At 35.8% G+C, this 288358-nt stretch overlaps 2 protein-coding genes across 10 annotated transcripts; one reads left to right on the top strand and one right to left on the bottom strand.

Moving 5' to 3' along the window:
* Positions 1 to 18820: 18820 nt before the first annotated feature.
* Positions 18821 to 19839, bottom strand: LOC137247153 (trypsin-3-like). Its single transcript, XM_067778236.1, has one exon. The coding sequence runs from the start codon at positions 19748 to 19750 to the stop codon at positions 18914 to 18916; it is 837 nt and encodes a 278-aa protein (XP_067634337.1). The 5' UTR covers positions 19751 to 19839; the 3' UTR covers positions 18821 to 18913.
* Positions 19840 to 101061: 81222 nt separating this feature from the next.
* Positions 101062 to 284189, top strand: apt (apontic). Of its 9 annotated transcripts, none has more exons than XM_067776363.1 (7): positions 101062 to 101100; positions 106279 to 107378; positions 210734 to 210801; positions 267987 to 268092; positions 269801 to 270061; positions 274323 to 274569; positions 274658 to 284188. In XM_067776363.1, the coding sequence occupies exons 3-7, from the start codon at positions 210793 to 210795 to the stop codon at positions 275502 to 275504; spliced, it is 1470 nt and encodes a 489-aa protein (XP_067632464.1). In that variant the 5' UTR covers positions 101062 to 101100; positions 106279 to 107378; positions 210734 to 210792; the 3' UTR covers positions 275505 to 284188. The 9 variants fall into 9 exon arrangements, with proteins under 9 accessions (XP_067632464.1, XP_067632469.1, XP_067632462.1 ...); XM_067776368.1 differs by having other exon boundaries at positions 101068 to 101820; positions 274661 to 284189; XM_067776361.1 differs by having other exon boundaries at positions 101068 to 101820.
* The last annotated feature ends 4169 nt before the right edge of the window (positions 284190 to 288358 follow it).

Genomic DNA, 288358 nt, shown 5'->3' with positions numbered 1-288358 from the left:
AAAGATGGGCCTTGGTGAACCCAACAATTCCAGCAGAACGTCTGATACCAGCTTCCGGCCTGAAGGGTTCGGCTACCCTGCAAGTGTAGTGTCCTTCCAGCGTTTTCTTAGCTGACTTGAGGCCCATTTATTGAGGAGCAGTCTAAAGGTTACCTACCAGATGTACTCCATATTTGCATACAGCTCAGCGCTAGGAGATTCGCGTTATCATTGCCAGGAATATTGTTATGATGACCAAGATGATGTTAATCTCAAAATTATTTGACACAACTGCAAGCCAGGTCGGAAATTCCCATACCGCCCCCGATCGCACCACAGTTGAGTTCCCTAACCGAGGTATCACAGGACAGCATCCTATCCACAGTATTGTTAATAGCGACAGGACGCTATGCACATAAGGTCGGGCAACTTAAACAATATTTTTGCAATATGAGTATGAAACGAAAAAAGTGACTTTACTTATGGGTCGACTTGCTTATAAGTTTGTAAGGTATGGCTTTTTTCATTGGTCAATTTAAAAAAAATTTTAATTTATTTTTGCGTAGGAATTTATATTAATTCGAATAGAATAAAATTTACTCATCAAATTTAGCTTGCCCCTTTACAGCGGGCGAAATGTAAAAAAATACTTATAAGGTTTACTTACAACCGCAATAAACTTACATACATATTTGTGTCTCGAGGTACAACCCCTTTCCAAAAGTTTTCACTTATAGCAGGAATTACTACATATTAGTAGAAATATGGTTTACATTAGTGGTATGTATGTATAGTTTAATAAATAGTAAATATTTACCTAACCGCAGATTACATACATACATACATATTTTTCAGCCCGATAAATGCAGATAGAAATTTGCTTTTAGAGAATTACAAATAAACTCATTTATATTACTTTATTCGCTATTATTATTATTATGCATCGAAAGAATAATCAAAATAAATCGTCGTCCACGATTCGATGTACAACGATTATCTCTCTCCCTCTCTTGCAACTAAAGAAGCCGTTGTAACAGGGGTCTGAATGATTATGATTTTTAGAAAAAAGAAAAAAAAATTTAAAATTTTTGTGGCCATATCGGCCTACGGACTTGTAAGATCGCGGGTTCGAATCGAGCTCAAGACCTAACAATAATTATTTTATCTTATTATTATACTCAGCTGAGTAGAGCTCACAGAGTATATTAACTTTGTTCGCATAACGGTAATCCGCAACGGCATAAACTAATAGAGATAGATATAAACTTCTATATATCAAAATGATCTGGGTGAAAAAATAAATTCATTTAGCCATGTCCATCCGTCCGTCTGTAAATACGATAACTTGAGTAAATTTTGAGGTATCTTGATGAAATTTGGTATGTAGGTTCCTGGGCCCCTATATCAGAACGCCATTCAAAATGAACGAAATCGGACTACAACCACGCCCACTTTTTCGATACCGAAAATTTCGAAAAACCGAAAAAGTGCGATAATTCATTACCAAAGACGGATAAAGCGATGAAACTTGGTAGGTGCGTTGACCTAATGACGCAAAATAGAAAATTAGAAAAATTTTGGAAAATGGGCGTGGCACCGCCCACTTTTAAAAGAACGTAATTTGAAGGGCTTAGAACCAAAATGATCTGAGTAACATCGACGTTGAATTGAGATAATTAAATTACTTATTGTAAATTCTGGGTAAATGCGTTTGAAATGATTCCTGTCTAAATGAATGCAGGTTAGTCAACTAATTCAAAGGATGTTTACTGCAGATGGAAAATAACTGTAAATTTCCAAAAATTATTGCAAAAATTTCCAAAATTATTGCAATAAAATTTCGAACGTTGATTGCTCGGCCAAAAGAACTTGCAGAATTTTTTCGAGTATGCAGTCTTGTAGCCCGTTTAATTTTAGTATAATAAAGTGTTAAACTTAAGTCCGTAGGAAGTTTCGCTGATTTTTGGCAATTTTTTTTCTTACGAGGATAAGGACTTTTTTCCATATAAAAAACATTACGTTGGAAAATCCGGAAAGAAACTTAAAAAAGGATAATTTAAATCGGTTTTATAAGCCGTCCTTTTTTACAGGCTACATAACTGCATACTTGAAAAAATTCTGCATGTTCTTTTGGCCGAGCAATTAAATTTTATTGCTTGGAGGAGCGCACTTAGATTCCTTTGGCTCCAATCATTAATGCAATAAGATTTAGTAAGTTTTGGCCTGGCAAATATACGGCACTAAAATGTCCAAAATGGCTTGGATCGCATTGTCAACAAATATACACTATATTAAATATACAAATATGGGTATAACTCAATTTAAAAAAAAATGTCACTTAGATCCTTTTGGTTCTGAGCCCTTCATTTAAAAGTTTTGCAAGCTGTAATTTGGCAGTCGTTGAAGATATTATGATGAAATTTGGCAGGAAGTTTACTCCCATTACTAAATGTTCGCTAAGTAAAAATTAGCGAAATCGGATGACGAACACGCCCACTTAAAAAAAAAAATTTTTTTTTAAAGTCAAATTTTAACAAAAAATGTAATATCTTCACAGTATAAAAGTTAATTATGTCAACATTCGACTCCAGTAATGATACGGTGCAACAAAATACAAAGATAAAAGGGAATTTCAAAATGGGCGTAACTCCGCCCTTTTTCATTTAATTTGTCTAGAATACTTTTAAAGCCATAAGTCGAACAAAAATTTACCAATCCTTGTGAAATTTGGTAGGGACATAGATTCTATGACGATAACTGATGTTCTGCGAAACCGGTTGAAGCCACGCCTAGTTTTTATTCACATTTGACCGTCTGTCCTTCCGCTCGGCCGTTAACACGATAACTTGAGCAAAAATAGATACATCTTTACTAAACTCAGTTCACGTACTTATCTGAAGTCACTTTATCTTGATATAAAATATGGCCGAAATCCGACTATGACCACGCCCACTTTTCCGATATCGAAAATTACGAAAAATGAAAAAATGCCATAATTCTGTACCAAGTATGAAAAAAGAGATGAAACATGGTAATTGGATTGGTTTATTGACGCAAAATATAACTTTAGAAAAAACTTTGTAAAATGGGTGTGACACCTACCATATTAAGTAGAAGAAAAGGAAAAAGTTCTGCAGGGCGAAATCAAAAGCCCTTGGAATTTTGGCAGGAATACTTTTCGTGGTATAACATATATAAATAAATTAGCGGTACCCGACAGAAGATGTTCTGGGTCACCCTGGTCTACATTTTGGTCGATATCTCGAAAACGCCTTAACATATACAACTAAGGGCTACTCCCTTTTAAAACCCTCATTAATACTTTTAATTTGACACCCATATCGTACAAACACATTCTAGAGTCACCCCTGGTCCACCCTTATTGCGATATCTTGAAAAGGCGTCCACCTATAGAACTAGGCCCACTACGTTTTAAATAATCATTAACACCTTTCATTTGATACACATGTCATACAAACATATTCCAGGGTTGCCCTAGGTTCATTTTGCTTAATGGTGATTTTCCCTTATTTTGTCTCTAAAGCTCTCAGCTGAGTATGTAATGTTCGGTTACACCCGAACTTAGCTTTCCTTACTTGTTGTTATGATATATTTTTTCTTAAATGAAAAAAATGTTTAAATTAGAATAGAAGAATGAAAAAATTTAGACAACTGTCAAAGCTTGATTCGAACCCGCGAAAAATATAAAATATATATAAATACTATTTTGTTTATTAAATAGGGAAGCATATATCGATACAATGCCAAACCATATCGATCTTTTTATCGCTTGATACCAATATTTACTGTTCGATAAGATGACAATGCTATTTTTAGGCAACCAGGCTCTAAAGCTTGGTCTCGTATCGAGTTGGAGAATAATCTATCGTAGCTGGGAAGTCATTAGCCTTTTAATTTTTACGTCTAATCGAAAACTCCTTTCTTTCATGAACACTTTTTGCAAATTCGTAATGGCCATCCTTTCATTAAAAATCTGTTTATTCTCAATTCATGGTAAATTTCAGAAGGCTATGAGAATGGTAAGCAACATCACAATATAAATGCCTGCCTAGGTTTCTGCTGCTCTTAAAAGGGTCCGGTTGCCTTCAGCTTCCAATAAGTTTGCGTTTGTCTGGATTAATTACTAACTCCAAAACTGAGGGAGTGATTGAAAAAAATGTAAAATACAATTATCTCTTTTACACCTAGAAAGGATATTCAATCCAGGTGAGCTTTAAAATGAACAGAAACAAAAAAATTTCCTAAAATGAGAAAAACATTTCTTAAAAAAATGTTTTCAAATTGAGAAAAATTTCTGGTAGTTATTTACAAAAGGGGTGGACTGCTATTACGAGACTAAAAATAAAGGGAGAGGTGTCAAACGACGCGTGTTGAAGTCCACCACAATAATCCAAATGTGGAAAAGAAAAACTTTTACTCTGTCCAGAAATATTTGCATTTAAAGTTCGCAATTTTCATTTGATTGTTACAATGTTGTTGTACATAGAGAAAATTTTGTGTATAAAGGGATTTTGCATGGATTTAATTTTGATCCCACACCATTGGTGGACCGGACAGGGTAATTTTAATAAGCGCGACCAAAGGCCGCTGATGCATAAAGGTATCCTGCGCAAAAATACTATGGATCCCACCCCCGTTTTCGGAGGGACCTGGGGTCTTTTTTAGGGTTTTCGATAATATCTTTTGAAATATCTATCTTAGTATCTTTTCCCCGCCTTCAGATTATTCATACTGATGTCAAAAAGCGTCGTTTGACACCCCTCCCGATATATTGCGGATAGGTGAAAGAGAGCTCAGGATTTCTGCTCCAAGTACATCTATCCCAAACGACTCACACCTGGCGTAGGCGACTCAGACACACTCATCCTCCTCAAGGCAATAAAGGCATGTCGCAGCTATTTGTTTGCACAATGTAAAGAATACCTGCCTGCGAACCCACAAGTAGTCTGAAATATTGTCCGCACAATGAAAGCAGCTACCTAGACAGAACGTTTGAGATTGATGGCAGCACGACCTCTACTCACCTACACCCTCAAAATGTGTCTCAGTCTCAATTTTGTGAAGTGTTTGGAAAGTCTCTGACAGTGGGTTCGGTGGTCGAAGGAGGACCCGGGATCTGGTTGCGGATCCGAGAATGCTTGCGCGTCTCATTCTAGAGACTCATGCGTGGCAAAGCACATTATTAAGCAGAAACGGATATGTCGAGTTTGTTTTGAAAAGGTTAGAGTGATAACCCTTGCCCCTTGTGTGGGTTGGCTGGCACTCCCCCTGTCTCTCATCTTGGAAGACCGAAGCATACTTTGGAAGAGAAAAGTGAGCAAGTAAGAGAGTACTGATATGTGAATTCGAGCTGAATATTGTGCTAAAGCCAGTATAATACCTAACGGATGAAAAATCCCGAAATGCTGCCATGGAGCCCTAGTAAAAATCCGTGTAAAACCATCAATCGTTTCTTTTAATCGTTCGGATGACTTTAAGGGTCTCCCCATTTATAAAGACTGAAAAAGGCGGTACATCTTCTTAACCACCGACGCATAGTTGATAATTGGTCTGACCATAGAGGTGTATATCCACAAGATCACTTTTAAAGTGGGTCTCCACGTTTTGTCGAGAGCTACCGTTTCGAGTTGGCATAAAATATATAGGTTTCGTCCCGCCAGTTCATAGGAAAAATTAAAAAGGACGACGACGTATATCGGGAAAAAGCTCGTCCTTATTATCTATGAAGGCAAATCACGCCAAGTATTTCTTTTTAATTAAGTTTACGATTTCGAAAAAACTGTTCCAGGTGAAGGGTCCGTCGAAGAACAAAAAACATCACCTGCATAGATTTGAGCAAGGATACTTGAACCATTAAGGATGCCCAGAAGTGAGTTGATCACCAATCACGCCACCTTCGCGGCAGGCTTCATGATGGATTACCAAGCAACAAATGCAAAAGCACGCCACGCCCGGGACAGCTCTTTTCGACTTCCAATGTCAATCGTTCACTCCTCTTTGCCTGCACTTCAATGCTCATCTGCACCAGTATTGAGCCAAACAGCTCTGCCTTTTGAACGTGGCGTTATCAACGATATCTTTTATTTCTACTAAGATGCGTAAGCTGAAGTCCTTCTTTGTGAAAAACCAATTCGACCAACAAGATTTTGCAAAGCCATTTCACAAGGTTTTCGTACGTGGAAGAATATAGGGGATGTATTGGCAACGCTGCCTTTCGAAGTTCAAGCTCAACTTGTATCACACAGCAAGACTGACATAATACTAAGAAACCTAAATGTTTCGGGTCTCGTCGTTCTCGGTGTGAGTGGAATATAAGCTTAAGCATGAAACTCTGTGAAAACTTTGCACAGAGTCAGCATAATGTGCACCCTCTTTGAGTACAAAGAATGGGCTATAATATGAATCGGTCGATTTGAAGGTGTAGAATTATCCAATATTATATAGTATGTTGAGGCAACAAGCCAGTTTTAGCTTGAATCTGGCATTCTAATCATCACCTGATTTCACTGTTTGAAGGAGACTATAAAAAGAAATGAAGTCGTCTCACTCCACCATGAGGTACTCTCGGGCCTCTTAAGTGAACTGGCAAAGCTTGCTATTTGGGGATTTTTTCGCACTTCGCTTAATATGTGAAGTAAAATAATATTGAAGGCTAACAAAAGTCCAATAATTACAGTATGTTTTCGCTCCCTGCTTTCAAATCATGAGACTATAAACTCGAAATGAAACTTGTGCTTCATTAATAAGCAAATAGTACAATTAAATACGAGAAATAAAAATAACAAATACTTACACATACATACATAAGTATGTGTATATGAATGATTATACCACAAACAAAAATATAGAGTCGTACATATGTATATAAACTAGTAATTCAATGCGAAAGCCACCCTATTAATGCCATACAAAAGGAGCATTTATAAAAGTAAGAAACCCCTTTTTGCATATAAAATGCATCATCACGAATATCATCTTTGATTAAATGAAAGCATAATTCGAATTTGTTTCCCTTTTCTAATTGTTATATGAAAACATGAAAAAAATAAATAAATAAGTTCACATGCCCCTAAGGATGATATATCCAAAGTAAATGCAAACGGTTTATGAACCCAAAGGGAAGGGGTTCCAAAAATACTAAGAGATTTTGTAAATGAAAATTAATGTTTTTGTTAGAATATTTAATATAATTTGTTGCTTATTTAATTAACGCTTTTAGGCAATAATAATAGTCGTCGCTTCTGATTTGATGGACTTTGTTCATAACATATGGTAACATAAATTTATTTATAAACGTACATGCCCTGGCTCGATTCGATGAGCTCAGCATAAAAGCCCCGTCAAATAAGCAGTTTTTCATATAGATGCGTTTAACTCAATATAATGCACGGTAGATTTAACGACACTAGCGCCATCTGACATAAAAAAGTAGCATTAGCTCCAGAGTATCTTTCAATATCGTTTTTAAATATTTGGACAGTTTGAACTAACACTAACTCAGAGGATCCGTTTAGCAGCCCCGGCGTATACAAGCTTACCTGCGGATGCCAACATACTTACATAGGACAAACAGGACGGCAAATAAGAACGAGGTGCAGAGATTAGAGATTACAACAAAAAAATACGGAATCCAAACATTATAACCGAGTCTAACTTCGCGAATCACATGGTCGAGAATGAATGTTCCCCAGCAAACATCAATAAAACAGTTAGGCTTCTTCAAATACAAGCAAAAGCCGGCGTCTCAACGTGCTCGAATCTACAAACAGGAAACATTCGACGGTAGAATAATAAACGAACAGATAAACACAATTTCTGACATAATATTCGAGCCTTTAAAACTTGTTTACAAGAAACAAAGTAATCACACAGGCACAACAGGCAAACGCACAACAACAAATAAACACAAAACAATTAACGCACCAAAACAACAAACCCACAAAGAAGGTCAAACGACTAAAATTACGGATTTTTACCTGGCCCAGTTACACACACAAATCGATCAGTAAAAACCACCCTCGGTTCTGAATGAACACACAGCACATACACATAACTAAATATACGCAAGCATTTATTGTGAAAATACCTGCTCATATACCTACGAACTATAAATACACAACGCCGAAACCAGTTTGTCTCAAAACCAAATTTGACAAGGGATGACGAAAATCGTTCCAATATACATCATTTTCCACCCTGTCGGAAAATCAACAAAACAAAATAAGTCAATTTCTCTTACTCTTATTGTTTCTTTTCCTTCTCTTATTTTTCTTTCTCTTACTTTTTCGTATATCTACCCTACCACTCTTCAGCTTTACCTCTTTCTCTAACACCTTACCTTCTTTCTCCAGCTTTCTTCTTATCTTTCCCTGCATCTGTTCCCTCTCCCGTATTCTTTCCTTACTTCCTTCATCACCCCACTCCTCTTCGTCTGACTATTCATATTATTTCTTTTTGCTTTTCGCCTACGCTCTATCATTTCTTAAGAAATTTCATAAACTATGATTTGTGACTAAAGCGCCAAATACACGACACGAACATTTCCGCGAACATTCCCGTTATGTCATGTTTCTGCGACCTTTTCTGTCGTGTATGGTGGTGTTTGCCAGTTCGCGCAAATGTTCGCCAAAAATCAAAATAATTTAATTTTTGGCGAACATTTGCGCGAACTGTTCGTGCGTGTATGGTGAAATAGCTCATAATCGTAGTAATTTCTGAACGGAACAGACGTGCGCGGAAAAGTAAAATGGACAATAAAAAATTTCTGAGTGAATTTATTGAAATGTATAAATCTTTGCCATCATTGTGGCAAGTAAAAAGCAAAGATTGTTGTAATAGAATTAAAAAGAATAATGATTATGCGACTTTTACCGAAAAATTAAAAGAAGTAGATCCTGATGCCACAAAGGATACAGTTATAAAAAAAATAAGTAGTTTGCGGGCGCATCTTCTCCCTTTTTTTTACGCTTAATTGCCACAGCGAGCAATATTGCTGCAGCACAATTGTTGTCCGTATTCATCGCTGTCTGAAAGGGAACTAATGTTCGGCCAAAATTTCGTATGGTGTATGGCCAAAGCTGCGAACAAGATTGCGGAAAGTTCGCGGAAATGTTCGTGTCGTGTATTTGGCGCTTAAGATGACTGGTTTCTTAATTCAATACATCGTTGTCAACTGTTGAAATTGGTTTGATGCTGTTTGGGTTTCATCGAAGTCTCTAAGCAATGTGGAAGTGATGTGAGGCTATCAACGCTTACTGTTACGGAAGCTCTGGAAACAACCCAGACGGCAGCACTCTATGCCGTTCTGCACATTCAGCGTCAACAACCGCAACGCCTCAGGGCAGCTTGAGCGCAGACCTACGACCATAGTAGTATCGCGTCATGAAATATTGGACTGTGGTTCAGATTTTATTTTGCAATATTTTTATAGGGATTATGCATATTGTATATTACGAACCTTTCTTATGAACCACGTATTAACATTTTTCATATTTTAATCCTACAGTTCTCTTTACTTTTTTTGCAAATCCATTAATTATATTTCCACAAACAAAAAAAGAAGCCTTTTTTCATAATCTGTATCAATAAAAAATCGACACACCTCTTTCACACAAAGCAATTTCTACGAAAATGCAATCCGGCAATACGGACATCTCTTCGTTTATATATAAATAAAAAAGAGCAAAAACATGAATAGACAAAAAACAAGAAGTATTAAGTAGATAAATGGAATGTAAAATACAATGTTGTTACTATTTTGTGAGAGCAAACAAAACACAAAAACAAAAAATACACAATTGAAGCAATTCTAGTGTCATATTTCGCATACAATAAAAGCCAGGTGTACTTATGGCTCTTACATACACACACACATATATATACACGCGCGCATTCATGCACGGATTTAGTTGAAAATGGAAGGATGCAAAAAAGACGAAAATGAATAAATGAATTGCTACAATGCGAGTTTGTAGTTTTAATGTTAGTTATGCATGCGATCTGACACCTAAACAGTGATTTCTCATCAAATTCAGGCGTTTCTAAAATACTTACAAATGAACAAAATTTCCTGTGTTTCTGTGTACAAATGACACGCACACCAATACAAATAGGTGCATGGAACTATGCATTTTATACCATTTCTCCTTTGTGTTTGGTTTAGGCTTTAAAATTCCTATTGTTTGCTTAAATTACATACTGTGTTTTAGATCTGTAAGAATGTAAGATGAGCAAACTATTTAAATGCCTACCCTGGCAGTAAACACACAAAAATGTCTAAACTTTAAATAGAACTAGTCCGAAAATATCAGACTTTTGCGAACTTTAAGTCTTTGGAGATTAATGTAGCAATGGTCTATATTATGTAACATTAGAGTGCTTAGCACACTTTGCCCTTCTCGAATTTGGACGTTCTATTGCCCGATAATATTCCTTTCTGCGATGTATCTACTCTACCAGTAAACAGAGGCATTTTTAGCTTCTACAAAAAGAAAAATGTTGTACCTTCTTGCCTCTCCCACCTCTCTTCATGTTTGATCCTTGCTTTTTCTTCGTATCTTCTCCCTTTGACTTTGTCGTTTTTCTCTCCTCTATTACCGCTTTCTTTCCTACTTTATTTCCTCTCAATCAACCTCACCCTGTTTCTATAGCCCCGCTCTTCCCTTTCTCTATCTCTCCCCCTCCAATTCCCACACCAATCTCTTATTTTTCTAAATATTTATCGTTTTATACTCAGCTGAGCAGAGCTCACAGAGTATATTAATTTTGTTCGCATAACGGTACCCCGAAACGGCATAAACTAATAGAGATAGATATAGACTTCTATATATCAAAATAATTTGGGCGAAAAAAGAAATTCATTTAGCCCTGCCCGTCCGTCCGTCAGTCCGTCTGTCCGTAAACACGATAACTTGAGTAAATTTTGCGGTATCTTAATAAAATTTGGTATGTAAGTTCCTGGGCACTCATCTGAGATCGCTATTTAAACTGAACGAAATCGGACTATGACCCCGCTCATTTTTTCGATATCGAAAATTTCGAAAAACCGAAAAAGTGCGATAATTCATTTCCAAAGGCGGATAAAGCGATGAAACTTGGTAGTTAGTTTGACCTTATGACGCAGAATGAATAATTAGTAAAGTTTTGGATAATGGGCGTGGCACCGCGCACTTTTAAAAAAGGTAATTTAAAAGTTTTGCAAGCTGTAATTTAGCAGCTGAGTATGTAATTTTCGGTTACACCCGAACTTAGCCTTCCTTACTTGTTCCACCTAAGGCTTTTCGTATAACTCCTTTTTCTATTTCACTCGTCTTCTTAACCACCGCCCAATGTTTGAACCCTCACTAACACTTCCAATTTGTTACCCATATTGTGAAAGCACAATAGAACCCTAGTTCTATATCCGGAAGTAAAACTTTCCCAAATAAAAGGCCATAATAATATGGCCATAAAAATATTGTGAAGAAAGTTCGCCTATACCATATTTCGAGCAAATCGCAGCATAATGATAAGAAGAGAATGTAACAAATTGTAACCCAAAGCATCCCCAAATCTACATGAACACCCACACAAAACTTCATCAAAATCGGTCACGTCGTTTAGGAGGAGTTCAGTCATAAATACACGCACAGAAGAAACATATATATTAAAATTAGTCAGTCCCTGATCCATCTCCCGGAATATAAAGTTTATTAATTATTTTCATTGTCAAAGATGTACCTCTGTACCTATTTTTAAGATCTGCTACGCATATTACTTTTTTGTTACGTGGACACACTGAAGATCACTTTAGAAATATGCGATCTATAATGGTGTTTTCTTTTCTGGACGTTACCCTCATGTTGCACTCTTCGATTCTAACTTTTGAACTAAGCTACCTAGCGTTAAGCGAAATGGATATATTTGTAGGTATTGAGATCCCTTTTCTTACTCATTTATAGATATATTGTGAAAGAAATACACAAACTCGCGAGAGAGCTGAGAAAAACCACAGGGCGATATTATTTGCAGAAAAGAAAACGTCATAAGCTGAAAGCTTCTTCTGTTAAAAGAAGGACAACTTGCTGTGCTACTTGTACGCTGGTAATAATGTTTCCTATTCTATCTCTAATGCATTTCCGATGTCAGAATCTGTGCTGCCTGGGTGATAGTCCTCCTGTTTGTTCAATGGCGGCTGCAATACGTAGTTTCTGCAGTCTCTCAAAAAGTTCTCCGACTGTGTCGTGCTTGCATAATGGTCGGTATGAGGATGTCAAGTTTGGGACCCCTTTGCTCATCTCATTTAACTCGAGGTGTCTTTGATGGAAAAAACAACATTTGACATTTGGCTTACTACTTTTGCATGAAATTAAAACCAAAACGTGAAATATTTACAAATATCACTTTTCACTGCAGGGTATATATGTAAATACAATTGGAATGTGCAACGTAATAAACCTTTAAATTGGTATTTGTATGTGCAGATTTATGTATGTTCGTGTGTAGTTGTGACATTGGTATCTTGACTGTTGTCTACCGGCTTATATATCTACCTGGATATTTTGTTTTTATATGCCTCAATCCTCAAAGTGAAACATGACGCAGTCAAATATTATTATTCAATTTTAGGTGCCTCGATAGTAGGAAGTTCAAGTCATTAAAGGACTTCTGTCAATGACGATTGATGTGACTATATGATAAATGACCATTAAGCTAAATGACATCTTTTAGTTTACAAGTCATTTACTCTTCGGACATTTATGCATTCATTTTAATATAAATGCGATACGCCCCGGTACTAGCAGCTTCGTGTACAAGCACGGCAGACTTGGTTTTGATTATTATTTATTTTAGTCACCTCTTACGAAAAACAAGCCTACTTCGGGAATATTCTTAAGGAGACTTTCGCAGAATGGACTCCAGGAATTTTTACATGGAACCAAACGTAGGACATTCTGCTTGATATATTTACCTTCCTTTGATCGTGAGTCGTTTCGTTGTCTGTCTCTGAGGTAGTTCCTCAATATTTCAGATACTGCGGTTTCGCTTGGCTGAGCGAAAAGCATTTTTGATGTCCGGCGTACCCATAGAAAAATCGGCCTTGCTTGGCAGACAGCTGTCTTGACTTCGTCTATTACTTCTACCATAGTATATATTGTGGATTGCCCTTTACACGGACCAAGTTCTCCGTCAGACAGTCCTTCCCCATATTCTGCCTGCCTTAAGACTTTATTTAAGGAGTGGCTCCATAAGTTTGGATTTGTTTCAGGTTATACAAACAACAACGTCTCAGACAAAATGCCCAAGTATTTCCTCGCTGCATTGTAGGCTTAACACCTTTTCACGGACCTAAGTTCTGGCTATCACGCGGGTTTCTAATCCTGTGACAAATTTTGTTCAGTTCAACGATTTCGCCATCCCACCAATATATTTGTTTCTTACATCTTCTTCTTCTTCTTCTTCTTCTTGTGGCAGTAAAGACACTGCCGAAAGTGTTGCTAAATATGTGTATGATATATTCATATTTGTTCGCCCCTTGTAACTGAGGTTGACAATTGAGTTGGGAAGCTGTAAAGCAATACAGCTTTGCGTTGCCCTTAAGAACGCCTTGCATCTTAATCTTCTCTCGAGTGGCATGTGATCTTTGCGCTTCATTCACCGCTTCGGAACTATCCGGCATCCGCCAGTACCAATGACGAAAACCTGTTAGAGCCAACTTTAGATACGTCTCATACCAGCCCTTACCTTATAGGGATGTTTGAGATGGAAGGTAATGTAGTTATGATCGTAGCCAGTAAGGCCCTCCATAATTTTTCATTCAGCTGAGTTTGGCTTCCGGTTTTCTGAAACTAAAGTTATATCGGGGATCGAGTATGGAAAGCCCAGTGGCCCATGTTTTGGGGTTGTGTCAGAGTAGTTTTATAGATAGACCTAGTGCACAAACATACGATAATACATAATTATTTATTCGAAAAGTAGAGTACATGTCTTTGTAGTTCTTCCAATGTGAATAGTTTTGCGATTTTCTTATTATATCCCTGCAAAAAATGCGATATGTCTAGGATGAGTCCGGGATGAGTCGTAAATGAGTACGCGAGTAATGCCACTTTTGGTCTCTTTGTATGCGTTAAAGGGTTCCATTTTGTTTGAGCATGTCCTATGAAGAGACTAATTGTTCCCATTTATACCCGAACTGGAACAGTAGGACCAATCCCCTTTCTGCCCATATGGAAACGAATGAAGATTGATCTCTTTTCTAATCAAAAATTGTAAGTTTTCGTATGGTACGAGGTTATGTAAATTTTAAACGCAATTTTAAAACTTGCAAAAATTGTTAAGATCTATCTATGGAAAAAAAGTATTAAGTCGCCAACTCATTCCAAGAGATATTGGTCGACGATAATGGAACATATGATCCAAGTCATTTAGGTTCGGTATAGGGCTCCTAATTTTTCTTAAATAATTTGAATCAATCACATATAATCTTTATACCTTTCATGAAAATTAAATGGTATATTAACTTCGTCACGAATGTCAAAATTGTAAGTCTTTAAAGGAAAATAGATACACCCACCATTAAGTATACCGAAATTATCAGGATTATGAGCTGAGTTGATTCAGCCATGTCCGTCTGTCCGTCTGTCTGTTTGTGTGCAAACTAGTCTCTCAATTTTTGAGATATCTTGATAAAATTTGGTGAGCGGGTATATTTAGGTGTCCGATTAGACATTTGCTGGAAACGGCCGGATCAGACCACTATAGCATTTATCCCCCATATAATCGATTTTTCAGAAAAGAGGATTTTTGTCATATCTTCCCCAATTTATCAGATTGGAGCTTCAAACTTCACCAAATGCTTTCGTATATTGCATATATTGTTGTCTCAAAAATTGAATGAGATCGTTCATATATATTTCATATATCCACCACAACCGATTGTTCAGATAAGACGCTTTTCGTAATAACTACCCCATTTTAACAGCTAGAGGCTTCAAATTTCACCGAATGCGTACGTAAAGAGCATATATTGTTTTCTTTCATAGAGATCGGTGGTATGTAGAGTTTATACCCCATATAAGCTGTCATTTCTGCCCCCTGTTTTACGGCGAGAAGCATGAAATTTCATCGACTACTTACGTTTACGTCATATATTGTTGAAATACGTGATTCGTAGTCAAAGTTTTTTACACTCAGACCACAAAAAACATGAAACTTAGCATCCTCACACAAGCTAAACTTAAAAATCGCTTAGGTATGTACATCTGTTCACTATATATTTCTTATCTTATTATACATCCGATTATTTGCATAATACGAATGGGATAAGATTATTGTTCAGCCCCATTCATGCAAGGTATGAAGTCCCGTCCTTACTTGTTTTTATTTAACTCACTTCGTTACCGCTTTTTTTATGTTTTGTAAAATGGGCTACATAGATTTCACCCTGACTAATCCCAACCGTACCCAAAAGGGACTAGAGTGGATCAATTATACCCCAATGTAGACAAAAGAGATCAATCAGAGACAGCTCTCTTTAGGGACAAGTCGCACTATTTTTTGCAGGGATATTTTCGTCTCATCATTAGTTGATCTGTGGCAAGTATTTGCACAAACACACACACACAAGTGCATATTTTAATGCTGTTTTAGCAAAACTCCTGCCAATAATATTTTTATGCTGAGCTGTCAGCTGGTATTATTATTATCGTGTGTTTTTTTTTTTTGTATGTTGCAACAACGGTAGCTTCTTAAGTTCATGTTTGCATTTATATTTATGAACATATGCACTATATATATGCATATATATATACATACATATATACGTAGATATTTGTATTGTTTAGTAAATACTAGAAGCAGCAGCTGTTCTCAAGCCCGTTAAGCAGGAAATACGATTCGAAGATCTACCAAATAACTCCTCAAACTATACATACCAACAAAACAAAGAACAAAACTCAAAAATTAAATGCGGTGAACGAAGCAACAGCAAAAAAAGGTGAAGATATGTACAACCAAACTCACAAACATAGATCATTAATTAAATTTAAGATTTGCTATTTGCTTTATATTTCTTTTGAATTTTATTATTCGTACACTTGGTGTGATTCCGTTTATGAGTGTATGTATATGTGTGTGTGTGTGTTGACTTGTTTTGACTATGAAAATCAGGACCAGGTGTTGGGCAGTGATTTTTTCTATTCAAAGAAAACTAAACAAGTATGCATGTCGGTATGTGCTTGGGAAATGGCACATTTTTCGCTTCAACCCTACTTTTTATGGAATTATACTAATTTAGCATTTTCTAAGTGTATGTACCTAAACATACAGTCATATACATAGACACGCAAGTAACCCTTAGTTTTCAAAACTATGCATAATGAAATGAAAATCGTAATTACTGTTGCGCATAAAGCTTTGAAGTGGTTTGATTTAATTTGGACCCACGAAATTTTCCTTTTATTAGAAAATTTAATTACGAAATATATTCGATTATTTTGGTGTGACCAGCAAAAAGTTTAAAGATATGCGTACATATATGTGTACAAACGAAACGAGAAAAAAAAGAACCAAGTGTTTAAATTATTGATAGCCCCTCATTAAAAATACAGGCCGACAAAATTTAACCAACATTCAGACCCAGAAACCAGTCTATATATTATCGAAAGTTTATGATGCGCTGAATCGAGATATCCTAACCTAAAAGTGCAAAAACACCGTTTTTGTCCATATTTGAGGTTATGTAGCCTTGCAGATATTTTCTTTCACCAAAATTGAAGGATCGTATCTTTAAATACAAGTCTTCGTTTTTCAAATGGCGTTGAGTTTGTACAAATATAATTTTTTCGCTGAGATATCGCATTTTGCAATTTTCATGTTTCTAAATTTGAAATTTTCATGTTTCTAAATTTCCCTACACCTACATGAAAATTTCAAAATGCGATATCTCAGCGAAAAAAAAATTATATTTGAGCAACTTCAACGATATTTGAAAGAAGAAGACTTGCGTTTAAAGATATCATTCTTTAATTTTGGTGAAAGAAAACATCTGCAAGGTTACATAACCTCAAATACAGGCAAAAACTGTGTTTTTTGCACTTTTAGGTTAAGATATCTCAAAAACCAGAGCTGTTAGAGCAATTTTGAGGCCAGATTTCGATTCAACGCATCAAAATTCTTCGAAAATATATAGTCCGGTTTCTGGGTCTGAGATGCTGTCGGCCTGTGAAATTGTTTTAATAATGAGGTTTAGGGATGACGATCCTAGGATCCCGGTCTATCTTAATTCCCGAAAATTCACGAATTACTGGATTTTAATTCCACGGCTTTTGAAAATAGCGTTTTAATATCCAATTAAATAATTGAAAACTTGATCCACAAATATAACCATTTTACAAGCAAAACAAACTAAATTTTTGTTGATGGTATCTAAGGGTTTTAATTGCGCAAAACCTTATTCTGAAACCAGATTATTGATATTTTGTAACCAGAAACAGGACTATACTTTCTCGAAGATTTCTGCGTAGTGAACGCGAGTCTGCAGTCACTTTTTTAAGATATTCGAAAAAAAAAAAGTGCAAAAAACACGTTTTTAGGTATATTGGAGGTCCTATTACTTCTACAATTTCTTTTTAAGATCGCTATCATATCTGAAAGTACCACTCATAATGTATTAAGTTTACTGAGTTTTGCGCAGGTCGAGATGTTGAAAAAATCCCAACGTTAACCGTTTTGAGTGTGCCACGACTCGTTACCATCGATAGCTCACGTGATATGCTTATAGCACTGAACTCTTGATAGAGACAACTCTAAATTTGTCCAAGTTCCACAACGCGAGCGTTCTCTTAAATTTTGTTAAAAAACCAATCACTTTTTACCGCACTAATTAAATTGTACCGAATTTTTTTTACAAATTTTCTACACGCTATGAAAAAATATTGCAATATTTCAAGATATACTTCTATTTCTACTATTTCTACTTCTAGTAATATTCGATTTTTTCTGAAATAGATTTGATTTTTTTAGAAAAAAGTTGGAAAAAGGTGTAGTCTGCACATAGTATCTGAACTTTCGATAAGGTTGGCGCTATAAAAACTGTACCCAGGTAACCCTTATCAAATCGTCATGTTTATACTGCATTTTTTTGTTATATGTTTTCATGGGCCCTCTTCATGATTTGTAGTTTTGTGGAGGTCTGGTGTATAGTACACTGACTAGCACTCAAGCAGTCCTAATGACACGCAGACTTCAAGTTTTCGCACTGGTCACTGAGTAAGAATTATTCCAGCGGCAATTGGCTTGGTTTGCGGAATATTTTGCATATTTGTATTCCAATCGTCAGGCATAAATACACTCATCCGATCATATTACTCTTGAAAGTTGTAAGTTGGAACGATTTTCCGTCTTCACAACACAAAAAGATGGTCAAACGAGTAGAATTACTGACTTCTACCTGCCACACAAAAGTCATTAAAAACCACCCTCGTTTCTGAATGAACACACAGCACATAAACATACACAAACATCCATTTTGATAATACCTGCTCATGTACCTACGAACTATAAATAAAAGACAAACGACAACAACAGATCAGAGCGAAAATTGACACTGATGATGGCACAACGCCGAAACCGATTTGTCTTTGAACCGAAGTTGACAAAGATTGTCGGAAATCGTACCAATATACTTCAATTAGCCACCCTGTCAGAGAATCAACAAAACAAAACGAGTTTGATGTATGCACTTTGCACACTCGTTACCACAGCTCGAAACGCGATTCGTAATTTATTGTTCATAAAGCGTGGTACTACTTTTATTGGCTCCTTTTAATCGCAGTGAGCCCATAGATTCCGTCGCGTTTGATTGGGGTACTACCAAGAGAATTATGTATTTATATATATTTCACACTCTCTATTTATTTTATATTACATAAATATTTTATTTCGTTTTCCCAAAAAATCCACCAGGTATACTATCCGCATAATTGTTGGCTAAAGTCATTTGTATCCAAGGTATTAGCTCAGAGACGCGTGTGTAAACGCCTGGCTTATTAGGCAGAGCACAGCTAACACCCCACGAAACAATGCCCACAATTTTTCCGTCATACTCCAATGGACCGCCTGAATCACTCTGACATGCATCTGCTCCACCGTTATCATATCCCGCACAAATCATACGATCAGTTATGCCACGATGTAGCAAATCACAAATATTTTGATTAACGATTGGTACATTAGCATAACGCAAATAGGCCGAAGCACTTCCTCCAGGTTTGGTGACTCCCCATCCAGAGACCCTAGCCATATCGCCATCCTGTACAGCGTCTTCGTAAGGTGCGGGTAAACTTATTGGCTGAATGTTGTATCTATAAGAGATTGCTTTAACCATGCGCACTAAACCAATATCATAGTCCATGGTTTTAAAGTTGAACATATTATGGTAATGTACAGCCGATACGCCAACAACAATGCCTTCGCGCGATGATGAAATTGTTTTAGTGCCAGCATGTACTTTAAAATATTTATAAATGCTATTTTGCAGGCAATGGGCGGCGGTAAGTACGGTGCGTTCATTGATAATCGAACCTCCACAATGGTGCGAATAGAAATAAAACAACGACACTATGTATGGTATATTGATGTTACGTGCAGGTGTACCTCCCACTATGCGCGATCCGATGGACGTATGCTTAGAAGTACTGGCGGCTTGAGTTTCGGCAAATACATGATAGACTATAACGATTGTAATACTAAATAAATTGAAAATTTTAGCCATTGCTAAAAATCAACGCAAGCTAAGAAAATTCCGCGAGTTTCTAAAACGTTACATAAAGTTGAACTCACGTTACCTTAAATGATCATTATTGAAGTTTTGATGCTCGTTTTGTACATACATAACTCCTCCATTTGAACTTGACAATCAATGCAATGCGACTTTGTTTATTGCGCTGACTGATAAGCAACAGACAAATGTGAACATCAATTTCTAATTAAGCATATTTAAGTTATTGTAAGTGTTTGTGATAAGAAACACAATCAACACTCAACTATCTAAGTATCCGTTTGGAGTGTTACTCATATCACCAATCAACTTATTCTTTAAATTCATGAACGGTTTTAAGTCAATCAGTTAGAAAATTGTAGGGTATTCAACAACAAGTTAACAAATTTGCTCTCAAAATTGAATTTTCCCGATTCGATATATGTAAATGTCAATCTTTCTAGAGAATATCAATTTACACTGTAATACCCAACATTCAGTTAATAATATCGCATTTTCTCAACCAAACAACTGCACGATGAACTGTACGTCATAAATTTTAAGGCTGGTTTTCTCGAAAACAGCTGTGATTAACTTTTTTGGTCATACCGGAACTCGCAGAATTATTCCAGCAACGAATATAAGCTGCAATGACACACGCTTAAAAGTTTGAGATTTCTTTTAAACCATTCATCGGCTTGAATAATTATTCCTAAATTTTTGACCTAAACTGGAAGCTTCTTAAGTCGTCTTTAAGGCTTTTAATTCTATTTGGTTTAAATCTTAAACTTAATTGCGTAATAAGTCTTTGTTCTCAAAATGGTTTTAAAACACAAACTGAATGTTTCAAGCATCTAAAAATATAAACTTTTAAACACTTCCGGTTTTAAAACAAAACCACAAGGCATCATTTTAATGCTGAATATCTTAAAATAGAAAATAATAAATGAAGCTTGTGAAAAGTTTTGAAGATCATATATTTTAAGCATTATAAAAGAGTCGTATTCATGTAAAATTTAAAGATTTGAGTTGTTTCCATGTACATAGAGCAAGAGCCCGTGACTGCCAGACCTTCATCATTTTATAAATTTCTTCAGCGCATACTTCTAACTGAAGTAGATACGTTGGTGTATTATAAAAAAAACAAGTAAGGAAGGCTAAGTTCGGGTTTAACCGAACATTACATACTCAGTTGAGAGCTGTGGAGACAAATTAAGGGAAAATCACCATGTTGTAAAAGGAACCTAGGGTAACCCTGGAATGTGTTTGTATGACATGTGTATCAAATGGAAGGTATTAAGGAGTATTTTAAGAGGGAGTGGGCCGTAGTTCTATAGATGGACGCCATTTAGGGATATCGCCATAAAGGTGGACCAGGCCTGACTCTAGAATTTGTTTGTACGATATGGGTATCAAATGAAATGTGTTAATGATAATTTTAAAAGGGAGTGGGCCTAAGTTCTATAGGTGGACGCCTTTTCGAGATATCGCCATAAAGGTGGACCAGGGGTGACTCTAGAATTTGTTTGTACAATATGGGTATCAAATGAAAGGTGCTAATGAGTATTTTAAAAGGGTGTGGGCCTTTTCGAGATATCGCCATAAAGGTGGACCAGGGGTGACTCTAGAATTTGTTTGTACGATATGGGTATCAAATGAAAGGTGTTAATGAGTATTTTAAAAGGGCGTGGGTCTTAGTTCTATAGGTGGACGCCTTTTCCAGATATCTCCATAAAGGTGGGCCAGGGGTGACTCTAGAATTTGTTTGTACAAGATGGGTATCAAATGAAAGGTGCTAATGAGTATTTTAAAAGGGTGTGGGCCTTTTCGAGATATCGCCATAAAGGTGGACCAGGGGTGACTCTAGAATTTGTTTGTACGATATGGGTATCAAATGAAAGGTGTTAATGAGTATTTTAAAAGGGCGTGGGCCTAAGTTCTATAGATGGACGCCTTTTCGAGATATCGTCATAAAGGTGGGCCAGGGGTGACTCTAGAATTTGTTTGTACAAGATGGGTATCAAATGAAAGGTGCTAATGAGTATTTTAAAAGGGTGTGGGCCTTTTCGAGATATCGCCATAAAGGTGGACCAGGGGTGACTCTAGAATTTGTTTGTACGATATGGGTATCAAATGAAAGGTGTTAATGAGTATTTTAAAAGGGCGTGGGTCTTAGTTCTATAGGTGGACGCCTTTTCGAGATATCTCCATAAAGGTAGACCAGGGGTGACTCTAGAATTTGTTTGTACGATATGGGTATCAAATGAAAGGTGTTAATGAGTGTTTTAAAAGGGCGTGGGTCTTAGTTCTATAGGTGGACGCCTTTTCGAGATATCTCCATAAAGGTAGACCAGGGGTGACTCTAGAATTTGTTTGTACGATATGGGTATCAAATGAAAGGTGTTAATGAGTATTTTAAAAGGGCGTGGGTCTTAGTTCTATAGGTGGACGCCTTTTCGAGATATCTCCATAAAGGTAGACCAGGGGTGACTCTAGAATTTGTTTGTACGATATGGGTATCAAATGAAAGGTGTTAATGAGTATTTTAAAAGGGCGTGGGTCTTAGTTCTATAGGTGGACGCCTTTTCGAGATATCTCCATAAAGGTAGACCAGGGGTGACTCTAGAATTTGTTTGTACGATATGGGTATCAAATGAAAGGTGTTAATGAGTATTTTAAAAGGGCGTGGGTCTTAGTTCTATAGGTGGACGCCTTTTCGAGATATCTCCATAAGGTAGACCAGGGGTGACTCTAGAATGTGATTCTACGATATGGGTATCAAATGAAAGGTGTTAATGAGTATTTTAAAAGCGAGTGGGCCTTAGTTCTATAGGTGGATGCCTTTTCGAGATATCGCCATAAAGGTGGGCCAGGGGTGACTCTAGAATTTTTGTGTACGATATGGGTATCAAATGAAAGGTGTTAATGAGTATTTCAAAAGGGAGTGGGCCTTTGTTCTATGCGTGGACGCCTTTTCGAGATATCTCCATAAAGGTAGACCAGGGGTGACTCTAGAATTTGTTTGTACGATATGGGTATCAAATGAAAGGTGTTAATAAGTATTTTAAAAGGGTGTGGGTCTTAGTTCTATAGGTGGACGCCTTTTCGAGATATCTCCATAAAGGTAGACCAGGGGTGACTCTAGAATTTGTTTGTACGATATGGGTATCAAATGAAAGGTGTTAATGAGTACTTTAAAAGGGCGTGGGTCTTAGTTCTATAGGTGGACGCCTTTTCGAGATATCTCCATAAGGTAGACCAGGGGTGACTCTAGAATGTGATTCTACGATATGGGTATCAAATGGAAGGTGTTAATGAGTATTTTAAAAGCGAGTGGGCCTTAGTTCTATAGGTGGATGCCTTTTCGAGATATCGCCATAAAGGTGGGCCAGGGGTGACTCTAGAATTTTTGTGTACGATATGGGTATCAAATGAAAGGTGTTAATGAGTATTTCAAAAGGGAGTGGGCCTTTGTTCTATGCGTGGACGCCTTTTCGAGATATCTCCATAAAGGTAGACCAGGGGTGACTCTAGAATTTGTTTGTACGATATGGGTATCAAATAAAAGGTGTTAATGAGTATTTTAAAACGGAGTGCCTTAGTTCTATAGGTGGAAGCCTTTTCGAGATATCGCCATAAAGGTGGGCCAGGGGTGACTCTAGATTTTTTGTGTACGATATGGGTATCAAATGAAAGGTGTTAATGAGTATTTTAAAAGGGAGTGGGCCTTTGTTCTATGGGTGTACGCCTTTTCGGGATATCGCCATAAACGTGGACCAGGGGTGACTCTAGAATGCGTTTGTACAATATGGGTATCAAATTAAAGGTGTTAATGAGTATTTTAAAAAGGATTGGCCCTTAGTTGTATACGTGAAGGCGTTTTCAAGATATCTACCAAAATGTGGACTAGAGTGATCCAGAACATCATCTGTCGGGTACCGCTAATTTATTTATATATTTAATACCACGTACAGTATTCCTTCCATGATTCTAAGGGCTTTTGATTTCGCCCTGCAAAAATTTTTCATTTTCTTCTACTTAATATGGTAGGTGTCACACCCATTTTACCAAGTTTTTTTCTAAAGTTATATTTTGCGTCAATAGACCAATACAATGATCATGTTTCATCCCTTTTTTCGTATTTGGTATATAATTATGGCATTGTTTTCATTTTTCGTAATTTTCGATATCGAAAAAGTGGGCGTTGTCATAGTCGGATTTAGACCATTTTTTACACCAATACAAAGTGAGTTCGTATAAGTACGTGAACTGAGTTTAGTAAAGATATATAGATTTTTGCTCAAGTTATCGTGTTAACGGCCGAGCGGAAGCACAGACGGTCGACTGTGTATAAAAACTGGGCGTGGCTTCAACCGATTTCGCCCCTTTTCACAGAAAACAGTTATCGTCCTAGAATCTAAGCCTCTACCAAATTTCACAAGGATTGGTAAGTTTTTGTTCGACTTATGGCATTAAATGTATCCTAGACAAATTAAATGAAAAAGGGCGGAGCCACGCCCATTTTGCAATTTACTTTTATTTTTTTTTTTTGTTGCACCATATCATTACTGGAGTTGAATGTTGGCATAATTTACTTATATGCTGTAAAGATATTAACTTTTCTTTTAAAATTTGAATTAAAAAAAAAATTTTTTTAAAAAGTGGGCGTGGTCGTTCTCCGATTTTGCTAATTTTTATTAGGCAGACATACAGTAATAAGAGTAACGTTCCTGCCAAATTTCATCATGATATCTTCAACGACTGCCAAACTACAGCTTGCAAAACTTCTAAATTACCTTCATTTAAAAGTTGGCGGTGCCACGCCCATTGTCCAAAATTTTACTAGTTTTCTATTCTGCGCCATATGCTCAACTCACCTACCAAGTTTCATCGCTTAATCCGTATTTGGTAATAAATTATCGCACTTTTTCGATTTTTCGAAATTTTCGATATCGAAAAAGTGGGCGTGGTTATTGTCCGATATCGTTCATTTTAAATAGCGATCTGAGATGAGTGTCCAGGAACCTACATACCAAATTTCATCAAGATACCTCAAAATTTACTCAAGTTATCGTGTTAAAGGACAGACGGACGGACGAATTTTTTTCGATACTGATGATTTTGATATATGGAAGTCTATATCTATCTCGATTCCTTTATACCTGTACAACCAACCGTTATGCAATCAAAGTTAATATACTCTGTGAGCTCTGCTCAACTGAGTATAAAAGTATTAATTACCATGTGAAAAACAAAGCAAACAAATTCATTTAACAGTGTGGGTTAAATGCATTTGCATAATACAACAGCGAATTCTTTTGAACTCGACACTGACTTGAACTCATAGTATTCCCCATGCTTTACGTTAAACAAATTTCTTGAAACATATGTGTTAGTCCTGGAAGAGGAGTAAGGCGCTCAATATATAGTGAAATCAACAATACAGACAACGAAAGTGCTCGGAAGCAGAATAAACGAAGGACAGTTGGTTTACGACTCACACCATCACACTTCTTGCCACTACATCACTGAGTTTGGGTTCGTTCTTAGCAATGCTGTGGTGCGTAGTATAATTGTAAAACTTAATTCATATATATTTAAAAAAATGGGGGGGGGGGGGCTAGTTTTTATTTTAAATAACTATTTTTGTACAGCTAAATGTAAGAATATTTCTAAAGAAAGTTGCAGCCCAATATTCTCAGCAGCGAAACTACCTCTTGTGAAAATTTAATACTTTGATTTATAATATATACAGACATAAATTTATACCCCAACCTGTGGAAAAGGGGTTCTTGTCCCCAGATTACAAATTCTGCGGTTATATTCGAAATTCCAAGTACATATGTGGTAATTGTGCACCCGACTAGACCTATAATTTGAGGCATATCTAGAACAGAGTATATTTTCACTGTCACATGTGGTTTACGCTTAAAAGCACACAGCATTTTCAAAAACTTCCTGAATGACCGGAATATGGTGGGTAATCCATTGAATTACAAATATAAAAGTTATTCAGAACTTTGTTTTGAAAAGTCCCTAACTAGCCGGACCCGTACGCATCTTGCCCAACAAATATAAGTCTCATAACAAGTATCAACTGAAATCAGCTGTTCTATCAATCAATCATCTATCAATAAAAACTTACATGCGCTTGCGCTGCCATCTGGCGAAAGTTGGTAACTGCCGGTAATGCAGTGTTAGTTCTTATCAAATATTCACAATAGTGCCATAGCACAAATATATTTCTTATTTTTAACAAATTACTTACTTACTTATTTAATTGGCGCTTAACCGTTTAAACGGTTATCGGCGTCCAACAAGGCGCGCCAGTCGCTCCTTCTCCTTGCCAACTGGCGCCAATTGGTCACACCAAGGGAGTTTAAATCATTTTCCACCTGTTCCTTCCTACGAAGTGGGGGCCGCCCTCTACCTCTGCTTCCATAAGCGGGTTCCGATAGAAACACTTTTTTGGCGTCATCTTTCATTCGCTTAATATGGCCTAGCCAGCGCAGCCGCTGCGTTTTAGTTCACTGGACTATGTTGATGTCTGCATATAGCTCATACAGCTCCGCGTTAAATCTTCTTCGGTAATCACCATCGCCAACGCGCAGAAGTCGATAAATCATTAACAAATTATTTTAATAAAATATAGCTAAACAAAAGCACCACGACCAATAATGTCCAAACCTCGCTAATAGCACGAATCTCCATCTTTACAACCAAACCAATATCAAATTCACCTTTATTTATGGATTTGGATTCCAAATAAGAGCGAACAACGGACCTTCACATAAAAACAGCAATTAGAAATAATATATAAGATCATAATGCGGCCTGATGTATCAGTCGGAATCATGTACATTGTCAGAAGAAGATGGGTTGCCCCTTGCACTAATATTGAGAACAGTTTTTCGGAAGATATAGGACGCTTACAAAGCACGTGCCAACCCCTCAATAGTGGGTATGCCACAGGAGACTTGTCACCAAAATCTGTCTGCTCTGCCAAATGCTTTATAGAGTTTTCATGGTCAGTTTTGCAACGTGTTGCTCATTTCGGAACATTGTGTTGAATTCGTAGGAAAATTCAAAAGTGTCCCAACACGAATTGGCGGAGAAGCTTAATTAAGACTCCTAGTAGTTATATTCACACCAAACTGATTAATATGTTACATATTATTATCCTAAATTTTCGGAAAACATTCATAAAGAAGAAGCGTATTGGAATAAAGTACCAGTGCAGATAAAATATAATGTGATTGTTGTGAAAGGATGAAAGCACGAGGAACGCAAAATCGAAAAAGGATAATATTTTACAAATTCAAATTTAACTACGTTTCCAAATACATATATTTACATAATGCAATTTTATTACCATTGAATATTTTCAAATAGGTCCTTCGAATTTTATGAGTATTCATTTGTGTGATTGTAATTTAACTTGTAATTGTAATGGTATCTGCGACTATGTTCTTCTGCATTTATATGTATGCCCAAAGTATATACTCCTATATCAACTCAACCCAGCTCTGGCAGTTTGGTAACTTTTGTGGATGAATGAAAAATCGCTGTCCAAAAACTTTATGTAAAAGTATTTACATTTACTACAAAAGGCGCCGAAATACTTTTATTTTATCCTAACGAAATTTTTCACTACAACAAAAGCAAATGAGCGCTCTTTTATTGCTACATACAAAAACAATAAGGGTTTGGGAGACGCAGCTAGGCAAATACGATTGCGTAGAATTCTCTTTGATTTTGTTGTTGTTATATAAAACGTAGCTGTGTCAGTGATGATAATCATGGTACATTTGTACTTTTTTTGGTACATTTCGCTTCCCAAAAGTACGTTGGTACTACATTGACATATTTAGTACATTTTTGTAAAATACAGCACTACACTTCAAGTCATTTGCAAAGTAGCTCTGTATGTACAAAAAAATTTAAAATTTTTTGAAGAAAATATATAGTTAAGTTGTTTCGTTGAAGAGCACAATTCGCCATTTGCAATTATGGATCATTTAAATATGCTTATGAAAAATAGCATAACTGATTCTAAAATTGTGAACAAATTTTGCATCAATAGAATTAAAGCACAGAAAATAATAATAACTCAAATAACAGGGCTAGAAAATTATAAATACATAATTGCATTTTGTTAGAAGAATTTTTACTCTTAATAATAGATGGAACGACTGATATATGTATTAGACTTGATCGATTTATTAACCGATATCCCGCCATCGATTTTTCGATAGAATTTGGGCCCAGGAAAAAAAGTTCCACTACGCATACCCAAAAAAATAATTTTCGAGCCTGCGAAATTTCATCGATTTTTTATGAATTTTTTTTTTTCATTTTCAACGCTCCAAATCATTTTTTATGTATTTTTTTCTCTTGTAAATTGACAAATGTAAAATTGGTAAATGCAGTTTTTTGAAAATTAGAAGATTTTTGGTCCAAAAATCTACTTTTTTTCGTAGGCTCGAAAATTATTTTTTTGGGTATGCGTAGTGGAACTTTTTTCCTGAGCCCAAATCCTATCGAAAAATTGATGGCGCGATATCGGTTAACTTTCGTCCATACAAATCGACCCAACCCAATATGTACCTATATCAAAAAATTTGGCAGTTTCAATTCGAATTGTTGATAAAAAGTGCATTGATCATTTTTTAGATTTGATACCTTTGACCGATAGTAGCACGGAGGGCATTTCAAAGACAATTCAATATCACTTGAAAAACTGATTGGTTTCACTATCGACAATTGCTCGGTCATGATGGTAGCAAAAAGCGGAGTACAAGCAAGACTGAAGCAAGTTGTTCCAAATCTGCATTTTAATGGATGTGTTTGTCACATTTTAAATTTAGCTTCAATGGCCGCTTGTGATGTATTTCCCAACAAAATTGATAAATCTTTAAAAGACGTAAATTATCATTTTTAACAGCCCCCTTAGGAGGGCAGACTTTAAGAGTTTTCAAGAACATTTCGGTACAGAAATGCATGTTATACTAAAGTACTCCCCCACAAGGTGGCTTTCTAGGCAAGCAGTCATAGATAGAATTCTTGAGCAATGGGATGTCTTCAAGTATTATTTTAATCTTTACGTATTTGAAAATAAAAGCAGTAATCAAAATATTAATGTTATATCTGAAATTTTTCAAAGTCATATTTGTAAAGTATATTACATTTCTTTCTCACATTTTAAATAAAATAAATAATTTGAATATAGAAATAAATAATTTGAATCTAGAAATGCAGTCTGAAGATATTCGCATACTTTTACTTATTACCAAATTGAAAATTTTATAAAAAATCTTATTTAGACTCCAGACCTATTTGGATGTTAAATATTGATTCAGAAGAAAATCACTTAATCCCAGATGAAGTTTACTGCGGTGTTAATGTGGATATTATTCTATCAAACAACCTTTTCGAAAAATATGACGTACACATATTTAAGAGCTGTGATAAGCAATTTTATATAAAATTTGTTTAGTACTTTATTAAAAAAAAAAAAAAAAAATAAATGTAAGGCGCGATAACCTCCGAAGAGATCTAGGGCCGAGCTTCTCTTCCAGTTTGCGTCGTGCTCGTCTTGATTTTCCCTACAAATTGGCCGGATGGGACCAACATGTTTTATGCCGACTCCGAACGGCATTTTCAAGACAAATCAGTTTTCACTGAGAGCTTTTCATGGCAGAAACACACCCGGAGCGCTTGCCAAACACTGCCGAGGGGCGACCTCGTTTCTAAAATTGTTGACGTTGCTTTGCCCGGGGTGTGAACCCAGGGCATACGGTATGGTAGGCGGAGCACGCTACCATCGCACCACGGTGGCTTATCAAAGAAAGTAAATTTGAATGATAAAACTTTGTTGTGGGCTAAAAAGCTTTCAGCAGAAAGTATTTTAAGCGGTGCAACAAATATTGTTATTGGCCTTTAGTTGTGGGCTTGTTTCCGAAATCTGCATTTGATAAAATAGAGAAAATTAATTCTGAATTTAGAGCTTTGGCAGAGCATGGGAGCCTTAAAAATTCAAGAATTTAAATATATGCAGTTGTGGGAAGAATTAAAATCAGTTAAAAATAAATTAAATGCGCAAATGTTTTCCAATATTGATAGAATAGTTTAAGGCATATTGTCGATTCCACAATCATCCACAAACGTAGAAAGGATATTTTCTATACAAAATTTAATTAAAACTAAGTGTGTTAGAATGTTTCCTGACTAAAAACAGTTTATGGATAAAGAAGCAGAATTTAGTTCTAGTTTGGTTCAAATTCACATCCGAAGACTTTTGGTACATTTTTTGATGATTTGGTACATTTTTTTCCTCGTTTGGTACAAAATGAAAAAATCCATTTATCATCTCTGAACTGTGTGAAAAGGGTTAACCTAAAATGGATTTTTTGTAGTAGCTCTGCTTTACGAATCAAGTTTTAGTGACTAAATATCTTTGAATTTGGTTGAGTAAAGGGAAGGGGACGCTTTGCAACTAAGAGCAGCTGTTGGTATTAGTTAAAATGGCAGGGGGCAATATTTTAGGTTTCATTTATTAATATATAATTTATATGAATTTTTTTTTCGTCCTTTGCTGATGCTTACGCACAGATATGACAACTTTTTATAATAACAGTTCGTTTTTGAAGGGTATAATTAGACATACAAAGTAGAGATAAGTATGTATATTAGACTGGATCGTTTTATTAACCGATATCGCGCCATCGATTTTTCGATAGGATTTGGGCTCAGGAAAAAAGTTCCACTACGCATACCCAAAAAAATAATTTTCGAGCCTGCGAAATGAAAAGCTTTTTTGTAAGTCATGAAAAAAACCTTAAAAATCAAAGACGAAAAACAGTCAAAAAAGGAAATTGCGCAGGCTCGAAAATTATTTTTTTGGGTATGAGTAGTGGAACTTTTTTTTCTTGAGCCCAAATCCTATCGAAAAATCGATGGCGCGATATCGGTTAACTTTCGTCCATACAAATCGACCCACCCTAATGTATATGTATATATGTGAATATTATTACCTTTGTATGCAAATATGTAGATATCCCTGTTGTTATAGCCTTTACAAGATGCCCAATTCTCATGGCCCTAACGCTATGCCCATTATCAAGCCACTTCAGTGAATATTTCTCAAGGCATTTAGTTTACAATTGTCGCGAGTTGAGAAAAAGTGTACCCTAAAGCCTGCAGTTTGCGGCAGGACGCCTTTGCCGAAAGGGTAAGGATGTGATGCTCCTCAAGGCCTTGTCCAATGTTAAAAGGAAGTGTATAGAGGGGGGTGTCACTGCTACAAAGGGTGTACGAATTCTCATGCCTTGTGGCAGACCTGCAGAACTACAGGGATGCTAGACTAGTCCTTATATATAATATTAAAGATTTTTTCTAGACTCAGCCTTACAAAGAATAATGCCAAGGTCAACAATATTACATTTAAATTTTGGTCACGATTGAGGACAGTAAATATTCTTCAAAAATGCCAAGCAGTCATTGAAACACTCAAGCAAGAATTTAAAAAAGTTACCGAAAAGGTATTAAACCCGTCAAATGTGAATCAGAAAATCATATCAAAGTAATCTCACAATATATACCAAAATAATACCTAAACAATTACAAAGTTTTTCTTATACAGTTCCCGTAGAGTTACTCAAATATTTTGAAATTGGTACAATGTAGACCGAATTGTCTGAAAGTGATATCCAATGATATCCTAGCGTTTCTGAAGTGTTTCATTGATGGTACTTATTTAGCTCCCACAGACATCCAACTGATACCGAAAAATAAGTTATGAACTGTACCAAAATAATACCTGAATGGTGCCGAAAAATTCGGACGTTCAAAATCCCGAAAAGACAAGATTCGCAAAATTTTCAGAAAAGTACACATAACGAAACATCTACAAAACACAATCCAGGCAAGCTTTTTACTAACTGGGGAATATATACCCAAGGGCAAAAAGTGAACTGTATTTTATTCTTGAATAGTCTGAATTTAGTCGTACCAAAGTCATGTCATTCAGGATTCTGCCTTTCGAGATTTTGTAAATCAGGTATGTTACTTAATTGATTGGCTTCATTGGATGCCCGTTTGAAATGTTAGGCCCTTCGAAAAATCTCGCCAGAACCTTCTTCGCTGCTTATTTGGGACCAACTCAAAACACTCTTTCCTGAGTGTGCGTCAAATTGGGGGTTCCCATCGCCAATATAATCTGCCCTGAAAAGCCTCTCAGCAAAAATTCTTCCTCACATCGCAAAAGGGAGGAGAAAGTCAATCTAAACTTTGTCGGTGTTTTAAATTATGGAAACTACTATTTTTATTAATCTTGAAAATAGTCCCGAAAACCCTCGCCAATTAGAACTACTTTGTACTAGGTAGGCAATTGAAAGATAAGGTCCTCTCTGGGCAAACGAAAATCATTATGTACAAGTCCTATGTTGCAGAAGCATGGACCATCACAACATCAGAGGAAGCGGCTCTGGGAGTGGTCGAGAGAAAAGTTATTCGAAACATTTACGGGCTTTTGCGCGTTAGCGACGGCGAGTATCGATGAAGTTTTAGTTATGAGCTGTACCAGCTTTACACAGAAATCAACATAGTCCAGTGAATTAAAACGCAGCGAAAACGATGGCTAAGCGATGAAAGAAGGATGACACTCCGGCTAAAAAAATATTTTTTATCGGAAGCAGAGGAAGAGGGCGGCACTCACTCCCATGGAAGGACCAATCGGGTCAATTTAGCAGAGCGAAGAAGCGACTGGCGCGCCTTGTTTGACGGCAATAATCGTCTAAACGGTTAAGCGCCATTTAAGTAAGTAAGAAAGTCTTGCAAACGTTTCGAAACTACCACGACCTGAAATAAAAATAAACAATATCACGAGGTATGTGTTCCCGAAATAATCCAGGAGTAAACAAGTCATCCGAAAAGTGTCCCTCTATAACCCGAAAAATTATATTATCCGAAGTGTCCCTGGCAAAAAATGCGGAGTGGTTCCTTCCACGAATACTCGATGGGCTCAAAAATAAACTTTAAGTGGTATCTAAGCACCTCAATTAATTTGTCCAATACTTACGAGTATTCCTCCAAATAAGTGGCGAAAATTCGAAACGGATATCGTAAATCCTATTCTCATTTCTTGGGACAAATACATCAAACTTTGTGAAGGGTTTGAAGAATACCCTTCTAAAAAAAAACAAAGAATGCCCTTCTGCATGGGAATTTTATCACAACAATTTTCTCCCTTCCTTTTCCCACTTCGGATATGTGTCAAACATTCTTCCTAAAAGCCCGGAAGTAGTGTCATTAAAGAACTCAAAATTAGCAGTATATGAGGCCAATAGGGCTCATAAATGATATCGGAAGAAGGCCTGTGTAAGACTTAAGTTAGAGGCAAAATATGAGCGTGCTAGAAGTCATATAGCAATCACTTCAGGCTCCTAAATGAGTTCATAACGTTTGGATTCCCCTCAGACTAATTGTTCACTCCGAGTGTTTGCTGGGTTGTTTGTTTAAAATACATAAAAGGAATATTTCGGGTATTTTCCTGGTATTTACATATAAAAATGGTAAATACCCCGTACAATCCCATCCATACATCACATATAAATAAACAGCCCTATCATTGTGGACAAAACAAGTGTGATATCTTATCCGTCAAATGCCTGATAGGATGATCAAGATGGTTACTTTTTCGCGTTTTGACAGGATGTTCAATATGGCGAAGCATACAGCGGATATCTTTGGCGGGTGATAGAAAGAAATGCGGGATGAGACCACGACTGTTATTTTAAAAATCAGGTGATCGGTTCTATTTGTAACTTTGACGTCTCACACTTGTCTTATCCACAATGCAAGGCACTTCGGTATGATATTCAAATCTACACTGACAAATTGACAACAAACAATTTTTCAAAAATATTGTAGCACTGAAAAAAATTTGAATTCGAAAGTTGTTTATTAAGGGGACCATCAAAATTCTTTAAACATTTATAATAATTTATTTTTTTTTCAATTTAAAAAATTTTCAGTGAACATATACTGCTGATTTTGTATATGTATTGTGATTTGCACTTCAATATAAAATTTTTTGAACAGCCCTGATTATTAATATTAGATATTTTACCATTTGCTCTAAGTAACCTAAAACAAAATCAATAGCAATATGTCGATTATGGAGGGGTTTTGGTGAAAAGTAGGACAATAACTTCCGAAAAGTTTTAATAAGGGATTACACTCGTGATACTAATACTAACGCAAGCTGTGTGTAAGCGGAAAAAGTTATATACGTAGCTTAGGCATACTCCGTTTGATTTGTTCACAAACTAAATTTTTAATAATAAAATGCAATACCTAACGTCTGGTTATCTGACAGTCATAAGCAGTCTGGGCATGATGATTTCTTTTAATGATAATGATGAATGAATATATAAAATAATATTAACGAGTGGATATGTTGCGCGCTAATGATTCAACGTCGCTACTTAGCTTACCAGTACAGCCCACCGCCGTTAGCTCATATTCGTTTAGTTGCGCTTGGCTGCTAAGTGTAGGGTAAAAGGTGGTTTATGCGACCACGGAAGTATTTCTGATACGAAATTGGCATTGACACGATTGGATATAGCCTTGAGCTAGCTTAGAGTTAAACAAATAGAGGACAAATGATTTGTTTCCTTCGTCATTAGTCCAGTTTAAGCTATAAGGCTTAGCTTTTTGACAAACCTCTAACCTTTTCCATGAGATAAGAAACATTTCCGGTGATCGATAGAAAGTACTCGACCTGCTAAATTTTATTTGGTGGCGATGTTTGTTTTAAAATCGTTTATCGTTAAAATCATAGAGATGCCCCTAGCGAGTTAGGGGGCTTAGAATATATCCGCGGTAGGAACGCCTATCATAAGAGCCGACTAGAATACCAAATTGATTCAAGTGGTTGCCAGCGCAATTCATAGCTTCTCCAACCCAATTGTCAACCTCACCTACCCGTTCCGAATCCTGTTCCTTTAATAGCCGAGGCTCTGGCTACATCAAATTCCTCATGTATCTAGGGGTGGCAGGACTACAACAACAACGTCTTAGAGATGCCGCGCTATTAACTCCAAAAATAGTATTCTTTATAGCTCTCTGCTACTTTGCGAGGAAGTTAAGGTTTATTAGCGAGTCCCAGCAGAATGAAAGCACATAAAGAATAATTGGAATGCTGACAAATGCATTTTTTACTATTAGTATCATAAAATAAAAAGTATTTCCACTTTACTCTGTTCCAGTCTTCCTAGGCATCTTGGAAAAAATTAAACAACAGGCAAGCACTCTCAGGTATTGCGTCATCATCATCACTTATTGGTACTTAAACACCTAGTTAGGCGATTTTGGCCGTTTCGTAACAAGTCACACCAGTTGTCCCGGTTTCACGGCAACCGACGCCAATGGGTAGCACTAAGGGAATCTCCGCTCCCATCGCAATGCACGTCTCCTTCTTCTTGCAAACTGCGGAAATATCTTCGTCTATCATATAACATAACCTAGCCAGCGACGCTTTGGGGTTTTTATTTGTTGCATTATCTTGATATTTGCATTCTATAGCTCATTATTATAGCTACTTCGATACTCGCCGTCAGCGTCACCACAACCACAAACCAACCCGAGAACTTTTCACTACAACACACTAAGAGCAATCTCATCTTCTCTCAACGCCGTCAATGGTGCATGGTGCATTTATGCAAATTAATAAGCAATCATTGTATAACGCCGGCCTCCGTGACCATAGAGAAATATTGCTTTTGCATTGTACGCCAATCATACCTTCGATCATACCAAATATACTTCGATTGACGTTAATTGAATGCACCAGGGAGAACAGGTCTTCCATTCTGTTTTCCTCGGCTTACTGTAGTCCGGAGTATCATGTTCTCCCCCTACGCGTGTCGATGTTTTCTTACATCTTCATCAGGGAGTGCTCAGTATAAGGTAGTTCATTAAGCATCATTATGTTCAGTTTTAAACATTAACATTTAATATTGCTTACCATTTAGCCGAATCTAGAGACGGGACAGTCAGCAAATATGTGAGGCATATACTTCTCAGTAAACGATAAAACAGATGCTTAACCCATTACCACCCCGTGAGAGTAGCTATGGAGCTTATTTACCACGCACCCATACCCGAAGTACTGCTAAATTCGGTCCTAGGGTGATGGCCATGGGAATTTTCAGTGGGTAAGGGAAGAAAGGAGTCCCACACTGAGAGAGTCTCGCAATGAGGCCCAATATATCCCGATCAGTGCGTAACACATTTCCTCCTTCTACGAAATTTAAAAAAAATGTTCTTATTCTGTCCCTTCGCGTGCTTTCAACTGAAGTGTCTTAACTTCCTTAATTAGTTTAGTCGAGGGTAGTGCTAAGTGCTGCCTTCGATTAATTAACTCATTTAAGTTTCATTATTTTCTGAATTTGAAATGTAACTTTCTGAAATTGAAAGTTATTTTCTGAACTTAAATTGGAAGTTCTTAATTTGAGTTGTAATTTTCTAAATATGAATTTTTACTTTCTGAACTTAACCTGGAAAATGTCACGTATGACCTTACAGAAAATGTCATCCTATCCACCCCACTTTACCCTATGCTAACGTATGCGAGCATCCTGCTGAGTTGAACAGTAGCTGTTGATTTGATAACATGTGACATTAGTATAAAACAGTAATAATGCTAATGCTGACAGTCATTGGATGATGCTTATGATGATGGTGGTGATATTGATGATGTTAGTATTGGTGGTGGTGATGTCAACTCATTTAACCAACACTAAGAAGTAGCATATGAATGTATTCTTTTTGGATGTTTGCACGCGCTTATGCGCAATTTTAATGATGACAATGGCAAAGGTAATTATTTTTTTCCGTTACTCCCATCACGTGTGAGAATTTCAATATTGGTCTATTTTATGTGATTCGAAGTTGGCCGGTGACACGTTTAAATGCTGTCACAAGTAAAAAGTCAGAGTTTGGGTGAAATCACGAGTTGTATGTACGTTCGAGCAGTGGTAGTTAATTTACATCCCAAAAGTAATTCTCATATTCTCATATTTTATTAGCAGTGGGCGTGGCTCCCTTCGACATAGCTTGATAAGATCGCATGCATTAATTTTGTAGTTAAAATATGTTTGATAGGATTATGGTCAAATTACATACATTGATTTATTTGAATTGGTATGATGTTGCACGTGTTCGTTCATATGCCAATTTTCCTACTGGAATGAAGTCAAAGCTTTATTAAGATATTCAGATAAACTCTAAAAGTTAAAATGTGTACACAATGGACAGGCACTGACGTCTAAATATACCTCTTGTGACTGCTATTTAACATTTTTTTTTTATTTCTGATACATTTTCTTATGCAAATTTTCATGTATGACAAATCATTTGTATTCAAGAGATTTTTTTATAAATATTTCAGTGTCTCATTTCTATTAATGATAATTTTAAAGTGTCAAAATCGTGTAATCAAATTTGATTCCTTACCTCCTGTCACAAGGTCGTTATTAGGCGAAATGAGAAGTATATTTTAAGGGCATACAATTCAATCCGTAAACGACAGTAGAGGTAAAAAGGACATAAAAAAGAAGAGGAATGGCACCCCCTATACAAATGGAATATATTATACAGCAAAAATTTCTGCATGTAGTAATGGTAGGATAATGCAAATTGGTAAGAAGCTATTTGAAAGTAAGTCATAACACCTCCAGAAAAATGTGCAATTGGGGAAAAGGGGGCGTGACACCTTCCCTGCAAATGGGACTTTTCAGAACTATGGCTGCCGTACAGACTTTGGTTATTTTGCTAAAGTTTGACTGCAGAGTTGAGTTTTGCTGTTATTCCTTTGGGACGTTTAGTAATCTGCCGCCGTAAAACATTTTTGTTAACTTCAGTCTATCTACATCTTCTATATCTATATAAAATTCCAACAAATGAGACAACTTATCAATCCATTGATACAAACTGTGCATTATCCGGTTGAGTTTCTTAACTACTGGGAGCCATCAGGAATTCCTCCTCATCGACTGATCCTTAAAAAAGGGTCCATAAAAATTATGCTTCGTAATATTAATTCTCCGCGCTTATGTAATAATGACCGGCGATGGACCAACAGTACAATATTGAAAAGATTAATGATGCACTAAATATGCTTCTAAACCAGCTACCTCTGTACCTCCATATACGTGAAACTGCAACTTGTTCGGCAATAAGACTGCGTGAATCTATCTGTTGGAACTTCAATTCGAAGCTAACTTTGCAAACATATATGGGTATCTGGTCACATGAATATTGAGGGAAACCAGACGGCAGACGAACTTGCAAAGGCAGGAGCACTGATGTACACTGAAAGAAAAAGACTGGTAAAATCAACCGAAATACGGGTTAATTCAACCGAAATTTCTCTCAATTTTTATCCATCGCAACAAGATGTTGAATCAACTGCGCACAAATCGTTGATTCGTAATTGACCGTTTTAGTAGTCAAATGAACAAAAAAAGTTGTTGCGACGGCTTTGTATGAAAGTACCTATGTTGCCATATAAATATGTAAATAAATGTAAGACGCGATAACCTCCGAAGAGATTTTAGGCCGAACTTCTCTTCCAATTTTTGTCGTGCTCCTTTTTAATTTTTCTTACAAATTGGCGGGACGGGACCTACTTGTTTTATGCCGACTCCGAACATACATCATTGACATCTGCAAGGCATATGAGTTTTCACTGAGAGCATTTCATGGCAGAAACACACTCGGAGTGCTTGTCGAACACTGCCGAGGGGCGACCCCACTTAGAAAATGTTCTTCTAATTGAAAAAGGTTGTTTCTAAAATTTTGATGTTGCTTTGCTCGAGGTGTGAACCCAGGGCCTTCGGTGTGGTAGGCGGATCACGCTAACATCACACCACCGCGGCCGCCATATAAATAGGTAAATATGTAAATACATAAATACGCATGCTTGCTACATATACATACATATGAATATAGAAATGAAAATAGTAGCCACAAAACTGATTCTCAATTCTTTCAGTTGCAGCTCAGCTCATTCTCAATTTCTTCTCTCGCATGTAGTTGCCACACTTGATTGTTTCGAACAAAACTTGTAGCATAAATGTTTGATGTAACATTCTAAAAAGAGAACTTGTAAGTTATAGAAAAGTAAAGAATCAAATAGCAGGAAGGTAATTCACCACTGCAGTAACTTTACATGTAATTCGGCAAGTTTAATTTTCGTAACACTTTAAGTTGAAATGATTCCAAAACAACTCAAATTTTTGTTTTGTCGGAAACATCAACATTAAAAAGGATGTTTTGTTATTATCTTATTAGATTCGCTCGCGTGAGTGAAATTTCATAAAAACTTGAACAAAATGTTACTAACTTTGAAAAAATCCTGTTCGTTCAAGCAAAACTTTTGCAACAAGGGGGCGCAATTTTGCATTTCGCTTGGACGAGAAATTGCAAAATTGTACCCGATAAATAGGTGTCCCGGTATCTCATAATTTTTTGCACAGTAAATTCAAAAAAGGGTTTTTCGTTTTGTATTGATAACTGAAAAAATTTTTTTTATTGTTTTCCCCATTTTGTGCGTTTTTTGATTTGATGGTTTTCTTATTTTGGTGTTTTTTTTTAACAAGTGGCACCATCGTCATAAGTACAAAGTAGAAAGCGCAGTGAGCGTAAAATTCTCTTTGAAATTTGCTCATGCATTGACAGTTGATCGCCGTTGAAATGACCTGAATGATCAGTTGTGTTAACAGAAAAATCAGTTAGATTGACCAGGGATCTGTCAATTTTGCAAAATTTTGTTAACTTAAGAGCGACAATTTCTCTTCTGTTGAAATGACTAAACTAATTTGTTCGCTTGACAAAGAACTCGGTCGAATTAACCATAATTCGATCATTTTCACCGAATCTCCGTTAAGTCAAGAACAACAGAACCGATTTGTTGATTTTATTAGCACCATTTATTTCAGTGTATACTACGGAAGTGGTAGAGATGCATCATCCACTTACATCAATCAAAAAAACAAAACATACATAGCAGTTTCAAGGAGTTAGCGGTGTCCAACTGGTACATCTCGAACACCTGCAAGATAGAAGAAAATATGACCGAATAACGATAGTAGTAGAACAGAGGAATTTCTAAACAGAGAAAATGGGGATGCCTTTTAAAAGCATTTGCAGGAGCTGTAGAGAAAAATTTGTTAGCAAGTAGTTTAAAATCCTTGTCCAGCTAATCACCCCACCTACACTTGGTTTCCGCTATGTGAGCGGAATATTGTTGTAATGAATCCACGCCGCGAACATTGCCTTAAGGTACTTAACCAAGCAATTATGTTTCTTCTCGAACATTGTATGGAGAATAACATCTGTATCCGCTGATTTATACAGCAAGCGCAATTTTCTCGTCGGCTAACTTCTTATCAGTTAATACGCCACGTACTTGAAGATGTGCAGTTTCTGATTTATGTGCTTCCACGACAGAGTCTTCGGGAAAGTGTGCATCTGTAAGAATGTCAAAAGTCGCAGCGCTGATCCAGCACATGTCTTATCAGCGTGCTTGACAAAAGTCTTATTTGACTGATTGCCAGCAAACATCTTAAAAAGTCTTGCTGAGTCCTTCGAAGACTCCATGAACTCGTAATGTTCTTGTCATGATTTCGCAATACGTATGCAATTTTTACTTTCTTTTTGTGATGCCGCCTACTCCTGCAAGTCAATCCTTGACAAACAGTCATAGAAAACATTCCCGAAACTTAACCTTACGTCGCTAAAGTTTTTTTCCTACCATCTAGGGAAGGTCTTCTTGGTCAAATTAGCTTCTAATTATTTGCAGACAGGAATATTTTTTCTACAGAGCCTATCACTGACTACCGTGATTCAAGATGTACCTTTTGAATTACAATGAGGTGACTTATTTGCCTATCCCAGTCCGGAGATGTAAAAATTTACAATTGTTTTGATTTACAGCCAACGATTGCCCTGCTTATTTGATTTTATTTAATATGATTGCAATTTACATTCTACATTCAATTAACAATCAAATATGGCAATGAAATTTGATTGCTTTGTTTGTGATTGTCTAATTTAGTAGCCAACAATTACAAGCTAATATCAACTTGGATGTAAGTTTTTCGTTTGCAATCTAACTGGTTGCACAGAATTGAGATGCAAAGTCAAATTCTATATTGCAATCATCAAATATGCAATCAGTGATTTTAGCGGATATGCGATTGCAATCAGATGCATATAAAAGACAGCCTACTGAAATTTTTATACAATCAACGATTGTAAGCAAATTATGATTGCAATCAAATTCTAAGAAGTTATTGGGGATTTTACAATCACATATGTTTAAGATCTAATGTGATTGCAATCAAATTTGATTGCAATATATCAAAGCTTTGTTCCAGTCTATGAGAGATTTGTGGCTGAACCCAAAATCTAAGATAGAAGTATATATTTTTTATGAAAATATATAATCTAATGATCCACATAACTGCTTTGTAATCAATTTACAATTCCTAATTAGAAGCTTTCATACATCTTAAATAACATTTACAATTTTTTTAATTTTGCTTTTAATTTCCTTTCACTTTATCTTCTGAAAGTAGACGGATTAAGAAAAAATGAGCATAATTCCCAAATGGTGCATCAATTTACTAAAACTTTTCTTTGGAAAAGAATGATTGTAAATTGATTTTTTTTAAACAAAAGATATTTTGCCACGATAAGAATAATGTCTTCTATTTCTAGTTGCCCAACCTCTTTTTGTTCCAAAAAACTACGTGCACATTGATTAGCCTATTATCTTTATTCGGTTTTTGTGTTGTTGTTGTTGTTTTACACTCAAATCTCACCTTTCATGCCTTGATTTAATTTTATTCTATACTCCAACATAATTCATCACATTAAAATCAATCATTTTGACGAATAGTAAGAATAGAAAGGCAAGAACGTCGAATAGAAAGAAAAATTGTCGGACTGTCGGTTTGTCGATAAGAAAACTAAAAGCGAAAAAGGTAACAAGAAATTCTTTAATTGCTAAAATAACATTTACACAATGGCAGGTATTAAGGAAACAACAACAACAACAAGGAGTCTTGTACTGCTTTAGTCGCGCTGACAAAATTATCACGATCCGTCAGTTGGTCTTGGGAAAGGTTGCAGTTGTTAGTTGGTCAAACAATCAATCCACACTGGCGGTACATTTGACTATAGAATTATAAATAAAAAAAAAAAACTGACGGATATTTAAGTAAAATAATTTTTATACATGCCTATTCATATGCACTATGTATATACAAAAGTACATACGTATGTGTGTATGTTTTTCTACTTAGTGATTACATGATTTTCCACTTCTCTTTAAAAATTTTCAAATTAACTACATAAGCTGTACATTCTTTATGATCCTTATTTGCTTAGACGCTCCTTTACAAACTATTTGAATACAATTTGATTTCGGTGCCCAATAGGAAATCTATTTGATTTCATGAGCTTGTTTTTTTTGCATAGCCTGAGATTCAGATTATCTACAAGGATCTCTCGATAAGGCAGTAGGTACTCGCTTGTTTGAAAACAAATTTTCTACACATGGTTAAGTTTTTAGAGGCTCCTTTTTATTTAAAGCAATTTACCTTAAAGAGTTTTGTTATGATAGAATGGGTTGCTAAGGCCTTGGTGTGCCAGTAGTTAGATGATCTTAAACGCTAGACTTCGAATAAAACTTATCCAGACCCTTTCATCATATAAAAAAAAGGTGGTGATGCAAGTGTATAATCTCATTTGAAGAATGGTGTTAGTAAGATAGCGTGTTGGTTGGTTGTTGATCAAAACTTGTACATCAATCAATAGGAATTACTAAGAGAAGAGACCACAGATGGGGCGTTGCACTGCTACAACAACAACAATCACAGGTGACACCGCCATACTGGAGCACAGGGTTAGCTAACTAACGAAGGTCTAGTTCAAACGTGTTATTACAAAAAATACAAGCAACCAAGCTGGAGCACACCTGACGGTTGCAATGTATTTCCATCCTGCACTTTCCGCATGTAGAACATAGGCTCAGTGCCTCGGGGTAGCTTAAGCGCAGACCATACCGCCATAGTAGTATAGCGTTATCAATTAGAGGACGAACATACTACTTGATTCCCTATCTTCGACGGCGCTCTTAAAGCCACAATAGAGATGGATGGTTTGCGCAAGGGTGTCCAAATGGCTGACGAGGTGTTACATGTGTAAACAGATGATTCCAAAATAGTGGAAGGAGTAGAGTTTGCGGATATAAATAGATTCTACAAGCTGCCAGATCACTGTAGCGTTTTCAGAGAGTAATATTAACCGTAACCAAAGTAGTAGAAATACTGGAAGAATATAGCTTAAACTGCAGCCATGCTAACTTTTATATTGACAACCAAGCAGCAATTAAGGCAATAATCTCGCATAGCACAGCATCTAAAGGTGGGTTAGTGCATAAGTCATCCCTGGAAAGAATCGGGACAGGGAAAAGTGTACATCTATATTGGGTCCAAGGGCATATGGGAACAAATGGGAATTAAAAAGCGGATGAACTAGTTAAAAAGGGTGCAGCGGGAAGACGTGGGTTCAAGCGCGGGGCTGTAAGGTTACGTTAAGTTAAGACGGCGTGCCTTCGGGTGTTCTTTCAATTACGTCAACAGTCACACTATAGAACATTCAGCTCCTTTACTATACAGTGAATTTTGAGGTTAGCAATTCATCAGCAAGATTTCTTCAAACTCATTAGCTTCAACAACCGCTGCATTTGTTTTAATGTAATTAAAGACCTTCCATGATCGCCCATTTAGAAACCCCTGCAATGTCTAGGAAGACTCCCAGACCATAATTCTTATATTCCTAGGCTCTCTCTATGCTTATTACCAACCAATGCAATGCAGTGTCTACCAACTTGCCTTTGGTGTACGCATGTTATGTTATGGAGTGTGACCGACCTTCCCCGCCTTTGGTAGGAAAGCTACACAAGGAGTTCTCCAAGTGTGCGGTACATGCTACAATCTTATGCGCCCATCGAATATTATTTGAAGCCATTCCACGACCGCTCTACTTGAAACTTTTAGCATGGCCGGGAATATACCATCTGGGCCCGGCGATTTAAACTTAGAGAAAGTCTTGGTATCAGTCACCAAGCCCGGCACTACCCCCCCCCCCCCCCCCCCCCCCCCCTTTGATCGAAGTGTGAGTGCTGTCTGCTGGCTCTTCTGAATCATCTCCCGATGGGAAAAGTGTATCGAAAAGCACCTCTAGGAACTCCTCATTATTACGTGACCATTACCCGTTCTCTTTCTTTATAAGTCCCTGGACTATGTGACCCCTTGCTAGGACTTTTTTCAACCGCGCTGTTTCGCTGGAGCACTTTATTTCAGCACAGTAATTTTTACATGAGATTCTCTTCGCGCTGGAAATTTCAGGCTTGTAGATCCTCAATAGATCCCTATACTCGTACCGACACGCTTCGCTATCCGCAGTCTTTGTTAGCTTAAACATTTATTTTATCTGTCTTCTTAGAACCCTCAACTCATTGCTCCACCATGCCGTCTTTGCTTTTCCTCTGAATCTTCTAAGAGGGCAAACTTTGGTAGACGCAATCATAAGCGTCCTTGTTAGGCTAGGAGTACTCAACATTATAGAATGTCCTCGGTAAATGCTGCGTATTCTGATATCCTGGGCCATTGAAAAGAGCCCTCCCACGCCTTCGTTATTATATTCAATTATCATTATATTTTCATTTTCCTACAGGGTATCTTTTAATCACGCCGATCACGTTCGTCATTTACTAGCCTTTGTTGCTTTTGTTACTTTTTACTAAGTAAAAAATGTTTTTTCGTTTTTTTGCTTTTATAATTCCTTTGATTATTTCAATGACAGATACAAGTTTTGGGAGAGTTGATGTGCGACGTGATTGGTATTATTCATCACTTTCAGCATATTCATCACTATCGCACCGGCGATCCTTCAATCTTACCGTCTTATTGTTGTTTATTTTACTTCATTTTTTTCATGCAAGATGTTAGTTTAATCTCCTCTTCTATTCCTGCATTTTCTTATAATCTCAAACGAACGCACACATCCATATCCGTAGTGGCTTAGTAAATACAATACTTAAAACGAAATAAATGCTAAGTAAGTACCGCCGTCTTCGACTTACCTGTCCATTTTGATCCTTTGCTTGGCATTTTGGCTAGCTGGTTTGTAGCGAGAACCTTATTTGATTTTTTGTTTGGTATTTTTCATTACACACACTTTTCGGCAGGTGAGCCCAATGGCAAAACATCAAATCTTATCTAAATGTTGTGGTGTTTAGAATATTGAGTTTGTTTAGGCATTTTAGACAAATTTTTAACGCTTATGTGTGGGATGTTTCTTGTTGGCATACCGTAGAAGCGCCGTCATTTGTAAGGTAATAGATTTGAAGGTAGTTTTTTTTACATTTGAAATTGTGATTCTAGTTTCTATTGCTACTGAATGAACTCTTCTTTCGACCTCCTGCCTACAGCGATGTGTTTAAAGACATGCGAAGCAACTCGTCTACATGCTTCAATATCGGAAGTTCTTAGTTTTATCAGACATTCAGTCAGGACTGCCGAGAGAAAATCTGGGCCCGGGGGCAAAAAAATACGGCCACTAAACTAAAATGAACAAATTCTCAAAATCAAAATTACCGTGTTTTACATATTTATATGCTGTGTCGCTGTTGGTGCTTCAATACAGAGCATGCCAAGTCCTGTACGGCGTTATTGAGTTGAACACGATCGAGTTCTTTATCCTTCCAAGAATACTGAAGGAGCGTTCAGCACTAGCTACCGTAACAGGTATCGTGCAAAAAATACGTAGAGCAACACAAATGTTAGGGAAAATTGTAGCTAGATTTAGAGCACAGATAGCATTCAACAACTCAAGTGGTGACAGATTTTCGTTAAAATTTACTGAGTAAATGTGCTTCATGTGGATCATTACATCTCCTAAACTCTCGGAAACGTCTGAATTGTATTTGCTGACAAAATAAACGGCATTTTCTCGTATTGAAACCTCGTCCATGTATCCAAATTGCCACAAAAAAGAAAGTGTTCTTCAAATTTTTCATGACAGCAAATCGTTCGGTAATACCTGCAATAACCGAATCAACTATCACCAAAAAGGTGTTGTTTTTGGAATCAATCTCGTGATCGTCGTTGATTGTCTCGTTCTCTTCACATTCATAAAAATGTATTTTACTATTCCTTTTCCGAACGTCGGGAAACTTTTGTGAGATTCCCAATCTAGTGGCGTCTGTTTTGCATTCGCATAAAATGTTTTCCCATTGATTTCTGATCAGATTTAAATCAGAGATCAAACTTTCTAAGTTTATAACTGGCTTGTAGAAAAATGTTTCTGTCATTAATAACTGTCAAAATCATGAGCCATATGGAGGAAAACAAAATATATTCAAACTTGCTTGTAACTCGTTTAGTGCCTGTTTCATTCTTTGGCTACGATTTGCAAAAGGCTTAACTGCCTCAACTTATAATTTATTTATTTTCTGTAAGCAAAAAGCTTGGATAGCATTTTGAGATTCCCGGGCATCTCCAAAGCCCGGGCCCGGGGTAAATGACCCTCCCCCCCTCTCGACGGGCCTGCATTCAGTCAACACTTAAGACTTTGGACGTTTGACTCGACTACACTACCACTGAGTGCTGTAGATGCTATATAGCGCAGGATCTTAAGTAAGAACACTGCTAACAAAGGCGGTGCTGGGTAAGGCCGTGTTCACTTGAACTTAATGATATATGTCGATAAATTTGTGGTTACATATCGATAAAATTTCGATAAAAAATCGATAATTCCCCTGTAATAAGATGGTGACATTCATATATTTCATTTCATTTAGCAATTTGGTACTTTTACGACAGCAAATCTTTCACTTTTTACCAGCTCATAAATAACTTTTCCATAAATAATCGATAGTTTTTCAATAATACACCGATACATTTTGATAGCCAATCGATAACCTTTTGATAACAAATGGATGACATTTCGGTAGAAAATCGATAACTTTCTGGTAACACATCGATATATTTTCAGAAAATAATCGATAGATTTTCGGTAAAAAATCAATATCTTTCCGATAAATTTTCCTTAAAAATCAATATCATTCCGACAACTAGTCGATTACTTTTTGATATCATATCGACAACTTTCCATAGAGAATCGATAACTTTTCGTTAATAAATTAATAAATTTTTGATAAAAAACTGATATCTCGCCGGAAAAAAATCGGTATTTTATTGATAATTTTTATTTTTGACATTTATAAGACTTCGATAACAAATCGATTACTCGTCTTTATCTAGCCTATGACACACCCTACAACATACCGATAATTCGCCAATGAGATGTGGATAATACGGCAGGATCACAGCTGATGTTTAGAGAAAGATCTGGTATGTTTATAAGGGAAACAGGAAATCCTCTACCACTATCTTTAAAAAATTATCATCCCATTAGAGGCTTGATATCTAGTTTTTTTTTCTCGTTGCGGATATATCGGCTAACAAATTTGGGCTAAAATCCAAATAACTTCCAATTCTAAAAAAGTGGAGTTTCTTTTGAACAATTTTATGGATGAATATCAGAGCTCTTTGCGGTACACAAAGGAGACGCTGTGTACTTGAAACCCATTAAGGAACAAAATTGGGGAAACTTCAGCACGGAAGATGCTACTAAGAAAAGGTTAGGTATGAATATATTTCCTTTGCATTAAGTACATACTTCCTTCTCTTCAAGTTCTTTCTGACAAGTTGAATTCTTATACTTCAAATGGAATCGGTACTTTAAGAAACAGCACCCTTGAGATAAAAAAATTAACAGATATTTAACGAAGTAAGCCTACTTTCGTATATACTTATTAAAATTCAAAATAAAATAGTTCTTCCCATCTATTCTGGCTTAAATGGTTCCCATTTTTATACTCAGTTGAGCAGAGCTCACAGAGTATATTAACTTTGATTGGATAACGGTTGGTTGTACAGGTATAAAGGAATCGAGATAGATGTAGATTTCCATATATCAAAATCATCCGGATCGGAAAAAAATTTGATTGAGCCATGTCCGTCCGTCCGTCCGTCCGTTAACACGATAACTTGAGTAAATTTTGAGGTATCTTGAGGAAATTTGGTATGTAGGTTCCTGAGCACTCATCTCAGATCGCTATTTAAAATGAACGATACCGGACTATAAATACGCCCACTTTTTCGATATCGAAAATTTCGAAAAACCGAAAAAGTGCAATAATTCATTACCAAAGACGGATAAAGCGATGAAACTTGGAAGGTGAGTTGAACTTATGACGCAGAATAGAAAATTTGTAAAATTTTGGATAACGGGCGTGGCAGTGCCCATTTTTAAAAGAAGGTAATTTAAAAGTTTTGCAAGCTGTAATTTGGCAGCCGTTGAAGATATCATAATGAAATTTTACAGGAACGTTACTCCTATTATCATATTTATGCTTAATAAAAATTAGTCAAATCGGAGAACGATCGCGCCCACTTAAAAAAAATATTTTTTAAAGTCAAATTTTAACAAAAAATTAAATATCTTTACAGTATATAAGTAAATTATGTCAACATTCAACTCCAGTAATGATATGGTGCAGCAAAGTACAAAAATAAAAGAAAATTTCAAAATCGGCTTGGCTCCGCCCTTTTTCATTTAATTTGTCTAGAATACGTTTAATGCCATAAGTCCAACAAAAATTTACCAATCCTTGTGAAATTAGGTAGGGGCTTAGATGCTAGGACGGTAACTTATTTCTGTGAAAAGGGGCGAAATCGGTTGAGGCCACGCCCAGTTTTTATACACAGCCGACCGTCTGTCCTTCCGCTCGGCCGTTAACACGATAACTTGAGCAAAAATCGATACATCTTTACTAAACTCAGTTCACGTACTTATCTGAGCTCACTTTGTATTGGTATAAAAATGGCCGAAATCCGACTATGACCACGCCCATTTTTTCGATATCGAAAATTACGAAAAATGAAAAAAATGCCATAATTCTATACCAAATACAAAAAAGGATGAAACATGGTAATTGGATTGGTTTATTGACGCAAAATATAACTCTAGAAAACAACTTTGTAAAATGGGTGTGACACCTACCATATTAAGTAAAAGAAAATGAAAATTTCTGCAGGGCGAAATAAAAAACCCTTGGAATCTTGGCAGGAATACTGTTCGTGGTATTATATATATAAATAAATTAGCGGTACCCGACAGATAATGTTCTGGATCACCCTGGTTTACATTTTGTTCGATATCTGGAAAACGCCTTCACATATACAACTACCACCACTCCCTTTTAAAACTCTCATTAATACCTTTAATTTGATACCAATATCGTACAAACACATTCTAGAGTCCACCTTTATGGCGATATCTCGAAAAGGCGTCCACCTATAGAACTAAGGCCCACTCCGCCATAAAATACTCTTTAATGCCTTTCATTTGATACACATGTCATACAAACACATTCCAGGGTTTCCCTCGGTTCATTTTCCTACATGGTTTTTTTCCCTTATGTTGTCACCATAGCTCTCAACTGAGTATGCAATGTTCGGTTACACCCGAACTTAACCTTCCTTACTTGTTTCATTTTAAAATATTTTCAATAGTGACAATTACTTAACATGTCAGTCCTCTTTACGGTAAAATTTTTTGCATGTCTCACATTACTCATGCACAGTATGCAACGATCAAATTCTTTCCATTTATTCATTTATCAATCCCTACTAAACAAATAATACACAAAGCAGGTAGATCAAACTCAACTTTTGGCAGTTTGTTTATTTTAGTTAGAACGACCAAACCTGATATGCTAGGTTCTAAACGTACTTAGGGAAAAAAAAGAACAAAAAACACACATAAAACGTTTAAAATTACTTAAGTCAATGCATTGCAATGCAGGAAGTTTACTTAACGTTCGCTGGCAAAGAAATTGTAGAATAAGTAAATAATTGCAAAGAGAACTCAAATTACTAAATAGCGAAATTTTTCTAGCATACAAAACAGGCACCCAGCACTGTTGATAGAAACTAAATTCACTTAAAACTAAAAAGGAGAGGATTTGTGGCAAAGGAAGGTTTTATCCTCAGAAGGCAATGTTTCAGATTCTTCTTACGCGAAAGATAATGATGGTTATAATTTATTTTGCCACCAACGGTTCCCGGCGAGTACGTCCTCTCGCACATGTGGAATGTAGAGATTATATTTGTATTTGGAAACTGGTAAGAACCATCTCTGATTAGTCTGAATGAGATTGGCAGAGTTGTTGGTGAGAAATAATGTTTACTACTTAATAGGCAGCTTCGATACTTTAAAAATTAGCTCTACAAATCGTATACCTTTTATCGATGGTAGTGGATTTTAATCCTTTAAGCAAATGATGTTAATCGCCTCAAAATAGAAGTCTAACTATATAGTGAAAACAGACCCATCAACAGAATGTCAACGTAGTGGATGAATTTTCATCAGTTAATTATTCCTGGGGGAGGAATTCTCATTATCTTCTTGATTGCTCTGGCTTTTGGGTTTCAAAGTATGGCCTTTTCTAGCATTTTTCTGAATAATATGAATTCAAAAGCATTTGGCATCTTATAAAACAAATATTTATGAAATTGTTAGAAAACAATTTAAATTGTTAATGAAATGATTTCGAAATGATCACGAATGTAACCTGGAAATTATTTCGAAGCAGTCCCAAAGTTTTTTTTTAAGAAATGCGCAATGATCACAGAATAGTATCAAATGGATCACGACACAGCAATACCAAGATAATCCCAAAATGATCACGAATACATCATGGTAATGATCCCGAAATATTCCTGGCATTATCTGGGGGAAAATTTTTAAATGTTCCCGGAAAAGACGCGAACCGATCTCAAGACACTCTTGAAGTGATCCCAATAAGATTTCGAGAGAATCCCGAAATTATAGCAAAGTAGTCCTGGAAATGGTTCCGAAAAGATCATGAAACCCTCCCGAAACTATCTAAAAAATTTTCCAAAATTATCCGTTATATACATCATGCTTTCAAAGTTGATAATTAAATGTCTGGATGCCCACAAACTGTGACCCATTACGGCTCTGGCACCATATAATTATTATAGGACTAGGTATTTCAACCAAAAACAGGTGAGCCATAAGAGGTGAAGATTTTATGACAAACTGAAATACCAAGAAGGAGCTATATATGCACTGTGTATATATATTATTAAATTCCACCCCTTCAGTAGGAGATTAAGTTGAGTACTTTTCCTTTTACCGCGTTTGATCTCAACGAACTCTTTTATGAATAAGATAAGGAATCTTCCATTAGTGGCAGTTTTTTTAAGTGAAAGTGTTTGCAAAAAAAAAACAAATAGGCTGGCGGATAGACAGATGAATGGACGAACAATGCTAACATAAACTTTTTTTCGGCTGAGACTACCGATTTTCGGTGACTTAAGTAGAATATTAAAAAAAAAAATCGATAGGCGCTACCACTGATTAAGTCGATAGTGGCTACCGAAAAAATCGTATTTTTTTTCGAGAAAAATTCGTAGAAGGGGTCGTTATTGGAGCCCAAATCAGTAGTTTTCAAATTTTTTGTCTCTCTGTCTGTCTGTATGTTGTACTCGGATCACTCAGAAACTACTGCATAGACTTGAGTGCAACTTCACTGTTGTATCAGGTGTGGTCAATCTTAAATTTTAGGATACATTTCAAACCCCTAGATCTCTAGGGTCTTGAAACCCAACACGTGGAACCGGCTGACGATGACTATAATGAGGTCGATACATTTGTATCTCGGAAGCAATTTTGATATTATCAGATTAAATTTGAAGACTGGATATTCTTCCACTTACTCTACCATTATAAATACTTTTCCAACGTTCTTGCCAAATAATGAGTCTTATTTATTAAATACCCCCTCTCCACATCATCGTCTGTACATCATTCACGCTGCAAAAATTGCATGTTCAACCGCTTTCTCATCTGGAGGATATTGCTCTCCTTATAAGCACCAAATCAAGAGGAGGTGACCTCATAAAAACATGCATAGCATCCATAGAGACAGTACCACACAACGGTAAGCATACCAACAACATAAACCGCTGAATCCTCAGAATACGCCTGAGACCATGAGTATTGTGGTAACCGTTCGATCTCTGGAAAGACAGACGGAGAATAATAATATTAGTTGTTACAACAAAAACACCAACAATCTCCTCATTTCGATTAAGAGAAGCAAGACGCTTTAAGTCGCGATCATTTCTGATTTGAAATGTGGGCACGGTTGCCACTTTGGGTCCATTTGGACCAAATTTGGTCCGCTCCAACCCCGTTTGGTCCGCTGGTTCTTACTCCCGACAAGGTATTAGCAGAAACCTCAACGTCTATAATACCGTTAATAAATACCGTTAATAAATAACATAAATTGTGATCAAGATACCATTGTTACACAATGGAAGCTTTTAAGACTGTTAAATTGTGATTTTAAGCCTAATATAGACGTTTTAGCTTTTTGGGGAAAAGTAAGCTTTTATAGAAATGGTATGAACGAAAAGTGTTTTGAAAAACTGCTTGGTTTTGTATATGATTTACTGAGTCTGCCACATAGTTCTACGGCCGCAGAGCGAAAATGTTTGAATTGTCTCTTATTAAAACCAAATTACGCAATAAATTGGAGTTTATTTCAATCAACCACATTATGTTAGCCAAAGAACTTTGTACTCAAAACCCAGGTCCTCATTAGGTTTGGTCGGTGAAAGACATAAGCTGGTCATAGAAAAGACAATGAACGATATAGAACTGTTTTTATTGTACGTTTTTTTCGATGTAGCCCAGAATATATTATTAAAGTTTATAAGTGTATAAGACTGAAAAATATGCCCATATGTGATAAAATGTATTTAATTATCATCAATTTTAATTGAAGCACTTTTTGTTTATTTGTAACGTCGTGTTGGTTTGTACTTTTTAAGTTGTTGATTATTACATTGTTTGTATACCAATAAATGAAAACAAATCTTGGTCCTTTTTTTGAAAATTGGTCCTTTTTTCGACGAATTTTGGTCTCAAATGAAAACAAGCTGTGGCAGCCGTGAATGTGGGCAATTTCTTTCTGGTTCACTTAGATTCTTTCTATTCTTCCTTGCAATACAATAGTTTCTAGGAAAAAAAATTCCACACGGTTTTTAAAAAAAGGGCAAAAAAGAAAATAAAAACATCAATACTAAAATCAGTAACAATAACAGCAAACAAGTAAATAAAAAAACTGTATAAAACAACGAAATTGAAACAAACAAAGAAGCATAAGCAGAAAAACAAAGAAAAAACAAAATGCAGAAACAAATATAAAAAGCTTAAAAAAAATAAATAAAAGACACAAAAAGCAACATCAAAAACAATGTGCAACAAAACAAGATTAAATATATAAAAATCAAAAAAACAACATATGTAAGTATTTCGATTCAAGTGAAATCTAGCTAAACACCTTCTGCCCTTTTGCAATAAAAAACGCTTGATAAACAATGGGGTTGATGACGCGCCCTTCAGAAAAGTTGTATATGTATACTATGTAAGGAATCGTATATTCCCTTTCATACCTCGCAAATATGTCTGTATGGATCTATGTATATATTAATAGAAATCGATGCATAATATAATCGAACTTTAACGTGTGAAACACAATAGTCAATATCTTTGTATTTGTAAAAATATCATAAAAAGATGTTGAAAGCATATAGTTAACTACATAGATACATATACCTACATATGTATATATATGATCGCACCACCCAGCTACTTTCCATGTCCTTTACTCTGCCCTTTTATTAACTATTCTTCATTTGATTTTGTAATGGCTTTGATGCTGCAAAGTAAGCAGAAGGTTGAGAAGGGAAGTTTACACTTGCAAACAATTTTATAGAAATGTTTTGTACAATATGTACAGCGTCTGCGTAATTACACACACACACACATACACGTACTTGGTACATAGAAACCCGTAAAACTAAATTTTAGTCGAAGGAATATAATAACAGTTATAATAATATTTTTTTTTTCAGGAAAAGTGCAAAGCATATGACAACTGCAAATTAGTGCTGAGAAATCGAATCGGCCAAATGTTACAAAGAACATAATTTTATGGCTGTGCAAAGATGAAAAGTTTGGCAAAAAGATACAAAAACAAGCACCTAAATAACGTAAAATCCTTATAAATATATATTTGTGTGATTGTAAGTTCGTTTGGTCTGATGAAAATTATTTGGTGTCAGCTGTTGGTGTTACAGTGGGTCGATTTGGAAAAAAAAAAAAATATATATATATATATATAACTTAAGAAACTACAATAATGTATTGTAGATGACAACATGGGTGAAACGAACCGGAGAGACAAAGGAGATAACGGTTTGCTTAGAAGCACAGCTCATTCATCGAAGGGCCCGGGAACCCTCTTTAATTCTCTATGTTTTAGATTTTTGACCTCGAAATTGTAAAGATAGTTGGCAGTGCACCTCTTTAGACAAGGGGACAGAGATGACTTCTCTATGCGTTTGGGTAGCCATTGTTTATTTGGTATTTATGACATTTAGCGCGGTGGTGGTAAGGTGCATTTTACGGTATACATACATGCTGAAGATTGGCGGCGGCGTCGTGGTGTGATAGTAGCGTGCTACGTCTACCACACCGTAGATCCTGGGTTCAAGGAGCGGGACAGGCAACAACAAAATCGTTGCAATATATATCAATATAAAAATCGTAAGGTAAACGTTTTTTATACTCAGCTGAGCAGAGCTCACAGAGTATATTAATTTTGTTCGCATAACGGTACCCTGTTACGGCATAAACTAATCTAGATAGATATAGACTTCTATATATCAAAATGATCTGGCGAAGAAAGAAACTCATTTCGCCATGGCAGTCCGTCCGTCCGTCTGTCTGCCCGAGAACTCGATAACTTGAGTAAATTTTGAGGCATCTTAATGAAATTTGGTATGTAAGTTCCTGGGCACCCATTTCAGATCACTATTTAAAATTAACGAAATCGGACTATAACCACACCCACTTTTTCGATATCGAAAGTTTCGAAAAATGGAAAAAGTGTGATAATTCATTACCAAAGACAGATAAAGCGATGAAACTTGGCAGGTGGGTTGACCTTATGACGCACAAAGAAAATTAGTAAAATTTTGGACAATGGGCGTGGCACCGCCCACTTTTAATAGGAGGTAATTTACAAGTTTTGCAAGCAGTCGTTGAAGATATCATGATGAAATTTGGCAGGATCGTTACTCCTATTACCATATGTGTTCTAAATAAAAATTAGCAAAATCGGATAACGAACACGCGCAATTAAAAAAAAAGTTTTTAAAGTAAAATTTTAACAAAAAATTTAATATCTTTATAGTATATAAGTAAATTATGTTAACATTCAACTCCAGTAATGATATGTTGCAACAAAATACAAAAATAAAAGAAAATTTTAAAATGGGCGTGGCTCCGCGCTTTGTCATTTAATTTGTCTAGAAAACTTTTAATGCCATAAGTCGAACAAAAACTCACCAAGGGCTTCTATGACGATAACTGTTTTCTGTGAAAATAGGTGAAATCGGTTAAAGCCAAGCCCAGTTTTTATACATAGTCGACCGTCTATTCTTCCGCTCGGCCGTTAACACAATAACTTGAGCAAAAATTGATAAATCTTTACTAAACTTAGTTCACGTACTTATCTGAACTCACCTTATCTTGGTATAAAAATTGGCCGAAATCCGACTATGGCCACGCCCACTTTTTCGATATCGAAAACTACGAAAAATTAAAAAAATGCCATAATTCTATACCAAATACGAAGAAAGGGATGAAACAAACGCAAAATATATCTTTAGAATAAACTTTGTAAAATGGGTGTGACACCTCTCATATTAAGTAGAAGAAAATAAAAAAGTTCTGCAGGGCGAAATCAAAAGCCCTGGGAATCATGGCAGGAATACTGTTCGTGGCATTGCATATATAAATAATTTAGCGGTACCTGACAGATGGTGTTCTGGGTCACCCTGGTCCACATTTTGGTCGCTATCTCTAAAACGCCTTCACATTAACAACTAAGGGCCACTCCCTTTTAAAACTCTTATTAATACTTTTAATTTGATACCCATATCGTACAAACACATTCTAGAGTCACCCCTGGTCCACCATTATGGCGATATCTCGAAAAGGCGTCCACCTATAGAACTAAGGCCCACTCACTTTTAAAATACTCATTAACACCTTTCATTTGATGCCCATATCGGTCAAACACATTCTAGAGTCACCCCTGGTCCACCTTTATGGCGATATCACGAAATGGCGTCCACCTGTAGAACTATGGCCCACTCTTTAATACCTTCCATTTGATACCCATGTCATATAAACACATTCCAGGGTTACCCTAGGTTCATTTTCCTACATGGTGATTTTCCCTTATTTTGTCTCCAAAGGTCTCAGCTGAGTATGTAGTGTTCGGTTACACTCGAACTTAGCCTTCCTTACTTGTTTTTTTTTTTTTTTTTTTTGTTTTTATTTTATCTGAGTTTTCTAAGCTGAGTCGCCCTTCGACAGTGGTTTGACCAACACTACGAGTGCATTTCTGCCATGAAATCCTTCTTAGCGAAAGCTGCTTGAAGATTTCGTTTGGAGTCGGCAAAAAACGTGTAGATCCCGCAAGTTTGTAGGAAAAAAATGAAGCGACGAATATTAGAAGAGGAACCTAAATGTCCTCGAAGGTATGTAAACCCCGCCTTGTATATATTTTTTTGCTAATAATTGGCCTGTGGAAGGGTTCGATAATGTAAGGTAGATGAATTGAATGAAAAGAGAAAAGATGATATATCGGTCGATTCAACTTAGCTGGTTTCACAGGCTTTACTAGCGGCACCACCCTTACCGCCAGGTGTCGTAATAGCAGCATGGTGGTGCCGCTATTAAAGCCTGTGAAACCAGCTAAGTTGAATCGACCGATATATCATCTATTCTCTTTTCATTCAACTCATTTGGAGTGGTAGTGATTTTAATGAGTGCAGCGTTTTTTCTATGCCTGCGAGTCCGTTTTGTCGGTCGCCGTCTGAACTACTTAACCAAGGGATGAATTAAAAACTGTCATTGAAGAGCGCTCGAACTTTTTTAAGTTTAAAAAAACTTTGTCGCCAAAGCAATTGATATTTTGCAGTTGTGTTTATTTGGAATTAGCGTGACACTCATGGTTGACCAGATTTTACGAGCTCCAGCAGTGAGGTTGCGATTTTTGGGATGATGTAGCGATAAAGACAAAACAACAACACAAAGGAGCCAATTGGGTAGAACATCTCGAAAATCGCAACCTCACTGCTGGTTCTCGTTTGTGTTCGTCACTTTCGGCTGTTGCATAACATACCTTTATTCTCTTGCGGCAGCTTCATCTGGGCAATTGATTAAAATTTCCGGGATTAAATCAGTGGTAATGTAGCGAACCGAGACTAAATTGATGATCTAAGGAAACGCAGGTCCTCTCTGTCACACATTAGTGAGAATGGGGAGAGCTGCAAATGCGAGCTCCATATATGCTTTGAAGCTTGCCATTCATTTTATTTAAAGCTTATGTAGGAATAGCGCTTCGAACTTATGATCACAGCCTACCGATCACCTATACTTCTCCGGTAGATGGGCGGATGAAATTGTTAGTAACGGTCGCCAGTCAATGCGTTTTATGAGATCTGCACGTAATATGCAGGTGTCTTTATGAACGTTGATGATAATCTATGTATTTTCTCTGAAGTACCTGCTCGTTGGAAATTTTTGGCCGAGGCCATGGCTTACGTTAAAGTCGCTAAGGACTGAGATTGTTACGCGTGAATAACGCATTTATGTTACAGCGATATCCATTCGGACAGCTTGTGGCAGTAGGTACGCAAACATTTTTAGTTTGACATCCCCTGACCGGATGGTTACACCTAACTGTTTTAAACTATTTTCCTTACGGCTGATGTTGGGATCAAATAGATTGTACTGCGTGGTATGATGGATGATGGGAGCTAGTCCTCCCCTATTATCTCTCCCACGATATTTTCTATGGACATTGTAGCCATCAAAAGTTCGGAGTTGCGATCTGTTGGTTAACTTGAAACCTTTGCACGAGATATACTGAAAATAGTGTAAATATATTAAAAGTATATATTTCATCAGAAGGAGTCCGGGAATAGGTTCAATGTTTTCCCGGTGCCAGATAATGAGATGCAGTCCGGTGATGACGAGACAAATTAAATGGGATCACATTGTAATAACAGCCAGACGAAAAACCTTAAGTAACTCCGAAACATAGCAGCGGCTGCCGTAGGAAGCATATTCTCATAATGGAGCTTCAGTGCTCATCAGCTAATTAAGTTCATAGCTTCTCACAAGATTTCTATACTTCCACTTTCAATCCCCCTGCCACTTTTTGAAATTTTTACAAATTTTTTCAAGCTCGCGTCAAACACATCCACTGTACTTGAATTGGTAGCACATAACTTTGATAAAACTTACAACAGCCTGTGATCCTTAAAGATATGGACGGGCAAATGAGTCGTAGATGGGATGGCAAAGTAAATTACTAATAGCAGTACTTAGTCCTTCTAATAATAATAAAGAATTTTGATTTCATTTTATTTTAGCTCATTTTATTACAATTCGTTTTTTTTTTTTAGTTTTCTTTGGTGGTGGAAATTAATAACGAACGACTAAGCGTAGGAAATAAATGAACGGGTGAATAATTGAAAATTCTTAAAACATACTTACTACTTGAACAGTGCGAACTCTAGCGAATCGACATAAGAAAAGGCACTAATGGACACTGGGCTCGGCTGGTTTGATGAATATACGCACATTCACACAACATACATACATACAAATGAATTTGAAGAAATTTTTGAATATTTGATTGGGTGGTGACTAGAAAATTCTTAGTATAAGCTTACTTCCTCCAGTTAGTCCCCGAACGGCAGCCGGATGCTTGTTAAAGTTGGTGATTTGAGTATTGTTGGAGTGTGCAAAATGTCGCAGTTGAACGCTCTCGAAAAAAGCTGGAAATGAATTGAATTCTTCACTGTTACTGATTATTGGGCGGGGCAGATTTAACTAGTACGATTAGTAAGCAGCTGTAACAGTTGTTAATGATGCCGTCACAATCGAAATGAATGGCAAAACGGAAGTTCTGTAAGGCTGCCGAAAGGTATGCTTGTGCTTACGCACAAAGCCATCCCCGGCAAATGCTTGAGACCAACGCACCGACGCGACAGACGCACACTCAGCCTGAGGGGATATGGACACGCGACTGTTTTTAAAGCTCCCAGGATACTATGTACGTATAGATAGTTATGAAGGGTTTCAATTTACGCATTAATACAAACGTTCATACGAATTTACAAGTTTTTATGAAATATCTTGTAATACGAATATTTAAGTTTGAATTTCGGTAGCAATTGTGAGAAAGGGGGATGTACGTATTTGTTATATTCTGACTGCATAAATTTAATGTTGGTACAGTTCGATTAATATCTAGTAGCTGCTGAGCCATCAATTGCTAGTACACAGCATACGGTCAATGACTTTTGGTTAAAATTTTATTTGTTCTCATGTAATTTTTATGTTTATGTGTATTTGTATTTGTACATGACGCTGTTAATTTTTATTCCATCCCAATCAACACTTTGAATTATGTTCCGGAGGTAAGCGTTAGGTAAATGTAAGCGTGAGCGTCGTCTTTGGAAGTGGTATGCTGTATGGCGCAATACAGAATGTAAGCGTAAGTGTAAGTCACTAGTGTGACCGCAAGTTATATGTACAATTTTTTTTCGTATTTTCACTTCGCAAACCCCTTAGATTTATTCCAAATTAGAAAAAAAATTATATATAAAAAATTTTAGATCGTTTGCATAATTATTGGGCGTGCCTTGAGTCCACAAAGTTTGCTAAAAATGCTATTTTTCTCGCTTTAATTGTTCTTAACTTCAGTAATATTTATTTCATAGAAAAACTTTATTCACAAATATTTTATGGACATATCTGATGAACAATGTTGTTCTGTATTAGTTTTCTTTAACATTAATATTTCATTCAGAAAACCCAAATTAAAATATAACAGCGAAATTTTCACATATCTTTGCATTCTTTGCATACGAACATATTTTCATATAATTATTTGCAACACATACTTAGTGAAACAGTTTGCCGTTAGTTCTTACTGAGTAGCAGAACAGAATATTATTTTTGTTGTTACTTAACGATGACTACATTTCACTTATTGTCGTGCATTGAAAGTAATTAGACATGTCATTAAGGATTTTGCGGGAAAAAATTCATTTGTTAGGCTTTTTTTCTCCTTCCTTAAGTGGGTGTAAACTACCTTCTAACAAAGAAGTTATGAAGGTATTAGTTTTTAATTTACGAGCAGTAAAATTACGTGAGAGTGCTAAATTAGTGGTCGAAGAAGTGAATATTTTTTGGGATAAAGCTCGAATCCCCCCTAGAACCAAGCAACACTGCATAACAGAACTTAAAGATTTATATAATGCATGGAGGAAAGTGAATAAAAATTCTAAAATTAATCGAAAACGCAAAGAGAAAGCGAAGAGGCGTGGATGTCGAAGTTAGATGACTTATTTGATATAGCAATTGCAAATGCACTGGACCTTATTAAAAATTCAGATGACAAATTATTTTTGGAGAATCTAAGAAAGAAAAGTAGACCGGGGTTTATGTATGGCATCGATTACAAAACAGCAGTAAGTGAAGAAAGAATGGAAGAACGTCAACAAAATCATTTAAAATGGAATGAACAGAGTGTTCGTGCATTTGCTGCTTCTAGTAAGAAAAATTGTATATTATTTTTAATATAGTATAACATATATTTATCTTTACTGTCTTTATTCAGATGAAACAGCTGAATTTTCTCCCTGCAGTTCGGAGAGCGATATCAGCGAAATCACTGCTAGTTATGAGTTAAGTTCAAGGTTATAAATTATAAGTAAAACGTGAGAATGAAACTATATAAAACGTAGATGAGAAATAATTGAAACACACAGGGTTACCTTACAAAACTATAACCAGAAAACTTAATTCCTTTTTAGCAGGTCTTGGGAGCAGAAGATGTAATGCCAACGCCAGCCAAAAAAAAATTAGAGGATTTAAAAATATAATGACTCCAAAATGTGCAGCCGCTTTAGATGTTTGCAAGGTCAGTGATCGAAAAACTGTGCATTTGATCATATATGTGGTGGCAGCAGTCGGTCTTGAAGTACAAAACTATATTATAAATAAAACGTCTATACATAATGTAAGGGAAAAAATACGAGCAGAACAGTTCAAAAATATAAAATAAAGTTTCAACAAAAACGAACTTGGTGCAATTTGTTTGCACTGGGAGAGAAAGATGTTACCAGCTCTTACTGGGAATGAAAAAGTTGACAGACTTCCAATCATAATTTCATGCGGACGTACGGAGCAACTACTTGAAGTGCCTGCACTTAAAAGTGGAACTGGCAGAGAGCAGGTGTCTGCTGTTCGTAAAGCTATATTTGAATGGGGACTTCAAGATCATATAAAAGCCTGCCGTAAATACATACCGTTTTAATAGAACCTGTACGACTATTGAACACAGTCTTCAAAAGCAACTTCTTTGGCTACCTTGCCGTCACTACATTTTGCAAGTCGTATTAAAAAGTGCGCTTGAAATTAAGATGAGCAAAACCGAAAGCGCAAATGTAAAAATATTTGAGCAATTTAAAAATACATGGGGAAATATTAAACAAAAAAATTAGCAGTCTGGAATGGAATATAATGATGAAAAAAAATATTTGACAATAGATAAAGATAAAATAATTGATTTTGTGAACGATGCGCCCAAAACTAAACAGCCAAGAGATGATTACAGGGAGTTTCTTGAGCTAACACTAATATTTATTGGCGAGACTCCACCTATTCGCGATGCAGCTTTTCTCACCCCTGGGGCTGAACACCACGGGAGATGAATGGCAAAAATATTTTTATTTCGACGAGAATTTGATTTGGCAGTAAAAGATAGGAAAGCTTTACGTAGTATATGTATATTTATTGTTTCAATATAAGTTGAGATGTGGTTCTCTACCCCTTCTGCTACACAAGCACCACACAAAGATTTCCAGCTTTTGAAAAAACTGGATTATTTTAAAAAAATTGATGCTAATATATCTCAAGTTGCATTACATAAATTTAAAAATCACTTATGGTACTTGAGTCTTGAATGTGTGGCTTTAGCATTTTTTGATAACAGCGTTTCTGTTGAGTCAAAAAAGATATAGTGAAGGCATTGAGTCGTGAGACTTCAGATGAAGACGTAAAACGCGCCTCAATACAAAATTTAAATGTTATGCATGTTATTGAAGGCGGAATGGATCAGTTCATTTCTTATGAGACAAACAATTTATCTCTTCGCTTTAAAATCAATACAGCATTTTTGAAAAATGATCCAAGTTTATGGCCTGGGGATAGTAATTTTAAAATAGCTCTTCAAATTGTTAATAACATTCACGTGGTAAACGATACAGCTGAACTAGCGGTGAAATTGATGCAAGACTACATCCCAATGCTCACAGAAGACGAGGAACAAAAACAATATATGTGACCCGGTCTATGAAAAGGTGGTATTCTTCTTTCTGCTATTCAAAAAACACCGATTTATCATCGAACATTCTTCAATTTGTGTTTGAAGAGTTATCGAGATAGTATCAAAAATTTATCGATTTTTTAACGATAAGTTATCGATTTACTAAAGAAAAGTTATTGATTTACTATAGTACTAATATCGAAGAGATATGTTATCAAAAAGTTATCTATTTGTTATCGATTTGATATCGGTGTATTACCAAATCCAACAAACGCTTACTTCGAATATAAAAATATTTGCAGCCAAAGTTGCATAATAAAGATATTTTCATCAAAAAGTATAAAATTATTAGTGTTTTAACTTTTTTTCAATAATTCTAACGTTATATGTAAATTATCTGTCTGATCCGGCAAGCATCGGTGCATTTCAGGAACATAACATCTAAACCCAGAAAAATTAAACAAGGGGTGCCACAGGATGCAGTCATATCCCCACTTCTGTTTAACTTATACATATCGAAGCTACCTTCACCATCAGAAGGAGTCACTATCGTATGTCGACAATATTGAACACCAACGTCAATGGTATTACGCTACCGACTGTCAGCAGAAGCAGGCCCTCAGTGATATCCACAAACAGGCGTCGGACCTCTCTGTCGGGAATTTCCCGGCGAATCCAATTCTTAAACAAAAATACCCATAACTTGCTGAAGAGGAACGCACTCTCCCTAGGGAAACGCGCGCCACTCTAGCTCAATTTCGATCTGGACACTGTAACAAGTTAAACTATTGCCTATCCAGAATCAACTCCGACATACTATATGTATGTCCTGCTTGCAAAGTGTCCCCACGTGACACTAACCATCTCCTCAATTGTAATGTGGAACACCATTCTCTCTATGGTCCAACCCTGTTGAAACTGCAAAGTTTCCTTGGACTCCCGTTAGGACATTGATTACAATGTGTCATCGGTCGCACCTATTGGATGGGGGAAGCACTGCTAGGGTAGGTTAGGTTGAGGTGGCTGCCCGAAAGCACACTTAGGCCAGTAGTGTTAGGCCCGTTGTGATACCGCGAAAATACACCGTTACCTTTCCTCTTCAAACCATTTTGAGGACCTGATGAAAGCTGCCAGGTCCTTGACGTCATGCTCCACAACCTGGCTCAGATTATCAAGAAATGGAGCACCCAGAAAGTGCTGCCATGCTCCGCTAAGTGCTGGGCAGTTGCAAATGAGGTGAACCACCGTTTCCTCCTCCTCATCCTCTTTACAATTCCTACAGCATCGACGATAAGGCGCTCCTAACCTTTCTGCATGCCTACCTATGAGGCAATGACCAGTTAGTGCCCCCACAAGTGTGGAAATTGTATCCCTTCTTAGGTTGTACACGTGTCGGGATCTTTTAGGATCCCATTTAGGCCAAGTTCTTTTCGATATTCGACACCCCGGTGTTTGCAGCCATCTTTCGTCGGCTTGATGGTGGATGTGCTCTTTTAGCATTAGCTTGCATGTGGACAGGGGCATACCTAAGGGTTCTTGGCCAGGAAGAACCTGCCTGGTTGTACCCTACCTTGCGAGTTCATCTGCAATGCAGTTTCCCTCGATTTCCCTATGTCCAGGGACCCATGTGAGGTATACACAGTTCTGTTGAGCCATCTCTTGAAGAGATCGGCGACAGTTTAGTGCTAGTTCAGAATTGAACGAGTAGGAGCCAAGAGATTTTATGGCAGCTTGGCTGTCGCTGAAAATAAAAATGTCTTTGCCGACGGTGTGTGCCCCTATCCTAGCTGGGGCTTCCATTATGGGTTTTGGGGAGTATTTTGGTCGAAAATTTACCCTTTCGTCATTTTTTTTCCTGAGCCCAAATCCTATCGAAAAATCGATGGCGCGATATCGGTTAACTTTCGTCCATACAAATCGACCCAGGTTAGTATGCATACATAGAAAAATTATGCTCTATATGGAAGTCTAAGCAAAAGTTAATTGAAAACAAGTAAAGGTGTCTAAGTTCGGGTGTAACCGAACATTATATACTCAGCGTGTGCTTAAATTGTACATTTCGGTTGAGATAAATTACTTTTCTACATAACACGTGGCACCGCCCGTTTAAAAAAATGTATCCACATTTGCTCTTACAATAAAACTTGAAATATCATTGATTCAAAACTATTTTTTGCAAAGATTTAGCTTATTTTATTCGTCCACGACCCTTTTAAAAATCTTTTATATAAAGGTGGGCTTGGTCCTTAACCGATTTCGTTAATTTTCTTCACAGCATTCCTTAGAGTAAAGGAAAACTCTCTGCCGAATTTTGTTACGATAGGTTTAACGATTTTTGATTTATGATTAATAATATTTGTAAAATTGATTTTATCACAAGTGGGCGGTGCCACGCCCATTTTAAAAATTTTTTCCAAATTTTTATCAAGAGTGTCAATATCAGTCTACAAGTCAAATTTCAACATTCTAGGTGTATTATTTACTAAATTATCAGGGTTTTTGCGATTGCCAAAATTTTATATATATAAAAAGTGGGCGTGGTTATCATCCGATTTGGCTCATTTTCAATACCAATCTATTCTGGGTCCAGATAAGCTAGTGTACCAAATTTGGTGAAGATATCTTAATATTTCCTCAAACATGGCTGAATCAAATTTTTAATTCGATACTGATGATTTTGATATATGGAAGTCTATATCTATCTCGATTCCTTTATACCTGTACAACCAACCGTTATCCATCAAAGTTAATATACTCTGTGCGCAAAGCACGCTGAATATAAAAAGTTGTATAACAGCAAGACGTGGTGATGGTCTGATGCGTTTGTTAACAGTCCGATAATAGCAGGAGTGGGGTTTCAAATCCCACTACCAGGATAAAAGGCTTTGAAGAGGTTAACAAGGTATAATCGAAAAAGCTGTCGTTTTGTCAGTCCTGTCGAGTTGTAACACTTATTTTCAAAAATATTTAATAGAATGAACGAAATTTCTTTTTGCTTATATAAAAAATTTCCTTTCTCTAGAAAAAGAAAGATTTTGTTTTTGCTGTCAAAAACTTTTTATAGTCAACGTTAAAATACATTTGTGAAAATTTGTCTACGGTTTCTACATTCTGTATACTCATGATGTAATAATAAAGGTGATGTCAACAACATAACCTCACTTTTTCGGCAGCTCTAAATGCCAGTATTTACGTGTATTTCAAAAGTAATAAATTTGGATTGCTTAATTTTTCGGTCAACCTCTTCGAATAATTTAGTTTTCTGCAAAATTTTGTCTATATTCTGTGAGGGAATACAAAGTTACGTTACTCTTTTTGGCTAAAGAATTCTAGTAACGGCTTATATAGTTATAATATTTCTAAACGTATAGGAAAATCTACTACGATCGTATTAGAACTCAAAGGCAGTTATGATAGACAACCCTCTAAATTATGCAAGCCGAACTTGTCAGAATAAGGGAAAACGTCAGTGGGATGAGAAGACCTGTATACTCAAGCCCGTGTTTATTTGACTTTTTGCTAGTGGTATTAAGACATTTCCGTATTATTTTGACATGGGTCTTAGAACTTGTCTTATTCGGTAATTAAATAATTAGATTTAGCATATAAGTATTTCGCTTCGTAAATCGGTAATTATGAACCAGTTTTAGAGATGGAGATTTTTTTTCTTAATCCAAAAACTATTTCTAGGGTGTCATCTCTAAATGGAGGCACGAAATAGAAGGCAAAGCCGAAAAGTAGACAGCTAATCATTAAGCTCCTAAGGATGTGAACAGGAAGATTAGCTGTTGTGGATATATTTGAGATTAGTGCATGTTTAAACGTGGTTTAAAAAAAACATAAGGCGTGATATACCTCCGAAGACGTTTTGGGCTGACCTTCTCTTCCGATTTGCAGCGTGCTTCTTTTATTTTTGCGGTCGGGATCGGATCTACCTAGTATTGTAAGCCAACTCCCAATAGCATCTGCAAGGTAAATAAGCTTTCACTGAGAATATTTTTATGACAGAAATACCCTTGGAGTGTTTGTCAAATTATTGCCGAGCGCTCGCTTAAAAAAAATTTCTAATTGAAACAAGTAAGGACGGGACTGTCTTCGGCTGTGCCGAAGACTTCATCCCTTTCATGAATGGGGCTGAACAATAATCTTATCCCGTTCGTAATCTCCAAATAATCGGATGTATAAGATAGGACATATATAGTGAACAGATGTACAATACCTAAACGATTTTTAAGATAAATATAAAATAAAAAATGGTAAAAAATCCCTTACCTGAACGATCGGTTGTATCGGATATATATTAAATATAGCTCCGATCGAAAAGATTTTTACAGGAAATCTTCTATGATATATTAGAATAAATGTCACAAAGTTTTACGTTTTTATATTGGAAATTAAGGAAGAAATGGCTAAAAATCTTTCTATCTGGACGATCGGTTGTATGGGATATATATTATATATAGCTCCGATCGAAATGATTTTTTATGAAATCTTCTATGATATATTGGAATAAATATCACCAAGTTTAACGTTTTTATATTGGAAATTAAGGGAGAAATTGCCAAAAATCTTTCTATCTGAACGATCGGTTGTATGGGGTATATACTATATATAGCTCCGATCAAAGTAATTTTTTCTGGATATCTTCTATGATATGTTAGAATATATATCACCGAGTTTCACGTTTATACTTTCTAAATTGCAGCAGGAATGACCAAAATCGTCTTATCTGAACGATCGGTTGTATGGGAGATATATGTTATAGTGGTCCGATCCTACCGGATCCGACAAATTTCTAATATAATACAAAAATACACGCTTGTGCCAAATTTCATTGAGATATCTCAAAATTTGAGGGACTAGTTTGCGTTCAAACAGACAGACGGACGGACGGACGGACGGACGGACGGATATGGCTATATCAACTCAGTTCGTCGCCCTGATCAATTCGGTATACTTAATGGTGGGCCTATCTTCTATATTTCTCAACGATACAAACATCGGACCAAAGTTAATATACCATTTCATGTTCATGAAAGGTATATAAACTTGTTTATCATTTTTGATGCTGGTTTGCTCTAGACTTAAACCACGAATCTTGGGTATGGTAAGCGAATCAGGCTAACAGCAACCATGGAGCCTCCTAAATTTGATTATGTGACTTTCTTTGTACGGCACTTCCAATATTCATACATACATACTTATATATTTATGTGTACTTTTAATACGAATCATTTTAGCTTGACAGGTTCAGGTTTCAAATAATAAACAGTTGAATAATCCCAGTAAAAAGGGATGCAAATGTACAATAAAATTTGTATGCATACTTTGCCAAATTTGAAATTATCATAATAGCGCAATGGCTGCCTGCCGCCTAGAAGAATGTCGTTGTAAAATTCATGCATTTAGTATTTAGGCGATATTTTGTACTCCGAATTATTAATAGAGATTTCTTATCATAATCTTAAATTTGTAGATATGTAAAATGATGCTTACTTATGAGTTATTTACAAATATAAGCAATATCTGGAATACAATTTTCATACATTGTTCTGGCTAAAGGGTTGATTTCGTGCGATAGTGTCAACGGTAATTAGACCTCGACAAAAAAAAAAATTGAAAACCGTTAATAGGATTTGCGAACACTTCAAATCAGGATAAGACATGATGAGAGAAATGCTTAGTATGAGGTCTTGATAGATATGAGTTTTGCCAGGGAATTAGTCAACATTTGAGTAGCTAAAACAGAATATTAAACCGAATTTTTTTATCATAAATTGGAATTTCGTATTTCGTAGCTTCAAAGTTTCCGCAACCCAATTTTCAACCTCACCTACGTGAGCGGTATCCTGTTACAAATATGAATGTGTCATACACATATTTAGCAGGCAAGGCTCTGGCGACTCCAAATTATCCATGAACTTGGGGGTGGGGAGGGCGGTATGGCCTAGAAGGCTTAATGTGGTCATATTAATCGTTCCCGAGATGGTCGGGCCAGTTCCTTAATGGTGTTCTGTTACCGGAACGTACCGGATCTATATCCGGCAAAGCACTATCAACATCAATAACACTCACCCTCGTTAATACAACAAAAACAACAACAACAGCGATCTATAAATCACGCCCGTAATACCCCAACTACAATTTTTAAACCAGATATCGTCGACGGCAGACCTGACATCACCCAATTTCGAGAATATCATATATATCTTAGAACTTTTTTTCAAAACTTTCCTATCTCAATTTAATTAGAGATCTCTCGAAATTCGCTTTAACAACACTTTATCTCCGAGTTTTTTTCTAAAATCCCTTAAACAGGTGAAAATATATTGAATGTAATTGAAAGCTCAGTTTAACGCCGTTAAATTCAGAAAGTTCTAAGATATGTCGTATAATAAAAATTTACAGAGATAAGGCGTCTTCGGAACGACAATCGATATAACGTGATTTTGAGATAGCCGCTTGTAGTGTTATTTTCGTTTATGGACAATTTCAATTCAATTTTTTGATGTATAAACATCTTTGCTCACGGTATGGCGAAATTCAAAATGTAAGCGTCAGGTATGCAAGTCCTAGCGCTAATATAGTGTTTGGAAGTGGTATGCTATACAGGGGAATATAGAATGTAAGAGTGGGATAAGCATAGTTTGTAGGATTGTTATGACGAATGAGTAATACAGAATGTAAGCGTACGCATATATGTAACACTGTGCCTTACATTTATTTCTTTATAAGGGGCGATAACCTCCGAAGAGATTTTAGGTCGAATTTCTCTTCCAATTTGTGTCGTGCTCCTTTTATTTTTCCTACAAATGACTGGACGAGACCTACTTGTTTTTATGCCGACTCCGAAGGCATCTGCAAGGCAGATGAGTTTTCACTGAGAGCTTTTCATGGCAGAAATACACTCGAAGTGCTTGCCACATACTGCCGAGGGTCGACCCCGCTTACAAAAATTGTCTTCTAATTGAAAAACCTTGCTTCTAAAGTGTAGATGTTGCTTTGCCGGGGCGAGAACCCAGGATCTTCCGTGTGTAGGCGAACCAAGCTACCATCACACCACGGCGGCCGCAATACATATTATCGACTAGGTATAAACAAGCTATCAAATTGTTATGGAAGCGTTATTAGCTTGTTATGGATAACAAAGGTTCCCGAGGACTAATCGATTTTTTATCGACCAGTTAACGATTTGTTATCGAAATATTATCGACTTACTATCGATATGTTTTCTATTGGTTTGGTACAAAATTACCAATTTGCTAGCGCAAAACTATTCATTTACTATCGAAAAGTTATCGATTATTTATAGAAAAGTTATAGGTATGGTACCAAAAGTTATCAAAAAAGGAAAAATTAGTACATGGTGTGATTTACCTCGGAATAGAATAAAGCCATGCTTCACTTCCAACATGCCTCAAAAGGAGTTCTCCCTACAAATTGACCGGACGGGATCTACATATTTTATGCCAACTCCATATGACAACTGCAGGGCAGATGAATTTGCACTGGGTAGATTTTCATTGCATATATACACCCGAAGTGTTTGCCAAGTCATTGCTGAGGGGCGAAGCCAGTTAGGACAACTGTTTTCAAAATTTTTGGTGCATCTTCGCTCGGGACTAAAGCCTTCAGTGTGGTAAGCTACTAACCCCCCACCACGGCTCGAATAGCTATCGATTTATTATTAGAGTGAAACCAGTTTTATAACGGCGTTGTTGTTATTGTGGCAGTGGTTTTAACGGCGTATTACCCATTAGCGTTCGAAAAGTTAGCAATTTGTTATAAATTAGTTGAGCAATTTGTTTTACGAAAAGCTATCGATTTTTTATCGGTGTGTTACCAATTTCTTAGCGGTGTTTCATCGATTTGCTAAAAACTACTCATCGGTTTGTTATCAAACAGATTTCGATAAAACTTTAATAATAAAACTATGACACAACTGTAAATCGTGGAAGTCGATATAAAGCCAATAAAAGCCGATGACTCGGCGATAATAATTCGCTATCGATAATAAGCAGAAAATAAAGCCATACGTTGACGATATCGGTTGGTATTGGATAGGAAGCCCGAAACTATTTGGTTCTAGTGAAGTTACCTCTGTAGGTACTGCTCTAGTTAATTTAAAACTATAAGTTTTCTTGATGTGTGGCTAAATGTTGACATATTGAACTTCAAGATTACTTATTTTTATGCCTTTCATGAACATGAAATGGTATATTAGCTTTGGTCCGATGTTTGTAACGTTGTGAAATATAGCAGATAGGCTCACCATTAAGTATACCGAATTGATCAGGGCGACGAACTGAGTTGATATAGCCATGTCCGTTTGTCCGTCCGTCCGTCCGTCCGTCTGTCTGTTTGAACGCAAACTAGTCCCTCAAATTTTGAGTTATCTCAATGAAATTTGGCACAAGGATGTATTTTTGTATTATATTAGACATTTGTCGGATCCGGTAGGATCGGACCACTATAACATATATCTCCCATACAACCGATCGTTCAGATAAGACGATTTTGGTCATTCCTGCCGCAATTTAGAAAGTATAAACGTGAAACTCGGTGATATATATTCTAATATATCATAGAATATATCCTGAAAAAATCACTTTGATCGGACCTATATATAATATACATATATCCCATACAACCAATTGTTCAAATATCGGCTTTTCTTCATTGCACCCTAACCTTGACAGCTAAAACGTGAAACTTCGTGTGATATATGTATCATTGAAAATCGCTTTACAAAATTATCAGGTTCGGAGCTATTTGAGCGTTTAACAATAAACAATATTGTCATAATAACCTCAGTATGATAGCAGAACTCATATAATCCTATTTCTGCTCCGCTTTATGACTTTCATAAACGTGATATGCTAAGCATGAGAAGCAGGCGCATAAATAAGGATAAAAAATGATCAAGACGATGAGCTAAGTCCATTTAGATAAGTTCGTCTGTTTAATTAAATTGAGTTTACACATAAAGGGGTTCCTGGCACAACTTTTCCTACTAAGTAACTAAAACGTATAATTTTAGTTTATTCATAGCTTTGAAAAAAGGTTAGATTTTTATAACTTTCATGAGCATGAAATTGTATATTAACTTTGGTCCGATGTTTGTAACGTTGAGAAATATAGAAGATAGACTCACCATGGAGTATACCGAATTGATCAGGGCCACGAACTGAGTTGATACAGCCATGTCCGTCCGTCTTATACATCCGATTATTTGGAGATTACGAACGGGATAAGATTATTTTCCAGCCCCATTCATGAAAGGTATAAAGTCTTCGGCACAGCCGAAGACAGTCCCGTCCTTACTTGTTTTTATTTATTTATTTTTCGAAAAGTCTATAACAACAATGGTTAAGTAAATTAAGAAAAATAGACTTTAGATAAGAACAAGTAAGGAAGGCTAAGTTCGGGTGTAACCGAACATTACATACTCAGTTGAGAGCTGTGGAGACAAAGTAAGGGAAATCACCATGTTATAAAAGGAACCTAGGGTAACCCTGGAATGTGTTTGTATGACATGTGTATCAAATGGAAGGTATTAAAGAGTATTTTAAGAGGAAGTGGGCCATAGGTGTATAGATGGACGCCATTTAGGGATATCGCCATAAAGGTGGACCAGGCCTGACTCGAGAATTTGTTTGTACGATATGAGTATCAAATGAAAGGTGTTAATGAGTATTTTAAAAGGGCGTGGGCCTTAGTTCTATAGGTGGACGTCTTTTCGAGATATCGCCATAAAGGTGGACCAAGGATGACTCTAGAATTTATTTTGTACGATATGGGTATCAAATGAAAGGTGTTAATGAGTATTTTAAAAGGGAGTGGGCCTAAGTTTCAAATGAAAGGTGCTAATGAGTATTTTCAAATGAAAGGTGCTAATGAGTATTTTAAAAGGGTGTGGGCCTTAGTTCTATAGGTTGACGCCTTTTCGAGATATCGCCATGAAGGTGGACCAGCGGTGACTCTAGAATTTGTTTATACGATATGGGTATCAAATGAAAGGTGTTAATGAGTATTTTAAAAGGGAGTGGGCCTAAGTTTCAAATGAAAGGTGCTAATGAGTATTTTCAAATGAAAGGTGCTAATGAGTATTTTAAAAGGGTGTGGGCCTTAGTTCTATAGGTTGACGCCTTTTCGAGATATCGCCATGAAGGTGGACCAGGGGTGACTCTAGAATTTGTTTGTACGATATGGGTATCAAATGAAAGGTGTTAATGAGTATTTTAAAAGGGTGTGGGCCTTAGATCTATAGGTGGATGCCCTTGCGAGATATCGCCATAAAGGTGGACCAGGGGTTACTCTAGAATTTGTTTGTACGATATGGGTATCAAATGAAAGGTGTTAATGAGTATTTTAAAAGGGTGTGGGCCTTAGATCTATAGGTGGATGCCCTTTCGAGATATCGCCATAAAGGTGGACCAGGGGTTACTCTAGAATTTGTTTGTACGATATGGGTATCAAATGAAAGGTGTTAATGAGTATTTTAAAAGGGAGTGGACCTTAGATCTATAGGTGGATGCCCTTTCGAGATATCGCCATAAAGTTGGGCTAGGGGTGACTCTAGAATTTTTGTGTACAATATGGGTATCAAATGAAAGGTGTTAATGAGTATTTTAAAAGGTTGTGGGCCTTAGTTCTATAGGTGGACGCCTTTTCGAGATATCGCCATAAAGGTGGACCAGGGGTGACTCTAGAATGCGTTTGTACAATATGGGTATCAAATGAAAGGTGTTAATGAGTATTTTAAAAGGGTGTGGGCCTTAGTTCTATAGGTGGACGCCTTTTCGAGATATCGACATGAAGGTGGACCAGGGGTGACTCTAGAATTTGTTTGTACGATATGGGTATCAAATGAAAGGTGTTAATGAGTATTTTAAAAAGGAGTGGGCCTTAGTTCTATATGTGGATGCCTTTTCGAGATATCGCCATAAAGGTGGACCAGGGGTGACTCTAGAATGCGTTTGTACAATATGGGTATCAAATGAAAGCTGTTAATGAGTATTTTAAAAGGGTGTGGGCCTTAGTTCTATAGGTGGACGCCTTTTCGAGATATCGACATGAAGGTGGACCAGGGGTGACTCTAGGATTTGTTTGTACGATATGGGTATCAAATGAAAGGTGTTAATGAGTATTTTAAAAAGGAGTGGGCCTTAGTTCTATATGTGGATGCCTTTTCGAGATATCGCCATAAAGGTGGACCAGGGGTGACTCTAGAATGCGTTTGTACAATATGGGTATCAAATGAAAGCTGTTAATGAGTATTTTAAAAGGGTGTGGGCCTTAGTTCTATAGGTGGACGCCTTTTCGAGATATCGACATGAAGGTGGACCAGGGGTTACTCTAGAATTTGTTTGTACGATATGGGTATCAAATGAAAGGTGTTAATGAGTATTTTAAAAGGGTGTGGGCCTTAGTTCTATAGGTGGACGCCTTTTCGAGATATCGACATGAAGGTGGACCAGGGGTTACTCTAGAATTTGTTTGTACGATATGGGTATCAAATGAAAGGTGTTAATGAGTATTTTAAAAGGGTGTGGGCCTTAGATCTATAGGTGGATGCCCTTTCGAGATATCGCCATAAAGGTGGACCAGGGGTTACTCTAGAATTTGTTTGTACGATATGGGTATCAAATGAAAGGTGTTAATGAGTATTTTAAAAGGGAGTGGACCTTAGATCTATAGGTGGATGCCCTTTCGAGATATCGCCATAAAGTTGGGCTAGGGGTGACTCTAGAATTTTTGTGTACAATATGGGTATCAAATGAAAGGTGTTAATGAGTATTTTAAAAGGTTGTGGGCCTTAGTTCTATAGGTGGACGCCTTTTCGAGATATCGCCATAAAGGTGGACCAGGGGTGACTCTAGAATGCGTTTGTACAATATGGGTATCAAATGAAAGCTGTTAATGAGTATTTTAAAAGGGTGTGGGCCTTAGTTCTATAGGTGGACGCCTTTTCGAGATATCGACATGAAGGTGGACCAGGGGTGACTCTAGAATTTGTTTGTACGATATGGGTATCAAATGAAAGGTGTTAATGAGTATTTTAAAAAGGAGTGGGCCTTAGTTCTATATGTGGATGCCTTTTCGAGATATCGCCATAAAGGTGGACCAGGGGTGACTCTAGAATGCGTTTGTACAATATGGGTATCAAATGAAAGCTGTTAATGAGTATTTTAAAAGGGTGTGGGCCTTAGTTCTATAGGTGGACGCCTTTTCGAGATATCGACATGAAGGTGGACCAGGGGTTACTCTAGAATTTGTTTGTACGATATGGGTATCAAATGAAAGGTGTTAATGAGTATTTTAAAAGGGTGTGGGCCTTAGATCTATAGGTGGATGCCCTTTCGAGATATCGCCATAAAGGTGGACCAGGGGTTACTCTAGAATTTGTTTGTACGATATGGGTATCAAATGAAAGGTGTTAATGAGTATTTTAAAAGGGAGTGGACCTTAGATCTATAGGTGGATGCCCTTTCGAGATATCGCCATAAAGTTGGGCTAGGGGTGACTCTAGAATTTTTGTGTACAATATGGGTATCAAATGAAAGGTGTTAATGAGTATTTTAAAAGGTTGTGGGCCTTAGTTCTATAGGTGGACGCCTTTTCGAGATATCGCCATAAAGGTGGACCAGGGGTGACTCTAGAATGCGTTTGTACAATATGGGTATCAAATGAAAGGTGTTAATGAGTATTTTAAAAGGGTGTGGGCCTTAGTTCTATAGGTGGACGCCTTTTCGAGATATCGACATGAAGGTGGACCAGGGGTGACTCTAGAATTTGTTTGTACGATATGGGTATCAAATGAAAGGTGTTAATGAGTATTTTAAAAAGGAGTGGGCCTTAGTTCTATATGTGGATGCCTTTTCGAGATATCGCCATAAAGGTGGACCAGGGGTGACTCTAGAATGCGTTTGTACAATATGGGTATCAAATGAAAGGTGTTAATGAGTATTTTAAAAAGGAGTGGGCCTTAGTTCTATATGTGGATGCCTTTTCGAGATATCGACATGAAGGTGGACCAGGGGTGACTCTAGAATTTGTTTGTACGATATGGGTATCAAATGAAAGGTGTTAATGAGTATTTTAAGAGGGCGTGGGCCTTAGTTCTATATGTGGACGCCTTTTCGAGGTATCGCCATAAACGTGGACCATGGGTGACTCTAGAATGCGTTTGTACAATATGGGTATCCAATGAAAGGTGTTAATGAGTATTTTAAAAGGGCGTGGGCCTTAGTTCTATAGGTGGATGCCTTTTCGAGATATCGCCATAAAGGTGGGCCAGGGGTGACTCTAGAATGTTTTTGTACGATATGGGTATCAAATGAAAGGTGTTAATGAGTATTTTAAAAGGGCGTGGGCCTTAGTTCTATAGGTGGATGCCTTTTCGAGATATCGCCATAAAGGTGGGCCAGGGGTGACTCTAGAATGTTTTTGTACGATATGGGTATCAAATGAAAGGTGTTAATGAGTATTTTAAAAGGGCGTGGGCCTTAGTTCTATAGGTGGATGCCTTTTCGAGATATCGCCATAAAGGTGGGCCAGGGGTGACTCTAGAATGTTTTTGTACGATATGGGTATCAAATGAAAGGTGTTAATGAGTATTTTAAAAAGGCGTGGGCCTTAGTTCTATAGGTGGCCGCCTTTTCGAGATATCGCCATAAAGGTGGACCAGGGGTGACTCTAGAATTTGTTTGTACGATATGGGTATCAAATGAAAGGTGTTAATGAGTATTTTAAAAGGGCGTGGGCCTTATTTCTATAGGTGGACGCCTTTTCGAGATATCGACATGAAGGTGGACCAGGGGTGACTCTAGAATTTGTTTGTACGATATGGGTATCAAATGAAAGGTGTTAATGAGTATTTTAAAAAGGAGTGGGCATTAGTTCTATATGTGGATGCCTTTTCGAGATATCGCCATAAAGGTGGACCAGGGGTGACTCTAGAACGCGTTTGTACAATATGGGTATCAAATGAAAGGTGCTAATGAGTATTTTAAAAGGGTGTGGGCCTTAGTTCTATAGGTGGACGCCTTTTCGAGATATCGACATGAAGGTGGACCAGGGGTGACTCTAGAATGTGTTTGTACGATATGGGTATCAAATTAAAGGTATTAATGAGGGTTTTAAAAGGGAGTGGCCTTTAGTTGTATATGTGAAGGCATTTTCGAGATATCTACCAAAATATGGACCAGGGTGATCCAGAACATCATCTGTCGGGTACCGCTAATTTATTTATATATGTAATACCACGTACAGTATTCCTTCCAAGATTCCAAGGGCTTTTGATTTCGCCCTGCAAAACTTTTTCATTTTCTTCTACTTAATATGGTAGGTGTCACACCCTTTTTACCAAGTTTTTTTCTAAAGTTATATTTTGCGTCAACAGAGCAATAAAATTACCATGTTTCATTCCTTTTTTTGTATTTGGTATATAATTATAGCATTTTTTTCATTTTTCGTAATTTTCGATATCGAAAAAGTGGGCGTGGTCATAGTCGTATTTCGGCCATTTTTTACACCAATACAAAGCCACGCCCATTTTGAAATTTTCTTTTATTTTTGTATTTTGTTGCACCATATCATTACTGGAGTTGAATGTTGGCATAATTTACTTATATGCTGTAAAGATATTAACTTTTCTTTTAAAATTTGAATTTAAAAAAAAAATTTTTTAAAAGTGGGCGTGGTGGTTCTTCGATTTTGCTAATTTTTATTAAACAGACATAAAGTAATAAGAGTAACGTTACTGCCAAATTTCATCATGATATCTTCAACGACTGCCAAATTACAGCTTGCAAAACTTCTAAATTATCTTCATTTAAAAGTGGGCGGTGCCACGCCCATTGTCCAAAATTTTACTAGTTTTCTATTCTGCGCCATAAGCTCAACTCACCTACCAAGTTTCATCACTTAATGCATATTTGGTAATAATTTACTCAAGTTATCGTGTTAACGGACAGACGGACGGACGGACGGACGGACGGACATGGCTCAATCGAATTTTTTTTCGATACTGATGATTTTGATATATGGAAGTCTATATCTATCTCGATTCCTTTATACCTTTACAACCAACCGTTATGCAATCAAAGTTAATATACTCTGTCAGCTCTGCTCAACTGAGTATAAAAACAAGTAAGGAAGGTTAAGTTCGGGTGTAACCGAACATTACATACTCAGTTGAGAGCTATGGTGACAAAATAAGGAAATCACCATGTAGGAAAATGCACCTAGGGTAACCCTGGAATGTGTTTGTATGACATGTGTATCAAATGAAAGGCATTAAAGAGTATTTTATGAGGGAGTGGGCCATAGTTCTATAGGTGGACGCCATTTAGGGATATAGCCATAAAGGTGGATCAGGGTTGACTCTAGAATGCGTTTGTACGATATGGGTATCAAATGAAAGGTATTAATGAGTATTTTAAAAGGGCGTGGACCTAAGTTCTATAGATGGACGCCTTTTCGAGATATCGCCGTAAAGATGGACCAGGGGTGACTCTAGAATGCGTTTGTACGATATGGGTATCAAATGAAAGGTGTTAATGAGCATTTTAAAAGGGAGTAATCCTTAGTTCCATAGGTGGACGCCGTTTCGAGATATCGCCATAAAGGTGGACCAGGGGTGACCCTAGAATTTGTTTGCACAATATGGGCATCAAACGAAAGGTGTTAATGAGTATTTTAAAAGGGAGTGGGCCTTAGTTCTATAGGTGGACGCCGTTTCGAGATATCGCCATAAAGGTGGGCCAGGGGTGACTCTAGAATTCGTTTGTGCAATATGGGTATCAAACGAAAGGAGTTAATGAGTATTTTAAGAGGGAGTGGGCCTTAGTTCTATAGGTGGACGCATTTTCGAGGTATCGCAATAAAGGTGGACCAGGGGTGACTCTAGACTTTGTTTGTACGATATGGGTATCAAATCAAAGGTGTTAATGAGTATTTTTAAAAGGGAGTGGGCCTTCGTTTTATAGGTGTTCGCCTTTTCGAGATATCGCCATAAAGGTGGACCAGGGGTGACTTTAGAATTTGTTTGTATGATATGGGTATCAAATGAAAGGTGTAATGATTATTTTAAAAGGGCGTGGGGCTTAGTTCTATAGGTGGACCCCTTTTCGAGATATCGCCATAAAGGTGGACCAGGGGTGACTCTAGAATGCGTTTGTACGATATGGGTATCAAATGAAAGGTGTTAATGAGTATTTTAAAGGGGAGTAATCCTTAGTTCCATAGGTGGACGCCGTTTCGAGATATCGCCATAAAGGTGGGCCAGGGGTGACTCTAGAATTCGTTTGTGCAATATGGGTATCAAACGAAAGGAGTTAATGAATATTTTAAGAGGGAGTGGGCCTTTCTGGACCAGGGGTGACTCTAGACTTTGTTTGTACGATACGGGTATCAAATGAAAGGTGTTAATGAGTATTTTTAAAAGGGAGTGGGCCTTCGTTCTATAGGTGTTCGCCTTTTCGAAATATCGCCATAAAGGTGGACTAGGGGTGACTCTAGAATGAGTTTGTACGATATGGGTATCAAATTAAAGGTATTAATGAGAGTTTTAAAAGGGAGTGGTGGTAGTTGTACATGTGAAGGCGTTTTCCAGATATCGACCAAAATGTGGACCAGGGTGACCCAGAACATCATCTGTTGGATACCGCTACTTTATTTATATATGTAATACCTGCCAAGATTTTAAGGGTTTTTTATTTCGCCCTGCAGAACTTTTTCATTTTCTTCCACTTAATATGGTAGGTGTCACAACCATTTTATAAAGTTTTTTCTAAAGTTATATTTCGCGTCAATAAAACAATCCATTTACCTTACCATATTTCATCCCTTTTTTCGTATTTGGTATAGAATTATGGCATTTTTTTCATTTTTCGTAATTTTCGATATCGAAAAAGTGGGCGTGGTCATAGTCGGATTTCGTTCATTTTTCATACCAAGATAAAGTGAGTTCAGACAAGTATGTGAACTGAGTTTAGTAAAGATATATCTATTTTTGCTCAAGTTATCGTGTTAACGGCCATGCGGAAGGACAGACGGACGACTGTGTATAAAAACTGGGCGTGACATCAACCGATTTCGCCCATTTTCACAGAAAACAGTTAGCGCCATAAAATCTATGCCACTACCAAATTTCAAAAGGATTGGTTAATTTTTGTTCGACTTATGGCGTTAAAAGTATCCTAGACAAATTAAATGAAAAAGGGCGGAGCCACGCCCATTTTTAAATTTTCTTTTATTTTTGTATTTTGTTGCACCATATCATTACTGGAGTTGAATCTTGACATAATTTACTTATATACTGTAAAGATATTAAATTTTTTGTTAAAATTTTACTTTAAAAAAAATTTTTTTTAAAAGTGGGCGTGATCGTTCTCCGATTTTGCTAATTTTTATTAAGTGTACATATAGTAATAAGGGTAACGTTCCTGCCAAATTTCATCATGATATCTTCAACGACTGCCAAATTACAGCTTGCAAAAGTTTTAAATTACCTTCTTTTAAAAGTGGGCGGTGCCACACCCATTGTCCAAAATTTTACTAATTTTCTATTTTGCGTCATAAGTTCAACTCATCTACCAAGTTTCGTCGCTTTATCGGTCTTTTGTAATGAATTATCGCACTTTTTCGGTTTTTCGAAATTTTCGATATCGAAAAAGTGGGCGTGGTTATAGTCCGATATCGTTCATTTTAAATAGCAATCTGAGATGAGTGCTCAGGAACCTACATACCAAATTTCATCAAGATACCTTAAAATTTACTCAAGTTATCGTGTTAACGGTCGGACGGACGGACGGACGGACATGGCTCAATCAAATTTTTTTTCGATCCTGATTATTTTGATATATGGAAGTCTATATCTATCTCGATTCCTTTATATATGTACAACCAACCGTTATCCAATCAAACTTAATATACTCTGTGAGCTCTGCTCAACTAAGTATAATTAAGCATAATAAAATGAGTGATCTCACGTCTTTTTTGTGCGAACTTTTCTATTCAATCGTCTGATATGCCCAAATAAACACTTATTTCATAGGATATGTAGGCTAAAAGTACTTGCGAAACAAACCCACACAGATAGTCATTCGTTGTGTGAAGTCAAACCTTTTCAACAGTCATGTGCCAGCTAAGACCGAATGCGTCGACCTTTTCTTTAACAGAGATTACTTCATCTTGTCTTTGGTCGCCGCCGAGCCGTAGAACGACGAACTCGCAATAGGCTAGTCTTATCTAATAATCTTTGCCATTTTTTCTAAAATATTTCACTACAGTGAGTTGGCCTACATTAAAACTAATTTTGTTTCGAACGCCCTAAAGAGTTCGTCCCTAATCCTGATGATGCTTCCTAGCAGACGGATTTAACACTAAATTTTTTTTCTGAAACGGTCTAATCTATGTACATAGTATAAATATATATATTTATTTATGTACACATGTACGCATATTTTGAATGAAATAATCAGTTACTATAGCCCTAAGCACTTGGATTTTTATTAAACTATGGATAAATGCAATTGTAAAGTGTAAGTAATATTGGGCATAGTGCGTACAGCATCCCGATTTCTATGGAAGCTTAAACAAGGGGTTGACTTTTTTTTCCAACTTTTGTTTTATGCCCATATTATTTTGTTGTTATAAAAAAAAAATATAACAATAGCAAAAACAATATCAAAATCAACATCATTCGAATCCGCCGCCGAATCAAACAAGATTGTGGATAATTATGTGGCACTGAGAAGCGCAAAAGGTCCTTTGCACGCCTGTCTTCACCTTAATCAAACTCACCCCTCGCTCTCACACACACATATATATATATTCCCTTTTATGTTTTAGTTATGTTTTAATACTACGGCGCACTAACAAAAAAAGACGCATATGCTTAAGTGTGTAGAGAACAGCTTTCAGCACTGCCCATTTGATGTTTGCCATTGTGAGCGCAAGACGAAAGCAAAACCAGATAAGGGAATCTGAGTGTGGATGAATATTATATAGTTAGCTGTCGACTTTAGGAGTAGTATGGTATAACAGAGTTTTAGCGATGATATCACGCATATTTAAGCTTTTTTAAGGTTCGTCTAAATGTGTTACCAGCGCCAAAGAAAACGTATTGGCGAATCCTGTTTATATATCAGGAGAGGCTCTGCTGATCCCAAGTTCCACACAGAATGAGAGGATGACATAGAAGATACAACGTAGTCATATCAAATCGAAAAAAACTAAGACGTGTTGGACATCACTGTAGGTGACTATTAGGATGATAACCTCGTCTTTAGTTGGGAGGTCTTTTCGACGCCGGCAATTTTACTCGAGATAACAATTTATTAGATAGTTTGCGAGGGCACCAACCAATTCGAGACAAGGTTATAAACCAGTTTGTTATCTAGATGTGTAACAACTCCCCCGTGGCGCTGGTACTGAAGAGACCTGAGAAATGCAAACAACCCAAGAGAAAGATTCGAGAAAATTCCACTTGCTCATATAGGGAAAATAGAGGTACAAGTTGTATGAAGCTGTAAGAAAAAGTCGACGGTTTGAATACTATTAAGGATAGTTAAATGACTAAAATAATAAAATTAATAATACTACTTGGAGGTCAGGGAAACTTTCGGTGATAAAAAAAACCATGTGCCAGCAGTTGAACTCAGTCAGAGGCTTGAAAACTGAGAATAATACAAAGTACGTCTTATAGTGAGTAAGGAGTTTCTTTGCACCTATAGTGAGATTAATGTTATCCTCAGCTGGTGGCAAGGCTTCGTAAAGCCCGAGCCAAGAAGCTTTGAAGCTTGCTAACTAACATATAGAGATAAAAATTCTGCTACCAGCCATTTGCCATCTACGCGGAGAACAGAGCTAGTAATGCCTCTAAGACATCCTGAAGGTTCTGTCATATGGGAAATAGGAGTCTTTGAATGCCAGAAAGCTTCAAAAGAGGACGGAATACTTCAGCAGTCTCGCATTACAAAGAGGTAAAAAGCTCACACCTTAAAATAATAGTATGACATAGCTTCGAGCTGGCCTATATACTAAAGATGTGAAAAAGAATAGAAGTGTTTTCATATACTAAATAGGAGAAAATATATATTCTTTCACGTGGTTCTTCAATCGAATTAGCTTTACATATTTTTCTCTGCAAGCAATAACTCCCTTTACATCCCGGTAAGAAAGACTACATTGAAACAAGACCGCCCGATACCGCCATGAACCAACTGGCTACTGAAATTCAGAATACGTTCGAATGTAGCGATTTTCGGGTCCTCCTCGGTTAAAGAGATGGAGCACAATTAGAGACGGGATGGTACAACTTTGACAAAAGCTGCCCGCAAGGTAGATTGTTGTCATCGATGCTGTGGAGCATAGTAGTAGATGAATCTTGCAACTAATATCAGAGCAAGGAATTTGCTGTGAAGGAGATGAGAACGACTTTTTGACTATTGCAGAGGGAAGTGCGAGAGGCATGATATACGAAACAATCATAAGGTCGCTGAGATTAGTAACAGGATGTACCGTGATGGGTCTGAACATCAATCCAAGTTAGACGGACATCATTCGCTCTAAAGTTGAAAACTATTCATATAATTATGATTTTGTCATAGTTGAAACATAACAATAAAATGCAGCGACAGCTTTGAAAAATTCGACGTGATTGATTGAATGAGACGACATCTACGTTTTTTTTGCAATCAATCAAAAACCTAATGAGGACTCTAGTCACGGGAACATTTAGATCCGATAATATGAAGTTATGAAACTGTAATTTATACTGCGAAAATGTAGCACTAGATGTCGTAATAAACCGCGAATGATTCATACCTCGTGTTCCAAAGAAGCATGAATCAGATACGGATAGAGATTTAACATGCAAATGCAACAACAATGTGAACCATATGGATAGAGATTTAACATGCAAATGCAACAACAATCTGATCCATATGGTTCACGTTTCATTGGAACGCGAGGATATTGTTGCAGCTAATTGTTCTGATATGGAGAGAGAGCTGTGATTGAATCAGTGATAGCTAGTAGTGAGAGTATACAGTCATTGTACCTCAAAAATCTTGGAATCTGCAAACTCGAATGCACTCAGCACGGAATAAAGATGGAACTTGGGAACTAAGCAATAACCTGGGATTCGCCTTTATTTACGGTTCATTACAGAGCAAAGCTAAAATAGGCTCAATGGAGCATGACTGAACAAGCTGGGTAATAAGGGCCTTACTTAGCCCTGTTATGGGGCGCGGATGCATCGAAAGCAAATTTTGGGAGTCTATCACCCCGAACTTAAGATATATGTATCAAGTGATAGTGACACATCAATTCTTTTTTGTTAAAAATAAAAATTGTGTGACTAATCCCTAAATAGAGTGGTCTGCGTTTGATCTCTTTTGTCTACATTGGGGTATAATTGATACACTCCAGTACCCTTTGGGTACAGTTGAGATTGGGTAGTTCGAAATTTGCCAATATTAAAAAACAGTGAAAAATGGCAATGAAATGGGCAAAAGAAAAAAATGTTTATGGAATTGAAGCAAATATTTTAGAAAAAAGTCTATAATACTAGTACCCTAGGTTCCATTATCACAGGATTTGTTTTTGTTTTATTTTTCTACAATGCCAATACGGAAAAAAAATTAAAAATATTGTATATGTTTGTTTAATGGTGTGTTCAGTTTATACTTATATTTAAGAATTCATGAGCTTAACACCGGCTTATAATAATTTAATTTCAATTATATTGTTTTCTAAGAGAAACTGAAAAGAAAGAAACATTTACTGGCATATTGCGATGGAACCATTTCGAAAACCGCCAACGTAATCATCATCAGGCAATTTTGTAATGTTATCAAAGGTTTCACCGGGATTCGAACGGTGAATCTCATGGTGAAACTGCAGTAGCCTTTAACCACTAGGCCATCCTGCTGGTATTTGTTTTCATGCTTAATTCAGTTTTTCTCATTTCTACACTAACAACACAATTGAGACATTTTGTCTCTGTGCCATGTAGATTTGTTTTTTTGTAAAGTTCTTCTTCGTTGCGAATGAGAAGCTTTGTACTTATAAGAGTTTGAAAAAAATTATAAAATGCGCTAGAAAGAGGGCTTGTATGACAGTAACTGAAGGCGAAGAATGAAGACCTGTGCGAAAGAACCCGAAGGGATACAAGGGACAGCAGTCGGACAGTACTTGCAGGGGTATGCAGTTTCCTTCATATCCGACTGTACCCGGAGGAATAAAAAGAGGACCAGTCCGACACTATCCGGTCAGGCACAAACAGGTAAAAATGGTCTCTCCATAGGACATGCTAAACAAAAGGGATCATTGCAACCCATAAAAAGAAATCAAAGCTGACGCATCCCCGATTCATTCTTAACAAATTATATCCTTTGCAGGGCTAAGATTATGTTTGAGGGCTTATTGCCTTACCCTGCAAACATTGTTGGATTACGTGTTCCATTTTCTTCATGTTGGAGTACTCTAACAATACTCCTTTGCAATGCGTTTGCGGACCACCATCAGCCGATCATTGCTCATTTTTTAACGACAGTGATCACGACACGATGACGATCGAACAGAGTTGCCAAAAGTAAAATATTGCATGCAAATAACTAATAATAAAATTTTACTTTGGCAACTCTGATAAAATGGAACAGCGCACTGGTTTTATGTATACATATTATATTAGTTTCTTTATTCACGCAAATGCTAAATAACATAAGAATATTCGTAGTATAAAATATAAAAGTTGTATTGCCCCCCTTCATTTATTTTAATTTTAAATTAAATTCACTTCGATAATTCTTTCCGACACAATTCCTCTTTAGTACTTTGGCATATGATCCTCTGTGGGTGCTCCATGGAGTACTACAGTGAAAGTACTTTGTAAAGTACTCTTACGTATGTACTCTATAGATTACTCACAAACCAAGCGAGAGTCGGATCACCTACTCCTCTCCTAGGGCATCGCAATGTTAATTGGAGCACATTTTTTGTATGAATACAGATTAGATTTGGAGCAGTCCTATACTCCCAAAGGAGTATTACATTATTACATTATTTATAGAGTACTCGCGTTTTTTGAAGGGTATATTAAGCAAATAAAATTTGTAAAAGTACAGGTGGGTATAAAAATCGGGCACATAAAACAAAAGAAAAAAATTTACAAATATTGAGTAGTGTATTATTAGTAAATGGAATCTATTTTTGAAAAGGCCAAGGGTTACTCACTCACACAGTCTTAAATTTATGTTTGTATATTTATGAGTAGAAGAGCTCGTTAGTCAAGTGTGATTATGCAAAAGTAGAGCCGAAAGGGAATCGACTTAGAAGCGAACTGAACTAAATTAAGAAGAAAAAAATGGTAGCGAATTGGATTTTACATCCCTGACTAAAGGATATTTTTTTTTTTGCTAAAACTTTTTACGCACAAAAATGTATGTCCTTTTTAGTGTGTGCGTGATAGCACACAGCCAAATATTGTTAGTTCTATTTGGGTGCGTATATGGTTAGCGGTTAATGCGCCTGTGAATAGGCAATGGGCATTGAATTACAATAAATCCTTGATTAGTTGCTGTCGCTGTTGGCGTCCAAAATACTTGCATTCGATTTTTAATTCGCACACATGGGCATATTTTTTACGAATATAAATTATGTTATTTCTAGGGCATACATACATAAAGAATTAACGCATAAACAATGATAATAGTAGATACTCATATTACACTTCAAAAAAAGTACTTCATATGCACATGCACATATATATGTACATACATATGAGTAGTGATAAACAGAAGGGGGTAAGTAATCTTTGCTAGCGGCTAAAGGTTTTAGATAAACCTACGTTAAATAAAAGGATTAAGTGTATTTGAACAAAAAAGTCTGCAAAACAAACAACTGCTCTAATTTACAGGGTTGATTCGACGTCAAGGTAAGGTAGGTTAGTTTGAACTAGCCGGTCCGTAAGCACCTCGCACCGACTGAATAGTCTTAGCAGAAGTTTCTTCGATCAAAGTTCCGCAAAAATAACCGTAAAGGTTTTTCTAGGTAGCATATACCGTTATTTTCGGTAGATAGAATCTGCCGATTCGATAACTGGGGTCTACTGATAATTTTATCGATAGTCCTACCGATAGTTAGATGCTACCGCAAGGTCAATCATAACCTCACCGCCCTCGACCTACGATGACAGAGCTTAGCGCATTCATAGCCGTCTGACTATCTGAGTAGAGGTTAATTTCGCCACCAGTTACAGCGGCGGATATCATCCCATCAACCATGACCTCTGCCTGGATGATGCGGCAGCGATCGGATAGCCTACATTACCGGCTACTTCTGTGGCCATGACTGAACTATTTTCCCCTTTCCAGCATGGAACCATCCGTGTACAGGTCCACCAAACTCCCGTCCCTTAATAATTCCCTATTCTATTCCTCCCTTGAGGGAACTTGAGTGACGAATGTGACAGCAGGTGGAAGCCGATGCACAATAGTCTGTCCTACCAGGGATGAAAGCGAACTCGGTCAGAATGCTGGAGTGCCCGTGATTTAAAAATGTATACCCCGCGTCACGTAGCCGTATTGCCCGACGGGACGCGAACATTTTGCCCACAACATCTGCCGGGTACAGATTCAGCATTGCGTTTACTGCCACTATAGGTGTTATACAACGGGCCCCGGTTATTCTTTTGGCAGTGGAAGAAGTATCTAGTGCTCATCAACTGACAAGATAGAAAAGAAGCATTTTGGCCACGAAATCGTGCAATAAATGTACCACCTTTGGAGAGATTCCTTAGCGTTTGCCGAGCAACGCTGGGTAGCAGTACAATATAATCAAAGTTTTCCTAATCCTATCCTCCACTTTAATCTAATGACAGCTTGCAGTCAAGAATAATACCAGGATACTTAGCCGTTTCATACAACATCAATAATACTCTCCCAACAGAGGATGGGTTAAATTCAGATGTCTTGTAACTCCGAGTAAACAAAACGAGCTAAGTTTTAGTGTGTTTGCAAGTTAACGACACACAGTCAGCCCTGTAAAACGCCCATCAGTGTATTCGGAAATTTCCCTTCAAAAGAATTGTCAGGTATAAACAAAAGTAACCACTTGGCAGCACCTACCCTCATTATTCTAAATCAGGTCATTCATTAACACGACCACAATCAGAGGAGAGATCACTCTATCAATTTGACAACCGAATGAAGCTCTATAAATATACGTAGACCTGCCTATACAATGGAAGTATTGTGATGCCGAAAATATCTCTGGAAGAATCCTGCTCTTTACCTACTAAACAATCAGGCGTTCCAGCATTTTTAAAAGAAGCGAAGATATGCTAATTGGTGTTAAATTTTTGAGAGATACGTGAGAGCTTTTACTTGCTTTTGGAATGAAGACGACTTTGACCATATTAGAAAAAACCTCCAAAAATCTCTGAATTTGATCTGGTTTTTCGATTGGTTCCCGGAGACTTGTACGGCTGAAGAGAGTTATTGAGCCATGTAATTTGACTCTACTCAAGGTGAATTGATAGCACTCTTTAGGCTGGTTGTCGCCGGCAATGAAGTAGTTTACTGCGCAACAGGAACATCCAGAGACCCAAGGGACTCCTCAACGCATTCACAATGGAGCAGGATACATCGAGAGGATATTTTTGACCCACGCGGATTATTTATAACACACTTCCACGTTTTCGGAGAAGTTTATCCATGAAGCCTGTTTGGCTATCCTTATCCCATATTTGAAAAAACAAAACCACCCACCTTGTAGAGTTCCTCAAGAGTTCCGTGTGAAGAGTTTCTCTCCTGTACGAAGGTTTACGCCCACTCCTAATGAAAAGCACTATTACAAGCTCATTTATAACTCGGGTTCTTAATATTTCATTCCTAAATATGAAAATTTGTACAATCAAGGGGTTTGAACATGGGCATGGTAATAGGACGAATCGGATATCTTTCCCTGTTAAAACAACATGGAATTTTTAGCGAGAAAAAAAAACGTTTTTCAAAATTTCGTCACCTTTTTTTCGACTACCGAAGCTTATGAAGAAAATCCAATTTCAAATCCATCGAAATTATTGCTCATTTATTTGCACGACGCACATTTTAATGTTGTTGGTACTCTTACTGCATACAAAAGTACAGGAAGATACCTACATCTACATATATATTTATCATCTTCATTGGGTTGTTGTTGCTGCTGCTGCTGCTGCACATTGCTGTTGTCAGCAATACTTACCGCGCCTTAATTTGCCGGTTTTACGGTTTGTTGTTTTTCCTTTTCACATATTTTTCTGGTTCTTCATTTGCTCTTTTTGATTGTTATTATTGTATCAAGTTCGTTGTTTTAGTCGTGCATTTTTTTAGTTTTGTTGTTATCTCCACTTTCGCATGCACACATACACATATACACGTGCAGGCACCCACACGAAAGTGGAGCTAAAATAAAACTTATACAAAAATAGTAATAATAAAATGTGCAGATATGCTTGCGTACGCACATTTTAGTTTTATTTTGCCCCCCGCCCCCTCGAATGATTATCTGCTTGCACAACAATGGAGTAATCACGAGGGTTGTTTGATAATTTAGTAGGATTATCAAGGCCTCTTAAATCAGGCCTTTGTATCGATTTCATGACCTTTTCATTGCACAAATATCTCCTCCATTTATTCAGATAATGAGATAAGTTTGCATCTGGTCGTCCATTCTTTGAATTTCTGTGATTTTGGCCGAAATTTGCTTAAAATTTAAATCAGATCTGTCCAAAAGCTCTGAACAATGTTCCTCAGAGTTTTAACCTTTTCAAGGTACGAGATAATAATGACACTACCTGCATCCGATAAAAGTGAACTCGTCACCTTGGCCTTCTTTGGGGCATGTTTACCCGGAGAAACCTTCTTTTTCCGTTTTCAGTGTGGTGCAATGGATCCATCCACGGTATTTACAAGGCGAATACATTTTGTATGGGTTACGGCTGAACTTCGCCAAACCCTTTTTGGAAGAGCCCACATGGTTGTGCCTACGATTCAGTAAAAGCGATACCGGTACGCACCACTTGGATTGCCTGCAGTCCCAAATATTTTCCGCACTTTCAATTTCCGATCAATATTATTCCGTTTACCTAATTGGCGATTAAACTGGTGACGGCTTCCTTCAGACCACTTCGTAACTATAGAAATTCATTCTGTCTAGTCCCCATAGTATTCATGTTTGATAATTCCCTTCTCTTGGTTTCAGTAATTTGTTTCCTCAAAAATTATACTAAACGGCAAATGAGCATCATCTCCATAAATTGGCGTTTAAGCGCCTAAGCGATTTTGGCCGTTTCGTAAAAAGTCATACCAGCTATTCCTTTTTCGCGATAACTTACGCCAATCGTGAGCACAAAAGGAAGTCAAGTCTTCCTTTATTTGCCTCCAGCTCACTGGAGATCTCTCTCTTCCTCTGCTTTCAAACTGCGGTGTAGGTTAAAATACGTGCTTGGCCGGAGTTTCTTCGTTGATTCGCATAACATAGCCTGGCCAGGGATGATTTTATGTTTTTATTCGCTGAACTCGTCTCATATCTTCGCAAAGCTACTACAGCCCATAATTATACCTCCCATAAATTTTCCTGAGACATTTTCTCTCAAACACTACACTCTTCTCTTCTCCGGACACGGTCCATTATTACGAGTTATACATCAGCCGAGGTATGATGAGTATCTTTTAGAACATAATTTTAATTCGTCAAGAGAGGAATTTAATTTTCAATTGCCTACTCAGTAGCACTTCTTGGCAAGAGTTATTCACAGTTTGATTTTTAGGCTGGCATTGTTTTAGCTGTTGATGCTGCCTCCCAGATAGACGAAGTCCTTCACATTATCGAATTTATATCCACCAAAAGTGAGCGGCTGGCATGTCGCGAAAGAGTCGACGCTTTCTTCGATGACAGGAAGTAGTTCGCTTTGTCTTCATTTCCTTTTTTTTCACTACCTTTACATTAGTTTCGTTATTGTTATTTGGCGATAAGGACACTCGCCGAAGGCCTTGGGGAGTGTTATCGAGTTGATGGTCCTTTGCCGGATGCAGATCCGGTACGTTCCGGTACCAAGCCCGACCATCTCGGGAATGATTTGTTATGACCACATGCGACCATCTAGGCCATACCGCCCTCCCACCCCCTAGAGCCATGTGGAGTTTGGGGTTCCCAGAGCCTCGGCTGTTAATCATACAGGATTCGCCACGGATAGGTGAGACTGGCAATTGGGCTTGGAGAAGGTATGTATTGCGCTGGCAACCGCCGCAGTCGCCTCTTACAACAGGCATACCTATCGCTGGTATATTTTGACCCCCAAACCCGCTGGGGCAATATTAGTTTCGTCTGATGCTTTTCCGTCAATTTCCATACGAAGTCTCAGAATCTTGCAATCCATCTTTGAGCAACTTACGGGAGATATAGAGAGTTGAAATCTAGAACACACAACTTTGATAGGTGATCGAGGGATCGTGAAAATACTAAAAAATGTCCGAACTTGAGAACTTTGCTTTCGAGTTTTAAGGAACTTTCCGATAACGCAGAAATCTGAAACTTGAAATGTAGACTTGGATGTAATATTATGGATAAAAGAGTTTTCTAGATGGGACATCGAGATATTTAGAAAATCCATTTATAAAATGTGTAATCCTGCCATCGCTATTTGGCTAACTTCACATAGAGGTGGATTCTTGAAACTAAGAACATGTTTCAGAACTCAATGAAAATTCAACATGAGGGAACCAAATTTCGCGAGGTGAAAATTCAAAATATCTTTCGAACTTGGAAATTTTGCTTTCCAGTTTTAATAACTTCCCGATAAACCAGAGCCCTGAAACTTTGAACGAAACTTTCTGCTCTATTACATAGCAGTATTTAGAATAAAAGAGTTTTGTAGATGGAACAGTGATAGAGATATTCAGAGATATTTGTAAAGTCCATTTACAACATATGGAATCTTGAGACCGCGATTTGAGTAACTTTCCGCAGAGCTATACTCTTGAAATTAAGAAATTACTTCCGGGCACATTGACAATGCAATATTAAGGAAAAATTAAGATACACAATTTTGTAGGCACTTCCTTTATATAAATTGAAATGGAAAAATGTCTCTTTAAGCTGAGACATAATCTTGTTGAACTTTGATATTCATTGAAACATTGATATTGAAATTTTAACATAACCACTGAACAATTCTTTATAAGGAACAAATATATAAAGGTGGAGTGGAATGAATAGACTTTCGATATAATCTTTACCTAATTACGGCAATGTGCGCTCCACGTTTATATATTTGTTGCTCATAAAAATTACATTGGTTATGTTAAATTTTGAATATCTTTCTTTAAAGAGACATTTTTCTTTTCTTCTGGTCCATTGATATAAAGGAAATACTTAAAAGTATTTTATCTTCTTCTTATTTTGCCTTTTATCTAATCCAGAGAAGTCAGATCTAACGGCTCCTTCTTTAAGTCCTGATATTATTGGCCTTATCATCAGCATACGAAAGCTATTGTACGCCCTTATAATAGATTGTGCCATCACGATTTAGTTCTGCTGCTGGAATTATCTTATCCAGAATTAGGTTAAAAGAGCGCACGTCTTGTTCATTTTTTGGTATAATTTAAAAGGCTGCTTTCAATGTTTATAAGAGGCAAACAAAATCACGCAGTCTGTTTAAATTTTTAAATTTGTCTAGCGATACAAGACAATTGACGTCAGCGGGCGCCGCGGTGTGATGGTAGCGTGCTCCGCCTACCACACCGAAGATCCTGGTTTCGCGACCCGGGTAAAGTAACATCAAAATTTTATAAACAAGTTTTTTTCAATTAGAGTGTATTTCTGCCATGAAAAGCTCTCAGTGAAAACTCATCTGCCTTACAGATGCCGGACGGAGTCTGCGTAAAGCAAGTGGGACCTATTATAAGGACCACGACGCAAATTGGAAGAGAAGTTGGGCCTAAAACCTCTTCGGAGCTCATCGCACCTTAATTTTTTTTATTCAAAAAGTCACCGAAATACCAAACAGCCCTCGTACATGCATTTATACCTACATATATACATATAGATGGATATCTCTGGCACTCGTGCTTTGAGTATCTCTTATTACTCATTTACAGCAATGCTGCATTCACTTCCTCGGCAAAATAGTATTTCTGCGGTCAAAGGTAATAACAGCCTAAGTCGAGTTAAGAAAAATTTAATATTTTAGCTTATACCTTAGAAATCATGCATGGTCTACAAAAATCTTTTAGTCTGCCCTACGTCGTATGTCCAAACAAAAAGTGGTGAAAAGGAGACATTTTGTAAATGTAAACAGGTCATGAGAAATAGTTCAAAACATACTAGTCGTCTTAACTTTTATATTGACAATCAAGCAGCAATTAAGGCAATAATCTCGCATAGCACAGCATCTAAATGCGTGTTAGATTGTAAGTAGTCGCTGGAGAGAATCGGGACAGGGAGAAGCATACATCTATATTGGGTCCCAGGGCATATGGGAATAGATGGGAATGAAAAAGCGGATGAACTAGCTAAAAAGGGCGCATCGCTTGAAGCTTGCTCCGTAGACGTCCCAATTAGACTGGGCGAGATTAAGCGAAGGGGAGAGGTGCACATGATCGACCAAGGGGGAAAGGCGTGGGTTCAAGCGCGGGGCTGTAAAGTGTCGAAGATTATGTGTAGGTCTTACAACCTTAGACTGATAAAGTTGCTTCTATCATTAAAAAGAGAGGACTGTAAACGCATGACGGGTATTCTATTTGGACACTGCCTTCTGGCGTCACATGCCTTTGTAATTAGGCTTGGTCAGTGATAGCAGATGTAGGAAGAGCGGGTTGGAGGAGGAAACGATCGAGCATGTTCTGTGCTTGTGCACTGCACTTGCCAGGCTAAGACTCCAGCTATTAGGAGTGATACAGGTGTCAGATCTAGAAGCAGCAAGTGGCTTAAGTCCTAGGAAGCTTCTAGTGTTTGCCAAGAGAACGGAGTTGTTTTATAACATAGGTCCTGGTTTTTGATAGGGTTTTTCAGTTTGTTCGTTAAAAGAAACTTCTGGTAACACTACGGACTCAATCAGTCTATGTGAGGTCATCATGGACCGGCCAGTTCAACCTAACCTAAGTCGTCTTAAGCTCTTATTGCTTGCGACCAAAAAAATATTGTGCTTCCTCGGTTGAAATCTTTTGCTTAGTTCTATTTTCTGCTAGATTTGTAATTCATTCAGCATTTATTAATGTATTTTGTTTGTTTGTTTGTTTTCTTTTCTCATAGAATTTTCTCTCTGCAATATTCAGTTCTTCATGTCTCTTGCACGAGTATTTCCCTCTCACATACTCACGCACAAATATTACCGCATTGGTATTTCATTTGTACTATAACGTGCAGTTGTAATATTTCAGTTTTCTTAAGATTGTCCCTTTTAACCCTTTTTCTTGACTCAGTGCAAGGCAATAAATATGACGTATGATTGTTATTTTCCTTTTAACCTGGAACTTCTTGTAACTTGTAGCTTTTTTGTTCGTTTCCAGTTTTTTTTTTTTTGCAGATGTTGGGTAAATATAATATCTTATATGAGATTTTATGTTATTACTCATATTCCTTTTAGGGGATTAATTGCAGAATATTTATTGCTCATTGAAGGCTTATATATATACATATGTATTTGTATATGCATACATATATATGTATATCTGTAAATATATGTAGGTATATATCCATGCATCTCTGTATGAATTATTTTGTCTTAAAACCTAAAAGTGTATTTGCAAGAGGAATATAGCAAGAAAATACCCTATAGGAAATTGAAGTGCTCATATAATATCCATTATTTGTATGTATGAATGTATTTACATATATGGAATTTGTATGTGCAAGTGTAAATAACCGTACTCGAGGTATTCTGCGATTTTAGAAGGACAACGGCATTTATTAAACTAATTGCTCCTCTCGCAGCGATTGGTATTCTCAATCTTGACTGAACAGATTAAAAATAGCATTATGCATGATATGCGTCCCAATACGAAGACGAGCCTTAAAGAAACACACTGGAGAAAACTGCAGGCCTGTCAAAACACCGCGCTTAGAAGTGCAACGGGATGTCTTCTTTTGTATGGCTCCAGAACATCACCTACACAGTGATATGAAAATAAAGGAGAACAGTGTCTGTTGGCTACCCAATAATCTGAAACCTAAGAAGTCATCTCCGTAAGAATTATGAAGAAATCCGGCACTTGAAAATTCAGCCGTATGATGAAAAAAATCACGAAAAGGCTCTCAGCGACATCCACAAAAAGGCGTCGGAATAGATTGCCCGGTGAGCCTCGTTCTCAAAGAGAAATACCTGGAACTGGCAGTTGAGGAAAGCAATCTCCTCGCACGTTACTCTACCTCAACTTGGATCGGGATTCTGTAATAGGTTAAACTCTTATCTATCCCGAATCAACCCCGACATACATAATGGATGTCCTGCTGGTACCGTTTCGCCCCATGATACCAACTATCTTTTCAATTGCAACGTGCAACCAACGCCTTTAACACACTTTTCTCACTGGTCCAGCTATGTCTTCGTAGGACTTCCGTTAGGGGATATTGATGAATGGTGTGAGTGGTCGCACATATTGGATGGAGCCAATCACTGCTACAAAAACAACAACAACAACAATATGATCACTCGAACATATTCCTACAGTATTATTAATCAAATAAATGTGATTCAGTGATGCTGCGAATCGCGTTCATTCCGACGACATATTCAATAATATAAAAAACAATTATGAAATTGAACTTAAAGTAAGTGAAAAATTACGCATATTTTGGACTGCATGTTGAGAGTTTTCAACTACGAAAAATGGATGTTAGATTGCAAATATAAACTATCTAGCCTATTATTAAACTTCTGCTATTGTGCTCAGAGCCCCGTCCATCACGACGTTATGAACAATACAGTTCTGCTTATCTTGGAACTACTTAATTTGTTTACCTGGGGGTTTTAAAAAAAACTACTAGCAGTTTTTATAGTAAAATAAAATAAATACTTGTCGCGATTTACCTCTGAGGAGATTTAGGCCGAACTCCTCTTCCAATTTGCATCGTGCTCCTTTTAATATTTCCTACAAATTGGCGGGACGGGCCCACATATTTTATGCCGGCTCTGAATGGCAACAGCAAGGAAAATTAATTTCAGTTAGTAGCTTTTCATGACAGAAATACATTCGGAGTGTTTCCAAACCGAGGCGACCCCGTTTAGAAAAACTTTTCCTGAAGTATTCGATATTGCTTTTCTGGGGACGTGAGCCCGAGATTTTCGGTGTTGTGGGCGATAACGCTACCACCACTCTGCGTTATTGTCATTTCTTATGGAAAGTATTTGTAAAACAAACAAACACTTTTAACCTTCCTATCAGCCTTGCCTCAAATATAGGCTCCTCGAATACATAATTCCTTCATCCATTTATCCTGTAATATTCTTACATTTCCTACTGGCTCCTGTGTTCTTGAAATCTTATTCCAAGCACCCAAATGATAACTGAATTCTTATCCTTTTTCTTTTTTTTTTCATTTTTCTTTTGTTGCATTGCATACTTTGCTGCTGCTATTGTTATTAATCCTACTCTAACGTCTCCTTAGTCAGTATCATCACTTCATACGTAGATACATACATACATACAAGTACAAGTTCAAAGTAAATATCGAAGTCACGACAGTGCAAATTTTCGAATTTTAAGTACATTCGTGTATCAGTATGAGTGAGATGGTTCAACACAGTCAAATAAGTATTTTGATTTGAGTATATCAATAGCGACTATCTAAAATTATGAATCGTTGCTTTTTAAAAGCATTTATGTATGCATGTATGTATGAATGTAGATTACCAATTGTTTGTGTGTATTAGTATTAATATCTGTCATAGCCACTGTTAAATCAGGGGGTGAATTAAGTATGAGTACAAATTTGTATTGCTTCCCCAATAGCATTCGATATACAATTGTTGTTACAATTATATTTTTCGAAATTTACATATGTATTTCTTCCTGTGCATGTGTACGTGCATACGTTTGACATAACGTCCAAGTATCTTGACAGATATTGCTATTGTAATCGTAACATCTTACTTTACAAAATGTAGCAGTTGAACTCAATTTGTTTAACATGAATACGAGAATTAGAGAGAATTTTGCTATGGAAGGTTTGTGAGAATGGAGAGCAATCTACGGACTGTTGCTAATGCGTAGTGTGAGCGAATTAGAATTAGTATTCCAAATGGTTAAGCTATAATAAAAGTAAAAAGAATAAATTAACGCAGTCTAATAAATACGTATGAAATTACGAGCTACGAGTATGAATAATGAATTTACGAACCAACTGTAGAACGAAGAATGAACCGAAGATGCGGTCAAATTGATATGCAAACGCTCTTGCGTTGGCTATGAACAGTGGGTTAATACAAATTTTCTCTGATAACAATATTTGCTGAGCTCTAAACCAAAACGCAGTAAGTGCGCCCTTAAGTTTTTTGAGTTATGGATGAGATTTAACTCTACTTTCTAAAATGGTTTTTGTAATTGATATTAGAGAAAAATTGTAACTTTTACAAACGGCGTTGGTTACTAGGACATGTTTCTGAATTTCACTTCTTCATCAGCTAGCTTTTCGGGAGCTGAGCGTTGAACTCGAATCTCCAACATTCATATCAGTGCAAGCCTTTAGCTGCTACGCTAAAACCCATTTAATAATCTTTTTGAGAAGTAAGAAAACAAAATTTAACCGTTCTGAAACAATCCTAAAAATACCATTCATAGCAAAACGCACTAATTTCATACAATTCTTAAATTTTGAGTTGAAAGCTTTATTAGGGTTATATGAATGAGGATAAATTGTAGAGTACGTCGATAAGTTCATTGAATACGATTTGAGGCGTACTTTGGGAAGTATTTAAGGAACAAATGAGTATTCCATAACTGATCCTCAAAATGTAGTCCAATTTACATTCCTACGCCCGGATACATCAACTTCAGCTCGGAATACTCCATCAGAGTACTCTAGGGAACATTTTCTGGCGTGAACTTTCCAACAAATCCCAAAATTTTACTTAATGGACCTCTCACAAGCAAAGCTGGAGCTGGTCAATGTGCTTCAAATTGGAGTACTACTATGACAAAAAATGGTACACATGACTCAATATGGCACCAAACCTTTTTCTTCTATAATGCTATTCACACGAAAGTGCTCAAAAACTAATAGATTTCAAACGAAGACGCAGTAAATAAATTTTTCAGATCAAAATGCAGTAATTACGAACAACTATCTGTCCTAACTTCAAATCTAGTTGTCCGATGAAAGTGATGTTTTGGCTTTATATTGTAAAAAATTTATAAAAAAAATTACATAATAAGTATCATTTGAAGATGTGCTTCCATTTAAGGCTGGGCATTTTTTCGTTTACCTAGAAACTTGTTATGAGAAAATTATTGAGTTTTAGTCTGGATATCCTCTTCTACGAGCTCTGAATTTGCTTGATGTATATCCATATATGCTTGAGTTTTTTAATTTATAATAGCTATAATAGCATTACAACAAGTTAAGTAATTTTTTTTATAAAAGAGTAACTGTGGTATCTTTCAGAAAGAGATTCATCCATTCATTCCATACATATTCCACACACTAACAATTTTTAGACCCATTTCGAATCGAAAGCTGTCAAATCACATATTTTTTTTTAAAATCCGAAAGAAATTTCTTTCGAATCGAGTTATATAATAAGGCACCTGAATTTCGAAATTCTGTACCGATTGTTTTTGTAGAGTTGCAAAATTATCGATGGCAGTATCGATAGTTTATTTGTTTGAAATTATTGAAAATCATTGATCTATTTTTTTTTGCAAACCACCAAAAACTATTAAAATAATATAGTACTATTTAAAGACCTACGACAGTTTCACCGTCGAAAACTTTCGAAAGTATTAAAAAAAACTTTTTATAGTCTTCGATAGCGTCCAAGAAGCAAGTTATCGGTAGTATTATCGGTACACTCAGCCAGAATATTGCAAACTTAAGGTGACCATAGTTAGGAAATTTTGAATTACTATATGGGGCTGGGTACTTCATTCTGAGCTGAAATATTTGGGGCCCCAGGGCTGCTGTTGGCCAACTTTATTACTTTTTTGCTATTTAAAAAAGGTACAAGCTATTACTATACGGTCTAGAATCACATAGTTGGAAAAAATCGTAATACGAGCTATTTCAGAGGCTTTATCGAGGACTCTGATATGTAACCTAACTTAATCTAACTTACCATAAGGCTTTACTTCGTACGTGTTTTGGAGGAGTGTATTAAGTATTTTCTTTATATACCTACAGTTTTAAGGAGTCAATCCAATTTTTAAACTCCTACGTATGATGAACGTTTTGAGTGCTGTTTAATCTTAAAGAAATTTCTTTCGAATCGAGTTCATAAAAGTCACCTGAGCTTCGTGTTTTTGTACCGATCATTTCTGTAGAGTTGCAAACCTATCGATGGCAGTATCGATGTTTATTTGTTTAAAATTAATAAAAGCCATATATTTTTTTCAAAACTTTTACCATGATTCGGCTGCCTGAACCTTATCAGTGCAGCTTCAGACCTGGTAAATCTATCATCGATCAGATTTTCACTATTTCCAAAATCTTGAGAAAAAAACCGCAAAAAAACAATTGGCATATATCACCTCTTTCTGGATTTTAAAGCCGCCCTCGACAGTACGAAAAGGAGATGCCGATATGCCGTTATCTCTGAATTTGCTTACTCCGTAAAACTTATACGGCTGTGCAAAATGATGTTGAGCAACACCATCAGCTCAGTCAGACCTGGGAAAGACCTCTCCTATTCGGTCGAAACTAAACGAGATTGCAGATATGGTGACGCCTATAGTGCGATTTCTTTAATTTGATACTGGAGAAAGTTATACTAGCTGCATGGCTTATGCTGACGATATTCATATAATCGGCCTGACCAGATGCGCGGCTCTACCTACTCAAAACTGTAAAGGAAGCGGATTAGATGGGTTTGATGGTGAATGAGGAGCAAACATAGCACCTGCTGTGATCAAGCAAAAAGTCAGCCCACTGCGTTGTGGCAACCACGCCACTGTTGACAGACATAATTTCGAAATAGTAAAATACTTCGTTGGCCAGTGTTGGCGACGGTAAGTACAAAAGAAGATTTAAAGGTAAGCTATGCGAGCTTTATGCAGACTTCATCATAGTACTGCAATTAAAACACAGCGGCTACGCTGGCAAGGTAATGTTATGCGAATGAGAGATGATGTTCCGGCCAAAAAGGTATTCTTATCGGAGCCCGCCTGAGGAAGCAGACCCCCACCCCCCCTTACGCTGAAAGCACCGAATAGAAAACGATTTAAATTCCCTTCGTATTAGGTAGAAGCGACTGGTGCGACTTTTTGAAGGTCCAAAAACCGGCTTAACGCCAATTAAGTAAGTAATTAAGTGTTTTTTTGTTTGTATAAAGTTCACCAGAAAGGCTCAGCGGCAAATTTGAGTTCCAAATGAAATCTGTTCAGCATGAAAAGACTTATCTTCGTTCGCTTTCGTTTTGAGTCTCAATTCGTATTCGCTTCGTCATTGTAATTCACCCTGGTTGTCGCCTAAAAGATCGCGCAGGTGTTCGGTACAATTTTTCACCTTCTTCCTCGACGTCACTAAATTACCATCAACGTTATCATCGGCACATTATTATGTATGTTCGTCATAATTATCTCTATCTTTCTTAATATCAAAATTCCATATATTTGTGTTCTTTTCTTCTCTTAAATATTGGGAAAGGATCTTTGCACATCAAATATAAGGGGTACTGGAATAAAAGCAGCCGGTGGAATGACTGGAAATACAATGACAAAAATCAGAAGAAGTCTGACACGATCATGATTTGTTTTTTAACTATTACTTTGCCTATCACATACCACTGTACATCATCAGCTATAAGTTGCTGTGATAAACAATGTCTTAACATATTCTTTTATTTTTCTTACTACTGCCGCCGTTAATGTGCCTTACATTCAAACATCAGTACGCTGCCTACATGTTCTACAGTTTCTAGTCTCTACTCCACACCAATTGGCTGCCTGGTTTGGCTTTCTGCTTTCTGGCTGCTGTTGTTGCAAGTACTTCGCTATGTATAAACATATGCTACAGTTTCCCACTCAAATCGTTGCTTGATTTTATTTAGTGGCTCTCTTTTAATGTGACGCTAGTGTAAAACGCTCATTTAACTGCCCGCTCAATGGCAACATTTTATTATAAGAAGTTAGCATTGCCTCTGCTATTAAGAATTGTTGGCTGGTGCTGCTGAGCGGAAGGCGAAGCTTGTGAGTGTATGAGTGAAGTACATATGCATGTGTGTTTGTGTATGAATGCACGTTTTAGGGTAAGTCATGTTGTGTTTGTACGTTAGCACGTGAGTATGAATGCATGTTTGTGTATGTGTGCGTGAATCTGTGTGTGAAATTGATTTTATTAGTTTTTGGTTGTTGTGTTGAATTTAAAAATTTTTTGAATTGCGCGCCCTTAGTCATTGACTAAACGTGCAAGCGGCAGCAGCGCAATAAGCAGCTAAGCGGTAAATACTCGATTAGCAATTAAAACTAAAAACAACAAAGAGCAAAATAATAATAATAAAAAAATATAATAGCGGCAAGAACGTTTTAACAGTGATATATACAATATAATAGTTTACATCTTTTAAGCGAAATGAAGTTAATTCAAAAGATGTTGGTGTGAAGATGTTTCATTTTCCAAATTGTTTGGATGTTAACTTTTTGTTGTGATTTTGTTTGAAAATTTGTGTTTTTTCTCATATGGGCATGGTATTGTGATTAATATTAATTTGCAAAAGCGTCGCATTGAATTTTGTTAAAAATAACAACGGAATTAAATACCGGAAACGGAGTTATTTATAAAAAGAGTGAAGTGCGTGAATTTAAGCTAACTTTAAAACAAAGTACATATAAACAGAAGTGTAAGAAGAAGGCATTTACCTATTTCAAAATTTAAGAACCAAAAAAAAATTATCCAAAAGGAAATATATACATTGAATCGTATTTTGCACCAAAACATAAAATTTTGAATAACATAAACTTTTTTCATAACGAAAAAATATTTTCACAATTAAAAAAAATACTAAAATTTTTATAAAATATTGCAAAATGAACAAAATGTGCCAAAAATAAATTTTTAAATTGTAAGAAAAACAAATTTTTTGAAGAGCATTAAAAGATTATTAATTATTTAGAGATTTAAAAAAGTGATTATTGTGTCAAATAGTTTATATTTTAAAAATGTAAGTAAAATTAAAGCTTAAGTTAGATATAAACAAAAACACTTAAAGTTAAAAAAATAATACAAAAAATAAAAACTGAAAAAATCGAAAAAAGTGCCATACAAATTGCTACCATGATGTAATAATAAAGGTGATGTGAACAACATAACCTCACTTTTTCGGCAGCTATAAATGCCCGTATTTACTTGTATTTCAAAAGTAATAAATTTGGATTGCCTAATTTTTCGTACAAATTCTTCAAATAAATTAGTTTTCTGCAAAATTGTGTCTATATTATGTTAGGGCATACAATGTTACGTTACTCTTTTTGGCTGAACAATTCTAGTAACGGCTTATATAGTTATAATATTTCTAAACGTAAAGTAAAATCTACTACGGTGGTAGTAGAACTCAAAGGCAGTTCTGTATAATAGAAAACCCTCTAAATTATGCATGCCGAGCTTGTCAGAATAAGGAAAAACGTAGACGGGATGGGAACACCTGAATATTAATTTCATCATGATTGTTACAAAGATTGAAACTGTAATACATGAATTGTGAATTTCATGAATAAGTGAAAAACATATATACATACATAACTATATTGAATTAAATCAACTGCATACATTATTACGAAAAAAGCAAAAGAGATAATGCATTTAAAAAATTAAAAATAAATAAAAAAAATGTTGCAAAAACTGCACAGTGTAAGAAAAATATTGAATACACTTTTTGCGGGAGTGCCCTTAGATAGTAGGTTTACTCGAGTATACAAAAATTGATTACTCAGAATTTCGAAGACAATTCTTAAAATCTGGAGTTAGGTGTAAAAGTATTCCTTTTTTTAAAATAAGTGCTGGCTTTGTTCTCACCAACAACGGTATTTTTGTTTATTCTAAGAACAGAACTTTTAAATCACTGAACAAAAGATATTTGCACTTTATGTGTTACCTCACATTTGAACAGCTCATAAAATTTAAAAGAAGATACTATCTCTATTGGTACCGAAATTTCCATTTTGATTGATGTATATATATTAAAATGATTTTCCGCCATCCCTTAGGTTTAGAGACAAACCGGTTACAGAGTTGTACCATCATTAGTGTCATTTTTCTTTCTGTACTAACATTTCCAATTTATTTTCTGCGTGCTATTTGACGCTGCCTTTTCATTCTTAGGGACAATAACTTAGCCTTCATCTTTCAACTTAAATCCACAACTCGTTGGTAACCTAATTTATAGCGAATTCTACCCCTAGCATACATACATTTAGATTCATAACAGAGTCAAAAATAATCACTAAATTGGAGCAGTTCTGCTAATTGTGAGCTCATCTAAGATTCCGATATGAATGCATTTGCCTTGTTGTGATGGTCGTAAAAACTAAATGACGGGTTTCAACACCAACTTTACAACAGCGTAACCACGATATTTTTCTGATAGGAAACTTCGTACAGATATATTTTGCTGAACAAACTTCAACTTGTCCTAGCGGCAGAAATGTTAAACGAATCATTGTCAACATGTTGCATCAACAAGTTGCAAGTTGATATATAATTCTGCAGCAATGTGAATAAGCGTAGGTGGGGAAATGGTGGCGTTTCAATATGTTAATATGAAAAATTTATATTTTTATAACAAATAATGCTACAACTCCATGAGCGTCCCTTCAGACTTTGAGTCATACGCATGTTTCGTCTGGTTTTTCAGTTGTGTAAAGAAAGTAACTAAGAAGCGGGGTGGAATTTTACAACGTCTGAAACGACCGATAACTTAGGTATGGAGTTCTATCCGAATATTTGCAGAGTAACGAAACTCATCTAGAATGTTTACGTATGGTTCAAAGTTTCTGCGCGTCCAAACTTCTAAGCCCTTAGTTGCATATAATAATATTTCAACATATTGAAACATATTGAAAAGTTCAGAAAAGCTGGCGAGTTCAGCCAAAAAAGATTTGAACGATGTTATCTTAGTAAAAGAAAAGGATAGTTTACCAAATTAGACGCCCTTTCTGAGAATCAGTATTATGAAAAATTAGATTGAATGACCTTTTCAACCGCCAAATTAATTTTTTTGTATCGATGCTCGCCACGAATTAGCACTCCGTTTTCATTCGTTTTTAACTCCTTCAAATGTGGTTGATTATTAAATCAATATTTCTTGATAGGTTTTGTGAAATAAAAACTCAAGCTTAAGTTCTCCGGGTTTAATTCAGAATATTTCATGAGCGCAAATCTCAACAAGGACTTATCTATTTCCTTGATGCAATACCATTCCCTCTTGGCGACAACCGTGGTGTGATGTTTGCGTGCTCCGCCTACCACACTGAAGATCCTGAGTTCACGCCCTGGGCAAAACAGCATCAAAATTTAAGAAACACGGTTTTTCAATTAGAGGAACATTTTCTATGCCGTTCGGAGTTGGCATAAAACAAGTAGATACCATCCCGATAATTTGTAGGAAAAATTAAAAATGGAGCACGACGCAAATTGGAAGAGAAGTTCGCCCGAAAATCTGTTCGGAGGTTATTCGCGCCTTACATTTATTTTTTATTTATTGCACAAAAAAAAAAAACAAATACATACGAGTATTGTACATATATGTACATATAATACCAGTGGGAGATTCCATGAGAAAGTGAACCTTGGTGCAGAGATAATTTTTCTTATAAAACCTGGAAACAGTGTGGATACTAATGTTGTAAATATCTTCAATCAACCTAAAAATATTAAATTTAATCTCTAAGGCCCACTTGCAGAACGGCAAGTCATCTTTTTAACTTAGAGTCATTCTGACATAAATGGTTGAGCTCATAAATTTTTGACAAATTTTTTTAATTAACTCTGAGCTAAAAAAATAACTTGCCGTTCTGCAAGTGGGCCTAAACGTATTTTTAATATTTTTTTTTTCTCTTAAAATAAAAAGCTGATTTAACTATTTCAAATAGGTTGAATGAAACAGCTTGTTTTGAATAAGCTGTCAAACAATTTATAATTCACCAAACGAGTGATTTATTGGAAAAACAACTACCGTAATAATAAAGCTGATTTAAATACCATTTTATTAAAGCTCTATATTCTTATTATAACACTATCAAACGGTATTAGCTATGTGCCCACGCGTGACAAAATATATCGAAAGTTGTTATTCTAAATTGTCCAAATCGTTTTCTTATTTCATATTTGTTATACAATGCTGCAAACTCGTTTCAAAAATATCCAATACTGCAGTTTTGACTTCTTCGAAATTGTTTTCGAATTATTCAACAATGAAGTATGTATGTCCCACCCGTAACAAGTACGCAGAAATAGTTGTTGCAGTGGGTAGGAAATGCTAGTACGCCTTATAATCCTAACAGAGATATCAAATGATTACATGTAGTAGAAATTCTAATCAAAATACGACATTTACGAAGTAGATTTCTTCAGGCCCCTTGAATTAAAGTCAAAGCCTAAGAAAACGAAAATTCATAAAAGTTTTCGTAAATTAAATTTTTTATTTTATGTTTGTTTGTTTTAATGGTGTGTTCAATTTATACTTATTATTAAGAATTCATGAGCTTAACACCGGCTTATAATAATTGAATATTCAATTATTATGTTTTTTCTAAGAGAAACTGAAAAGAAAGAAAGAATCATTTATTGGCGATAGTACTATTTCGAAAATCGCCACGAATTCAGGCAATTTCGTAAAGTTATTAAAGGTTTCACCGAGATTCGAACAGCGAATCACATGATGAAACTGAATATTCAATTATTAAAAGCCGGTGTTAAGCTCATGAATTCTTAATAATAAGTTACATTTTTTTAGTTCCTGAAATGATTCGATGACACCAACCATGTTGAAAATCTAAGGAATACTTTATTTACTCTAAATAAGTTCATTGAAAGCTTTTAAATCGAACGTGTCCCACCAGTGACAAATACTGTCCCATCCGTGATACTTACATACGTTTAACGTTATTGCAATAAAAACATTTAACAACATTTTCTTACTTTCACGTGATTGCATTCCCTAAAGGTCCGTATGTATGTATATCTAAACGAATTTAAACAAAACAACCTACTTCCATATATTTACAGAGTTTTATAATATATAACTTCACTAATGGATAGCGCCTGTTTTTTGTCCCACCCTTGAGATTATAAAACTTATTAGGTGAGTTCAGGATTTTGTGTAAATGGTCCAGCATCATTGTATTCGCAAACTGGTGTAGTATTATTACACAAAACGTCGAAAAATTATAAAGCTGTGCATTTGCTACATCATGACATACATATACGCAAGATCAAAAACCGTAGTGTATTTTTTCCATTTGGAATAGAAAAAACTGAAAACAAAAAAATGTAGTTCACGATCCGTATTTTTCATTTGCTAAAAACAACATTTCCAATACCAAATACACAAAATTCTGAACTCCCGTATCGTTTGTACATAACAGTACCAATTCAATGTTAAATGTCTCAACCTATCTTTTAGAACCTAAAATATCCAGCTGATTTTATGAGAATGCTTCAAAAAAGATGAAATATTGCATATATATAATTGTCCCACCCGTGACGATGGAACATTCACAATACTAATAAAATTCGGCAATGCAATAGTTTCAGATAGACAAGCATTAATTTAAGTACTTATATATAAACTATATGGAAAAAATACAATCATACATACAAATGCATTTAAAATAAACATAAAAACTGCGAAACTGCAAAAAAAAAAATTATTGTTGTGTACTAAAAAACTATCAATTACGACATTTAATTACTGCTGAAGAGAAAAAAAGAACGGAAACAACACTGAAGTAAAAAAAATAAAGTTCAACATTCAAATAGTACATTTACCAACAAATACTGTAGACAGATTTTAAATAAAAATTCATTACTAAAGGAGCAATGAATTACTAAAAGTGAAAGACGAACAAAAAACCAAAATGCAGGATATACAAAACATGGAATAAGAAATTTAAGAAAAGAACAAAAAATATTTTAAATAAAAGTTAAAAGAACAATTACAGTTATAATAAATACATAAATGAAAATAGCAATATAAACAAAAAATAATATAATAAAAAAATATAAGCAAATACTAAAGAAACACAAAGGAAAACAACACAAAAATATACAAAAAAAAAAAAAACACAATAAAACAACAACCAAATATATAATAATAAAAATTAAAGCATAAACTAAAACTGTAATCCATCCCGCTGAAACAACTTTGTTAACAGCAAAAGAAGGAAACAACTTTAGCTTGCAAAACATTACTAAAAAATTGAATAGAAATTAACTAGACATGCTATGAATTTTATGCAGCATAAAATAAATAAAATTTGTCTACGATTTGTTAATTAATAAAGAACTCTTAAAAAAAGTGTGTGACTTTAATTTGTGTAATTTACAAAGAAAATTGAGACATTTTTTCGAAATTTCTTCATAAATTTGTGTCTCCAAAAGCAGCGTTTACAACAATTTACTACATTACTACAACATTACCGGGGGTTAAAACATTACTACAACAATTTTGCGCGCAGTACGCACCAGAAGGGATTTAAAGTGGCAGACATCACGGCGAAAATGGTAAGTTAATAATATAATATGAATATTTTTGCTTAAAATTTAAACAAATGCCACTTGGCTTTATAGCTTAACGTCTAACTACTGTGTATTAAAAATTTAATCAAATCGATTTGTGCGTTAAGTCAAATTTTAAAACGGATAATCGTGCATACGCATCCATTTAAACACACACACACACATGCGATTTAAAAAAATTTCATAGAAATTTAAAATTGAAATTTTAATTTTGTTTTGAAAAACTAGAACGTTGCTTGCTTTGTTTTCCATCAAATTTTTTTTGCGTTTCACTTTGAATACAGTGTTTGGGATAATCAAAATCGTGTAAATTTTTTTCTTGCTGTGAATTTGGGAATTGTCGTTTTTAGCTGAATAGTATCAAAGCGAATTCAGTACCAGGTGTTGTTATCTCAGCTGATTGTTGCTTCTTGATTATTTCACATACAACGGCTTGGTACAAAAAAAAAAGTTGTCAGTTAATCGAATTAAATGAAAATTTTCTTTTGGCTTGCAATTCTTCTGCACTGCGAATTGGGTTGAATTCGCTTTGCCACCACGTGGTATAGATTCGCCTTGAATAGCATTTAGAAACTTTATTTTAAATTTTTGTGAATTTTTAACTTTTAAAGTAAGTTGTTGACTCTTTAGACTTTCTTATTCATCATTTTGACTGCTGAGTGGAACTTCACCCTAACTTGGCTGCCGTTCGATAACGCCCTATCTAAGAAAAGTTTGGCATAACGCCTTTTTCAGCGTTTGTTTAAAAACGCCCTATCTAAGTACATGGTCGAAGAACGCCCTATCACAGCACGTCCCTGCTAATTTCAAAATATATTGAATTTGAGCTCAGGGTGTTTTTGAAACAACCGTATACTGAGATAGGGCGTTTTTGAACTAATTCTGAAATAGGGCGTTATTCAAACGTGGGTGACATTCATTCTTTCGTTTTTTTTTTTTTGAGATATGGTGATCTATACAAATCTGTAGTAGCATTCCTGTAATAATCGGAACTTTTAGTAGAGGAAAATTATTGTTACTGAATTAGGGGAACTAAATTTCTTATTTAAGCTTCCTCCTCAAAGCTGTGTGTATAGTGAGTGAGTCTTTCCCACGTAAACAAGAGCAATGAAACATTACGTGTTCTGTGAGCGTGAACAGAAAGAATTCTCCGCTATCCTACGCTTGTACTAATACTTCTTAAAACCACCGTGCGCAGTCACTATCAACGTGAGGCGGTAGCTACCGCTCATACAATTTCGCTATATTCCCAACAGACGTGAAGATCCAGCTCCCTTTCACCATTCATCTTCAACTGCTCCCACCGTTCTTGCCACCTAACTTGTTCGTGATCATGCTCTTTTCTTGGCGTTTTTAAATGGTCGCTTTATTACAATGTCATGCAGAACCGCCATTTCACTTGACATTAGATCTACTCGGATTCTCCGAGATAAAACGTTATCGGACACCGTCTTTCCTATAAGCACTTGCTAGTCGTATAGTAGTAAATCGGTCGGTTGCTAGTATACCTTTTTGGTGGATCACTTAAGATCAGCGTCACGCTGGTGATGCACATAGTATTATAGAGCTGGTGATTTTGGTAACTAGCTGACGGGTAGCATGGACTGGCACGCCGATGTTAGAAATTATTCACATAAGGGTTCCACTAACTTTAGAAACTTTCTCTCTCACCGAATTGAACTACTCTCTAAAAGTTAGTTTTGAGTCAATCTTTACTCCCAAATATTTGAATTTATTATGTAGTCTGCGATGGTAAGAACTAACTCATCCACAGTCCGCTAAGAGCTCACCAACACCACTTTTGTCTTATTGCTAGCCATCTCCAGTCCCATATTCATCAGCAATTCCCTCATTATTCCTATGGCGTCATTACATAATGCTTGGAGCATATCCAGTTTCTGGGCCATCGTCATGACGGCAACAACATCCACATAACCGACAATTGACGTGCCTCTGGAAAGGTCGATCTTTAGCACACCGTCACACATCGTATTGCATAGCGTTGACCCTATGACAGATCCTTGAGGGACGCCGTCGGCGGTATTGTGCTTCCTTGGTCGCTCACCCCTGTTAAAGTGTAGTACCCTGTCGCTAAAATAGCTACCAATTATTGTGCGTAGGTGAGCAGGTGTGCCAAAGTTTCGTATCACTGTCATTAGCTGCATCCAGTTTCCGGTGATAAAAGCATTTCTAATATGCAAAGTGATCATTGTACATAGCTTCCTTTAGTTTTAACCTCCGGCTGTGACTTCACAAGCTTTGTTAACAAATACTTGTATTTCATCTAGCGTGGATCATGATTTTCGAAATCCAAACTGATTATTTGGCAAGCCATCTGGGTTTTCCAGGGTTACAGCATACCCTGGTGCTCAGTAATAATATGCTCTAGAATCGTTTCTTACGAATCCGATGGCTGGTCGGGCATCTTACCAGGTTTCAGCAAAATTACCAGTCCTTGACGTTTCCACGACCGAAGGAAGGCATCTTCTTGGATGCAGGCGTTAAAGGGATCAGTAAATGAAAAAGTTTCCTTTTATTTTTTTATCCTCTTGGTTCTTATGGAAATGTGAACGCTCCATTGATGATCACACCAAAATATCGCACCATCAAAGCTTTATTATGGAGGTGACTGCGGCGTCATAGTGTGTAGAGTGGGACACTTTTGCCAAGGTTTTGGGTTCGAAACCTAGTGCTACCACTTGCTCTTAACAAACAAAAGTAAATACTCTCTTTCTCCTAAAGAGCCGTATTCATTAGGGTGGGTCGATTTGTATGGACGAAAGTTAACCGATATCGCGTAATCGATTTTTCGATAGTATTTGGGCTCAGGAAAAAAAGTTCCATTACGCATACCCAAAAAAATAATTTTCGAGCCTGTGAAATTGCATTTTTTTGACTTTTTTCGACTTTGATTCTTAAGGTTTTTTTCATGACCTACTAAAAAAATTCAAAAAAAAAAAAGTGAAATTTCGCAGGCACGAAAATTATTTTTTTGGGTATGCGTAGTGGAACTTTTTTTTCCTGAGCCCAAATCCTATCGAAGGATTGATGGCGCGATAACAGTTAAAAAATCGACCCAGTCTAGTATTCATATTCGGCCAAGGGTTAAAAATGCCGCTGTTAATGTATTGACGTTTCTGCAACAACAAATATCACACAGAGCATTCATGTTTATATAATTAGTTACGATGAAGAAGCAAAAAAAAGTAGGTATTGGAAGCCGAACGAAGAACACACTGTCGTCGAAGAAAGAAAGTTCACTCAGATATGTACTTAGTGCAAAGAATAACAGCCCAACTGTTACGCTTGCTACGTCCATTACGTAAGCCTTCATCCACACTCTGATCGAGAAAGTATTCCTATTCTACTGAAGATGAAATAGCAGATCTTCCATGGTTTGGGAGGTAGAAGTAAAGGAAGACTTGACCTCGCTTTGTGCTTCCAAGAATAATGTTCTGAAGCAGTTGTGTGCTCTACACATTTTTAATTGGTCATATTCATATAATCTGCAATACCGTCGGCAAACGAGTAAATACTTATTCTTAAATATGAATACCCAAATACAGAAATAATAAATATCTATTTGTATACAAATAGTATGAAATAAGCAACTAAACGGAAATTTTCAACAAATCTAGTCATTCCTTAATGGCTCTTACCAAGATCTCAGATAACCCACCGAAAACATGATATTAAAGCTATTTAGTACGTACATGTTTAGTGTCCATTTGTAAATAACTTAATATAAGTAAAACCAGGTAAGGACGTAACTGTATTCGGCTGTGTGCTGTATCCTTCACGAATGAAGCTGAGCAATAATCCGATTCCATTTATAATGTCCTAATAATCGGCTATATAAGATGTGTAATATACAGAGAACAGATGTACATAAGCGACTTTTTCTACAAATATAAGTTAAACAAGTTAGAAAGTCTAAGTTCGAGTAAAACAGAACTTTACATATCCAGCTGTGCACTTGAAACGCTGTGGTTGTTTGCTTTGTGTGGTTAATAGTGTTATAAGACTGCGCAATAATACATACATATGTATGTATATGGTTGTATTCTGAACTCATTTTCGTTCAAAAGAACAAAAAGGATATAGAAGCTACCAATACTGAAGTTGAGCGCGTAAAAATGCAGTTTAACAGTTGTAGCTACAAAAAAAAAATTGTATGCCAAATTTTGTTTGGATTGGGAGATTTTTGTTCGACTTATGACATTAAAAGTATTTTGGAAAAAGTAACAAAAAAACGTTTTTCAGGTTTGTTCTTAGCTCAACCATACCACAACTGAGATAGAATATGAACCAAACGTATTTAAATTCCATAGAGTTATTGCAAACTTCGTTAAGGTTAGACCTTTAGGAAAAGTGCGCGTGGTCTGTAACCGATTTTGTGTGTCTGCCAAGTTTCAATGTAATATATTTAACGGTGTTAAACTTCCAAATTTTCTCCTTCTGGTGCCACGATCATATTCCAAAATTTTTGGAATTCATATTTTGCGTCACAAAAACATACCTACCAGTATTCGTTTTGGTATTATCTCATTTTTTCCATTTTTCTAAATTTTCAATATCGAAAAAGTGGGCGCGGATATCGTCCAATTTCGCCATACCAATCTATTCTGAGTTCAGATAAGCGCGTAGATATCTCAATATTCGCTCAAGTTATCGTGTTAATGGACGGACGGACAGACGGGCTTCAATACTGATGATTTTGATATATGGAAGTATACATATATGTATCTTATCTCCATTTCTTTATACCCTATATAACCAACCGTTATCCAATCAATGTTATAATATCCTGTGTACAAGCACAGCGGGATATAAAAAGAGATCACTAAACCTCACTTTAAGTTTCACGTTTCTTGTTGTCTGCATGAGATAGCTAACACCATGAATTACTTATCTGAACGGCGGCCGCCGTGGTGTGATGGTAGCGTGCTCCGCCTACCACACCGTATGCCCTGGATTCACACTCCGGGCAAAGCAACATCAAAATTTTAGAAATAAGGTTTTTCAATTAGAAGACAATTTTTCTAAGCGGGGTCGCCCCTCGCTCGGAGTGTATTTCTGTCATGAAAATATCTCAGTGGATGATGCCGTTCAGAGTCGGCATAAAACATGTAGGTCCCGTCCGGCCAATTTGTAGGGAAAATCAAGAGGAGGACGACGCAAATTGGAAGAGAAGCTCGGCTTTAGATCTCTTCGGAGGTTATCGCGCCTTACATTTATTTTTTTTTTTATACGTAAGTATTTTATGAATTTTAAAGCGTCTAGCTTTTAAAATGGGACAGAAATTACGAAAAGCTCCTTATCTTTATATGGAGTATGGCTATATATACGACCAATTTATACAATTTTTCCAGACAACGATGAAAGCCCTATACGTAAGCATTTGGTGTAATTTGCAGCTTATAGCTCTTAAAAGGGGCAGAAATCTCGGAAAGATTATTATCTGAACAATAGGTTGTGGGTGATATATGCTATATATAGGACCGATCTCTTCGATTTTTTTAGAAGACAATATGTGCAATATACGAAAACAGATGGTGAAGTTTGAAGCTTCAATTGATAAAATGAGAAATAAATTACTAAAAGCCTCTTTTCCGAAATATCCGACCGGTTCCGACAAATGTCTAATCGGACACCTAAATATACCCGCTTGCCAAATTTTATCAAGATATCTCAAATTTGAGGGGCTAGTTTGCGTTTAAACACACAGATGCATAGACCAACAGACCAACATGGCTACATAAACTTAGCTCGTCATTCTGATTATTTCAGTATACTTTTTGGTGAGTCTATCTCTTTTCCTTAAAGGACTTACAATTTTGAGATTCGTGAAAAATTTAATATGGTAATTTTCATGAAAGGTATAAATAACAGTCGCTTACTAATGTGTGGCTAATTTGATTATGAACTAAATTTAACATCGACTTGATAAATAAAAGTAAAAGAAAAAAATAACAAAATACCATATATTACATGGATAAGTAATGAAATAAATATGTTTGTATGTTTGTATATTTTTGCAGTCGTGCATGCAAACATACAATTTCTGAGACAGTTGTTCTCGATTTTGAGTCATTCGATTTGCCTTTATTATTTGCTTATTTAAAATTTATTTAATAATGCCTAATTGAATTACTACTTAATAGTAGTATGTATGATAAACCACTGGGAGTCATCAAAATTAGTCAGCTAAAGAAATTTTATAGCAAGATGAACATTAACAAAGAATTAAAACTTAATTTACATGAGTGAAAATTCTGTTGTAAAAAAAATGTACTTAATCACACATACACACAAAGGTTGATCAACTTCCAGTTAAATCAATAATTGTCAATATTTTGTAGAGCGAATCGCCAAAATCTACACTGAAAGAAAAAGACTGGTAACATAAACAAAAATATGGTCGAAATTTCTGTAAATTTTTATCCATCGCAACAAGATGTTGAATCAACTGCGCACAAATCGTTGATTCGTAATTGACCGTTTAAGTAGTCAAATGAACAAAAAAAGTTGTTGCGACAGCTTTGTACGAAAGTACCTATGTTGTGGCATTTGCAAGGCAGATGAGTTTTCACTGAGATCTTTTCATGGCAGAAATACACTCGGAGTGCTTGCCGAACAGTGCCGAGGAGTGACTCCGCTTAGGAAAATTTTCTTCTAATTGAAGAAACCTTATTTCTAAAATTTGTATGTTGCTTTGCCCGGGGTGTGAATCCAGGGTCTTCGGTGTGGTAGGCGGAGCACGCTACCATCACACCACGGCGGCCGCCATATACATACGTAAATATGTGCATACATATAGTACACAGCATATATAAGTTCAAAGTAGAGAGCACAGTGAGCGTAAAATTCTCTTTGAAATTTGCTCATGCATTGACTGTTGTTCGCTGTTGAAATGACCTGTAAGATCAGTTGTGTTAACAAAAAATCAGTTAGATTGATTAGGAATCTGTCAATTTTACAGAATTTTGTTAACTTAAGAGCGACAATTTCTCTCTTGTTGAAATGACTGAACAAATTTGTTCGCTTGACAAAGAAGTCGGTCGAATTAACCATAATTCCATCAATTTCACCGAATCTCCGTTAAGTCAAGAACAACAGAACCGATTTGTTGATTTTACTAGCACCATTTCTTTCAGTGTATTATAAATATACAAAATCAATAAAACAGCTAAGTTTTGTTTAAAATGTTTCCTTGCCCTTTCGTTAGCACGGGAAACCAGAATTTTGAAAATTCGTTACTAACTAAAGATGGTGGAGGCGGCCACTAATCGGTGCAGGTAGTTTGTGCGGGTTATAATCTGAGAGAATTTTTTGTGGGATGCTGAATTAACCTGTCAAAACTATTTATTTCTCGAGGATATGTTGCCTTAGATGAGTAAAAACTTTTTGTTTTGCAGTTTTGTTACAAGTGAAGCGCTTGTGGAGGTCGGGGTATTCTTGGACACGGGTTGTGTTGGAAAGCGCGATACTTCTTCCTAATGTAATGTTGAAAATCTGGGGCCTCCAGTATAATGACATTTCACATCACAAGTGATATGACGAATTTAAAGTACGAGAACTAGTAAACTGTTGAAAATGGTATGGAATGGCCCCGCCTATTTTTTAGCTATTCTCTCTTCTAATAGTGTTTATGCTTCAAATCGAAGAGAAAAATCAACCAATCCTAAAAAAATTTGGTGAGAGCATTTTGTGTATGACAAAAACATTTCACTTTTTATAAGTTTTTATTTACTTTCACTTGGCTGTTGTCTGTAATCAAATCTTGCAAGTTAAATTTGATACACTTCCCGGTGTCCGATTGAGCTGAAGTTTTGCACACATATATAACTCCGATGACAATGCAATATTACTTTGCGAGAATTTGATAAATTAATCGATAACAGAGTTATCGGTAAAGATTTGAATTCACAAGGGAATAAGTCCTCAAGAACGCATGTAACTTCGCTTTGTTTGTGTATGCAAAAAACGTAGAAGTTAGGCTGTTATCGCTAAATGATGCATACTTTTTGCTGCACACTTTTCTGCGCACTTGATTTTGTTTTACAGATTTTTGGCGATGGAACAGAGCAGAGATCTGCAATGAGTAGTTGTAAACTGAACGCGACTTAGGCAAAGTCACAATAACATATGATTTTAAGTTAGTTAATACTCGAATAGAAGAACTTGACTGTTCAAAGTTGACTTCGAAGAAACCTTGTAATGTTGATGCATTAAAAGAAATGGATAGGATGAGAAACGTTACAAATAACTAAGTAAAGTTTACATAACTAATTTAAACAATATTTAACCATACTAAAAATTAAAAAAAAATTATATTTAAATTAAATTTAAGAAAAAAGCAAGAAAGGAGGTCCTAAATGTTCTTAATTATACCATCAACATTTAACACGCTTTTTATTAGAACAATTAGGACTGTGATATAAACTGTAAGATTTAATAATTTAAGTGTAAAGTTTTAATGTTAAAAATATATAATTATGTACAATATGGATTTGTTGGTCACAGACGAAAAAGCCTAATTATCGTTAAAAGTTACAATGAACTTATTTCTCAGTCAATTATTCTTTACTTTTTAGTTAATTTTATTAACCAATAATAAAAGCTTATTTTTAAAAAAAAGTATTTTTTTCTTTAATTTTGTTATATGGTTGGCTCATCTCTACAGCAACAACTTACCTTTCTTTAGATTGTCAAAATCTGTGTGTTGGTTTTGGGCGAATGGAATGGAGAGAAAACATAAAACTTTGCAATTCTTGTGTGTTGTGGGAAAATAAATTAGATGCATTTACTAAAAAAATAACTTATTTTAGTAAAAAATTTACCACCACTGCAGTAAATAATTGTCAATTAGTTGATTCCATTTTGCGTTTGCCATTTCCTTTTGACAATCCCTATGCCAGTGAAATGAAAAAAATTAAATCAGCTGATGAGATGAGGAGCCAACCATATAGTTGAGCCATGCTTATAGTCGATACTCGCCTAATCACTTTTCGATTTCGAATAGCAGCTCTTGAAGTGCAAAAAAATTAAAAAGAAAAATTATAATAATTGTTCGTTGCAAAATGAAGTAGCAAATTTACTTTCTGGTTCCGATGACGTCAAAGGGTCAAAGTGAAAAATATGTGAACTGCAGACGGCTTGCAATAACTCTACAGCGTCTTTACGAAATGTAGAACAAATTGAATAATTAAAACAAAAAACATGCGGCTAATTCATTGCGTCACTAGTCGAATGCAAATAACTGCTTAGTCGAATAGTGATAATCGATTATTTTACTAAATAAAATTTGATTAAAAACAAATCGATTAATGGAATACCAAATCATCAATAGCTCTAGTAATTAATCGGGATCTTATTTACTAGAATATGATTATTCTTGTCGATTAATCAGAAGTATGGTGCAATCAAATTTCGTTTAAGGATTTTATTCTTCCGACCTGTAAGCATTACTTACTTACTTAATTGGCGCTTAACCGTCTAAACGGTTATGGCCGTCCAACAAGGCGCGCCAGTCGCTCCTTCGCTCCGCCAACCGGCGCCAATTGGTCACACCAAGGGAGTTTAAATCGTTTTCCACCTGGTCCTACCAACGGAGTGGGGGCCGCCCTCTACCTCTGCTTCCATAGGCGGGTTCCGATAGAAACACTTTCTTGGCCGGAGCATCATCTTTCATTCGCATAACATGGCCTAGCCAGCGCAGCCGCTGCGTTTTAATTCGCTGGACTATGTTGATGTCTGCGTATAGCTCGTACAGCTCATCATTAAATCTTCTTCGGTACTCGCCATCGCCAACGCGTAGAGGTCCATAAATCTTTCGAAGAACTTTTCTCTCGAACACTCCCAAAGCCGCTTCAGACCTGTAAGCATACTGCTAAGTTATTTGTGTTAGGGATCCTTCTTACAACGCTTTTATATGAGCGGTTAGCTTGAAATGCAATAATCAGTAATGTTGCAGATGCATCTAAATGATGGCGGCCGCCGTGGTGTGATGGTAGCGGGCTCCACTTACTACACCGAAAATCCTGGGTTCACGTCCCGGGCAAAGCAGCACCAAAATTTTAGAAACAAGTTTTTTTCAATTAAAAGAAAATGTTTCTAAGCGGGTTCGCCCCTCGGCAGTGTTTGGCAAGCACTATAAGTGTACTTCTGCCCTGAAAATCTCTCAGTGAAAACTCATTTGAGACGCAGATGCCGTTCGGAGTCGGCATAAAACAAGTCGGTACGGTCCTGCAAATTTTGTAGGAAAAATTAAAAGGAGCACGGCCCAAATTGGAAGAGAAGCTCTATTAATTATTATAGCTATATTAATTTTTTAAATGCAGGGGTGGGTTTCCATAATTCGATATAGATCAAGAACGAGTATAAAATAATCCTTTTCGCTTTCCGTAACACAAATTGTCGACGCGACGTATCGAATGTTCGATACAAACTGTTCGATACCAAATTAGGTGTCGAATTGCCTTTTTGAAGTTATAATTTTATGCTTTGGTGATTATTTAGGGAATGATTTTTTCTTCAGATATTAAGAAACAAACGCTATTTATAAAAGAAAATATTTTGGTAGCTCCAAAAAGCTTTCTAAACACCCTTTGAAATCTGCAAAGGAAAGAGACATACCAAGATACGGGAACTGAAATGGCATCATCGAGCATTCGATATCGACTTGAAGTATCGAATCAACGAGGGTCGACTATCGAATTACGAAAAGCCAACCCAGGCATATACATACATCATACATATCTACATTCATTTCCTATCTTGATGTTTACAAACATAAATCTCCTTGTGCATGCTCAGCATATAAATATGGCCCATCGTGTGCCCATTTCAGTTTTTAGTTATGAATTATAAATAAATTGTTCAATAACACATTCATAAATTAATATCAGATATTAAGTACATACAAACTTTTATATGTACAAATTCGGTATGAGTGTAAATATATATGAAAAATTGTGTGTTTCATATTTCTTAGAAGCGCATAGACACTAATACATAAAAACTTAATATAAATTGTATGCTAAAGTCGATCGAATGATAAATCATACAACAGAGAAGCAGTGACAGCTGCTGCTGCTGCGGCATAAGAATTTTAGTTAATTGGTGTGCGTGTGTGTGTGTAAGACAAAAACGAACCAAAACAAAATGAATAGAATACGAAAAAATAAATTAAAATATTTGTATGCACATACTTACTAAAGGAGCGCGAAGAATCATTCGCATGTAGCAGATATTAAATATACGAAATGTATACAAAAACAATACAAACAACAACTGCACTGCGGACAAACTAAGAACCGTGAAAGAATCAAAAACGATTCATAATTATTTAAAATTGGCTACAAGCAACAACAACCACTAACTAAACTGCTACAAAGTTGCTGATGAAGAGAAAGAAGAAGCTGTGGCGGCTCTATCGTTGATGGAGTGAAGCAAAAAGTGAGGTGTAGAGGAGAAATTCTTGAGGATCATTGCAAATGTGCAAAGATACTTATAGATACTTATACTTAAAATGATGTATGTATGTGTGTATGAATGTTTGCGCAAATAGGAATATATGCGCACTGCATGTAATTGATGGACTCACATATATACATATATATGTATGTATGCGTGCACATATGATTTAAAATCAAAATTTAAAATCAAAGAAAATCAAAATTAAGGAAACTTCCGCTGAAAAGAGAGGGGTGCTAGTTTCAGCAGCTGCAGGAGCATGCCATGTTTTTGGCACTTCACTCTTATATATGCATGGACATTAGGGTTGTCCTAGACTTAATGGAAGAATTTTTCGTTCAGTTGAATTTAGTCTAACGACGTAAGATCTGCCCATTGTTTCCACACCTTTCCTGCTTGGTCGTTCCAGAGCTAATCATGCCTCCTTTGGGATACATTATGGCTCATCAGAAATGGTGAAACGGAGCACTTTTACCATTGCATAAAGAAAAGTAGAAATTGTATATTAGAACACGTTTTAACGTAACACTTTCACCAAACTTTTTTTTCAAAAATTTCAAGGATTGTGAGAGTTATTAAAGGATGAATGAAACTTTTTGGTCCTCATTTTTTAAACGCTCCTTCACAGTAAGTAAACGAAACATTCTTGACAAATTTCGGCTCAGCCAAAGATGTCCACAATTAAATAAGATTTTTAAAACTGTATGTTTGAGATAAACAACATTTTTTCAATAATAATAAATTTTTACTGAAATTGAAAATAGAGTGCACTCTGCTCAGAAAATTTTAATTTAGCCAGCTTTTCGGGAGTATTTCAGATATGAAGATCTTCTCAGATGCAGTTCAGAGTCGGCATAACATACGCAGATCTGCCGATTAGTAGCAAAGATGGAAAAGCTTCACACCGCGTAAAATTATCATTAGCCATTTTTTTAATTGTATATACATCTACATTTGCGACTAAAAAAAGCGCTCATCGACAATTATACATAGTAGGAGTGTATGGAGAAATAGTGGAGATACAAACCATTTCAGTCATGGTGTGTAACGCATACCCAAACTGAAAATGGAGAATAATGGAGATACACATTTTAGTACTAATTTTTTGCGCAAAAATTTCATAAGTGTAGATAAACTTATGCTTCTAGCATTCCATATAAAGTTTAAGTGTATATTCATGCAAAAGAACACAGCTATTGTTATTATTATTCATTCAAGAAACACAGATATTGCTATTTTTGGGACACCCTAAGATATATACATATGTGCATACAGTAGAGGCTAAAATAATATCAATCAAAATTTGCATATATGTTCTACATAGGATTCTCATAGGTATATTTTGGTTTAAAATAGTTTAATTCCCCTCGACATATTATACACATTTTCTAATAGTTAATTCGATTTACCATTTCCATGCTATTGAGATTTCAAAGATAACGTCACGTACGAGCCGGATTGGAAAACAAATTTGACTTTCATTCCATGGATCATAACATCAACGAACAGTTTGTTTGAATTTCCTACAGCGACCACTTTTTTTACACGAATAAAAATTGGGCTGCCTCTATTCGTCCTGAAAATTCAGTAAACCAATTTTCTAAATTCTTTTTTAAATTCTTGTATAAACCAAATAATATAAAACTGTTACCAAGTCAGGAAAATTTAAACAGCGTGACTTCAGGACGGATAAGGCGACAGCTGTTTCGATTGGACCTTGTAAATATCTGCAATGCCTTTTCTCCCAGGAGTGGCTTTGGCTGAATGTGTTTGTCCACAGTTCAATTAGTGCCCGTGTGAATACCGCTCCCGGGAGAAAAGGCCTTGAAGAGGCTTACAAAGTCTAATCAAAACAGCTAAAAAACGTGAGTGTCAAGTAGTGTCATTGACTTTATTGTTGTATCACAAACCGATGAGTAGTCGTTAGCAACTTGATAACATGCCGATAGCAAATTGGTAACACCCCGATAAGAAATCGATAACTTTTCAATAATAATATGTCTTTAACAAATCGCTAACTCGCCGATAACAAATTAGTAATACTCCAATAAAAATCGATAGATTTTGGACAAAAATCGATAACTTTTTGATAACGTAACTATCAATTTTTTGTAGAAAATCGATATATTTTATTTAAAATGTAGATAACTTTTTGATAACAAGTCGATAACCTGCACACAACAAACTGGTGATAGCAAATGGATTATTTCCTGATAACATAACTTTCTGCTAACAAATTTTCGTTAAATAAACAATAACCTTTGATAACAAATCCATCACTTCTTGATAACATATCGATAATTTTTGGATTAATAATATAACTCGTATATACTTCGTCAATAACTTAACTACGAAAAACCTTTCCTTTGCTGCCCTTTATTTTCCTGTCCTTTCCTTTGTTTCACTTGACTTGAATTTCCTTCAAGGCTCGTATTACGCTTTGCGATCCGTGATCGAAACTCCTTTTTTAAATCACAATCGCTTTGAATTGTTCTATCGGATTAATGACATACATATGTGAACAAGCAACAAATAGTACTTGTTAGATCCATAACTCATTCTAATTTTCAGAAATAGTTCGACAGTTGCATAGTTATCCTTTGAGTGAAAACGGTGTTCAGTCACTGATTGCCTTGATTTGCTGTCTGACTTCGCTCATATCAACTCGAACACGTAAATTGTGTCCACATTATGCTAGGGCTTACAGCATACCAATATCACACACGATGTTCACACGTACCTTACGCTTAAATTCTGTATTACAACATACAGTGAGAATAGGTGTTTATACATACATACATGAAAAAGAAATTTCGACGAATTGCCATCTCTCAAATATTAATACTCATACGCCATGGTGCACACATATTTTTGATCATTTCAGCTAATTAATTAGGCTTGTTACGAAAGTGATCAAACACATGCACTTAAAACTGGTATAAGGGTTTCGTAGGTAAATTTAAGAATTTTTACTTGTAAAGAATATGCTCTCTTTACTCGCTAATCAGCAAAAAAAATGTGTAACATTTATTTGTCCACGAGTGTATTCGTTCCAAATAATTGCTTAAAAATAAATAAATGGAGCGCGTTACCTCCGAGGACCGGTATCTGCAACGCAGATGAGTTTTCACTGAGAAGCTTTTCATGGCAGAACTACACTCTGAGTGTTTGCCCAATAACTTCCGAAGGGCGATCGCGCTTAGATAAACTGTTCTAATTGAAAAACCCGCGCTGTTAGTTCTGCTTACTCCAAACTGGAAAAAGAAGCGGCAAAGATCGTGTTTGATCGGTTTGATCGTGAATGAGGACAAAACGAAGTACCTGCTGTCATTGAGCAAAGAGTCAGCGCATATGCGCCTTGGCAACCACGCTACTGTTGGCAGCCATAATTTCGAAATAGTAAAAGACTTCGTTTATTTGGGAACCAGCATCAACACTAGCAACAACATCAGCACTGAAATCCAGCGAAGAATAAATTTTACCAATAAATGCTACTTCGGACTAGGTAGGTAATTGAAAAGTAAAGTCCTCGGCGAACGAAAATCATACTCTACAAATCACTTATCGTACCCGTCCTGCTATATGGGGCAGAAGCATAGACCATGACAACATCACATGAAGCGGCTTTGGGAGTGTTCGAGAGAAAAGTTCTTCGAAAGATTTATGGACCTCTACGCGTTGGCGATGGCGAGTACCGAAGAAGATTTAATGATGAGCTGTACGAGCTATACGCAGACATCAACATAGTCCAGCGAATTAAAACGCAGCGGCTGCGCTGGATAGGCCATGTTATGCGAATGAAAGATGATGCTCCGGCCAAGAAAGTGTTTCTATCGGAACCCGCCTATGGAAGCAGAGGTAGAGGGCGGCCCCCACTCCGTTGGAAGGACCAGGTGGAAAACGATTTAAACTCCCTTGGTGTGACCAATTGGCGCCGGTTGGCGGAGCGAAGCAGCGACCTTGTTGGACGGCCATAACCGTTTAGACGGTTAAGCGCCAATTAAGTAAGTAAGTAAGTAATTGAAAAAACTGTTTTCTAAATTGTGATGTTACTTTGTCCGGGAGTTGAACCCAGGACTCTTGCCGTGGTAGGCGTAGCACGCTATCACCACACCACGCCGGCCGCCATGCTTATCTTTTTTGAGAATACTTGAATATTTAGAATTATGATTTTGCTACGCTATTTTTAATAATTCCAATACACTAGCAGACATTTACCGTTAGCCACATTCTAATGATATTCATATACCTATGCATTTTTAGTTATAGATGAATTGATAGAACGGCAGGCAGCCAGGTACAACGCTTAGGACAGCCATCAAATGTTGTAGAATTGCACTGCCGTGTGTACAAACAAACGCACATTTCGTTGGAAAAACTAACAAAACGAAAAAAGCGAAATATTAGCAACATCTAATAATAAAAGAAGGAGAAAATTCTCAACAAAAATATCGCCACATATAAAACATTTGCATGCATAAAGTGCTAATGAAATCGAAATCATAATGAATTGTAGCGCAGTGATTAAAGGAGTCTCTGCAGTCATACAAATAGACCGAATGTGCGTAATTATGATTTTGTTGGAAAACTGTAGGGTGGCTTCATTTTCATGTGAAATGCTATGCTATGTTGCTGTTGTTGTTGTTGTTGTGGTTGTTACAATATTATTTCAAGTTGCTGGCATACGCAATGTTGCATTGCAGCAGGCCGCAACAGCTGTTGTTATTTGTTTTTTGTTTCCTTTTTTCGGTACACTGCCGTTTCCTGTGCTGTTAGTCAATAATAATTTTGATGTTGCTGCAGTGTGGTGCGTTTAATACATATATGTAGCTTTTTTATATTTTTTACAATATCGAAAAATATTCGTATTAGTTTCAAAGTAGAACTCTTTAACGAGCAGTTACCTAATAATATCGATACATAAAAATTCGTCTCTCAAAATATCGATATTAATTACCAAAGCTAAAACATCTCTGTACTTAAGGGCTGATTTCAGCAAATGCAAGCATATTGTACGCTGGTAGAATGGGTATGAGGTAGAATACATCGTTTTCAAAAACATCTTCTTTGAACTAGCGGAATAAGTAAGCCTTATATAACTTTTTTTCAATGCTTTCCAGAATTTGTTTCACAAACGCCCTAAGGAGCTAAAACGGAGTTGAAATACATTGATCGTTTTTTAAACGTGTTTTACGAAAGTATTTTTTTTTGGCGGCCACCGTTGTGTGATGGTAGCGTGCTCCGCCTACCACACCGTATGCCCTGGGTTCACACCCCGGGCAAAGCAATATCAAAATTTTAGAAATAAGGTTTTTCAACTAGAAGAAAATTTTTCTAAGCGGGGTCGCCCCTCGGCAGTGTTTGGCAAGCGCTACGAGTTATATCTGCCATGAAAAGCTCTCAGTGAAAACTCATCTGCCTTGCAGATGCCGTTCGGTGTCGGCATAAAACATGTAGGTCCCGTCCGGCCAATTTGTAGGGAAAATCAAGAGGAGCACGACGCAAATTGGAAGAGAAGCTCGGCCTTAGATCTCTTCGGAGATTATCGCGCCTTACATTTATTTATTTATTTTTTTTGTTTGAAACAAATTAAATAAATAAGATCCAAAGAACATATGATTTGAACGCTTAAGAGACAACTTGAATTTTCAACCCAGATAACTTGACAAAGACTGTACATTTTGCAAAACATTTATAAGCAACCGGATTTAATAATATTGTGCCGATATGCATTCCAGGGGACTAAGGACAAGCTTTTCTTGCAATGTCGTGCGGAATTTACATCTGCGAGTCGTATATTAGTTGAGAGGCTTTTCATTGTGTTGAAATACCCTCGAATAGCTTGCCAAAACACAGCCGAAGAAAGACTCCTTCCAAAAAAGCATTAGCATTTTTGATCTTACTTCGCTATGGCAGGCTAGCACACTACTTCTATGCCACGCGAACTCCAAACTTGAACTTATCTAAATCAAATATATATCGGAATCTGATACCGACAAATTATTATTTTGCTAGCGGCTAATAATCGATAGAGAATTACTATCGTGAAATTATAGGTTTGTCACCGGTTTGTTATCGCCAAGTCATTGGCGTCTTATAGTTTCTTATGGGCTTGAATTTTTGCCGATATTTGTTCAATGAGTATTCTTTGACAAATGGATAAAAAAATACTTGGCGCTATTTACCCTCGAGGAGATTTACGCCGAGCTTCTGCTTCAATTTGCTTCGTGTTCCTTTTTACTTTTACCTACGAATTTGTTGGACGGGACCTCCCTGTTTCATGCCGACTCCGAAAGACATTTGCAGGGTAGATGAACTTTCACTGAGAGCTTTTCATAACAGAAATACACTCGTAGTGTTTGCCGAACCACTGCCGAGTGGCGACCACGCTTAGCAAAACTGTTTTCTAATTGAAAAACCTTTTATCAAAATTTTCGGTACTGCTTTCCCTGAGTCTTGAACTCATGGACTTCGGTGTAGTAGGTGGAGCCCCAGTGAGTTGACCACACCAAACAGCGGCCGCCAAGTCAATAGCACTTCGACTTTAACTGGAAAAGATAATTCTGCGATAGGGAACCGAAAAAAATATTGTATAACGTATCGACAGCGAATCGATACTGTGATAATAAATCAATGTTTTTTATAACAGTGCGATTTTTTTTTTTTGATAACATATTGTTCACTCTTCAATGAAAATTAGCCAAATTTTCGATTATGAATCAGTAAGTTCTCGGTAACAAATGAGCAACTTTTTGATAACACATCGATAACTTTTGCATAAACAATCGATATTTTTTCGATAGTTCGTCGAAAAAATCGGTAACTCATTGAAACCTTTTTTCTACACAGCAAATTTATCGCAATTCGATACCAAATCCATAATTTATCTATACCTCGTCCATAACACTATATAACCTATAACAAACCAATAACTTGTCCACAAGAAATTGATAACACGCTCATAGATAACCTGTCGATACAAACCAATAACACATGAACAACAAACTGTTAACTCTTCGATGCAGCATACCAATTCCACACACTTCTCCTGCACTTCCCCTGCCCGTACAACCTGGAATACCTCATACAGTCAAGAAAGATGCGTACACATTAAGATATTAATGAAATTCAAATACTTAAAGTTTCGCCCCACACGTCAACTGTTCGCTGCACCGTACTACCGCTCTGCTACTCCAATACTATCTACAGTAGAATCGGGAAAAAGTTAACCAAAATGTCCAAAGGGTAGTTTACTTTTCCCAAATATTCACTTTTCCAAGCGGTTTTCAAATTTGAAAACCTGCAGTAATAAACATAGTTTTTGGGGTATAACACATTGAATCTATTCAAATGACTTAGTTTTAATAGTTACAGAGCATATGCTTAGATTTAATTTGTAAGGGCTGAATTCAAGTTCACAGAACATATGTACATATTAATTTATTCACATTGTAAATATCGGCGTGTCATACGAAAGGTAATATTTTAAAAATTTTTTACAAAGAAATCCTATGAAAAAGATTTTGTAAGTATTACTTTTCGTATGGCAAGTCGATATGTACTTATTAATTTGTAAGAGGTGCTTTGAAGAAGCAGTCGAGACTTGTTTGTTTGTTTTTTTTCTTTTCTGTATTAGCTTTTGACAATTTTCGCCCGCATATTAAAAAGCTCTGATATCATCAAGGTATTGATGCATCCAACTGCTTCGGAAAAACTGACTTTCTGTGGTTGCATATCTTGCTCGATAGTTGATTCTTCGTTACCATTATCGGATACTTTGCTTCGTCATCTTCCGTAATTTGAACGTCGTTCCACTTTTCTATGTCGTTAGTGCTAACGTCACACCACCCACCTTTGACAATAACACAGAAATAGGGGGATACCCGTACTTGTTTTTATTGCCAAACAAACGGTTGAATTTGAAAAAAGCTCAGAAAAGTTAACCAATATTTAACTTTTTAGCGCGCTACGTGGACGCTCAAGCTCGGTCAACTTAGCCTAGCGTTTAGCTTTCTCGAGAGTTAACTTTTTCATGATTCTACTGTATTAACTACTACAACTCTTTGTACATTTCAGTTTCTCTGCATCCCACCCATCATTTTTGAAATTATTAATCATATTCGAGGCTTTTTCGAGTCTCCAGCATGATCAAAATAAGCATATATGTGCTCATTTTCTGATCAGAAAAGACTCCCTCGTCGGGAGAAAATGGAACCCTACGCGCGACTACACTTGGTGAGCCTCTTTTAACGCATATTTCTAATCATTATTTAGTCTTTTTCGAGTCATATTTACCATCATTTATGAGTCTTGTGGGAATAATTTTTAAATGTGTTTTAAAGCTTTTGCGATCAAAAGAAGACTCGAAATCGACTCCCTCTTATGAGTGAAATATAATTTATTGAAAAAGCAACAACAAAATGTAAAGCAGACAAAAATTTTTTACTCAATCATATTTCGATCCCCAATGTGATCAATTTGTAATCGCTTTACATTTTGTTGTTGCTTTTTCAATAAATCCTATTTCACTCATAAGAGGGATTCGATTTCGAGTCTTCTTTTGATCGCAGAATTGATTAAGTTTTTAGTCGTCAAAAAGAGTCGAAAGTGTCTCATTGTGGTGATTTATACTTTAAGCAATCTTCCATATGCTATGTGGGATTACTCACTTTCGAGCCTGCTGCCCAACTCTTGCCGATAATTGTTTATCTCGCAGTAGAAGTAATCTCCGATACCGTTTGTCCTCATCTACTCAGTTCGTCAAAAACTGAAAAGTCACTTCTCTCCCCACTCCCCTGGTACAGTGAATTGCTGTCTTCATAACACATCAGACCGTGTGTTAGGTTGTACTCGCTCTTAGCACATTTATTTGTCGTTTAATTCATTTAAGGTTTGCGGGACCTCTTATTGACCCTGCATTGACTGAGTGATATCTCAAGCTTTGTCAAATTTGATTCCACGTTTTCCACAATAAATATTACCTTTTCCCAAATAATTCTTTATTTTCTTAAATTAGTTTGGCTTTTTCTGAATTTCATTCGCGCTTTCCTCAAATACATTTTCCTTTTAGAAAAGTTGTAGTCATTTCCCAAATGCAGAAGATTTCCTCTTATAATTAAACCAAACCAGCATGGCAGGTATAGTGTTCATGATGTTATCATACAGTCAATAGCACTGGCTAACCCCGCTAGCGATTTCTTCGCGATAATTCGTGCCATTAAAAAACAAAAAACACTTGGGTTTCTAACTCATTCTGCATCTATGTTTTCTGTCAATGAGGTATTCTCCCCATGTGACAGCACGATTCGAGAAAATTTTGCACAGCATATTGCAGATGCCTGACGTCGAACGGTCATATAAAATATGATTTGACTGTGCTATGCACTATGCTACGATGGCGGCTAATAAATTAAACATAAATTCATAAATAGCAGGTGTAGACATATTTTTAAACTTACGCATTCAAGCATAACCAAATGAATCTTCATTCATTCATATTTCACATGGAATGCGTAATCCACCTGCTCATTTAGCGGACGTACGCAAAAGATTCTACGCGCCGTTTTTAAACGCTTTGATGTGTGTGATATTAATAAAAAGTCATTTCAAGCTTCTTTAAGTGTATCTAAGTACATAAATACATACGTACTTAGTACGTGTATTATGTAGAACTCGATAAATTGTACTCAACAAATTTTCTCTTATTAATTGTTTACAATTTACTTTATAACCGTTCATTTAATCTTTGCTACAGTGTGTGAACTTTTTTATTTGACTTAGGAATTTTATTTAAAAAAACAAGTAAGAAAGTCTAAGTTCGAGTGAAACCGAACATCACATACCCAGCTGTGCACTTCAAACGCTGCTCTTGTTTGTTTTGTGTGGTTAATAGTGTTACAAGGCTGCGCAATAATGTATGTTTGTTTAATGGTGTATTCAGTTTATACTTATATTTAAGAATTAATGAGCTTCACACCGGCTTATAATAATTGAATTTCAATTATATTGTTTTCTAAGAGAAACTGAAAAGAAAGAAACATTTACTGGCATATTGCGATGGAACCATTTCGAAAACCGCCAACGTAATCATCATCAGGCAATTTTGTAATGTTATCAAAAGGTTTCACCGGCATTCGAACCGTGAATCACATGGTGAAACTGCAGTTGCCTTTAAACACTAGGCTATCCTGCTGGTATTTGTTTTAAAATGTTTATGTATGTGAAATTGAGCCCGGGTGTTTATGTAAAACTGAGCCCGAGTTTACAAAGCTTCTCATTCGCAACGAAGAAGAACTTTACAAAAACAAATCTACATGGCACACAAATTAATATAGAGACAAAATGTCTCAATTGTGTTGTTAGTGTAGAAATGAGAAAAACTGAATTAAGCATGAAAACAAATACCAGCAAGATAGCCTAGTGGTTAAAGGCAACTGCATTTTCACCATGTGATTTACGGTTCGAATCCCGGTAAAGCCTTTGATAACATTACAAAATTGCCTGATGATGATTACGTTGGCGGTTTTCGAAATGTTTCCATCACAATAATACATATATATGGTTCTATTCTGAACTCATTTTCGTTCAAAAGAAGCAAAAAGGGTACAGAGCCTAACACTACTGAACTTGAGCAGCTAAAAATGCATCTTAACAGTTTTAGCTATGATAAAAAAGTTTTCTTCCAAATTTCGTTTGGATTGGGAGATTTTTGTTCGACTTATGTCATTTAAAATATTTTGGAAACCGTAACAAAAAAGGGCCGGTTCACGCCCATTTTCAAAATATGTTTAAATTTTGTCCTTAGCTCAACCATACTACCACTGAGGTAGAATATCAATGAAATATATTTAAATACCATAGAGTTATTGCAAACTTTGTTAAGGTTAGTCCTTTAGGAAAAGTGAGCGTAGTCTCTGCCAAGTTTCAATGTTATATCTTTAACGGCTTGTTAAACTTCCAAATTTTCGCCTTCTAAACATGGGTGGTGCCACGCCCATATTCTAAAACTTTTTTGAATTTTTGTTTTTCGTCATAAAACCAATCCACCTACCAAATTTCATTAGCTTGGTGGTATTCGTTTTTGAATTATCTCATTTTTTACATTTTCGATATCGAAAAAGTCAGCGTTCGGTTTCGCTCATTTTCAATACCAATTAATTCTCCATATAAGCGTATACCGAATTTTGTGAAAATCTTACATATTATTTCTAATTGCTGTTTTTATGTGCAGGTCCCTTTTTCGCTTTTATTTCGAATCCAAATCTGTAAATAAAGTTTTGGTTGTAAAGATGGACATTCGTGGTAGTAGAGAGCTCTGGGCATTATAGGTCTTAGTGCTTTTGTTTAGCTATATTTTATTAAAATAGTTAGTTGAAAATAAACGATTGTTAGCACACAAATAAATTTATTTGTACTATGGCACTATTGTGAATATTTGATTAGAACTAACCCTGCATTACCGACAGTTGCTAACATTCACCATATGGCAGCGCAAGCACATGTAAATTTTCATTGATGCTGATTGATGTATAGAACAGCTGATTTCCGTTGATATTTGATATGAGACTTTTATATTTGTTGCGCACGAGCCCGGCTAGTATCTCAACGTTTGCCCATGTTATCGTGATAAAGAACGGACAGACTGACGGACGTGCATGTCTTCATCAAATTTTTTCGATACTGATGATTTTGATGTATGGAAGTGTATACCTATCTCGATTGCTTTATACCTGTACCTACAACCAACCGTTATTCAATCAAAGTTATAATACCCTGTGTACAATTACAGATTGGTATAAAAATGCAATAAAATCACGAGAAACAACTGCAAGACATCAGTTGAAAGGCGTCTATGTAGTATATTCACACAAATACAAATACGTCAAATTTAAAGGAACTTATGACAAATACAAATATGGTTAAACAATGCAGCCGCAACCGCTCAGTTGTTACCTTAAACAGGCCCAAATCAGATATTCACACATAAATATACATATGTGTATGTATGCACGTATGTATATCTGTTTGTGTTCGTATAATTCCCAGCACATTTGCACCCAGCTGCTGACGATCAATTACGCTCACTGCGATAGCAATCGCTCAAAAATTTTATCATTCCAGGGTTCCCAATCTTCCTACATCGAACTCCTGGCAATACCTTACTTTATATCTGGGATCTTTATTAGAACAACAGTAATGCTTTTATAACGTTATTATAAGTTAAGTTAAAAAACAAGTAAGGAAGGTTAAGTTCGGGTGTAACCAAACATTACATACTCAGTTGAGAGCTATTGTGACAACATAAGGGAAAATAACCATGTAGGAAAATGAATCGAGGGAAACCCTGGAATGTGTTTGTATGACATGTGTATCAAATGAAAGGCATTAAAGAGTATTTTATGAGGGAGTGGGCCATAGTTCTATAGGTGGACGCCATTTAGGGAGATAGCCATAAAGGTGGATCAGGGTTGACTCTAGAATGCGTTTGTACGATATGGGTATCAAACTAAAGGTATTAATGAGGGTTTTAAAAGGGAGTGGTGGTTGTTGTATAGAGATATCGCCATAAAGGTGGACCAGGGGTGACCCTAGAATTTGTTTGTACAATATGGGTATCAAAAGAAAGGTGTTAATGGGTATTTTAAAAGGGAGTAATCCTTAGTTCCATAGGCGGACGCCGTTTCGAGATATTGCCATAAAGGTGGGCCAGGGGTGACTCTAGAATTCGTTTGTGCAATATGGGTATCAAACGAAAGGAGTTAATGAGTATTTTAAAAGGGAGTGGCATTAGTTCTATAGGTGGACGCCTTTTCGAGGTCTCGCAATAAAGGTGGACCAGGGGTGACTCTAGACTTTGTTTGTATGATATAGGTATCAAATGAAAGGTGTTAATGGGTATTTTAAAAGGGAGTAATCCTTAGTTCCATAGGCGGACGCCTTTTCGAGATATCGCCATAAAGGTGGACCAGGGGTGACTTTAGAATATGTTTTTACGATATGGGTAGCAAATGAAAGGTGTTAATGAGTATTTTAAAAAGGCGTGGGGCTTAGTTCTATTGGTGGACGCCTTTTTGAGATATCGCCATAAAGGTGGACCAGGGGTGACCCTAGAATGAGTTTGTACGATATGGGTATCAAATAAAAGGTATTAATGAGAGTTGTAAAAGGGAGTGGTGGTAGTTGTATATGTGAAGGCGTTTTCCAGATATCGGCCAAAATGTGGACCAGGGTGACCCAGAACATCATCTGTTGGATACCGCTAATTTATTTATATATGTAATACCTGCCAAGATTTTAAGGGTTTTTTATTTCGCCCTGCAGAACTTTTTCATTTTCTTCTACTTAATATGGTAGGTGTCACAACCATTTTATAAAGTTTTTTCTAAAGTTATATTTCGCGTCAATAAAACAATTCAATTACTTTACCATGTTTCATCCCTTTTTTCGTAATTGGTATAGAATTATGGCATTTTTTTCATTTTTCTTAATTTTCGATATCGAAAAAGTGGGCGTGGTCATAGTCGGATTTCGTTCATTTTTCATACCAAGATAAAGTGAGTTCAAGTAAGCACGTGAACTAAGTTCATTAAAGATATATCGATTTTTGCTCAAGTTATCGTGTTAACGGCCGAGCGGAAGGACAGACGGTCAACTGCGTTTAAAAACTGGACGTGGCTTCAACCGATTTAGCCCATTTTCACAGAAAACAGTTATCGTCATAGAATCTATGCCCCCACCAAATTTCACAAGGATTGGTAAATTTTTGTTCGACTTGTGGCATTAAAAGTATTCTAGAAAAATTAAATTAAAAAGGGCGGAGCCACGCCCATTTTGAAATTTTCTTTTATTTTTGTATTTTATTGCACCATATCATTACTGGAATTGAATGTTGACATAATTTACTTATATAATGTAAAGATATTAAATTTTTTGTTAAAATTTTACTTTAAAAAAAATTTTATTTTAAAAGTGGGCGTGTTCCTTCTCTAATTTTGCAAATTTTTATTAAGCGTACATGCAGTAATAGGAGTAACGTTCCTGCCAATTTCATCATGATATCTTCAACGACTGCCAAATTACAGCTTGAAAATTTTTAAATTACCTTCTTTTAAAAGTGGGCGGTGCCACGCCTATTGTCCAAAATTTTACTAATTTTCTATTCTGCGTCATAAGTTCAACTCATCTACCAAGTTTCTTCGCTTTATCTGTCTTTTCTAATGAATTATCGCACTTTTTCGGTTTTTCGAAATATTCGATATCGAAAAAATGGGCGTGGTTATGGCCCGATATCGTTCATTTTAAATAGCGATCTGAGATGAGTGCTCAGGAACCTACATACTAAATTTCATCAAGATACCTAAAAATTTACTCAAGTTATCGTGTTAACGGGCGGACGGACATGGCTCAATCAAATTTTTTTTCGATCCTGATTATTTTGATATATTGATAAGTCTATATCTATCTCGATTCCTTTATATATGTACAACCAACCGTTATCCAATCAAACTTAATATACTCTGTGAGCTCTGCTCAACTGAGTATAAAAAAAGTCAAGAAAGGGTGTCTAAGTTCGGGTGTAACCAACATTATATACTCACCGTGAATTACAATTGTACAATTAATTTCAGATAAATAACTTTTCTAATTCTACTAAGGCATATTTTCTAAATTTTTGTTATAATTCCATTTAGAAAGTTAAATACCATTGATTTTAAGCTGTTTTTCCCAAAGGTATAGCTTATTACATTCATCTACGATCATTTTAAAAGTATTTTATATAAATGTGGGCATGGTCCTTAACTGATATCGTCCATTTTTTCAAGAAATATTTCCTGCTATAAGAAAAATATATGTGTACCCAATTTTATTACGATCCTCAAATTTTTATTTGAGTTATGGCTCCCGAAACATTGAAAATTGTTTAATCAGAAAAGAGGCGATGCCACGCCCATTTTAAAAAATTTGAATTTTTCCCTATTTCTTATTATGATTTCACTTGGACAAAGAAATAAAGTGTTTTTAACAAAAATATAGCTCATATTATTCGTCCATGACTTTTTAAAAAATATTTTATGTAAAAGTGGGCGCGGTCCAAAACCGATTTCGTAAATGTTTCTTCGAAGCATTCTTTATAAATAGGTAACATCTCTGGCGAAGTTTGTTATGATAGGCTTAACGGTTTTTGATTTATGATTAATGATATTTGTAAAATTGTTTTTATCACAAGTGGGCGGTGCCACGCGCCTTTTCAAATTTTCTTTCAAATTGTATCAAGAGTTTCAATATCAGTCTAAATAATCAGGTTTTTTGTGTTTTCCAAAATGTTACATATAAGAAGTGGGCGTGATTATCATCCGATTTCGCTCATTTTAAGGAGAGCCAAGGAACCCGTATACAAATTTTTCAATAAGATACCTCAATATTTACTTAAGTTATTGTGATAACGGACAGACAGACGGACGGACATGGCTAGGCCAACTCGTTTTTTCATCCTAAGCATTTTGACATATGGAAGTCTATATTTATCTCGATTCGTTTATGTCGTTACGATAAACCGTTATGTTACAAAAGCACACAGAGTGTTTGTTTATTCCTTTTGTTTAATATTTGTAGCTAAAATGTTTTAAGCCGATGTGCCAGAGTTCAATACTGCTAGCCCCAGTCTAGCCACCTTCTTAATGGGTTAGTTACTAACATTCACCACTCAGTGGCTCTTAAACTAAAGTCGCCTACAATGATTACTACTCCGTCTATTTCTCAGGCCGTGTCCATGATATCGTCAAGCTTCTGTCGAAGCTTCAGTATGTGGTGTGGTGTGCTGAGATTGAGCTTTATAATTCTTTCCTTTCCCTTTCATTACATATAAAAAAGTTTAAAGAGTTTTTAGACAGACTTCAATTGGGAATTTTCTATTTTTCCGCAAAATTTTTCTTTTTTGTCGTCCAGAATGGGGTAAAATGAAGAAAAATAGCAACAACAAAAATTATGAAAAAAACGAAACACGAAAAAATAATATTTCGGAAAATTTTGTACTGAATTTTCTGGATGAATAGCGATAGCCTTTTTCGACTCGCCAAAGATACTCTACGAACATCTTTGTATTTTGGCTTTTAAAAAATTCTCCTACCCAAATTTGCCAGTGATCAATGAGCTTTCTTGGTATATTGACCCTTTTCCTTCCGTTTATCCAGCTTAATTTAGGATAGGAATAATACTAGCTCAGGTTTTATGAAATAATAACATAAAGTTCCAACTGTGACTCAATTCATTGTTTACCCTTTCAACTTCAAGTTGTAATTTTTCGGGAACCACCACGAGGAGCTATCTTAGTGATGGGAAAATATCGTGCCCAGACTAGGATGGGTATACATTTAACAGCATTTAACACAGAGATGAGAAGACTTTACAAAAAAGGGCTTCGAAAATTTAAGCCTAAGGGTGCGGTAAAATGAGATTAGGTTCAAAAAGGGAAAAATAGAGCATGGATATGAGTAGGAAAAGGCGGGTGAAAAAGACAATAGCGAATAAGTGGGGAAAGCGTGGGTATAAAACAGCGCACTGAAAACAGGTTTAAAATTTACTTGACTGTAAAAAAAGCGCCGCCGTGGTGTGTTGGTAGCGTGCTCCTACTTACCACATCGAAAGTCCTGAGTTCGAGTCCCGGACAGAGCAACATCAAGCCAGTAGATGCTCTGCTGTGGTAAATGGCCGAAGCTCCTCAGGTGAACCTATTCCTTTATTTTGTAACTAGAGACGAGCGCGCTTACTGTGCTGTACATTACGGTTCTATCTGAGTCAGTTAAGGCATCCTAGTCCAAACCATTTTTTGTACTGTTTTGTATACATTTTCTCGAAGCCCCTCCTATTTCCGCTGTTTGCTGTTGATAATGCTTTTTCTCTCTCTTGTATTAATCTCTTCGGCAATAGCTTTTCCCAAGCAGCCTTTGTGTACTCGGTTTAAGTGTTGGCAGCGTCGCTTTATCTCTGTTATTTTTCTCTACCATAATAAATGGTCTTCCAGCACTTGATGAGGCAAGATTTCTTAGCGGATATGTGTCGATGGTAACAATTTGTGCTTTGGTGCTAGTTTCAACGCAAACCATCTGCAAGTGTTTCTTATTATGTCGGTTCTAGGCGTTCTCGATGGATCTGACAGTGAAGCTTTTTATCACTTTTCACTCGGTCGCGGCCTCCGTGGTGTAATGATACCGTGCTCCGTCAAAAATTTTCTCAATTAAAAAAAGTTTTTCTAAGCGGGGTCACCATTCGACAGTGATTACGCAAATACCACGAGTGTATTTCTGCCGTGAAAATCTTCTCAGTGGAAACTTATTTGCCTTGTAGATGCTTTTCGGAGTCCGCGTAAAAGATATTGGTCCTTTTTCTTCAATTTGTAGGAAAAAATTAAAATGAACTTCGCAACTTGGAAGAGAGGCTCGGCCTTAAATCTCCTCGGAGGTTATAAAGCCTTGTATTCAAAGTTGATATTTTTCGAAAGTCAAATAACTAGAGATTCGAAAACCTCGTGCTGATACAAAGTGTGTTAACAAAAATAGTACCTAGAGTACGGAAAAATTAGATGTTGAAGTTAGAAGAGAGTTTAAATTTACAGTCTATATTCACTAGCAACAAAAAGCTAAAGCAGTGAACTTAGATATAGATAGCATAGGGGCGGTGAGTGAAATGGTGATAAATGGCGAGCGGGTGGGGGAAAGGTGAGAGAAAAAAATTCCAAGACAAATTTTAAAATTTACATGTGGGCAATACCCGCTCACTCCTTTCAGAGAGCGTTCCAGATCTATATCCGGCAAAGTTACATCAACATCGATAACACTCCTCAAAAGCTTCGGGGAGTGATTTTATCGCTACAGCCCTCTCTGTGGATACTGGTTATAAGGGAATCAAGAGGCTGTCGGCGTAATCTATTGCTTTTCCAACCTAATTGTCAGCATCACATACCCGTTGCAACTCCTGTTTATTTAGCAGACGAGGCTTTAGTAATCTCAAGGCCTTCACGTTAGACGGTGGTTGGATGACTTTGAAAGTTCAACATGGTCATATCAATTCGTTTCCGAGATGTTTGGGCTAGTACCTCAATGATGCTATTTTGCTGAACATATTTGATCAATATCCGGCAAAGTACCATCAATTTCGAAAAAAAAACCTCACAAGAGAATATTTTTTACGTGAAGATTTTTACTTCTTTTTCTTAGGTATTCGTGTTCCCGAAATTGCAGAGGAAAAAAGGTGGCACCCAAACCACATGTTGGGGAACGCTGCATTATACGCATGCCTCTATTTGTTGTTGTATGCATTTGACTCCGTGTTTTTTTAACAAAATATTGCCTGTGTGCATATGCGTATGCAGCAGCCAATGCAAAAACAAAATTCATACTTGTACGCAAATACATACATATGTACATACATATGTACACATTTATAATAAAAAAGCAAAAAAAGGAATAATAATCAATTAATTTATTTATTGCCACAACGAATCGCTATGCTTTTCATTAGTTCAACGTTCTTGTACGTATGTAGTCGTCATTATTGCTATTGCAAGAGTTGTTGTTGTTGTTGTTGTTGTTGCTGCTGCTGCTGCCATTGTAGTTTTGCTTTGTACGTAGTACGTTTAGCTAAATAAATTCGTTATAAAATGCACATACATACATACAAACCTACAAATATTTGTGGCTCCACTGGGCGGGCTGTTGTGGGTTCTTTTGCCTATATCGCCAATCTATGCCTATTTTTGCTTTATTAAAATGATTTTTTGTTTGTTGTTTCTTTTTCATTTCATTGTAATTTTTATTGTCTTCTTATTTATTTATTTTTTAGTTTAGTATAAAACTGCAGTGAGTGCAATTAATTTTATTGGCTATTTTAAATGAGCGTCTCAAATAACGTCAATCAAAATTTGTTGTAATAATTCATACCCACACATGCACGGATTTAGTACTATTATTATTATGTGTATGTGTGTGTTTAAAAATAGTTGTTGCAAATTATATGCAATATTAGTCAAATCACATATTAATCGAATGACGTGTTTCAAGTAGCATTGTCTTTTCATTTGCATTCAATTGCAGCGAAGAAAATTTGTGAAACGAATTGTGTCTAATATATACATATGTATATACAGTGGGCGTCAAATAATTAGAAATGCAAAATAGAAAAACAATTATCTACCTTTGGAAAATCATTATCTGTACTGTCAAATTTCGACTTAGCTATAATTATAGGACGTGGCTATTCGTCCGGAAAAAAAATTTGTATATATCAAAATAAAGTAAAAAGAAGAAAAACAGGAAAAATAAATTAAAAGGAACAGGAAACAAAACGTCTAATATTTGTGTACTGAATTTTCCCAGACGAACAACAACAGCTATAGGTAGGTAGGTGAAATGGCTGCGACCCTGGTCACCCAAGTAGATATTTAAAGCCGTTTTGTTGCCATGTAACTCGTCTAAAAGCCTACAGAATGTTATGGACAATATATTTCAACCAGCCAGAGTTGTTGATAAAATTAAGGATATTCGGGATTGCTATCACTAATAACCCTCTGAGGTCTTCTAGAAACGGGGTTCCAAGGAACCTTAGCCGGGCTCAAGCTAGAGCCGGGTATTTACACATAAAGTGTTCTACTGTCTCCCTGGTATTTGGATCTTTGCAGCTTCTGCAGTATTCGTTATACGGAATGCCCATCTTTTCCGCATGCGTACCTACTGCTCAATGACCGGTGCAGTCTGCTATCAGTTTGCGGGTGTCAGCCCTGTATTTATTCGGAAGACTTCTTGTCCTATTTCCATCATAGTTTGGCCAAATGGATTTTTATATTGCACAGGTGGTGATGTTATTCCAGTTTGTTTGTGCTTTCTTCAAGTAGAAGCTTTGGATATTCCCCTTGGCTACTTCTAAGGGAATGCCTATTTCGACACTGGTTATTTCCTCGTTCATCTCCGATGAGCCCCTGCGTGCTAGCTCGTCGGCCTTCTCGTTACCCTCTATCCCCCTATGACCCGGGACCCGGATAACGCGTAGTTCTAGATTGTTGGATAACTGGGATATGAGTCGCTTACAAGCCCACACTAATTTTGAGTTAATGTTTGGCGAGGAAAGCGCTTTTATCGCTGCTTGGCTATCCGACAGGATGCAAACTTTACCAGCTACATTCAAGCCCTCCAGTGATTTGCAGGCTTGAAAAATCGAGAGGATTTCTGCCTGAAACACGCTGCAGTGCGATGGGAGTCTGAATGATGCAGGCAAATCTAGGGACTCAGAAAAGGCTCCGGCGCCCACTCCCGATTCCATCTTGGAGCCGTCAGTGTGGATTTGGATGTCGTCGACCCTTATGTCCGGGCTTCTCTTCCACTCGTTCCTGCTTGGAATGGCGGTATTACAACCGTACTCACACTTCAGTTTGCGAGGGTGGTAATCTGTCGCGGTACTACATGTACTATCCGGAAGTTTATTTAGGATACTACTATGCCCTTGCTGAGTATCCTCCCAATACCCACACTCCCTGAGTCTCAGTGCGGTTTGTGACGATGTACAAATTATATGCAAGTCGATCGGAAGCAGGTGCAAAATGGGGTCTAAAGCAGCTGTGGGGCAAGTGCGTCCGGAACCTATGGCACCAACGCACGCAGTGCGCTGGACTTTTTGCAGGCTGGTGAGGTTGTACCTCTTACTTAGATCTTTCCACCAGACTATGGAACCATAGGTAAGCACCGGTCGCACCACTGCCTCGTACATCCAAAGTAACATGCTTGGCTTGAGTCGCCATTTCTTACATTGTATATACATTGATCTGCAGGTATAGAAGGATATGCAGGCCTTCCGTACCCGCTCTTCTATATTCTATAATGTATAACTATATTCTGAATGTTTTCGCGAGTATCTACTACACCACAACAGAATCTTTTCCGGCCGATAAATTTATTTAGTAGTGTATCTCATCACCGAATATCTCCTTAGAGGTATATACAAAGGTTTAGTAGAGAAGAAACCCCGTAGAAAAAATTACCAATGCTAAAAAAAAGCTGGGTTAGGTTAGGTTGAACCGGCCGGTCCATGCAGACCTCACATAGACTGAATAACTTCGTAGTGTTACCAGAAGTTTATTTTAACGACCAAATTGAAAAATCCTATCGAAATCCAGGACCTATTTTACAAAATAACTCCGTCCTCTTAGCAAATACTAGAAGCTTTCTAGGACTTTTAGCCACTTGCTGCTTCTAAATCTGACAGCTGTATCACTCCTAATAGCTGGAGTCTTATCCTGGCAAGCGCAAGGCACGAGCACAACCCGCGCTTTCTACATCTGCTATAACTAACCAAGCCTAATTTAAAGGCATGTGACGTCAGAAGGCAGTGTCCAGTCAGAATACACGTCATGAGTCTACAGTCCTCTCTTTTTAATGATAGAAGCAAATTTGTTAGTCTAGGGTTGTAAAACCTACACATAATCTTCGACACCCGATCTAATTGGGACGTCTACGGAGCAAGCTTCAAGGGATACGCACTTTTTAGCTAGTTCATCAGCTTTTTCATTCCCATCTATTCTCATATGCCCTGGGATCCAATATAGATGTATGCTTCTCCCTGCTGCTCTTTCCAGAGACACTCTAACACACTTTTAGATGCTGTGATATGCGAGATTATTGCCTTAATTGCTGTTTGGCTCTCAAAAAGTTAATACGGCTGCAGTTTAAGCTATGCTCTTCCAGTTTTTCTACTGCTCTGGTTACGGCTAATACTTCCGCTTGAAAAACGCTACAGTGGCAGCTTGTAGGATGTATTTATTTCCAGATCAGCACAAACCCTACTCCTTCCACTACTTTGGAACCATCTGTGTACACATGTATCGCCTCGTCCGCCATTTGAGCCAAATTAAGTAAGTAAATATTTGAAAGCTAAGTAATAGTTGATTTTTTTACGGGATTACGGAAAATAACTCACTTTAACTTAAAAAAGTCAAATATAAACAGGTTGGAAAGTAAATACAACGTTAACATGGCAACAACTGTACCAAAAAAATTGAAAACGTCAAACTGAAATAATGTGGATATGATTCTCGTATATTCCGTCTATCGCACCTCCAGGTATTAACTCAATTGCCACGAGAATGATTTTTTTACCCTTCGACCAATCGGTTGTGTAGATTTATGTCGCCCCTTTGACAGGCATGATGGCCAAATGACTGCTGTAGACCGCTACAAGTTTATGGGTTTCCGCCCTAAATCTACTCAGTAGACTCCTTATCCATCTTTTATTGTAGCTCGAGTATGTAGATCTTGATAGTACACAGCTCGTGGTGTTCTTCCACTTTTGAGCTTGGTTCACGTAAATATACCTAATTTCCCTCTTGGCTGCACCACGCAGGATGCACATTTTGTCGCTGGTTATTCCCTTCTTTCTGCTAAGGTTATCAGCCATCCCATTTCCTTCGATTCCACTATAACTCATAACCCAGATATTGGATAATTCTTCATTTCCCCAGCAGCTTTGTGTAGGGTACAGCTAGCGCCTTTATTGCTGCTTGGCTACTAGACAAGATAGATATCTTGTCATTTATGTTACGGACCTCGCCAAGACTTATGCTAGAAACACACTACACTATGACGGCAGTTTGGATGATGTAACAATCTTTAGAGAATACGAATAGATTCCAGCCCCTACATTTAGGTCCATCTTATCTGTTATAAGCTGGAACCACTTCGAATCGTTCCTACTTGCAAGGTTAGTGTTAGCGCTGCAGTTTACGGGGATAATAATCTAGTCCATATCGATTGTTCGGCAAGCTACATGCGAATTGCAGCTTCAAAACGCAAAACCCAAATATACGAACGAATTTGCATCGACTCATAGATATTGTGGCAAATGTTGATATCACTAGGCTGTTAGTAAATAATCACGCAACAACAAAAACATTAAAGCGAGCCACACATGTGTACATGAACACATCAATCATCATTTACACACATTTATAGAAAGCAATGAAGAGATATTTCACGCACACACTTTTGGTCATCAGCCGAAGTAGCTGCTCACGCACAGACACGCATATGACTATGAGAAACACATAAACTACAAATATACATGGTAACCAAGCAGATGATTCTAGAAGGTGAGACGTAGACCTTCGGAGAAATATGCGGACATGGCAACAGAGAGTATAAAAGCAGCACAGGCTGAGGAATGACTAATCAGTTTTGATTTTAAAACGCTATTGGTTGTGAAGTACTACTCCCAAAGTAATCTAAATTAGGACCAGTTGGCAATACTGAATATTGGAGTGATTTATTCAACAGTTTAGCGATTCGAACGTTAGCAGAAGGTTTCAAATAAGCGGAGTTTCATAAAATTCATTACAATATAATAGAGGTGGATAAATAGTGCTGCGAACGATCTAATCGACAACATACAGAGACCTACATCCTCTTTTTTTTATTTGTAGGCACAGAGGTAAGGTCGTTTTTTAAATCACATTCAGCGTCAATATAAAATAGAGTAGCCTAAATTGTGAACAAAAATCATTTGAGAATTGGAAACTAAAAAAATTTGGATTCCTTTTGATATGACTCATTTACAACTCCTATGCACCCGCATTTATTTAGATTTTACAAAACTCACCATCAGCAGTTAAATGCATTTTTACGCTCAATTCAATGCCTTCAATCAAAATAATCAACTTCATTTTTAAATACACTTTGGGTATTCACATAAAAGTGATATGCGGCTAACATTCATACATTGGTAAGCATTTTTACAAAAAAAAAAAACAACAACAATTGCAGCGGATTTAATGCAAATTCGTTCCATCACTCAAACACACATGCAAGAATTGAGGCTTAGAAGAAAAGGGCAAAATGGTTTATGTGGAAAAAATGCAGTAATTGAACAATAAAAGTTTATTTCTAAGTAGCAAAAAGTAAGTTAGGAGGGAGAGTGTTAAGAGTCATAGCTTTCTATAGAAAGGCAAAGAGGTGAGGAAAGTATTTCAAATACAAGTACAATACGAATTGTGCATACCTACAAACATACAGATGCGATATGAACAGCTGCATTTTTTTAGTGAATGATGTGATGGATGTGTAAAGAAATTAACACTCTCTCTGTATTGAGAGAAGTGATTAAGCAAATGTAGTTAATTGTTGTAACGAAATGTAAAAAAAAAAAGAAAAATATAAAATAAAAATACTTTGAGTATAGAAAGGTTATAGAAAAGAGTAGACGCATAAAAACATCAAATCGAAAATGTGAGTAGATTAGACAGACTATTGTCAGAAAAACTAAATGCTGGTGTAAAAAAAAAACTAAAACCATAGAAAAATTTAAACACGTTTTTATTGTATGACAGTAATTTAAAAATACTTATCATATATTAAAACTGACAATCAATCATCACATCGAATCATAAGAATATACATACCTTCTAGGAAACTGAAATCTTGGACACATTTATAGCTTATTTTCGCTTCCAATGAAAATCATAATTTTTCTAAATCCCATTTAAGACTAACACATTTCGTTATTCGGATAAAAGAATAGCATGTGTGCAATAGTGTGTTAAATTTCTGGGGCATACGACCGAAAAGTGTCGATCTTCGTCCCAAATAACGAAATGTGCCAGTTTTCCATGCGAGTAATAAAAGTTATAGGCCTAGTTTTGATTTTAACACGCTATTGGTTGTGAAGTACTACCCCCAAAGTAATCTAAATTAGGACCAGTTTGCAATACTGAATATTGGAGTGATTTATTCAACAGTTTAGCGATTCGAACGTTAGCAGAAGGTTTCAAATAAGCGGAGTTTCATAAAATTCATTACAATATAATAGAGGTGGATAAATAGTGCTGCGAACGATCTAATCGACAACATACAGAGACCTACATCCTCCTTTTTCTATTTGTAGACACAGAGGTAAGGTCGTTTTTTAAATCACATTCAGCGTCAATATAAAATAGAGTAGCCTAAATTCTGAACAAAAATCGTTTGAGAATTGGAAACTAAAAAAATTTGGATTCCTTTTGATATGACTCATTTACAACTCCTATGCACCCGCACCTTGCTTATATACTTTTTTCCATTCGATTACACATGTCAACACAAAATTTGACCTTGACTTCAAAGCATTAAATTTCAATTCTTTTGGTCGTAATTTGATGAAAAAAAAATATATATATATGGCAGCAAAAAGTTTGCTTTCCTATTTAGGAAACCGCTTGAACGAAATTTTTCAAAATCTGTGGTTTTAATTTTTACTTGAAAATGGAACAATTCAAATAAATATTTTTATTCAGTTTTAATATCAAAATAACTTACAAAAAAGTGGAAAATGATTTAAAAGTGTACACTTTTACTTTTTGTTTTAAGTTCATCCCTCAATGAACCCCAAATATAGTCTCCCATCATGTTTTCATTACATTTGCCTTGATAACGTTGTTCGAAGAAGAGCCTAAAAGCTCTGCTTTACTTTATGGTAAATTTAAATCTCTAATCAAATCATTAAAATCCTCAGTAGTGATGAAATGATGTTTTGGTTGTTCTGGTTGTCGGTAAAAACTCCTTATCGGCATTGCTTTTATAAGAACTAAGATATGAGCCACTTCTCTGCGATAATTTTTTCGGTGGCTCTGGTGCTGGTCATGTCAGATCGTGTGAGACTGCAGCAGAAGAAGATTCCAGATCAGTATATTCGATAGGTTTTGCATTTTTACCTCTACGTCTTTTACTCGGATTCACACTGAAAAAGTAGCAGTCTTTAACGTGGTCTTTTGGTTCTCGCCACATTCTTGGTGTTGCAATATTCATAGATCTTTTCTCACCTCGATATCAACTTAAAATAAAGAAAGAGAAATCAATATGTCTACTTTATTTAATTTACCATTTAAATAAAATTTGCTCACTTTCCAAGCATCTTTTAGAATAACTACAAGCAACATGTGGAGCCCGTGTCTGGTCTTGATTCCAAACAGGACAGCCAAAATATGCTTCGTAGGCTTCACAGAGGATGAGAGATGTATTTAATTCATTTTTTATATCTCGAACTTTAATAAATTTCCTACATATATAAAAAGCATCAGCTTCATATCCACACTTTCGCGACGGCATTTTAGGCTATTCTAGATTTGTACAAAACACCTGATCGTTGTTTAGATATCACTCTAGATATTTTAGGGATGCCGATTTTATTTCATAAAAAAAAAACCAACCCTAGAGTCTAATCTCTAAACGGAAGCACGAAATAAAAGCGAAACGTGAAAATTGGAGATATCTAGTGCCATGGAACACATCTAAACGCATAGATTATCTATTGAAGATTTATTGTAGATAAATGCATGTGTAGACGTGGTCTTAGTCTACTATAGCACCTACGATATTACAAACCTGTGGCGGCCTTCATACGACTACAAATTGCAAAATACCACATTTCTACTTGAATATTATAATGCTCGAATTTTGGCATCATAAAGAAAAATTATCACGTAAAACAGCTAATTCCAGCTTTATTCACAAACTTAATCGAATCACAATTTTGTTTAATAAAATAATTAAGTTTTCCTTTTCACACAGGGCTACTTGATTCGTTAATCGAGCAGGTCAGCAGCCCAAAAAAATATTACGATTTTAAAAAAAATAGTTCAAATGGATTTCAGCCGTTTTTTCGTTAACAATTAAGGCAATCAAAACAAAATGCATATGCAACTACTCAAAGATATCGCACCTAACCAAATATGTGCCTATTTTACTATACTACTATACTACTATGTACTATTACGCTATATCAACTCCTACTGTAAATGCAGCGAAAACAAATTTTTAATTTTTTTGGTGTTTTTTTTTTTTTTTGTTTTTCGTGAATTATTGAAAATAATTTATTTTTGACTGTCATTTGTAACATTGACAGTAAATTCCGAAACATCAAACAAAACCGACTTTATTTTTCACTCAATAAAGCAGTAATCAGATAATTAGGAAATTGTATTTTGTATAGAAGATTGAGTTCAATAAGGGCTTCAATGTAGAAAACTTAACTAATTATTTCATTAACCCTCTGTGTGAAATTGGTATAACATTGATTTAAACTATAACTTGAATATGTGTAACTGCAAAATAACTAAGTGGTATCCAGCAGCACCAGAGACAATATTAACATAGAGACATTGCAGGGACGAAAAATAGTGTGAAGCAAGCTTCACAAAACCTCTAGTAGGTCACATTCACCACTTACCACAGCAGAATTTGTTAAACTACCACTGTCTGTATTTATTCTTTAACAATTATTTGTACACTTTTTATTCAGCTAATGTGTTCAGAATTCACATTTTTACACTCCAAAACTACAATCGGTGTATTTTGTGTGCTTAAATTATGTTAAAAATCGTGTTAAAATTTGTGGTGTGGTGGAAGTGATCTACTAGAATTTTGTGAAGCTTCGCTGCTTTCCACTGAAGTTCGCGCATGCAACATCTTTATCTTCAAAAATGTTTGGCAGCACCGAGAAGTAACGTTTCCACATGCATATAGAAACTATAAATATTTTCCCACTGGGTACTTAAGGTAAAGAGTAACAAATAACTTGCAGTGTAATTAAATGCCACATCGTGTGCACGTATGGCCGACAGTACAAGCATGAAGGATTTACTGAGGGTTGTATTTGTATTTCAAAAAACAAAAAAAATGCCTCGTAATGAAGTTTGATAAAACAAATCGGTTTCAAGTCAAAAACACTAATGCAATCATATGAATTAACTTTGCGTTAGGTACTCTCATGCCACTGCGCCTTTGTGTATGCAATGCAATGAAAATATTTTTATCTCGATCAGAGGGTCCCTCATGAGCTTCGTAGAGCATTGAAAATTGAATCGGCATATACCTACATGTCGTGTGAGCGCAGCGACTGGGGGGATTCAGCGAACCAGTGAATCATTTGTCACCATTTGTGAAAATATATCAAATTTCTTGCTGTCGGAGAGCACGCGAAAAGGTTTCAGTCTAGTCAAAATTATTTTTGAGCAATTTAAAACAACTTTTGCATGTTTTACATCGTATTGATTTATTTTATGATTTCTAGCGAAAGTAGTCGAATGGAGTGTCCAAAGATACGCATTTGTGTCAGAATTAAGATAGCGCAGGCGAAAACTTAATATTTTTGCCCATTCAAAAGCTATCCATAGAAATACGATTCATCGGGAGGTCGCCCGAGCAGAAAGATGTTCTGCGCAGAAGTTGCATGGCTTGTGGAAGTAATGTTGGGCCAGCTAAGAATTATTTTTGAAAGTCAATATATGTACTTAGATACTAGAATATTTAAGTCCAAATTTCGTTGAATACTATAAATAGCGAATTTGCTTTACTAAAACATCAAACTTTTCATGAGATGCTAGCTTCTAATCCAGACTCGTTTAGAACTGGGTATCTTTAATCGCAAAGTAGAAATTAAAAATTTTGCTTCTGTAAAAAGATATTTGCATAAAAACAAAAAACTACCGATCTAAAATTGGCAGGAGTATCTTTGCGCAGAACACTGTTGGGATACAACACCGGCTACATTATGTGGTTTTACTTTGCAGAACAACTTTCTGCATAGGTGTCTCTGAGAGTGCAAACAAACTATCCTTTACGGAGCTAAAATTTTTCTTTTCCGCTTTCGGATAATCAATACCGAAGTCACAATGCTTCTTAGGACATCTCTCTCATAACCTGTTTTTACAAGTTGGGACCTGATATAAATTTTAATAAAGAAAGTACCGACATCTTGCAAAGTGTTTGACGAATTTTATGTGCCTCAGCGGCACATTTGAAAACGAATGAACCATTGTTTACAATGGAATGAAAAATCATCTGTAGTTCAAGGTTATTTCTTGGAAACGAATTGAGAACGAATGAATTTTTCATATCCATTCATCTGAGCTTGTCGCTTGTACCTACTTGAAGCAGTAAACTTCATTTGCCAAAATTGTATGCTTAAATTTTGATTCAAAATTCTCTTGAACGTACTTACCACTGCGAAGGATGAACCTGGAGAAAACAAATGCTAAAAATTTTACAATCTTTGAATACTTATGTACGTGATATTCACGAAAATGAATTCAAAAGTTTCATAATTTGCCCTGCAGTACATATTTAGGAAAATATAAACTTTCTTATGAAGCTTAGGAAAGAAGCGGGTCGTTTGAGAAAGCACTATGAAGCCCTTTTTTTTTTGTCTGAGAAGTAACATTTTTTCACCTCTTTACCTTAACGAAATTACTACAAAATCTTTAAATAAAAACGAAAGACTTTGGAACTTACCCAACAAAAGGTCCTAATTTAGACAAATTCGGAAGCTTTGGATTGGTGCGTACCCACATGCATATGAATATTGTTTGCATGTAGTGGTAAAACTCTTAAAATCCCTTTCAGAGAAAAATTGCTTCGAAAAAGCCTTAATACTCATAATTAACAATAAAATTAATTAAAACTAAGGCGCAGTTGTGTAGTTATTTAAAGCGAGTGAGATATATTAGAAATAAGATTTTTACGTTTTATTATTGTTGTTTTTGTTGCTATTTAAATAAATTGTGACTAATTACGATTGGCCGTCAATTGGTTTGCATGCCACAGACAAATAAATTAATGGCTTCACTGGCATGTATAAATCGAAATACTATATACTGCATACATATATATATATATATACATATATACTAATGTATATAAGTATAGGTATATAAAGTCTATATAAAGCACTATGATGTATGTAAATAGTTTTTTGTCTTTTTCTAAGCAAACTGTGAAATCATTGGTCGACTGTTGTATTTCTTAGTTAAAATAATTCTCCATTGGTACATATTTTAAAAAAGTTGTATTTAATTGTTTTTAACATTTTGAATTAGATTGCTATTGTTGGTGCTAAGTGATCACGATATGAACACTTATGCCACGCACACGCGCCCAACTACTTTATTTACATATGTATATGTAGGTATGTCGATAGCCACAGAGCAGCTAACACAGCAGCAGCTATGATAGAGTCTGATCGAAATCAAGGCTCTGATATATAGAAAAGGCGAATAATAGATCACGCAATAAAGAGATTGTCGTATTCATTGTAAAGTCTCAAGTTGTATTTGTTTTCATCGATACAAAATTTTATTAAAACAAATCACAAACGATGAATAGGAGACCTTTGAAACTTTAAAATGTGAAAAGTGAAAATCATGTGGGTTTTAAACCTAAGTTTCTAACATCCTGAAGCTTAAAACTTGGTAATAATGTTTGTATAATAATTATTTGGTTATTTTTAACAACTCCTAGAATTAGTAATTCCACGCTTCAATCCCTTACACGTCATTTTTATACTAAGCTGAGCAGAGCTCACAGAGTATATTATCTTTGTTCGCATAACGGTAATCCGTAACGGCATAAACTAATCGAGATAGACATAGACTTCTATATATCAAAATGATCTGGGTGAAAAAAGAAATTCATTTAGCCATGTCCGTCCGTCCGTCTGTAAACACGATAACTTGAGTAAATTTTGAGGTATCTTGATGAAATTTGGTATGTAGGTACATGGGCGCTCATCTCAGGCAACTCCGGCGAATTTGTGTTAACCCCCCAGTCTTCTTCTTGCTATGTTCCTCTGTTGATGTTGCTGTGACACAAATTCATTACTCATTTCAGTAAATACCACATGAAATTCAATACTGTGCATTGTTTATATTTTATTGCTTAATTTCAAAAATAATTTGCAATAATAATTAAACTTTTGAATTTTCTAAACAAAATAAGAAATGCGTAATAAGAATTCAATTGACAAAACAGCTGACTTCGAAAATTCGAAGTTCCTATTCCCCAATTATTGTTCTCCCTGGGAGAAAAGAATTGGAGGAATTTTCCGCGAGAATAAAAAAATCCGCGAGAAGAAAATTCCGAGGGAACATTTAGAATTGGGCCGAATATGACGATAACTGGTTTCTGTGTAATGTTCGGTTACACCCGAACTTAGCCTTCCTTACTTGTTAAATTACAATTTTTAAATCAAAAATAAACATATATATACATATATACTGAACAACACAGTGTCAGTAGTGCCGATTTCGCTAATTTAAGAGATCGGAGATGTTACTCTGTTGCGATTTTTTAGAGGGTCGTAGTCATGTATCGAGAGCTGATTGGAATATCAACCCATCACGACTGACGTTTCGAAAACTCTTTATCCGAGAAAACTTTTGAAAAACTGCCTATTTCAGGCATAAGTTCAATACATGTTGACACAAGATAGGGCATTGATGAAAAATATACAGAGCTCGGTTGTTTTCGTGCTGGAAGCTGAGAAAGTTTGATATTCCACTCAGCTTTGATACATGTACGTAGTTTAGTTTTCGACTAATCAAGAAAATTCTCATCTGCATGGATAGTTTTTCCTTCAGATAGGCTTTTAATTGAGTTTTAATTGGGTTTTTAAGAGTCTTTTACTATCAGCCCAATTCTAAACAAAAATTCCGCACAAGTTTTTTCCCTTTTCCATTCCTCGTATTCTAAATAAAAATTCTTTGTGAGTTTTTTCACTTCTTCCTTTCTTCCTATTTTGAACAATGCTCGAAAAAGCGGAAACCGGTTATGTGAGAAAAGTAGGTTAAATTAAAGGGAATGGATCAAATGAAATTGGTTCTTTTAAGAAAGAACATTTATTTGTACAAATTTGTGCTAAAATATGTACATCCTACGACAATATTCTTTATTTTAAGTTGTTGTTGTATTAACGATATATTATTTTAAGTCGGAAAGTATATCATAAGCAACGGAAGAGTTCTTGGTATATTTTATGTAGCCATCCAGAAATTGCGCAAGGATATTTTAAGAAGGCTTAAATAGATTTTGGCATATGATTAAACACGAATTCAACTCGACTCAACTTCGGCCTCTGCTTTCGATAATAAATATGATTATGAAGCTATCAATGAAGTCACCTTCAATACGTACATACCCTTTTGTTATCAAGTGTTTTGCATAAAACTAATTGGAATCCCGATCAAAATAAAATTGCAAGATCTGCTTAAATTGTCGAGCCTCGAAAACGTAAAACCAAAGCGTGTGGTACAATTATCCGGCAATCGAAAACTAATCTAAAGATTCGATCACGCACTAAATAAAAGCAGCAGCAACAGCGAGCAACGAGTACGTTAGTAAGCTGTTTTGCCAGTGGCCAATAAACGCAAACTGGTGGCGGCTACTGTGGCACAAGTTGCTCACACGTCCAAAGATCTAACACATCTATGCGGTGGGTGAAAAATATACATATCTACACTTTCCACTTACAGTATTTGATTGCAAATAAATTTGTATAATGTATGTATGTATGTAAGGCCGTTTATTGCCGCCCGCATGCAGGCAATCGAATACTAAGAATTTCATTTATTTTCTCAACTTATGTATGTATGTAACTCAACATACTTTCATAATTATACTAACAGATCTACTTACATAAAATAAATGAAGGATTTCTATTGTTTAATTGCAATTTACACACCATTTGTTGAATTTTTATTAGTTACAATTTAAGCGCACATGCACAAAAATAATTAAGATTAATTGTACGCTTAAAGCATTCTTTTGGTTTTGTTGTTGTCGGAGAGGGTTGCTTGATTGGATTGAGTATCCTAAGTCGCAGTCCTTCAGCTTAATGCTTTTGTTGTCTACTGAATGTCTTTCATCTGGTAAAATTTTTGTTTCACATAGATACTAATATGCATATACACTTATAAGTCATATATATGTAGGTATATGCACACACGCTCAAACTCCATTAACGAAATTTTAGGCCATTTCCATGCTTTTTGTTCGAAATTTTCATTTATCGAACACTAAAAACAGTTTATAATTTGTTTTGACACAGTCATATTAATTTAGTATTTACATTAGACTGGGTCGAAAAAAAAAGTTGCTAATGTCCGCCCCTAAATTTAAAGATTATGTTGAGAGGGTTTGGGAAAAATTTTTTTTAATTTTTTTTGTATCCTTCGAAATACTGCCAAAAAGGTTTTTTCGTTGTAACTTGGTTATTTGACGTCCGATTTTTAAAACTGATTTGTCATTATTTTGGCCTTGAGAAGCTTCACATTTCCGTTTAATGTCCTTTTAAGCTATGAAGTCGTTTTCAAATGATTAGGTCCGCTAACAAAATTCAGAAGTCAGAGTCTGACTTTTCACCTCGTATAACAGCTGTTATACTAAATTTCTCAAAAAAGAATCCAGCCTTTCTAATAAGGGAAAAGGTTGAACCACGCCCACATTTTTACTTGTTCAATTTGCTGAATGCGTTAACAAAAAAATAATATAAAATTTCGAAATCTAGAATTTTGAGCTTCAAACTTCGTAAGCCGATATCTATTTTTTGGAGGCTAAGTTCGAAAAACGGTGATAGTACTTTGTTTACTTAAGCCTCAGTCGGTTTGTCCAATACACAAAAAAAAGTTGACTTTGTCGCATAGTGTTATTATTATAAATACGAAACAACAGGTTTGACTCACTTATTTACTTTGACTTCCCCTATCCATGATATTTTCAATGCAAACCCTGCAATTTTTCCTCCAAAAATATCATGAGTTTCAGGTCTAAGTATAATAAGAATCAGGTAAAATAACAGTTGCAATAAATATTGAAAGTGCTATAACTTCTTTGTTTATTATTTTTTAGTAATATGGTGTCATAGCAACATTTTCTTGAATTTTCAAGTACTTTCTTTACTTTAAGGAAAAAAACAAACGGGGGGGGGGGGGGGGGGGGTAAAGTTTCTCAAGGCCAAAATAATGGCATACCAATTTTAAAAATCGGACGTCATATAACCAAGTTACAACGAAAAAACCTTTTTGGAAGTATTTCGAAGGATCAAAAAAAATCAAAAAAATTTTTTCCGAAACCCTCAACATAATCTTCAAATTTAGGGGCGGACATTAACGTTTTTTTTTGTGTATGGGGACCAACCCAGTCTAATGTACAAAATGCACAAAAGCTAGTCTTTTGTTAGAGTTGACCCCTTGAAATTTCTTCATTTGTGGCACGTGTCCCAAAATCGATGCTATATCTATTCAAATAAATTTTACAGAATGCTCTTATATGTACATAATTACATACAAACATGTTATATATACATATATATATATATAACAAATTTTACATTTAGCACAAATTACTGGAATTATAAAATGGACGCATAACGTATCATTTAAAATTTCTACCAAATCCATTAATGGTCATCGTTTTGTTGTACCACATACACTCAGAGAAAAAATCTTTCTAAAACGAACGAAACAAGTTCAAAATTAAGAACATTCGTTGACAAAAGTCTGTTAAGTAAGTTTTTTTTTAACTCGTGACCGATGGGCTTGTTTTAAGAACAGTTTTTCCAAGCACACCGTTCGTATTTTATGACCAGTTTGGTATCGATGTGTGAACCTTCTGTGCTTATTTCAAGCACTACTTGGGCTTGATTTAAGATTTTTCGTTCTCATGCTTCGAGAACGTTTTGTGGTCGTTTTAACAGTTTTCGGTCTCAATTTAAGAACGGTTTGTGCTTGATCATTGGTGGGAGGAAGGTAATTTTTTATATGTTACCCCATTATTTATTTATTTTTTATTAATAAATAATTTTTTTGTTATTAATAAAAAAATATTGATAACAAAAAAACTATTATTAAAAGCCAAAAGGTTCGAAAAAACGCATAATATGCATTTTTTCATATATTTCTCTTATCGAGAAATTTCTATTATTTGATGATGCAATCTGAGTATATATTTAAAACATTTCATAACAAGTTTGAGAATTACCTGTACATATGTGAATGGAACTAAACGAAAAATAAGAGTTAAAAAAATAGAATATAAAAAAATGTTTTAAAAATCTTTAGAGTTTGACGGTGATCGAACTCGCGCCACACGATCGCAACCGTAACATCATATCCGCTGGGCCACTACAACTGCTTGGTAGCTCGTGCCAAATGTTGTACTTAACATTGTAGTGCACACGAATTGTACCGTTTCTTTTTTCTTGAACTTAATTTAAGAACATTGTTCTTAATTTAAGAACATCGTTCTCATTAATAGAACGTTCGTTCATATTTTATGACCAGCCGTTCTCTTTTCAAGAACATGGTTCTCAGTCCAAGAACAAGGTTATTGTTTTAAGAACAGGTCGTTCGTTTTTCAAGAACAAAAAAGTAAGAACATGAAAAGCTTGAATTGAGTCCGGTGGTGCTGGATTTTAGAACGGCGTTTTTCTCTGAGTGTACAGCGGCGAATATGAAAATAAAAAAGAGCGGTGATAATTTTTGATCAAATTTCTGAATTTTCGATCACTTAGGAAAAACTTCAATTAATCTATCTATATCTTCTATCTATCTATTCTTATTCTATAAATCTTATAAAATAAAGTCGCTAAATGCCATGTATGCACTTAACTTTACACAGAATGCTCCGATTTTAAAACGGTTTTTTGCATTTGAAAGCTTAGCTACGTGAGATGGTACAGTTAATATAATTTGAAGATATATATTATAGGAGCGTGGCAAATGGCCAAAATGTAGTAAAAAATCATAAAATTTTTGTTTACACAGCTATAACTCATAAGCGGATGGATGGATTTAAAAAATTCTATTTTTCAGTAAAACTTTGAAATATTTACCTTCGATCTGCATCAAAAAAAAAAAAAAATACTTGATTCCTTTCTTATATCAGCCAAATTGTTCAAACAAAAGTAACATTTTGTCAACTGTGCGCGCTAAATGCTTTTGAGTGAGGCATGATGCGACACATACGTACATATATAGCATTCGCTGCAATTCGGGCATAGGTTTATAGGTATGTATGGATATACATCACTACATAGTATAAAACAAAGCCGCCTTTTCTGTCCCTATGACCCTTTGAATGCCTAAACCTTTAAAAATACGCAACGGATTTTTATGCGCTTTTTTTTTACTAGATAAAGAGTGATTGAAGAAGAAGGAACGGATGAACATATTTGGCTGAAAATTGGTGGAGGGGTAGCTTAAAACCAGGAGACAGACATATGATAATTATTATACCTTTCTGGCTAGGGTCTTGAGATCACAACGTGGACCTGGGTAATCCTGGGATATGTTTGTACAATATAATACAATACCCGCGGATAACTAGGGTCTGGAGATATAAGCGAAAACGTGGACGCGGGTACATCTAGAATGTGTTTATAGAATATGGATAACAAATGAAAGCTGTTGATGAGTGCCTTAGTACAGGGTAGTTTTCATATCTATTTGTGAAGGGTCTCGAGATATAGGCCAAAACGCGGATCACTGTAACACTATGATGTGTTTTTACATTATGGTTATCAAATTGGAGCTGTTCCTGACTTATGCCTAAGTAGTTAACTAATTACTTTGTGGGTATATTTGCAGATCCCCATAAATTCAGAAAACAAAAAATCTAGTAACACACTTTTTCACAAAACATTACTCAGAACACTTTTTCCAGAAAGCCAAATCTCAGAAGTCAAAACTAAGAAACAAAAATCCCGACAAAGCAACCTCAAAATTTTAGAAACAACTTTTTTCATTTAGAAGAAAATTTTTCTAAACGAAGTCGCCCCTCGGCAGTGTTTGGCAAGCATTCCGAGTGTATCCAAAAACTCATATGCCTTACAGATACCGTTCGGAGTCGGCATAGAACAAGTAGGTTCCGTCTCACCAATTTGTATGAAAAACTAAAAGGAGCACGACGCAAATTGGAAGAGAAGCTCGGCCTAAAAACTCTACGGAGGTTATCACGCATTACATATATTTGTTTAATAATTTAATAAAATGTTTAATTTATAACGAGCATTCCCCTACTGTGGGTAAGTGGTAGCAGAATATGGCAGCGGTATGGTAAACCCGTCGTAAGAGGCGCACAAGGTATCGAGGCTATCCAATCCTAAGTGATCATAACTCGAAAGAGAGCAATGCGGGCACGTGTATCGCTTGCGCGGTACTAGCGTTGTCGAAAAAAACTCTACCGTGGGGAGCAGGAATAGTCAGTGTGTGATCTGATATGATGTGTCGCATGATGATTGTATGCAGGTCTTATCTCCAGTCCTACGGATCAGCCCTCTCTTGGGAGATGAACGGTATGCTGTGGTTTCATATCGCATCTTAGCATGATTTGCACACAAATTATATTAACTTTGGTAACATAACGGTTGGTTGTACAAGTATAAAGGAATCGGGAATCTTTATATCAAAATTATCAGTATCGAAAGAAATTTGATTTAGCCATGTCGGTCCGTCCGTCTGTCCGCCTGCTCATCTGTACGTTCGCTACCCGATAACTTGAGCAAATATTGAGATATCTTTAGCATACGGGCTTATCTGGACCCAGAATAGATTGGTATTGAAAATGAGTGAAATCGTATGATAACTACGCCCACTTTTTATAAATATAACATTTTGAAAAATACAAAACACCTGATTATTTAGTAAGAGTGTTGAAATTTGATGTGTGGACTGATTGAGACTCTTGATACAAATTTGAAAACATTTTAGAAAATAGGTGTGGCTCCGCCCACTTGTGGTAAAATCAATTTTAAAAAACCTTTAAACCCATCATAACATAATTTAGTAGAAAGCTTGGCTTTGCTGTAGGGAATGCTTCTCTATATCTATGTTTCGGGAGCCATAACTCGAAGAAAAATTACTGGATCCGTATGCTTATGGCAGGAAATATTTCTAGAATATACCAAGCTATACCTTTGCGAAAAAGAGCTTAATATTAATGTTATTTTACTTTCTAAATGGAATTATGACAAAAAGTTAGAAAATATAAAAAAAATTTTAAAATGGGCATTGCCCTGCCCTTTTATTACTAAGCATAATTGGGTACATATATTTTCTTTATAGAAGAAAATATTTGTAGTAAAAATGGAGGGGATCGGTCGAAGACCACGCCTAATTTGATGTAAAAGGAGCTTAAAGGGTCATAGACTATATCTTAGCGAAAATAGTGTTGTAATAATGATATTTCACTTATAAAGTTTTATTGTAAGAAGAGATCGTCAATCTCGTAATCCAACTGCATGATGCAATAGCGATCCCACGCTCAGAATCACACAGAATTTCATACATTATGAACGAAACTCTTTGTGAAAAAGGGAATCCATATACTGACCCGGTGTTAGAGGTCAGGTTCACAGATGGAGGGAAATTTTATGAATAGAAGTTTAGATTAGAGAATGTCTACGAAGAGGCTATTCGAGGAGTATCCTCATTATAACAGACAGCTAGACAGTCTTACGTGCCTTGCAGCCTTACACAACTATTTCTTAGCTATTGAATGAGTGCACTGAAGTCTTAAATAAGCTGGAAGGCAAAAACGTAGTCTTGTTAGGATGGCTTCCCCTGCATTAGGTACATGAAGATAATGAACAGCCAGACTACCTAGCCAAACAGGGTGATATAGCAGCATTCTATGGTACAGAGCCCTTCCGTAGATTCACAAATGCACACGTCAGAGAAAACAAAAGTAACCAGGAAATAAAGCAGTTCACTGAATTAAACGTCCAGGGCAATGACAGACCAAAGTGTTCATATTCCAGCAACGAGAGTATTAGCCAAACTCATTAACCTAAGCAGAGAGGACCTTAGACAGTGGCTACTAAACCGAACAGTGTAGAGTATCAATTAAATAAGTTAAATCTATCCGATGCTCAAATCTGTAGCTTTTGTGAGCTGGAGAATGAAAAGCCGTTTCATATTCTTTGCGAATGCGTCGATCTGACAAGGCATAAATTCTCTCATATAGTTGGCGTCACTCTTAATCTTCTTATGATATGGAGTGAAAAGCCTGAATTGACGATGAATTCAGAAAACTCTAAATAAAACAAGTAAAGGTGTCTAAGTTCGGGTGTAACCGAACATTATATACTCAGCGTGAGCTTCAATTGCACATTTCATTTCAGATAAATTACTTTTCTACATAACACCTGGCTCCGCCCGTTTAAAAAAAAATTGTCCCCATTTCCTCTTACAATAAAACTTGATAAGTGAAATATCATTGATTCGAAACTGTTTTTTGCTAAGTTATAGGTTATTATTCTAGTCTACGACCCTTTTAAACCTTTTAAATTTGTTTTATATCTAAGTTACCGTGGTCTTTAACGGTCTCGTCCATTTTTACTAGAAATATTCTCTGCTATAATGATAATATGTGTACACAATTTCATTATGATATATAAATTTTTCTTCGAGTTATGGCTCCCGAAACATTGAAAATTGCTTAGACAAAAAAAGGGACACACCCATTTTTTCAAATTTAAGTGTTTTCCAATTTAATGTTATAATTCAATTTAGAAAGTAAAATTCTATTGATACAAAGCTCTTTTTCGCTAAGATATAGCTTATTTTTTCATCCACAACCCTTTTAAAAATCCTTTATGCAAAAGTGGGCGTCGTCCTTAACCGATTTCGTTAATTTTTCTTCAAAGCACTCCTTATAGTAAAGGCAACCTCTCTGCCGAATTTTGTTACAATAGGTTTAACGATTTTTGATTTATGATTAATAATATTTGCAAAATTGATTTTATTACAAGTGGGCGGTGCTACGCCCATTTTAAAATTATTTTCCAAATTTTTATCAAGAGTCTCAATATCAGACCACATGTCAAATTTCAGCTTTCTAGGTATATTATTTACTAAGTAATCAAGTTTTTTGTGTTTTTCAAAATGTTATATATAGAAAAAGTGGGCGTGGTTATCATCCGATTTTGCTCATTTTCAATACCAATCTATTCTGGGTCCAGATAAGCTCGTGTACCAAATTTGGTGAATATATCTCAATATTTACTCAAGTTATCGTGCTACGTGGACGGACGGACGGACATGGCTCAATCAAATTTTTTTTCGATACTGATTATTTTGATATATAAAAGTCTATATATATATCTCGATTCCACTATACCTGAAATCCAACTGTTATTCAATCAAAGTTAATATACTCTGTGTGAAAAGTACGCTGAGTATAAAAATACGAAACTTTCGTAAAATTTTCTCGAACTAACGTACATACATATCTTTCCAGATTGGTTTGCATAGTTTCGTTTACGAAATTCGTGGAACTTTTTTCTTAATTTGCCGAAAACAAAAATGAAAAGAAATTAATTGCCGAAATTTTATAAAAATTACCATCGCTAATTTCGTATTTATTGCTATTAGTAGCCTTAATATGGCTAATTTGTAAATCTATAGAAAGGCATTTGTTCTTAAACAACAAAATCCCGCCTGCGCACATTTCTGTTGGCACACGCCCCCTAGGCGTTAACAACAACACTAGAAAAATAAATACCAACTATTAAATAACTTCGAGCCAAATTATGTAAATTAACAAAAAAAAAAAAAACATGAAAAAACAAGAACAATTTTTAAATATAATATAAAAGTACACCAAAAACCTAAAAACCAGTTGACAAATCAGAATTTCGCACTGCAATTGTTGTTATTAATCATAAGAATTTAATGTAAATCACTACAAAAGATAAACCAACAACGAAACACAAAAACGCGCACAAAAAATTAAACCCAAAAGCGCAGCAGTTGGGTGAATTCGAAAAAGGCATAAACAAAAGTACATGCCGATAACAAAAAAAGAACTGCGATTTACAGTGTTAAAGTTTATTAAGAATATAAGGGTAATCGAATAGCACAAAATGAATAGCAAACATATACTGTAAAAAAAAAAAAAAATAAATAAAAAAATTTTAAGCACTTCCTTTATATAAATGGACAAAAATCAGCGAAAATGTTTCCTTATATAAAGACATATTCTCGCTAAACTTTGATTTTTAAATTTTGACATAGAAATTGCAAAAATATTTATGAGAAGTAAAAATATAAAAGTGGAGCGCACATTACTTGGATTGGAAAGTTGGTATGAAAGGAGATATTATTAGCAAATCAATTGCGCTCCACCTTTATATTGTGACGAATATTAGCAAAACTATGGGATATTATCATCTCTAAGCCGATACTAAGCAGTCACTTGTATCTACATAAACAAATCAATCATTATGTCTACACAGCTGTACATACAGCAGCGGAGAGTACAAAAGTATGCAATCATCAGCAAAGTAATTCTCACACATACACATGCATATTACTGATATACTCACAAAAGTATGCAATCTTCAGCGAACTAGTAAATTCTAAAAGGAGATATGCCTAGAAATATGCCAACGTGGAAACCGAAGAGTATAAAAGCAGCACCAGCTGAGACACGACCAATCAGTTTGATTTAAGCACGCTATTGGTTGCGAAGTATAAGTGTAATAAAGACCATTTTGCATTATTGAATATTGGAGTTATTTATTCAACAGTTTAGCGATACGAACGTGAGCAGAAGATTTGAAATAAGAGGAATACCGCTAAAATTGGTTACAATATTTTTACTTCTCATAAATATTTTTGCAATTTCTGTCCAAATTTAAAAATCAAAGTTTAGCAAGAATATGTCTTTATATAAGGAGAAATTTTTCGCTGATTTTTGTCGAATTGTATAAAGGAAGTGCTTAAAATTTTTTATTTTATTTTTATTTTCTCCTTTTCTTACATTTTCCAAGTGTCTTAACCTATCTGTTAAATTTTACGCTTGTAGCTCAATGATAACTTACATAGAAATCAATCCCAAAATTCCCTCCGTTCCGTTTGATATTTCTAAATATTTCAGTCCGTGCGTCTCCTTGCGAAAATTTTTGTATTGCGTCATCGGCTGTCATCGACCTCTGAATTAAGCTCTAAACTTTTAGCCTCTATCTCATCGAGAAATTACCTTAAACCCGATTTCCAATTTCCTACTTATTATCCAATTTTTTCGAACCGTGCGCCACCTAACGGGATTTTTTCTCCTTTTGTTCCTTTCTCACTGGGTCTTAGCCTGTCTCTGAGGTTTCATGTTAGTAGCTCAATGAGAAGTCGATTTCAAAACACCAAATTTCCAAATTCTTATCTAAATATTTCGATCCGTGCGCCACCTAACGCAATTTTTTTTCCCTTTTCTTAAATATTCTTGGCGTCTTATCATCTCTGTGAAGTTTTAGAGTTGTAGCTCAATGAGAAAATTACATAAAAATCAATTCCAAAATTCCCTCCGTTTCGTACGATTTTTCTAAATATCTCATCCCGTGCGCGCCTATCGCATTTTTTTGTATCGTGTCATCGGCTGTTATGGACCTCTGAATTAAATTTGAAATTTCAAGTCTCTAGCTCATCGAGAAGTTACTTAAAAGCTAGTTTGAAAATTTTCAAATTCTTATCTAATTATTTCGATCCGTGCGCCACCTAACGGATTTTTTTTCCTTTTGTTGCATTGTCACGGTGTTCTAACCTATGTGTAAACTTTCACGTTTGTAGCTCAATGAGAAGTTACATAAAAATCGATTGCAAGATTTGTATGAAAAGCGGAGAAACATTCAACCGACCTAATATAAAGGAAGTAAAAAAATTTATAATTCTAGCTGTCGCACACTTGGACCAGAATGAGGCCACCAAAAATTTTGATTTTTTTCTTTTTTGTTCTTTCTAAATTTGCATGCTGTTAAAATTTAAGGAATGCATGTACATATACATATGTACATACGACACAAACAAATTTTATAAGAATGCAACGCAAATAAAAACAAGATTGCTAAAAACTATAGCTATTTAAGGTGAACAATAAGAACGAAGGCCAGGAGTTTAAAATAAGTAGGATTAAAACAGGTTTGATTGCTTTTTTTCTAATTTGGCATATTTCTATAACACACACACGTACCACACATACTTACATACAATAAAATAATTAATAGGCAATTAAAAGTTAGTGATGCAGCTTAAAAATAGGGGTAATATGAAATAACCTTTTAAGGGTTGCAAACAGTTCAGGATTTACAAACTATAGGAAAGGCTTTTGCATTAAAAACGGTTAATTTCTCATGGTACAGTTTCGCAGACTGATTAAAACTTTGGAATCAAGAAATTAATATGCAGCGGTTAGAATCAAGATAGTACTAATTTCTTATTGCCGATATAATCGTTATCTTTAGTACCATATTACTTACTTCGTGATATGATATCGAATCAAACCCAACTAGTTGAAGCTCATTTCAATTATCCCATCATTACTTACACTCCGGGATAAAAATCTATGAGAAAATAAATAAAAATGGTCGAACGAACTGCTAACGATCGTTGTACAACTTGTCAATCGATGCGAGTTTACGTTACCCTGCAAATAATCGTGCGATTAGTCCCTAAAGAGAGCGGTCTCTTTGGTATACATAACAGCATAATCGAACACCTCTAGTCCCTTATGGTAACAGTTCAGACTAGTCAATTTGGAATTTAAATAGCCAATTTTAAGAAACAATAAATCAATAAACAGGTAAAATAAAAAAAGTTGAATGCGGAGCCCTATACCGATCCTAAAATATGTTCTTTTATCGTAGTATTTGTCTAATTTTTATTTTTCTCCAGCACAAGTGAGCATGAGTTTAAAAAAAATTATAAAATCGGTAAGAATTCCAATACCGGAAGAAGGAGAACTTGTCCGACTGAATCCATAGGCGAGCAAAGAGGATATCTTCGTCATTACCAGTTGGGGTACAAAGAGAACATGTCGAACAGTACCCGTAAAGGTATAAAAGTTCTATCTATAGGACACGCTCAATAAAAGGGATAACTCCAACTCGTATAAAGAGGTTGTTGTTGTTGTTGTTGTAGCGATAAGGTTGCTCCCCGAAGGCTTTGGGGAGTGTTATCGATGTGGTGGTCCTTTGCCGGATACAAATCCGGTTCGCTCCGGTACCATAGCACCATTAAGGTGCTAGCCCGACCATCTCGGGTTGAAAGGTTGCGCTACACAGCCCCTTGAATCTGGTATTTTAGTCGCCTCTTACGACAGGCATACCTACGGTGGGTATATTCTGATCCCCTAACCCGCTGGGGTCGTATAAAGAGGCCAAAACTAGCTATATTTCCATATTACTTTGCGATTCATTCCGGATTTAACTGCATTTTCTGCAGGGTAAGTTCACTCGTCGATTTTCGGGTTGTCTATTTATTACTCATTTCCGTTCAATTCATATCGATCATCGATTAACATTAGAGATGTTCGATATCATACGTCAAAATATTGAAACAAAAGTAGACGATACTCACAATATCGATAGATTTCACTGGTAAGACTCCGAAGTAGCTGATTTAATATCAGTTGAAAGCAAGCTCAGTTGAACTGATGTTACCTTACACCAGAGTTATGCCACAAATATTAGGATAACAATACTGTTGCGATATTAGTAATCATAATGCTAATTTTTATTACAATAGTCATTAATTGATCGAAAAAAGATTAATTAGCGATTACTGTTATCGTTATAGCAGTGTTCTTGCAGCCTTTAAGATTACGACTCCTTTAATTTTACGTCAAGAAGCTAACTCGTTTCCTATACAAACATGCCGGGTTGGTCTACAGCAATTTCGTGTCCCTAATATTATTTTCCTCTATTTTGAATGGAAGGAAACCCAAGCGATAGTCGTACGGTGCTGTCCGCCTTGCATGTGTCTATTTCGAAACCTTTCCTGAACATATCATCTATCTATCTCTCAGTATCGCTGTAACCTCTGGGAGCAATAGGAAATATTGAGATGCCTCATGGACGTCAGTGATCTCGGCACCTTCGCACGAGTAGATTGAAGTTTGAACTGGCCGTTCGGTGTGGACCTTACATAGACTGAATGGAACCATTGTGTTAATGAAGATTGTAATGCCCCTACCTCTTTCCATGCTTTCCTCCTACTCCTCACATGAACGATATCTAATGTTCGGCCCCTGGAAGCTAGCAACTGCAGTTATACAATCCTTGGCGGACGTTAAGACATTTATAAATCCGTTTAGTAATCCCCCTTGCTATGTCATCTAACACTGTAAGATTTTCTCAGTCATAGAGTCCCTTTCGCGACCAAACCCTACACTCAAACTTATAGAAATATCAGGTGAATATTCCCAGGTATGCTAGCCTTCTCAACTCCCAACTCTCTGTTGAGTGTTCTTTTTTTTCTAGCACCTTCCACCAGACAAGAGCTCCATACGTTAGTATCGGTGGGACGACTATGTTGTGCATACCATGCATGATTTACGGTAACCGTCTCTAGTTCCTCCCGAAAGCCCTTTTGCAGGAGTAGTATTTTAACAGGGATATTCTTTGATCTTCCCTCAACGTTTCTTTTGCTCCTTAATTTGAGAATTATGCCACCATATTTGGCTTTAAGAAAGAGGGTTACCGCGGAGGCTCGGTAAATTGAAGGAGGGAATTTTATTCATTTTTTGGTGAACAGGATGTTCCATTTTTGTTGGTGCTCCCCCAACCCCTTCCATCGCAAATTGCCACAATGTGCCGCTTACATGAGCTAATCGCTGGCAGGAAATCGCTGTAATGAGCATCACTATGTAGTCGGCATATGTAACTACCCGCTATAGCCACGACTTGAAAATTCCTAGAACTTCATTAACTACCAGTATTCATTGAAGAAAAGATAGCACGCTTCCCTGGAGGAAAGCTCCTAAAGTGGCGTTAGAGACCTTACTCCTGAGCATAAACGCGATCTATGCAACTATAAAGCCATATGCTCTATGGCGTAAAGGTGATTTCTTGATGCATCTAGAGCTGCAAGAAATTTTAAATAAATAAATAAAACGAAAAAAAACCGTTTGGTCAAGATCTGTTGATGAGGGCCCTTGTCTAAAAACCAATAGAAATTTCACCGAAAATTTCTTGAAAAATGTTAGCCTCACTAAATAAATTGCAGGAAAAACTGACTGCCTGCCTAGATTCTGATATCAAAATAAAAACTGTAATAATGTAGCTCTGACAATTGCCTATACGTACTTATGAATAATATTTAACTATTTAAATTTTTTGGATATTTTCCCTTATCTTATCTTCAAATGTGCAATTGATCCACAAACAAATGATGTTTGACTGCTCAAAGATTTGTCAGCCAACATTTCGGAGAATTAATTTTCGTACACATATCTACGTCCTACGCTTTTCCAATTAGAATATTAGAACATTATGCCAACAAATATCTACATAAATATTCATCAACTTCAGGAATGAGTTGTCTTCAAGAACAGCAATTGAACCATTAACTCATACATATACATATCACACCATTTACTGCCTGCTGTTCATTTGTATGTGTGTATTGTAAAATTGTATGGTGATCGTATTATGTTATGGATAGTGTTGTATTGTTGTTATGATTCTTTTATATGATGATAAATACACATATACAGTAGGTATGTACATGTGTATTTACCCTTCAATATCGTTGTAACATGCCTCTGTTTATTGTTGTTGTTTCGAATCGAGTGCTCCCTGTATGTGTTTGATGATGACGGATTGTTGTCTTGAACGCGCATTCCTTTACTCAAATTGTCGTCGCATTTAAGTCATTTTGCCTTACTCTCGTTCTGTGAATGATGAACCGTACCCTTTTCCTACAACATTTTTCCATTTTCATTCAAATCATATGATTAATATTGCATATCGTTGTTGTAGATATGTCAATTACGTGTTGTTTAATGCAAGATTGTATGCATTTACTTTTATATGTAAACGCACATATTTCATTACATATCTACACATCTTTTGGATATGAAGAGTGTAGAGCAATTTACATACTCCTGTAGTCTTTTTAAGACATTTGGTAATCAGTTTTTTGGGTGTGTTCTTTTATTTTAATTACAAACATATTAATGTTCATTAGGGTGGCCCTTATTTTCCAAAGTATTCCAATTCTCGATCTTACCCACCAAAAATATTGAAAAACGCTTAAAATTTGTATGCGCAAAATTTTTGGCAATCAAAAAAGGTTCAGAGGTTGCGGAAGTAGCTTGAAATCGTTAAAAGTGCGAAATGTGAATTGTCTCTTACTTGTTACCAATAACCTCTGCAGATTTTGCTTTCAAACCAAGGCGAATTCGGTACCAGGTGTTGTTATCCCAACAGGTGATTGCTTCTTCTTGATTATTTTCCATACGACGCCTTGTATGTACAACAATATGCCAGTTAATCGAAATCAATGAACATTTTCTTTTCACCTGACATTCTTCAGCACGGTGAATTGGTTGACTCGAAATTACAAAAATTGGTAAAATAATAAAAACGTTATAAAATATAAGAGCTTGCAAGATTTCAATTACGCGTAAAATTTCAATTTTGTTATAAATTTTTAGAAATTTTTCTAGTCTGCACGTTTATAGCTAATTTCAAAACGACTTCTGTTTAATTTTGAGCATTTTTCTGGACTTTAGATTCCTTGCGCATTATCTAAATCTTTATATATTGGGACAAGACTTTGAATACATTCGTTTTTGCGCTATTCCCTTTTTCTAGGGGTGAGATCGAAAATCCAAACACTTTATATTTTTTTCCATACAATGAAGGACCACCCTAATGTTCATATGTAAATGGTTGCTTGTAAGTATGCAAATTTTTCAACACCGCCTTAAATTTAGCTAAAACGTATCCAAGGTTTTCCTCCATTTTTTTGGAATACCAACATTAACCTGGGTCGATTTGTATGGACGAAAATTAACCGATATCGCGCCATCGATATTTCGATAGGATTTGGGCTCAGGAAAAAAAGTTCCACTACGCATAACCAAAAAAAATAATTTTCGAGCTTGTGGAGTGTTTTGGTCGAAAAATTTACCCTTCCGCCATTTTTTTCGCAGGCTCGAAAATATTTTTTTGGGTATGCGTAGTGGAACTTTTTTCCTGAGCCCAAATCCTATCGAAAAATCGATGGCGCGATATCGGTTTATAAATCGACCCAGTCTAACCTACATACATACATACATACATACATATATTCGATATTAAAATGCTAATTAGCTGAAGAAGATATTTATAACTTATCCGGGTTTTGTTGAACCATTCGGTTAAATCAATAAACCTGCTGATGTCCTTTCTGGATAATTCTGACACCGCCCCAAATCCAGCAGACCAAACCTGCCAAAAATCGAGACCTAAAGCCTGCTAGGTCTTGGCACTCGCAAAGGAAATAGGTGACTGTCTGCATACAGGCGTCCTCACTAAAGCTCCTAAACCTGTCGTTAAAGGGGAATACGATTTTTTCCGAGTGTTGTCCAAACGAGCAAAGTCCTGTAATAGTGGATTGTGATCCTGACTATCTCTTTCCTAGACCTATTCTGTAGAAAATCTGTTTTTCCTTGGTTGTAGTCAGACCATGTTTGCTTGGTGATTTTGCAGGTATCCGAAGAGTGCCCATTGCGATTTGCGGTTTTCTTGAGATTGCTAAGAATGTCAATCTATATTGATGAAAGTGGCCGGTCTACAGTCACTGCCTCAGACGTGTATAACGGCCTTAGTGGACGTACATACATATATGGTGAATCTAGCTCTTTGGCTGTCCGATTATATGCATATCTCAGCATCGCTTGCATGATTCTAGCAGGAAGTGGCTGTGTTTGGAAGATAGATGTCGATTGCGAGTTTTAACTGTTGTAAGAGAGCTCCGGCCAGCGTAGAATGAGTGAGTGTCATTTAGTAAAGGCAGTCGAGATCGAGGTATTATTCGGGAACATGAACAGCAGGGAAATAAAAAACGCTAGAAGTACAGCAGCGAGCACAAAAAAAGCAGTGGCAACTTTTATCAAATTTCGGCACTTAAATTTTTCTTTTCTTAAATTTCAGTAGCTTAAGAAAAAACATATAAGTATTATGTAACTGAAATTATTTATCCAATCTCTAAAACATTTTAAACAAGTAAGGAAGGCTAAGTTCGGGTGTAACCGAACATTACATACTCAGTTCAGAGCTGTGGAGACAAAGTAAGGGAAAATCACCATGTTGTAAAAAGAACCTAGGGTAACCCTGGCATGTGTTTGTATGACATGTGTATCAAATGGGAGGTATTAAAGAGTATTTTAAGAGGAAGGGGGCCATAGTTCTATAGATGGACGCCATTTAGGGATATCGCCATAAAGGTGGACCAGGCCTGACTCTAGAATTTGTTTGTACGATATGGGTGTCAAATTAAAGGTATTAATGATGGTTTTAAAAGGGAATGGCTCATAGTTGTATATGTGAAAGCGTTTTCGAGATGTTGACCGGGGTAACCCAGAACATCATCTGTCGGGTACCGCTAATTTGCTTATATATATGGTGGTATTACAACGAACAGATTCCAAGGGCTTTTGATTTCGCCCTCCAGAACTTTTTCATTTTATTCTACTTAATATGGTAGGTGTCACACCCATTTTACCAATTTTTTTTCAAAAGTTATATTTTGCGTCAATAAACCAATCCAGTTACCAGGTTTCATCCCTTTTTTCGTATTTGGTATATAATTATGGCATTTTTTTCATTTTTCGTAATTCTCGATATCGAAAAAGTGGGCGTGGTCATAGTTGGATTTCGGCCATTTTTTACACCAATACAAAGTGAGTTCAGATAAGTACGTGAACTGAGTTTAGTAAAGATATATCGATTTTTGTTCAAGTTATCGTGTTAATGGCCGAGCGGAAGGACAGACGGTCGACTGTGTATAAAAATTGGGCGTGGCTTCAACCGATTTCGCCCTTTTTCACAGAAAACAGTTATCGTCCTAGAATCTAAGCCTCTCCCAAATTTCACAAAGATTAGTAAATTTTTGTTCGACTTATGACATTAAAAGTATCCTAGACAAATTAAATGAAAAATGGCGCAGCCACGCCCATTTTGAAATTTTCTTTTTTTTTGTATTTTGTTGCACCATATCATTACTGGAGTTGAATGTTGACATAATTTACTTATATACTGTAAAGATATTAACTTTTCTTTTAAAATTTGAATTAAAAAAAAAATTTTTTTTAAAAAGTGGGCGTGGTCGTTCTCCGATTTTGCTAATTTTTATTAAGCAGACATATACTAATAAGAGTAACGTTCCTGCGAAATTTCATCACGATATCTTGAACGACTGTCAAATTACAGCTTGCAAAACTTCTAAATTACCTTCTTTGAAAAGTGGGCGGTGCCACGCCCATTGTCCAAAATTTTACTAGTTTTCTATTCTGCGTCATAAGTTCAACTCACCTACCAAGTTTCATCGCTTAATCCATATTTGGTAATGCATTATCGCACTTTTTCGATTTTTCGAAATTTTCGATATCGAAAAACTGGGCGCGGCTATTGCCCGATATCGTTCATTTTAAACAGCGATCTGAGATGAGTGCCCAGGAACCTACATACCAAATTTCATCAAGATACCTCAAAATTTACTCAAGTTATCGTGTTAACGGACAGACGGACGGACGGAGGGACGGACGGACGGACATGGCTCAATCGAATTTTTTTTCGATACTGATGATTTTGATATATGGAAGTCTATATCTATCTCGATTCCTTTATACCTGTACAACCAACCGTTATCCAATCAAAGTTAATATACTCTGTGAGCTCTGCTCAACTGAGTATAAAAAACTCGAAAGTTCTAAACAATTTTTTAAAAATTTCGAAATTTTTATGATATTTTTTGGAATATGCAGTTGTCAGCCTAATCAATTTTCAATTCTCATAAAATAGGACTTTCAAAATTCGTATTGATTTTTGACAATTGTTTTTCGAAGTGTATTTTAGATCTTATTCTATATAAACAATCCATTAAAAAAAGTCAGAGAACTCAAAATATTAAGTTCGTAATTTCTTTCTGGCATTTTCGAAATAGGTTTTGGGATTGGTTTCTATAAATTTAGTTACAAAATTCTTAAATTTCTTAAACTAACACAAATACTAAAAATAGGTTTTTCTTGACGAAATTTAATAAAAATTGCTGCTGTTTTTTTCTGCTCGCTGCTGTAGATGACGAGATTTTCCGAAAGGTCATGTTGCTGATGGTATAGATAGAGTTTGACATAGAAAAATTGTCACTCCTTTTAGCATTAATGGAACCATAGCCGCAAATGGCTATGACGTGAAGCCAGATGGCCAATCTGCGGATGTTAAGCCTTTCACTCTCTCATTATCAATTTGCTGCTTTACTTCACAAATTTCTCAGCTAATGGTGTTGACAAATAAATCCTGAACAATTTCCTTGATTTTAAGAACATTTTTGCAGTAAACCGTTACTCATTGAAGGTATGTGTTTTTTTTTTTTCTTATGTTGTTTTAATTACATCTCCGTAATATGAACATGAATAAGCCCTACAATGTCATGCAACCATTTAATCGGACAGTTTTTAGTCCACCTACATAGAGAAGAGTAACTACGTGTATGCATATGTTCATATGTATGCGTCAAATACAACCTTCAATCATCATCAGCTCAATCAGCAGCTTTTAAAATTTGTTGTAGACAAAAAGCCAGGGTTGAACTGATGAAAGCATTTTTAAATTGTATGTGAAATTCGAAACAAATGCGCCGCCTCCTCTTTTAATCCAAGATTAATGGAAAATCTCACGAAATCACTAATGCGCACCGCTAACATGCACCCCAATTTTTTTTGTTTTCTCTTTTTTTTCTATATCTTCCAACTTTTTTTTTAACAAAATTCATTTGAAATGCGATCATATGCAGAGACAACGGAGCGAATAAAAGCAGTGAGGTGAAGGCGCAAAAAATGATCAATCGCTTGAGATTAATCGACTCCCAAACCCAAATCAAATTTCAAAAATCAATACAAAAATTAGAATTAGGGTGTGTGTAGTTTCGTAGAAGAAACTTGACAAAAAAAACAAAAACAAATACGAACTTATACAACAACTAGAGCTGCAGCTGGAAGCAATTGGAGGATGACGAAGTTGTTGATGGCGATCATGCTGATAAACACAAAAAACAATAACGCTTATAAATAAGTAAGAATTAGATGAAAAAAATTTGAACGAAATATTAACGATGACAAATAAAAGTGATCAAAACGCGAGTAAGTCAAAGTCAAGCGACACTTATTCAAATCGAAAACAGGAGAAAACAAAAACAATAAAACGTCAATGACAGTTATTTCTTAAGTCTTAAGTAGGGACTAAAAGCAGTTGGAGTAAGAAGGTACATACATTTGTGTGTATTTATGTATAAATACTTGTGATATACATACATACATGATAGTTATTGTGAGAAAATTTTAAAATTTAGGTGATATAAAGATAAAGAGTGACATATTAAAAAAAGAAATAAAAACAACGATTCGGTATAAGTAGAAAAAATTTGCGCTTTTAAATAGAAATACAAAATATCTTTCGAAGGCTGAGACAGAAAGCAAATGATTAACAAGCAAGTTAAGTATGTTGTGGGGATTAATACATTTTTTATTGGTACATATGTATGTATATAAATGTATATACATATGTTAAAGAAAGTCAATAACGGTTGATCATAGTTTCTGAGTCAGAATAAAAGCTCAAGTGTCTACACCTTTTCCAGTTTAAGTTCAGAAAATTACAATTCAAGTTCAGAATTTGCAATTTAAATTCCGAAATTTGCAAATCAAGTTTAGAAATTCCAATTTAATTTCAGAAATTTACAATTCAAATTCAGAAAGTTACAATTCAAGTTCAGAAATTCCAATTCAAGTTCAAAAAATTATAATTCAAGTTCAGAAAATTACATTATAAGTTTTGAAAATTAAATTCAAGTTCAGAAAATTACCATTCAATTTCTGTATTTGCGCCAAGTGCTGTTGAAATTCGGTAGCGTAATACCATCGACGTGGATGTCTAATATGGTCGACATTTGTTTTGTATATATACATGTAACCTCATTTAATTTGGGGTTAGGGGCTCATTTGGGCCAGTAAATACATGTAACCTCATTTAATTTGGGGTTAGGGGCTCATTTGGGCCAGTAAACTTCGCAACTGGTTGACAGATGGACAGAAGCTGGAAATGACGGTTGGTCTGTCAGGCGTTTGATGTTAGCTGCTACTTCAAATTATTCAAACATAAAATGGTTATTATAATCCTCAGCTCAACTTTGGTGCAATCTAGAACAATCTTGGAATTCCTAATCTCGCTTGCTCTTGCACCGAACTATTTTAACATTCTATAGGGAATCCGAACTTTCACTGGCCACCTATGGTGCGTTCCTGGCTTAGAAACAGGCAATAAAGCGTTGGGTCTTGAAAGGTAGCTATATTATTCTAGCTGAAAACGGACATACCAGGTTTGGCAATAGTGTTTGGGTCTCTGGTGTGTCACTGTCCCATGGGTATCCATGCAGTAGCCTTTCATACCCTGGAAGGTATAGCATGTATGTAAAAGAGATGGATTACGAACTAGTATGGACTCCAAACGAACTAGATGGTAAACCATTTCTGAAATAAAGACTTTCCCTGAAGGGTATATTCATATTTTAAATTCAAATTAACACAGGGAGATGTTTGAATGATCAGTCTGAAGGTTTATTTGAATTTAAATTTTTATACTCAGTTGAGCAGAGCTCACAGAGTATATTAAGTTTGATTGGATAACGGTTGGTTGTACATATATAAAGGAATCGAGATAGATATAGACTTCCATATATCAAAATAATCAGGATCGAAAAAAAATTTGATTGAGCCATGTCCGTCCGTCCGTCCGTCCGTCCGCCCGTTAACACGATAACTTGAGTAAATTTTGAGGTATCTTGATGAAATTTGGTATGCAGGTTCCTGAGTACACATCTCAAATCGCTATTTAAAATGAACGATATCGGACTATAACCACGCCCACTTTTTCGATATCGAAAATTTCGAAAAACCGAAAAAGTGCGATAATTCATTACAAAAGACAGCTAAAGCGACGAAACTTGGTAGATGAGTTGAACTTATGACGCAGAATGGAAAATTAGTAAAATTTTGGACAATGGGCGTGGCACCGCCCACTTTTAAAAGAAGGTAATTTAAAAGTTTTGCAAGCTGTAATTTGGCAGTCGTTGAAGATATCTTGATGAAATTTGGCAGGAACGTTACTTCTGTTACTATATGTACGCCTAATAAAAATTAGCAAAATCAGAGAAGGACCACGCCCACTTTTAAAAAAAAAACTTTTTTAAAGTAAAATTTTAACAAAAAATTTAATATCTTTACAGTATATAAGTAAATTATGTCAACATTCAACTCCAGTAATGATATGGTGCAACAAAATACAAAAATAAAAGAAAATTTCAAAATGGGCGTGGCTCCGCCCTTTTTCATTTAATTTGTCTAGGATACTTTTAACGCCATAAGTCGAACAAAAATTAACCAATCCTTTTGAAATTTGGTAGGGGCATAGATTTTATGACATTAACTGTTTTCTGTGAAAATGGGCGAAATCGGTTGATGCCACGCCCAGTTTTTATACACAGGCGTCCGTCTGTCCTTCCGCATGGCCGTTAACACGATAACTTGGGCAAAAATCGACATATCTTTAATGAACTTAGTTCACGTGCTTACTTGAACTCACTTTACCTTGGTATGAAAAATGAACGAAATCCGACTATGACCACGCCCACTTTTTCGATATCGAAAATTACGAAAAATGAAAAAATGCCATAATTCTATACCAAATACGAAAAAAAGCATGAAACATGGTAAGGTAATTGGATTGTTTTATTGACGCGAAATATAACTTTAGAAAAAACTTTATAAAATGGTTGTGACACCTACCATATTAAGTAGAAGAAAATGAAAAAGTTCTACAGGGCGAAATAAAAAACCCTTAAAATCTTGGCAGGTATTACATATATAAATAAATTAGCTGTATCCAACAGATGATGTTCTGGGTCACCCTGGTCCACATTTTGGTCGATATCTCGAAAAGGCGACCACCTATACAACAACCACCACTCCCTTTTAAAACCCTTTTTAATACCTTTAATTTGATACCCATATCGTATAAACATATTCTAGATTCACCCCTGGTCCACCTTTAGGACGATATTTCGAAACGGCGTCCACCTATAGAACTAAGGCCCACTCCCTTTTAAAATACTCATTAACACCTTTCGTTTGATTCCCATATTGTACAAACAAATTCTAGGGTCACCCCTGGTCCACCTTATGGCGATATCTCGAAACGGCGTCCACCTATGGAACTAAGGATTACTCCCTTTTAAAATACTCATTAACACCTTTCGTTTGATTCCCATATTGTACAAACAAATTCTAGGGTCACCCCTGGTCCACCTTATGGCGATATCTCGAAACGGCGTCCACCTATGGAACTAAGGATTACTCCCTTTTAAAATACTCATTAACACCTTTTTTTTGATACCCATATTGTACAAACAAATTCTAGGGTCACCCCTGGTCCACCTTTGTGGCGATATCTCGAAATGGCGTCCACCTATGGAACTAAGGATTACTCCCTTTTAAAATACTCATTAACACCTTTCATTTGAAACCCATATCGTACAAACGCATTCTAGAGTCAACCCTGATCCACCTTTATGGCTATATCCCTAAATGGCATCCACCTATAGAACTATGGCCCACTCCCTCATAAAATACTCTTTAACGCCTTTCATTTGATACACATTCCAGGGTTTCCCTCGGTTCATTTTCCTACATGGTTATTTTCCCTTATGTTGTCACCATAGCTCTCAACTGAGTATGTAATGTTCGGTTACACCCGAACTTAACCTTCCTTACTTGTTATTTTTATTTATTATTTTTATTTTTTTTCAAACTAATTTTCTCCTTTTTTATTCTGATTTGATTGCGACTATGTTAGCTATATTTCCTATGCATGCGATTGGTGCTGACTTGCAGATGTGATTGAAATATTAAAAGGGTAATGAATGTCTCAAGTCTGATCGAGATTAGCTGTGTAGTATGTACGTTCATACATATGCATAGATAGATACATACATATATGCATGTGTATATCATAAAACTTGGAATATGCACAAACATCCACACATGCATAATGAGCTAAGAAGCTAGAGCTTGCTCTTGTTTCTAAGCAGAACGCTTGCGATGGCACTTAATGAAAGAGGTGGAGAGTTTTTTTTTTTGTAGGAACGGATACGATATTCTTATGAGCACGTAAGCACTTTTATCATAATTCTTATTATTAGCAAAGAATAATAAATCAAATACTCGATTTATGCGATAAGGAGACTTCATGACTGTATTTTTGAGTTGAAATTTTTCTACAAAGATGTGCGCCGGAAGGCATTGGTCTGACAAGCTGTTTTGGTGCCTTGTTTATACTTTATACATTTTTTAGATGCCAGCGAGGTGTAATGAACAGTTGCTTAGAACTTTGAGTTCTTCTGACACAATCCTAGAGTTTTTAGACCTTGTAAGTTTTGTAGAGAGTAGCAGAGTTCTACCCACATTACAGAAAAATAAATTTTGTTACACCTACTTTGTTTCCAAATGATAGTTCTCTTCCTGAATCATTTTAAGCACAGCCTACATTTGCTCCTGATAGTGAGACCGATTCCCTTCGACAGGAAGGGGCAGCTGTAATACTGCCAAACTGCATCCCATAAAGTCATGTCCACCGAAGATATATCACTTTGTTATAAAAAAAATACACTGTGACAGCCAGCACCCACTATGGGTGCTTTAACAAACACAGACACCACCACATTTTCTAATCCCTCCTAAAGGCTGCTACCTCTTTGGACCAGTGCAATCAATGCCTGAAACCGTATGGCCACAGGGGTATTCCAAGCAAAATCCACAATCTGGACACAGCAACGAAGTGGGAAAACAATTTTAAGATTTCTTTTCAGAATAGCTGAAGAGGCTAGACGTCTTGAACTTTATGTGGATGAAAAAAACGTGGCCTGCTTATGATAAGAATAGAACAGAGAGCTTACTAGGTCAAACAATTATATAAATAGTATAAACATTTGGATCAAAAGAGATTCCCATGAATGCCAGGAGTGGAAGCTGCCCTACTTGTTTTATGCCGGCTACAATCGGCATCTGCATGGCAGATGGGTTTTCACTGAGAATCTTTTCGTGACAGAAATACACTCGGAGTGCTTGCCAAACATTGTCGAGGGGCGACACCGCTTATAAAAATGCTCTTCTAAATTAAGAAACTTATTTAAAAAATTTTGATGTTGCTTTGCCTGGGGCGTGAACCCAGGAACTTCGGAGTGGTAGGCGAAGCACGCTACCATCGCATGTACTACTACAATAACAACAACCATCACACCATGGCGGCCGCTAGCAGTATAGCGCTATCTAATATTGGGCAAACATAATATATGGTCCGGTGCCTGAGCTGCGAAAGGGATCTTGGGGCCACAATTGAGCCGGAGGGTTGGTGCCAGGGTGCATAAATGGCAGAAAATACTATTCACATGTGTATACAGATGGTTCCAAATTAATGCAAGGGGTCGGCTCTGCTGTTTACTGCATCGATTCAGAAATAAGCTGATCCTACAGGCTGCCAGATTACTGCAACGTCTTTCAGGCAGAAATTATAGCCGTGAAAAAGCAGCAGAAATTCTGGAGAAAGCATGCTTAAGCTGCAGTCGCGTCAATATATATATTGATAGTCAGGCGGTGATGAAGGCAATAATCTCACATAGTACTTCATCAAGAAATGTTCGCTCATGGTCCAGATACATATATACTGGATTCCATGTCATAAAGGGATAGAAGGCAACGAAAAGGCCGATGAGTTGGCAAAGGCGAGTGCAATACTCGCTGAAACGCCAATAGACGACCCAATCTGTTTGGGAAAAATTAAAAGAAGACAGGAGCTGCATGTGATTCATCAAGTAGGAAAGGTGGGGACATAAGCGTGGGTCTGCAAAATGTAGAAGATCACGTGGAAAGCCTACGATATTAGACTCACAAAGTGGCTCATATCTCTCAAGAGAGAAGACTTGAGGTTCACGATGGTCATACTAACTGGACACTGCCTTCTGGTGTCACATGATTATAAGTTAGGTTTCGTCGTAACAGCAGGTGTAGGAGCTGCGAACTGCAGGAAGAAACGGTTGAGCACGTTCTTTGTTCGTGTCCTGCGCGCGCCAGGTCATAGCTCCAGTCGTTAGTGGCGGCAGAGTTGCCAGATCTCGAGGCAGCGATTAAGCTGCATCCTAGAAGAATTCTAGTATTTGCCAAGAGGACGGAGCTATACTATAACATAAGTTCTTCCGTTTGGTCATCTAACAAATTTTGGTAACACTTTGGACACATTTAGTGTATGTGAGGTCTTTAATGACCTGCCAGTTCAACCCGACCTAACCTAACATTTGCATCTTAGCCTGTTTTAAAGTTAGGTTTTCACTTCAAAAGCAAACTCGGCAGGATTAAAGTCGTACCAATAGGAAATGTGGCAGTTGTGACACTTTTCTTACCATTCATTTCTTAAAATGGAGCTTTAAGCTAGTTATTTATGCGCAATTTATTTAAGTCATCAGCCAGCTTCTCCCAGTTTTGTTATTCCTTATCAATGTTTGTAAGAACCCTTTTTAAAAGCCGCTATACCTTATAAAAATATCCAATTGCTTACTTATGGTACGAGTTCTTTACTTTACGTTAATAATTTTGTATATGAGTTTTTGCCTTTTTTCTTTCAGTTAATCGGAAATTAATATTTACTTAGGCGCTTTGTGTTATTATTATTGTTTCTTGAATTTCAAAATATTCACTGCTTAAACAAATCTGTGGAAAAATACGAGTATGTGTATAAATTTACTATGTGTCTTATGATTATTATGCCCGTAGGTACTTTTAATTCTCCTATAATCACAACCGCTATAATTGGAGCGATAAAAATGTGGTAGGCTTGGTTAATTGTTTGTTTTAAGATAATAAAAGTTATATGCAAATACTAATGAAATTAACTTTAAATAAATAAATTTATTGTAATTATTGTAGGGTTAATTGTAGCTGTTCCGTAAATGTGGTTAACGCGATAAGCAAAATATAAACAAAATATTAATGCAAATGTAAACTTTGGCTTATTTAATTTATTTGAGATTTAATTTTTAATTAAAAGTTTATTAGTGGCTTGCCGAAATTTGCTTAAGTAAGCGATTCATAAATGCTTATTAACTATAGCGGCGACACACTTTTGAGGCGATAACAAAGAAAATGTTTAAACAGTAGCATTTTGTTAAAGCTGCAACGAATTTGCAAATAATTGCTTATTCTAATTAAACAAAATAAATATTAAATAAGACCATTTTCTTACCTTCTTCATTGAGCTGAATTTTTCCGCTGTTTGGAATGACCATGTAATATTTTAATAATAATAATAATAATAATAATACCAAACGAATTAATACGTCCCAAAGCCCGCCCAACCGACGCGCGGGGCACATCCGCATGACGTACGGATATTTTTTTTTTTTTTTGCCGAGCTGTAGATAGGCGGAGTATTGTTAAGCGTGCAGATCTAAAATGGCTCAGCTACAGAATAAAAATCAACAGCTGAGTGTTATACATACATTACAGTTAGAAATTATGCATATTGTGGCGATTATTAGCATCACTATGCTGTTAGTAAATAATCACAACAACAAAAACAGCAAGCAGCCACACTTATGTACATGTACATATTAAAGCAAGCAGCGACACATGTACAAGGCAATGAAAAATATTCCATTCACATAACCAGCAGTTTGATGCAGAAAGATTATTTCACATACATATATGTAGCCGGCAGCTAAGAGCATAAGTTGTTACTCACACATACACACGCATATGGCTAGAAGAAAAACATAAACTACTGATATAAATATATATACAGCTAAATAACCAAGCATGAGATACAACTGTTCTAGAAGGCATGTTCGTGAAACGTTTAGACCTTAGAGGAAATAGGTGTACGAGGCTAACTAAGAGCATAAAAGCAGCGCGGTGCAAACGACAACGAGTCAGTTTGATTTAAATATGCTACTACTCCCAAAGTAGACTAAATAAAGACCATTTTTGCAATACTGAATATTGGAGTTATTTATTCGACAGTTCAGTTGATTCGAACGTTAGCCGAAAGTGCATAATTATCAAGAACTCACTAAAGCTCGCTACAATATACTTACTACATTGTTAAATAAGTGAACATTTTTAGTTAGTACGTACAATTTTTATTTTTATTTATTTTATTTTTTGTTACGTGTTAAGGTCGGATAGGACAGTTTTGTTTATGCTAAAAAGTGAATCTGTTATATCAACTGAATTGGAATAAGTGTTAAAATCGTGACACAAACACCGAAAAGGTTCATTTAATTCGAAATTAGTTCTACACTGCCTCAAACGAAGAGGTTTGTAATGTCTTCACACTCGTGATGGGACATTTAAGTTTACTTTGTTCAACAGAATTGTGCTAGAAATTAATCCTTTCAGAAATTTAGCAATAAATATTAGGCCTAGCATTTCCCTACTACTTGCAGGAGTTGGAAGTTTAACAAGTTTCAACCGATTAGTATAAGGGGGAAGATGATTATACACAGAGTCCCACTGAAAATTCCTTAAAGAGAAAAGTAGGAATTGCTTTTGTATTGATTCAAGTCAATCTGCATGAACTCGATATTTTGGATTTCAGACTATTGCTCCGTATTCTAGTATCGGTCTAACTAAAGTGATGAAAAGAGCATTAGTGACATAAGGGTCACTAAATTCTTTGGACTACCGTTTAATGAATGAAATAACACCTCTAGCCTTATTGACAGTAGCATTAATATGAAGATTGAAACTAAGTTTAGCATCTATCGTGACTCCCAAATCCACAAAAAGTTTACTGATACAAGACAAGTTTACTGACATACACTTTTACTGTAGGAAAATCTACAATCGCTGATTACTGCATAGTTCTCTATAACTTGACATCAGAGTTCCAGCTAAGCTCGCGTTTGCGATCATATAACTTCTTGAAGTATGAAATTAAGGGATACATGAGTTTGCAGCTATGGCAATAAATATATAATAAACTTATTGTCCTCCTTGTATGGCGCCTTTAAAAATTTAATCAGCAGCTGCTTTGAATATAAACACTCGTCAACTGGCAAGTTTTAGGAAGGGTACGAATTTCAAATTTCGTACCTTTAAGTGAGTATACGATAAAATAAATTTTTGTTATATGGTAATGAAATGCATACGTAAAGCGGTGACCAGCTACACCAGCGCACAGAAAAATTGCAGTAGCAAAGATTTCGAACTTTTTAGTCTAAAAAAGTACAAGTTATATGTATGTTTCTCAAAATTCGAATTGGTTTTTGGGAAAATTCTTTCCCGAGGTTTTTCAGATTTAAAAGAAGTGTTCACGCGTTTTTATTATTCGCTTTTTTGGGACTACCCTAATACTTTGGTAAATGCACTAATTTAAAAAGTCGCGAAACTGTTGCATAAAACCATGCGTGTTTTAAACCCAAGTCATCAAAATACGGCAGTCAAAGGTTACGTATCATGATCTTGTTGCTTTCTCCATTAAGAAAACGACAGCCGCACGTGGCATTTGCAGTGTGTTTTTGTTGTTGTATTAGTGCTTCTACCCATCCAATAGGCGCGACCGATCAAAAATTGTTATCAACAACCTCTAATAGGAGTCTAAAGAAACTTGCAGTTTTAAGAAGGTTGGGCCAGAGTTAGAGGAGTGTAAGAGGCTTTGGACACCTAAATATACCCGCTCACCAAATTTTATCAAGATATCTCAAAAATTGAGGGACTAGTTTGCATACAAATAGACAGATGGACAGACGGACATGGCTAAATCAACTCAGCTCTTCATCCAGATCATTTCGGTATACTTATTGGTGGGTCTATCTCTTCTCCTTTAAGGACTTACAATTTTGAGATTCGCGACAAATGTAATCTAACATTTAATTTTCATGAAAGGTATAAAAAACTTAGGCGTTTTTATTATTTAACCGTTTTTTTTTTTTTGTAAATTGGAATTTGAAAATAGTACTCATATGCCATGGTGCACCAATATTACTTTTAAAAACTTTCTGCTAACTTTTTCAATATTTTGAAGAAACCGAAACAATTGATAGTGCTTTAATTCAGTTTAAATTTTTGTATTCTAATATTTAATATGTGCCATTTGTCTGACCACTAGTATTAGCTAACAACTTAGCAAGGAGTACAGTTCTAACATCGCATTCAAAAAACCCAATATAATATACACCTACGGTCAAAAAAATAAGCCGAGGAAAATTGTCTACCTGATACGGCCTTTCCACAGTCACTACAGCTGCGTTACGAAACTTTTTAGTTTTTGTGATTAACATCAACAATTCCTTAACTCATTAGGTAGTATCTTAAGGCTTATTGGTTCACGCAAAATATGGAAATAGTAGGCGGAGTAAATTACAATGAATTATCCTTAAAAAGATTACTTTATCCTCTCATTTTCGAAGTGGATGACCATAAAAGGCCACTCAACGCATTGATAAGAATATCGTCATCATCGCTCTTCTGAATACATTTAAGACTGCTCCAGAAACTTCCGCGGAATCGAAGGATAGTATAAACAGAAAAATTATAATCGCAGCGGTACAGCGCCTCTTGAGGAAAAATAACTTCATGGCCCATGGCTAAAGAAAAAACTCGCTTTCCACCACAAAAAAAGCGATCCCGCACGCTAGCTGGTATTATGAAATCATAAATTGGGCCCCGAACGATTAGCTATGATTCATATTCGCTTATAAGTGCAGAATAAGTTGTATTCAGTTAAGGTTCGCGATGCGTAGTAAGTTCCAAAAATCAGGAAGATTGAGTCAAAACTGTGTTAAGGCAGCAGTGAAGGATTCTCTGTATATAATGGTGTGGTACGCATTAAAAACCGTGAGAGTTGTAGGTTTTGTTACTAGGGAGTTGAGCTAACTCCGCCGCCTACATCCAGCATTCATGAAGGCAGCTGTGAATCCATATATTTGTCTTTTTGGGGCTAGCCACGCATAACAAAACTTAATTGAATATATTTATCTTGCGCTAATCGGAAAATATGACGCGTCCCCAGTCGCTCCGATGCCAGTTTCCTTTTTCGCAGCTGGCTTAGAGTAGGGAAACGCTTTTTGGGGTACGAAGCTGGTTTTATTCTAGCCAGGGACCATCTAATTATTTTATCTCAAGTGAGGGCGGACCAACAATATTATAGTTTTTATGTTTATACTATCCTTCAATCCCGCGGAAGATTCTGGAACAGTATTAAAAGTATTCAGAAGAGCCATGATGGCTATATTCCTATGATAATAATTCTTTTTAAAGTTCTCTGCCGAATGTGTTAAGAAATTATCGATGTTAACCATAATAACTAACAAGTAAGGAAGGCTAAGTTCGTGTGTAACCGAACATTACATACTCAGCTGAGATCTTTGGAGACCAAATAAGAGAAAATCTCCATGTAGGAAAATGGGTCTAGGGTAACCCTGGAATGTGTTTATATGACATGGGTATCAAATGGAAGGTATTAAAGAGTATTTTAAAAGGGAGTGGGCCATAGTTCTATAGGTGAACGCCATTTCGGGATATCGCCACAAAGGTGGACCAGGGCTGACTCTAGAAATTGTTTGTACGATATGGGTATCAAATTAAGGGTATTAATGAGGGTTTTAAAAGGGAGTGGCCCTTAGTTGTATATGTGAAAGCGTTTTCGAGATATCCACGAAAATGTTGGCCAGGGTGACCCAGAACATCATCTGTCGAGTACCGCTAATTTATGTATATACATATGTAATACCACGAACAGATTCCAAGGGCTTTTGATTTCGCCCTGCAGAACTTTTTCATTTTATTCTACTTAATATGGTAGGTGTCACACCCATTTTACAAAGTTTTTTTCTAAAATTATATTTTGCATCAATAAACCAATCCAATTACCATGTTTCATCCCTTTTTCGTATCTGGTATAGAATTATGGCATATTTTTCATTTTTCGTAATTTTCGATATCGAAAAAGTGGGCGTGGTCATAGTCGGATTTCGGTCATTTTTTATGCCAAGATAAAGTAAGCTCAGATAAGTACGTGAACTGAGTTTAGTAAAGATATATCGATTTTTGCTCAAGTTATCGTGTTAACGGCCGAGCGGAAAGACAGACCGTCGACTGTGTATAAAAACTGGGCGTGACTTCAACCGATTTCGCCCATTTTCACAGAAAACAGTTATCGTCATAGAATATATTCGTAAATTTTTGTTCGACTTATGGTAATAAAAGTATTCTAGACAAATTAAATGAAAAAGGGCGGAGCCACACCCATTTTGAAAATTTCTTTCTTTTTTGTATTTTGTTGCACCATATCATTACTGGAGTTGAATGTTGACATCAGTTACTTATGTATATACTGTAAAGATATTGAATTTTTTGTTAAAATTTGATTTAAAAGAAATTTTTTTTTAAAGTGGCCGTGTTCTTCATCCAATTTTGCTAATTTTTATTTAGAGCATATATAGTAATAGTAGTAACGTTCCTGGCAAATTTCATTATGATATCTTCAACGACTGACAAATTACAGCTTACACAACTTTTAAATTACCTTCTTTTAAAAGGGGCGGGCCACGCCCATTGTCCAAAATTTTACTGATTTTGTATTCTGCGCCATAAGTTCAACTCATCTACCAAGTTTCTTCGCTTTATCTGTCTTTTGTAATGAATTATCGCACTTTTTCGGTTTTTCGAAATGTTCGATATCGAAAAAGTGGGCGTGGTTATAGTCCGATATCGTTCATTTTAAATAGCGATCTGAGATGAGTGCCCAGAAACCTACACACCAAATTTAATCAAGATACCTCAAAATTTACTCAAGTTATCTTATTAATGGGCAGACGGACGGACGGACGGACGGACATGGCTCAATCAAATTGTTTTCCGATACTGATGATTTTAATATATGGAAGTCTATATCTATCTCGACTGTTGTTGTTGTTGTAGCGATAAGGTTGCTCCCCGAAAGCTTTGGGGAGTGTTATCGATGTGATGGTCCTTTGCCGGATACAAATCCAGTATGCTCCGGTACCATAGCACCATTAAGGTGCTAGCCCGACCATCTCGGGAACGATTTATGTGGCCACATTAAACCTTCAGACCATTCCCTCCCTCCCTACCCCCAAGTTCCATGAGGAGCTTGGGGTCGCCAGAGCCTCGTCTGTTAGTGAAACAGGATTCGCCGCGGATAGGTGAGGTTAACAATTGGGTTTGGAGAAGCTATATATTGCGCTGGCAACCTGAAAGGTTGCGCTACACAGCCCCTTGAATCAGGTATTTTAGTCGCCTCTTACGACAGGCATACCTACCGCGGGTATATTCTGATCCCCTAACCCGCTGGGGTATCTAAATTGTTCTAATGAAAAAGATCTATCTCGACTCCTTTATTCCTGCATAACCAACCGTTATCCAATCAAAGTTAATATATTCTGTGTGCAAAGCACGCTGAGTATAAAAAGTTTCATTACGCAACTGTAGTTACTGTAGAAATTCTATATCTATTAACAATTTAAAAGGTTTTGAAAATAACATAGAAGTTAAGCAAATATTCAGATGTTCGTTGAAAACTATAATTCAAAGAAAAAAAAAATTTTTTTTGTTTCAGAAAAAACCATATAGTTTGAACATTTTGTTCTTTCTCTGATTATATTATAGACAATTTTTCTGAGAAAAACATTTGAAGCGTATATAAAAATAAATAAATTTGCGTCGTGCTCCTCTTGATTTTTGCCTAACAATTTGCCCGGACGGGACCTACATGTTTTATGCCGACTTCGAAAGGCTTCTGCAAGGCAGATGAGTTTTCACTGACAGCTTTTCATGGCAGAAATACAATCGTAGCGCTTTCCAGACACTGCCGAGGGGCGACCCCGCTCAGAAAAATTTTCTTCTAATTTAAAAATCTTATTTCTAAAATTTTGATGTTGCTTTGCCCGGGAGTTGAACCCAGGGCATACGGTGTGATAGGCGGAGCACGCTACCATCACACCACGGTGGCCGGTGGGTAAATATCATATAGTGCAAATACATTATGGGCAGGAATAGGGTTGCAGCAAACAATGCCATTGTTGTTGTTGTATTAATGATAATAACACTCCCCGGAGGCTTTGGGGAGTATTATCGATGTTGATGGTCGAATATACATAGATCCGGTACGTTCTGGTAACAAAGCTCATTTAAGCTACTAGGCCCACCATCTCGGGAACGATTTATATGACCACATTAAAACTTCTAGGCCATACTGCCCTCCCCACTCCCTAGTTCCATGAGAAAGTTGGGGTCGCCAGAGCCTCGGCTGTTAATGAAACCGGATTCGCCGCGGATAGATGAGGTTGAAAATTGGGTTAGAGGACCTATATATTGCGCTGGCAACCCCTTGACAGGGTTGCGCTTCACAATCCCTTGATTCAATTTGGTATTTTAGTCGCCTCTTACGACAGGTATACTTACTGTGGGAACCCCCTTAACCCGCTGGGCGAAACAATGCCTTTAGAGACTTTTTCCAAAATATCAAGGAAGAAAAAAGTCGCAATGTAAAATGTGCAAAAGTAAATTGGCGGGCGAACGTTGGACAAATTTAAAACGCCACATAATAACGAAGCACGGGAGATTTCTAGACAGTTTCAGGTCTAATTTCGAAAATAGCGAACCACCAAAAAAGAAAATTAAAATTTCATACTCTATACAACCAGACTCCTTTAAGAATTCGTTAATAAAAATTGTAACAAAAGATGGGCGGCCGTTGTCGCAATTGGATGGTGGTTCCCATCTTCAAAACCCTTAATATGAATATAATCAACTCCCATTATGTTATGTAGTTAATAAGTAATCGTGCTATAGAAATAAAAAGAACGAAATAAAAATGTGGTTGGAAAAAAATTTTTGTCAATTAAAATTGATGCCGCTACTCGGCTTGATCGCTCAATATTAGGACTTAACCTACAATATATTGAAATTGAAAATTCAAAATTAGTAGTAGTTGTAAAAACTCTCGGAATGATATCATTGTCACACCCACACACTGGGGACAAAATGAAAAGGACGGTATTGGAAACTCTTGAGGAATATGATATTAGGCTGGATCAAATTTATAGGTATTGTATACATAAGGGCGCTAAAAAAAATTGCTAAAATATGCCTCTCTGTTGACCAGGAGCTCATAAACGCTCAGCAAAGCTCGAAACTCAGTACCTTTTTGGATGAGATGGCTCAAAATATAGTAGCTGTAGTTCCTCAGTATGAAGTTTCCGGACTTACTAATATGTTTGCTGAAATTGACAATTTTGAAAGCCTTCATTACACGCCTGGCGGTATATGAAGACATTTTTACTTATTATCAAAATATTCGCTTTATATCTCCTGATCTGTTTGAATTAGTCTTAGTCATTCTTGGTGTCCCTGATATGCAAGTATCAGTAGAAAGATCATTTTCTTCTTTGAATTTCATTTTCGATAGAAGAAGGTACAACTTAAGCGATGAAACGCTTATTTATTTATTTATTTATTTATTTAAAGTCGACGAAACACAAAGCGGTCGACTAATTATTGTAATAGACAGATATATATGTAAAATACAGAGCCATACTTAAAATTCAAAAATTCAAAAAAGGTACATAGAAAATTTGTATGTTATAAACATTTGACATCGCATTGTATAAGAAAAAATAAAATTAAAATATCAGGCTAAACATAAGAGTATAGCAGTATGTAAAGCAGCAAACGAACATTCAAAGCCAATGCAGTTATACAAATCATTGTACCGCGAGCACCAATGGCGCAGGGGACTGTTTCTAGCAAAATTTTGCCGGCATAGAGGTAAATGAAAAGGCACAAAATGCCTGGACGCCCTAGCAGGAACCGCAAAATTTAGTTGACTGATTAGGTCAGGGGAGTCAATCACACCAATGATGAGCTTGCGAATGAACATAACGCCAAGTAATACTCTACGATTCTCTAGAGATGGCAAATTAATTAGAAGAAGTCTATTCCTGTATGGTGGAAGATGAGTACTTGATTCCCAGTTGAGACCTCGTAATGCAAAAATTAAAAACCGTCTCTGGACCGACTCAATCCGATCAACATGGATTTGATAGATCGGAGACCAGACACATGAACAGTACTCGAGAATAGGACGTACCAGCGAGGTATAAAGGATCTTTGTGAAATAAGGGTCATCAAACTCTTTAGCCCAACGTTTGATAAAACCTAATACACCAGTTGCTTTGTTTATAGCGGTTGAAATATGTGTGGTAAAACTTAATTTCGGATCAAAAATAACTCCTAGATCAGTAACAATAGATATCCGCTCCAAGGGGTCGCCGTTAAGTGTATAAGATGATAGGACCGGCTTCACACGGTGAAAAGTCATTTGCTTACATTTAGAGTAATTCAAAAAAAGTAAATTTGCAGTACACCAGCTTTGAAATGAGTCCAGATCGGCCTGAAGCTGATTAAAACAGAACAAGTTCGAAGGCAGATATGTGTAACAAAGTTTTACATCATCTGCATACATAAAAACTCTAGAATGTAATATAACCTTTGGTAAGTCGTTAATGAACAGGTTAAAGAGTAATGGACCCAAAAAACTATTACTTTTAAAGCTTAACTCATAAGCTCTTGTTCACTTTATTATGTTCAAAAATAAAATTTTTGTGTTGCTGAAAGACAAAAAAAGTTTAAAAATCACCTTTTTTTTGTTGACTTAGGATTTTTTGTTTTACATTTTATAGTTTTTTTCATTGAAATACAAAAAAAAATAATATTTGTTAACAATTATTTTCAATCTTTGTGTAGAACCGCAATAACAGGAAAAATATTTTCCTCCGATTTTTTTTTTTTTTTTTTGACCGTAAGTGTATATAGGAAAATCTTATCAGAAAATCTTCAATGCGGTGGGAAAGTATAGAGCTCATACATAAACAGAAATTTATATGGCTGAATGCCCAAATAATATGCGTTTATGGATAGTTAAATGAACAAATGGTTTATTTTCTATATTACAGTTACGCCCGATTCTGAGTATTACCGGTAAAATAGTACCCAGAACATTATGTAACCGAATATCGTTACCAGTTCTTTTATTCGCTATTCTGGCCCAAGTGGTAACGCTGTCATCACCGAAAAACTCACCAGTGTCTGTGGAGAAATATGAAAGTTAGTTTCCGCTGGTCCCTTTTCTTCAATTTTGGTCCATTTTACGCAGTAGCTACGATTAATACTTTTCTTTCTTTTTCACTCAGGTAAAAATTCACAATATTGCCCAAAAATTCGCCACACTTTCGTTAGCCCCCATATAATTTTGAATTTACTTCAATGGAACGCTCACCATAAAAAATTGCTCAGTCAATAAAATGTACCAGAACAATAAAATTTCACCTAGGATATAATTTATGCCAGGCATTAAAAAGAAAAGTGTTGGCATACATATTGTCGTTAATTGTTGATGAAATAACCGACTAATCAAAAAAAACCTTTGTTTTATAAAAATATTAATAACGGCTAGATATTTCGATCGGTTATACAACACTACGTAAAATATATGAAAATAAAAATTGCTTCTCGCCTAGCATAGCTTATAGCGAGCACTGTTCTGTGAGCCTAACACTTTCAAAAGTTTCACAAAGAAATTCTATGTGTTACTTCTCGTTTGGCACGTTGATATTTAAATCTTTCTCACCCAGCTCAATGAGTTCAAGGAATTCCAGGACTATTGTGGTGTTATGCAAGCAAGGTAATTGAAAACTAAGTATCTTGGCACAAGAAATATTTTAACTCGAAGACAGAAGGAAGCAAATGCAAAAGAGATTTGATTTCGGAAGAAATGTTTTGTACAAAATAATTCCCGTAGATGCTAGCAGAACCCCTGAAGCCTGGGATCAAAACCCACACTTACTGAATCTAGGCTCTGATATGAAGTTTAAACGTTAAGAGAAAAAGTAAACATCTATAAAAATAGCACTAACAAAATTGCCTAGTTTCATTTATGATTTACTGAGTTTTCCACATACATAGTTCGGCAACACCAAAACGCAAATTTTGAACCGTTTCTTATTAAAACCTAACAGAAATATACATTTTATTTCATTGCAATCCACAACATAATGCTAGAACTTTGTGACCAAAACTAGGTTCAGGTTGGTGAAATACATAGAATTATCCTATGTCAAAATATAGTACCATTTTTGGTTGCATGCACATATATTTGTTTGTTCAGCTTGAATTAAAGGAAAGTCTTCACTATGCTTAGTAAAATTTTATATGGAAACATCCTAAAATTTTGTATTTTATACTAATAAAATAAAACAAAAATTTTGTCCTTTTTTTCGAAAATGTCTCACTTGTAGATACGAGGTTAACGAATAAACGGGACGATGTGTATATGCATATTATGCATGATAAGTTTCTACATAGGTATATTGTAATTTATTCTGTGAAAGTACATAATGTAAACAAATATGTATAGCAAGAGGCAACACTTACTATTATCTTTACTTATTTGCGCTTACAATTCTTTATTTTTAATTTTTTCCTTTTTCTAAACAACAGCTGTTGTGTGGTTGTTTCGATGTAACCACCTACTTTTGTGGGTAAAAAATTATCCGGCTACTTTCGCGGGTAGAATACCAAAATGGTGTAAAAGTTGCCACATGATTTCGTTACCGTGGTGAAAAATGTTGTTACCACACTAGAATCGGGGCGTTAAGGTGGAGTAGTTAACATTACTTAGATATATATGTACATATGTACATACATACTTATTCATTGCCAACACTGACATTTGACTACAATAAACTAAGGTTGGGAGGCATATAAAACTAAGCGCACCCAAATTAGATTGAAGACTTAGGCAGACAGACGTCTAGAAAGCAAATGTAGAATTATAAAACCACACACAACTCTCCATGCTAAGAATGTCTCTTATATGTATGTTTGTTTGTATGTAGAATGGCAGACAAAAATTAAGTTAAATATATTAAAAAAAATTATATGCGCCAACCCATCCTTAATTTGTTTTTTTTTTTTTTTTTTTGGTTAGTCAATAAACAAATTTTTTGGGCACACTTGAATTATTTGCTTATCTAAAATATAATACTTTTTACGATTATTGTGTTCAAGTGATGAGAAATTTATTATTTAATCACTAATTACGTATGTCACCAAAGCATTTATCAACGTATTTATTTATGAGCTTTAATTTTTTTTATAAAAAATATTATAAAGCACCACCTAGGGCGTGTTAAAAATTTCAATTTTGCAGTCTAAAATATTTGTAATACAAAGATACATATATACGCACATATGTACATACACCATAACAAATAAAATTTCATACCCTCAGTCGTAGTTCTGTATTTCAATATAGTAAATGAGTATTAAAATTTTAGTATTCTACGGCCTAGCCATCTTTAATACACGCGTCAAATGGCAATCCCGCGATCGGTATGAAATTAGTTATTTGTTAGTGCCTCTACTTAAAATTTGCATATCTTACTCCAAGCCTCGCCACATAAGCAGTTTTTCATATACACGCCTTTTACACAATCATATGCGTTATGAGTAGATTGCACGTATTATTATGGAGAACATTATATTGAGCGACACTGGCGCCATCTGACATGTAAAAGTAGCCAACTTGCAACTTTTGTTGCAAACAAAGCATAACAAGAAGAATTTGACATTGGCTTTGGCTAAGGGTGCTGGCACACTTTGCAAGTGAAATGTAACTGTTCTTTAAAACCTGCAATATAACAAATGAGTACGACACAAAATATATTAGCAAGTATTTTTATTGCATGAGGAGAGTGTTTATAACAGTGCTTCGCAAAATTTTGTATATGAATGGCAAGGCGAAAAAAACTTCAATTGCCAAGTCTGAAGTTCCTTCATATTTATAGACGCAACATCTTGGTTGATTGTGGCCATGTTACTGGAATGCATAAACTTGTGTTAAACGCATCTATATCAAAAATGTCATTGTGTCTCGGCCTTTAGTTACGCAGGTTCTATTAGAATTCAAAAGATTTTGTAAACGGTTTGCATACAAATTATTTTTAATTAAGCTAATAAATTATTGTGAGTTATCAACTACACATAAAAGGGATGTAAAATATTTACAGTAGATCATCAGAATTGTAGAAAAAATATAGCGCGCTTTATGTTCGTTGGGATAGATCAAATTTTTCTGGAGACAAAGTATTCTTCATTTGAGCGGAGTACAGTTTTGGATAAAAAGTAATTGAAGTAATTAATCAGGCATTATACACGTATATATCCTGCCAGAGCAGGGCAAAATATGTCTGCGAGCAAAGAGCTTGCACGAGCTATGTATGCCAGACATGAAGCTTTCTATGGTTTCATAAATTAAAAAAAAAGAAAATTATTCAAGCGTCAAAAACAAATAAAATGCAGTGTTAACACTTCTTGGAGAAACAGCAAAACTAATTTGCTATACCCTCAAAATTAACACCAAAATAGTGCAATGAGAAAAATGTTGGTGTATGTAATTGTAAAGGGTTACACTTTTCGTAGTGATATCAAACCTTCGAATGATTCCAAAATAGTCCCGAATCTCGAAACTGCTCAGAACTGAGTCCAAGACGATTCCATAATGATCTCAAACTAGTCCCTAAAATGGGAACTCGAAATAGGAACTGAAACAGTCCCGCAAAAAAAACTAAACTAATTCCAAAATGATCAGCAAATGGTCCCGAAATGGTTCCAACATTACAAAAAACAGTGCAGAAATGATCTTAAAATGATGCCGTGAATATTTCCTGCATGATCCCAAAAAAATATACAATCTGTACATAGTTTGATCTTTTTAGTTCAAACTTTGAGATATAACAATTATTTCCAGACTCTGATAATGGCATAATGTTGAGTTTACATTATGTTTATTCTAACAGAGGTTGCAAGCTTGGTAGTAATCTCTCCGTTAAGTTTTATTCGACACACTTTCTATGCAAACCTTATTCTATCAGCATATTGAGTGCAGTAAAACCAACACCTACTATTTATTATTTCTTCTGAAGATCACTGGGCTAGAAAATAGGTTTTTGTTGTTATATCAGCACTATGCCCAATTATGAAATGGAACGTGATGGATTACTAAAATAACAGCTCTTCGTCGGGTAAAACACAAGTCATTCCGGTACACAGGTCAGAATGTAGTAAGGATGTGTGGCTGTTGGTTTAGAACCAATTTTCTAGACAGAGAATGAGAGCGACGTAAATTTTAGGATACTTTTTCAAATCTCCTTTCAATTCAGAGCAGGATTTTATTCAAAATGGCTGTATTACAACGTGCTTAAATTTTATAATAAAGGAACATAGGAAGAAGGTATGGCACATGAACAAATGATCTCTTGCTGAAAACTTCTCAGTCACTGCGTCAAAAAATGCAGTCTTCCCGGGGTTTATCTGTGAGCACTTGCTCTTTGAACTTAGTATGGAAAAGAGGCAACGAGGTCAAGATTTATAAATATTGCTAAATACTGGTAATTGAGTGCTTCAATAAATCCTACACCAGGAAAGTTTGTAGGCCTTTTGTGAGAGGTAATTTTAAATTGCGCCTCAATGACCAACTGAATAATACATATACAAAGAATAGTACAATACAAATACACAAAAGCTCTATAGCTTAGTCACATGAACATATTCACCAGTAAAAAAATTATAAATACAAAGAGCGATAACAGCCGAATGGATTTGAGGCCGAGCTTACCTTCCAATATGCGTCGTACTCTTTTAAATTTTTCCTAGAAATTGGCGCAACTTTTTTTCTAATTGAAAATACTTGTTTCTATGTTGCTTTGCTCGGGAATCGAACCCAGAATCTTCGATGTGATAGCGTGCTCCGCCTGGTAGCGGCAGCTGCCGTAGTATCATTAGAAAATGACACAAATGTCCAACTTAAGTAATAACAAGCAAGATTGATCATCAAATACTAAGCACTGCGTACAGCAATTAGACAAATATTTTACCTAAAAATTAGAAATTAAATTAAATCAATCAAACTACGCTTAAGATAACTCAACATATTTGTATTTTACTTTGATTTGATTTGACGAACTACCTTCAAATTCTTTAGCCTTAATTAGATAATAATACCCTCATCACGCATATAGTTAATTTTGGCAAATATATTGTATTTATTGTATTAAATTCTAATTAAAGTCATAAGTCTGATTAATTTTGTCGTCACTGTTTTTAATATCAACTGCTTTTCTTTATATAGATAATATATGTATGCGATTTTTTATAAATCACTCAACTTCCTACACTCGTAATTTGTTTACTTCGTCACTTTTAAGCAAGCACATTTAATTGTTTAATAATTCCTTTTATTTAATATAGATTTTTTGTTGTTGTTTGCGTATGGTCAAAACCAACACCAGTAAGTTGTATTGTTTTCTGGTATTTTTTTGTTTATTGTAAAAAAATTTAATGAGCTGATAGGCCTTAGTTAAATAAAACACAATATTTAAAGTTGTGTTTTAGTTTTACTTCGTCGATATTTCGATTTCAGTCTGAAATCATCTTCAGGACTGTCAAACACAAATAGAAAAAAGGACTATTAGAATAATATTATATTTTGCATATAGGTATATAATAAAGCAACTTACACATATGACTATGTTTGATCGACTGATCAGATGTTCAAAAATTAAGTATAACAAAGCATAACAACGAAAGTAAACAATAGAAAATACCGCAAGTGTAAACAAATTTTTGCAATAACAATAATACATAGGACAAAGAACAATAAGACAGAAAAAATGCATGAGCCATAGCTATGGTGTTTAGTTGTTGTCATTGGATAGATTTTGAGCGGGATGTTGGCTGGACGCTGTTTGAATTTGCTGAGCACCGTGAGGCTTGCACTGCATTTTGTTGTTGTTTCAGCAATAGATGTCGATATGCATATGCACATTGGTCGGTGTCGCTTTTAAAATTCATTCTCTTATCATTAGGTGTGCTCATAATATGGAGCATTTCCAAAGTAAACCGCTTATTATAATGTTTCTCAATATCCAAGATAGAAACATTTTTGAAGTCAGGATAGTGACCAGTATCCTTACAATGCGCTGTCAAGGCCGTCTTATTGTCCGAAGCAATGTTTCTAAGCTTTATATTGGACTTATGACCGGAAATCCTTGTCTTTAGCTTTAATTTGGTTGTCCCCACATATACCTTATCGCATAAGTGGGACCCGTCACCGTTGCATGGAATTTTATAAATGATGTTGGATTTCTCATCTTTCGAGATTCTGTCCTTAGTATTGCTGTAAACCTGTCGTAACGTATTGTTATATGTGAACGCTAGTGTAATTTTCTCTTTATCATATAATTGCGATGTCTTTATTCTCTCCGATATTCCTGGAACATATACTATAGACTTGTATATTTTACTTTTCGTTTCACGTGTTGCCTCATCATTAGAGGTTCTAATTTTGATATTTCAAATACAATGAAAAGATATATGAACAACGGACAGGAATGCCCATGGGTTCCCCAGCCTCCCCGGTCATAGCAGACATCGTCATGGAAGAGCTGCTAACAAGATTTGAGATGGAAGCCAAATGTAAACCACGCCTACTAACTAAATATGTAGATGATTTATTTGCGATTGTCAAAACGGATGAAGTAGAGAATATGCTGAAGGAACTCAACAGCTACAACAAGAACATCAGATTTACAGTGGAGGTCGAAAAAGACGGTCAACTACCATACCTTGACACGCTAATAAACACGCACAACAATAAAATATATTTTGACTGGTACAAAAAACCCACAGCTTCGGGAAGATTAATCAACTACAACTCACACCATGAAAGGAAAACAATTTTAAATACAGCCAAAAACTTCATCAGTAGGGTACTCACTATTAGCGACAGAATATACCATGGAAAGAATATTGCGATTATAAAGAAAACTCTAGAAGAAAATGAATTCCCCAGTAATCTCATCAACAAACTCATACGAAATTTCAAAATTAGAACCTCTAATGATGAGGCAACACGTGAAACGAAAAGTAAAATATACAAGTCTATAGTATATGTTCCAGGAATATCGGAGAGAATAAAGACATCGCAATTATATGATAAAGAGAAAATTACACTAGCGTTCACATATAACAATACGTTACGACAGGTTTACAGCAATACTAAGGACAGAATCTCGAAAGATGAGAAATCCAACATCATTTATAAAATTCCATGCAACGGTGACGGGTCCCACTTATGCGATAAGGTATATGTGGGGACAACCAAATTAAAGCTAAAGACAAGGATTTCCGGTCATAAGTCCAATATAAAGCTTAGAAACATTGCTTCGGACAATAAGACGGCCTTGACAGCGCATTGTAAGGATACTGGTCACTATCCTGACTTCAAAAATGTTTCTATCTTGGATATTGAGAAACATTATAATAAGCGGTTTACTTTGGAAATGCTCCATATTATGAGCACACCTAATGATAAGAGAATGAATTTTAAAAGCGACACCGACCAATGTGCATATGCATATCGACATCTATTGCTGAAACAACAACAAAATGCAGTGCAAGCCTCACGGTGCTCAGCAAATTCAAACAGCGTCCAGCCAACATCCCGCTCAAAATCTATCCAATGACAACAACTAAACACCATAGCTATGGCTCATGCATTTTTTCTGTCTTATTGTTCTTTGTCCTATGTATTATTGTTATTGCAAAAATTTGTTTACACTTGCGGTATTTTCTATTGTTTACTTTCGTTGTTATGCTTTGTTATACTTAATTTTTGAACATCTGATCAGTCGATCAAACATAGTCATATGTGTAAGTTGCTTTATTATATACCTATATGCAAAATATAATATTATTCTAATAGTCCTTTTTTCTATTTGTGTTTGACAGTCCTGAAGATGATTTCAGACTGAAATCGAAATATCGACGAAGTAAAACTAAAACACAACTTTAAATATTGTGTTTTATTTAACTAAGGCCTATCAGCTCATTAAATTTTTTTACAATAATAAGTACTTACAAGGCTATCAAAAATCAGCAATATTTTTTTGTTTATTTTATTTGGTAACGACTAATTGCTAAAAAAAAAGGCAGATAAAAACAAGTAAGGACGGGACTGAACAACAATCTTATCCCGTTCGTAATCTCCAAATAATCGGATGTATAAGATAAGAAATATATATATAGTGAACAGATGTACATACCTAAAAGATTTTTAAGATAAATATAAAATAAAAAATGGCAAAAAACCCCTTATCTGAACGATCAGTTGTATGGGATATATACTATATATAGCTCCGATCAAAGTGATTTTTTCAGAAAATCTTCTATGATATATTGAAATATATATCACCAAGTTTCACGTTTATACTTTCTAAATTGCGGCAGGAATGACCAAAATCGTCTTAACTGAACGACCGGTTGTATGGGAGATATATGTTATAGTGGTCCGATCCTAAATTAAAAAGAAATGCCAAAAATCTTTCTATCTGAACGATCAGTTGTATGGGATATATATTATATATAGCTCCGATCAAAGCGCTTTTTTCAGAAAATCTTATATGATATATTAAAATATATATCACCGAGTTTTACGTTTATACTTTCTAAATTGCGGCAGGAATGACCAAAATCGTATTATCTGAACGATCGTTTGTATGGGAGATATATATTATAGTGGTCCGATCCTACCGGATCCGACAAATGTATAATATAATACAAAACTACATCCCTGTGCCAAATTTCATTGAGATATCTCAAAATTTGAGGGACTAGTTTGCGTTCAAACAGACAGACGGACGGACAGACGGACATGGCTATATCAACTCAGTTCGTCGCCCTGATCAATTCTGTATACTTAATGGTGAGTCTATCTTCTATATTTCTCAACGTTACAAACATCGGACCAAAGTTAAGATACCATTTCATGTTCATGAAAGGTATAATGACAATTAAACGTACGATTTAAAGGGTTGACACACGGCAACACTAATATCGCTTAGAAAAGGAAGTTGAGCAAAGTAAAACAAGCAGTTTACCCACATATAGTGGTGATACCAAAAAAAAAATATATATATATGCTTAGTAGTTTACTTAAAGGAAAAGAATTAAAATATATATCTATCGTCATAAATGCAGCCCAATCGCTCTAGCCGCTACTATGCAATTGTGTTTAACAATTTTTAGTAGATCAGACATTTCACCATATTCTCAGAGCTGAGTATGGAAATTAGTAAAGGTTTTCGACCGGTAGCTTTGAAGTTAATTCCAATAAAAATTTTAGTTCAATCTTAATTTGAGAACTGATTTCATTCGCTAAAGCATCACAAATAGCCGTTCTCACACTAGAAGATAGATGCTTTTTAATATAATATTCTCCAACCGATATCATGATCGTAATACTAATTTCACACAGACGGCTTATTGAATAATAAAGGCAATTTTCTACATTAAGACGCTTATTGAGCTCAATCTTCCCTACAAAATTCGAATCTATTATTATTTCATTAGTAGCTAATCGAATGCCTAATGAAGTCAAAAGTACAATGCAACTCTTTTGGCAGCGTTCCGTTTCCGTTTCTTAGTTTTCAAAGCAAATGTCATTGTCTGCATGGCGGAACGATACAAGGTGGCCGCATCGAACAGCTGATTATAACCTTTTTTATTTGATTTGATACATCAACTACCGGCGCAGTACGATTTTGACATTTGTCCATCGAATTTACAAGTACATTGAATTTTTTTTGTTTGTAGGTATGTCACCATGCTCCGACCTTGTATCGTTCCGCCATGTTTGTATGTCTCATCCTTCATACTAATCGAGCAGTTACTTCTGTGTGAAAGCAAAAAATTTACGATTTCATTAGAAGGTGAAATGAGATCATTAAGTTTCTGTGTGAAAACAGTATAACGTAATGAAATAGAAATGGCATTTACAAAATAAACCGATGCGTCTTGTTTCGTTGATTGTTCGGTAGAAAATTGTCGTATATTGGAAGGATATAACATATATTTCCGCTGATTATGCGAAAGTGGCACGTTGATTTGACTCATTTCATAATCTGTAGTCGAATACAAAGTTCTGATGATGGTGTGAGCACTTCAATATTCAAGCAAATTTAAGAGCTTTTAAAAGACGCATGTTTAACTCACCGTCCCTTCAGCAGTGCGGTCTCATTGAATCCGTTTTTGTTGTAACAGTACTTCGCACTGCTCAACAGTGATGCTAATACGTACATTTTCTCCCATTCGTGGAATTTTTTAACAAAAAATTTGCCAAAAGGGTAAAAAGGATTTCCGCGAGCTAACAAGGCAAAAAGTGGGAGTTTTCGAAATAAATACTTTTTAATTACTCCGTTGTACAAAATCTGTATAATAAGCACGTTTTTTTATTAAAAAGCTAATTTATTAAACTAATTACACACAAACATATTTGTACCAGCTGAAAATACAGGTACCGGTGCGTATACGGAACACTTTTTGTATTATTTGGAATAAGAGAGCTACGCACAAACATACAAGTAAACCTAAAAGAAGAGTCTTCAAAATTGTGCCATGCGAACATACCCTTATATAAATATTTTTTTTTTAAATGTTAAAATGGATACAATTTCGTTGAATATTTTTTTCTCGTTTCGATGGCATCACTAAAGACATTTTTTTTTTAATAATTAAACGTTCTTTAACTGAGCGAAATTTGGGAAGTCTTAGTTACACTGAAAGAAATGGTGCTAGTAAAATCAACAAATCGGTTCTGTTGTTCTTGACTTAACGTAGAATCGGTGAAATTGATCGAATTATGTTAATTCGACCGAGTTCTTTGTCAAGCGAACAAATTAGTTTAGTCATTTCAACAGAAGAGAAATTGTTGCTCTTATTTTAACAAAATTATGTAAAATTAACAGATTCTTAATCAGTCTAACTGCTTTTTTGTTAACACAACTGATCTCACTGGTCATTTCAACAGCGGTCAACAATCAATACATGAGCAAATTTCAAAGAGAATTTTACGCTCATTGCGCTCTCTATTTTGTACTTATGTATGCTGTGTATTACATGTAAGCACATATTTACGTATGTATATGGCGGCCGCCATGGTGTGATGGTAGCGCCTACCACACCGAAGACCCTGGGTTCACACCCCGGGCAAAGCAACATAAAAATTTTAGAAATAAGGTTTTTCAATTAGAAGAAAGTTTTCCTAAGCGGGGTCGCCCCTCGGCACTGTTCGGCAAGCACTCCGAGTGTATTTCTGCCATGAAAAGATCTCAGTGAAAACTTATCTGCCTTGCAAATGCCGCAACATAGGTACTTTCGTACAAAACTGTTGCAACAACTTTTTTTGTTCATTTGACTACTAAAACGGTCAATTACGAATCAACGATTTGTGCGCAGTTGATTCAACATCTTGTTGCGATGGATAAAAATTTACAGACATTTCGGTTGAATTGACCTGTATTCCGGTTGATTTTACCAGTATTTTTCTTTCAGTATACTTTGCATCTTTTGTTGTTGTTTGAATCGCTGAACTATCGAATAAATACCTCAAAAATTCAGTATAGCAAAATATTCTATAAAGCCCTGTCATAGTTGACGTATCCATATCCATATAAAACAGTTGATCCTACCAACCTTATGGAAATCAATGTAAATGATCAATGGAGCCATAACCATACCATAGCCAACCCACTAGTCTTTCACCACATCCATAATCTATAAATATTTGAGTTGGGGAATTTATTAACCTTTTGTATATTTTATTTATTATTTTATAGTTTTTACTAAGAGACTTATTATTTGTGGAATATGTTCTGTAATTTTTAACGTTTTCTTCTTATTTATGAAAATATCACGATTTTTAGTTTAAGACACCAATAACTGATGCCAATAGATACGGTTAAGTAAAAATATAGCAATGACTATGCCGTTATGATTATGTCAACTAAGCCAGGCCCTTTATTGACAACATTAATTTGTTAGTAGTATTTCACAATTAAATTACTCATGGGCTTCACTTATAGCGTGTTAAAATGATTCCGGTAAATAGAACTAGTTTTCTTTGGAATAAGAGTATTCAAAACAGATATGCTTTGAACATGTTTATTTCGATTATTTCATTCGCCTCGGCATAGTTCTGCGATTCTCAATCGGCTTATGAAATATATTAAGAATATAGAAAATCGGATTTTTTTATTTATTAACTACAGACCATTTTCCTCGCCCCCATTGAATACATGCTGAAACTTGTATGGGGAGATTTTGGGATATAAGGTAACGGGACTGTGCGGCTTAACCCGAACAGATGATTACCCCCTAAAAAAAGAATGTGGTTGCTGATATGCAGTTTCCAGAGTAATCACAACAACTTCTTCACTACAATTAAGTCTCTCAAATCTATCTCAAATTTGTTTTAAGTCAGTGGCGAATATTGAAATGTTGGGTCTGAAATATGAGTTGATATCCGCACCCCACTCAAGGAAATAAGCTGGTAAAATCAAACCAATTTCGTGTCAATTAAACCGTAATATGTGTAAATTTTTACTCAACGCAAACAGCTTTTGAAAAAACTGCGCACAATTTTTTTATTCTCAATTGAACGTTTCAGCAGACAAGTCAACAACATCAAAAATGCTTTCAAACGTAAGCCTCTGTTGACTTAACAATTATTACTGTCACCCTGACGATACCAATAAAAGCTGTTAAAATAACAGATTTTCTTAAAATTTGGAACCAATAGTATAGGCTATTGATATGATAGATTTATGCAGCACCACGATCTTGAGAAGAAGGTAGCGAGCTCCTTGTGTGAACTTTTCTCTTTTTTGATTTGGTACAAAAACAACAAACCTGATTTCTTGACTTTACTAGCGTCATTTGTTTGGGTATACAAAGAGCAGTCCTCGGCAATTTTTTTGGACAAGAAAAGGAGTTCTCATAGCAACAACATTCATATGTAACTCTGAACTTCGTCTGCACCACCAGCTCAATGAAGACGAGATTATCACCCCTATTCTGCATGTCTATTACGTTCCCGTTCTACGCTCCGCTTTAATCGAAGTTTGGTATTCTGCATTACGACGGAATCGTAAAGAGAAGAGGAAGAGCAAATGATTTTTCGAAATCAGCTGTTGGTACGGAATGTGTGAACATTGGAACAAAATAAATTAAAGAAAATTTGTAAAAAAACACTGAAAAACGTTTATATTTTATTATCCACGCCATTTTGTACAAAAAAAGTAATAGAATATATTGCCGCAGTGTTATATTTTTTTTAGTGAAGTGCTTTCATAATTGTAAGTGTGTTTTTGTCGTTCTTTTGGCCAATTCCCTGCCGTGGCCACCGAGTTTTGTTAAAACGGATTCCTGCACGAATATAGTTGACATTTTCTGAATTTTAAGGATGCTAATTTCATTGCACTGGCCTAAAGTACTTTATAAAGGTTTATTTATTATTTCCGCAAGGATTGTTTACGTTTTCGCTTCACCTTCCTCTACGCCGGCAGCTTGCTTTGGCATATAGAACAAGTAAGGAAGGCTAAGTTCGGGTGTAACCGAACATTACATACTCAGTTGAGAGCTATGGAGACAAAATAAGGAAAATCACCATGTAGGAAAATGAACCTAGGGTAACCCTGGAATGTGGTTGTATGACATGTTTATCAAATGGAAGGTATTAAAGAGTATTTTAAGAGAGAGTAGGCCATAGTTCTATGGATGGACGCCATTTAGGGATATCGCCATAAAGGTGGACCAGGGCTGACTCTAGAATGTGTTTGTACGATATGGGTATCAAATGAAAGGTGATAATGAGTATTTTAAAAGGGAATGGGCTTTAGTTCTATAGGTGAACGCCTTTTCGAGAAATCCCCATAAAGGTGGACCAGGGGTGACTCTAGAATATGTTTGTACGATATGGGTATCAAATGAAAGCTGTTAATGAGTATTTTGAAAAGGAGTGATCCTTAGTTCCCTAGGTGGACGCCGTTTCGAGATATCGCCATAAAGGTGCACCAGGGGTGTCTCTAGTTGTACGATATGGGAATCAAATGAAAGGTGTTACTGAGCGTTTTAAGAGGGAGTGGGCATTAGGTCTATAGGTGGACGCCTTTTCGAAATGTCGCCATTAGGGTGGGCCAGGGGTGACTCTAGAATGTGTTTGTACGATATGGGTATCAAACGAAAGGTGTTACTGAGCATTTTAAGAGGGAGTGGGCATTAGGTCCATAGGTGGACGCCTTTTCGAGATATCGCCATTAGGGTGGGCCAGGGGTGACTCTGGAATGTGTTTGTACGATATGGGTATCAAATGAAAGGTGGTAATGAGTATTTTAAAAGGGAGTAATCCTTAGTTCTATAGGTGGACGCCTTTTCGAGATATCGCCATAAAGGTGGACCAAGGGTGACTCTAGAATGTTTGTACGATATGGGTATCAAACGAAAGGTGTTACTGAGCATTTTAAGAGGGAGCGGGCACTAGGTCTATAGGTGGGCGCCTTTTCGAGATATCGCCATTAGGGTGGGCCAGGGTGACTCTAGAATGTGTTTGTAAGATATGGGTATCAAATGAAAGGTGGTAATGAGTATTTTAAAAGGGAGTAATCCTCAGTTCTATAGGTGGACGCCTTTTCGAGATATCGCCATAAAGGTTGACCAAGGGTGACTCTAGAATGTTTGTACGATATGGGTATCAAACGAAAGGTGTTACTGAGCATTTTAAGAGGGAATGGGCATTAGGTCTATAGGTGGACGCCTTTTCGATATATCGCCATTAGGGTGGGCCAGGGGTGACTCTAGAATGTTTGTACGATATGGGTATCAAACGAAAGGTGTTACTAAGCATTTTAAGAGGGAGTGGGCATTAGGTCTATAGGTGGACGCCTTTTCGAGATATCGCTATTAGGGTGGGCCAGGTGTGACTCTAGAATGTTTGTACGATATGGGTATCAAAGGAAAGGTGTTACTGAGCATTTTAAGAGGGAGTGGACATTAGGTCTATAGGTGGACGCCTTTTCGAGATATCGCCATTAGGGTGGGCCAGGGGTGACTCTAGAATGTTTTTACGATATGGGTATCAAACGAAAGGTGTTAATGAGCATTTTAAGAGGGAGTGGGCATTAGGTCTATACGTGCACGCCTTTTCGAGATATCGCCATTAGGGTGGGCCAGGGTTGACTCTAAATTGTGTTTGTACGATATGGATATCAAATTAAAGGTATTAATGAGGGTTTTAAAAGCGAGTGGCCCTTAGATGTATATGTGAAGGCGTTCTCGCGATATCGACCAAATGTGGATCAGGTGATCCAGAAAATCATCTGTCGGGTACTGCTAATTTATTTATATATTCAATAACACTAACAGTATTCCTGCCAAGATTCCAAGGCCTGTTGATTTCGCCTTGTAGAACTTTTTCATTTTCTTCTACTTAATATGGTAGGTGTCACACCCATTTTACAAAGTTTTTTCCAAAGTTATATTTTGCGTCAATAAACCAATCCAGTTACCATGTTTCATCCCTTTTTTCGTATTTGGTATAGAATTATGGCATTTTTTTAATTTTTCGTAATTTTCGATATCGATAAAGTGGGCGTGGTTATGGTCGGATTTCGGCCATTTTTTATACCAAGATAAAGTGAGTTCAGATAAGTACGTGGGCTAAGTTTAGTAAAGATATATCGGTTTTTGCTCAAGTTATTGTGTTAACGGCCAAGCGGAAGGACAGACGGTGGACTGTGTATAAAAACTGGGCGTGGCTTCCACCGATTTCGACCATTTTCACAGAGAACAGTTAACGTCATAGAATCTATGCTCCTACCAAATTTCAAAAGGATTGGTAAATTTTTGTTCGACTTATGGCATTAAAAAAATTCTAGACACACTAAATGAAAATGGACGGAGCCACGCCCATTTTGAAATTTTCTTTTATTTTTGTATTTTGTTGCATCATATCATTACTGGAGTTGAATTTTGACTTAATTTACTTATATGCAGTAAAGATATTAAATTTTTTGTTAAAATTTGAATTTAAAAAAAATTTTTCTTAAAAAGTGGGCGTGTTCTTCATCCAATTTTGCTAATTTTTATTTAGCACATATATAGTAACAGTAGTAACGTTCCTGCCAAATTTCATCATGATATCTTCAACGACTGCCAAATTACAGCTTGCAAAACTTTTAAATTACCTTCTTGTAAAAGTGGGCGGTGCCACGCCCATTGTCCAAAATCTTACTAATTTTCTATTCTGCGTCATAACGTCAACCCATCTACCAGGTTTCATCGCTTTAACCGCATTTAGCAATGAATTATCGCATTTTTTCGGTTTTTCGAAATTTTCGATATCGAAAAAGTGGGCGTGGTTATAGTCCGATATCGTTCATTTTAAATAGCGATCTGAGATGAGTGCTCAGGAACCTACATACCAAATTTAATCAAGATACCTCAAAATTTACTCAAGTTATCGTGTTAACGGACGGACGGACGGACGGACGGACGGACATGGCTCAATCAAATTTTTTTTGGATCCTGATTATTTTGATATATGGAAGTCTATATCTATCTCGATTCCTTTATATATGTACAACCAACCGTTATCCAATCAAACTTAATATACTCTGTGAGCTCTGCTCAACTGAGTATAAAAACGGAACTACGATCGAAATGCAGAATACAAAAAATCGAACGATTCGAAGTTGGATCGAAAGAGATTGGAACACAGAATACCAAAATTGCCAAATCGAAAAAATTCCAATCCAAGTCCAAATGCAGAATAGGGCTGTATATCACGTTTCGCGGTATTCCAAGGTTTTGAGTCACCTCCGCTTACCCCGTTAAAATAATGATTCAACCATCAAATCATTTCAGAGAAGCCATTTGAGCCGAGTATAGAACCTTATTCATTTAAAAGTATAAGGAATAATGTGTATAGAACCTTATTCATTTAAAAGTATAAGGAATAATGTGAATAAGGTTCTATACTCGGCGGGTTAGGGGGTCAGAATATTCCTGCGGTAGGTATGCCTGTCGTAAGAGGCGAATAAAATACCAGATTCAAGGGGCTGTGTAGCGCAACCCTTCAGGGTGCCAGCGCAATATACATATAGCTTCTCCAAACCCAATTGTCAACCTCACCTATCCGTGGCGAATCCTGTTTTACTAAAAGACGAGGCTCTGGCGACCCTAAGCTCCTCATGGCACATGGGGTGGGGAGGGAGGGGATGACCTGAAGGTTTAATGTGGCCACATAAATCGTTCCCGAGATGGTTGGGCTAGCACCTTAATGGTGCTGTGGTACCGGAGCGTACCGGATCTGTATGCGGCAAAGGACCATTACATCGATAACACTCCCCAAAGCCTTCGGGGAGCAACCTTATCGCTACAACAACAACAACAGTATAGAAACTATGTCAGAAAGAGGGAGGGCCACTTCCTCTTGTCTGAACTCCAGGTTGTTCTTTCTTCTGCAAAATTGTCGCTTTATAGATCAATTTAAGGTAATGCATATTTCACACACGACGCCACCCAAACATCATTTATGGTAATATAAGCAAATAAAATATAGCAAAATTAATCACTGTAAAATTGCAAAAACGTTGAGCAAATCAAAATGCAATGAGCCGTCTAATTAAGTTGGGATTTCAAAAAATAGCATAAGTCCACTTTTGGTATTTTGTTTTCTAGTGTAATTTCAATATACAGAACGACTCCACTCATTAAAATTAAACTGACAAAATTTTCATAAAAAAGTTAACTTAAGCCATTTAAAAAAAATGCTGCTAAAATGCACGTTTAATAAAAAAAACGACGCAAAAAACTGGAATATATTGAAATAAATACACAAACTAAACATACTGAATAAGTTTCAAAGCTAAACTCTGTTTGAGTCCATGTTTGCATGACTTTTTACAAGCAAGAACCGCAAGCCAGAGTCTCATACGCTGACTCATCTCAAATTTTGCTAGGGATTGCTAGTTAATAAAACAAATATGTACAGACATAACAAATTAAACAAAAAAAAAAAATAATGCAATAAGACATGGGTACATACATATGAAAATAATCGACGGGTTAGAGTTTCAAGAGTTTTAGGAACCAAAAGGGGAAACACACACCACACATTTGCTTAAGCTTCAACTCAAGTTCCAGCTTTGAATAAGCAAACTTGTGGCTTATGACTAAATAAACTAGAATGTTAACACATAATTTTCTGGGCGACAATTTATTATAGCAGGCAACACAAATCAACACAGTCAGCCAGCCGTCTGAAGTATGTGGAGCATACAAGGCGGTTAGTTTGATTGCCAAAACAATGTTGTAGGTAAGTTTAGGCACAAGCTGACTAGGCTGCCGGGCTGAACGGCTCATATGCGCGCGAACACCTGGATTTATCCGTAGCAGGAATCATAATACATGCTTTGTAAGTAAGTATGTACATGCATAGTTCCGCACAAACATATGCCGCATATGACTGAAAGTGAGCAGCCGACAGAGCATGCGTACCTATTGACTGTGAAAAGACTTACTACGTACTCCCTGTGCAGGAATGAGGAAATGCTTGTAAGTAGGAATTGAGAAATGTAGGGTGGGCGCTAGTAGGCAGCAAATAGACATGGAGAAACGAGCGCGAAGGAAGAACGCACAATGAATGTATTGTTACTACGATTATGTCCATATGTACATATATGCGTCAGAAGACCGACCTCCACCGCCGTGTACGTGCACGTGCAATATGGGCCACAGCCGGCATTAGCACAACAAAGAGCACAAATGTTTATTTCTTTCGCTGTCTGTCGGTTATGTCTGCTGCTCGATTTTTCGTCTTCGAACGAATTGTTTGTTTACCATTGTTTGTTTGACTGCTGCTGTTGCGACTGCTTGACTTTGTTTGTGCGCCCCCCTCCTGCTAGCTTTGACTTTGCGACTTTTGCTTGTTTTTCCGTTTGTTTGCAATTGACTTACAATTTTATTATTTTGTTACACTTTTGCACTTTAGTTATGTGATTAGATGACGATGCGATGGTGGCAGTTGGTTGGTAATGGAGACTACGCACTGTGTGTGATTTCGAATTGCCGTGGAACAAACTATATATGATTTAACACCCCCTCGAAATATGGGCATTTACAGTACCAGGTTCCAGCATAAAAAGGGATACACCAATCTACATGGATCTCTCCTGATAGATGAACACGAAACCAAATCAATCACTTCGTGATCGATCGCAAATATAGTTCCAGTGTCCTAGATGTGTGCCCTGTTCAAGGTCGTCTCGGACCGTAGAAAATCTGCTAAACGAGCCGACAGTTGATGATAACTCCACTCGGCTCTCACACTTTCACTCTGAGAGGAACCTTCGACCTGACGATGTGGCTGACAATATTTTTCTGTCATTACTTACCGTTGCTGGCGACACCAAAGTTTTCCACTGTGCCCGCAAAAACACTGCACATAGGGCCACGCTCTTTACGTTCGCTGCAACGCCCGGAACATTGGAATGTTGTCGTGACGCACAAAGGGAAGAAATACACCTATTTAGAAGAAAAAATGTGAGGTAGAACGTTGTCAGTGCGAGGAGTCTCAGCTGTTGGCTTATAGGAATAATGCCCGAAAATTCTACCAAAAAAGGCCAGCGGATGACGTTAGGTTTCAAATCCTGGGCATATTCCAACAGGAATGATAATGACGACCTAGCAACTGAAGGACCTAGAGAATATGCTTAAGTTGTGGGGTAAGGGAGAAGACAAACTCGAAACGCCTTCCGGCATCCTGCCATGACAAAGTGAGAATGGCAATAACACGGCTAAAAATTAACAAGAGGTCTGTTAACGACGGACTATCCACTGGGCTATTCTCCTTGTACCCTGCCCAATCCACAAGAAAAGCGGTTCCGTTGAATATGCCTACCTAAAATCGCCTATAAAGTTCTATCTAGTTTATTGTGCGAAAAAATTAAGCCCAAGTCGACGTGCTGATTGCACGTTATCAGTACGGTTTCAGACCTGGTAAATCTTAATTCGATGGGATGCGCTAGAACGATAGAATAATATTCACTCATCAGATTTTTGTCGACTTCGAAGCAGCCTTTGACAACGCGAAAAGAAATTTCTTGTTCCTTGCTATATCTGTGTTTAAGTTCCTTGCAAAGTTAATAAGACCCTGCCAAATGATAGTGCAGCAAATAAAAGCCCAAAGAATTGGCTGGCTAGGCATGTTTTGCGAATGGACGGAGATGCTCTGGCCAAGAATCTATTTCAATAGAAACCGCAATTTGGGAGCAGATAAAGGGGGTTTCTCTTCACTGAGTTAGGAGAGATGCTTACGATTTTTGTAACTGGAACAATGCACACCAATCTCAAAAACTTTTCGAAAAATTCGAGATTTATTTCGAACTTTTCATTTAGAGTTTTTAGAATTTTCGCGATGATGCAGCTTTGTAGCAAAATCCATTTAAGTCTAGATAAGTACAATAGGTCTCTCATAGTTCGCATTGATTTATGAACATTTTTTCCGAGGTTTTTTCACATTTTCCTGCATATAAAAAAAAATCACACTTTTGGAGGAAAATCTTAAACACCCTGTGGAAAAAATATTCTCGAAAATCAATGCGAATTTTTAAAGACCTACAACTTGTAATCTGTGAGACTAGAATATACTCAACTTTTACTTAACAAAATTTAAAACAGTAAGGGAACGTACCACTTGCATGATTAACTTTCTTTCTGTTTTACCCTGCGTTTAGCGCAGTATTTGTTTTTGTCGCCGAAAAACTGGAATTGCCACACTGTGCAGCGGTGGCGGTGACCGAAAAATGTGATACCAACTGTGATTTAACAATAAGTGTTTATTAGTTGTTATTGTTTGTAGTTGCATTATTGTTGTAATCGCAGCTAACTTTGAGTATGAATCATAACAAATTTTTGTTTTTTAATTTTACGAATTTTGTTAATTTTTTTTACTATAAATTTTATTTATTTTCGCAATACAATTTTTTAACTTTGTTTTTATTTTTTATTTAGCTAAAATTAATTTTCGCCTTGTTGCACATAATTTTCAATTGGTCAACGACATTAATGCTTTGGTAGCTGGCTGTTATTAATTTGATCTGGTGTTTTTTTTTTTTTGATTTGTTATAGTTTTGATGAAAATGGAAGCAAACATAAAAAATGTCAATTCAAGAAATATTGACGACATTTTAAATAGAATTCACAGCTGGATTGAGTTGTAAGGGTTGCATATGCATTCGGTCGACTTACACATATACATATGTATGTGCATATATTTGTATGTATGTATGTGTGTTTGTGTGAAATAATAGCGCCGATTTATAGTACATACATACATATATGGACTATATAAAAGATTTTCTTGTGTAAATGTATGTGTGTACCATTTTTATAATCAGCTGAGCAGAGCTCACAGAGTATATTAACTTTGTTCACATAACGGTACCCCGTAACGGCATAAACTAATCGAGATAGATATAGACTTCTATATATCAACACGATCTGGGCGAAAAAAGAAATTAATTTAGCCATGTCCGTCTGCCCATGAACACGATAACTTGAGTAAATTTTGAGGTGTCTTCATGAAATTTGGTATGTAAGTTCCTGGGCACTCGCCTCAGATCGCTATTTAAAATGAACGAAATCGGACTATAACCACGCCCACTTTTTCGATATCGAAAATTTCGAAAACCTGAAAAAGTGCGATAATTCATTACCAAAGACAGATAAAGTGATGAAACTTGGTAGGTGGGTTGACCTTATGGCGCAGAATAGAAAATTAGTAAAATTCTTGACAATGGGCACTTTTAAAAGAAGGTAATTTAAAAGTTTTGCAAGCTGTAATTTGTCAGCTGAGTATATAATGTTCGGTTACACCCGAACTTAGCCTTCCTTACTTGTGGTTGTTGTTTTGGTTTCCGATATGTGTCAGCTCTTGCTGCGCTTGCAATAAAATTGTCTTGAAAAACTATGAATATGATACATTTCAACATTTGATATTTCGACACATTTTTTGAACATTAACGCTTTGATTCATTTGATACTTAGACTCGTAATTGTGCATATGTTTGTTCGTAGTTTGAATTCATATGCATAAGCACATATTTGAATTTGTTCATTGCACTTTGGCCCAGCTCATATTTGTTTAATTGGGATCAGCGCCCTCTGCAAATTTAATTAAGACTAAACAATATTAGTGAGAGCAATGCAGATTTTTTTAAAGAGAATAAGAAATAAATTTAAGCAGAAATATGGCTGTTGGGTATAACAACCCACCAAACATATCTTTAGAACAGCCTTAAATATCAGTGATTTAGATAAAATCAGGGACTCACCACTTTGGAACGCCACTTTCAGTTTCATACTTTTTATACTCAGCGTGCTTTGCACGTCCGTCCTACTGTCCGTTCGTTAACACGATAGCTTGAGAGCATACTGAGATATCGACACCAAATTCAGTATACGGGCTTATTTGGACCCAGAATAGATTTGTATTGAAAATAAGCGTTACGTTTCTTACTTTATGTCAAGCAGTAAGGCGAAAGCAACTGTCAAATGATATGTTGCCATCGTTTTACATAGTGCAAATACACTAGCGATTCGTGTCTGAGGTGAAAAAAACGTTCGCTTCGTAATAGAAAATGAAGCCCTTAATATTAATTTTCGGTTTCTGTCACGGTTCCGCCCGTTTTCGTTCCTTTGCTTTGGGTTTCGCTTCTGGTTTAGGTCCAGTTTCGGGTTCCATATTACACTTACACTTGCATACACCCACTTTTAACCTTAAGCCTTGAGAGCTCCCATACCGTATTTACACATCAAAAGTCTCACTATGTTCTATGCACCTATCTATCCATGAGTTCAAGAACTCAATCTATTAAGCGAACTTAATTTATGTTTGATTTTTATTCTTGTTTTTATTAAAATAATTTAAAACTGTATTTGTTAATCAATAATTTTCTTTTTTTTTCTTTTCAGGTAAGCAATTATTGCTTTAATACATATTTTCTTGCAAAGCTGTTGATTTTTCACTCCGGATGGCATGTGTAAGTAAGAAAAATGATTTTATATGATTTTATATAGGTTTAGGGCGTATAATAGCATTACCCGTCATTCGACATGCTGACTCCAAAGCAGAGGTCCACTTAGCTCATATGTAAATATATATACCAAAAAAAAATTTTTTAATCGCGAATTTGACTATTTTGTGACGGGTTTTTACTCTTTACTAGCTTTCTTTTTTTTCGTTTAGCTTGAAAATTTGCGATTTAGTGTTTTTTAGAAATTTTTTAGCTCTTTTTAGCTTTTCTCATAATTTTACAAAATCTAGATAAACAGTTTTTTTTTTATATTCAATTTTAAGAACATTGACTGAATTTGGGCTAGATTTAAAAAATTTGAGGGACTAAAGAACAGATAATATTGGCATTATGTTAGGCAGAAATCGAGGCGACATCAACCTAATATCATTTTCATTCCGTGTGTTTGCCACTCGATTCTATGACTGTTTCATCTGCTTCGAAACCGCTTCCGAGTGAAATTGGTATTTTTGATTTCAAAAACATTTAATTGGGTTTCTAAGTACACATATAGACAAAAGAGCTATGCAATGATACATAAATGCTGCGTAAAATGACGGACTCGATCCGTTCCAAATCGCATCCACACGAATGGAATAACTCCTTGTTTTCTGTGCTTATGTCAAGGCATAGTACTTATTTGAAAGATACCGTTGTGTGTAAGGCTTATAGCTCATATAAGGTAAAGCTTACGTAAGGAAATAGTTTATAAGCCATAAGGTAGAATATAAAAACTGAATTATAAAGCTTATGCAACAACAAATATAATGCTTACTTACATACATAAGGCCTTATTAAAAGAAATTAATTGCTGATTGTTGAATAAAGATTGGTGTACCTTAGTATAATCTTATTATAAGTTTTGTTGCAAATATAAATTGCTTGGACTTATAATAAGATACCATCGGACTTCAAATTCCTTTATTCATATTCATAATAACCTATTCAAAGTTTATCTAACCGGGGGTCACTCATCGGCAGTGGTTCGACCAGACAAGAACATGTAATGAAAATATTCCCTCCAAAATTCATTTGCCATATATCGTTTGGAGTCGTTGTAAAACACATACCAAAAACTTGAAAAAGAGGTTCTCAGACAGTCTGGAATGTAGAGTTTACATCTTTCATGGGTTCTTTAAAAGAACAAAAAGTAGATTTCCTTATTGAAAATAGTTTTATCGGCGTTCTAATTTTGCAAATAAAAAACCATTTACCTCAAACGATATTACGAAACATTATTGACTATAGTGGAGTTTTATTTATGACATATCCCTTTTAAATTAAAACACAGATAGCATTTCCTAACTATTGTTTTTATTTTTTATGAAATTGGAGTAGTTATTAATTTATAAGTTTTATTCTGTTATGTATTTTATGAAAAAAATTAATAAAAGGCATAGAAAGTTGCATTAAACTTTTAGCTTTTTTTCTTAGCCTAAACAATTTTTATTTTTCCTTTTTTAGCTTATTATTTTTGTCAATCTAGCCTTTTTTCTGAAAAAGTTCTGGCAACACCGCTTGCAAGTCCTTGTCCAAAAATTAAGGGTTGCAAGTAATAATTTTGTATTGCATTGTATCGTTTATAGATTTTTATTAAGTCATGCACTTATGCTAAACAAGTAACATTAAGACGTACGTACTATGTTGTACGAGTATGACTCCTCTATTTTAAGTACTTTTCATCTTCAAATTGTTTCCTTTCATTTTTGTTTATTTACTAAACACTTCAAAAATTTCGAATATTCCAATTTTTAAGTTAATACAAAATTGCATTTTCGGTGGTTTAGAATTCCTCATACAAATCTTATTAATTTTATCCGACTCCAACTAATCTATTCATCTTTTCCTCCTCCTTTTTATAATTGCTCTTAAGTGCTTGCGTTATAACAAGTACACAGTGATGGGTGAAAAAATAGCAACGAAATGCATAATATTGGTTTTTTTGCAAATTATGAATACTTGATTGCTAAGTAATTTTAATTTAAAATATAGAATTTCAATCGATCTTTTGTCCGGAATAAAGAATAACAGCAAAAACAGAAATAAGAGTAAAGCAAAAACACGAAGACGGAAATAAGTGTGGCCTTAAATTATAGTTGACCACATGATGCAATGAAGTCAGTAGTACGACAACAAAAAATTTAAGGCCCACATAGTCGGGTCATGCATTTCAAGGTAGTAGGAAGTGAACATTGTACATTTGTACTATTTTTGCTACTTTTTTATTACTTTAGTATGCCACTCTGTAGAGAAAGCCAAATTTGATAGATTACAGGATAGGAAAAGGGAAGGAATTGAAACAACACGATATGACGACGGACAAAGCGACAACTGTTTCAATTATACCATATACATAAATATCTTCCAAACCTTTTTCACTCACACCATCTCGAAGGGGATGGGGAATTGAAAAGCAGTGTAAAATGGGAATCAAACAGAAAGAAGGGTAATATGGACGGAAAAACGAAAGTTGCAGAGAATATGGAAAGTTAACGCGAACAATAGAACGAAGGAGAGCTAGCGGAAAAATAAGCATAACGGTAATTGTTTGCATTGGCAATTGTTGGGTTTTTGGACGTTGTACCCTAAATATCGAATATATGTACTCACTGCACTTTCAATATATGGATAAACATAAATCGTCAATCATCTAATTGACGTCAACAATTTCTTTTCTAGTTGTGGACAATGAGACTCTCGCTGTCAGTTCTTCTCAGGAGTGTCTTAGTCGGACCTAACAAGACAACACAAACAAAAGTTCTGAAGTACACTCGTTCAGTTTTCAAAAATTGTATAGCATGGCAATTTCAAATCTTTTAGTATTTTTTTTTTAATTTCGAGTTAAGAACTTTTTGTTACTAATGGTGTTGTGAATTTTCTCCCACAATTGAGAAGTTCACATATGTACATACACATATATATTTGTGTATTCGGTAGTATTCTAAGATACAAAATACCTAGGGGTTACACTTAACAGAACCCTTGCGTATAATTCTTGTTTAGGTGCTACCGAATACAAAGGAAAAAGGCTTTATTCACCTGTACTCGAACCATCGCTTCCTAAGTCTGGTGACCAAAGGGAGAGCAAAGAACCTATCACTAAATTGATCAAATTGTACTCTAATAAACATACCACATTTAGTGCAGAATGATTTCAAAATATCTCCGAGTTTAATATCACAAACAGAGCTTAATAAGGAAATTCGTAGACAATACCGCATTGTAACTGCGCTTATAATTCCACGGAACTTTGAAGGCAGAGTATTCGGGGAAGCAGGGAATACGTATAATACCTTGATTCAAAGGGTCTGGCACAGGGATGGATCAAAATTTGATGATGGAAAAACTGAAGCTCGTATCTCTGCACCAAACTACCCTCTCAGGAGTAAAGGAAGTATAAGTTAGCGGTAGAGAATGCTTAAGAAGAGGATTAGAGCTCAAGCAACACTAGTATCAGCCAAACTCATTGATTTAGCAGATAGGCCTTGAAATCTCAATGGGTATTATAAGGAACTCTATCATCTACGTAAGTTAAGAATATCTAATAAACAAACCTGACGCTTTTGGGAACTATACGATGAAACACTAGCTCACACTCTCTGGGAATGCGTTCGTATTTCAAAAAACATACTCTCTGAACTATGTGGTGGGACTCCCGATTCATACGGGATATGGAGTAAAAACATGATGGTATACTTATACATATATATATATTAAAAATCTTCAAGTACGTTAATAAGCTCGTTCTTAACAAAAGGTTTCACATATGTAGTTATTACATTGAACATCAAATTGAAAATTGAAGATGCTTGGCGTGGTGCTTGGCGTGGTGCTTGGTGTTCTATGCATTTCGCGAAGGTATATGTGAGCGATGTTTCATGGGCTTTTTTGCTGACGAAAGCTAGTTTTAAGTGTGGAATAGCTATGTTTGTAAGACTAACGTACTTGGCAAAGAGAAATCAATTTTTTTATCGCAAAAAGATCATGCAGTTATGTAAACGCAAAAACAGTCTTCGCAGATACAAGGAACGTTAGCGATGTGATGATAATGCTAAGGCCTTCTGATTCTGTCTGGTGTGACATGTCATCATATGTAATAAAACTATATATTAAGGGAGTTAAGAATTTTGTGTATTTCATGTTGGAAACGTTGCTATAGCAAGTGAAAACTACGGATCGTGAACAACTTTTTTTCGTTTTAAATTTTTTCTTCGCATATTTTGTTTTGTTTTGACAGTTGTTAATTTGGTATTCAAAATGGAAAAAATAAACTACGGTTTTTGATGTTGCGTATTTGCCATGACGTAGTAAATGCATAGCCGTATAATTTGTTGGCGTTTTGTGTAAAAACATTACACCAGTTTGCAAATACATACAATGATGCTAGATCATTTGCACAAAATCCTGAATTCCCCTATTATTTTTTGTATGTATTTGTATTCTGCGTTTTGTCTACCACTATAATCTGTTTCGCGCATGCGTTTTGGTATTTCTTTAGTATTAAGATTTTTTTCCTTAGAACTTTGTATGCATATTTGTTCTTAAGTTTTTAATTCTTTTGTGTTTTTGTGCTTAATTGTTCTGCGCACTTTGATTGTATGTATGTATGTATGTATGTTCTAAGTGTCGTTTAATATCGTTGATATATGCCAAGATCACGTTCCTACCTATCATGAATGTTATGGTTGACGTTAATTTTAATTTTACTTACGTTATTATATTACATACATATGTACATACTTGCATGCTATTTTTGTTGTTGTTATTGTTATTATTATATATTATTACTATAAAGGTTGTGCGATTAAAAATTATAGTCGCGCAGATGAAGCAATGCCTCGCATAACTTAAGTGACTTAAACTAAAGTAAGAACAACAAGTAAGGAAGGCTAAGTTCGGGTGTAACCGAACATAACATACTCAGTTGAGAGCTATGGAGACAAAATAAGGAAAATCAATCTGGGGTAACCCTGGAATGTGGTTGTATAACATGTGTATCAAATGAAAGGTATTAAAGAGTATTTTAAGAGAGAATAGGCCATAGTTCTATGGATGAACGCCATTTAGGGATATCGCCATAAAGGTAGACCAGGGCTGACTCTAGAATTTGTTTGTACGATATGGGTATCAAATGAAAGGTGTTACTGAGCATTTTAAGAGGGAGTGGGCCTTAGGTCTATCGGTGGACGCCTTTTCGAGATGTCCCCATTAAGGTGGACCAGGGGTGATTCTATAATGTGTTTGTACGATATGGGTATCAAATGAAAGCTGTTAATGAGTATTTTGAAAAGGAGAGATCCTTAGTTCCATAGGTGGACGCCGTTTCGAGATATCGCCATAAAGGTGGACCAGGGGTGTCTCTAGAATGTGTTTGTACGATATGGGAATCAAATGAAAGGTGTTACTGAGCATTTTAAGAGGGAGTGGGCATTAGGTCTATAGGTGGACGCCTTTTCGAGATATCGCCATTAGGGTGGGCCACGGGTGACTCTAGAATGTTTGTACGGTATGGGTATCAAACGAAAGGTGTTACTGAGCATTTTAAGAGGGAGTGGGCATGAGGTCTATAGGTGGACGCCTTTTCGAGATATCGTCATTAGGGTGGGCCAGGGGTGACTCTAGAATGTGTTTGTACGATATGTGCATCAAACGAAAGGTGTTACTGAGCATTTTAAGAGGGAGTGTGCATTAGGTCTATAGGTGGACGCCCTTTCGAGATATCGCCATTAGGGTGGGCCAGGGGTGACTCTAGAATGTTTGTACGATATGGGTATCAAACGAAAGGTATTACTGAGCATTTTAAGAGGGAGTGGGCATTAGGTCTATAGGTGGACGCCTTTTCGAGATATCGCCATTAGGGTGGGCCAGGGGTGACTCTAGAATGTGTTTGTACGATATGGGTATCAAATGAAAGGTGGTAAGGAGTATTTTAAAAGGGAGTAATCCTTAGTTCTATAGGTGGACGCCTTTTCGAGATATCGCCATAAAGGTGGACCAAGGGTGACTCTAGAATGTTTGTACGATATGGGTATCAAACGAAAGGTGTTACTGAGCATTTTAAGAGGGAGTGGGCATTAGGTCTATAGGTGGACGCCTTTTCGAGATATCGCCATTAGGGTGGGCCAGGGTGACTCTAGAATGTGTTTGTACGATATGGGTATCAAATGAAAGGTGGTAATGAGTATTTTAAAAGGGAGTAATCCTTAGTTCTATAGGTGGACGCCTTTTCGAGATATCGCCATAAAGCTGGACCAAGGGTGACTCTAGATTGTTTGTACGGTATGGGTATCAAACGAAAGGTGTTACTGAGCATTTTAAGAGGGAGTGGGCATTAGGTCTATAGGTGGACGCCTTTTCGAGATATCGCCATTAGGGTGGGCCAGGGTGACTCTAGAATGTGTTTGTACGATATGGGTATCAAATGAAAGGTGGTAATGAGTATTTTAAAAGGGAGTAATCCTTAGTTCTATAGGTGGACGCCTTTTCGAGATATCGCCATTAGGGTGGGCCAGGTGTGACTCTAGAATGTTTGTACGATATGGGTATCAAACGAAAGGTGTTACTGAGCATTTTAAGAGGGAGTGGGCATTAGGTCTATAGGTGGACGCCTTTTCGAGATATCGCCATTAGGGTGGGACAGGGGTGACTCTAGAATGTTTGTATGATATGGGTATCAAACGAAAGGTGTTACTGAGCATTTTAAGAGGGAGTGTACATTAGGTCTATAGGTGGACGCCTTTTCGAGATATCGCCATTAGGGTGGGCCAGGGGTGACTCTAGAATGTTTGTACGATATGGGTATCAAACGAAAGGTGTTACTGAGCATTTTAAGAGGGAGTGGACATTAGGTCTATAGGTGGACGCCTTTTCGAGATATCGCCATTAGGGTGGGCCAGGGTGACTCTAGAATGTGTTTGTACGATATGGGTATCAAATGAAAGGTGGTAATGAGTATTTTAAAAGGGACTAATCCTTAGTTCTATAGGTGGACGCCTTTTCGAAATATCGCCATTAGGGTGGGCCAGGTGTGACTCTAGAATGTTTGTACGATATGGGTATCAAACGAAAGCTGTTACTGAGCATTTTAAGAGGGAGTGGGCATTAGGTCTATAGGTGGACGCCTTTTCGAGATATTGCCATTAGGGTGGGCCAGGGGTGACTCTAGAATGTTTGTACGATATGGGTATCAAACGAAAGGTGTTACTGAGCATTTTAAGAGGGAGTGGACACTAGGTCTATAGGTGGACGCCTTTTCGAGATATCGCCATTAGGGTGGGCCAGGGGTTACTCTAGAATGTTTGTACGATATGGGTATCAAACGAAAGGTGTTACTGAGCATTTGAGAGAGAGGGGGCATTAGTTCTATAGGTGGACGCCTTTTCGAGATATCGCCATTAGGGTGGGACAGGGGTGACTCTGGTATGTTTTTGTACGATATGGATATCAAATTAAAGGTATTAATGAGGGTTTTAAAAGCGAGTGGCCCTTAGATGTATATGTGAAGGCGTTCTCGTGATATCCACCAAAATGTGGACCAGGTGATCCAGAAAATCATCTGTCGGGTACTGCTAATTTATTTATATATGCAATACCACTAACAGTATTCCTGCCAAGATTCTAAGGGCTGTTGATTTCGCCTTGTAGAACTTTTTCATTTTCTTCTACTTAATATGGTAGGTGTCACACCCATTTTACAAAGATTTTTCCAAAGTTATATTTTGCGTCAACAAACCAATCCAGTTACCATGTTTCATCCCTTTTTTCGTATTTGGTATAAAATTATGGCATTTTTTTCATTTTTCGTAATTTTCGATATCGATAAAGTGGACGTGGTTATGGTCAGATTTCGCCCATTTTTTATACCAAGAAAAAGTGAGCTCAGGTAAGTACGTGGGCTAAGTTTAGTAAAGATATATCGGATTTTGCTCAAGTTATTGTGTTAATGGCCGAGCGGAAGGACAGACGGTGGACTGTGTATAAAAACTGGGCGTGGCTTCCACCGATTTCGCCCATTTTCACAGAGAACAGTTACCGTCATAGAATCTATGCTCCTACCAAATTTGAGAAGGATTGGTAAATTTTTGTTCGACTTATGGCAATAAAAGTATTCTAGACAAACTAAATGAAAATGGGCGGAGCCACGCCCATTTTGAAATTTTCTTTTATTTTTGTATTTTGTTGCATCATATCATTACTGGAGTTGAATTTTGACTTAATTTACTTATATACAGTAAAGATATTAAATTTTTTGTTAAAATTTGAATTTAAAAAAATTTTTTTTTAAAAAGTGGGCGTGTTCTTAATCCAATTTTGCTAATTTTTATTTAGCGCATATAGAGTAATAGTAGTAACGTTCCTGCCAAATTTCATCATGATATCTTCAACGACTGCCAAATTACAGCTTGCAAAACTTTTAAATTACCTTCTTGTAAAAGTGGGCGGGGCCACGCCCATTGTCCAAAATCTTACTAATTTTCTATTCTGCGTCATAACGTCAACCCATCTACCAAGTTTCGTCGCTTTATCTGTCTTTTGTAATGAGTTATCGCACTTTTTCGGTTTTTCGAAATTTTCGATATCGAAAAAGTGGGCGTGGTTATAGTCCGATATCGTTCATTTTAAATAGCGATCTGAGATGAGTGCTCAGGAACCTACATACCAAATTTCATCAAGATACCTCAAAATTTAATCAAGTTATCGTGTTAACGGACGGACGGACGGACGGATGGTCGGACGGACGGACGGACGGACATGGCTCAATCAAATTTTTTTTCGATCCTGATTATTTTGATATATGGAAGTCTATATCTATCTCGATTCCTTTATATATGTACAACCAACCGTTATCCAATCAAACTTAATATACTCTGTGAGCTCTGCTCAACTGAGTATAAAAAAATAAATAACAAAAAGGTAGAACAAATCAAGCAAATCCGAGTTGAGACGTGAGGAGTTGCAAAGAATATAAAACTATGCGAGTATTAGTTAGGTAGCTGAGTCAAAAAAAAAGGTAGCAACGTTTTAGAAAATTGGATTGAATCCAGGAACCGTTTGAGGCACGTACGACTAAATGCTCAACACAACAACAACAACCTATTCGTATACGCCGCGACTCAATTTATGCGCTCTCTATTAGAACCTCCAAACAATGAGCAAAAAAAAAAAATAAAGTTAAAGAGAAGAAATAAATTGGAAAGAATTGTTTTGGAATGTCTGCATATCTCGTTTTAATATCTTGCAAAGCATCTAAAGCATAAATTAGGGATATTCGTTTTTTTTTTTTTTTTAATTCATGCCTTCTTTACTTTTCTTAAGTATAATTGTGTTTAACAAGTATGCACATATTTTCATACATATACATGAACATACATACAATTTACTCCTACTATTTCACTTAAGTATTCCTCACCATACGTTTGCTTTAGTTTAAACGCAAATCACCATTAAAAAAACGATTCGAAAAATAAAAAAAAATCCACAAGAATATTTCCTCACAAACTCACTTCAATTGGCATTTATATAGGATTGTTGATCGTTATTACACAGTTTCTTCAGCAATTCCCAATTCTTTTGATATTCATAAAATTTCCCCTTCATCTACATACATACAGACATGCCTCACATTCAATTTCAATGTGCGCGCTTATGCTGTATGTGCATAAGGGTGGGTCGATTTGTATGGGCGAAAGTTAACCAATATCGCGTCATCGATTTTTTGATAGGATTTGCGCTCAGGAAAAAAAGTTCCACTACGCATACCCAAAAAAAATAATTTCCGGGCATGCGAAATTTAATTTTTTTGACTCTTTTTCGACTTTGATTTTCAAGGTTTTTTTATGACCTACTAAAAAAATTTTCATATTATACCCTGTCCGACCCAAAAATGTCCGCTAAAAACGTTGGCGATAACAGTTTTTTTTAGCGGACATTTTTGGGTCGGACAGGATATACATGAAAATTTTACAATCAAATGAAAATTTTTTTAGTAGGTCATGAAAAAACCCTTAAAAATCAAAGTCGAAAAGAGTAAAAAAAATGAAATTTCGCAGGCTCGAAAATTATTTTTTGGGTATGCGTAGGGGAACTCGATGGCGTGATATCGGTTAATAAATCGACCCACCCTAATGTATATACGTGAGTACTTATAAGTACAACCATTTGATCAGCATGTGCTTGTCTTACTTAAACGCGCCCATTGCATGATGTAGTAAAAATTTATCTTTTATTTCATGCATCAATTAATAAAACATATTGTTCCCCCTTTACTTAATATCGTGGTTGTTGTTTTGTTATAAATTTCTTTTTTCGGCACTTGACTGCAAATTGTTAATGAAATGGGAATGTTTTATGTATACTTAATGTATTTATGTATGTATTTAAGTTTCTCAAAATGATTGGCATATGAATTAATTTTAAATACTTACGCTATTAAAAAACTTTTTAGAAAACAAATAAGAAAGCATTTATATAGAAAAAAACCAAATATTCAAAAGCTGAGATATAGATTTAAATATCTACCGTAGCGAACAAAAAAATAGCGGTGACCAATTTTGTCAATGAAATTCTTTTTTTTTTTTTGAAGTGTTTGTAAAAATGTTTGTTGTTTTTGGAATCCGCTTTATCAAGTTCATGTGGATAGGCTAGAATCAATTCAAAAACAGTTTTTAAACGGTTTTATTTAGGTTGACTTTACAGGCTGGTTGGACAGCACTTTCTTGTAATTGAAATTTAAGTAACTTCCCGATAAGCTACAAGCTTAAAACTTGGAATATAGTTCATAACCCGATGACAATGCAATAATAAAACGAATTGCCGCTAGGGGACGCAAGGATCGAGATATTCACAAAACTCGTATTTGTGGTCCGAGTTGGCTCTTATTTGAAACACATAATACATACATGCATAGAAAGCGACCTATTATTTCCGATTTGGCTCTTATTTGAAACAAATATTACATACAGTCCGGCAGAAGTGACATCAAAATATTCTGGAGTTGGAGGAGGGACAAGCATACGTGGCGCATAGTCGAGTAAAGGCTTTGGAAGAATTATGTATTGAGGACTTGGATTGTAACAAATTGTCAGGAAAGATTTCTTGTAATAATGAGTCACTAAATGAACTAAATAGAATAAGAATAATAGGCAATTAAATAAAGACTGAAAACTTGAAAATAAAATAATAATAAAAAAATTTTAAATTAAACGGTTTTATTGAAAACAATACCTACATGAAGTAATAATAATAATAAAAGCTGGAAAATAATTAGGTAGGCCCCAGGTACTAGTCATCACACTCCTCATCAATCCAGGGCGTTGATCAGACAATTAAATAAAAGCGTTGGACGCGTAAAATTCCTATTGATAGTCATAAGTAAGACCAACTGAACTTTAATCAGGTTATGTTACGCCTCACATTTTTAGAAATTTCACGCGCCCAACACTTTTATTTAATTGTATAGTACCTAGGACCTACCTAATTATTTTCTAGCTTTTAGTACTTTTATTACTTCATGTGAGTATTGTTTTCAATAAAACCGTTTATCTTAAAAATTTTTTTTTTATTATTTTATTACTTTTCGCCTTGAGAAATCGTCAATGCTACTCTTCGTATAAACTTCCTCCTTACACTAATCGATTAAAATTAATAAATCGTCCTTTGTGCTGAAAATCTTTGTCGTTAGTGCCGCGCTTTAAGTTATTGTATAATTTATTATGCAAAGAAATAAATAATAACAATAGTAATAAATCTTCCTACCCTTGCAAGTCGTAGAGAAATGCTACATTCAGAGAAAAAAAAAACGTTCTAAAACGAACGAACCAAGTTCAAAATTAAGAACATTCGTTGACGAAAATATGTTAAGTATTTTTTTTTTTTTTTCTTAAAATTCTTCTTATTTGATGATGTAATCTGAATATATATTTAAAATATTTTAAAATTTTAATGAGCACAAGGCCGGTTTTAATTAAAACAAATTAATATATTTTTGTTTTAATTTATCTAATGTAATCACAGTTGAAAAACTCCTGATGATGAATTCAGACTGAATTCGAAATATTGAGTGAAAATAAATTAAAACAAAATCATTTCATTTGTTTTATTTAAAACCGGCCTTGAGCTCATTAAAATCTTAAAATATTTTATATTAACGGCTAAAAACATTCTACATTATATATATTTAAAGCATTTCACAACAAGTTTGAGAATTACCTGTGCCTATGTGAATGGAACTGAACGAAAAATAAGAGTTGAAAAAATAGAATATAAAAAAGTTGTTTTAAATTACTTTAGAGTTTGGCGGTGATCGAACTCGCGCCACATGATCGCAACTGCAACATGATAACCGCTGGGCCACTACAACTGCTTGATAGCTTGTGCCAAATGTTGTATTTAACATTGTAATGCACACGAATTATACCGTTTCTTTTTTATCGAATTTAATTTAAGAACATTGTTCTCATTAATAGAACATTTCTTCATATTTTAAGACCAGCCGTTCTCTTTTCAAGAAAATGGTTGTCAGTTCAAGAACAAGGTTGTTGTTTTGAGAACAGGTCGTTCGTTTTTCAAGAACAAAAAAGTAGGGATATAAAAAGCTTGAATTGAATCCGGTGGTGCTGGATTTGAAAACGGCGTTTTTCTCAGTGTAGGAGTAATATTTATGGATAAACTATTAAAAGGATCGATTTTAAGCCCATTTCTTTTGAACGAAGTAAACTTGAATATTCCAAGCCGAGTTTTAAGGCATTATAAACTTATAATTCTTAAATAAATAATAGTTTAATAAAACTAAAAAAACACGCTTTTATAGCTAACCGAGCTAAAAAATAGAAAATAATTTTCAATTAAAAAGAGTTTATATAACAGTAGTAGAAGGTCAAACAATCATTTATAGTTAATCACCTCAAAATAAAATTATAATAAAATTTAAATTATTAACGGAATAATTTAATTCAGATTAAAAAGCGTGGGGTGGCATTTGACTACATTTCATATCTTTCCTCTCAGATAGTTGCCAATAGAATGATTGTAACATTCAATATCAAGCACCCCACGCTTTTTACTGTGAATTAAATTATTCTGTTAATAACTTAAATTTTATTATAATTTTATTTTGAGGTGATTAACTATAAACGATTGTTTGACCTTCTACTACTGTTATATAAACTCTTTTTAATTTGGAAATTATTTTCTATTTTATAGTTGCGTTTGCTATAAAAGAGTGTTTTTTTAGTTTTTTTAAGCTATTATTTATTTTTAATTTTTTAGTTCAAGTATTTTTAAAAGTTTTAGTCGAGAGTAATGAAACCTCGAAACGCCAGCGGTCCATGGATGAATCCAACCCCACGGCACCGAAAAGGGCCAAGACGCACGGAGACTGGACGCGGTCTTTCGCCGAAATTGCCAAGGGTCAGCAGATCATTGGCATTATAGACGAGAGCAGCGAAGATGGAAGGATCCCGAAACAACAGTGGAAGTGGATCGAGACCGCGATCGCTACGGTGTCCGTTAAGGTTAAGAAAGACAACCCTGGTCCACCGCCGTCTTACACCGATGCAGGGTGCTTCCAGGGCAATGTCAAGCTAATTGCCTGTGACGACGCCAGGTCGGTAAACCTCTATAGGGCCGCCGTCGCGCTGATAGGGGTGGTATATCCGGGGGTACGTTCTTAGCGTTTAGCGATCAAGTCAAGTATTTGGGAGTCATTCTGGATAGGAAGCTATTATGGAGTCACCATATAGTGGAGCGATCCAAGAAGGCAGCAGCAGAGCTGTTCACCTGCAAGAGGGCAATTGGCACCCCCTGGGGATTCTCCCTTAAGGTGACCTACTGGATTTACACAGCCATTGTGCGCCCGATTCTAATTTATGGTGCCTTGGTCTGGTGGCCTGCACTAGCTAAAAGTACCTATCTTAAAATGCTTCAAAAGGTGCAACGGAGTTCGGAGCTCTGCATTACCGGGGCTCTAGGCTCCACTCCAGATTCCTTTACATACATACGTGGATACATAAATACATAGATAGATACAGTTAAAAAGGGCTCCAGTATGCTCTTTCGTAGATGTGCCATGCATCCACTTCTATCATTAATATAAGGAATGCGTTTTTCGCATTATGTGCAAGGTTTCAAATCTATGGCCATTTGGGGTGGTCATATGTTCAATTGACCTTATGTCAGTTAACTTTATGTCATCCCACCATCACCTTATTGCATTATCATCGAGCCTTGAGACGTGTGCAAAGTTTCAATCAAACTTATGGCCACTCAAAGTGGTAATAACGCCAATTGACCTTATGGCCGTTGACCTTATGTCACCACACCATCACATTAATGCATTGTCATCGAGCCTTGATACGTGTGCAAAGTTTCAATCAAACTTATGGCCACTCAAAGTGGTAATAACGCCAATTGACCTTATGGCCGTTGACCTTATGCCACCACACCATCACGTTAGTGCATGTTCATCGAGCCTTGATACGTGTTCAAAGTTTCAATCAAACTTATGGCCATTCAAAGTGGTAATAAGGCCAATTGACCTTATGGCCGTTGACCTTATGTCACCACACCACCACATTAATGCATTGTCATCAGTCCTTGATACGTGTGCAAAGTTTCAAATTAATCAGACTTCTAGAAACCGGTGAAAATTAAGCTCAAATATTCCGTTACATACAGGCCAAGCTAATAAAAGCGTGTTAAAAATGCAGAACCAATTTCCAACTAAACGAACCTTATCTGTGTTTCTGTGAAGATTATAACACTCACTCGAGAATAATTGATGTTTCGGACTCGCTCTTTGCCATAAAAAAAAAACGGTTCTATCATCTCTTAATAATTAAAAAATCATATGTATACTTTTAATCTATTGTATTCTATGTATCCATATTTCTCAGCTGATGAGGTTTAGATTTCGACGCTTAAGAAGCCACTGCCTCTCAAAGACTTGGTAACAATAAAAATTACAAATTACAAACATAAATAAAGTTAGAATAAAAATTAAAAATTATGTATTAATAAAAAATTAACATGACCAGGCTATGGTTTCATCGGGCCATTTGAGGGCAGTGCGTTGCCACAACGTCCGAGGAAAAAAAAATTTTAAATAAAAAAAAATAAGAAAACGCTAAAAAAAAATTTCTATTCTCCACTTGTAAGCCAAAGTTGAAGTTATTTTTTTTTAGTATGTGTTTTCCCTTCTTATTATTCACATTTCTTACAAAAGTTTATTCAAGATGCATCCATCAATTGAAACTTACAAAGATTTCCTCTACCTCCGGGGTTAAATTTATGGTTGAAGAGTAATCTCAAAAACAATTTTATAAAGTAAAGGAATATTAAAATAGGAAAACACACATTTTCAAGTTTGGCTCACAAGAGAAAAATTGTGAACTGGATACCACACTTAAAATATCGACAATAAAAAAGTAGAATTTAATTCACGAAATTTGATAAAAAAAATTTCCACTGCTATGTTTCTGTTCGCTGCTGTATATACCGCACATCCAGACCAAAACAGCGATCAACTCAAAAAATCGCAATGTTCAGAAACCTTGAAAAAATATACGCCAAATGCAAAAGTTTTTACAAAGTCCTTGTGTGTTGTTTATTGGAGGTGTTAATAAATTGAGTCTATAGTTCGGTTGGTTGGTATTGTACTGGGAAGTCCGGTCCTCATGGAGCTGCCAGTTCAACCTAAACTAACCTAACGTAAACAAAAGAAGAAAATAATTTAAAAATGTGTTAAAAATTCCCACTGCTTCTCTTAACGATGGTACGTAACAGTATGTTGGCCGCCTATCCCCTCGAACAGTATAAAACTTAGGTTTAAGTTCCTAGTCTTAAGGCCCCATTACTGATACTTAGCATAGACTTGACTTGGCTTGATAACTGTCACTTACAGTTCTGTTAAATGAACATTGCATGTTACTGATTACTCAAAACTTAGCAACACTTAACTTGACTTAGAAGTTTGTTGAATTTAGATTTTCTATGTAAGTTCTAAGTGATGTTTACATTTTGAGATGTCATTTCTTTGTTTCCATTTCATTTTGACATTTTGTCATACAAATTGACATTTATTGATTATGATGCCAGATTGTATGCGCTAAGTGGAGTATAATTAAGGCTAAGTGGCCAAATTTACGCCAAGTCAAGTCAAGTCTATGCTAAGTATCAGTAATGGGGCCTTTATTCCAAAAAGGTACACACATTAAAAATACTCTCCACTTGGTAAAATGATGGTTGAATCGTTTTAATAGTCAGTACCAAATGAGCTTCTGTCATAACTTGTCCCAATAAATTGTTTACAGCTGCACGGCTATTTACAATGAATTTTTTTGCTTGGCGCCCAGTTCCTCGGCGATCAATATTAGCTGATTGTTTCCGTGATATTTTACAATAAGAACAACTTTAATGTGTTGCTCGTGCATGTACATATATTTGCTATTTTTCTTGTTGCACTTCTTTTAAGTATTTTTACTCAATATCCATGCGATGCTCATTTATCTGCGCGATAATTTGTCATTTAACCTAGTTTTGGAAAAAATGTCTAACAATGGAGACGCCTATCGTTCTAGTAAGATTTCTTGATCTATAGTTGAGGGTGGTGAGGGCATCGTGCTTATGTTCACACATGCATACATATGTGTGTACGCCTGTTTAAAGTGTTATTTATTTAGGTTCGCATTAGAGATGCTGCAAATATAACTTGAATCTAACTTGGGTGGTTGCGATTTTAAAATCTTATGTGAAGTCCTTTCAAGAAATAGTTTAACAGTAAATGACGGCGTTTTTTGCTTTAACTTTCGACTTGGCCATATTGATGAAATTTAACCGAACTACCTAAGTTTTCATTGAAAGTATCCAGTCAAACTACATATACACCAAAGTTTGGCTGGGATTTCGGAAAGCATTTTCATAGAACTTCATGATGACTAAAAGCCCAGAACAACGAAACTTCTGGCTAGGGGATAGAATGTACGAGATTTTTGCTTCCAATGATTACTCCGTAATATTGGCGTCTGCGTACAAATCCGATTATCTGCAAAGCATTTATTTGATAAAAGCGAAATAAAATTTAAGGCCTGAAACCGATGTCGGGAGGTTTTTTGAATCGTTTGCATTATTGTTCACAATTTCTGCCGAATAACCCATTTATGGAACAACATCACTAATAAGAACCAAAAGCACATTATTGATAAACATAAGTACATAGGGTTGCCATAAGTCAAGGTTTTTGTTGAAAATGATGATTATTAAGCCCTTTATCATAATGATTTTTCTTATAAACACTTCTTACATTTCTTCAAATTTAAAATAATGTACAGCAGTGAACAAAAAAATTGCAATAACAGGTTTTTTATAATTTTTGTTTATTTGCGATATTTGAAGAAAAAACTTCAACTGAAACTATGCAAACCAATATCAAAAACATTTTCGAAAAGATTCGAAATTTATTTGGAGTTCTCTGAATTTGTTTGAGCACTCAGTCTTATAGTGCAATAAAATTTAGTTTAACAAAGTACAAGTCATAGGTCTCTCAAACGTCATAGATCTGTACAAAATTTATCCAAATTTTAAGAGGTTTTTGCTTGTACTTTGTTGGACTAATAGTAATTTTATGGAGAATACACAAAAAAATTCAGTGAACTCTAAATAACAAGTTCGAAATATTCGTAAAAGTTTTTCCACTTTTTGAGTTTTTTTGAAATGTCATTGAAGTTTTTTCCTGAAATGTCAAACATTTTTCTATATTATATTTTATGTTAAATATACTGTCTCCCTAATGAAGATGGAAAAATTTCATCGAAACGCATAGGAGGAAAAGAAAAACTTTGTGTTTTGTCTTTATTTTATTGGCCGAAAAGCTCTAAATAATTAAAATTACATAAAAAAACGAGTTTCATAAACGAAATTTGATAAAAATTGCCACTGCTATCCGCTGCGGATTGCTTAAGATTGTTTAAGTCTCTTAAGACGTTCTATATTCCAACAAACGCTTAATCAGTTCTTGGGCTTTAAACAATTTATCTAGACAATAGTTTATCGCCTAATCTTACGACACAAATTTGTAAAGCTGCTTCAACGTCAGGGCTATCGCCCATCCTTTCAGTTTACTTTATGTTGTTGTTTTTAGTGTTGTTGTTGTGATAAAGACACTCCCCGAAGGTATTGGGGAGTGTTGTCGCAAATGATGGTCCTTTACCTGACCTAGATCCGGTAAGTTGCGATAACAAGCATCATAAGAGTACAACCTCTACCATCTCGGGAATGAGATCCAACGTCACACCTAGTTCCATTTCCTCATGGGGTATCCGGAGCCTTAATCATCGCGTAAGCAACCTAGTTCCCTGAATTGCAGTTTACTTTATAAGGTCGGCTACTGCAATAGCCACTATGACAAATACTCGAAAATCACCTCATATACTTCCTGCATGACTTCCAAATTTTGTTAAACTTTCTCCATATCTCGTAAACACCCTTCCACATTTTCAAATTGACTGCTGAGCTGTGATGTGAGTGCGTAACTATCGGCTAATAACCACGCTACGCATTCAAATCTATATTTATATTAGCCGGTCCAAAGTTGGGCGCCAATTTTTTACGTATGTAGCTAAAATTCGATAGGATAAAAGTGAGCCACCTTTAATTTAGGACTCAGTGTTTTACTTAACAATAACGAAAATTTATGTTATAGAGCGTTAAGCACACTTCTTCAACCGAAGCCGTTGTTTCTGCCAAGAAAAAAAGTTTTTAGACGTAACTCTTCTGACAACGCTGGATAAATAAAATAAAATAGTACAAAAATAGGGCAAACAGGACGGCAAATAAGAACGAGGTTCAGGGAACATATTAGAGATTACAACAAAAAAATACGGAATCCAAACATTATACCCGAATCTAACTTCGCGAATCACATGGTCGAGAATGAATGTTCCCCAGCAAACATCAATAAAACAGGGTTCTTCACATACAGGAAAAGGGCCGACGTCTCAACGTACTCGAAAACATGGAAATCTACAAACAGAAAACATTCGACGGTAGAATAATAAACGAACAGATAAACACAATTTCTGACACGATATTCGAGCCATTAAAACTTGTTTACAGGAAACAACTTAATCACACAGGTATAACAGACAAACACACAACAACAAATAAACATAAAAACAATTAACACACCAAAACAAAAAACCAACAAAGAAGGTCAAACGACTAAAATCACAGATTTCTACCTACCCCAGTCAGCCACACAAATCGATTAGTAAACCACCCTCGGTTCTGAATGAACACACAGCGCATACACATAACTAAATATACACAAGCATCAATTTGACAATACCTGTTCATATACCTACGAACTATAAATACAGTACAAACGACAACAACAGATCAGAACGAAAATCGACACTGATGATGGCACAACGCCGAAACCGGTTTGTCTCAAAACCAAATTTGACAAGGGATGACGGAAAATCGTTCCAATATACATCATTTATCCACCCTGTCGGAAAATCAACCAAACAAGATAAGTCAAATAAAATAGTCTGCGCTCATCTGTTGCTTCAATTCTTATATCCTACATTTTTTTTTGTTTTTGTACATATTCAATGGCTTTTAGAAAACACATTAAGATCGCGTACAAAGATATTAATTCTAGTGCGATTTCATTATGCGCCTAAACTCTTCATTTGTATATACATATGTATGTACATATGTATGTATTTATGGATGGCATTGCTTAATAAGTACGCTATTCATGCGTATATGCTCACCCCGAAGCCCGGGTATCGATCTCATTCATATTTTTATTTTTTCTACAAGATATCATTAGCTATGCATCTACACGCTTTTACATAAATACATATCCAGATGTACTTAATAAGTATGTGCCCAACTTTCTATCTGCGTCTTTGTTCTATTCATTACTGCAAAAAAAACAATACTTAGCGTTGGTATGATATTTCAAAAGCTTAGTTGGGCGTTTGTAGGCGTGCGTTTCAGTACTCAGTACCCAATATTTCTTTTTTTTATCTTTTGGCTTAGCTGACTTTGTTCTGCTAACGTAATTAATGTCGATCGAGTTCCATTGAAGTTTTACGTCTCTTGAATTCTAGTTATACATAATGGTGCGACTTATTCGCGCTTACAAGCTCAATAGCTGGGCTTTCAATCTATCTGACAAAATTACTAACTATCTCACTAACACTTTAAAAGTGCCAATTGGCAATAGGTACACGTGTATATCTGTTTGTACGTATGTAATTTGTTACTGCGTTGGTTGTAGCAATTCGGGTCACTAACCGTTAACAATAAAATTCATTTACTAAACAAAAAAAAACAAAAAAAAAAAAATAAGTAGAAACAAGTAAAGCTCAAGTACTCGAATTTCACATATGAATTACTGCTGCTGCTTTTGTTGTTACTTAGAAAACAGCTCAATGATGGCGATCAGATTCAACAATTATTAAGTGCGGGCGGTACATACATACTTATATATATGCACAATAGGCCGGGATTTCAAAAAAAGTTGAGAAATACTCAAAATATTCTATTGATTCCAGAAAGGATTAATGGTTCAAAGGGGTTCAATTTTAAAATTGCAAGATATAACGTTAATATTTAAGAGGCCTAAATTTCTATTGAATCGCTAAATGAGATATAAGGCAAGAGAACAAAAAATTAAAAAGCGTGTGTACCAAATGCTCGTTATGTTCGATATGTAAACATACAGTTGAACTTCTACAAAACTAATGTTTTAGCTAATGCTAGCCACGTCCAGGTGTTGGAGTTCGACAACAACAGAGGTATTTTACATGAAACAAATAATTTCGGGCTTTGAGAAGAGCTTCGTCGGCTTCTTCAGCCGACAAGTTGTTTTAATATCGGTTTATTATCGATAACGAATTATTATAGTCGAGTTATCGGTTTGTTATCGGCTTTTTATGAACCAGTCATTGGCTTGTTATCGATGGTTGCAGATCTCATTGATTTTATATTGAAGTCTAATCCCGTATCTGTTTCATAACAAACCGTCGTTTCATCGATAACAAATTGGTAACGCACAGATAATAAATCGATAGCATTTCGTTATAAAGTAAAAACTGTTCAATAACTAAACAATTACTTTTGGATAAAAAGGCAATTACAGGCCGATAAAAAATTGAAAACATTTCAATAACCAATCGACAAAACCTTTCCATAACAAATCGACAACTTTCGGATAACATATTTTTACAAATAAACACTTCCCTGCGAGGAGATTTATGACGAGCTTTTCTTCAAATTCGCTTCGTGCTCTTTCTTTTATTTGTCTTACAAATTGGTCCTACATGTTTTATGCCGACTCCGAACGGCACCTACAAGGCACATGAATTTTCACAGAGAAGCTTTTCAAGACAGACCACTGCCGAAGGGGCGAACCCGCTAATTCAAAAAACCGTTTCTAAGTTTTTGTTGCTTTTTCTGCGACTTGGACCCAGGACTTCAGTGCAGTAGGCGGATCACGCTACCACTACACCAAGGCGGCCGACGATAACATATCGATAACTCTTACGTAAGCAATCGATGAATTTTCGATTAATAATCGGTAACATATCCAAAGGTTTTTGATAGCGAATCGACAACTTTTTTAAAATAAACCTATAATTTATTGATAGTAGATGGATACCTTTTCGATCATTAATCAAAAAACGATAAATCGTCGTTAAAAATATACTATAGATAACTCGTCTCTACCTCGTCGATGACACGCCTATATACGTATACCCAACCGATGAATCGTGAATAAATTATGGATAATCACACCCATAGTAAATATTTAACAATTCGAATACAATTCGATTTGCCCAGTAGGTAACACAATTATGTACAATTAAGCGATAACACGTCTGCACACAAATAGATAATACATCCGTAGTCTGTCGATAACACGCCGATAACTCATCAATAGCAAACCGTTGACACTTCGATAACAAAAAGATAATCAGTCCTTTACTTAAAACAAATTTAAATATCAACTTTGATTCATATTTTTCCTTTCTTTTATTGTTACGCAGCCCACAGTGCGATTGTCTTTAATTACACAACATTATGTGCAAAAGTAGACCAAAGTTCTCGGCGCTGAAAGAATAATCATAACGAAATTGTAGAAATTGACAAATGATTATTTGTAATTATATTCTATTCTGTTAGTTAGTAGTTGGCCCCCATTGAAATTGAGTGGCGCACTCGTGGTGGTATGACTGAGCAACTGCGCAACTTCACATTCAGTAGTCACTTTAAGGCGGTACTAAAGCTAGCGGGCGGCTAGTAACTGCCCACTATTGGCAGGGTTGGCGCTAACCTAAGTAGTTTTTTAAACTGTATATGGATATATGTAAGTAGATATGTATGTATATAAATATATGTGTATACACTTGGTATTCTGGGGCATAAGCCAATGACATAAGCTTGACAGTGAATACTGTTTTATGGAAATTTTAGTTAGAACTATTGTACTTGAAGATTTGTTACCCTATGTTAAATATTTACATACAAATGTATTTGAATTGTCGTTTCATGGCAAATTGTTGATGCAGGGAAATACGCTCACATATGTATATGTATGTATGTACATATCAACCCTGAAAAAAATTCGACTAGTCTAGGATGAATCTGGGATGAGTCACAAAAAAGTATGCGACTTTAGCCAGTTTTGATCTCTTTGTATGGGTAAGATATTAGTATGTGTACCTGTACCTTAACGGGTAGCGTCGGGATGGCAAGGCGCGGTATACATAGTTCTGAAAAGATTCAGGCGGAGCTTCTCTACCAATTTTCGTCTTAGTCCTTTTTAACTTTTGCTACAAATTGCAGTCTTCTAACTTTGTTTATACCCAGCGAGTACATGTACACAAGGGTATTATAACTTTGAATGTATAACGGAAGTACGTAATGGCTTAAAAGAATCGAGATCGATATAGACTTTCGTATATCAAAATTATGAGCATCGAAAAAAATTTTCATTGAGCCATGTCCGTCCGACCGTTCGTTAACAGGATAATACGTGTAAAAATTGAGATATCCTTTCAAAGCTTTGTATGTTGACTTTTCTGAATAGATTGTTATTGAAAACGAGCGAAAGCGAACGATAATGACTAGTCTAGGATATCGTTCGTTTCGATATCGAAAATTTCGAAAAATTGGAAAAAATGGGACCGATAAAGTAACGAGACTTGGTACGTGAGTTGACAGAAATAGGGATTTGAAAACTAGGTGCGAACTGCCTACTTTTATAGGAAGAAAATTTTAATATTTTTCAAGCCGTAAATTAAAAGTCCTTGAAGATATCATGCTGAAATTCGGCACGGAGGTAGTCCTTAACACTTTACATATATATACTTTATGGAAATTAACAAAAATTTGTAAAAAAAACGCCGTAATGCTTTACCAAAGACCAATAAAGTGATGAAATTTGATAGGTGGGTTGACTTCATGACGAAAAATATAAATTTCATGGAATTTTATTAAATGGGCGTAGCTGTGCCCCACATTTGGAAGAAGAAAATTTAAAAGAATCGGTTAGCCACCATGCCCACTTTTATAAAAATCTATATCGAAATTTCGAAAAATGCGACAATTCATTACCTATGCTGCCGTCCATAAGAAATATCACAATGGCATCACTTTGCAGTTTTGCAGAATTGTGGTTCTTGGTATTATATTTAGATCTGAGGAAAACTCGTTAGAGGATACGCCATTTTTTTAAAAAGGTGCTTAAAAGTTTAACCATACGATTGGAAATATATGTATTTATGACACTTAAGCGGGAGTCATTGGCGCCGTGTGTCGTATCGCTGTAGTCGTATCCCTAACGTAATCAGCTGTTTATCGTTACGACGGTAAACCAAAAACCAATTGGTTGGCTACGATACGGTTACGACCTTAGCGGCACCAATAATCGATTGCATTAATTCCCATAAGGTTGGTCGAATCCGCTGTTATAAGGTTACCGATACGGTTACCGATAACGCACCAATGTCTGCAGCTTTAACTACATTTCCAATGTAGATGTGGTAGTGCAAAGTAGGGAAATTAAAACAAACTAAAAAGAGCGTCTCAAAAACTATCGAAAACAGAAAAAAAGTGGAAAAATTGTGTTGGAGTCATAAGCCACCTTTTCATAGAGCGGGTCACATATAATGTTCGGTTTCGTCGGAACGTTGTCTTCCTTATTTGTTTTCAATATGTTAACATATTCATATATCTGCTTAAAAGATAAGTATCCGTCATTGACTTCTACAACCTTTTTGCCAAATCCTTACTTAGCATATCATTTAAATGTTTTGCTTATTTTGTATTTATGTTTTGTAACATCTATCCTTTGTTTTTTAATTTTTTATTTTCTTTTTAGTTTCTGAACCGTCTTTAGATATGCATACAATTCGAAATTGAATTGGAAAACTTTCTTATTTCATTAAGAGCACACTCCTTAATTTTTGTGCTCCAGGCAAGTTCATTCGCCTCAAGCGTGAGCGAGTGTATATTGATGTGGGTATGAAACAAGAAAAAAATGCGCACGCACGAGCTACATACAACACAACACCAACAACAACAACAGCTACACACTTCCATATCAAAATATTGTACAACTTCATACATCATGAAAGTGCTCTAATGTGCGCACACACACCCACGTATTTGGCCAATAACTGTAGAAAACCGCAACTTCAAACTAAACTAAATTATGTTTTGCTTGTTTGTAAGTACATACAGCAGCGTACAGAAAAATAGCAGTGGCAATTTTTTTCAAATTTCGTCATTAAAATTTTTTGTTTTTTATTTTTGATCTTTTTAGAAAAGGCTTCTATGAGTTTTGTAACTGAAACTATGCAAATCTTTCTCAAAAACTTTTTCGGAAATTCGGAAAAATTTTACGAGAATTTCAAAATTTTTATTAGTAATTTTTTGTGTATGCACTATTGTAGCCCAATTAATTTTAGTCTGATAAAGTGCAAGTTATAGGTCTCTCAAAATTCACATTGATTTTTGACAATCTTTGTTCTGAAGGGTGTTTTAGATTTTCTTCAATATAAAGAAAAATTTTACAGTTTAGGACGTCATCATATGTACATACGGCTGGACCCGTGCGCATCTTGCGCAACAAATATAAAAGTCTCATAGCAAATATGATCAGATATCAGCTGTTCTATCAATCAAACATCTTTAACCTTACATGCGCTTGCGCTGGCCATCTGACGAATGTTAGCAACTGCCGGTAATGCAGTGTTAGTTCTAATCATATATTCACAATAGTGCCATAGCACAAATAGATTTCTTTGTGTGCTCACAATCTTTAATTTTTAACAAATTATTTTAATAAAATATAGCTAAAAAAAAGCACTACTACTAATAATGCCCAAAGCCCGCTAATAGCACGAATCCCCATCTTCACAACCAAAACTGTAAATAATAGCGAAAATTAGAAATAAAATAGATTAGAAAAAGAAATTAGAAATTAGAAATAATATATAAGATACGTATTTCTGAAGCATATTTCATAAGAAAATTAATACAATATCAATGAAATTATGAGAGACCTACAACTTGTACTGCGTTAGACTAAAATTGATGGCTACCTCTATTCCTCCGAAAAATTCAGAACAAAAATTCGGGGACTAAATTCCTAATGGAAATCTTTCGCGATGAAAACGATGGCATTAGTCTCATCGAGGTCTCTGGGCTGTAATGTGACCGTTTGAGGCTTTGCTGTGACCTTCGCTGATTTTTTTAGGACCGATTCAATCTCTGCTTGGTTGGTGCTTGTTGGTCCCTTCTGAGATCTTTTTAGCTGCAGCAAGCTTTTAATTCATCGCAGCACCTCACTTTTCATAGTGTGTCAGCATACGTAGCATCTCCAGCCTTCGAAATTTTGATTGCATTCTGCCTGGCTTTAATCATTTTCTTCCTATTCGCCTTTTTAGGTTTGGCTACCTGACACTCTTCCGACTTTTGAGCTGTGGCGTCTTCTTTCATTTCGACCTTCTTCTGGTCCAGTGGCGCTTGTCACTTCCCTCATGTCTTGACGTAACGTCCTTGGCTGAGATCGTGGGCTTGTCCACTTGATTTTCCCTTGTCCAATTCTTCCTCGGTCTCTTTCCTGGGGGTTACAGGCTTCCATCCTTAGCCATATCATTGGAAATTATTTTCTCCTTTAAGTCCTTTACCTCCAGCGCGGATTCGATGTCCAATGCTTTGATTATAGAGGCCTATCGCTTAATTTCAGCGTGTATATTACTACGCCCTTTAAAAAACTGTAAATAATCTCCCTAACTTGGCAATCTTATTTTCGATTTCTCCTGAGGCCTGTTGATTTTGAAGATCTTCCCCCGCCTTCTTAATGAGGCCACTTAATGAAAGAGTGCGTGTTTTAGCCTTCTCCTGTCTCGCCCTTGGAGTAACATCTGGAGATGCTGTCGTTGGCTTCCGCTCCTTTTGTTTTTGTCCCCGTGTGCGATGAGACATTTAGACCTGCAGCCGATAGACCAGGTGCTTCTGGGGAACGAAGTAGCTTTCGCCCCATAAATGGGTTGAACGTACCTTCCCTATCTAGAATTTTATTTTTATTTTCGTTACACATTTATGTGATTAGGTCCCCTTGGGTCCGCTATCTTGGTCCGAATGTAGAGTCACTTGAATGATCCCGCGATTATCTATGTGAAGGCAGGGAGGCCACGTGAAAGCTAACGTATTCCCCTGCGTTCAGAGCAAGATCAGCATTAATCGGGAGAATCACAACCGAACCTGCAGCACCAACTAATGATGACGGGCTTCGAACGTACCCCAAGGCCTGCCAAGGTTTTAGCGGAACGGAGACGAATGTCACATTAGCCGTAAAGTCGTTTTGACGGGGAGTCAAGCCATTCTGCATTACGACGGAATCGTAAAGAGAAGAGAAAGAGCAAATGATTTTTCGAAATCAGCTGTTGGTACGGAATGTGTGAACATTGGAACAAAATAAATTAAAGAAAATTTGTAAAAAACACTGAAAAACGTTTATATTTTATTATCCACGCCATTTTGTACAAAAAAAAGCAATAGAATATATTGCCGCAGTGTTATATTTTTTTTAGTGAAGTGCTTTCATAATTGTAAGTGTGTTTTTGTCGTTCTTTTGGCCAATTCCCTGCTGTGGCCACCAAGTTTTGTTAAAACGGATTCCTGCACGAATATAGTTGACATTTTCTGAATTTTATGGATGCTAATTTCATTGCACTGGCCTAAAATACTTTATGAAGATTTATTTATTCTTTCCGCAAGGATTGTTTACGTTTTCGCTTCACCTTCCTCTACTACGGCAGCTTGCTTTGTCATATAACTAGATCCAACGAACAGACACAAATTATAGCTGCCTATTATACTGGAATCACTAGCCGCGGCATTATTTGTGGAGTTGGAAAGCAGAGAATACGAAAATTGCCAAGCGAGAATGGAAAGGCAAATATTGCGAGATTTGTGTAATCCATTTGAGATAGGCGACGAATTGTAAGAAATTGAACATAAAAGTGGTAAAGTTTAATGACTTATTTTCTTATTTAAGTTCAAAAAAAACTTTCGACTTAACAAGGATGCTTTCAAGTAGGTGTTAAGATACTTTTGCGGGGCAAATACGTCCAAGGACTTCGACATCGACATGTTGTTTTTGACCTGAAAACATATAAAAAAACAATCATCATCAAGCCTTCTACGTTTCTTAACAAGTTTTACTTACATTTTTGTTAAAATTCTGTTATAAATTAATAAAAAAATAAAAAGAACATATTTTTCCGCCAACTAATTTGCAACTTAGAAAAACGGAACTACAATCGAAATGCAGAATACAAAAAATCGAACGATTCGAATTTGGATCGAAAGAGATTGGAACACAGAATACCAAAATTGCCAAATCGAAAAAATTCCAATCCAAGTCGAAATGCAGAATAGGGCTGTAAATTTCCGAATATCCAAATTGCTAGTACTATATTTCTCTTTGCTACTGTATGTATGCATGTGTGAATGACTTCAACAATAACAAAAGCAATAAAAACACATTCATCAAAAGTCAAACATTTATCAACTGCCGCCAAAGCCGTCGACGCCATTGCTGCTGCATTTCACTTTGGCTCAGGGATGCACCTTAACGTTAAGCTAATCGTTTATCAAAAAATTTCCACCGTTTCCGTTGAAACACTTCGAAATATTATCGATAAAGAAATTATCAAGATAAATTGTATCTCGTTTTTAACCGAAACGAAAAGCTTTCGTTTACGTTAAAAACGTTAACAAAAACGTGATACTTTATGTTTGAATTGTGCTGGCAATGCTATAGCCATGGTGAAGCCGTAAGGTGGTAACAACGAGGGCACATACACACACAAACTCCATGTAATTTGTATGTGTAATTCGTTGGTGGTAATGTCAAAAATACTCTGAGAAATGTTCGTACTGTCAAAATTCATGAGAAAAGTTGCAATCAGCTTGGCGAATGCTTTCACCTTTAATGACTCCGCCATCAATCAGCTTTGCCAGCATAGTTTGAAAAAAATAATCAACATAAACGATTTGATTTCGTTTTGATATGGCAGAAAACGAAACGAAATCATTTCGCTAATTTGACGTTTTTAACGTTAATAAACGAAACGAAATGACTTTGTTTCGTTTATTAACGTTAATTATCGTAACGAAATGATATCGGTTCGTTGGTTAAGCATGCCTGCTTTGGCTACAATCAAATTTCACAAAGTACCAAATATATACAAAGTATTTAGGAACATGTTTATTTCTAAACTTTTTTTGTGCTAATTAACTTCTCTTTTATTTTGCTCTAATCATTTCAAGGGTGGAGCGCCGTAAAGCGGTTGAAGAAGGCGAACCCCAAAGCAGGACGACAAATGAGCATTCCAACTATGAAATGCAAATGGAGTCGGAAAGTACCGCTGGGAGCATTTCGCTATCACGTCTTGTGTATTTTGAAGAACTTTTACTATATGAAAATATCTCAAAATCAAATTGACTATTGAATAGAATATTCTCGGTTGCCTTTTTTAAAGCGCCTTATAACAGAATTTGTTTTAAGAAAGCTCTACTTCAGGATGTTGTCTAAAAGCGTCATATCTTAGAACCGTAACTGAAATGTTCAGCTATTGTTAAAGTACTCTGGTAAGATGTACGAGAGTGTTACCGAGGCGAAGTACTTGCTGCCATACAAGAAAGAATCGGTACATACACGCCTTGGCAGCCACGTAACTCTTAATGCATATAAATTGGAGAAAAGTGTCGAGAAAAGATAAGATGGCTCTTGGTGTGTTCGAGATAAAAGTTCTCCATAAGATTTATGATTATTTTCCTAACGCCTGGGGTGAGTATCGAAGAAGGTATAATAATAAGCTCTATACGCTTTACGCAGATATGAAGATAGTGCAGCGAATAAATTTCCATAGGCTTCGCTTCTTAGTTCATGTTATGCGAATGGACGAAGACGCTGCGGCTAAGAAAGTATTTCAGTCGACAACGTAGTTTGGAAACAGATGAAGGCCGAAAACTCTACTAAGTTACGAGAGACAGGTGGAGGAAGACTTAACCTTCCTTGGTGCTCTCAATTGGCGTCAGTTATTGCGAAACATACGTAGCTGGCATGATTTGTTACGAAACTGCCGAAATCGCTTAGGTGGTTAAGTGCCAGCTTCTTCATTAGATTTTCAACACCGGTGGGGCGTTCTTCAGCCTTCTCCTCAACACGGAGTTCTTATCCATTTGCTGAGATAGGGAATTATATTATCTTTTCATTCCTCTACATTCCAACTTTTTTCTGTATTCAAAAATATCTAATTATAGGTGAAACCAACTCAAAAGAACGATACAAAAAGGTTTGCCCTGTGCCACTAAGTGTAGTGTTGTTTTTGTTAAAAGTTAAAATTATACTTTTTAAAATAAAAGGCCTAACATTAACTCAATAAGCAAATTAATATATGCCATTAAATGCGTAGTTGTAAAAAAACAACAACAACAGTATTTGCTACAAACCAATTTTTGAGCAATTTGCTAATGCAATAAACTCAAGGCGGAGCAAACACGGATACTTTTTCACTACCCAACGGTGAAGCAAAAAAATTTATAAAGCATAAAACGAAAAATGTGCTTATCTCAAAAAACAACAACAAAATCTTACATTTTTAATAAAAACAAAAAGAAATTTGATTTGGGTTCCTATTTATGTTTTTTTGTTGGTTACTTTTCACCTGAACGCTGTTTGGACTCACTTAAGTAAGTAAATTTCTTTCACTATGAAATTTCATTAGTCATTGTTGCTTTTTGCGGCTTTTTAAGCTATTTAAAACAAAAACAATTAGAAATCAAGAAAAAACAAAAAATACTTGAAAATAACAAAAATTGTTAAAACAAAAAAGTTTTAGGCGTTTTTGTCTTTTACCAAACTCTTTAGTTGTGGGTGCGTACATAGCCCGGGTTCATTTTTGATTGTAGTTTAGGATGCCAGGTACGGTGGAGGTTTTAGGTGATTACTTCTACACAAACGGACCGGTATTTTAAATGTGTTGCCATTTAAAGCAAATGAGTGCGTGTCACAGAGAATGTGGTATTTGATTTTGTTGTAGTTATGTAAATATGTATGTGTTCATGTAACCGCAACATGTTTGATTAACCTTTTTTTTACCTTACAATAAGAGACTTATAACTTGTCTATAACCAGGCTAAAACTGATTGGTCTGCAAAACTCCTCCATAAGCTAAGGTTAAGTTGGCGTGGCTGGCAGTTAGGCCAATGACATAACGCCCGATGTGATACCACGAAAATACTTCATTACCTTTCCTCATTGAACCATTTTGAGGACCTGTTAAGGAAACCAAATTCTTAATATCCACGAACTGGCGCAGATTATCCAGAAAGGAAGCTCCCAGAAAGCGCCGTTTCTTTACAACTCCTTCAGCAACAACGATAAGGCGCTCCTAACATTTCTGTATGCCTACCCATAAGGCAGTGCCCAGTTAGTACTCCTAAAGTGCAGAAATTGTATCGCTACTTAGGGTGTAAATATGGCGTGATCTTTTAGGGTCTCGTTTTAGCCAGGTTTCCTTCGATGTCCAATAGCGCGGTGTTTGTAGCCACTTTTTTCGGCTTGACGTTGGATGTGTTCGTTTAGCATTAGCTTGCATGTGATAATCCTTTTCGAACAAAGATTTTTGGAGAACTGAACAAAATGCCAGGAATTACCCGGCGAACCCTGTTCTTAAAGTCAAATAACCTAAGCTCGCTGTAGAGGAAAGCAACCTCCCTCAGGGACACGCGCGTCACTCTACCTGCACTTCATATTGGATACTGTAATAAGTTGAACTCTTACCTATCCAGAATCAACCGCGACATACTTACTGTATGTCCTGCTTGTAACATGTCCCCATATGACAACAACCATCTTTTCAACTGCAATGTGGAACCCACTCCTCTAACCCCTCTTTCTCTCTGGTACACCCCTGTTGAAACTGCAAGTTTCCTCGAACTTCCGTAAGAAAATATTGATGGCATTTGTGAGTAGTCGCACCTATTGGATGGAGCGAAGCAATGCTACAACAACACAATAGAATCGAATAAAACGTAATATGCCACTTCATGAAAGATGTAATTAAAATTTTTTTTAATGCGGGTGTCAAACGAAAAAAAAAACTACCCATCTCATCGAAATCACTTAAGAAACACTTAAGGACCTGTTTGAGACTATTTCAGGATAATTTTTGGAGTGTGTTCGGGTTCGATTCGGGACTATTTAAGAATTATTTCATCATCGCTTCGGAAAATTTAAGAATTCTGTTCGGACTATTCTGTTATCGCTTCAGAACCATTTCGCGATAATTTCACTGCAAGAAATGGTGCTAGTTAAATCAACAAATCGGTTCTGTTATTCTTGACTTAACGAAGATTCGGTGAAATCGATCGAATTATGGTTAATTCTAACGAGTTCTTTGTCATATTTAGGTATGTATATGGGTTCACACCCCGGGCAAAGCAACATAAAAATTTTAGAAATAAGGTTTTTCAATTAGAAGAAAATTTTCCAAAACGGGGTCGCCCCTCGGCACTGTTCGGAAAGCACTCCGAGTGTATTTCTGCCATGAAAAGATCTCAGGGAAAACTCATCTGCCTTGCAAATTCCGAAACATAGGTACTTTCGTACAAAGCTGTCGCAACAACTTTTTTTGTTCGGTCAATTACGAATCAACGATTTGTGCGCAGTTGATTCAACATCTTGTTGTGATGGATACAAATTTACAGAAATTTCAGTTGAATTGACCCTTATTTCGGTTGATTTTACCAGTCTTTTTCTTTCACTGTTCGGTATTGTATTAGGGCAAGATAGTTTAAGTGATTTTCTCGGTGCAATTTTGGGATCATTTCAAAACTATTTCCGTACTGGAGTGAGCCCGAAATAGTCATTGGCATGTGAAGTGTCTGCTTAAAAACTTTAATTGATTACTGTTTAATTTTTTGCTTAAACATTTCATTGAACTTTCAACCCAACAACAAGTCAACAAGTTTTCTTAATTTTTGTTTTCTTTTGATTCTCGTAGACAAAATCTCTATACCATTTTTACTTACTTAAAATGCTTGAACAAAGACTTAGATATGAACATACAAATTCTATTTATCTCAATGATTTTTCAGTTTGCTTAAATTTTTTTTTTTTTTTTTTTGAACATCAATACAGTTTTTTATTTCTGTTCACATCTCACAATGATTTGTTGTATTTTTTCTGTTATTCCATACATACTTAAGTACTTTTCTTAAGTTTTCAGGTTTTTTCTTCAACTTAAGTTTTGTTATTAAATTTCATTTGATTTATCTGGAAATGTTGGCACAATTAACGTACTAAGGTAAAAAAATTTAAAATAACAATGATAATGCAGATCACAATGTGTCTAAAAAGAGTATATATGTATGTATATAAAGAACCATTCAACCACTACATCCCAACTATCAACAAATTGACCGCAAAAGGCACGCACACAAACGAAAACAAATAATATCAAAAAATGTCTTCGTAACTTTATTCTAATGATTAGTTTTAAGTGTTTTTATTCATTTTATGTTCATGCGTCAAAGAAACAAAAATTAGACCGCAAAACGAAGGAATGAAAAACTCCAAAACTCTTAGTGAAATATTCGGAATCATTAGTTGCATTAATTGTTCGAATTCAGATTGATAGCTGCCAGACGCGCTCTAAAATTCTAATGAATTAAGTAGCATTTGTTAGCAAAGTGAATTTGAGAGCTAAAAAAGCACATTTACCAATTCTTAAGCTAGTCCGTTTATCCCGTTAGTTAATAAAAAATATTACAGTATCCAAGGTTCGATTCGAGCTCAAGGCCAGAACAATAATTTGTATAATAAATATTGGTTTTTTTTTTTCTATAAATTAAAAACTGATTTTTATTTTTGGAATAGAAGATAGAAAATTTTTCAGGCACTTGCCATAGCTGCGCAGATAGATCCATTTCGAAGGTTGCTAAGCCTTCATCATCAGTACGCTTTAAACACGCTGCGCTAAAGGAATCCTTTATCAATAGACCGATAAAACAAAAACAATTGCTAAAAAATATTACACATAATAAGTCTTATTCTAATTTTGTTCTTAGTGTATCTTAACATTACAAAATAAATAAATGCAAGACACAATACATCTCCGAAGAGATTAAGGCCGAGCTTCTTCTCCAGTTTACGTTGTGCTTCTTTTGATTTTTCCTACAAATTGGCGGAACGGGGCCTACATGTTCTACGCCGACTCCGAAAGGCATCTGCAACGCAGTTGAGTTTTCACTTAGAAGCTTTTCATGGCAGAAATAGACTCCAGAGTGTTTTCCAAGTCACTTCCAAGAAGCGACCCCGCTTAGAAAAAAGTTTTTCTAATTATCGTCGGTTTGGTACGAGTAGCACGGCACCACTACACCACGGCTATCGCCTCTTTTAAAGAAATTTAAAAATTTGTCAGAATATCGCAACTGAGTATATCGTTGCTCCCAATGAAAATTAGCGCCCTCGACGTTCCACTGAAGACCGGAAAATCAGCACTGTTCGTTGTGTGTGTTGAAGCCTATCAAAATTCGTTCAACGATAATGCCCGAACTCAGGCTGGCTTATACATAGCATAGACTTGACTTAAGCCCCCATTACTGATACTTAGCATATAATTGACCTGACTTGGCGTAAACTTCGCAACTTAGCCACGATTATACTCCACTTGGCGCATACAATCGGGCATCATAATCAGCGTTGAAATTTATTTTTAAATAAATGTCAATTTGTATGACAAAATGTCAAAATGAAATGGAAACAAACAAATGGCATCTCAAAGTGTAAACGTCACTTAGAACTTACATAGAAAATCAAAATTCAACAGACTTCTAAGTCAAGTTAAGTGTTGCTAAGTTTTGAGTAATCAGTAACATGTAATGTTCATTTAACAGAACTGTAAGTGACAGTTCTCAAGACAAGTCAAGTCTATGCTAAGTATCAGTAATGGGCCCTTTAAGCTTGAGTCACGTTGGAGCTGAAATTGATAATCAACATACTTCTCAAATATCCAGTGTTGTTTCTCAACAATCATTCAGCTTTAGAATCATTGCGTTCTCTACAAATAGGGCATTTGGATATCAACTTCAGAACTAAAAAATAAACTGGACAATGATATTAAATATCAAATTGTGAACAAACAATTTCCCAAAGGTTGGAGAATAATTGGAGAATGATATTAGCTTGAGAGTAAAAAATTGTTCAATGGTTGGAGTATAATTAGAGAATGATGTTTGACACTAACTCGAGAACTAAAAATTTCTCAAAAGTAAAATAATAATTGGAAAAATTAGTTTCGATATAAACTTGAGAAACAAAATTTCTAAAGGTTAGAGAATAATTGAAGAATGATGTTGAGGCAAAAATAATCTTAAAGGTAGCAGAACAATTGGAGAATAATGTTGAATATCTACTTGAGTACTAAAAATTTCTCAAAGTTGGAAAACAATTGAAAAAATATGCTGAATATCAACTTGAGAACTTAAAATTTCTCAAAGTTTGAAAAATTGTGGAATGATTGTGGATACCAACTTAACAGCTAAATAGAATTTGTTGTTGGATATCAACTTGAGAGCTAAAAATTTTCCAAAAGCTGGAGAATGACATTGGGTGTCAACTTGAGAACAAAAAATGCCTGAAAGTTTAGAGAAAATTTGAGAATGAAGTTGGATATCAGCTTGAGAGCTAACAGTTTTTCAAAGGTTAGAAAATAATTGGAGAAATATTTTGGATATGAACTTGATAACTTAAAATTTTTCACAGTATGCAAAATTCTGGAATGATGGTGGATACCAACTTAAAAGCTAAAAATTTCCCAAATGTTATAGAATAAATAGAGTTTGTTGTTGGATATCAGCTTGAGAGCTAAAAGTTTCTCAAAGGCTGGAGAATAGTTGAAGAACGACGTTGGGTATCAACATGAGACCAAAAAGTTTCTCAAAGGTTGAATAATAATTAAAGAATGACGTTGGATACCAACTAGACAACTTAAAATTTCTCAAAAGTTAGACAATAATTTGAGGACTATTTTGTATAACAACTTGATAACTTAAAATTTTTCACAGTTTGCAAAATTCTGGAATGATGGTGGATACCAGCTTAAAAGCTAAACATTTTCCAAATGTTATAGAACAAATAGACGTTGTTGTTGGATATCAACTTGAGAATTAAAAATTTCTCACAGGCTGGAGAATAGTTAAAGAAAGACGTTGGGTATCAACATGAGAACAAAAAGTTTCTCAAAGGTTGAATAATAATTAGAGAATGAGGTTGGATACCAACTTGAGAACTAAAAATTTCTCAAAGGTTGGACAATAATTCGAGAATAACTTTGGATAGCAACTTGAAAACAAAAAATTCCTCAAAGGCTCGAGAATAATTGGAGAATGATGTTGAATACAAAGTTGAGAACTAAAAATGTCTCCAAAGATTGGAGAGTAATCGGAGAACAATGTTAGATATCTACTTGAGAATTATAAATTTATAATAGATGGAAAAAATTTTACCGATGATTATTGGGGTCGTTTTCATCTATGGTTGAAAAATTCCTTTATTCGGTATCTAGCACTACTACTAACTGCTATTTTTTAGGACAGCTATGATGATGGACTTGGGTAATTTTTTATGTCGAGATAGGACACAACATTTCAATAGCCTACACAATCCAAAGGAGCAGTTACTGGAAAAAATGTAAATCTGTTAGGGCTCATTTCCAGATAGGCGAAGTCCTTCAACGTGTTAAACAACATGACCACATTCTTGTAAAATAGGTCAGTTATGTATCGAATAGAGTTTTACTGTACTACAACAGCTGTTCGCGTCAATGCACATGCGTACAACCTTATAGGTACATATTCACATAAATGTGTAACAAAGGAAGCAAAATAAAGGAAACAACAAACGCCCTCAATAAATAGATACATATTTATTATTGGAGGAACTGGGTAACTGCGAGTGACTTGCAAGACAACATTCTTTTGCTGTTGTTTTACTTGTTGTTGTTCTGTCTTTGTTATCGTAGCAGCTTACCAGCAGAAGTATTTTATGACTGTACAACAAATATGTCTTATAGTACGTGTGTAGTACAACTATTTGCCACCTTCTGTTACAATTACTGTTATTTTTATTTTATTTTTTTTCTATTATGTGCATTTAGTTGTAATATTTACTTTTTTTATCAGCTTTTGTTATCGCTAGCAATAATAGCAATAATTATATGTTGGTGTTGTTGCTTTGACAAAGGCGGCTGTTGGGCATTGATTTTATATAAATTGGTTGCTATGAACTGACTACAAGAGCTACAGCACTATTTTAGCAACCCAAATTTCCCTTATTCGTGTCATACATTTTATTGTACAACTAAAAATGTTTGTTGTTGCTGTCATTGTCAGATATTTGTGCCTGCCAGCTTAAATTTCACAGCTGTGGTCACAACTGTCAGGCATTGTAGAAAAATCTAAAATTGCAAAGGTATGTTTGTTTGTAAATGTGCACACCTTTATGTTATACACGCAACTGCGTTTAGCCTCCAACAGCTACATAAAAGCAAATACAGATTTTAGCCTAAATTGCAATTTGGCTTACATGCGCAAACATAAGTACTTAGCAACATAAACACACACATACACAAGCTTAAGTGTATCAACGTTTTGTTGTACCTTTTGCTTTGCATCTCACTTTTAATACAGATTTGTATGTAGTATTTGTTATTGTTGCTGCTCTTAAGTTGGCCCATTATGTGTACCTACATACATGTGTATATACTCTAATTTGGCACACGTATGTTTAGTACACGCCCGTTTGTCAGCATAACACACAACTCATTCATACAAACTTTCGCACTTCCTCGTGTAATTGTTGTTCCTACGCGCATGCGCGCCTTCGCTTACTCATTCATCACACATTTTTTTGGCCAGCCGGGCTCGCCTCACCGTGTCTACGCAATTTTTTTGTTTTTATTTACTCGTCTTTTAATTTGTTTATTTTTCACCTTTATTAGGCTCACATTTCGTTTAATTTAAATTTGTATACATATTGTAGTAGTTATGTGTATGTGTGTGTATGCAATGGTTAATAGTGTTTGTATGTAGCAGAAAAGTCAGTAAACTGTATGAAAATAAAAACGTAGCTGTATACTAACCGATAGACCACTAGATATTTACCAACGAACTCCTCTGATTTACAGCTTTTTTGGTAAAACGGAGAACAACTCTTACCAACAAGTGCTATTTTGGACTGAGTAGGCTATTGAAAAGTATATCCCCCTATCGACGCACAAAAATCACGCTCTACAAGGCGCTTATCATACCTGTGCTGGTATATGGCCCAGAATCTTGAACGGTGTCGAAAGAAAAGATGAGATGGCTCCTGGCGTGTTCGAGATAAAAGTTCTCTTGAAAGTCTATATTCATGTCCTGTCTATAGAGGTGTATAGAGGTCAGCTGTATGCTGTGAAGATAGTGCAGCTGATAAAAACTCGAAATGTTTGCTGGGTAGGTCAGGTTAAGCGATTGGACGAAGACACTCCGACTTAGAAAGTATTTGAATCGACAGCAGGGGTTGTCAAAACGTCAAGGCGAAGCAACGCTACCAAAGTATTTATGTGAATCTGCCTGTAGTGCTAGACATCAAAACTTAATAGATTAGTAGAAAACAAACCAGCAAAAAGCTTTACTGTTGTTCGCTTGTGGGCATATGCATGACGCTCGCTTTACAGTTTGTAAGGAACTGATCATAGCACTACATTCACAATAAGAATTGTTTCCATACATATATGTATTAGGAACCTCAACCATGAATCTTGGCTACTACGAACCAGGTAAGTAGGACTTATCTGCTTCAAGGTTTCTTACTTCAATTATCAATACAAGCTTTGTTTTATCGGGCTTAACTTTTTTAATATGACATCCTCCGGTATATTTAGCAATACTTACGAAACTTAAGCCTTCCATGGTTCACTGTTTCACCAACAAAAGCTTTGAATAATAGACACCTTACTTAGAATATTCCCACGGCGGTCGTAAGAGGCAACTAAAATACAAACCTCGTAACCGGTTTGTGCGCTGGCTTGAAACTCGCCACGAAAAAATCGATGAAAAGGGAAATGGTAAATTACAAAAAAGTGAAGGAGGAAGATAAGGAAGAAATGCAAGAGAAACGGTGAAAGGAATTAGCAAGAGGCAGAGGGAGAAGATGAGGAAAAAAAAGAAAAAAAGTTAAAGAGAAGTGCAAGAGAGAGTGAAAAGCGGAAAATTAAGAATAAGATTGTAGCGAGTAGAAGATTATTCGGATTATGAGGAGCCGAGGAAGGAATTTTTTTAAACGCAGGCAATCAAAATGCTAGGCGTGCCGATTCTGCTTGTATGCAATCAACAAAAAAGTATACAAAGCCAAGCTCAGTCCAGAATGTTTTTTTTTCTGGTCTAGCATTTGCTTCTCCTTCATTTAATGATTTCATTTCCTTTATTTATTTTATTCAGTATATACAAACATTTATTTACACATCGAAAATCTACTCAAATTACCACTCAACAGAGCTTAATATTATTCTTGTATATGTTGCAGCAACATATCGTAACTCTTCTGTAATTGTTTATTTATTTTAACTAAGCAATTCAAATTTTCCAGAATACTATTATAAATTTCATAAATTACCAAGAATTTTTATGTTTCTTTTTTAACACAGATAGTAATTCTTATAACTATACAAAATAACCAAAATATTGTAAGTGAAGTGAACACCCCCAGCGGGCATAGAATATATGCGCGGCTGGTATGCTTGTCGTAAGAGGCGACTAAAATACGCAAATGTTTCAAGAGGCTGTGTAGCGCAACCCTTTTGAGGGGAATTTTTTAGCTTCTACAATCCGATTGTCAACCTCATCTATCCTGTTTCTTTAGCAGCCGAGGCTGTGACGATCACAAGTTCATGAAACTAGGTGGTGAGGCGGGATGGCTTAGAAGGTTCATTCTGGTGATATTAAATCGTTTCTGATTGTTCCTGATCTGTATCTATCCATCAAAGGACCATCAACAACGATAACACTACCAAAAACCCTCGGGGAGTTCCCTCATCGCAACAACAACAACAAGTGAAGTGAACAAGTTAACGTATAAATTTATTTAATAAACAGATATTTCAACGAACAATTTTGTTCATACATCAGCGAACATGAAAATAGAAGTAGCCAATTTTATCAAATTTCGTCAGTTTAGCTCTTTTTTTTTTTTTTGTTATAGATAATTAAAAGAAAAATGTCCATGACTTTTGAACTGAAGCTTTGCAGGTACAATTGGTATAAAGTAGGATTTCAGCATGACGTAGCTTAGTTCGAGATTTCTTTTCAGCAAACCGATCAACGCAGGAGTACGGTATCAAATCCCACTGCTGGTAGAAAAGGCTTTCAGAACATCATCTATGTACATAGTGAAATGAGAATACTCCCCCTAAAGAAGAGAAATTTAATGCTGAACAAACAGTTTCCGCTCAATACCCAGAAACCTGGGCATACCAACAGACACCTGCTTGAAGTGGCCCCGCTTTCCAGAAATTTAAGAGATGGTCTATGTAAGCACTATGAAACAATTCGGCACTTAAGAATTCTTACTTTTCTAGAATCAACCGCGACATACCCAATGTATCTCCCATTTGTAATGATTTGTGCCCACATCACACCAACCATCTTTTCAATTGCAACCAACGCCTCTGACACCCTTATCTCTCTGGTCCAACCCTGTTGAAACTGCAAGTTTTCTCGGCCTCACATTAGAAGATATTGCCGATAATTAGTGAGTGGTCGCACCTATTGGATGGGACGAAGCTCGAAAATGTCTTCTTTTTTGTTTTGTAAACAATTTTCGAATTTTTTTGAAATTTTTTTATTGCGAATTCATACAAGTGAAAAATCTTTTTATTCCTCCATTGATATACCTACCTGTCAAATAATAGCTGACAGGGAACATGGCTGTCGCGAATGGCCAGAGAATGCAAGATAGGTTTGTTTTTTGGTCGCGGTTATTAAATTGAAATGCCATGAATTGCCCATTTTTGTCTCAAATCAGCTTTTCTTTTAAATGTGTATACTGAATATCAGACTACATATTTATATTCATTTCTAAAATCTAGTTAACAGATAAAATGTGAGCAGCCAGTTAAGCAAACATTTTGAAATATGTAAATAATGCAATAAACCAGTCGTCTACAAAAATTTTTGAAAAACACTATTGAGCAAATAATTTAATTAATCAAACAGCCGTTGAACAGGTGATCGAGGCTGTTTACTATTGTGAACGTTTTTATCAAACATTCGCCACTTGTATGAATTCACAATGGGAAAAAAATAATGATAATTAACGAAATTTGAAAAAATTCACCTATGCTTGTTTTGTGTTCGATACTGTAAGTAATTTTTTTTTAATTTTTACAATATTATGCTCTTAGCTGCTATATCAGCTTATAAATCTTTTCCTAGACAACAATCTCCTTAGCTTTCTCTGCTTTCACAGATATTTTAGCAAAAATAATAAAGCATACAATTTTGTTGTTTCTTTATTACTCTACCACGCAAATTTATTTGTCTTCCAAAAATGTGCAACAAACTTTCAAAACTCATAATTAGCTTATTTGTCCTAGTTAAAAAAAAATGTAAAAATGTGTAGTCAATAGAAAGAAGTCAAGCACAATGACACTTGACCTCACAATTATCAACGCCAAAGTACTTGATACAACACCAACGCAGAAAAACCAAAACAGAAATTTTACAATTTACGAAACTAGCAAAGTTTCAAATTCAGAGTCAGTCACAAGTCAACAACCAACAAATAGTCGGCAAAACGAGTACAACACATAACTTAGAGGAGCAAGTGACGCCCACACTTATTGGCGGACGAACAGAAGTTTTCAGGAGCCAAATTTTATATGTTATTCTATGTCGATATGTATGTATGACTATGTTATGTATCAATGGCTGTGAGTACTATCTAGTATTTGGGAATACGAACATATGACTGTTTTTTATAAACTTTCTGAAAATTGTAGTTCTGGAATGTTATGCTTATACTAAATTTATGCAAGTATATATTTATGTGTGCAAGTGTGGATGTATGTGTATATGTAAATGTGTGGGCAATATGTAGGTACATAAATTGTTACATTGTCACTTAAAAATGTTTTAAAAGTACTTCGAACTAAAATAAATTATTCATACTTATTTACTACATACAAACAAATTTGTCAGATAACTGTAGATACATTTAAGTAATTACCGAAAAAAATTTAAATGTAACGAAAAAAACATCGAACAAAAGCAACGGTGTGTTCAAAACAAATAACGGCACAACGAAAGATAAAATATACGCAAATGCGTTAAATGGTATAGCAGTTTTCAACAAAAGCTTATACCGTTCAAAAGTGTATTAAGGTGGTCTTTAAAACATAGCACGGAAATCAATACGAAGAGTGTTTGCTTTATATGGAAGAAAATTTTAAACACCCTTCGGAAAAATAATAAGGTTTTCAATCTGTCTAGAATCCATAGAAAACAAAGAAAGTTTTCCATTTTACTGTCAATCGTTTTTTACACGCAACAACAAAATTCATTTGTGAAAAATTTTCGACGGTTTCTACATTTCCTATACCCAACTCCATGCATGTTTCAATTACTAGAGGTTTGTTCTCCAATGATGACAGTGCTTTGACACTCCCAAATTTAAAAATATGGACTTGTTGCTTTTACGAAGTAAGAAAAACGGGGAATAATTCAATCCCTTTCAGCGAAAATTGTAGTAGAAAAGTACCTTTAGTAGTATATTAGTATTGATAATAAATTTGTAAACTATTTGGGGGAACAATTCATTTTCTACTGAATATTTGGTGAATTGATAAAGAGTTATGTTAGTTTGGTCATTCTTTCAGAATTTGTTTGAAGAACGCCGTAAATCAGAATTTATTCAAAAATACACCCTCTTAAAATTTCCTATAAGTTCAATGCATTTTAACATAAGAGGGAGTTAATGAAAAGCACGTTCTTCAACCTATGTAATTCTGACAAAAACAAAAATTTATTTTTTGTGACAAATCTCGAAATCTGAAATTTTTTAAAAATATTTTTAGATAGGACGATTTCAAACTGGCAGCCGACATGGGATCATACTCTACTCAGCAGCCGCAATGAACTGAGAAAAAAATAAAAGAAAATGGATTATTGTCTTAGAACTTTATATTCCGGCCTTGACTTTGACAGAAGAGTTAAGCTTTTTTGCGGTCCTGCTACGTTTATTGGGATTTTTATTCTGAAATTTCGGAAATCTCTCTTCCGTTTAAGTATTCATGGAAGTGCTCGTATTCGAAACACGTTCGTTTGATGCTACCTCACGAGGTCCGAATATTCCAAAAAAGTATGTATATTAGACTGGTTTGATTTATTAACCGATATCGCGCCATCAATTTTTCGATGGGATTTGAGCTCAGGAAAAAAAGTTCGACTACGCATACCCCAAAAAATAATTTTCGAGCCTGCGAAATTTCATTTTTTTATTTTTTTTCGACCTTAAAAATCAAAGTCGAAAAAAAGTCAAAAAAATGAAATTTCGCAGGCTAGAAAATTATTTGTTTGGGTATGCGTAGTGGAACTTTTTTTCCGGAGCCCAAATCCTATCGAAAAATCGATGGCGCGATATCGTTTAACTTATGTCCATACAAATCGACTCAGCCTAATGTATGTATATACATAATATTCCAAATATAAAACAATTCCACAAATTCTTAAATGGAGACGAAAGTTCCGAACATACGGAATGAATATGTTGGCATGAGTACATTTCGTTTTGGCATCTCCATTATTTACTTATGAAATTTTTACGTGAATCGATTTACTAGTCCAGTTTTTGGCGTTACATTTTAAATTGGTTAAGGTTTCATGTGTTCATAGGTTTATGAAAGTGCACGATTCTTTGGTGTCCGTACTTTTCATAAAATTACCCATGTTCAGCCAAACTAATAGATAATGGCAAAGTTAATAAATTCATCATAAAATTAAAAAATTTGTTCTAAGAAATTATGCAGTTCAGTACTTATCGGGTATTTGCAAACTGATTGTTTCCTATTTCTACTACTAATATTTTTGACTTATTTTGTTTTGTTGATTTTCCGACAGGGTGGATAAATGATCTATATTGGAACGATTTTCCGTCATCCCATGTCAAATTTGATTTGGAGACAAACCGGTTTCGGCGTTGTGCCATCATCAGTGTCGATTTTCGTTCTGAAAAATGATGACACAATGCCGAAACCAGTTTGTCTCGAAACCGAATTTGACAATGGATGACGGAAAATCGTTCCAATATACTAATATTTTTCTGCCTACAAAACAGCTATTAACAAAAGATATCTGAAAACGCCAAATAAAGAATTTTTGAATTTTTTTAAAATGTTTTTGTGATTGGTTTGCCTAGTTTCACTTACAATACTGAAAGAAGTTTTTCTAGATTTATCGAAATTTAAAAAAGAGACTCTAATTCACGAAATTTGATACATATTTCCACTGCTATCTTCGTGTTCGCTGCTGAAGTGCCCAAAGCCGATAATACTATAGTCAAAAATATTGCCTATCAATTTTGACCCCTGCTGGATGCATGTCGACCGTAAACATGTGTGCTTTACATCTTAATCGTATCCAATCGGTATGGACATTTATATGATATATCCTTTGTAGTGATTTTGTCGTTTGAAGGGATGAGACTGAATCGCTCATTTGATTCGTTTTTGACCACCATAATGTATATACATGTGTATGTATGAATATTTAAGCTCTATCTATTTTTATTCTTTTTTTTGTTTTTAATTCATTTTTCACATTATTTTATTATTTTTATGTACGTCGTCAGCTTGTGTGCTAAGTTCCTTTTAATGTTCGTTTTTATCAGGGTCGCGGCACATGTGCAATTCATGTAAATTTATTATAATAATTACCATTAAAATAAAAAAGAGAGCATACCTAAGCCAAAGACTTATTTTATTTAATAGTTTTAAAATGTATATATTATATACATATTTTATAGGCGAACAAATGTCATCGAACTGTCGTAGGCATTGGAGCCTTATATAAGACAACTATCTATAGTAATAAGTATGCTTTCGACCATACGACACGCATCTATGCGAGATCCTCACAAACCGCCCAATTCAAGTATATGTACACCAACGAACACGAAAACAGCAGTGTCAATTTTTATCAATTTTTTCAATTAAATTCTTCTTTCTCTTGTTTTCGACAATTTAAGAAAAAACATTTACAAATTTTAAAACTGAAACTATGCAAACCAATGTTTCCGAAAAGTTTCGAAAGTTGTAGAAACTTTTATGAAAATGCGAAGTGTTTATTTGGAGTTCCCTGAAATATTTAGAGTATGCAGTTTTGTAGCATAGTCAATTTTAGTCTAACAGAGTGCCATTTATAAGTCTTTTAAGATTCATATTGGTTTTTGAGATTTTTTTCCGAGGGGGTGTTTTTTTTTTTTCTTGCACCCTTTTATTTCTTACATCAAAGAAAATCTGAATAAAATTCTCAAAAATCAATGCGAGTTTTGGGATTAACTGGAACCTTGGTTGACTAAAATAGATTAGACAAAACGCATACTCAAACAAATTCAGAAAACTTCAAAAAAAAAGTTCAAAATTTCCATACAATTTTCTCGAAATACCTACTGAATTTTGAAAAAAAAAAAAATTTTAACGTTTTTGAGATTGGCTTGCATAATATCAGTAATAAAATGCATGGGATTTTCTTTAAAAATCATGCACATACAATTTTTCCTGTAATTCGGAATCCAACACAAATATCAAATTTTCTATCAATATTCGTTAAATCCATTTGTCAAATCCTATTGAAAATAGAAGAAGGGGAAAAGCTTGCAATTTTCGAGGGGCCGCTAAATCATATATTACAATAACTTAAATCGTGCGCCCAGCTTCATAGTACCATCGTTGGATGCAGGAGCAAAAATCTCAAATCTCTTTTAAGGTTAGATGAGCCTTTATTTGACCGAGCTAAAATTTATGACTTTGATATCCTCAAATAAACCTATTTACCGCTTATGCTAGGCATTACCTTCTGAAGGTAATTTTGTCTTCTTATAAGTACGGCTGAATCGTAGCCGAGTGGACACGATTTGTATTCGACGAAATCTTGCGGGGATAGAATTTTAATTTATCGCTTGAAGCGACTTATAAAATATATACGTCGAGGCCACTTTTCATAATCGTTGAAGGCTCTGACGATGTTGATTGTTCTAAGCCCAGGGTCCCACACGTGTGTGTGCTGTGCATGTATTCTAGAGTGGGTAAAATTTATTGTTGAAAAGGCACATCCAGTTTCTTAATCTATGGGTCGTACTGAGTAATATTGCCCATGGGACCATAGTTCTGAAATGAATTGCGAGCCTCCCTAATTTTGTTAGAAAATTTTATATCAAATTTTTCTCACTTGATTAGGGACAATATTATTCAGTATTACCCAGAAAATTTGTTTTTGTCGAGTATGCTGTTATACAGTTATAGGTACCTAGACCAATATATGTATGTATACTTCAACTTATGAAGAGGGGTTTTTTGGACACTAACTTTAGATAGTGAGGAGGGTTTATTCGAATAGACCTACAACTTCAGGTATGTCTCGCAAGGAGTATATTTTCACTGTCACACAGTGTAATTAACTATAGCGTGATTCAAAAAGTTCTCAAATTAATAATTGACTTTCATGTCCCCTTCGTTTAAATTATTTTGTTGTGCTCAAACTTGAAAACCCCTTAAGGCCATACACTTGAAGGACTTAATATTAGTAGCATACTCTAAACCATTTAATGGCCATGTTTCTTCAACTAAAATGGCTTTAATCATTTTCTCACAAATCGAATATATACACGCATACATAATTATTAAAATCACATCACACAAATAAAAAGTTTCCATTACCAATCTGCCCCTAATTTATTATATTAATTTAATTGAATTGTACGTTAGTTGGCATTGCTGTCGAAGTGAAAAAAAAAAAAATATTTTAAATTTAATATCGAAAACAGATGTTCATAATAGCAGCCGACCAATCAACGTGGCCCAAATGAATACAATAAAATACCACAAAAAAAGCTTACCGAAAAGAAAACTCGCACAATATGTTGGTAAATAAAGTCGTCAGCAGAGTGGCAATTAATGTTTGCTTTGCTGTTTTCTTAAGATTTTCTTTTATAATTTACGATTTTGGTTAAAAAAAATTTCAAAGTTACTCATTCTGAGTCTTTATATACTATATGTACATGCATATGTATGTATTAATGGCTGTATCTCATTAAATTTCATTTTTTATTTAATATTTATTTCTATCTTATTGAATTAACAGCCAATAATGCGCCGTTTCGTATGCAAAATATAGCACTACAAAAAATTTTTAAAAAATATATATGTATATACAAATGTAGATAGGGTAAGCGTACTAATATGCGGAACTTAAGGGAGCTTCCATGAGAAAGAGAACCTCAGACCAAAAATTTGTTTTTTATTAAAACTAACAAACACTTGCGAAAAACGCTGTTAAATATTTTAGCGCGTCCGAAAAATAACAAATTCTAACATTAAATACACTTTTAATGAATTTTTTCACTTTTTAAAGTAAAGTATTTGGCCCACATTTTTTGTAAGGATGAATAAGGTAGTTTTGAAATAGATGTCAAATTGTTTGTGGTTCTCAATTCAAGTGAAATACAGGAGCTCTTCTTTATTTAATAAAATTTAGCTTTATCTCACATTGGGTAAGTTTTTACTATTTTTTGTACAATAAATAAAACAGTATCGGCCTTCTCCCACACGTGACAAAAAAAAAACAAAATTTCTTTTTTCCTTAATTAGTGATGCACCGTTTTTTTTTTTCGTCTTTATTGCCTAAAACTAGAACTATATTGCGAATGTATACCACAACTGGAATTTCGTTTCTACAAAGTTATTTAAGAGATATGCAGTAGTGAAATTTGTCCCACCCGTGACAGATATGGGTGGGACAGATTTTGCTGAAAACTATAGCGTAATAATGCAAGATGAGATTCAGTCTGCACATTGGGGCCATGCACAGTTTACAGTATTTACTGCGTGTGTATGGCTGGCTGAAGGCAAAAGATATTCGTACGCCATTGTTAGTGACGTTTTATGCCGCGACAAGTATACTGTGTATGCAAGCCTAAAAAAGATTATCGTGTTACTAAAAAATAAAATTCCCGGACTAAAAACAATTAAAGTGTTCTCTGATGGTGCAGCATCACAATTTAAAAACAAGTATACCCTATCGAACCTTTGTTAAATGCCTACAGATTTTAATGTACAGGTAGAGTGGTATTTTTTCGAAAAAGGGCAGTGGATGTAGCTGGCGCTGTTGTGAAGAGGTCGGTATGGAGTCAAGTACGGCAACGTAAGGCTGATATCAATAATGCTGTAGATTTCACGTTAACTGCCAGAAAGGTTAAAGAATATTGAGACTATGCATTTATCTGAAGAAGAGGTTGAAGCTAACAGAATCATACATGACCGAAGATGGAACGATTTACTCGCTATTAACAAGCTTCAATCACACCATTTCTTAAAAAGGCGTAGTCAAGAGGATCATTCTATGGGACTTACATTCAAGTTAAAACTTACTATCTTAAAGTATTTAAACTTAACGTAAATAAAATTGATCCCGACGATGATGAAATTTCATGGAACGAGTCCGAATGTGAACCTTTGTCATCTTTAATTTATGGTGAATTATCGAACGAGGCCGATTCTGAACTTTGGCATCTATAAATTATGGTAAATAAGCTTTCAAAGTACTTTCAGTTCGAACGTGTCCCACCCGTGACAAAGGCTGTCCCCTCGTGATACTACAATTTATTTATTATTATAAAAGTAGAAACTGAAAGTAACCTATTGTTATGTTATTATATTCCACATATGTCAGTGCAAATGGAGATATTTAAATAAAATTAATTACTTTTATAAATTTGCAGAGTTTAACTAATACTTTATGTGACTAGAGAATAGCTTATTTTTTCTGTTCCACCCGTGACAATTTTTGAAATTAATTTTTTCCCAAATTCGTGATAATTTTACGGTTCTTTTTTTAATTGATGCATTAACAATTGACGTTGTTTTCCAAAATCTATATTTAAACTAGGAATAACTTGTAAAATTTATTAAATTCCTTCAACAAACATGTAATTATGCGTACAAGTGTCCCACCCGTGACGATGGAATACCCCTTAACACTTCCTTAACCTTTGGTGGTGATTACATTGCAGTCAATGGTGGGAATATTTCTGAATAATGTAGCGTATACATAATTTTTAAATATATAACTGTTAAATATTAAAGAATACATTTTCAAAAAGGGGAGCTTTTACTTTAGTATCCGGATGCGAATTTTAGTACGATAGTACGCCCAGGCGTGTTATGGTGGTAGCGTGCTCCGCCTACTACACCGAGGGTCCCGGATTCAACCCCGGGCAAAGTAACATAAAATTTAGTTTCTGTCATGAAAAGCTTCTCAGTGAAAATTCATCTGCCTTGCGGATGTCGTTCGGAGTCGACATAAAACATGTAGGTCCCGTTCAGTCAATTTGTAGGGAAATTAAAAAAAGGAGCATTATGGAATATGGAAAGGAAGCTCGACCTAAATCTCCTGGGAGTATTTTTTTATTTTCTTATAATATTTATTATACATTTTTGTTTCCATATTATTCCATATGATGTCTCACGCAATATCATAACTATTTTGAAAACCGTATTATCTCCGTAGTTTTTTTAAGCCCATTACTCAGCAGAAAATACATTATTATAAAGTTTATAAACCCTATTATTAAAACATATTATGACTGGGGATTATATAAAACTATGAATTAGGGCGTTTCACTTCTGCTTCCACGCCATTCCCCCTTCTTTCTGTAGGAAAAAGATATATTAGTATGGTTCCCGTTACGACCACAAAAGTTTGTGGGGAAACCTTGCGATATGCGTTCTAGCCCGACCATGTTGGGTACTATAGATATGACAATATCGAACTTCCAGATCATCACTCCTTTCCTGCTTCCGTAAGGAAATTAAGACCGTAATTTATCCAACAACTTTCGCCCTACGTACATACGTGAGGTTAAAGATCGCATTCTGGCGAAACGTCGTATAAGAGCTTTCTTGTACATGCTTTGTGTGTTTCTATATGTTGGTCCCTAATGATAGTGGGGATTCGCCTCTTCATGAGGATGACTATCCTGGTTCTTTTTTTTTTTGTTGCTAGCTGAATAGCGCAACTAACTTACCTTCTATTTATGCTGCAGAAGATCTCGTTTAAACTGAACTGTGCCATATCGCAGTTTCGCCTGGAGGCTACCACATCTTTTACAAAAGTGAGGAGATAGATGTTTTCTGACATGTCAAAACGAAGAAGACTGTTTATTCACCCTTCTTTGATACCGATCTCGCAGGTACACTCCTTAGATATTAAGTTAAAATATCTATACCCTGAAAGTTGTTTCTAGTGCCTGAAGGATGTCATTCCACTTGGCTGATTTAAAAGATATTTGATGTCCAGTGTGGCCAGTAAGAATATCGATCTTTATTGATGATCCGTTGTATAGGCTTCTTTACCGTGTCTATTACTTCTGTCATGACATGCGTTGTGGAGTTATCTCTCCGGAAACTATGCTGTTTCTGAAACTGTTCTCCCCATATTCTATGTTCTCTAGCAGAGAATTGTAATTAAAATGGTTGTGCTGATAAATACACAATTTTCTGCAATCCACATTCATATATTGCTTAGATTTTTTGATGGCAGAATACTTGTTCGTAGTACCAGGAAAGTGAGAACTATAACGGAACAGACAGCGGTCGATCGCTCAAAAAATAGGTGATGCAAACCTTTCCTTAGTCCCCTAAAGACTGCGCCAAGGTCTATATATACATTTTTTGAAACTAATATAAAAGGAGCACATAAATTCGGATAAAAAACACAAATTTTATACAAAAGAAAGGTATCCGGACACTGAAACTTACATTTAGCCTCAGTATCCGGACAGAAATGTTCGACCTTAAAAAATCCTGTACGAATACTGAAAAAATAAGACAAACAGTAATGTATCTCTTTGCACACCATAGAAGACATAATTTAAGAGTATTATAATGCTAATTGTTCGTTTCTCTCATGTTTTCAGTAACCGGGCAAGTTGTCCGGAATATGAAAATCGTACTAAATTTTGGTTTCATTATCTGAGCGCATGATTTAGGCGAAACATTTTATGAATTTGTTTTTTTATTTATAAAACCAAAGTTTATTATATTTCCAAAAGAGGTAACTAATTATATTCTATAATCCTTTATTGTCTTACTTTTTAAAAGCGCTCCCACTATTTTTTTGTTTTTGCCAAATCGGCATTAGAACTGTATTCTTAGACTTCAGCCCCTAAAATGACGCGTACCTATAAATTTGATGTAACTGAAATTTTGTTAGGATACCTAAGAAATATACAGAATTGCGATTGTGTTTTGTTTATACGTTATTATCCCATTAATGACAAAAAAATGCCAGTGTCCGGACACTAACACTGTCCGGGTAATAGTGCGTTTACCCTATGTAAGTATTAACAATAACACACAACTCCATATGGTGTATGCTGCGTGGCGTAAAGGGTATCTAAAAGCTTAACTGTCAGTACACAAATCACCCAATAATCGATTAAGTTCTTATGCTAAAATGGAATATCTGGCTAGCTTGCTGACGGAGTGTCCGCCATAATGTTTGAGGCACTAAAAGAATTTTAAATCAATTTATTTCAATGAAAAATAAATTTCGTAAATATTTATGAACAATTAAGAAAGTGTTATTAAAGGAGATGCAAAAGGGTGAAAACTGCCAAAGCAGGGTAGAAAGTAGAAAGATCAATGCACGCGTGTACCGAATATATGATATTTGTACAAAAAAAACTGGGCAGGCAGCTGCTCTAAATAAACCAGTCATCAATGCTTTATAAAATATTTCTTGAAGCATTAAATAAAAAAAAGTAACAAACTTGAAAAAAGCATTAATCCCCTTCAAAAACGATTTAAAATACAAGCAAAAAATAGAAAAATATCATTAAGTTGCAAAAAACCGAAAAAATCCAATACCACCAAAATAAAAAAAAAAATCAAGATTTGTAAAGTGATTTGCTGAATTTTACAAATGTGGTTAAGAGCAATGAGCCAGTCAAAAAGCAAATGGTGGGTTGTATAATTAACATCGAAATTTCTAGTGGAATATCGAATGATTCGAACTATCCGAATAGTTCGAAAGATTCGAGGAATTTGAAAACACGAACAATTCGAATTATTTAAAAAATCTAAATCTAAAATTGACTATTTTATAGTAGTGATCTTGTAAAATAGAATTAAATGAATATATTTTTTAATTAACATTGGTTTTTACAATTATTAATAATATTTCGAACAATGTAGTAAATGATAAACTAATAAACATTTCTAATTATAATAAGAGATTTATTTCTAGATTATTACTGTAGCATAGAAATAACTTTATGAGTCAAGTAATACATTCTATAATATCAATATCGACCTCATTTGGAAATGTTAATGAAGTTATTTGGAACTACTAATTCTATGAAATTAATAATTTTCTTTACCTAAAATCTTCCCGAAAATGATCGCCAAAAATGTAAAAACATGCATTTATTTGAATTATTCAAACTATTCGAATAATTGGAGGCATTCGCATAGTTCGAGCTATTCGAATATTCGGATCGAATCTCGGAGCGAATAATTCGATTTAATTCGGTTCGAATATTTCGAAATCTCGAATATTCGCACACCCCTAAAATATAACCGATCACCTAGGAGAAACGTCACATACGATCCGTGATCAAATGCCGTTTTTTAAGTCACAATATCTCCGAAATTGTGTGTCGAATTAATGAAATATGTGAACAGTTTTGGATCCATGATTCCACTCCATTCCATTAGGATTCCATACCTGATTTTTAAATTTACTATCGCGGTCTTATCCCTTTTTCTTTCCGTCTCCCGTTGAAGAAAGTTATATTGAACATCCTGTCAAAAAGCTAAAACGTAGCCATCTTGAACATTCTGACAGGCAGTGGGTGGATAAGATATCACACTTATTTTGTAAACAAAGCCCGAATTGACAGGTTCAACAATCGACAAAAAAAATCATGATACGTAAATTTTAGCTCTGTTATTAATGTCAGCCTATGAATACCAATGAAAAGTGTTAAAACAGATTTTCGTCTACGTAAGAATAATAGTGAAGGGCTATTGATAAAACAGATTTCTACAGCACCATGGTTATAAGAACAATGTATTGAGCGACGCGAACTTAAGTTTCTTTAAAAAAATGTTTAATATTGAAAGTTGTTTGCTGTTGGAATGTCCAATCAAAACAGTTATTTTAACAGAAAAGTTAGTATGTTTGAATGCGAATATGTCATTTTTACAGAATATTGTTAACTTGAGACCAACAGTTTCTTTTCTGTTGAAATTACTAAACAAATGTGTGCTCTTAACAAAAATTCCGGTTTAATTAACCATATTGCGATCATTTTATACCCCATTTTTGTTGATTTTATAAGCGGGATTTCTTTAAGTGTAATGGACACCAATCCAAAGGACTTCAGGTTCTTAGATCCCTTTTCTCAAGAGCCTTGAAAGGCTTCTAGATACGCACATTACAAATAATCTGCACATACATAGTGCTTCTAATTCTCCAACAAGCATCATCCACAAGTAACTCCATCGAGACACCACCCTACGCTATAACCTTAAAAACAGCGAAATTGACATGGAAGGGCTTCCTTCCATTATGCAAAGTATAAGCGTAAGCCGTAATCGTGTACCTACTATATATGGGCGTGAATGGACCAATCGCGGAATTCATAAAGCTAGACTACTCAGGCAAGAGATTTCTCCATAACAAGATCCGGATTGTACCCATAAGTAGGTATTATGAAACCACGGTGAACGCCTTTCTTTAAAACTATAAAGCATCTAAAACCATCTTCAAGCATCAGACGAGCTAGTGCACACCACATTGAACCTAATACGTGTACGTGGTATCATCCTAAATATACATAAGTATAGACTGAAATAATTATATTTACCATACGCTTCAAATACAATCATGAAACATTCAATGGGGGTAAAACTCCTTGACGTTATTTACAAAAAAAGAGGATGACTATAACTGCCCTTTAAGCATTTTAAGCAGCCCGCCGTAAACTCGTTTTATTCCAAGGCATCAGTGGATGGCGACCTTCACTTTGAAGAAACCGCACAGTCTGTAGAGTTGGCTGAGTGTAATACAGTCCATACAAGTCTTCGAAGTTATACCCCAATTTCTATCGATAGACTTGTACAGTAAATTTGAGGGAAGTTTAAGGGTCAGATTATGTAAGGCGCCGTGACACTTTGCTTCGCAGTCTCTCACATTCTCAATCACCCCTATAAAATAATAAAAATTTCATAAAGGCATTCAGGTCCACTATCACTCACTGAAGTGAATGAATGCTCTTATTTGATAAGGATTTTGGTTCACACGAAAAAAAAATGACTCGATGCTTTATAGATAATTCGCCTCTAAATGTAGGGTATAGAACTCGAGGAATCTGATCTAAAACTGAAGCCATCCACGGTTGGCTATACTGCTCATACCTGTATGTTAGTTTGCAGTTTTCCTTGTATTTGTTTTTTTTTTTTTTTTTTTGTATTTTTTGTCAGCTGACTACAATGCTGAAAATATACATGGTCGCTTACGATCACGGATGGAAAATCTTTTGCACAAAAAGGGCAAACACTAGACCGTCAAATAATACTGCCACAAAAAAGTCGGATCTGGTAATGCGACTCATCTATTCCTATGAGGCGTTGAATCAGAATTAACTTAATGAGCCGTTGTTCGGTCCTAACCTAAAATATTGCACATACAAATCACTGGCGATTGAGCGTTTTAGAGCCTAGGGTGGAACATGAACCCGCTAGACCGATTCTCGTAGCGGAAACGCATCGGCAGACATGTGAAAGCATTATTAATATACTATTTTGATTTAAAAATTGACATTCGACAAAATACGGTGCGAAAACTGAACTTGAGCTTTCTTGATAAACCGCAATAATAAGCTAACACCCACGATTACGGTGTGCCAACTAAGAGGAAGAGTACCAACAAAATTCACTAAATTTTTATTCAAGCTTATTTTAGGCCATTCACATCGACGCGCCTGTCAGTCACGTCGCCAATCAACTAATCGCGCAAACCGTCAAGTCTTAACAACTTTATTCGCGCTGCTTAATGGATAAAAGATGAAAAGAATCAAAATTATTGAATGAGACAATTGTGTTTATTCAAATAATTGAGTGTCATTGTAGCCCTCAAAAAAAAATTACATATGAAAATATTTACAAATAACTACACTCATATGTAAGAATGTCAAGCATTATATGTTCATATTTTATTACTTTCAAGTGTTCTCTGTTTCGTTTTTAATTTCTTCACTTTCAAAGTCATTCAATTCTGTGAGATTATTTCATTTTGTTTCCATTTTCTTTTGAATTCTCCAAAAAAATAATCATTTGAAATATGTTCCAGTTAATGGAAGCTGTTAAAAATTATCATGAACGCATTGAAGTATAAAATAAATTATTATTCGTACACAAAATGGCCGCTATATTATGTATGTAGCAATACTTATAACAAATATGCGTAAATAAATTCAATCTCTAAACAAACTAACCAATCAGCTTTAAGTAATTTTTTCTAAAAGCACTTAGAATGATTCTAACAAAGTGATCTGGTTGCTATTTTATTTATGAGATTCTTGTATAGTAGGTAGTTGTGCGATCGCCATGACAGTTAATTGGTAATCAAGAATGTGCATTAGGGTGGTAAACTTTTAGTACCTATTTTTTTTTTCCTGCCAAATCTCATTCGAAAATTCTATTTTCACGAAATGGGATAATGAAAATGTTGATCATGATGATAACTCTAAAACATTTGGACTAACCTTTGACTCGACATTTTCGATCGGTATATGGAAGGGGGTAGTATTCGAACAACATTGATTCTCCATCGTCGTAATGAACTTGGAAACCCAAAATTGAGTTATTATAAGTCTTTAATTTTTCCAGCCTTAATATAGTCCAGAAACATAGACTATGTAAGTCGAATTTTTATATTTAAAACTTTATACCCAGCTGTACTTGTAAACAGAGTATTGAATGGATATCCGTTGGTTGTACAGGTACAAAGGAATACATTCATCAAAATCGTCAGTATCGAAAATAATTTCACTAAGCCATATCCGTCCGTCCGTAAACACGATAACTTGAACAAATATTGAGATATCTTCACCAAATGTATATGAGCTTATCTGGAGCCAGAATAGATTGGTATTGAAAATGAGCGAAATCGGAAATAACCACGCCCACTTTTTCGATATCGATAATTTAGAAAAAATTAGATAATACAAAAACGAATACCGCTAAGCCAATGAAATTTAGTAGGTAGATTTGTTTTATGACGTAAAACATAAATTTCAATTCACAAATTTTAATTTGGTAGCACCCAGATTTAGAAGAAGAAAATTTGCCAGTTTAACGAGCCGTAAATCAAAAGTCGTTAAAGATATTAGATTCAAGCTCACTTAAGCTGTAAGCTCACTTTGAAAGGAATTTTCCTTAGGGAAGCGGGTTTAAGATGGAACAATCTCGAATCGTGCTACCACACCAACCTGTGTAGCCTGAATGGAACGCTTCCTGCTTGGAAGGGGGACATATCTCTGGTGTTTGGACTTATAACCGGCCACATACCAATCGGGAAGCATGTACAACTGCTGGGTGCTCCTTATAATGATTACTGCAGGAGCTGCAAAGGCGAAGAGGAGATAGAAACAGTAAAGCATTTTCTGTGCGACTGTCCTGTGCTTTGGCGAAAGAGGAAGACATCTCTGGGATCTCCCTTCTTTGACGATCTTTGTGATCTGGCTAATTTGGAACCTAAGAAATTCCTAACATTTACTGAATCGACCTGTTGATTTGAGTAGGAGAGACATCCACGTGGTTTCACAATGGGACCTTTTGGGTCTAAGTGCACTGGTGCTCGCACTGGTGGCCACTCCAACCTAACCTGACCTAACCTATTAGATTGAAATTGGTTAAAGACCACGCCCACTTTTCTTAACAAATCTTGCAATAACTCACATTTGACTGATTTTCTACCCCAGTAGTGGTATGGTTGAGCTAAGACAAAGCTTAAAAAAAATTTGAAAATGGGCATGACCCGCCCTTTTTTTGTTACATATGTGCATTATTGCGCAGCCTTATAACGCTATTAACCACACAAAGCAAACAACAACAAAGTTTCAAGTGCACAGCTGGGTTTCACCCGAACTTAGACCTCCTTACTTGTTTTAATACTTATTTAGTTTTTAAAACTGTTCATTGTATAATCGCTCATGCCTGATATAATTTTTTTATTCTTTTCAGGTTAATAAACAGTATTCAGCCACCGATCTGGAGGCTTTCATGAAAATCGCCGTTAATTGGCAAAACAGTAATCACAGTTTACTTGAAGGAGTCGATATAAAAGGAGGTAAGAGCTTTTGTAATGTTATGGCAAAATTGAGTAAAATTTCAGTTTCTTACTTGCCCTGCCCCCGCATTATATCTATCAGTCAACATCTGATGCCACTCGCACACAAACCGTTCTGCCTCACGTTTTGTCTTCTAAATAGTCGTCTCCTTAATATCGCGGTAGCATGGGATCCAGGCTCGTAAAAAGCAACGTCAAAATCCTTAGAAAAATATTTTCTAAGTGGTGTCATCCCAGTGACTTACAAACGCCACAAGCGTATTTCTGCCATGAAAAGCTTCTCAGCAAAAATTCCCGCAATTTGTAAGAAAAATTAAAAAATATTTTAACAGTGCAAATTGGAAGAGAATGTCGATCTGAATCTCCTCGGAGATATAGCGCGCCTTGTTTTTATTATTTATTATTTTGTAGTCGTCACTCCCCTTCATCGCGTCACGCTCCACCACGCATTGCTGCGTTCATACGAAGCGCATCATTTTTCCCGGGGTAGCGCGATATTTCCCATCCTATCGTAAGAGTTCACCCCCACTACTCGGCTGCATAATTAGGTCGAAGTCTGCTCTCAGTGCGCAGGTGTGGGAGCCGAGAGGATTAAACGTTAGCAGTCTGTTGCGAAAAACTTTCCTTCTATCACTTATTTGATTTTCTTCCTTGCACAGATGTACATACATACATATGTGCTTATGTTGACTGCACCAAAGTAGTGGTCCAAATATATAAGGACCTTGTAGCGTGAGCACTTCCATGACGCTAATGCCATACATGCCTGTCGTAAATCACTACGTGATCGATTTGGTTTCGTACTCTTCGAGCAGGAGGCAAAACAGTATACCTTTTTGTCTGAAACCTGGCACTGCAGTCAACCTCAACGCATTAGGATATGTTACATCGTGGGGGCTGATTTTTCCAACTGTATGACCAAAGACCCCTCCCATGCCAAACCTGGTGGTGAAGGCGCCAAAGGAGATTTTGATGTCATGGTGAGGGCAGTCGTCGCATATCGGGGACGCCCTCTTTCTCTGCTTCTCTCTCGAACACTCCTAACCAGATGTCAGTACCCACAAAATGACAGAGGTTGAGGACAGGCTTCGTACTTCATCAAGGTAGATTGTGTTTGCTTATTCCTTTGCAATCTATTGAAAGCCGTATTTGGTATGGTAATTTATATAATAATACCCGTTTGGTTTTTTTAGCACCGTGGGGATAGACCATTAATGGCAGGTTCCTACTCAAGTAAAATTTTGCATTTATAATGTACACATCCTTGAACGATAATGCTCGGCGGCGAAGTCTCTTTCCCACCACAAAACCCACAAATTGGCTTCAAATTGTGCTTCTGCCCATATTGCTACTGTGGTGGCCGTCGCAAGGTCCTAATGTCCTTCTGCCTTCCCACGTCCATCGTGCTTCTTCTATGACGGTGATATCAGCCTTTGATTTCACGAAGACATGAAGCAGCCGAAATAACCTCGCTTCGGTACCTTCCCCAGAAAGAGTCTAAACAATTCAGGCAAAGGCCCTTAAATCGTAGTCCGATAAGCGTTTGAAGTAGTCGTCATCAGAAGACCGCAGGGTCAATTAGCACAATATGCTTAATAATATTCTTGGGACCACTTGAAGAACGGTAATTTATCTTCTGACTCTGAGCTAAAAACTTCTGCAAATGAACGCTAATTGTCAATTAATATATGTAAAACTTTTTTTTCAGAAATGCAACAGTATATGAATAGTCCAGCCATGAATATGTACAAAAAGCGTGAACGCACACAGAATTGGAATCATCAGGAGAAAAAGTTTTTACTCGATTTATGTCGAAAAGATATGAGAATTATTGAAAATAAACGACTCGATGCTGGACTGACGGCTGTGAAGAATAAAGCTTGGAAGATAATACATCAGAAATTTTCAAGTCAATTTGGTACAGATCGGACTTGCAACCGGCTGAAGGAACAATGGCGGCGCATGAAAGGTAATAAACTTAACAAATTAAACTTTATCTCAAACATGTTTAATTTAACTTATGGATAAGTAGCTTGTATAAACTATGTATGTTGGAAAAATATGAGGACCGTTTGCTGTTCATAGCTTTGAATTCAGAAAGGCACTAAAATCGTCATTTCGGGGAGGTGGTGTTATTTACACCGTATAAGATTTTTTTCTTAACATACTTCATCAATAAGAATTTCCGTTTAGAAAGTGTTTATAGCAAGGGACACTTTTTATAGATCCCGAATCTCATTTTTTAGACATTTTTTGATTAAACACCGAAAATTAAGGGAAGTGAGCGGCATTCTCTATCGCAATTCTTCCTCTGCCCATACATATTGTGGCGAATATTAGCATTTCTAACATCACTATGCTGTTGGTAAATAAATACAACGACAGCATTTACACACATATATAGAAGGCAATGAAGAATATTCCGCACACATAACCAGCAGCTTGAAGCGAAGAACAAAGAGAAACAATCACACATCATGTTATCATCAGCTAAGAGCAGAAGCTGTTACTCACACATACACACGCACATAGCTAGAAGAAAATCATAAGCTACAGATATACATGTATATATAGCTAAATAACCAAGTATGAGATAAAAATGTTCCAGAAGGCATGTTCGTGAAAAGTCTAAACCTTAGGAGAAACAGGTGAACGAGGCTCACTGAGACTATAAAAGCAGCGCGGTACAAGCTAGAGATATACGCTGCCGATAAACGCCGCCGCCGCCGAATATCGAAAATATCGGCACGGCGGCGGCGTTCGGCTTTCGGCGCGTTACTATATTTTCTACTCGTTTAAGACTATTTAGGCCATTTATTGTTCATGTCGAAAATTGGTCGGATATAGTCGAAAGTGGTATCAAGGGATGCGCATCACTGCCAGTTATAAGAAACTAATTACGAAATTTAATTCTTTCTAACTGTTCAAAAGTTATTAAAAAAACAGCCGTTTTCGATGTCAGCTTAACTCGGACTTTTCATCACCCTACTCAATAAGTTATTAAAACAAAACACTAAAAGAAAAGTTATATAATAAATTTATTTGCTCACTTTACATATGTTTTTCAAAAAATTAATAATGAACAATGAATTCAAATAGTGACCCAAGGCGAACATGTTTTCAAATTGTTCTCAAGTTGTTAAAAAAGCAAAATACCCAAAAAGGTGCAGATTTTTAAAAAAATTTTATATTGCGATTGACTGAAAGAATAAGCGAACTCAGTGATGCAAAATCCTTTAGTAGGTTCTCCTTTGAAATTATTCTTACCTCATACTTAAGTTGAGGATATATGTACGTATAAGGGTTTGAAAAATCACTTGGGCTTACATTCAAACATCTGCTGTTTATTTGCGAAACTATACAATAGCGTTTGAAATGTTAATTTTGATTTTCACACTTCATCCTTCAACACCCAAGTCTCCCGGTTTGACATTTCCTAAAGTTGGTGGCCCTATCCAAAACTAGTCCCTTGGAGTGAATCACATTGTTTATAGCCTATCAACCAAGTTTAAATATCACCTAAACGTTACGGCTCCTTTTACAAATGTGAATACCTAGGCACATATATTTACAAGGTGAGGCTTTGTCCTTCGCAAGAACACTCAAAGTGGTGAAGAAAAAGCTTTCCCAAAGCAATCGAACTAATGACCGTGAGTGCTACTACCCTAACGTAGTAGACAGTCGAACTAGTCTGAAATCTGAAGATACGCGGTCATCCATAATAATCTCTTATATCATAAGGCCGGAAAACAGCAGTTAACATCTTTCAACTTAAAATCGACCGACTTTTATTCTCAAATATCGACCACTATTGAAATCAATGTTGTGAACACAAACGTCTGCAAATTTTGGTCTACATTTTAAAAATTGTATCCAGGGTCCTTGTAGAATTTTAATTATGTAAATGCGTCGAGGATTATACGATGAGTTACGCAATGACATCCACTTAAACTGCTTATGATTTCGAGGGCGGCATCCTTGTCCTAATAGTTACTCCCTAACGTTTCAAGGTGTTTCTGTGGTGTAGTTCTGCAGCATAGCGCGACAAAAGCATCCGTTGGAAAGTCTTCGAAGCTACACCTAGAGCTTCTAGGAAAGTGACGCCGACGAATGTATAAGTTCTAAGTCGCAGTCCTACAGCTTCTGTGCTGACATATGGTGTGAGGGTCAGGAGGCCTGGTGGTGGTCGGGATTGCTACTGTTCGCACATGTTGTTGTTGTTGTTGTAGCAGTGCTTCACCCCACCCAATAGGTGCGACCGATCACTAATTGTCATCAATATCCTCTAACGGGAGTCCAAGAAACTTGTAGTTTCAACAGGGGTGGACCATAATGAGAGGGGTGTTAGAGGCGTTGGTTCCACATTACAATTAAAGAGATGTACTGTTCGCACATCGGGAATTGTAGCTTTTAAAATTAAGAGCTAAGAGAATTGTAGCTCTTAAAAACAGCCGAAAAACTGGGGAGCCCTGTGCCAAGAGATTCATGAGTATTAATAGTCCACTAATAGCAACCGTAAGTCGCCTTTGTGCGTGACCGCCAAGGAGCCGCAAATGATTTAAAGACAATTTGTTCGCGACGATTATTAGGAGTTAACCCCAGGTGAAACTACGCTTTGCGCGAGATATGCAGACAAAGGTGTGACCATTTCATGTATCTCTATCTCTTTTCAGCAGACGCAGCAGTACCAATTCTAAAGACCGGGGTTAGGTTGGAAGCCTCTCTGCAGTAAGCGAACGAGGGACGATCCCTCCGCAAGGAGCTACTCCTGAAAATTTTTGAACGGTCTGCAAGATCTTGAGGCAAAAAAACCCGGATCTTTCCGAAATGGCCAACACGTTGATTTCCTTAAATACATATATACAAACAAAACCTTTCTTAAATATTATTTTTTTAAATAATAAGCTTTTTAAACTAAGAAGACCGGCGTACTCCAGCGCACCGCCCACGCCGCTGCCACCAGTATATAATAGAGCCTACGCCGCCGGCGCCGATAAAGGGATTGACGTAAACCTCTAGTACAAGCAACAAACAGTTTGATTTTATCACGCTATAGTAAAGCACAAGACAAAATCCACCTTTCATGTTGAAACCCATATATGTCATATCTGAGATATCTTTGAGGGATATTAGTATTGAAGGAATCCTTGAAGGGTATTTAAGGCAAAATTATTACTTAACACGGCAGCCGCCGTAGTGTGGTGATAGCGTTTTCGCTTACCGCACCGAATGTTGTGGATTCAAGGCCCGTGAATATTAGGTTAGGTTGAATTGGCCGGTCTATAAGGACTGAATGAAGTACCTAGTAGTGAATGAATGAGTCCGTAGTGTTACCAGAAGTTTGTTTTACGACCAAACTGAAAAACCCTAACAAAAACCAGGACCTATTTTATAAAATAGCTTCGTCCTCTTGGCAAATAGAAGCTTTCTAGGAGCTGTGCCACCTGCTGCTTGACAGCCGTATCGCTCCTTATAGTTGGATACTTAGCCCGGTAAGCACAGGGCACGATCGCTTACTCCTCCATACTTTACTTTTTGCTGATATTTTTTCCGAAAGATATAGAATTGAACACACATTATCAGAGCACTTAAGGGGAAATTCAAATTAATTTCATCAAACGAGGAATATGTTGTCACGTGATTGTGCAGCGGAACCACAAGGAATTGCCAGCACAATTCATATCTTCTCCAACACTATTTTCAACCTCACCTACCCATTGCGAATCCTTTTTTTTTTAACTGGCGATCTTCTAACCTTCCGCAGGGAAAGAGGAGATTTGATGACCTAGAAGGTTAAATGTGGTCATATCATTGGTTCTGTTTTGCAGTCTATTACAGGAGAACATCGATAAAAGTCACCAAACCCTTATTTTTGCATATGATTGAAAACGCCCTATTTCAAGATATTTTGCAAAAATTCGCGCTCAGGTTTTTTTCCCCTGTCAGAAAGTATTTAAAATTTAGTTCAATCTTAATGTAAATTCATGATATTTTCAGCTGAGATTACTGGTTTTAAAACAAAATCCAGAGGTAGGGCGTTCTTCACCCGAATACTGAAAAAGCAAGTAGATGAGTTTTGTAAAGTAGTTTTTACTTAAATGATTTGTCTAAAAAATTAATCCGTCTAAATCGTCAAAATAAATCGTACTAGCATTTGCTTTATTTAGTTTTAGCTGATTTAATTTGAATTTTCGCTCAACTGTTTAAGGCACAACTTTTTTGGCTTTCAGCTTGCACGCGTAACGAAATTTTGGATTACAACAATCGTTTGGCCAGATTTGGTGCAGACGTTGCCGATCGCAAGAAGCCATCACCATTTACATTCGAAGTGTGGGATTTCATGCAAGAAGCAAAGAAAGCGTGTAAATCAGAAGCTTTAGATGGCATTGATTACTCGAAAATACCGTTGGCGCTCGAAGAGGATTACGAATACCGCGAGGATGAACAAAATGGCGAAGATGACCACGATATGGATGAGTAAGCCCAAACCCTATGTTGAATAGTTTAAAAACTTATCACACTACTCGTTGGAGATCAATACATGTTTTTTCTTTTCTCTTTACAGCAGCCGTACACCACCGCAAGAGCTCTGCGACGTCGACATCAAAGAAGAGACCAGTGAGACATTCAACGATACCAACAACCACAATGAAGCGCAAGGTGAACGTCGTCTCTCCGCCTCCTCGCCAAATGTCAGCCGATTGGGCGCGCATGACCTTGAACGTGCGAACAGCCTACATAGTCCCGCTGGTAACTTGGCGACAGGCAGTGATCACGCCAATTCCAGTTTTCTCACACAGAATGGTGCCAACGGTGGCGCACCACCACCTGGCACAACCGGTGATATGGGCGCCTTCCAGCCTACCTTTAACATGAACAATATCTCCGCCACATTAGAAGCATTGAATGCATTGCGTACTGGACAATTTCCCTCAGCTGCCGCTGCTGCTGCAGCAGCTTTACAAAATAATTTTGCTGCCGCTGCGGCGCAACAACACAATACGCAACAACAACAACACAATCAACAGCAGCAACAGCAACAATTGTCAGCAAACGATGATCAGCCGTTGGTAAAGCGTCCGCGCAGTTCGAGCGGTAGCGGCGCCAATGGCCAAGAAGTGCTGCATGATTTATCGATAAATGGCGCTGTTGTTGCACCATCCAGCGTACACACAGCACCAGTGCAGCTGAACAGTAGCATCAATGGTATGAATGCGCTGAGTATTGCCGCTAGTACAACGCCGGAAATGCGCGTTTTCATGGAAATGCAAAGCAAAGAACATTTGATGCGCATGAAAATACTCGAAGTTCAACTGCAAGCGGCTAAATACAATCGCGATTTGGTAGAAATCAATAAAACATTGGCTTTGCAAAAATTGCAGGAAATGGCGAGCAAACGTTTGACGAGCTAAGCTTTGCGTAATGGAAAGCAACATTTTTGTAAGAAAAGTAGGCGAAAAGAAACTGAAGTATTCAAAATAATAAGTATTTTTAAATGGAAACTGTGTACGTACTATAGCAGGGTTGCATTTGGAGCGTAGCTATACTGGGGCGTTGGCCAGGCAAGCGCATGCGCACATTTGTATAATGATTTCATGTTTTTTTATTATCGACTTAATTATAGAAGTTATAATAGTTAAGATTTTTGTTTATTCAAACGACATTCCTGTTAGTTTCAGTTGAACATAACCTACATATTTACTGTTATTAGAAATAGTTACCCTCTTTTTTGCTAATTGTTAAACATGTTGTTGATGTCACAAATTTTGTAAAAGAAACAATGAAATATAGAACGAAAATATATTAAACAAAACAAAAATGTAAAAAATATTTGCCGAAACAGTATTTAAAATGCAGCAAATATAGACACAAAAAAGTTTATTAGCCCAAAAATATGCAACAGTTATATAATGCAATAGCCCTACCTCAAAAACTTTACTCAACTTATAAAAGGTTTTATTATAGAAAGCAAATACATTAATTAAGTAATAAATTAAAAAGAGACAACTACATAACAAAACAAATACTCTTTTGTAGAGTAATATATGTGACCCGGCCTATGAAAAGGTGGCGTATGACTCAAAAAAAAAAAAACAGCTGTTAAAGCTAAACAATGCATTTCTTCAGTTTCTTAGTAGTTTTTCTTTTGCATTATTTTTTTTTTTTTTTTAGTCATAAGCCACCTTTTCATAGGCCGGGTCACATATGTATATTTTTAGGCGCACATAAACATTGAAACTCAGCTTTTTTTAAGCAGAGCCGACATGAATATTTCCAGGGACTCAAGTGTAAAAACCACTGACTTCTAAATTTTTCGAAGGCTACGAATTTTAGTGCAAACAGTTCCAAGGAATAGGGTAGACCTAATTTTTGTTCTGGTGGCTTTTCTAAAAATAAAACTCATTTAAATATGCAGAAAAAATATGCGAACGAAAAGCAACAAAGCCGTTACGCTCTTAAAATATACATACATTAAAAGTAACTTTATAAAACAAAACTATTTTGATAACTGAGTTTTGATATACGTGCCGAAGTTTCGCAAAATTTTTTAATTATTTGCAAGAACAAAGACAGAAAACAATCCATAACACAATATAACAAAAACAGGACCTCAAATCCGATTTGAATCGAAGGTTTGCTTTTCGCAGACTTCCAACCCAAACATGTAATTTACCACTTTTACTATATCGAATATTACTTACTTATTTAATTGGCGCTTAACCGTTTAAACGGTTATGGCCGTCCAATAAGGCGCGCCACGCGCTTCTTCGCTCTGCCAACTGGCCCTAATTGGTCACACCAAGGGAGCTTAAATTGTTTTCCACCTGGCCATTCCAGCGGAGTGGGGGACGTCCTCTTCCTCTGCTTGCATAGGCTGGTTCCGATAAAAAAAAAACTAAGCAGGGCGTCGTCTTTCATTCGCATAACACGGCCTAGCCAGCGCAGTCGCTGTGTTTTAATTCGCTGGACTATGCTAATATCTGCGTATAGCTCGTGCAGTTCATCATTAAATCTTCTTCGGTACTCGCCATCGCCCACGCGTAGAGGTCCACACATCTTTGGAAGAACTTTTCTCTCGAACACTCCTCGAGCCGCTTCATCTGATGTTTTCATGGTACATGCTTCTGCACCAAATATTACTGCACAAAAAAAAATTGTACGTAGGCCGGTCCAGCAAACCGTACATTTTCGAAGAAAATTATATTAAACTAATAAAATAAAACAATTAGATAAACAGAACTATATCTGCTACACATTTCCAAGCCCAATATTAGAAAGTCTGCCTAAAATTGTGCTCCACATTTTGCTTTTGTTCGCAGCGATAAAGGCCCTAGATTGCAAAAACAACAACAACATTTTACAACATTGTTTCGGTTGGTTCGGTGTAAATTTAAGAAAGGAAAACTGCGATTCCAATCGTAATTATGGCATAATATTGTCACTTGTCATTAGTCAAGAATTTGGCTCTTGGTAACAGTCATTCTTATTCTTAACCAATATTGACAGCTATCAGTAAACAGCATTCGATTTTTGTGCCAGTACAGATTTCTACTTAACTAAAGGAAGAGCTGAACAAAGCCACAAAGCCAGTCGATGATCGGCTGTTTGAGTACAACGGAACAAAAACCTAGAAAAAATCTTAGAAATTTTTAAAAACTACGAAATTCCGAAAATAAGTTTACTTCAAAAATATATGGTGAGTTCTGCATACTTTTAGCCAGAACAAATATATTGTTATAATGGTTTCATCATATATGGTGGTTTTCAAATCAATCTGAAAAGTGTATTGTAATTTTTGGAACAAAAAGTTTTTAGAAATGTATTGAAATATTTAGAAATTAGTTAATGAAATAGCTCCACCTTCAGGTCAAACAATGGTATTTCAAAAAATGAGTGTGAAATCATAGAATAGCTCATAGTCATACGCAATTTGCTTCTTTTTTTCAATAAATAGATCTAAAAAATACAAAACAGTTTTTTTAATATAAAAAATATTTCTTCAATTTTTTTAAACAAATTTTTTATTGCTTCGTGCAACATATGCATACAAATAAAGTTGGTTCTTTCAAGATAGCATTTTCGTTCTAAAATAAATTGACCGTGAAATTTATAGATGTAAACTACCCTGCAGCGATTGGCGCTACTTTCGTATGAGAAGACTGCGCTAGTTCTAATTCTGTCCACTCACAGTGCTTTCAACTAATACCTTTAACATTTTGATGTCTTACGAATGGCAATATCCCCCTTTCCAAACCTTTCAACGCGTTCTTAAGTGGTTCAGTCATTAATGGTTCTGAAATAGTCGCTGTCTTTGATTGATTGATATAAATACATGCAGCTCAGACTTAAATGCTGTAGGTACTCTCCCGATCTGCATCCGATTAGCACCAGTTTGGAGGTGGTCATAAAACCTGTACTACGAAACTGTTGCTTTGCGAGATTATGTCCCTTTTTGTCTTCAGCGTAGTAAATGCATTTGTATAAACTTTTTTTAAATAATCCTTGAATCAACTTCTCATGAGCATAAACTGAGCACACTATTGATCAATGTTAACAACTCTTTAGAAAGAAATTATGAGCCGTCAAAAAATTTAAAAATATTTTTTATAAAAGTAACACACTTTTAGGCGCATTAAGATAATGTAAAAACTTGAGATAGTTCTCCTCCGAAAGAGGAATGGATCGTTTTTATGGGGAGCGACTACACAATAGGTAGGTAGATTTGTCGCAATCTAGGAAACAGTTTCGCTTCTTTAACTTATGGCTTCGTTCAGTTCTGCTCAACATGTGCTGCAATGCTCGGCTAGGGAAAGAGAGAGCTTTAGTCTCATTTTCGACGGAAAGATACTCCTTAAACCTTTCCTATCAAGCTTAAAACATCTGTGAATGTGTATGTATATGCCGCATTGTGTCGCGTGCCTCCTGAGGATCAGAGCGCCAAGCTCCTTTGGATTTTTGGCATCTGTTTGAGATGCTTAGATTTTGTAAAGAAATCAGATACTTAAGAAAAGATCGGAGCTACAATGGCTGTATAAATCCAATGTACTACTTTCGGAGAAATACTTCACGAGAACAGCGCGTGTTGCTTTCTTTGTTCGCTCGGCTAACTATATTGGCATTCCAGAGTAATCTCCTGCCAAGAACGACTACCGGATACCTGACTTTGTCGACATTTGCTCAGACAAAATTTTTTTTTAGTAAAAGGGAACGAGCAACATACATTGTTTATGAAAGTAACGAAATTTTTTTAAATCACATAATTTAGACCTCAATACAGCTTTTAAAAGAACAAAGCCAATATGGTGAGGTTTTTTTTAATCTACATGAAATGAAAACTTAGTGAGCAACCAAAAGTATGCTCCAGCTAAAACGAAATTATTTAAGGTTTTGAAATCAACAAGTCCAAGTTTCTACACATAACAAGGAGATCATATTAGCTTAATGAAGCAAGTTTGATTTTACTGATGAGATTGGTTTACACTTCGAATTTGCTTTTTTGTATGGTTAAATCCCAAAACAAAATTAAATTGGCAAATTTTGTTTTAAAACATGTTTTACTTTTTGTTATTCCCTAAACTTTATCATAAAATGGTCATGTATATAAAAAATAAAGGGAAAAAGTTACTGAATAATAAATTACATAATAACAGAGCTGGGCTAAAATGATTACTTCAGAAATATAATTACATTTAATTACAACTTGCAATTGGAAAATGGATTTGATTAATGCGTTAAGTCTAAAATGAAGAAATTGACTGTATTTTCCGAATATATTTAAAGTACGTTCCGCACATTTTCGTTGGTATTACAAGGTAAACCCGATGAGAGGCCAATGACGTTCTTCAATTATGTTTTTTTTAAATACAAATTTTTTTTTTTTTTTTTGCAGAAATAATTCTTTTCTAGGGGGACAGTAGTTTTTATTTTTAGGGCAGTGATCGATAACCATCCTGACATTGCAAAATTCGTGCCACACTTTAGGAAACATTGTGGAAGAGCAGCAAGATTGGAAGATCGTATACCAACGAGTTGAGGTACTTAGAATATTAAGGCGGTAAAGCACGTCTGCCGTATAAGGTCACACAACAATCGGACTTTTACGTTCATGGCATACCATTACCAAGTGTCGAACACTTAATACTCCTGAGTGCAACGTTCGATCACAGGTTCTGCTTCAACACATCGCATCAAAATTCTTCTTTTTTTTAGAGATAAATACACTGCCCGGTGGTTTTGGGGAATATTATCGATGATGATGGCCCTTAGCCGAATATTGATCCGGTACGTTCCAGTTAATGCAGCTCAATGAACCCCGTTATTAAACCGCATTTTCAGTCATCACAGAAAAAGAACGCACATTTCATAGAGGAGCGCATGCATTACCGTTGCTTTTCTTCCATCTATAGAGGAATATTCCGAGCCAAAAGATGCGAGAAAAATTCAGACACTAGTTTCCAAGTAGTTCAAATCCACAACACTGAAAGAAATCCGAATTGTACATAAATAATTCAAAACATTCTTCTATTGATTTTTATAAATTTTTTTATCTGGCATTTGGAAAAGTCAAACACAAATTTTTATGCTTGTTTGCTTGGTTCAATTATATGGTTGGCTCATCGCATGGTGGAATCGCCAGGTGAAGTAAGCCGTCAGTTTTCTTGCTCTAAATTCTTCTTCGAAAACGCGTTGCTTTTTTTTATTTGTAAAACATGCCACTTTTAGTACTTTTTTCACATAAACTATTAGGTGAATATTGATGGACTTTTACTGTATTTAATTTCAGAGATCCATCATTTGGGTATCTTTGGTGTTGGCTGCCATAAATAAGGCCGTGCTAAAGTAATACGTCCTTATTTTTGATATTATCATTATATACATATGTGTAATTTGTTCCCAAAAAAATTAAGACAGGTCTTTGTTAAAACAAACTATTTACATTCACGTCATATTCAACCAAGGATCTTCCCCTGTACAGTGCTACTGAAGACTTTCAAAGAATGTTTTTCTCATTCCTATAAGAACTCCAGAATTGTCGTAACTATTATACCATATTTTGAAAATACTTCGCTAAAACAGTGGTATTCTAAATATACAATAAATTGTAACTCACTGTTGCTGTTTTGCTTTAAAAACTATACCACTAAGGTGAAAATAATGTTACACTTAAGGATTGTAATTTAGAATTCGCTCGCTTCGGATCAGCATCTTCTGGTTCTAGGCCGACTGCCGCTGGGCTAGTCTATCCCCTGACATATTTTGGTAAATAATAACTTGGTAACATAAGTAATACAACATGAATTCAACTGTGAAAAGTTTTTGGGGGATCTTCTGATTAAGAGAAGAATAATATATGTTTTACTCCCGACTCTTAACGAAAAATCAACAAAGCAGATGAACATTTCAATTAATTTTAAGGGATGGAAACAAATTTGAGAGTATCACGATCACTTCCAAATGTGACTGTAAAACTTTTCATCGAACCCGAACCTCATTTAAGTTCCGCAAAAGGCAGAAAAGTGCAGCTAAATAACTGACGAACATACGTGCTATATGAGCCGTTTAATTTGAAAGTGGCATAAGTCATTTCCAACTCATGGTCTTAAATGCATTGTTATTTTTGAACGAATGCATATATAGATGGTTCTACAATTATAAAATAATAATAAGAAGTGCATCTTTTGGATATTGGACTCTAAAAAACTGGAGGCGAGGAGAGATACAAACAAATTACCACTGAACATAAACGACATGAAATGACTTATGCCACTTTCAAAATAAACGGCTCATATATGAATAATACAATCTTTCTTTTATGTCCGGTTTTTCAATAACAGTTTCAACTGCAGTTGAAGTTGAGGTCAGTTTACTTTGGCCGCGTCCATCAAGTTTTACTGCTCATCACAGTTTAAGTGGCCAAATTGAATTTTTTATTTTTATTCGATCCTAAAAGTAATGTAAACTCGTACTGGTCCTTTGTATTCAATTTTGCATTGGCATTAGGTGGCACTGATATGATAAAAAAGCAGTTTCTGTAATGACTTTCGTAGCAAGGTATTTATTTTCTACTCCTATTTTTTCAAAGCGGCTAAAAATTGTACCCTTTTCTGACCGTCGAAAATACATCCCTACCAGATAGCGTATATCTTTTGTCTTTTTTTTATTTACTTCATCTGGTGATTCCACCATGCAACATACCTTTGTTCAGATTGTCAAAATCTGCGTGTTGGTGTTAGACGAATAGAATAAAGAGAAAACATAAAATTTTGAAATTCTTGTGATGTGAAACAATTTTTTTTTATAAAAAATTTACCACCACGGCAGTGAATAACTGTCAATGTATTGGTTACATTTTGCGTTTTCCATCTCCTCTTGGCATATTCCTATACCAGTGAAATGAAAAAAATAAAATCAGCTGATGAGTTGAGCCAACCATATAATTGAGCCATGGATCTGGCATTTCCACAAAGTTTTGGAGAGTGATTTTAAATTTTTTTAAATTTAAAAAGCAATTATGGCAGCCGGGAAGAGAGAACGGTTTTACCTTCTAATATGTATATTTATCATGGTTGATACAACAAATAAATTTTTGAAATGTTAATAATTTTTTAATTTCTTTGAGAAGTACATAATATATTTTTTTAAGAAGTAATATACATATATAACTGTTATCGTAATAGCATGTAATTAAAACTGTAATAACATTGAATTTACCCAGCTCTGCTTAAAAATTAAGTGCGCTCTGAATACGTCGTTATTTATAAAAGCCACTTTCGGCACTTAAGCCATAACTTGTAAATTATAACTAAAGCACGAAAAAGTTCCAACAAATTAGCTCAAATTTTAATGTATCACTAATTATACATATGAACAAAATAATTGTGGTTAAAAATCGATATGTAAAAAAGGCAAGGCTCTTCTATAAATACAAACTTCATAATTTTTTTTTTCTTATAAGTATGTATAAAATTATACTGTAAGGTGCCAAATAAATTATGTATAAAAAAATTTTGTTTTAATAATGCAAAAACAAATTCATAAAAAATTGCAAAAATAATTCTAAAAATTAATTTTGCGTAATAAAATGTCTAAAATGACGCGAGGTAAACAAATGTATAAAAATGGTTATTTGAAAAAAAAAAAAAAAAAAACATTTAAATTTGCAGCTAATATGTATGAAAAATAATATAAGTAAATTAAAATCAGATTTATGTATATAAATAGTAAATATTTTTGTACTTATAAAAAAACTTATTAGTCTGTTAAACTCTGAAGTGTAATTAAAACTTATACGTAAAAAAATCACAAAAGAAATACGCACATACAGTGAAGTAAATACACTGTTAAAAATAATTGTTACAAAATATAAATCACAATAAAAAGTTACTTAAAATTTATTTTAGCTTTTTTTTATAAGCGAATATTTTCTCAAAAATTAAGCACTTAAAAAGCGCTAAAGTATTCAGGCGAGTATTTTTTTAACGAACCCTAAGTTTTATTATATACAAACATACATACATTTATTGGCTGTATTTTGAACTTGCTTGATAACACATAGCAAATAGAAAAACTTAGTTTTAAATCTTACACAAAAATTTAGTTATAAGACATAAAAAATAGTTCTAATTTTTTTTGGTTATCAACATCTTTACTATAATTAAGCTAATTTTGTGTTCTTTTTTTTTTGTATAGATATTTTTAAACGCCATGCAGTTAAAAATATTTAATTTAATACTGTCTGGAAAAAAATATAACAAATAAAAACACAAAAAAAAATCCGTAAGCTTTTGTTTTAAAACTTCTAGACAAATTTATCAGAATGAATTCTCTATTTGATTTTTTTTTTATTGTTTCGTTAAATCATTATATAATTTTTTTCACTATTTATATTGTTATTAAATAATAAAAATCATAATTTAAATTGCTACAATCTTAAGAGTAATTATTACTTTTATCAACTAACCTGAAAATTCTTTTTGCCATAGAAACAAAATAAAAAACAAATATTCTTTCACAGTAATATTTTTAGCAACAAAAATATATATAAAATCAAAGCATAAATTAAATATGTATATTATTTTCTTGAGAGATAAATATATTGTAAATACATACAGACATGCGAGTATTTACATAAATATGTAACTTAACATAAATATGAAACTTGTTACAATAATAAAATTATCTGAAAGTATACACAACAACTAAATAAGTAGTATTAGTTTTACAGCGTATGCAAAAGTACATACATACATACATATATCACAAATAAAATCAGATTTTATTAATTTAAAATTAAAAACAAATATTTGTTGTTATTTTTTAATTTATATAAGTTGGTGGTTGAAGGTTAGCCCCAGGATTACCTATAAATATCGCACGAATACCTCGGTTAAGCCAATTCAAAGGCCGGCGTTTCAAAATCAACCACGATCAAAATCAAAATCATATCTTAGTAAGTTAGTAAAAAAAACTGCTAAAGCGCCCTTGGGGTCGAACAGCAAGCCCATCCTTTGCAAGATAGGAGCAGTCCCGCTGCAAGAATCTGCTTTGGGGATGAAAATTTGTGGGAGAAACGCAACCAATTTAATGCGGCTACACTGAAATGACAGCTCTTAGGTTAGGTTAGGTTGAACTGGCCGGTCCATGAGGACCTCACATAGACCGATTGAGTCCGTAGTGTTACCACCGGGCCCGGGGTTTAATATGACATTTTTTTTTAATTCAGGAGAGTATTTATTTGTTCCATGGGCAATTTTTAAGACGAAAAGGAACGAAAATCTGCATTTCGTTTTAATATTATAGTGAAGTGTGAAAAATAAAAATCTATATATATAAAAAGAAAGGCTAAAATGTGTGTTAGTTGGTCGCCGGTGTTTGAAGAGATGCGTTGGTCGATTTTGTTCAAACGTTCACACACGTTGCGCAAACCTCACGTGGTGGTTACTACATAGGTTTGGTTGTGATCGACGTTCGAGATATAGGCCGAATCGTGGACCCGAGTACCCCTAGAATGTGTTTATAGAATACTAGTAGACCCGGCAGACGTTGTTCTGCCCTAAATTTGGTCTATCTGCATACATTTTAATACGCTTTTTCCGTCTAACTCTGCCCTCGCCCCTCTACACGTTTTCCTAATCTTTGTATTCACCCCTCCCTCCGTATTTTTCGCTTCATCTCTATCAAATTGAAGCTGTTGATGTGTGCTTTAGTAGAGGGTAATTTTCATACCCCTGGGTGATTAGGGTCTCGAGATATAGGTTAAAACGTGGACCCGGGAACCCCTAGAACGTGTTTATAGAATATGGATAACAAATGAAAGCTGTTGATGAGTGCTTTAGTAGAGGGTAATTTTCATACCCCTGGGTGACTAGGGTCTCGAGATGTAGGCCAAAACGTGTGCCAGTGAATGCCTAGACAGTGTTTATACAATATGGATATAAAATGAAAGCTGTTGATGAGTGCTTTAGTACAGAGTAATATATTATCCAGAGCCGGACTGGGACTGGGACTGGGACTGAGACTCGGAGTGGGACTGGGACTGGAATAAAATACTTACCACCCTCTGGGACAGGCAATAAGGGATGCAGAAGAATGAGAAGAAATTGAGAGAAGAGAAAGAAAGAAGGAGAAGGAGACTGAGAAAGAGATAGAATGAGACGAAGATGGAGATAGATGAAGCGAAAAATATGGAGGGCGGAGTGAATACAAAGATTAGGAAAAAGTGTAGAGGGGCGAGGGCAGAGTTAGACGGAAAAGGCTTATTAAAATGTATGCAGATAGCCCAAATTTAGATAAGAACAACGTCTGCCGGGTCTGCTAGTTTATTATATAACTTTTCTTTTAGTGTTTTGTTTTAATAACTTGGTAAATTGTGCGATGCAAAGTCCGTGTTAAGCTGACATCGAAAACACCTGTTTTTTTAAATAAGTTTTAAACAGTTAGAAAGAGTTAAATTTCGCAATTAGTTTCTTATAACTGGCAGTGATGAGCATCCGTTGAGACCAATGATCTGATTGAAATAAAGTCTGAACACTGCGTGAGCGTGAGCAATGAAACATGTCGTCAAAAACGTGACGTCACGGCGAGAAAATTTGTATGCTCTCATTTTTTAATGCTTGATCTTTTTTATAGCTGTTTCATGCATTATGGAACCGGCCTTTTAAGAAAGTGTTATTCAGGCGTATAATTTTGTATAGGAAACTTTTTTATAGATAAGTGGAGTGATAGTGGTAGAAAGAAAAGTTATATACATGTTTTCTTGAAAATCGTTCAAAGATTATAAAACCAAATTTCGGATAGACAAAGCCTACCCAATGCCCAATATAACATATAGATTGCTGAGTTGAGTATCACTTTATAATGGCTGCCATCTAGAAATCGCCTTATCTCAGCAAAAATGAACCTTTATCAAATTCTGTTTGCCCTACTTCAGAATTCAGTTCAAGAACTCCCATCTGAGAATTAGTTTCACATGAGATATGGTGTTTATGAAAAAGAGTTCTGAAATAAGGCGTTCTTCAACCAAATTCTGAGAAAGAGTGTTTTTGAAACTAATTGCGAACAGGCAGCCCGAATTAGGGTGATATTCCTCTGCAGGCATCGATACACCATATGCAATGTGTGTTCTTGTCAAAAAACTTAAAAAAAAATCGGTGCAAAGCTATGTATGCCTTTTGGAAAATATCAAAACTTGGAAAGTTAAACCTTGCCACTTAGTTCTATAACATGAAATTTTGCTGCTGATATCAGCTTAAGTGACATAAGTGACAGGGGATAAACTTTAGTCAACTTTAACTGGAGTCTAAAATTGCTATGAAAAACCGGACCTTATACTTATGCAGCTACAAGGAATTTATTGCGTTATTTTATGTTCGTTCAGCACAATCACAATAAACGAAGTATTTCTGCAAAATTTATAAATATCCTCTTACAAATACATTTTTACATTTAAAAATATCATGTTCGCATAAAAATTGACCTATAGTAAAGGCCAAATAATAAACATTCTTCATAATCCCTTCTTTTTTATGTTTTCTTTCTTTTAAATTTGGACGTTTCTTCTTCCTCCTTGTCGTGGGTGAATTTTTCAATTTTTTTAATATTTGCTTTGAGAGATTTTTCCATTTCTCTAATTTCTTTAGCCAATTTTTTAATTTCTTCTTTTTGCTTATGCACCAAAAACATTAAAATATGTGAGGGCTAGTGTGGCAATTTTTGAAAATGCAAAGAAAATTTATATACCTTTTTCAGCCTTGCCCTTATCCCAAACACTAATTTGGCGCCTAAAAAAGAAACGAATTGTTTAAATTATCCAGCAATAATGCGCGAGTTTTTCCAAATACACTCGTGGCCATGGGATATGGCGTTTTCCAAAAATATTCTAAGGAAGGGCGTTCTTCTATAGGTTGTTTATCAAACCTTACAACATTAGGTTGTTTTCGAAAGACTTAACAATTGTCAAAGTAGTATGTGTATGAGAGTGATCGTAACGCAGGGGATGACGGAGGGTTTTACGACCACGGCAAATTCCTGCAGGAACAATAAATGAGATCTGGTAATCAACTCTTATGTGGGGACGAGACGACTTCGTCGCCATACGCAACATTGATTCGCACTCACGCAGTGGAACACAGAGCAACGCTCATAATGAAAACTCTCTGCCGAACGAGGCCAGCTCTGCTTGAGCATAATTAACATTCAGCTGACCACAACTGTGCATAGACTTAGACATAATTCCACTTACCGAAGAATTTCCACTAGAGCCATCAGATTAGGGGTTTTTATAACTCGACCACAACAAGCAAGAAACATAATTTATGTGTAAATAAAAAATTGTAGCTATAAATTTTTATTTATAATCTTTTTGTTCAAAAAAATATAACTGAAATATTTTGATTTGAAATCATGACGCAAGCTGTGTTTTTGGCATTCTCTTTTTAAATGAAGTTACCATATCCTCAAAAATAAAACGATACAAAACCATGCTTATGATTTAGCCAGGCCATGGCTTTAGTAGCGATACCACCAACAACATTTGCCATTTTGCGGGGATGACGAAGGCTATAAAGACCCATGATTCAATTACTAGACACGGTGGACAGGAAGCAATGATAGGTTGCATGAAAATGTCGGCAAAAAAGGAAAACGGGGTTGTATTTGGTGATGATTATAGATGCTCCTATTTCAAAAATATTCACATTTTACATATTTCTGATAGCATCAGTTTTTGCGACATAGAAAAGTAAATATGTAAATATTCTCATTTTAA

This window comes from Eurosta solidaginis, chromosome 3 (assembly GCF_040869045.1).
Source record: "Eurosta solidaginis isolate ZX-2024a chromosome 3, ASM4086904v1, whole genome shotgun sequence".
NCBI classification, from domain to species: domain Eukaryota; kingdom Metazoa; phylum Arthropoda; class Insecta; order Diptera; family Tephritidae; genus Eurosta; species Eurosta solidaginis.
Note: the sequence above shows the minus strand (reverse complement) of the source record. Positions and strands in the feature narration are given on the sequence as shown.

Excerpts from the sequence above, each read along its gene's own strand:
- apt (XM_067776363.1), top strand. Across the intron at positions 268,093-269,800 it reads AGGAGTCGATATAAAAGGAG|AAATGCAACAGTATATGAAT; the intron begins GTAAGAGCTTTT and ends CTTTTTTTTCAG. Across the intron at positions 274,570-274,657 it reads GATGACCACGATATGGATGA|CAGCCGTACACCACCGCAAG; the intron begins GTAAGCCCAAAC and ends TTCTCTTTACAG.
- LOC137247153 (XM_067778236.1), bottom strand. The coding sequence starts at position 19,750 with ATGGCTAAAATTTTCAATTTATTTAGTATTACAATCGTTATAGTCTAT.